Here is a 288,358-nt window from a genome sequence, read left to right on the forward strand (position 1 = left end):
GAATGGGCTCAAATTCAATATTAAAGATGATATGAGTTTGATGACTCCTAAAATAGTAGATGAATGCTTTGAAATGGCTTTGATGGTAGAGAACAGATTGAGAAGAAAAGGGGAACATTATAGTAGGGGAAGAAGAGGAAACAACTTTAGAAGAAAAGGAAATTTGGGGGGAAGAGGACAACCTCAAAAACCCCAAGGTGAGTCTAGCCAACAAGAAGAAAATGGAGATGCAGGTTCAAAAGGAGGATTTAGAAGGAAGGGTTCCTAATGTCTTCACAAGGAGATTCTTCAATTGCAACCAAGTAGAGCACACTCTAAACAAGTATCCTGAGAAAGCCTCAAACTCTCATGGAGGAGAGAGAAGGAACTAGTTGATACAAGAAAAATATTGCAAAAGTGTCAATTCCCCAATTGAAAGTGTAGCCCCAGCTCATGATGGAGAAATCTTGATGACGAGGAGAACCATGTTGAAGGTGCCTCAAGTGAAAGGACCCCCTCAAAGGAAGACATTGTTTAGAACCACATGTAAGGCCTATGGTAAGATATGCAAGGTAATAATTGATTCAACTTATAGTGAATATTTGGTTTTCATAGAGATGGTAGACAAACTAAAATTGAGCAATCTTAGTGGATGAGAAATCTTGGGTAGAGTTTTAAATAGGGGAGTATAAAGACAAAATATTGTGTGATGTAATCCCCATGGATGCTTTCCATCTATTGTTAGGACGTCCATGGCAATATGATGTAGAATCCCAACATGATGGGAAAACAAACTCCTTTCTCATAACCAAAAATGGGAGGAAATACAAGATGAATCGTTTACCAGATGAGGGTGTAGATAAGAAAATTGGGTCAAGTGTCATAATAGTAAGTGGAAAAGAGTTTTTAGACATCCTAAAAGAAGAAGGAACCCCCTGGGTATGCTCTGATTTTGGAGCCTAAAAATAGTCCTAATGAGCCTAGTCATGGTAAGGAAGAAGTTCCCAAAGAGGTGCAACGATTGTTGGATAAGTATAAGGGTATAATGGTGGAGGAAATGCCTAACACCTTGCCACCTATTACAGACATAAGCCATCAAATTTACTTCATATTGGGGTCTACATTGCTAAACAAACCAACCTATAAGATGACCCCATCTTAGAATGAGGAGGTTGCCAAGCAAGTGCAAGAATTGTTGGATAAGGAGTTGGTGAGAAAGAGTCTCAGTCCATGTGTCATCCCAAAAGTCCTAACACCTAAAAAGGATGGTAAATGAAGACTTTGTACTGATTCTAGGGCCATCAATAGGATTACCATAAGATATAGGTTTCCTATGCCTAGAATTGAAGATTTAATAGACTGTTGATAATATGATGAAACTATAAAGATCCGGTCAACTACTGAGAGGGAGAGTAAATCAGTAGATAGAAAATAAACTAAAATTTCACCAAACAAACTTTCAACTCTTAATCAAGTCATAAAGTATACTGGTTTAGACACTCAAACAAATTTGCAGTTGCACTCTTCATCTGGACCGGTTGTCCTAATAACTCGGTGACATAATGCAACAGATCTTGAAACTTAATTACCATTTGACAAAACCTTAAACCACCTTACTAATACCAGTAAAAAAATATTTCAGATCATTTTTGGTTATTCAAATATATCTATATAAAAAACACATCCACAAAATCATTCACCACTTGACACGATGATTTTTCATGTGGAAAACCAAATGGGAAAAACCATGGTGGGGATGAATACCCACAAGTATTTTGAACTATTTTGAAGCTCACTCTGTTAGGAGCTAAGCCTTGTTAGAAGCTTACACATTAATGTCTTGTTAGGAACAAATCTAGTTAAGAACCACTTGGTTAAGGGATTGACTACAAATTCCCTATTAAAGGCAATACCCTGTTAAAGGTAACCTCAGTGGAAGATTTCAAATCCAAGCTAATGGATCACCTAGTTAGAGGATTTCAACAAAAAGCTTGTTAAAGCTTACCTGGTTAAAGGATTTTACTATTGTAATGGTTAGAGAACAACAAGTTCTTGACTGATCTGAAAGTAGGACTTCCTTGCTGAATCAAATCCTTTATCGCTCCTATTTGCCTTCACAACATTCCTGCAGACACACCTCCTGGTTCGGCAATAATCACTTTCACACTTAACCAAATTGCCAAACCTACATTGAAATGAATCATCGACCTTATAAGCAAATACATTAGGTCGGTAACACAACACAAACCTTACAAATCTCATAGAGATTACAAACACATTGGTTCAATCTTGACCGTTAGATTACATGCAATCAACATTACATTTTTTTAGGCATCTACAACCGTTCCTGGATCACCGCACATTGAATCCGTAACTCATCACACATTTGTCACTTCATACTATGCATTGGATCATTCCCAAGATAAATGGTTATCTCTTACGCACCAAATCCATTTCAAAATTCATCACGTGCGACATGCTTACGTGGCATCTTCATCACCGATCATCATTCGGTCATAGATTATCACAACCGATCTCCAAACTTCATCGGTTAGGGTTTTGCATCTCAACTGGTTAGGATTATTAATTGAGGGTTACCGGTTGATCTTCACTGCATCAACACCGGTTGCTTTACTGCATCATTACTAGTTGCAATACTTGCCTCATTACCGGTTGCAATTGACATCAATGACAACACTTCCAAATTTCTCCAATGCAATCTTCATGCAATGACAACAATTGTTTGGGAGGGGCTTGGTACTATTTCAAAATTAATCTCAAGAGTGGGTATCATCAAATTAGAATAAAGCAAGGGGATGAATGAAAGACAACCTTCAAAACAAATGAAGGCATTTATGAGTGGATGGTGATGCCTTTTGGGCTATCCAATGGCCCAAGCACCTTTATGTGCCTCATGAATGAGGTATTGAAAGACTTCATTGGTAAATTTGTTGTGGTTTATCTTGGTGATATTATTGTGTTTAGCAGGACAAATGAGTAGCATTTGGAGCATTTGAACCTATTTTTGAAGAGGTTGCATGATGAAAAGTTGATGATCAACATGGAGAAGAGTGTCTTCATGAAGGAGGAACTTGTCTACCTTGTATTTGTGATTTCAAAGGGTGATTTGAAGATGGATCCAGCAAAGGTGGAGGCTATCTTGTCATGGTCAACACCCAAGTCAATAGGTGATGTAAGGAGCTTTCATGGTTTGGCAACATTCTATAGGAAATTCATAAAAGAATTCAGTCACATATGTGCACCTATCCTAGACACCATAAAGGTGATAAACTTACAAGGCACTGAGAGGGGTGGGGGGGAGGGGTGAATTCGTGCAAGCAAAAATAGTATAAATCTAATCATCACTTTAATCAACTTCAAAATCAATGAGCATGCAAGAAAGATAATCACGTATGCAAACAACCAATAAAACATGCACCACATAACACAATGTTTTTCACATGGAAACCTAAATGGGAAAAAACACGATGGGAATTAGCACCCACAAAAATAAGCACTCTTTTGAAATGCGCCCTGTTAAAGGCCTAGCCCGGTTAGGAGCTTTACAATAATGCTTGGTTAAGAGCAGACCCTGTTAGGAGTCATCCGATGAAGGGATTTCAACCTCAGCTATGTTAGGAGCTATACCCTATTAGGAGTAACCTTACTAAACTATTTAAAACCAAATTAATGAGTCACCTGGTGAAGGGATTTATAAGATCAGGCATGTTAGGACCTACCTGGTTAAGGGATTTTAATACTGCTGCAACTATTAGGGAACAACTGGTAAATGATCTGCATATAGCACCTATGTGCCTGATAAATCTGCTTTAATTCTACTACTAGCACCGACTAAACATTAATACACAGTTTCTCCTTTCACTGCACAATCAAAATCTCACTCTAGATCCTTCCTCTTGATACCTCATCACATAACTTTCATCTCTTTATAAACAAGTCTGCTAAGTCAGCAAAATAACCTTGGAACAATTTCCTAAGTACAATGGATCTGGTCAATCTTTCTCATTACACTTTACTCACGTCAGCCACATAATTCATAGCTAAAAAATAAAATGATAAGACTACTAGTTTACCGATCTAAGTAACTTTGCTAGTACCAGATAATTGTTCTTCCTGACTGACTGCTTGGAACAACATAACTCTCTCATTCCATCAAATTTGTTGATGTGGTTTCAGTCATAGACTCCTGCCAATGTCAAGAACATACATTCCAAATTGCAACACTTAACTCTTCACCGATTGTTTGTACTGGTCGCTTGAACAACACATTGTCCCTATTTACTAGTTCATTGATTAACTAAAAAAACACCAGTTAGACTAAGATGATTAACAAAATATGGTTGCCATCAATGACAACACAAAACAAGTTATCAATCAACCTATTACATCATATCATCATCATCATCAAGCCAACAATCTCCTCCTTTGGCATTGATGGCAACACTTACGAAAAAAATTGTCTAAGTGTCACAAAAACAAAACTCCCCCTTAGCAATTACATGTTATTACAAAAATTTACTACTACCCCTTTATAAAATTTTGACTGGCATACTACTCCCCCTTTGAGAGAAATGATAAAGGTAAGTAAATACATTTGAAAGAAATGAATATAATACATTATAATTTGCATTATCAAATATATAGGAGTTCAAAATATTACAATGTCATTTTCATAAGAAAAAAAATGGCAGCAAAATGTGTCTTCGTGACTGTCAAGCTATTTTCCCATGTCTCCAAAAGTGTAGCAGTGATCTCACTGTGAGTCCTGACTTGGTAGGAAAGTTCTTCCATGGCATCTAATGTACTCATCTCCAGTGTTGATAGAATTACCTCCGTTTCCTTGTAGCCTCTCTATAAAATTTCCAACTTAGGAATCAACTGAGTCTGTAACTCTTGTAAAGAAGTTGTCCTTCTAACCCGCTCAATTTCATATACCTTCAACTTATGTTGTAAAGGTACTACAAATCTACCAAAATTGATTACGGAATCATTAACAAAATCAAAGGATTCACTTAAATTCTTCAGCTCATGCTAAGCTTCCTGTGTCTTCTTCTCCAACTTATCGGTTGCTTTACAGATTTCACAGTAGGTGCTCCAACCACTTTGGATTTCTTCTCACTGGCCCTTAATTCCTTTTTTTCACCTTCAGAATCAATATCTTCTTCCATATCCTCTGCAATAGTCTCAAGAGTTCTTTGAGCTTGTTGTTTCTTCCTTTTTTTGTACACTTCTTTCACTTTTGGTACTTTCTTCTTTTCTGCTTTAGGTTTTCTTCCGATTTGGATCTTAGGAGGAGGGGGCTTCTCTTTCTTCACATTTACACTTCTGGTTTGCATAACAGTGCTGGTACCGGTTGAGGCACTAAAGGATCCTTCATGTCTTGCTTCAAATTTTTCTCTAGCTTCAACAATCATCTCTTTAGTGAAACCTTGTGATACAACAAAATCTTCTACCTCTTTCCTAACCTTCTTGGCTATAACCGGTTTGGCCAACTCAGCATGAACTTGTAAAGATTTCTCCTTAAAGGTACCAAACCTAGTTGCACTAGGAACTACCAGTGTAGATAGAAGATGATCACCATAGGCAATCAAAATATTAGCTTCTACCTCATAACCCATGGGCATCACCCATGATTTCCTAGGGTTTGTTGCTTACATTTGACAAGTGTCAGTATCAACCATGAAACAGATAGAATCCTCATATTTCTTCAGAACATTTTCCGGTATCCTCTCTCTTTCATGCATCCTCCTCTGAAAATATTTAAAGTAACTAAAATGGTCTTATTAAATTAATTCTCAAGCAACCTGATACTGTTCTTGATTTGCAGGGATGTCGATGTATCATCAAACCACTGTATTTCACCTACATTAGGAAAGAAATTCTGAAAGTAGGAAAATAAACCAACAATCAACTGTCCAAATTTGAATTTCTGCCTTTTTAATTGACTCCAAATTTAGCATCAATTGTGCTCTTAAGGCTTCAGAAAGATCATATTATGCATTATCCTTAATCATTCGATAGGCAGTATGAATCACAACACAAGGAATATTGTTCATCGAGATAGAGTGATAAACCCTATAACCGATGACCATAGATACATATTTTACTTTTGGATCCTCAATCTTATTTGCAGTGGACTTCATCAGTTGCCCATAATCCGGTGATAGCATGAATAGCCTCCTTGGTAATCTTATGCAGTCTATCTAACCACATAAACTGATCATGTATTCTGCTCAAGACATATCTAACATGCCCTTCCTCAAAATTATCCAGAAAATTCAATGCATGATGAAAACCTTTATCCATAACTCGTCTAAATTGTTCTTTCAAAATTCCTTCCTTATCACACATTAACCTGTACTGATCAAAGATAGAAAAAATACCTAAGTCTTCCAACTTACAGTGAATATAAGATCTAGCATCTTCTAAATGTATAACACCATAAGTAACATTGGATAGGGCTCCAGCGGGATCAGTTTCGGTTCATTTGTGTGGATGCCTCTTGAATTCCAAGTGAAGCCTAACAATAAAATCTACAATGTGTGGTGTATCCATTGTAAAATATCAAACTTAGAATCAGATTCCAGATAAATACCTTTTACCTCCTTCGCAGCTAGGGTTTATACACTGAAATACACTTTCACCGACTCACTGTTCACAAATCTTCTCAATCTTTACCAATGCAATAATCACAAGCTCTTTCTCTGCTTTATTTGCTCTCCAAGTGCTCTCGAGGATGCTAGGTGACAAATAAGACTGAAAAAATTCCTTTTATTTGCTTAACACCTACTTCATAAAATGTTATACCCAGTTGAACAAACCCTAAACACCATTCAACCTTAAAACATTCTACTAGTTTCCAAGACATATCCAACATATCGGTTTCAACTCAAAATCACTTCATAACAACATAATGCATCAAAATATGCAAATTTAACTTACCGCATATCATTTAGGGGGTCTAGAAATAGATCTGACAATAAGCTCCCCCTAAGATTTATATAGCTTAGTTTACCAGTGAGGGATTCTCCATACTAGGTGAAGAATTGGAGTCTTCTTATGGTTTCTCCTCACTCTTCTTTCTCCAAATCTTGTTCATTTCACTCCTGACTTCTTCTACATCAACCTTCTTCTTCCCTTTTCGGTTAGTAAACTGATTTACCGATTGGTTCATCCTTGCTCTGCAAAACCTTGCAATTTGTCCTGGTTTGTGACAATGATAACAAACCATTACAAATGCTCTCTAGGGTCCAGCATTGCCTCTACCAATTCTTCTTTTGAAATTCATAGCTACATGTCCACAATTATGACACATAATGCAAATCATATTCCACTTGTTCTCCATTTCATAAGGACTAGATTGGTTTACATAAGGTCTCTGCCAATTAGGGTTTCTCTGATCATTAAAAGATCTATGTCAATCACCACCAGACCTCTGATTCATGTAAGGTCTCTAATTATTCATTCCAAACCTGTACTCAACAACTCTATGCCCATACTTGTTGCAATTATAGCAATAACCGTTAAAAGTGCTAGGCATATATCCATAATATGTATCAGGTCTATAACCATTAACAACACTGGATCTACTTCTACAAACATTAGCACTATGACCTACCTTATGACAGTTAAAGCATACTGGTTTGTAGGATTTCTTACTGGTGGTTTTCTTGTTCTTAGGTACAAATTTATCTTCATGCATGATGTCCTTAGTACCAGATGGTTCTCCTTTCTCAAAAATTGTGTAACCTAAGCCATGTGCCTCTCCTTTTTGCCTCTATGACTGAATCTACTCATCAAGCATAGCAGTGCTCTTGTTGTATTTAGCCAATATCTCATTAGCATCAGCCAAATCCTTAGTAAGATTTTCATTCTTTTTCATAAGACTCTCTCTAAGAGACATAGCCATGTCTAAATCAGCTTGTATTTCCTCTTTTTCCTCTTTTTCCTCATGAAGATGTGCATGTAGGGTACCAATCTTCCAGTTCAACTTTAAGATCTCATGATCCTTATCTCTTATCGTCTCTTCAATTGTCCTTCTGGCTTCCAACTCTTGGCTCCTCCTAATGGTAAGGGCTTCCAAACTCTCCCCTCAGATTTGACTTATCATCATTCAACTTTTCCATCTCATTTACCAAGGCATCAATGTTTGCTTCCTTAGAAGAACTGTTTTCACTAAGTTCCATCGGCTGCTCAGCTAGCTCTCTCCTCTTAGCCAAAGAAGATTTGTACTTAACCCTAAGTTCTCCAAGGGATTCTTCAGATTCTTCAAGACTATTAGACAACTCTCTATAACTCATCTCTTCCCCCATGTTAGCCTTAAGGATCCTTCCCAAGCAGTTAAGCCTTAAGGGAATTAGGCTCTGATACCAATTGATAAACTTATAAGGCACTAAGAGGGGGGGGTGAATCAGTGCAAGCAAAAATAGTATAAATCTTATCACCACTTGAATCAACTTCAAAATCAATGAGCATACAAGAAAGATAATCACATATGCAAACAACCAATAAAACATGCACCACATAACACAATGTTTTCCATGTGGAAACCCAAACAAGAAAAACCATGGTGGGAATTAGCACCCACAAAAATATGCACTCTTTCGGAATGCACTCTATTAAAGGCCTAGACTGGTTAGGAGCTTTACAATAATGCCCGGTTAAGAGCAGACTCTGTTAGGAGTCACCCAATGAAGGGGTTTCAACCTCAACTCTATTAGGAGCTATACCCTGATAGGAGTAACCTTTCTAAATTATTTAAACCCAAATTAATGAGTCACCCGGTGAAGGGATTTACAAGATCAGGCCTGTTGGGACCTACCTAGTTAAGGGATTTTAATAGTACTGCAACTGTTAGGGAATAATAGGTAAATGATCTGTATATAGCACCTTTGTGCTTGATAGATCCACTTCAGTTTTGCTTCTAGAACTGACTAAACATTAATACATAGCTCTCGTTTCACCGCACAATCGAAATCTCACTCTAGATCCTTCCTCTTGATACCTCATAACATAACTTTCATCTCTTTATAAACAAGTCTACCAAGTCGGCAAAATAACATTGGAACAATTTCATAGGTACAATGTATTTGGTCAATCTTGCTCATTACACTTTACTCATGTCGGCCACATAATTCATAACTCAAAAATAAAATAATAAGACTACCGGTTTACCAATCTAATTCTACTTGTACCGGTTAACTATTCTTCTTGATTGACTGCTCACAAGAATATAACTCACTCATTCCATTGAATCTATTGATGCGGTTTCAGTCATAGACTCCTACCAATGTCAAGAACATACATTCCAAACCGCAACACTTAACTCTTCACCGATCGTCTGTACCAATCGCTTGAACAATGCACTGTCCTTGTTTACCGGTTCATTGATTAAATACTTCCTCTACCAATTTGACTCTACTGGTTAGACTAAGATGACTAAGAAAACATGGTTGACATCAATTACAACACAAAAAATGTCATCAATCAACTTATTACATCATATCATCATCATCAAACCAACATAAGGGAGGATAAAAGTGTAAGTTTTCTTAGTCAAATGAAGCAAATAAATCTTTTGAATATCTAAAAAAGAGAGTAGCACAACAACCCATCCTTGTTCTACCTGATTTCAATAAGTTGTTCATAGTAGAGTGCGATGCTAGCAATTTAGCCATAGGGGTTGTCTTAAGTCAAGAAGGAAAACTGGTGACTTTCTTTAGTGAGAAACTTAATGATTCTAAAAGGAAGTATTCTACATATGATTTGGAGTTGTATGCAATGGTACAAGCCTTGAAAAAATGGAGGCATTACCTTTTACCTAAAGAATTCGTTGTTTATACTGACAATCATGCTCTCAATTTTCTAAATGGACAGGAGAAGCTTAGTCACAAGCATATGAAGTGGGTTGAACATCTTCAAGCCTACACATTCACCATTAAACACAAGAAGGGATGGGCCAATAAGGTTGCAGATGCATTAAGTAGGAGGGTGTGCATGGTGCAAGAGATTCAATTCTAGAGTGTGGGGATTGATTCCCTCAAACAAAGATACAAAGATGATGAAGATTTCAGTAAGATATATGAGGTTTCCACTCAATTTTTAGATTCCTATCATTCTGATTTTTCTGAGTTTTTGTTGCAGCAGGGGTTGTTGTTCAAAGGGAGTCAGTTGTGTATACCTAAATGGTCCATGAGGGATAACATTATCAAGGAAAAGCATTGTGGTAGTTTGGGGGGTCACTTTGGACTTGATAAAACATTGGAATGGGTGAAGAGGTTCTATTTTTGGCCCAAGTTGCAATCAAATGTCAGAAAGTTTGTCGAAAGTTGCAGCATATGCCAAAGGGCTAAGAGAACATCATCAAATGGAGGTTTATATCAACCACTCCCTATTCCCAGTAGGCCATGGGAGAGTATCAACATGGATTTTGCTTTGGGTTTTCCTAGGAATCAAAGAGGTTTTGCTAGCATTTTTGTTGTGTGATAGGTTTAGTAAGATAACTCACTTTTTACCATGTAAATGTACTAATGATGCTTCCCATGTTGCTGGCTTATTCTTCAAAAAATTTGTTAGAATACATGGTTTGCTGATTATTGAAGGTGATATGCTGATGTATTGAGTCCCCAAATTCTTCCACATTGTACACCAAAAGTGGCCCACAAACTGATGGCCAAACTGAGGTAGTGAATAGATCATTGGGAAATCTTCTTAGATGTCTTACAAAGCAACATGGAGAAGCTTGGGATATGATTGTAGACACCCAAAATTGTCCAGTCTAATTAAATAAATATTTTATTTATTTAATTATCTAAGCTTAATTCTTCTATTAATTAAATAAATCTTTATTTATTTAATTAATTCATTTATCCTCTTCTAGCCTTATTTCTCATTTAAATAAATAGATTTATTTATTTAAATTGTCCTTTTCCTAAATTAAATAAATATCTTATTTATTTAATTGATCCCACTTCTTCTATTAATTATATAAATCTTTATTTATTTAATTAATTCATTAACCTTTTCTACCCATGACACATGTCATTCATCTCTTAATTCATACACTACCTACCCCTTTCATTATTTTATTATTTCTTTTACCTACCCTCTAATCATAGCCGACCTCCTTTTACACCTCTCAATCTTATCCCTCCATTTCATATAGTGTCTTCTATATAAGGAGATGCTTCCTTCATTATCAAACCCTAACTACTTGATCAATTGACTACTTGGCATATGCGATCCTACTTGCAACCACATTCCGTTCTTTGTTGAGCTCTTGTGCACATAAAATCTGAGAGCAAATACATCAAACAAGATCAATGGAGATAGGAAGAATGGAGATCCAAACCCTATTGGACATGTGATGGTATAATCTTTGTGATTTCATTTGATTTGCATTGTCTTAGGTAATCTTCATATGTTATGGTGGATCTTTGTTGTTGTTAGGCTAGGGTTTTGTGGTTGAATTCATTTAGCCTTTCAATATCGTTATTATTGTTATCCATTTTCACCATAAACAATGATAATCCCTTAAGATGTTTTCTTATAATGATTTTGTCAATAGAAGCACAAGAAGAAGCCCTTTTAAGGTGGTCTATGGGATTCATCCATGGGAAACCTTGAATTAAGGGACCTACAAGGATTGGAAAGAAGAAGTGCTAAAGGAGAGGATTTTGCATTGGCTATAAAAGACATCCATGATAGGATGAGAGAAACCCTTCACAAGACCACTAAAAAGTACAATGAGAAGGCTAGTGAGAAGAAGAGAGATGTGTAGTATAAGGTAGGGGACTTGGTGATGGCACACCTGAAAAAAGAGAGACTCCCTAAAGGGTAGCCAACTAAGTTGCTCATGAAGAAGATTGGACCTTGCCGGATTGTGCATAAATTTGGTCCTAATGCCTATGAGATTGAACTTCCTCAAGGCTTGGGAATATCTCTTATTTTCAATTTTTCAGATTTGTTTCCTTACAAAGGTGATGTTGTAGGTTCAGATGCAGGTTTGCAATCAAATGGATATGAAGGTTGGGCGAAGGATCTTCCACCTATCCAACCCCTGAAGTTGGAGTGTATCTTGGACACCAAGGTGGTCAAGAAAACTAGAAAGAAGACCTACAAGGAGTACCTTGTCAAATGGAGTGGCCTACCTACTGAATATGCCACATGGGTGAGTGAATATGACATTCTTAAGCATGGTACCTTTGTTGCTAATCTAGTTTCTCAAGGGACTTGAGTTTTTCTATTCCTTGGGAGTATGGTGCAGGAGCACCTAGTGACTCAAAAGGATTTGATATTTTTTTTGTGTGTTGTTTCATATTATTATTATTTAATAAGGTCCTTTGGAACAATTAATTATGTTTTGTCAATTATGTAAGGCATTCATACCATTTTGGACTTTGTAACCTATCAAGACCTATTTGGTCAACTAGTGGTCAGTGGTCACCCAAAGGTGTCAAAGTGGGGTGAGATCAATGTATTTAGCATATTTATCCAATTTTGGCCTATTTTTAATGTCTTTGTTGATTATAGGTGAGTATGATAGGTTAGAGTGAAAAGTTGTCAACATTGCAAAAGTTGCATGACAATTTTTGCATTCTTGATGACAATTTTTTTGAAAAAAAGGTGGTTGCCAACGATCATAAGGTTAAAATGGTGGTTATGATAATTTGGAAGGATGTATGTGGTCTATGTAAACCTCTCCCAAGCTAAGAGGAAGGTTTTTGATGTCATTTTTGGTGATTGGAATACAAAACTTCTTTGTTTCCCTGCAAATTTGCTATAAAAACATGTGTTGTAGACCTTATATCTTTATTGTATGGATTGATTGATTAAATTAAGGCATATTGATTGTTATAAAAAATATCTATATTTAATTTCCCACTAGCTTCAAGCCTTTTGGTGAAGATTTGAGTGAGATCCATCCATTTTTCTAAAATTGGGTCTGAAAACCCTCATTTCCTAGGATTTTGTACAAAAAATGTCAACAACCTAACATTCCCTGTTCCAAATTTCATGAAACTTTGGGGAATGTAATTTCCATTTAATTATTTTAGGATTCCAAAATTTTCAGGGGAATCCATGGAGGAAGGAGTGATTTTCATGAAGTTTTAACCTGACATCTCTATGTGAGAAGTTATGAATTTGCTGCTATTTTGAGTGCTAGGTGGAATTGGAGATTTTTGGATCCTAAATGATTATGGATTTAGTGTATAAAGATATATTAGGAGGTTTTAAATTTTTTTAATGTTTATTTGAATCATTTTGAGGGTACTTGCTTTGTAAAAGTGACCTAATTGGGGCTCTAGGCCTAGTAGGTCAAATTTACACTTTGGGGGTTTGCGTAAAGAGTCAAGGTCTGAGTTTTTACTATGTTTAAGGCCTTGTTGATACATCACATTAAATACATATAATTTTGGTTCAATTAATTTGTGGTTGTGTATTTTGGTGTTGTCCTATGTTGAGGGCTAGTAGGCCTAGGGGTTGGTCTACATGGTGGATAGTCATAGTTTGAAGTTGGAATTAAAAAAAAATTGTTTAGGGTCTCAAATTTTCTTCATAAAAATGTTCCAAGGTGTTATTATGTCTACCCTAAGAGTTTCACAACAAGTTCGTTGTTGTCTCATGCTTGAGCATTGAAGCCTAGTGGGCTTTAGGCTTGATTTTGCATGATGTGTGGTCTATCATGCTTGGTATGTTTTTATTTATTTATAGAGCCTTGCAAGGAGTATAAGATTGGTCATGAGTTTGATCTAAGTGGTCCCAAACATATTTGGGAAGTGGTGACCAAAGTTGGTCTATGTTACTCAATCCTCTCAGGGCTCTGCATCACTCAGGCACCTGATGAAGCCCAAATGAAAATTGTTCTACAAAAGTTTGACAAATTCCAGGAATGTGATCAATGTGAAGATGAAGATACTTAGAGTATTTTATGCTTTCTTAGTGTCATTTTGAATAAGCTAACGATGCCTCAGGTGTCATTCTATGTATGCACTGGTACACATATTGGACTGAATGTATCCCATCAAATCGAATTTTTTCTTTGACTTGGTCTTAAACTAGTTGTAGCTTTCCTATTTTTTCTCATTTGACCTCACCTATATATATGAGGTTACTCTTCGTAATTATGATCTACCTATCTTTAATTTTATGTAACAAAACTCTATTGAAGTGAAGAGCAAATTGAAACTTTGAGTTCATATTGTCATTTTGCAAATTTGATCAAATAAGAAGACATCTTTAGCATTTGGACTTTATGTTGAAAACATTGTGGTTTATGGTGAGAATGTCCTTACGCCGTTCTTGTTGTGAAATATTGTTTTAAACAAATAAAAAATAGCGTGGAGAAATATTATTAAAGAGGAGAACATATTTTGTCTTGTAAACTTTGTGTTACAATTTAGCGTTTGTGAAATAGAATTAGAACAAGAGATAACTATTTGAAGACTTTGAGCTTCTTTTTGTTATTTCAATTAAAGATTGTTAAAATTGTAATTAGATACCAATACTAATACTTTATGCTTTGTCTTGTTATCTTAGTAAAATATCTTGGGTTATAGAAGTTAATTGTAAAAGGTTGATAGGATTATAGTGATTGTAAGACTTTGTGCTTGAGCACTATTTTCCCGTCCCAGGGAAGCAATGGAAGACTTTGTGCTTTCATGGAAACTTTTCTTCTCAATATTTATATTTTTCATTGCCATACCTTGAATTACTCCAAAGTTGTATTCATCATTACTGCTCCAATTGTAACTTTTTTTTTGAAAAGATAAAAGAATAACATTTATTCTAAAAAAAAGAAGAGAATAAGATGATGTATCGCCCAAGTTTAATTTAGGATTTATAGTTAAGGCTTTGTTATAAGTAGAGAGAGTAGTAAGCAAAAGGGGGAGCATTCCCTTATAATTAGGAGAATTTATCTCACCCAGTGTGGCTGAAACCACAATTTTGTAAGCTTCCCCGAGTTTACAAAATTTTCACCCAACAAATCCTAAGAGCCAAGTACCTAGATAGCCAAGTGAATCATAGGATTTTCACTATTAAGAATCCTCCAAAGGGTTCATTTATTTGTAACTTTACTATCTTATGTAGATTAGTTATGATTCATCATATTACAAGGCAAGTGAGAGATGGGTTATCTACAAAGTTTTGGGCAGACTCCTAGGAAGGTTTTAGTGCTTTGGGAGAGAATAAGAGGCTGAATGAATCCAACCATGTTTTGAGTTGATTGTGGGGAACATACCTATGAAGTTATATAGGACAAAAAGTTCTAGAGGGAATATTAGAATGGGGAGGGAAAACTTTTAATACTATGGAGATGAACAAGGAGCAAAAAAGGTTGTTGATAGAAAAATCATTATTATTGGTACAATAGACACAGTGGTTTAGAGTAGAGCGAAGGATGGGAAGTATTCAGTTAATATTATTTACCAACTTTTGGAAAGAGCTAAGGGAGAAGACAACTAGCCTTCTCGATTATGTTGGGGTAAAGAATGCTTGCCAAATGTTGGAGTTTTTGCTTGGTTGTCAATTAAGGGTCGAATTTTAATGGGTTGTAGATGGAAAAGAATGGGATTTATGGCCCCCCTCAAAATGAATAATGTGTGAGAAGGAGGAAGAGATTGTTGGCCATCTCTAGTTGCATTGTGAGCACACAACTCTTTATTGGAGGATGGTTCTTTAGAAACTTGGGTGGTATGGACCCTTTTCCAGAAACGTTGAAGCAACTTTTTGGATGATTGACCTTGATAGAAGGAAATTGACCTTCTCATGCGTTTGGATGATTTGTCCATCAATTTTGATCTAGGAAATATGAAAGGAAAGAAACAGGTGGATATTTTAGTATAATAAGATGACTATTGAGAGGCTTTGTGCTAGGATTGATCACCTAACTGAGGAAGTAGTGGGGGTTGTTGCATCTTTGCATTGCAAATAAAATGTTTCATTCAAGAAGGAGGATAGTCTTATCCAATAAAAATGGTTGGGGATTAAGTTCTGGTCTGTTAATGGGCTTATTGGCGTTAATCCAAAAACCAATTTGTCATAGAGGGTTACTTGGACTCCACCACAGGAAGGTTGGTACGAGATTAATTTTGATGACGTTTCTAAAGGTAATCTTGGGCCATCTAGAGCTAGGTTTGTGATCAAAGATTGGAAAGGAATTATTGTTATGATGGGGGCCAAACGACTTCCTAGTGACACTAATATTGCAAAGACACAAGTTGTGTTACTAGCAGTAAATTTTGGCATGAAGTTAGGATTTTTAAAAATACACCTAGAGAGTGATTTTGTCATTATAGTCAATGCAATCAAAGTTAATGAGATGCAATCATGGCACTTAGAAAAATATATATTAGTGATTAAACACGCATTGATGGGTACCAATGATTTTCAGGTGTCCCATGTCTAGCGTGAGGGCAATGAGGTGGCAAACACCTTGTCTAAATGGGCACTGTCTTTCAATGATTAGGAAGAAATATGATGTGAATATTTTTGAGATATACCTTGCAGATTACGATGGGATATTAAATGGTGAAGAAAGTGTGCGATAATCATGATTTTTTAATGCCAAGCAATTAATGTGATTAAGGGCTTGTGGCGATAAGCTATAAGATGGTACTAGAAACCATTTAATGGTAGAAAGGTGATAGGTGGTTGTGTGAAGCAAGTATGGAGGTTAAGATATCACCAAAGAGAACTAAAGGCCTTACTAAATTCAAAAGAGGATGGCTTTTTGCATGCGATGGAGACCCTGTTGGGTGTGGATTTTTTGACCTCCACACACAAATACTATGTGAATGTGAACATAGTCACTATGGTGGCAACATGGGGTTCCAATTTAGATGAAAGAGAGGAAATCGTGAAATGGGTCATGCACTCTTATTTTGAGGATGGAATGGGTAGTGTAGGTGACAAGTTTTGACCTGCAACAAGGTATTGAGAATGGGGTGGTAGATGAATTGTGGGAGATTTTCACCTTCATTCATTGACCCATTGCTTATAATAGGGATGCGAGAAGGGTTGAAGTGGCGACTGAGTGGTAAGCCTTGAAATCTTTCCTTTAGGGGAAGGTTGGGGATAAGAATGTTGATTGTGAGGAATGGAGGCTTGGGGTGGCAGAGGGAGAGAGGCAGTTAAAGAAAAATGTTGTGTTGACGACTCCCCTACATGCAAAGGATGAGGATGGTGGAGAAGAAAATAGGTAAGCAACCAACCTCTGTATGTGGGGAGGTTTTTGACAATTGTTTGTGTCTTGGTGGCGTGGATGGTGCAAAATTCTTCTTTGATTGTTTAGGTCCTATCGACTAATATTTTTTTTGAAATGTCAATGTGGGTTTGGCTGGGTTTCAAGTATTGTTGGTATCGGGTGGGGTGGGTTCTTATTGCGAGTGTTTTTTTCCATTATAATGGTTCAGGACGTGCAAGCTTTGTCTTCCAATTTTAATAATATTTTCTATTGTTTAAAATTGAATTTAGGCATAATGATGACACCTCTATTTGGGGATAAGGTGAATTGTAAATTTTTGGTAAGTCAGAGGGTGGAGATGTTGATAATATCTTGTTAAGTTTATTGGAATAGCGGTTGTAGGTATCACTTTCACATGTAATGAGTATGATGTATGTTTCTGGTGGTGGGATGTTTGTAGATGATGTCGTGGAGGTTTTTTTACTAGAATTGGGATTTACAAGGTTTTTTTTTTGTCCATTCAACAAGATGGGGTAATCTTGGAAACAATTGATAGATGATGTAATGCTATTTTCATATTATTATAAAATATAATCTTATTAAAAACAAAAAAAAGCATAAGAATAATATGGATTAAGATGATGAATACTAAGAGGGGGGGGTGAATTAGTATGCCAAAAATCTTTGCACTTAAACACTTTGCAAGACTAACAGTAAACCGGTAAAACAATTTAGCAGACAAACCGGTTAACAAATATGCAAACCAAATAGCTAATAATGCATTCACCCACAGAAGCACAAACACCATAACACAAGAGATTTTGACATGGAAACCCAAATGGGCAAAACCACGGTGAGATGGAACTCACAAGTAACTATTTGCAGAATAGGAACCAGACCGGTTAAGGTCTTACAATGTTCTTTACCAGAATAGATCCTGTTAGGAATCTCAATCTCTGTTAGGAGATAAGTCCGATTAAAGACTACCTTGCTAGAGGATTTTAGATCCACAGATGTGAACCACCTTGTTAGAGGATTTACAAAAGGCTTTTGGGCCTACTCGGTTAAGGGATACAAACTTGTCAAAGATGTGAGTAATCAACAAGTGTTTGATCTAGCTAGTTGCACAGACTGCTTGGTTAGATCCTTGGTGGCTCGATCCTAATGCACTCCAACATTACTCTAGTCTTCTACACATTCATATTCTCTCCAACACCTCTATCACCTTAAACCCTATCAACAACATGAACTTTCACTATATCCACATCAACAACCTAAAACCCTAGACATGATGTCCTTATAAAGGAATCTAATTTCATGTCAGTCCAATAGGATTACATTACAATTTCCTAGGTTCAATGAACCTAGACATACTTGGTACCACGACACAAAAAGCACCGTTAATGTGTCGGCATCGTCAAACAATCGATGGATGGTAACTCATCACAAAATGCCAGTTGGTAACTCATCACAGAGTATTACCGGTTCATACAAAATGCCGGTTGTCAGTTTGACAAAAATGAAGATTGGTAAAAATGTGTTATGTCGCTTTAATCCCTCGAACCGCTTGGAGTCAACATGCCACTTCAGACCGGGAAACACATTCTGCAAAACATCAATAGTCTAAAGACTATAATACAACATACCGATTGGAACAAATACCGGTTGTGCTCTAACTCATACATATAAAGAGGATCTCGATGCAAGTGTGTGTCCATCAATGACAATCACAACATAAACATCAAAAATGCCAACAATCTCCCCCTTTGGCATTGATGGCAACACTGAGGAAAATAAAAATTTTGACATCTAAGTGTTTTACAACAAAATCATGCCATTAGAAAAATTGCTCCCCCTAAGCAGTGCACTATCCCTTTAACAATACAATGTATAACACTTTTGCATGTAGAGCATAAACATTGAGATATTCAGAGCATATAATCAAAATTTTGATTACCAGATACCTCTCCAAATAGAATTCTTCTCCCCCTTTGCCAACAATGACAAAGTACAGCTGAAAAACCCTGTTTTCATTTGATATTAAAAATAATAAAAGTTTATGACAACAAGGAATGATACTCATAAAAAACAGATTTAAAGTCCTACAAGAATTGTTTCATCGACAAAGACCAGGACTCGAGTAGGGAGGTGGCTACTTCTTGCTCTGTCTGCATTTGGGAGACCTGTTCTTCCATGGCATCAATTGTGCTCATCTCTTGTGTAACTGTTAAGGCATCCAGGTTCAGATAGCATTTCTAAAGAATTTGCAATCGTGGGAGTAGAACCAATTGTAGCTCCTGCAAATCTCTAGACCGAGTGTTGATCTCTTGCTCCATTTTTGCTGACTGGATGTGAAACCGGTGAACGGTTTGCCCATAAGTTGTAAAGGAATCATAAGGCGGCTTGAATGTGCGCAAGTAGGACTGCAAGTCCATTTCAAGTTTTTTCTTTTGAGCTAGCACATCATCATAGAACAGATGGGGTTGGCAGATCTTGTTGAGTAGTAGATTCCCCTCATCTAGAGCATCCCTTATATCCTTTTGTTCTTTCTTCAGTTCAGTCCAGAGCTCATTCAACTTCTTCACCAGAGCTATATTAAGAGATTTTTGATGCTCCTTCTTGACATTAGCCTCTGCTGCCTCTTCAAGGCTCTGCACCTGATCATCCACTACTGTGCATAGGAACTTGAGTTTAGCTAGTGATGAATTAGTGTTGGGAAGATTTGTACCGGGTATCAAACCGGTAAGCGTATCCACAGCCGCTTGAATTACATCTTGCTCCTTCTTCTGTCGAATGATTTCAAGGTGCTCTTGAGCTACCTTGATGCTCTGCATTAGCTCCGTTTCACTTGCAGACTAGAGATCGATAGGACTGAAGAGATCAGCTGGTTTGGCTTGACTCCCGGTTGCCTTCGGAGTCTCCATCTAGGTGCTCTTCTCCGCTTCTCCTGCCTTGTCCTCTTCCGCTTTCTTCTTCTCCACTTCTCTCCTCTTATCCGCTTCCTTATCTTTCGCTTCCTTCTTCCTTTTCTTTGCTTCTCTCCTCTTTTCCTCTTCTTTTTCTTCCTCTTCCTTCTTCTTCTTCTCTGCTTCCTTCTTCTTCTCTTGTTCCTTATCTTCTTCTTCCTTCTCTTTCTTTTCATCTTCTTGCTTCTTTTTCTCTTCTTCATCCTTCTTCTTCTTCTCCTCTTCATCTTTATTCTTCTTCTCTTCTTTGTCCTTCTTCTTTCTCTCTTCTTCATCTTTCTTCTTCTTCTCTTCTTCATCATTCTTCTTTCTCTCTTCTTCATCTTTCTTCTTCTTTTCTTCTTCATCCCTTTTCCACTTCTCTTCTTCATCCTTTTTCCTCTGCTCTGCCTCTTCCTTTGCCGCTTCCTGTTTGTCCTCGGCTTGCTTATCAACCCGTTTAGCCCGTTGCTTCTGTCCTGTTGCCTCAGATGGTGTTTCCTGAGTAACATCCTCAACGTCCAGAGCATCGACATCAATGGTGTTGATCGGTTCAACAACCGGATTTCCTTCATCATCAAATACTTCATCCGGTTTGGATATAACCAGTTCTTTTTCAGCTTGCTAGTTGGCTAGACGCGCTTTGTGAGTCTGGACAGCGGTTCTCATATACAGATGAGTATCTTTTTTGACATCATCAACTCCACCTTCTAACAACCAGAGTCTTCTTCTAGTGAAGAAGAGTCCTTTATTTTGGTCAATAACATCAAACAATTCAGAATTTGACAGGTCGGGAAAGTACTGTGCAAAAACTTTCTCCCTAATTTCCTGTTCCTTTTCTATGGCAATGGACCATCTATTGTCTAATGACACATATAAAGAATCCGGTGTTGGAGACTTAATCTTTGAGGGCGACCGATCATTAACACATAAATAATGAATTATTTCCTTTTCAACTGCTTCCTTTTCATCATCATTAAAGTCATCAAAACACTCAATTAAGTCATTTAGCACTTTTCTCCTAACATTCTTTATTGTTCTTTGACAATGTGTCAAAGGTTTATATGAAGATATATCTATATTTATCGGTGCAGATGATGTTGGTTCATTCTTTGTCTTCCTCTTTTCTTGATGTGTTTTCTTTGGCTTTTCCTCAGACACAGTTTCTTCTGAGTCTGGAGAGGTATTCCTTGTCTTCCTCTTTCTCTCAAACACTTTAGCCGGTGCTACTTCCGGTTTCTTCTTGGCTGGTGACCGCTTGGTCACTTTTGGATTTGCAGTAGTAACCGGTGCTGATGTTGTAGGCACTGCCTATGCCTTCTTTACTGTCAATTCTTTTTCTTTCATTGTTGGTGATTCCTCAACCGGTGCTATCCTCTCTAGGTAGGTGCCGGTTATCTTTGCCTTATGATCAAGCGGTGAGGCAATAAGGGTAGAGGCATACCCTTCCAGCATATCGTACATCACCTCATAGCCCATTGGCTCCACTTCTTCCTATCTGGGCTCAACAACCTCCATTATGCATTTATCTACTTGGATGGTGAAGCAGATATCGTCTTCATATTTCTTGACGATGTCACCTGATATCCTCACTCTTTGGCTCATTTTCCTTCTGAACTCATCAAAATACTTGTTCAGAACATCAAGGTAGCCAGTTCCAATTGCTTCAATGCTTTCCTTGATTTGCTTGGCCACTGGTTGGTCACCAGACCATTGAACATCTCCTTCTCCTAGAAAGTAGCCTTGGAAATAGAAGAACAACCCAACCAGTAGTTGTCCAAACTTGAACCTAAGTGCATTATCTTGTTTGATCGACTTTAGATTCAACATGAGTTGTCTCTGCATACCGGTGCACAGATCAAATGATGCATCCTCCTTTATCATTCGGTAAGCGGCATTTATTGCAGCAGTAGATACAGAGTTAGTTCTGCTAGCTGAGAATGTCCGGTAACCAATCACCATGCATGCATACTTCACCAGATCATCCTTGATAGAGTTTACTGTCATGCCTCGTGAGTCGCTCACTGAACCGGTGAGCTTGGACATTTCAGTTTTGCTTACCATCCTCAGGGCTGGCACTTCCCCTGTGTTGTAGAATCTGATGACTGCATGAATTGCCTGCGGCGTGATATCATGTGTTCTCTCCAGGTACATATTATCACCATGGACTCTGCTCAAAATGATCCTTATATGATCCTCTGTGAAATCCTCCAGGAAGTAAACAACATTATGGAGCTTTTTCTTCTCCAAAATATTAAACTCCGGTTTGATCTTCTTATCTTTTCCACAAAATAAACCTAACTGGGTGTGGATAACTAGAGACCCTGGGTCTTCAATCTTGCAATCTACGTAGTTAGAAATTCCCTCTTCTACTATCACACCAGCTGGAACTTGTTATAGGGCATTATACTTGGACTTCCATTGAATAAAACTTGCAGACTTGACAGATGCACTAGAACTGGTATGAGATGCGAAAGCCTTGATAGAAATCTTAAGAATCTCGAGAAATACCTTTTGAAACACGTGAAATTAGGGCTTGTCGATTCTCCTTCACTTCACACTCCGTCGGTTGCTGAATCACCACTTTGTGTTCTCCACTTGACCGTTTCCAGTTTGAATTTGAATGTCCTTCGCGGTTTCTCAATTTCTTAAAATCTCTACTCAAATCGCCTTTTCGTCGCTATGCTCTTTGAAAAACTTTTCTTTGCTCGAAAATTGATAGTGAGAAATGATTTGAAAAATGCTTTTGAACATATTCCTCACCTACCATCATTAATGCTCCTCTATTAGGGCGTAAACCCTAATTTGCCTTTTTACCATTTCCGGTCTTCTGCCAAACGATAGGTATAACATACCGGTTAAGGTCTTTTACTAGTGTAAATTGGGGGTTCAAAACATTTTGCCGTTTGCTCCCCCTAATCTTTTCTGAAGCTTAGTTTGTTGGTTTCATGATTTCCACACTAAGAGCAGAAACCGGTTCCTCTTGTAGCACCGCTAGTTTCTCCTTCCAGATTTTGTTCATGTTCGCTTGAACAGTGTCAACATCAATGTTTCCTTCCAGAGTGACCAGTATATCATTAGATATGTTCTTTCTTGATCTACAGAATCTGGCAATGTGACCCGGTTTGTTGCTGTGATAGCAGACTAATCCAGGTGCTCTCCAAGGTCCATTGTTCATGTTTCCATTCTTCCTTTTGCATTTTGTAGCAGTGTGACCATGACCATGACAGATCATACAATTTTCTCTCCATCCGGTTGCCGCTTGATAACCACCGCTTCTTGGTTGATGATCGAAGGCATTAAATCGGTTGTGATTCCGGTTCACAAAAGGTTCAGGACCAACTCCTTGGGTCCTCTGAGGATATCTTCCAGTGTTATTCATAACATACCTGCATTCAGATGCTCTATGACCATACTTGTTACATGCATAATAGTTACCATCAAATCTATAGGATCTAGGCTTATCATTTAGGAAATAAGGAAATGTGTTGTAAGCCTTACTCCTACACACATTTGCAATATGTCCTTCTTTAAGATAGTTAAAGCAAACAGGTTTTAACTTTTGCTTACCTTTATCCTTTGATACCGGTTGTTTATTTGATGTTCCAGCATTTGTACCAGAGGTCTCACCTTCCTCATGACTGGAATAACCAAGTCCATTGGTATTCTTGACCGATTTGGCAGATTCAAGCTTTTTCTCTAGCTTGACAGTACTCTTGTTGAACTTAGCAAGTATTTCCTTTGACTCAGAGAGTTCTTTGGAAATAGCAGCATTTGTTTCCAACAGGTTTTCATTCTTAGAGATGGCAGTGTTCAGTTCTCCTTGCATGTCTTCCTTTTTCACTTTGCTTGCATGGAGTTGAGCATTTAGAGCACTCATCTCTTGTTTTAGCTTGGAGATCTCATGATCTCTTTCTTTCACTAGATCTTCAGCTTTCCTTCGGTTCTCAAGCTCTTGACACATCAGGATAGTCAGTCCTTCCAACTCCTTTCTTAGGTTGGAGTTTGATTCATTCAACTTATTTACTTCAACAATTAGGGCTTCCATGTCTGCTTCATATGAAGAACTATTTCTAGATAGCTCCATCAGCTTTTCTACATGTTCTCTTCTTTTTGCTTGAGATGCCTTGTATTTGACCATAAGATCATCATAGGCTTGCTTAGACTGAGTGAGCCGGTGGGTAAGTTCCCTCAAAGTGTATTCCCCCATATCTCTTTCCAAGTGGTTAAACTTATAGAAAGGTTGGCTCTGATACCAATTGATGAATACTGAGAGGGGGGGGTGAATTAGTATGCCAAAAATCTTTGCACTTAAACACTTTGCAAGACTGACAGTAAACCGGTAAAACAATTTAGTAGACAAACCGGTTAACAAATATGCAAACCAAATAGCTAATAATGCATTCACCCACAGAAGCACAAACACCATAACACAAGAGATTTTGACGTGGAAACCCAAATGGGAAAAACCACGGTGAGATGGAACTCACAAGTAACTATTTGCAGAATAGGAACCAGACCGGTTAAGGTCTTACAATGTTCTTTACCAGAATAGATCCTGTTAGGAATCTCAATCTCTGTTAGGAGATAAGTCCGATTAAAGACTACCTTGCTAGAGGATTTTAGATCCACATATGTGAACCACCTTGTTAGAGGATTTACAAAAGGCTTTTGGGCCTACCCGGTTAAGGGATACAGACTTGTCAAAGATGTGAGTAATCAACAAGTGTTTGATCTAGCTAGTTGCACAGACTGCTTGGTTAGATCCTTGGTAGTTCGTTCCTAATGCACTCCAGCATTACTTCAGTTTTCTACACATTCATATCCTCTCCAAAACCTCAATCACCTTAAACCCTAGCAACAACATAAACTTTTTCTATATCCACATCAACAACCTAAAACCCTAGACATGATGTCCTTATAAAGGAATCTGATTTCATGTCAGTCCAATAGGATTACATTACAATTTCCTAGGTTCAATGAACCTGGACATACTTGGTACCACGACACAAAAAGCACTGTTAATGTGTTGGCACCGTCAAACAATCGGTGGATGGTAACTCATCACAAAATGCCGGTTGGTAACTCATCACAGAGTATTACCGGTTCATACAAAATGCCAGTTACCAGTTTGACAAAAATGAAGACTGGTAAAAATGTGTTATGTCGCTTTAATCCCTCGAACCACTTGGAGTCAACATGCCGCTTCAGACCGGGAAATACATTCTGCAAAACATCAATAGTCTAAAGACTATAATACAACATACTGGTTGGAACAAATACCGGTCGTGCTCTAACTCATACATATAAAGAGGATCTCAATGCAAGTGTGTGTCCATCAATGACAATCACAACATAAACATAAAAAATGCCAACATAAGATATCTTTCCAAAAAAAAAAAATCTTTAAAATATCAAAGAGAAAATTATCATTCAATCATTCCATTGCCCCTTTTTTTGCTATAAATATGTGTAAAGTGGAAAATTGGATCCTAGTGGTTCCCCACCTAGGAGAGAGAATGGAAACCAATAGGAGTATTTTCACTTGAGAGATACTTTACATTCAAAAGAGGGGCTTGAATCCACTAGAACCAAATCCAAGGAGAATAAGGATGTGAATACCAAGTGGATTGCAAGAGTTGTAATATGATTTACCCTCTTTTGTAAAGGGAAGGGTTGACTTGTTGACTATGTAGGAAAAGGAGACAAAATGGATGAAATAGGGAGCTACCGATTTAGGATCGCACTGTAACTTCAGATCTAAGATATTTAGACTGATATGGATCTTCCCTCCAAATTTGGAGAAAAGTCGTCGGGACCAGGTTGAAAGTGTACTTGGTCCTCTGAAAAATCTGCACGTCGAAAAGGGTTTTTCCATCTCTACAAATGAAGTCCAAACCCGCAATTATAGTTGCGCACCTGTAACCTACACACATAAAAGAAGAAGAAAAGGGTTGTGGATAGGGGTTTGCCTCAGTCAAACCCCGTTTGAGGAATCAACCTTGAAAGAAAGTAATTGCAAATGCTTAAATGTAAATAATGAAAATGTATACCTTGTAGATCTGCAATTGATTGATGATTGTTACTTTGTTTCTTTGCATGTAACCATAAATATTGTATGAAATGGCATGTAACATGACAAATCCATAACACACACACACACACATGCTTGCAAATGAATATTGTAATGTTGCTCCAATGGATGAATGAAGAAGACACATGAAGAAGAGAACTCGATAGATGCTTGATGACGATAATGAATTCCTTCCTCTTGAATTTTCGTATATTATCCCCCATGCTAAATGAGGGAATTGAATCTCCTTTTATACATGCCTAAGGGGATTTTCATCCCATCGAAGGCCGACAAAGGAAAGTTTAAGTCTCCAAAGAGCAAATTGTGTTTAAGAGGCGGATAGACCAATCTTAAGGCCACCCTAAGAGGGAGGACAAGGGTGCCATGCCCCTGTCCAAGGGGGACAGGGACATTGCGCCCCTATCTCACCCTATCTTGGGGCCTGGACATGGTCTTGAGGTGTCACCAGGGCTGAGATGGGAGAAGTTTAGAATGAAGGTGTAGAGAGGGGTCTCAATCGAGTAGAGAGATGCAATCACATAGGTGAGGGCCTAAGATGTGGTCGAAATTGTGAGGGTCACAATTTTATGACACTACATTTAGCCCCTACTTTAGCGGGAGTATGGCTTACGCCAATACTACCGGTAAAGTTGAAGAGAGAGAAAGATGAAGATGAGAGAGGTGTAGCAATATCACAAGGAGTATAAGACATCACTAATCTTGAGGAACAAAAGGAGGAACAAAAGCCCCCAATATTAGGATCTTAACTCACTCAAACATATGCAAGAGCACACAAAACAAAAAGACCAAGGCAAACAAAAGAAGACAAAGCACAAAAGACACACGACAAAAACAAAACACAAGACCACACATCAACTAGCCGAAGAGAACTCTAACTGAAACACAAAGACAAATGCCATAACATAAACACCAATAATCACATAAAAGAGCAAAGTTGACATCATCCATGAACAATCAATAGTAAAACTATGAGATCATGAGAGCAAGGAGAGAAAGGACATGAATACACACTTGGGTGATCCATGAGAAGAAAGACGAACAAAGGGAACCATGGATTAGGTGATCCATGGAGAAAAGAGGACATGGAAAACTAGCCCCCAGATTTTGTCTAGGTGATCCATGTAAGGGAGGCGGGTGAGAACACCGTTAGTTCCACTCAACCTCATGCACATGTGTGCAAGTGAGGTTTGAAGCATCTCACAGGAATATGTGCTCGAGTATGCTACAACTTGTATAAGATGTATAGTACAAATGTCAAGAAAGCGGCAACATCTCACTCTAAGAGGCTGCCCTTTGGTTCCAATAATGTCCCATTGTATAAGAGAAAAGTGGCGACATCTTGCTCTAAGAGGGTGCCCTTTGGTTCCAAGAATGACCCACTATATAAAATAAAAGTGGCGACATCTCGCTCTAAGAGGCTGCCCTCTAGTTCCAAGAATGACTCGCTGTATAAAACATCTCACTCTAAGAGGCTGTGCTTTGGTTCTGAGAATGACCCATTGTATAAGATAAAAGTGGTGACATCTCACTCTAAGAGGCTATGCTCTGGTTCCGAGAATGACCCACTGTATAAGAGATATAATGCGTGAGAGAAATATATTATAAAGGGAACAGTGTGGGTGGCCCCCCCTTAAGATGTCAATGTAGTTTCATGTTGATATCTTAAGGAAAGTAGAACAAGGATACCTACCTTCGACACTAAGAAGATATCCATCATGCAACAATGTCATGAATCCAAGCAAGAGTGGGAATACTCTTTAAGCAAGGATAAGATAGTTGAAAAGAGATATCTTGTTATAAATGTAAAGGAGATCCTTGGAGGAGAAGAGATCTTTGTTCAAAAGACATCTGCCCCCAAGAGGAGTTATCTTAGACAAATATAACATCTTCTCTAACGAAGTGCATAAGAGAGCAAGAATTCAATCCTTCCTCCTATTGCTAGGTGAAAGGGATTCTTGATGAAGGATGACTTCACTTTTAACCCAATGGGGATGGGTGAATTTATTATAGATGTACATAACCAAGTGTGAAAGGGGTTGTACTCAAGGACTTACACCTCTTGTATAAAAGAGAACCCTTGAGCAAACAACAATGATTTCACACAAGGAATGATATCAAGTAATAAAAATCACACCATCCACAACATAGGAAAGAGTAGATCCTTAGAGAAATAGAGAGAGAGAGAAATCATTTCCCCCCAAGTGTAGGGACAATGAGAAGAGCTTACACAATCTTCAAAAGAGAGATTAAACATAAGAAAATGCATAACGTACTTACATGAACACATGCAAGAAAAGACATTAGTATATGTAAAATAAACATCTTAGGAAGTGGTGATCTTCTAAGAGAAGAGAGAAAGAACATCACATATTCCCCAAGAGGGATTAGTCATAAGAACAAACCATTGTAAGAAACGATAATGATGTATGAAAAATAGATCTCCTAAAGGAAATAATGAGATAAAAAAGAAAGAGAAATAAGCGAAATCCATGCCCCCCAAGTGAGAAGAAAAAGGAGAAGCATTACACATCCTCTAATGGTGATCGTGTTCAAGCGATATGCCTTCCTTAATTGAACAAGTCCTCTCAAGGAAGAGGCATGTACTTCACAAGAGATCATTCCATGCTAGGGGGCATATCATACTTGTTAATAACCGAAAAAATAGAAGAGGTAAGTTTTCCAATAGAATTAAGAGAAGAAGAAGTGTATTACTCATTAAAGATGCTCCTCTTCAAGCAAAGAGAAAAAACCAAAGAACAATTATATGCTCATATGAGAATCACTGTATGCGAGAAAGGAGATCTAATAATGAATAATGCATAAAGATAGAGATAGATCCATTGAAAAAAGAAGGGAAGCGAACTTCATATTGCTACCCCAAAATATTTGCAAATGCTTAAATGAAAAGGGTTGTGGATAGGGGTTTTCCTCATTCAAACCTCGGTCGAGGAATCAACCTTGAAAGAAAGTAATTGCAAATGCTTAAATGTAAATAATGAAAATGTATACCTTGTAGATCTGTAATTGATTGATGATTGTTGCTTTGCTTCTTTAAATGCAATCATAAATGTTGTATGAAATGACATGTAACATGACAAAACCCTAACACACACATGCTTGCAAATGAATGTTGTAATGTTGCTCCAATGGATGAATGAAGAAGACACATGAAGAAGAGAACTTGATAGATGCTTGAAGACTTGAATGCTTGATGATGATAATGAAGTCCTTCCTCTTGAATTTCCGTATATTATCCCCAATGCCAAATGAGAGAATTGAATCTCCTTTTATACATGCCTAAGAGGATTAATTTTCATCCCATCGAAGGCCGACAAAGGAAATTTTAAGTCCCCGAAGAGAAAATTGTGTTCAGGAGCCAGATAGACCAATCTTAGGGCCACCCTAAGAGGGAGGATAGGGGCGCCACGCCCCTGTCCTGCCCTATCTTGGGGCATGGACAAGGTCTTGAGGTGTCATCAGGGCTGAGATGGGAGAAGTTTAGAATGAAGGTGCAGAGAGGGGTCTTAATCGAGTAGAGAGATGCAGTCACATAGGTGAGGGCCTAAGATGTGGTCAAAATTGCGAGGGTCGCAATTTTATGACGCTACAATATGTAATCTAGAAGTCCTCATTTTGAAATATATTAAAAATTATTGCTTTTCCTGTCTACCAACAGTGCATCTTACAACCAAGTTTCCATGTCAATCCCTGTTTTAGCCATTTTTTTTCAATTAATTAGCTCATGTAGGTTTCTATATAGAACATCAATGAATTGCATTCAATATTTAGCTATAAATTTCTATGGAAAATAATTTAGTATCAAGACTTGTGATTGAACATCACACTAGAGAAATTGACATCTCATTTTATCACAAGATATGTATTTATCATTCGATTCCTGACATTCCATTTCTTCATGGTGTGGTTGCAAAACTTCATGATAGTGTGAATGTTGGATCTTAGTGGTTGTGCTCTCTCTAATAATGCTTTTTCAATTTGGAATTTTCCTCTACAAATTTTTGACTTCACTTCTCTCCCAGGTGTCACTCATGTAGAACAAGTTTGAGGGTATAATTCGTATAATATTATTTCTTTTGCAATTAATTTATGTGGTTTGTATCTTTGGAGTTTCTTTGTCAAGGGAATGTTCCCATCATTACATGAAAAAATAACATAATTTGTGATCTTATTTCAGATTGTAATAAAGATGTCTAGTGGTAAATAGTAGACCATTACAAGGTTATCTAAGGTGAACCTCATAAGAGCTAACACACCACATATCTTTTAGTCTTTTCCCAGTATAGAGAAAAGAAAAATATAGTTATCGAGTTTGGGCTTCATATGTTTGTATTACACCATCCTTTGGGAGGAAACAAACAGATTATTATATTTGTCTTTTACATAGTTGAACATCTCCCCAATCCCTCTTAGATAAACATGCAACCAATTTGCTCCTCCTTGATAAATTGGAAAGTTCATTCCGCTTCATCAAGTTACTACATTGAAAATATTGAATGACTTTCATAACTAGTTTTTCAATTTTACTTTTGGGTTTAATCAAAACACAATTATGTTAATCGATATAAAGGAGAAAAATATTAAATAATATCTTGTAGTATTTTATTTTCTCATGTTTGTATATCTCAAAAGCTTCTTTTATGTTTCAATAGTTTAATTATAGAAATATATGTAATTCTTTATATATTAGATAACTTTTGAATAATTAAATCTATTTATACACTCTATCAAATATCAAAACATAAATTAAAATAACATATCAAGAAAGAATAAATTATTGCTATAATATTTATTTATTTTTTATTTTTTTTATGTTTCTATAATTTAATTAGTTAAAATAAATTAAGATTATGTCAAAAATATCTTTTTTATTTTACAAATATCAATATAATATTAAATTATTCAATATGTTTAAAAAATCTATATAAGATTTCTTGTTTTCTATTATATACAATCTTTTATGAACAAATTGAATAAATTATATAAATAACTAATTAATAATAAGATTAAAGATAATTCTATATTTCAAGGTATATTATGTTTCACATTAAATATTTTTTTTAAATGAAAAGTTGATACCTTTGGTACTTTAAATTTTAAACACTTAATTTTAAATTTTTGAAAGATTTGAATACATCAAAATATCGATTTTAGATATATTTCACCAAATATAAATATAGTAGCATTTGTTTTTGTTTGATCTTTTTATACATGTCATGCATGAAATATGCCATCTTTTGGTTTTTGTGGAGGTGTTATTTTATTATTCCAAATAAAATAGAACCCTCCAACCTTTACAATCAAATGAGAGTGTCATATTTAATCAACTCTATTATTATCCATATTTTTTAAACTCTTGTATACTAGTAATATTGTTGCAATCATCAGATTCCTTTTTATTATAAGATATCTCTACATAATTTACCTATATTTTTTAAATATAAATATACTAGTACTAAAATCATTGAAATATCCTTTCAATGAATTGAACTATTTCTTGAATTTGTTCAAAAGTATTCTATTCTTATTTCTAATATTTAAATATAAATATACTAAAAAACAATAAAGCAAAAGAACAACGAAGACCTTGCGAATTAATCAACGGTGGCTATCCAACAACATCACGGACATTTTCTCTTACGTAAACAATCGATAAACTTATAAATTAATCCTCTCCCAAATCAAAATCTTAACAACATTTGAATTGTGTAAAGGAGAGATTTTTAATCTAATAAAATCAATGAATTCCTTATGTCTAATCTCAGGCCCTCCTCTCAGATCCTGCCACGTGGCTACCTAAAATGCCGATGTTTCTTCCCTGTATGTGGACTTGGAAGTGCCCGGAAAATCTACCCTCATCCATAAGAATAAAATACAAACAAACAAACATTTAATCCGTGAATAATTTACACAGAAGAATAATAATAATATCCATCACAGCAGAAGCCTACCATAGCAAGGGCTTCTCCACCCTTTCTCTCAGAGAGGGTTTGCAGGAAATCTATTAAATGGCCGGAATGCTGGCGTGGAATCCTTCTCCTGTCTGTACAATTAAAAGAAATGACCAGCTCCACGCCGCGGGGATTCGAACGCGGGACCTCCAGCACGCTCGCTGTTATAAAACCCGAGTTAAAATTGATGCTGCCGGCCATAAATTCCGTCAAAGATCTAGGTACAAGTGAAGGAAAAGTATCTATTTTTTTTTTTCTGAAATCCATTTGTTTGGCAGCTGACTGTCGTTTGATAAATAATGGAACAATTTCTGTTTCTTTTGTTTTTTAATCTTTCAATTCCATATCTTGTACAGATGACTACTCTATAATAAATGATGGGAAATTTCTACGTTTTGTTTTTCAAAATCCGTCAATTATACTGGTACTGTATAGTGAAATGTTTTGTGGTCTATTTACCATTTGTTTCGCCTGCAAATCAGTAAAATTAGAATAAATAAAGCAAAATTCGGCAAGCCAGATTCAAATGAATAGGAAATTTAATATCGGTCGTTTCGAGACTCTTTAGTGAACTCTTAATCTGGGAAGAAGTCTTAGCTTTTTTATGTGGTCAAAGTTTCTCTACATAAGTTAATTGGTTATCTTTGGCCTCACGGACGTTATTTAATTCTATTCTAGGTTAACTAAAGTTCATAAGGTTTCATTCCATAAAATTTTAGTTGTGTATAATCACACATATATTTGCATCTTGATTAGAAAGGGTCGAGCAAAACTTCGTCACGTTTTAAAGCCAATTTTGAAAGAGCTAGATAGGTCCTAAAGAGCAAATTGAGAAAAAAGCCATTGAAGGTTCAGACAAGAAGAAAAGTCAAGATTATAAGCATTCCTCAGTTTCTACAGAGGGATTTGAGAAAAAGGTGTTAAAGGAGCAGGCAAGGAGAAAAATCAATCTGATAAAGAGTTAGATAGGTCCTACAGATCAATCTGGGAAAAAAACTTTAAAAGTGCAAGCAAGAAGAAAAGTTTCAAGCTTTGTAAATGTCCAGTAAACTATTTTCACAGTACTAATTATCAGAATTGCCAGAAAATAATGGGAAGAAACTTGAATACCATAATGAGTTTTTACACCAGCTGGCATTCACCATTAATGATCCTATTTGTGCAGATTCTATACATTATTTCTGCATGAGTATTTGTTTTTCAATGCATACTTCTGGTTGGTTGGTGAGATCATTTTCATTCTGTATCTGTTTATCATTATAGAAGAAATCTATTATCAAATTTCATAAAGCCGACATCAGAAAGGGAGCTTCATCACAGCATCATTACTCCTTTGAGGGAATCTCGTCCTTTCAATTTCTTTTCATGTTCTAATGTTTATAATGGAATATTTTTGCATAAATCCTCCTTTTCATTTCAATGTAAACATATATATAGTTTTTATGTTTCATCAATTGTATATTTCCAAAAGCAGTTAGAATACCGGAAGGCTCCTCTGTCCTTGATAAACTTTACCAACACTTCTTAGGTTCTTTTGACTAAAAGCATATAGCACATTTTTAGACTTAGGTTACTGGCTTATATGCAACATCACCAAGGGTTTTGGGATATGGGTATGAAGATAGAAGCATCATTTTACAAATAGGATCAAGTAGGTAGGAGAAGATTGAGATACATGTACCCGAGAATAAACAATATAAATCAAGTGCAATTGTGCAGAGATAAGAACTTTGAAAGCAAATATGAAAAGGGTTGCTTAAAAGAATTTTTTATCAAATAGATTGAAAAAATCTAACCCCTAATATGCTTTGCCCACTTTCACAAGCTCTTCACTAACATAAAGAGCATAAATACAAATTTCCCAGGTACCATGGTTATACTTATCCATATTATTTTACGGCAGGGTTCCATTAGTCTGATTGAACTAATTGTAACAGCTGCCGAGGAATCTTGATGCTTTATACCCAAAACAATGTATATGCATAAAAAGTAAATAATTATCAATTTTGACTTTTCTTCTTACTTGTGCCTCTATCATCCTTATTCTCAAATTGATCCATAGGACCTATCTAACTTTTCATAAGATTGATTTCTCTTCTTGCCCGTACATTTAATGCCTTTTTCTTTTTCTCAAATCCCTCTGTAGGACCTCTCTCACTCTTTATAAGCTTGTTTTTTCTTCTTTTTGGCACTTTCAATATTTTTTTCAAATTGCCCTCGAGGACCTATCTATCTCTTTAGAAGATTGTCTTTAAGGATGATGCAGCTTAGTTTGACTCTCTTGAATCAAGACTGCAAATATTTGAGTAATTCAATTGTACTTTGCAGGTAAAATTTTAAGAAATGGAACCAATCTATTAACTTCATAGGAAAACTTAGGCCAAATAAAAAAGCTAAGGCATCCTCCCAGATAATAAGTTCATTGGCAAGTCTGGAAACGTCTGACATGAATATTTCTACTCATTTGAGTCTGGCTTGCTTAATTTGTCATATATTCTAATTTTGCTAACTGGGAAAAATAATGTGTGAACACTAGGCGAGTTTTGGTGATTAATATTTTGATAATGGTTTGATTTCAAACTTAGAAAAGAAGAAGAGAGTTTGAGATCATTCTCCATACGCTCTGCATTGTATACTTTATAGCTAGCCTGTATATTATAGAGTTTCCTCTTACATCTTAACCACATTGTAAGCATACATTATCTAGCGTGCAGAACAAGTTATCAAAATACTGCTTTAACTGTCCACTAAACCATCTGTTTACAACAAGTTCAGTGCATGCCAGATCGGATATAAAACTAACAAAACACACCCATGGAAGAGGAGAGCATGAATTCCATGGCGATCAACCACTATTAAAATTGTGTTATAAACACCCTTAGAATCAGCTAAGCTGATTCAATGGCTCCGACTGCCTGGAGAGCTAGCAGCTGATTCTCTTTTAGCAACACAACCTCCCAAGCAACATCACCTTGTGCTACACTGCTAATTACACCTTTGCCACTTTGTGGACTTCTAAATGCTGTATCATTGCCCCCACTATCCTAGCCATTTGGATATCCATGTTTCTGTTTAGGCAGGGCGCCTAGAGGGTTAATGTTGCCAAAGGGATAAGCAGGAACTGTATTCCTAAGCGGAGCAGGAAGGGAGCATTTGACTATGTCAAATACAAGAACTGTGCTTAAATAGCAATCACTTTACAATTTTTAAGTGGTAAAAATTCTTGTCATTACTTAAAACTGGGGTCTACTACTCGCAATAACTACAGCTTACCAATTCCCCTATCACATCATGCACACACAAATATGGTAAATATTTGTCTCATGTAAAAAGGGAAAAATTATAAAGTGCTTGTTGGTTGAGCACAGCCAAATACAAGTGTTTTTGCACAAAATTTTAGTAGTTCAGCCCTGTCGACCTCCAAATGCCCTTCTAAACTTGGAACTGAAACTCCTTGCCTTCAAATAAGCGCTGGTTTTATTGATTCCCAAATTAATGACCACTACAAAGACATAACAGACCAGAAACTGGAGTGATTAGCCTTATTTAAATTCTTGTAGAAAATCTCCTGAAGTCAGTCACAGGACCTTTGAAAGCCCATTTCTTAATATCCTGAGATTCTGTTCACGAACAGTAAGGCTCTAGCATTAAAGATATTGAATGCTTCCTGGAGTTTTTTTGTCATCACAACCAGTTTAGATCTAGAAGCCATGGCTATGACAGAGCAAGATAGAGAAAAATACAGAGGGTAAACAAGACATATGCCACTTGGCTCGAAGGGAAAAGCAAGGTTTGAGTTATTGGTGACCACTGATAGGATTGATGTGAGAAATAGGCAAAAGGATTGATTGCCATTGGCATAGAGTGAGTTAGCATTCTCCCAAGAGTGGAGGGTGTGTTATTTCCATTTAAATGGTCAGCCGTGACAATAATGCAATAATTATGGTTCAAACCTGAGTTGATAGTTTAGGCACAGGGTGGATTAGGGGTTCCCCAGTATGGTGACTTTTTTCCTAGGTTTAGTACAGTTGGGTTTGTCTGTTTTATATGCATAATATTAAAAAAATATAAAAATACTCATAACTTGTGAAAAAAATTGAAACACAGCTGATAATGATAAAGATAATTTATATTTGAATGCCAAATGCCAAATCAATACAAGATACAATCAATAATTTTCATATTGCACTTCATCGAGAGCATCAAGGTTGCACTTGGTCATTTGAACCACAAGCACCTACAGTGCCACTTCCACTAGCCATTTCCTATGGAAGAGCCTCCTTATATTCTAAAACGATTTTGGCAAGCTATGCAACAAAAGCTTTTAAGTCAGCACACTCAGGGATTACATCCAATTCTTCATTACCCCCTCCTCGTACTCAACTTGCTTATGTGACTGGAGGTTCAAGTTGGAATGCATATAGACCAACTTATTTTTTTTTTTCTGCGGCCAACTAGTTGTACTTAATTGAGTGGATAAAGGAGTATGTACTCCACGTTTACTTAGCCAAAGAAAAACTTGAAATCAATTGAAATTGAAAGTCAGTTCAACAATTATAGAACATAATATATAGCTGTGAAAGAAAAATAAGAAAGTTCAAAAAATGGTGCATACTTGTGATAAACTTTGATTGCAAGAGGCTGAAAGTAAACAAAGCCTTGGCCATGGAGGTACCATGATGTACATGTGTTTTCTTTGTTCCTTCTTGCATCATAACAACTTTGCTAAATTAAATTTATTCTCTGAGATTTCAACATTGGATTATTTTAATCAGCAGATATAATTAAATCTCACAATGTCGTTCACTTTCACCACACACTCATACAACTCATAAATTTTCATAAACTTGAACCTTTCAAACCTGGCAATCTTGAACAAATAACAAACTCCTCAAATTTGAATCCTGGAAATCCCTTTCTGCACAAACTGAGACCCTGAATGAATCCCACTGCATCAACCAGGGTGGATCTCTCACCACTGTACCCGATCTTCGAGAGGGTTTCCGTCATCTAGATGGTGAGACAAACGAAGTTCAATTTCCAAATTCCCATGTGTTTCAAGGAAGAGAAAATGATAATTTGCATAATGCCAAATGATTCCCTCAACTCCCTTTTATACTTTTTCCCACCAACTTTTGGAAAACACCATTTAAAAATTCACTTAATATATTGAAACTTCATTTAAGCTTAAAAAACGACCTTTTAATTAAAATAATGAAAATTTTACATGCAAAGTCCTTATGTAATGCGTCCATTATTTAAAACTTTTTGCCCTTGTTTTGTGAGCTATAATGCTTAGATGCTTGTAAAATGTTTTAATATAATTTAAGCATCCTTAGGAAAAACAATTAAAATAAGCCATTAATACACCCATTTTGCAGAAATTGCCAAAATGCATTGGAATCAAAATCTGACTGCATTGGAGGAATCTCAATGATGAATAATGATAAATGAAGCCAACCGGGTAACTTACTTATTAATAGACGACCTCTCCAAGATTTTTGGAGAGCACGCTAGAACTTGGAAATCACTTTGGAAAGTGGCATATGAGTCCGTCAAACCACCTAAGCTCACTGGAAACACCAAACAATCCCTCAGACAAAACATAGATCTATCGAAAAGGTCAGAATTGACTGCATTACAAGAGAACCCTAAAATGGGGACATTACAACATGAGCCCACTAATTGTCATCGACATCTCTGAATTTGACTTCTTTCATTTATTTCGAAGTTCGTTGATGACTATGGTTCTCAATGCCTCTTGCACCTTCACAAGTTATCTCAAGATGATTGTATATGATGAAAATCTAGTCTCAACAGTTTGATATGGTGTAAATTTAAGAAATTAAGATGATATATCATATAATTTGTTTTTTTAGCAAACTTAAAGCAGATCAAAAAATATAATATTGAAATTTCGTAAACTTACCTGCAAATTTCAACAACTGCAACTTGAAGAGGGACCTGAAGATGGTTCATGACATATGTTTGTCACAAACATCTCCTTAGCCATGGTGTGTATTTCTTTGACCCACTTTATCTCTATGGCAATTTTTTGGTTTGTCGAGTGAACTTGTTGCCTTTCAATTTTTAGCATTGTCTATTATGATTTGGACAATGTATCAACATTCACCATCTCAATGCATTCTATGAGGATGTTGGCAATGAAGCTTGTGTCCATTATTTGCCCTCACAATTAGTTGCCTTAAAAGAACATACCCATTTAGGGATATTGCAATGATATTGATTAAAGACTTGTTTTTGCAATCTTTGTATCCAGTAGAAATAATGGATTGTTTTGGCCCATAAATCCCTTATTGGCTTCAAAGATGTCTCCATAATTTTTTTTCTTTTGCCACTAAGGTGGTGCACACCTTTCCATACTTAGGACTTGTATAAGTTGCATGTATTTGATTAATAGCCATCACAATTTCCCTTCAATATGGTGATCACACATAGTTTAATGGAAGCACATTGGTGTAAATGCAATGCACAATGTGCTCATTTGTGTACAATGTCTATTAATATATTTTGATAATATTGGTTATCAACTATATATTAATTGTTTGTTAACTTGGGATAGTTTTAAACTTTTAAGCGTTGGATTGTTGACGGTCCTCTTGGCACTCGTCAAGGAAAACAAAATGATCTATTTGGATCGACTTTGATCCTTGGCTGGCCATCTGTGGTCTTCTTTCATAATAATTTCATGAAAGAATAAAGATATATTTTAATCCTATATCTGGTATGAATTGTCATCTATATTATTAATTCATGTATTTATTTATAAGATAGAATAGTAAATGTTTGGTGCTATTACAATAAAAGAGATCGGGTTAGATTTGAGCAATTCATGCCCACATATCCCAATAAAGGTGAGAAGAGGTTACAAGGTGGTCAAGACCATGAGATTTGATGATCTGTTAAGGATCATCAAGCAAAGGGAATGAAGAAGAAGATTACAAGAAACACTTGAGAAAAATACAACGTAATGATTCCCAAGTCGGAGCCCTTCTCGAGAATGCAATCAAGTTGAAAACTCAAGACAATCTTCTTTAGACATGGGAATTTGGGAGATGAAGTCACATTCCTTTGTAGAATTGTACAAGAGTAGCCTTCAAGGCATTGGAAGGTTGTCAATCGAAGGAGAAGCTAAGCGCCAACATGGAAGGTTGAAGCTGAGGGAAGAGTCGAGGATTCCTATGTGGCCAAGAGTGCGAGAGAAGCATTGGAACATTTGAAGCAAGTATTTTCAAGGTGCTGGTTGGTATTAGAACAAAACCATGGCAAGTCCTAGTGGATAAAAGCAAAAGTTGCCTAAGTTTACAAGCAATGGATTAGAGGATCTTGTTAGGCATTGTAAGATTTGTGAAACAATTTGGACAACAAATGGGTAAGACAATAAAGCAATTTAGCTATGATATTTCCTAGCCACCTTGTGAGGTGTACAGATTGACTGGTATACAAAAATTGATCAAGCCTCCTTAAATACATGGGAGAGATTATAGAAGGTCTTCGAAGAAGAGTGTAAATTGCTTCATGATGATAATGAAATAATAGTAGAAATTTACAATACAAAACAAGGTAAGCACAAAAACATACAAGCTTATAATTGCAGACTTAAAAAATTGCTGGTAAAATTGATGGTCTAAAAAAGTGGTGGTTCATTGAAGGTCTACTTCATTAAGTAAAATGATGTACCACCCTTGTCCTAATTTGAAGCCTACAATTAGGCAATGGACATAGAAAGTGAAAATAAAATGTCCTTGCATAGTAATAGAAAAATAGAGGAGGATGGAAATTCGAATGACAACGGTGACAATGAATTGGGAATTGTTGTGAAATATGGATCGAAGAATAATGACAACAATTCTGGAAGACTGATTGCCGTGAGTTATTGATCGTCTCCATCATTGAATCCGGTTTAAATACAAGAGGAAAGGTTGCCTACGCAAGGTCATGTCCCTACGTGGCAGTTGCCACGTATGGACATGTCCCTACGGAGGCAACCGTTCATAGCAATTAGTTTGTTTATGTTTAATTTCCAAACTGTATGCTCTGTTAATATATCACTCTCCAGATAATAACCGATTTACCATTAGTTAGATTCATGAGGGCTATATCTTAACACTCCCTCTTAGCAGGAGTGGATCTAAGTAATTTTCTTGGGAGCATATTCTGTCATGACTTCCGACACAATTTGGGACAACATGTAATACAGTCTTGTCATGACAATAAACTCAATATCATGATATCCAGCTCAGTCCGGGACAATCACTTAAGAAGTCAATCATGAGATGATCACATACTTTAGGATCAAGATATCCGGCACAGTCCGGGACAACAACTTAATTTAGTCAATCTTGACACTTGGTCAACTATTGTCAAGATCGTCACCTTGAAATAGTAACCTTAAACATAAGAAGATCGTCATCTTCTTGAACACAGTTAGAATATTGCAATATACATTTTATTTATTTATCCATGAACAAATTACACATGGTAGGAATTTCATCCTAATAATCTCAATTATAATCTAGTCATACCAAGTTTACTTCCGAAGTATTCTATCTTCAATCTTGCAAGTGGCTTGGTGAAGATATCAGCATTTTGTTCTTCAGTACTGATGTACACTAGTTTTATGACGTTTCGATCTACCATATCTCTTATGTAGTGATAAGGGATCTCAATATGTTTAGATCGATTGTGAAAAACTGGATTACTGAGAGCTTGATATAGCTTTGATTATCACAGTGAATTATTGTTGAATTCAGAGTTTTTCCAAATAATCCAAATAATAACTTTTTTAGCCATACCGCTTCACGAGCTCCCATGGAGGCTGCCATATATTCTGCTTCGGTGGAGCTTTGTGCAAATGCTGATTGTTTTCTGCTGAACCAAGATATCATAGCAGAACCAAGACTGAAGCAACACCCTGTAGTACTTTTACGGTCAGTGGTACTTCCGGCCCAATCAGAATCAGAATATCCTTCAAGTTGAATCTCAACATTTTCATACTTTAAGCCAAGTCCGATTGTGCCTCGTAAATATCTTAGAATGTGTTTAGCAGCCATTAGATGTATCTTCTTAGGTTCACACATGAAGTGACTTAATACATTTGTAGCATAGCAGATATCAGGACGAGTATTTACCAAATATATGAGTGAACTGACGATTTGTCTGTAGAGTGTGGGATCTGTAGGTTCTGAATCTTTTGCCTCAATTTTCAGCTTGTGCAAATTAGTTTCCATTGGTGTAGCTAATGGCTTACACTCCATCATCCCAAATCTAGTTAGAATATCTGTGGTGTACTTTCCTTGATTTAGGAAGATGTAGTTTTTCTTCTGCCATACTTCTAATCCCAGAAAATAATGTAGAAGCCCTAGATCCTTCATATCGAATTCTGCTGCCAGATCTTGCTTACATTTCTCAATGAGATTATCCTCTCCTGTTATCAAAAGATCATCCACGTAAAGGACCAATATAATCATATTGCCATTTGAAGCCTTGAAGCAGATGTTGGGATCTGCTAGGTTCTTGGAGTACCCTAGTTTGGAGAGATAGTTGTCTATCCTTGCATACCAGGCCCTAGGTGCTTGTTTTAACCCATAGAGAGCTTTCTTTAGTTTACAAACATAGCAATTTTTATCACGTATGGTGAATCCTTCTGGTTGTTCTATATATACTTCTTCTTCAATTGAACCATTTAGGAAGGCAGTCTTTACGTCCATTTGGTGAATTTTCCATCCTTTGGATGCTGCAATTGCAATGATTGTTCTTACTGACGTATACCGAGCAACGAGGGCAAATGTCTCTTCATAATCAATTCCTGCTTTCTGAGAGAATCCCCTGGCCACAAAGCGAGCTTTATGTTTTTCAATGATGCCATTAGATGCATATTTGATCTTGAATAACCACTTGGATGAGACAACTGATTTGTCTTTTGGTCTAGGCACTATATCCCAAACATCATTCTTTAGTATAGATTGATATTCTTCAACCATAGCATCTTTCCAAACCTGTTTTGATAAGGCTTCTCTGACATTTGTTGGTTCAGAATTTGTGAGTTCGGTTAGAAGTGCAGCATAACATTTTAGAGTTCTTGTTCTCTTATTTTCTTTGGAAATTTCATTTGGTTCTACATTATTCTCTTCAATCATTTTCCTTGCCCATAGAGGTCTTTTCTTGTTATTGAGTGTTTCAATATTTTCATCAAAAAGAGGTTCAGAAGCTCTTATGATGTCCTCCCTCTCAGTGTCTAAAGGTTTGGAATTTTCTATGATATTCTCCCTCTCAATCTCAGTTATGTGATCTTCTTCTTCTTTAGTAATGTTATTATCCTCAGGTTCTTTGAGTGTAGTGTTTTCTTCAAACTTTACATCTCTACTTATCTCAACAGATTTTTTCCCTGGAATGTAAATGCGATATCCTTTAGTATTTTCACTATAGCCAATGAAGATACCTCTTTTTCCGGATGGTTCTAGTTTTGTCCTGTTTTCTTTAGGAACATTTATATATACGGGACAGCCAAATATCCTTAAATGACTTAAGTTTGGTTTGTTCCCTGTAAAAGCTTCTTTAGGAGTTATGTTTTCTAGAACTGAGTGCGGACATCTGTTTTGAATGTAGACTACTGTATTTGAAGCTTCTGCCCAGAATGAAGTGTGTAAGTTTTGGTCATGCATCATGGCTTTTGTTGCTTCAATTATGGTTCTGTTCTTTCTTTCTACTACTCCATTTTGTTGTGGATTATATGGTACAGTATACTCCCTCTTAATCCCAATAGAATTACAAAAGTCTTTGAAGTTGTCAGATGTATATTCTCCCCCATTGTCGGATCATAACACCTTAATTTTCTTCCCTGACTGGTTTTCTACTAGTGCCTTGAATTCTTTGAACTTAGATAGTACTTCATTTGAGTCTTTGCACTTTAGAAAATATATCCATGTTTTTCGAAAGTAGTCGTCAACAAAGATTATGTAGTATAAGGATCCAGTTAGGGATGGTGTTGACATGGGACCGCATAGGTCTGAGTGAATTAGTTCTAAAATAACTTTTGATTTTTGCTCGCTTGAGGGAAAAGAAACTTTCACATTCTTTCCCAAGGCACATCCTTTGCAAATACCTGTGTGTTCAGATTTTAGTTGGGGCAGTCCTGAAGTAATCTTCTTTATGTTGGATAGAGCACTATATCTTAGGTGTCCTAATCTTTTGTGCCATAATTCATTATTATTTGAAACTTCAAGATTTAGTGCTTCCTTTTGATCACTGCATAGTTTGTATAGGCTACCATCTCTTGAACCTACTATTATGGCATTTTTGATATTTGTATTTTTAGGCCAGAGTAGAACTTTATCTTCATTGAAGGTAACCCGATATCCTTGATCAGCTAGGCCTGAGATTGAGACTAGATTTCTTTTTATTCCAGGTACAAACAAAACATCCTTTAATTATAGAGATACTCCATTTCTTAGTTTGATAGTACAGGGCCCAATTTCTTTCATAGGATATGTGGAGTTATCTCCAATAGTAACCTCTTCACTTGAGTGCCCGTTAAGTGTTTCAAACTGATTTCTGAATCCAGTTATATGCCTTGATGCTCCACTGTCTACGATCCAAGTGTTTTTATTTGTATTTATTTCGTTTGATAGGGCTAAGAAGAAAAGTGAGTTTTCTCCTTTGACTTCGGCTAGACTAGCTTGTGTTTTCTTCCTTTCTGGACAATTCCTGTGAGTGTGCCCATATTTGTCGCATTTGTAACATTGAATTTTAGACATATCTCTTTTCTGATGGTTTTTATTTCCTCTCTTCCGTTTGGAGAACTTTTTCTTTTTGTTGAAGGTATTTGTATTAAGTGCTTGGATTTCTCCTTCTTTATTTGTCCCTAATCCTCTTGAGATTAGTCGAGATTCCTCTTGAATGCACTCATTCTTAAGTTGTTCGAATTTGGGTAAGGGGGGTTTTCTGCTAATACATTGAATGTAGGATTCCTATGAAATTGGTAATCCTCTTAGGGCTGTGAGAGAGATTTCTTGTTCATCTACCTCATTTCCAATAGTTTGTAATTGGTCTTTTACTTCAGATATCCTTGAAAAGTATGTAGATATTGTATCATCTTTATTCATCTTTATTCATCTTTATGTTTAAAAGTTGTTGTTTCAAGGTTAACATTCTGCTCGCATTGTTAACTTCATATGCTTTAGGCAGTCTGGCTATAGATGGAAGAATATGATCTTTGACTGAGTCAATAATTATTTTCTTTGCTTTATTATTACGCCTTTTCCAGGTAGATTTCTCTGGTTCATCATTTGGCATGTCTAGATTTTCTTCTATGTAAGACTCTAATTCTAGTTCTTCAAGAATGGCAATGATTCGTATCTTCCAGGAAACGAAGTTGGAGGCTCCTTCGAGTCTATCTTCCACTCTCATATTACTTGACATTTTGAATATTTTCTTAGTCGGATATATCCTCTGCGTATATAGCCTCTGCGTTGATTTGTTATTTACTTCCGATAAATGCTTATGAGTAATATGGCTGTCTAATTTATTCTCTTAATATGCTGGCTTTGATACCATGTTGTGAAATATGGATCGAAGAATAATGACAGCGATTCTGGAAGACTGATTGCCGTGAGTTATTGATCGTCTCCATCATTGAATCCGGTTTAAATACAAGAGGAAAAGTTGCTTACGTAGGGACATGTCCATACGTGGCAGTTGCCACGTATGGACATGTCCCTACAGAGGCAACCGTTCATAACAATTAGTTTGTTTATGTTTAATTTCCAAATTGTATGCTCTGTTAATATATCACTCTCCAGATAATAACCGATTTACCATTAGTTAGATTCATGAGGGCTATATCTTAACAGGAATGGTAGAAGAACTTCAAAGGAGCATGCTTCAAGTTATGGAAGAATTGAAGGTGAAGAAATAAACCATCAAAGAAAATAATGAACTATGGTGTATCGAGTGCATAATTGAGGGGCACACAAAAGCTAATTGTCCTAGAAAGATGTTTTGTGAGATTTGCAAGGTTATGGGTCATTTAATAAAGGGATGCCCATATAATTTGAAGAGTAGGAGTACACAAGTACTCTTTACGCAGGGGGAGCAGTCCACTCCATTGGAGTCACATAATACATCTCTAGGTGGAATCTAATACAATATGAGACCAAAGGACATCCTGTTGTACAATGACGACAATGTAGCAAATGGGGACACTTTGTGAGTGATTGCTAGAACAAGTAGGACATTGTGCAATTATTTTGCAAATGGTGTGGACCTAGAGATCATGACGACATTAGATGTCCAAAGCAAAAGACTAGCATCAACCTAATTGATATTGACAAGCAAAATTATGTACTTGGCTATTACTTGTGCCCAAGCAAAGAAGGCTTTGTACTCGGACCCATGTACAAAAAAGAAAGGCTTTGCCAAGCAAGGGTTGAAGTGGAGAATGCTACAAATAATGAATGCCACCACTCAAATGCAAATGCAAGTATGGTAATAAATCAATTACAATCTCAGAAAACTATAACAAGGCAAGTACTTCAAACTACAATACTAGTCGAAGTAGTGGTTTTATCACAATATTCTTGAACTTTGAATTGTCATGACAAATACTATATTGGGGTAAAATGAGATGGTGCATCCTACGACCCTATTAGAATTGGGCGAGAATGAAGATCCAATAACTAAACCTCCACTACCGGTCAACCAAGTGATCAATCCAATGACAAAGAAATTGACAATGGTCAATATGGAGATCCTTGGAAGGAATCTCACTAATATAATTGTTGATGGTGGGTCTAGTGTGGATGTACTTTCAAAAGATACTTGTAAAAGTCTTGGCAAGCCACCATTTGGCTCACAACTTTTCAATTGGTGGGTGCAGATCAACAAGGTATTAAGGTACGCGGAGTTTTAATGGGATAAAAGGTAATTATTGGAACCCAATCATTTTTGTTAAGCTTTGTGGTCATTTCGTTAAGGAAAAAAGTGTACGATGGATTGTTGGGTTGGGGTTGGCTGGTAGCAGCCAAAGCCAATCACAATTGGAAAAAGATTACAATCTCCATCGAAAACAAGGGTTGGAAGTATGCAATTGCTTTTGAGAACCAAGCTGTAAGTGAGGAAGCAACTTCCTTCAATTCCTTAGTTTCAGATTTTGGAGAAGATTGGATGGAAAATTAGGCTTCGATGGAGCCAAACATTGAAGGGATTTTGGAGCTACAATTTGGGGACGATGGGGGGACGACAATAGAGTGGTGGTGGGGGGGGGGGGGGCGGTGTTGCTGATATTTAAAAATAGAGGTGAATTGAAATCTTCAAGGCAAAATCTACAATATAACATATTTGTGAGTGCCCCATGAAAGGCCATCTAGTTTTCACGAAGTTAAAGGTTGCAATCAATATGTAACGGCATGTGACATATAGCAAGTGACCTAACAGTGTCCTTGCTAGAGGTGGCATAAGTGGTGGTGTTGTGGGGGGGATGTTTCCCCCAAGTCCCCAAGTCTTGGAAACGTCCCCTTCTTGGATACATCCTCTACAGGAGATGTGGATTTTTTGGGGGGGACACATCTCAGTGAAACATTGATTAAAAGCCTCTTTACACAAGCTAACTATATTAAATGGTTAGATTATTTTTTATGACAAAGCTACATAGTACGACATAAGTTCCACAGTGTATGACAAAGGTATCACATAGTACAATGACATAAAATACATCTTCACTTGACAAAGGGAACAACTTAGAAAGTATGACTAAAGCATTTATTCCTTTTGCTCATTGTAGGACGTCTTCTTTTCTTCCACACCATACGGTAAACCATTGTGCATATTGTATGGCTAAATACTTCAATCGTATGGTGAGTCCCTTATCTAGTGCGTGTTAGGATTCCCAAAGATACTGAGAGGGGGGGGGGGTGAATCAGTATCTGACTGGTAATAATATTTTCTTAACTTATAACATGAAAAGCATATTAAAACCGTGTACCGGTAAACCAGAAATAATGCAGCAAATAAGAATAACAACCACAACATGAAAAGCACACCATAACACAATATTTTAACGAGGAAACCCGGCGTGGGAAAAACCTTGGTGGGATTTGTGACCCACAATATTCACTTACTGGCCAATAAGAGAATATTACTGCTACAATAGGGGCCTGCACATGCAGGAAGGCCAAGTGCCTAGAGCTCATTGCTCAATTACAAAAGAAGTCACACTGACTTACAAAAATGGATTATACAAATCCAATGTCTTGTACTGTTTCAGATTAGCATCTGCTGTGCCAGATTCAGTACCGGTTTAAGCTCTGCTACATACATAAACCCTTAACCACTAATTCACATATTAGGTCTGCTACCTTCTATTCATATTTCGCATATATCATATCCTAAATGATCTACAATGATCTCATACATATATGAGTCATATTACAATCCGCCATGTCGGCTTACAAAAGATTTTACAATTAATTACAAAATACATTAATACAAAATTGCTGTCGGCCAGGGTGCCGGTAATCTTCCTTTTCAGTGCTGGTGTTCTGTATGCCGGTGTAGAGTCTGTCGGTGCCAGTGCTGGTGTCTGCCTACCGGTATAACATGATTGTAAGGTTGCCATCAATGACAATACCTTCAATCACCTACAATATCTCATTGGAGTGTGCATTTGCCAACAATCTCCCCCTTTAGCATTGATGGCAACACTCATGAGAAAAATTCAAGAATGTATCCAAAAATTGAAGTCCAAAAATCTTGCCAAAAACTGTACCAAAAAATTGTACCAGATGTGTGCTCCCCCTGAGCAGATGATCTCTACTTTTTGATTTTTCTCATCTCTACTACTCCCCCTTTTGACATCAATGACAAAGGTTGTCATTCACTGTCAGTGGAGTCCTGCCTAGATTCTTGTAACCGGTGGGTTACAATCTGGAATATATCTGTCAAAATCAGTTTTAGGCTGTCACTGAATCTTGTGCTTTCCTGTAATGCCTCTTGGGTTCTCTGAACAGTACTGGTGAGTATGTGCATTTGCCAACAGTACGGTGGCATACTAGTTATTGGCATCACTCAGTGTAAAGCTCTCAATGATCTTCTCACTTTGCATAGTACAATAGTCCATTTCAGGCGATGATGTTTAGAATTTTTTTGTGATTGGGGTGGTATGACATCTGCAAGTGGCTTCTTTGAGACAAATACCGAGGATTACATTGGCCTTTATCACACGACAATCAACCATCGTACGACTTACTTCCCGATTGACATCAGATGCTGGTTAAACACTCCAAAATCTCTATTTTCTGGGTTTGTCAATATTTTTTTTTGCCTCGTAAAAAATCACGAAAATGATGTGCACCATGAAGGTCTGTGTGGTTTTAAAGATCTTTATTTGAGCTTGGTGATAGGGGCTTCGCCTCTCGATCCACCCTTGTAGAGTGCTGCCCTAGATCCCTGCAAGGGGTGTTGCCCCTTGACCTAGTGGTGTTGTTGCCATAGCCCCATCAAACTCATTTGATTTTCCAAGTACTCTCATGGTTCGAGTTTGCACAATACACTTCCAAGTTTGTCTACAATATTGTCATCAATTTAGAAAATCTTATTGAATGTTATTTGATGCTCACTTTTTTTTCCTTGTTGTCAGGAAGACAACTTTTTCTTGTGGGAGGGATGATATAGTCAATGTACAATGTCTATTAATATGTTTTGATAGTATTGGTTATCCAACTATGTATTAGTTGTGTGTCAACTTCGGGTAGTTTTAAGTGTTGGCTTTGTTCCTCTTGGCAATCATCAGGTCTTTTAAATAGATTGTGTATTGTCAAGGAAAGCAGTATGATCTAGTTGGATCGGCTTTGATCCTTGGCTGGCCATCTCTGGTCTTTTTTTGTAGTAATTTCATGAGTGAATAAAGAAATATTTTACTGCTGTATCTGGTATGCATTGTCATCTCTATTAGTAATTCATGTATTCATTTTATTAGGTAGCGCATTAAACAATTTTCAATGCCCCTTACCTCATTTAAAAAATTCCCTATCTAATTGGCTGCTTTTGTGAGATTGAGGGATATTAGTGTCTTCTTGGGAAGATGGTGTCACAATGAAACAATTTGTGGCAGCCACTATTGGAGAGGCAAAAGATGGGCATGAAAGAGGCTTGCATTAGCCCTTCTTGGATAAAGTATGGGATTCTTATTTTGTGCTCTTAGTTACAATAGTTGCTACTTATTTCTTTTTAAAATACAAGAGAAATTGCACCATTGCAACCCCTTTTTGTTTTGCCTTGGATAAATTCCAATTCCTTAGCTGGCCATAGTACGTAAGTGAGCTTCCAATTGACCATACAAGCTCTTATACTTGCATTGGTACTGATTACAATGCCAAAGAAAACCCCCATCTTGAAGAAGCTGCTCAATCATCATGACATGTTGCCAAAGATGTGATGCGTGGTCAAATTTAAAGGACCTTTTTTCCTTGGGCCCACTGAACTAGAACTAATGGCAGCCATTATGAACTATATGGATCCCAATATGTACATGCTTTAAAACTAACAAATATGAGGAAAAAATTGGAAAAAAGATGCAACCAAGGCTACCTTACTAAGGGAAAAAAACCAGTGAAAGAAACAGCAATAAAAATTAATAAAATCATTTAAAATAGTAAAAAAAGCTAGGAATCTTGGATATTTTTTGGAACTTAAAAATTCGCAATAAACCTATCGTTGAAATTTTAATAATTATTATCCTTTGTGCAAGCTATTTGTTCCATGTTGTACTAGGAATCTTGGGTATATTTTGGAAACTTAAAAACTCAAAATAAACTTACGTTTGAAATTTGAATTATTAATGTCCTTTGTGCAAGCTATTTGTTCCCTGTTGCACTTAGGAAACATGCCTCTGCCCCTTCATCATCCTTCATCAAAAAATATTGTCATTCTTGACCAATGGAAAATCAGAAGTGTCAACTGCTATCTGCTAAAGATCTTACAGATTGTAAACATTCCATCAGGGTGTTTGCTGGTGTTGTGTTCATTTAAATACCTAGATTGACGGAGAAAGCATGAATGCATTCTCACAATAACTTTTCAAGATACCTCTGGCTCCTGTTGGAGTTAGATTACCCGATGAATCCTTATCAAAATTCATCTTAATGACATTTTCCATGGTGTTTGATCACCTAACTCCTGCTATTATTTCCTCATAACCCTTCCCATTATCAGAATACATCTCTTGTTATTATTAAGCAACAAATATCCTTTTCTTTTATGCAGAAAATTTTCAAGATTGACAGGAATACAAATGTAGCAAACAAGCATAAAATACAGCCTTGCGGTGTGACTTTGGTTGACCCTAGGCAATTGGCAACAACTACTAAATATCATATTCTAAACTAGTGTTTTACATTGTATGCTCTTCATGAATCTCCTGATCTATAATATTTCATCACCTTTGGAATTATCCATGTAATTTCCTCCTCCACAACACCTTGTGCATTTATCTGTCCTCCAATTACCTTTTTATGCATTTTCTTTTTCAGCTTCATCTTGTTGCTGCAACCTTTATCTTAGTGTAAATACATTTTGCAATAACTTTAGCCACCTTGCCTGTGTTGTTTCAGTTGAGCCATTCTATTTCTTTGATTCCCTCTCTGTACCATTTTCATTTGCTTTCTAAGGCACTTGTCTTGAGATTGTTCTTCCCCTCGCTTCCTAACCAAAATTGGCACACAATGTAATGTCCCAAATTTTGGGGTCTCTTGTAGTGTATCTAGTGCTGACTTTCAGGGTTTGTGTGAACCAGTTCAGAGAAGTATTTTGATGTCGCCAATATGCTTAGATGGTTTAAAAGATGTCTGACACTTTTTGGAGTATAGTAAGTGTCAGTTTTGGACACCAACTTGGTTGTTGACAGAGTTTCTGTTTTTGGATAGTTGGTTATTGCTTAATTTGATGTTATCTTGGTGACATAAGGTGTTTGGAGATATTTTTTAAAATAACGTTAAAATATAAAGTGAAATTTAATATTTAACTAACGCTATTCAATTTAATAAATTGACTATATTGGCAGCTTAGGGAGACCTAAGGTGAATTGAAAAATTAAATTAAAAGGTTGCTCAACCCTAATTAGGGCGTTGAGCTTGAACTTATAAAAAGGTGTTTTGAATTTGAGTATGTTGAAGATTATGATATTTTCTCCCTGGAAACCCTTGGGTTTTGAGGATTGGTTATGGTGATGAGAGATCTACCCTGGTTGATGCTGCGGTATTCATGTAGAGTCTCAGCTTGTGCGTGATTGCGAAATTGCAGATTTTGAAGTCGAACATTTTGCTATTGCCAATTTTATCAGGTTTGCAGTGTTGGTTTATGGAAGTTTGGTGCTGTGTGCATGTGTGCTTCATTGAATGATTTGGGGTTTATATTCATGGCCGATCCAATTTCAAAAATTTTAGAATGCCATTTGTATTGGTTCAATATTTAAAAGGGCTAATTTCAATCTTGGCCTAGCATCCTATGCTAGCCATAACATAAAAAAATTGACTTATCTACAGCTGGGCATTGATTTCCATTCTAAAGATAAGACTAACATTTGGAAAATGATAGATCTTCACAAAGGACAAATCAGAAAGAAACAAAATAATGGGTGCTAAGAAGGGATTCATTTGTATGAATAGTCGGGAATACTAATTGAAGGAGTTTGAGTTATGTCTGAATGCCTCGTTCTTGCCGTGTGTGAGGACTGATTATTTGCTGCATTCGTCATATCAGACAAATTTTAAAGGAAATCAAAGCTTTTAGGCATATTGTGAATCATGGGAACTCACATCATTCTGTTCTTTGGTGCTAAAGACAAAAAATGTGAAATTTCTTGCTGAAGATGTAGGTGGTTAAAGTAATTATGTGCGCTGATATATGTTAGGATTAAAGATCTCTTTATTGGGCATAGAAAGAATAAAGGTGAAAGATTGCTATTGGAAGTTAGACGTGGGTCTTGCAGCTCCAAAATTCATCATATGCTGGCTGCGACTTGCTTGCCCAGGGAAGTGTGGGACTAAGAGGTGATGCTGTGTATGCTATACTAGGCATTTGGGTGCTTATTTGCTGGGCATAACCTTTAGGCAGCAAACGTGGAGTTTAGAGAGTTGTAGCTTCAAACAGGAGGACATGGAAGAGGTTCTAGTCTGGACGTGGGAGTTTTTGGGGGCGTTTCTTCAGTGCAGTCCAGTTCAGAATTGTTTTCTTTGGGTTAACTCCAGTATATGCAGCAACTAAGGAGCTGCAACTTCTCAATATGGTGGAATGCTGATAGGCGCTATCAGGGCTTCTGAGCATTATATTGCTGTTGTAGCTAGTCTTATACTGCTGTTAATTCCTGGTTGACTGATAATTGTTGTTACCTTCAGCATATTAAGATTGATAACATCAAATCCTTGTTTGAAACTGAGACATATTTCTGCAAATAAAAGGTCAGGTTTATATGTTCTATCTCTGTAATTTTACTTTAATACTTTGCAGCAGTTATGTATATCAGTTCGATATCACCTTTGCATTTAAAGTGTTCAAACAACACATATCATCTTGTCCTTAAACCAGAAGCAAAATAAAGTCTGCAAACTGAACCCCTCATAAAACATATCTTGCAAACTGTTAAAATGTTATGGTGAAGAGTGCTGAACACAGTGAGAAATCAGATTATGCAAACTGTTTGGTATAATTACACAGAGGAAAGGAGCAAAAAATTAGTAGCAAACAGGGTAGGACACTACAAATATAAAACAAAGAACTGAATCAATTGAAAAGCATTAATGAATCTGCCTGAAGCACAGAGAATCTTTTGAAAGTGAGGACTCAGCCCATTGCACAATGCTTGATACCCAGTATGAGGCCCTCTTTCTGCAACACATAACTTGCCAACATTATTTTTGCATACTTCCCTGTGGAATGGGTCGTGCTTGAATGTGGTGAATGAAGTCATATGTGCATCCATCAAAACTATAAAATTATTTAATCCCTCCGCTAATATCGTTGTTCTTCCTTATGATATGTTTGCCTCCTCTAAAGTTGATCCATTCGTTGTTAAGTAATCTGCAACCTTATCTATGGAACACTTGACATGGGGAGATCTAATAGCAAACTTATTAGAATAACTACCTTACATCTCCTATCTCTAATCTGTTCCCAATTCTGCTTTTAGAAGATTTATTTATTAGTTCTGCATTTGCATGATCAGTATTCTTTAGCTAAGGTCTCTGACCTCCAAAAACAAAGCCATGAATCCATCTTGTTCATTTTGGCAAGTTCATTGACACCCCTCTTTCCCGGAATTTCTGGTTGGACTTATATGCAAAAAGCTTTGAAGAATCAACTAAAAGTGGATTTTTGTGTCTTTCTCAGTGTTTTGTCACTTCTATTGTTCATGTTATCATCTCATTTATAGAATGAATCTGTTTTTCGAGATCCAGATAACCTTATGGTATTTTAAATTTTGTTGATTCTCTTGTACTTTGGTATTAAAAATGTGTACATCTTCAACATATTACTAACATAATGAATTTTGGGTGTGTAGGCGGTTGGAAGACAATGGAGACTCACCCTTTTCCTCAAGTTTCAATGGAATCAGGAAAAAATCAAAGATGTGGGTTAAGGAACCATACTTTATATCCAATTTCCATGAGCCACAAAAGTATCCTTCATGTACTGGGAGGCCTATTCATCATCACCAAGTTGTTCGGGGAAAATCTCAATGGAATTCTTCATTTAAAAAGTCTAATTTTCTTGATTGGCGGATGCCATTGATGCGATCTCATTTCAGTTCTCCTCATGTATGTTAAACTATGCTTTATATCCTTTTATGCTGATATGTTTTTCGAATAATGTTGAGATTTTAAATAATGTTATGGCCCTGTGCAATGGTTCTACAGTTTCCTTATGAATGACTTTACATTTGAGGTGTTGGTGTTTAGGGCTGTATCAAAAGGAACTTTGTTTCTATTGGCACACAAATGTAGAGATTTGGACACTGATTTTCGGGCTCCTCAGTCTGTTCTAAACTTATTAAGAGAAGTATTTTATTTTTAACAGTGAAGCTTGACTTTCAGTCTTTGATTCTTATATTGAGTTTTGACTGCATTCTGATATAGTGTTTATATAATAGTTCTTTTAAATATGATATTTTAGCTAATACTTACCTGAATGAGGTGTTTTGCTTGGTGAAAGACGAACATATGAAAACTAGGTAGCTTTAGAATACCGCTATATGTTGTAGATAACTGCAATGTAGGTCTAGTAAAAAAATATGACAATTAAATATTTTTTTGCTGGAATTTACATGGTTTCTCTAGCCAGCCCCTTACTGTGGTTACTAACAGGATGCATTTGCAGCCCTTTTGACTGATGTTCATTCATGGACATAAATACAGCTTCTTTTGTTCATTCTTTCCAGAGATGTTTACAACAGGTCTGACATCAATCTGGTTTTCTTTCTTGCCTTACTCTGTACGGTTGGTATATTAATGCTTTTGAGCTGCTTACACATGAAAGCTTATTGATCAAGGCTGGATGCCACTCAAAGAATGGTTTGAGTATTCAACTCCATTTTTCTTATAAAAGAAGGTACTAGTAATGTTGGAGTCTGGAGATGATTACAAAGGATGCATATACAATATGCCTGTAATGTGAATGGAACTGTCACTGCAAATTTTAAGACATGAATCGCCAACCTGATAGGTGCTTTAGGGACCATGTCAAGTTTGCCAATGAGATTTAAGTATTATCTGCTGGACCTTTACAATGATATAACTGATAAAGATGATATTTTATAGGAGAAAGCTTCATTACCAAAGATGTATTATGCTACACAAGCTTATTAGAATGTTTAAATTTTAAAGAACTATACAATGAGTTTCCAAGAGGACAGGCAGCCAAGGAGGGTGCTACAATGTCCTTTTTTGGTAGGATTAAAGTAATCTAAAATCTTATCTATTGCAGGATGGAAAGCAATGCATGTATGCTGCAGAATAGGGAAACAGTTGTTTCTACACCCTAGCTTAGCTTAAGAAGGTTTTGACCAGTGGTGGCTAGATTTTGCTAGTCCTTTTATGCATCTTAATTGACACGGTAGTTTTATACCTATAGTTGACAAAATGGGCAGAGGTTCATGCACATCGAGATGACCAAATTGAAAACACCATTGAATTAGCGTGGGAATGATGCTTATAGACTTGCATTCATCTTAAGGTTGTATAATTATCTAGAGGTTGCCTTGTGGAAATATTGTGCAGAAGATTTATGGACATGATCATAAGTTCAGTGCATGTTATAGTAGAACAAATGAATATATTGTGCTTTTGAGATGATTTTTGTTCTTACATGACATAGGGCTTGTGCCATTGGAAATAAATATTGGATAGATAAACATTTTTGCTACCCTATTCTCATTTCAGATTCATAAAAATGTAGAATAGAGTGTAAATATTTTCATCTTTTTGTGTGGACAAGGTTGATGATTCCTTTGGAATTCAGGGTTTCTTGGCATTGGCAAATAATTAAGTGATTTTGGGACCCTCTTAAAAAAATGTTGTGAGCTTAATTGGAAACAGCTTCTAGGTTAGTGGGCAAAGAAATCAGCTCAATATAAGAAGAAAGCCTGGCATGGTAAATATGTGTGAAAGCAAAATATTAATGAACTTTGGTTTTTGAAATATCTAGATTGATTATGGCCACATTGGATTGGGGTATTTTGAGTATTTCACATTAACAACAATGAAGACATTCCGCTAGTTGAAATGAAGATTATTCATGCCCAGCTGCTTTCTCTCTTGGAATAGCAGCAGAAATATTCACCATCAACCCTTGCTAGCACCACTATTTTATAAGAGACCCTTTTGAAAACAATTTATAGTTGCTTTCAATAATTTCAAGCTATCTAGGTAGGCATATGTAATATATTTGAAGTGGATTTGGGTATATTGTTTCTTGTTGGCATATCACATTAACTGTATCTTTAGTGCACTTTTGGAATTAAAGCAAGAAATGAAAAAGAGGAAGAGGAATTGAAGTTTAAATATCTTTTTCTAACATATTTCTTAGGAGCTAAAGAGAGTAGCGGGCATATTTTATTCTTAATCAAAGGAAAAGGATTATGTATGCATTACTTATGATACTATGGAAGGAAAGAATCGACTATATAATCCCCTTGCCTAATAATTGCCAACTATTGCTTAACTCCTTTATTTTATTCATCTTTTATCAATCAATAGGATCATATTATTTCAATTGTTGAATAATCTATTTGCTATATAGCAGAGTTGGTGCCATATTTGGGCACCAAAAGTATGCTTCTTTTTTTGCCATGAAGTTTTCTGTTGTAGTCCTGCAAAACAAACACTTGAATTCACGAGTCATCTTCAGTGAGCAATACATTTACAAAGTGGAGAGAGATGTGGAGTTTCTTTTAGAAACTAGTTAAGCAATGGTGAATTCCCCGACCAGTTGTCATCCTAATAGGTTGTTCATAAAACTCTAAGCTATTATCAGTATAGAGCTGTGGTAAGTGTGGTATAAAATTCCTGTGAGTTATAGGTTAGGGACAATTTATTCAAGGGGATAACAATTGTTAATTTATGGATAAAGACTTGTTATAAACTTTTGGAAGTTGCAATTAAGCTTCTGCCATAACTTGTGAGTCAAACATCTTTCAAAGAAGTTTCTTTGAGAGTAATATGTTTGTCCCCTTACATTATATTCAGTCATGTGAATGGTACAATGGATTCATTAATTTATGCTGGGCCCCATTTCAAAGAACTGGTGAAAGATGACCATTTAAATTAGTGTCATGTTTGGCCCACCATATTTTGTGTCCTAATATTAATGTGTTGAAAATTGAGGGCTTGTATATTCACTAGAGTAGGACAAAAACCTTATTCTACCACTGATAAGGGAATTATGTCTCATGTTCAATTTTGTGATCCAAATAAGTGTAGAGTCCCACTTTTGAATATGATGTATATAGTTGTTTCAAAATAAAAAGTTTAGTGAAGGGGCCCACCCTTTTTCAATGTTGCAAGCATTTGTGGTAGGGTGAATTACTTTGTGGCCCACTATTTGTAGTTTTTAACGAACTGACAGTTTTCCAACCTTAAAGGTAAAGTTAGTTTAGGTCATGGTTTCATCTATAAAAGTTTCTTATGCGTTAGTAGGTCTAGTTAGTCAAATTGGCTGATCCAAGTTGATGGCTGGTAGTTCTTAATTTCTTGTTACCACTAATGGAGTTGTGTTGTAGAGAATAACTATGAAATATATGAGAGGTCAATGTTTTCCATTTGGGCCAACTTTTTATTTTGGCGCTGACTTTATATTTCTATTGCTTTGCATACCATCTATGATATGATTCTATTTCTGAATGCTTCTTTTAATAAGAGAAGTGTATAATTATAGGCTAAACTATAATAAAGGCAGTTAATGTTTCAAACTCTTAAATTTCGGCTACATGTCTTTTTAATCCATTCTTATCTACCTTTTGTCTGGGAGTTCTCTCTTTGATAGTGGCCAGCCCTTTATTCCAGAACCAATTTTATTTTCATGTGTGATCACTTTAATTTTGCTTAACATATTATCTACTTCCATTTTACGCGAATACAATTCTTTATCTAGATTAATTTCTGTTAAAGATGCATTATTTTATAATGTTGAGATGAGAAAATCATGTCATGAACATTGGGTGCTTGCCAGGAAAGCAGAGTAATATGGTCTTTATATGTGGTACATTGTAGTGGGAGGTGTTATGGCACTGGGTGCAAACTGAGGTAGATGCGCACACTGGCTTAACTGTGTGTTCTTCATTTTTACACTAGGAGATGAAATTCAAGGTTAACTTAGTGGTGATACAAAATACCGTATATGCTAAGCTCTTAAATTGACTGAAATTTTTCACCATCAACTAATACTTATCATGGACCTATTATTTGTCAGGAGCATCCATCAATAATTTAATATTGCATTGTTTTATTGTTTCATTTCCTGGGTATGCAACAACTCCCAAGGGAAAAGTAGGCTCCTGAATAAGTAACTACTAGCAATTTAGGCACCCTTCAAGCTTATGCAATTAATTGTTTAACTAACAATTTGAAGATAAATATTGATGTATTTGTGAAGAATATTTCTGTATTACTAATCTTAAGTGTTCAGTATATAGTAATAAATTACAATATTCCTCAAAAGACTACATCAATGACTTACAAATAGCATGGATTCTTGACTATTAGTGCCCATAAATAAAATAGGTTGCTACACGATAGATGAGATCCTTATTCAGCGATCACATGGAGAGGAAATCTTGCTTGGGATTACTGGATGATTAGAGACAGTTGCAAGTTGTGTTGGCACATTATTTAGTTGATTGCTATTGGTTCCTGTGGAATTCAATGTGTAAGGATGCTTTTCAAGAGGAATCCATGCCCTCTCATCCTAGGGAAATTTCAAGTGAGCTGAATGTGCTAGTAAAAATTTATTGTATGTTATTTCTGGATTCAATTGTGTAAGAACTTTTTAGTATTTTGCATCAACGTTTCAGATCTTACTCCGTGATCCATCATCAGAATGATAGAAAGCTTCTGGAGAAAAATAATTGTTTTGCAGACCAAGACTAGGTAAAAAGAGTCAGGGGTGGGTTAAGGGTGAAGATTACATGTGATTCAAAGTTTATAAATACTAAGATAAATTGAGAGAAATTAAATAAAAACTAATTGGAAATAAATTTAATTAAACAAAGATAATACCATTTAAAAAATAGATAAATAAGCGAATTAAACTTATATATTGATATATATGCATATACTTAAATAAACTTAATTTACGGTATGCCATCTATAAGATGCATATGCCTAATATATATCAAAATGACATATGCATATAATCCTCAGCTTAAAGTAGAACACTGTTTAACCACCAAATATTAATTGCATTGCAGTCTACTCTATAAAATAAGGCATATGCATCTTACATGGTCTACCATAAAATAAATGTATTGGTGATTTTGATATCTACTTAGCTTTTATTTAATTTTTCTCAATTTATTATAGCCTTTAATTATAAACTTTGAATCATGTGTAACCTTCACTTTTACCCCACACCTAACTTTTTTTATCTAGTTTTGGTCTGCAAAACAATTATTTTTCTCCTACAGCTCTCTATCATCCTGATGTGTATCATGGAGTGTGATCCAAAATGTTGATGCACAATACTAAATAGTTCTCCAAAAATAACATACAATAAATATTATGGGCTGTGGAAATTTGATGTTTTTAATTAAATTCAAATTGTTTTCATAAATATGTTGAATCTTGGCCCCTTGGTGCACAAGCTCAAATGTTAGGTTTTTGGTTTTTAAGGAAGAGATTTTCCTTGTGACCCTTCTGTTAAACTTTACTCTTTGTCCTGTGAAATAATATGTTTCATATATGACAAAAAAAATTAAACAAGAGAAAGACGGGAAGGGAAGAGGCAGAAAGGCAAACTGATGGGTTAGGAAGGGAATTATATTAAATTCAACCTAACAAAGTAAGGGCAAGTAGAGAAGAGTAACTTATAATATTTGGTTATGACCCTTTCTGTCCAATTACATCACGTCAGGAAAAGATACAAACACAAGCAATGTAGCTGTAGTGTATGCATAAATCCTTCATACTTGAATGGATGAATGCCACTAAATTGAAATGCCTTAGTAGTATAAAGGAACAGAGTTACTATGCTTCATGTACGTGGTCTGAAGTCATGAAGCAATTTCAGGTTAATATTTAAAATACAATGGATATCATATTAAAGGCATTGCTTCTATGTGAAAATACTCACTTATGTGGACTGTCCTTAAATTTTAACCATACATTTCTTACTAGAATAAGAAAACTAATTCCAGAAAGCTAATGTGTATGTGAAAGATTTGTGGGGATTCACCATTAAGCTGTTATTAATTAAGTTGCCAAAGGTGGTTGTGAGATTATTAAATATTGTTAAGATTGGTGATAATGTTATGATATATAGATGTGAATCATCATATAAGCCTTTTGTTATCACACAAATGCTTGTTATTTCCATAAAAGCTTTCATTAAGTTTGATTATATTTTTATCAATTCTTTTCATGGCATTAGTAATGAGTCTGCACTCTTAAAAATAGCAATTAAGATGGTATGGATTAGTTCTAAAAATATGATTTTTAGAAATTCAACTCGTGAAATTGTTAGAGGAGAAATTGCTTTTTTGCAATAATCTTCTAGTCTGTAGTATAAAGATTCCTCTTGGAATTTATTCAGTGGCTCCCAAGGATAGAATGCACAGTATTAAACCCACAGAAAAGGAAACAAAAGACTTGCGAATTTTGCATCTTACAGGGTGTTTTAAAAATCTTTATTGTTTCAAGATTAGATTTTCTGTGGCTCTTTTTTGTTGCCAGTTTACCAGGCCAGGAGGCTGATGGAATATCGGGGGGGAGTAGGCTTCAATGGAACTAAATTTTGTTTTACTATAAAGCTGAGGAATATATTTAGGTGACATACACTACTAGGCACAAATAATAATTATTCAATGAAAGGTGCAAATATGTTGACGCTTTTAAGTTTTTTAAGATGTGACAATCATCCCTAGGACATTTAATTTCAATTTGGAAATCTTATCAAAATATTTACAATTTTTAATGATGAGGCTACCATAGCTTTTGAAAAGGGAATTGATGGGCTAGAAAGCATAGTTGAAGCAGCAAATATGTATGCAGGAGCTAAGGGATCAGGTGATTGTTGCAAAATCATAAGAACAAAAATTGCAATGCAAATTGCAAACACCTTAGCTAGCTTCTGATTAAAGCAGACCAACCATTGTGTACTTCTAATGTCTGTTGCGCTTGCTTTAACAAAATAATGAAGGGGGAGGATTCAAAATAGTTTAAGTATATGTTAAAGAAGATGCTTTTCGGGATTTGGGTAAAAGAAAGGAAGCTTCAATGTGCTCCTATTTCCTTTGGGATTTCATATTGAACTTATCATGCCCATGAAAAGGATGTGCTTTGGGTAGAAAATACTATTTTGAGATGCAGGGGAATATTTCAGAGAAGAATGCAAGAAAGATCATATCATCCACAAAGGTCACTGGGACTAGATACAAAGATTTTACGATCTAAAGAGTAAATAAACACCAACACCATGTAAACATAACCTGAGGGAAAAAACACAAAATGGGTCAATTCCAAGCAATATAATCCAAGGACAAATAGTTATGAAAGTTAAAAATCCCTCTTGGAAACAAGGATCTTGATCCAAAGTTGAGTAATTGTAGTTGGTTGTTTTCATTTGTAATTCAATTGTAAGGTATGTATGAACAATAAAACACTCAAAGAAGACTGAGACACTCACACTTATTCTTCAAAGGCAAAGACTAGGACTCAAAAGTGAGTAAATATTAATGCTGCTAGGTAAAACCAAGTTGGAGCAAGTTGATGGAGGCCCAAGCTGTCAACTTTGCCACGCCTGTTTGTTGATCATCAAACTCTCTAATATTAGGGCTAGGTTGGTTTGATTACTGGAATAGGTAATTAGGTTGAGACTGGTGTGTTCAAGAAGATGTTTTCAACTTACAAGAATAGTGATACTGTTTTATGATGTTTATTATGTCACATGAGAAGGGACATCAGTTGGACACAGGTACATGTTTTTCTTCTTGCATCTGCATATTGATGAAATGCGCATATCTTTTGCTGACCAATGTATTCATTACTTTCCTCTTCTCCATAATAGTCAATGCTGTATTCTTTTCTCTTTTAAATATCAAAATGTTGTTTTTTTGCAATCTTTATTCATTGTATTTGGCTGAAATCCATTTGAGATATGTATCCCTAGTTTATGGATGGTTCTGTCTAGCCATAGAGTGCTGTTATCTATAATCTTGGTATGATGTTTAGCAGGGGAAGAAGTCTTATTTGAACACTTTTTACCTGGTTAATTTCCTAGTTGTCTTGCAGATATGCTCAACTATAGTTCCAGCAGCAACAGTAGGTCCCGATGAGCCACATGTTGCAAGTACAGCATGGCCTGATGATGGATTGCTGGAGAAGCAAGGTCTGGAATTTTGGGAGAATGAAATCAAAGGAGTTGATTTGGAAGGATTCTTAATCTCTAAACTTCCATCTCATCCGAAGGTTTACCGGGGGCAACTTCAGAATGGACTCCGATATGTTATTCTCCCAAACAAAGTTCCTCCTAACAGGTAGTTAAATTGGGAGTTATTATTTTGAATAAACATGCAATATTGTAGCATTTAAATCAATAAAAGTTTTCAAGCATTCTAATATTCTGTTGAACCAGTTACTGACTTATGTCATCCCAGTGTATTCGAGTCAGAGATAGAATAAAATAGGAACTTTGTATTCCTCTCCACGTTCAGTTTTTTGTTCACATTAATAAACCTTGTGGTCTGTTGTTTTCCTTTATAACCTATTCATGTAATTAGCGACAGTAGATCTGCAAAAAGGTTTAATCTGAGTCTGTCTGCACCAAGAAAATCCTTGAAAGTCTGTTCTTTTCCTCCTTTAAAACTTATCTTCAAATTAAGTTATCCCAAAGAGTATATAAGTGATTGTTGAAGCACTCTTTTGCTTAAAATATTAATCTGTAAGGTGTTCAATAAGCACTTTATAGGCAGAAAAGTTAGTCCTTGCATTTTGCTTGCTAGTTAATATATTATTATGACGAGTTCAATCATATTGTAAATGAAGTTATCAGTGATAGTTTTGAAGAGTTACATGGAAATATTCTTATGAGAGGTTCTGATTGATAAATCTTCTGTTGTATAAAAATGATCTCTTGATATCAACAAAATCATTGTGTGCATTTGCTTTTATATTTTTCTATCTGCTGCATATTGCTGTTATGTCTTCTGTTAATTTTATGCATGCTGAATATATCTCAGTATTATTGAGTAGGTTGGACCTTTGGATGTCAACATTGGTGATCTTGATGTGCTGCTTGAGATCAGTTATGCGATTGTGATTTTGAATTCCAACGAATTTATGGAGACAGGCTAGCAGAAATGCAAGAAGAAGTTCACGAAGTTTGAGGATTAGTGTGCTTGTGCTGAAAGAAACACACAGCTAATATTGACCTAAGTAAAACTTATGTTCAGAAGTTGAGGTAGATGTTTTATATACCCAGCTAGGATATCTGGAAGTGTTCAAGGAGAGACTATTGGAAGAGTTTGATTCCCAAATCTACCTCATCGTCATGTAGGACATGGAATTGATTTTCTATACAGGTAACAAGAGAAGCCTCACTTTGCCAGATAAGTCTTATCGCTAAATTGTTTTGTAGAAATCAGAGAGTCTTCTTTAAAAAGGTAAAGAATGAATTCAAAATGTTCAATGAATCATTAACTAGCAAGGTTCAATGGTTACAAGGATGAAGACCCAATGTCTTATTATGTAAGTTGAGTGTACTATTATAAGGTCAATCTAACAAACAATTACTGTTGACATAAGTAGATAGGAGATTGTTTGGGGTACCCTACAACACCATTTTATTAAATGGTATAATCATCTCAAAGACCAAAAGGATACATGGAAAAAGTGTAACGGCCTCTTGACAGAATTTAAGAATTGGCATGCTGCTGCCCAGTTCTTATATGATATTACTAGCAGTTAACAAGGATGCATGAATCTATAAAGGATTGCAATCTGAGAATGGTAAATCTGCTATTGATTTGGAAAAAATCAGTTGAGGTGGATTTGAAACAATAACACATTTTGAATAGGCTACAAAGTACATTACAAATAAGGTTAATTGTACCAACATTGAATCCATGATAGTTACAATAGCATGTTGGATGTAGAAGAATGATGGCACTTACAAATGCAACATGGAAGTGAAGAGGACTATGAGCCTGGTCACTGTACTTGTAATATAAGCAAGTATAATAAATCAAAACTAGAGAAACCAAGACTTTGATATTTGAAATGGCAGAAAAGAATTAAAATGATGTAACAAAGAAGAATGTCCAGTAAGATCTTGATCTATTTGTAATGTTAAAACACATATATAACATAATGCTCCTTTAATTTGACTAGGCTAAAAGACCACAAGCAGATTGTCATAATGTAACTAACAACCACTGTTGGGATCTTGGAAATCAACAAAGTCAATGGTTCAGTAGTCACAAAAACAGTGATGGTAGGAGTCCAAGATCACCTATAACACCCAGCGAGAAAAGGGGACCTTGATACAATGCTGGAAATGCAATAAGTGAGGACATTTTTCTTGGGAATGTCGCCTTAATTAAAATCAATTTGAAAAGCTATTTGTGGAGTGTGGTCCTAGCAATTGCAATGATGAAGATTGTCTAAAGGTAAAATCCATCAATATTCTGGAGATTGAGAACAATAATGGTGACACTTATTTATGAGCTGTCACGAGCATCTGAGAAATTTTGGAGTTAGATATGTTGTCTGGACAATGGTGTGAGAAGGGTGCCATTCAAGCAATTCATCATACTACCTACAACAAAATGATATGATGTGAATAAGAGAAACCATGCCATCACCTTCCTTAAAGATGGTCAAATCAAGAGAGGGAAGAATCAGATGTGTAATAATGGAGATAAGCTGCAAGAAGGGATTAAAAAATTAAAACACATGAATAAGTTTAGCATGATCAACCACCATTATGATAGATGCATTATCAATTACAGACTTACATTTGCAAATTAAGGATAGAGATTAATCTGTGTCGTTAATCTTTTTCAACTATAATCTAATAAGAAGAGACATTGCCCTTTGTCATGCCCCCTTTTTTCCAAAAATAGAAACTTACTAAAAATAGAAAGTCATCACTGTCCAGAAATAGTAAGTCAAGATTAATGGATAGTTTGAAGAAAAGATAAATATTAATTCAATATATTATTTGTTTTGATGCAAATAAAATTTATCAAACAAATAAATATAAAATTAATGCCCTATTTGGTGGCATTGGTTTTTGGAAAGGTTACTTTGAATCTTTGGCTAAGTTTGAATTTGTTTCCTTCTCAAAAGATATTTAATTTAAATATCTTTCCCACTTTTTGGTGTGAGGTTTTGGGGAAACTTCACTTGGATAGTTTGTTGGCTTTTAGTGTTAATTGGCAATTTTGGTAAAGTTGGCAACTCATGGGGAGTTTGTAGACACTTGGCAAAGGAAAGTTTCCTTTTCCTCGGAAGTTGGATTTTGGTACCCATTTTGGTTTGAATTTGGATATATTGAGAAATTGGACTTTTGGAAAGGATTCTTGTCGCAGATTTCAGCTAAGCTTTGCTTGTTTCTTCAGTGGCTGATAAACTAGTGGAGGAGACTTTTGGATTGGATGTTCATGGTTTCCAAGGTGATCTAAGGACGGGAGTCGAGGAATGCCATTGAATAATCTCATTTTAGAGGTTATCACTGTGCTGAATAGTTGAGGTTTTCTTTAGTTTTGAGTGTGCATGTGTTGCAGAAGTTAATGGCAGCATTGAGGCCTTGGGTTTCTTATAATTTAATGTACTTTCATGATATTTTGTCATTAATAAAGTTGGTTTGAGGTTTGATGAGTTTATCCTGAAGTTTTGTGAGCTTGCAGCACATTTTAACCTTCATATTTGCTCACTATTTTGGGTTTATTTGTAGCAGAAGTATATTTTTGTTTATATCAGCCTCAAGACTATGCTTTTGATGAAAATAATATTCATTTGATATTATTTACCTGCATGTTAATTTTGGTGAAGTTTTGGGCTGATTTGACAATCCGATTGACAAATTAGGTGTATAGTTTGTAAGATTTATTGCTAAATCTTTGTGGGTATTTCAGTTTATTTGGAAAGATTAATTCTTTGAGGGTTTGGAATGTGAAGTAAATTACAATTTTCTGTCCCTTGCTGCAAATTTAAGTTAATTTCGCAAATTCAAGTTAATTTCACAAATTTATCAATTTGGGACAGTACACCCTTTCTATTATGTGCAAAGCATATCTTAATGGTTCAGTCATTACATGCTCTTGATAATTTTCTGAGTGTTAAAAATCCATTTAATAAATATATATATATATATTACCTTACTATTACAAATCTGAGGGATTCAACACAAACAAAACAAAAACATTCTTACACAGCAGTATCATCTGAGTGACAAAGGACATTGAAGAAAAATTTAAAAGTTGACTCATGGGGCAACTGTTTGACATTATGCCTGATTACTAAAGCATCTGAAAGTGAAAAGGAAAAGTCCAAAAATTTGGTCTGAAATCAGGGGTAGTATATTACAGATAGTACAAGGGGCTTTCCTTTATGAGAGAGGCTTAAAAGCTTTGCTTCCAAAAGAAGTGAGTGCACTATATATTCCAGCTGCTGGGAAGTAGGAAATCCAAGTTGGCCCAAAATAAAGTAATTTCCAGATCAGCACCAAAAATGAGAAAATTTAATATTAAATTTAAATTTTAAACTTATTAGTATTTTATAATTTTATACTAATATTTAATTTATTTATTGAATATAGTGTTAATAAACACTTTTGTTTATGGGTTTAGAAGGCCCTAGTTGGCTGACTTAGAGGGGACATGACACTTAGTGCCAAAACTTTCTTACCGTGCATTGGTAACAATAAATGAAAATGTTTAATATTTGTGGATGATAAAAATTCAGCATTTAGTAACTGTTGGCAATTGACACTCATCCGGGCTTATGGTGTTGTCATTGATGGGAACACACATCATTTTGGGTTGGATGCTTATCCGGTATCCTCCGGTATTCAAGATTTAACATCTGGCATTCAAGGAAACCGGCAAGCAAGGGAAACCGGAAAACTAGGAACCAGTATTTGGAGGCCGACATAGAAGATTGATCCGACAAAGGTTTTAGCGGCATCAATCACAAAGATTAATGTTTATATTTTTGTCTAGGCCGACATGTTTTTATCTTTTGTAATATGATTGTAAGCTGACATAAGGCATTCATGTTTATGTATGTAAAGGGTATGTAAGTCAATCCGGCTAGGGCATTTTGATATATAGAGGTGATAGGTTATGTGATATCATGTGAGCGAGATATTGATCGACATAATGCGAATGTAATGATCTATTGTTGGTCTTGGTTATTTGTCAAGAGGATTGGGAAGCGAACAAGGTTATCTGTAAGGAAGGAGATAGTGATAACCGGTACAGTCAGTACTTAAACCGGAACTCATCCGGCATATCAGATGCACACTCAAAGTTCAAAATTTTGTTTGTAATTCAATACTTTATATCTATAGTCAGTGAGGCTCCTTTGTGATGAGTAGTGCGCTCTAGGCAGTGTGCCTTCCTGCATGTGCAAGCCCCTTTTTTATGTAATATTTATTCAGCTGGCCAGTGGATAGATATTGTGGGTCACAAATCCCACCGTGGTTTTTTCTCTTTGAGGTTTTCCACATATAAATTTGTGGTGTTATGGTGTTGATCTTTGTGGTTGCTTTGCTCTTTATCATATCTTGTTTATATGCTTACCGGTTGTTAATTGGTAAAGTATCTAAAGTAATTAAATTATTAATTACCGGTAGAACACTGATTCACCCCACCCTCTCAGTGTTCTTGGATTCCAACAGTAACAATGTAGGAAAATATTCAAATCAATGTTTCCAAAAATGCAAATTTTATCTAGCCTATTTTGTACATGTCTCAAGAAAAGATATCTCATAGTGCTTGTATAGAGGCCTCAATTTTGGACATGATATTTGCTGTCAATCTGGACTTTGGCTCCATTGCCTCTATGATGATGTGGAGGCCTTGAATAGCCTCCTCAACATCCTTGAAGCTTTCAAGAAATAGGAATGCTGAGTTGAGGAAATATGCACAAGCATAAATTGACCTATAAAGTTGTCTTATCCAAATTTGGTTTATGATATCCCAAATAGGCTCATATTTTTCTACCATGTTGCCATGGATACATTTAAAATGCTCCTAGGCTTGGTCTATTACCTTGCAAATGTAGCCCATTCCTAATCTTCTTCCATTAACCCTATAGTGGGGAGAAACCCACAGCTAAATCACCTGTAAAAAGTCAGATAGTTAAAAAATTAACTCTACACTTAAGCCGAATTTGTAAATGAAGAAAATATAAAATCTCTAAACAATAAAGAAGGAAAAAGAGAGAAGTTTAAAGACATATATCTTCAATCTCTTTTGTAGGAGTACACAAATGGGTCTCATCAAATATCAAACAACGAAATTGATCCCAATAGTCATTTTTTGAATAGGATGACTCATTTCAGTTCTAGCAAATAAATATTTTCTTCAAAGAAGCCTTTCCTTGTAGCAAAGACTGCAAGCTAATCCATAAGGTTGAAAAACAAATGACACCAAGTAAAGACCATCTGGTTGTTCATTGTGAACTTTATCATTAAAGGGGTACTTGGAGATGGGTATAAATGTATTTACAGATACTTTGCCCATGCTCCACAATTAACATGATCCGTTCTAGTTTTCCAACGTCCTCCAACGTTAGATCAATGAAATGTGCTGAGTAAGGAGTTCAAAATATGTCAGTCCTCTCTCCATTAGTAATCTTCCTATAACAACATAATTTTCTGCTTTGTTTGTGACTACTTGTAGTACATTTTCCTTCCTCATTCCCTTTAAAAGTTATTCCATAACACGACACAAATAATCTGCATTATTAATCCTCTTTAGAGAATCAGTTGACTTAAATAAGATTGTTCAACCTGAACGAGATGCAACAAATACTTTGCTGCTTCTTGTTGTACATTTTTTTCTTCACTTCCTTTAAAGTTTATTCCGTAATGCCACACAAATAATCTGCATTTTTAATCTTCCCTAGAGCATCAGTTGACATAAAGAAGATTGTACCACCTTAGAAAGATGCAACAACATGATTTGTTGCATTGCTGGTGACTGCTTGTACTATATTTTTCTTCCCCACTTCCTTTAAAAGTTATTCCATGTAATGTCCCCATTTTCGGCTTCTGTAGCAGTGTAGTTGTTGCTGATTTTCCGGGTTTGTGTTAGCTTGTTTAGGGAGGTAATTTGATGGTACTAGAGAGCTGAAATGGTCTAGAGGAGTCATATGACGCTTTCAGATGTTATTTCCGGCTTCTGGTTGGGGCTCCAAGATTCTTGGAGGGAGCATCTATTTATAGTAAGTCACCCGATTGGCTTCATTTGTCATTATTCTTCATCGGGGTCATTTCAGTGTGATCAGATTTCAATTCCGATGCCTCAACAATTTTTGTCAAATTGGTGCATTAATAGTTTATTTTTAAGTATTTTACTAAGGTCGCAAAAATTAATTAAAATTTTTAAAATGCACCTAAGTGTGATAGCTCATCAGAACCGGGGGAATGAGTTTTAAATCTTGGAAGCATAAAATAGGGACCTTGCATGTCAAATTTTCATTATTTTAATGAAGAGATCATTTTCAGTGCTTAAAAGGAGTTTAATTTATAAAGTGACTTTATAAAGGGGTTCTTGGGAGACATAAGTTAATGTTTCTTTATATTTAATAAAGAGACTCTTAAGTGGGTGACTAAAAAGGGGAAATAAAATAAAGGAAAAATTATTTTTCCCACATTGGCAAGGCGGATGGGCAACTTCCAAGATGAAGTTGTAAATGAATTGAAGAGCTCATTCTTGAGTATGTTTGGATGAGTTAAATATCGTGTTGCTGGATTTTTTCAGAAATCTGGTTAGTGGGGTTGGAGGAAGAAATCCCTCATAGCCAGCAATCCCTACACTGTTGGAAGATACAGCCTGGGGATTAATTGGAGGAAAGGTGAAATATGAATTTTGTTTACAGCTATGTTTCCCATTTTTGAAGTTTTGAAGGTTGGCATCTAGGAAGGGTTCGTTTGGAGAAAGTAGAGGTCTGTGCTTGAGATTTATTTGCTGCTGGTTGAATTGCCCCATTTTATTGTTAAAACCATCAAACTTTGAAGCTTATGGCTGTCGTACAGTTTTGAAAATCTTTGGGTTCTCTAGTAGTACAGTTGTCGCTGACTTTCTGGGTTTGTGTCAGCTTGTTCAGGGAGGTAATTTGATGTTACCAGGGAGCTCAGATGGTTTAGAGGAGTCATATGACACTTTCAGATGTTAATTCCAGCTTCTGGTTTGGGCTCCAAGATTCTTGGAGGGAACGTCTATTAATAGTAAGTCACCCGATTGGCCTCATTTGTCATTATTCTTCATCGGGGTCACTCCAGTGCGATCAGATTTCAATTCCGATGCTTCGCGACAATTTTCGTCAAATTGTTGCATTAATAGTTTATTTTTAAGTATTTTAGTAAGGTTGCAAAAAAATAATTAAAATATTTAAAATGCACCTTAGTGTGATAGCTCGTCGGAACCGGGGGAAGGAGTTTTAAATCTTGGAAGCACAAAACAGGGACCTTGCATATCAAATTTTCATTATTTTGATGAAGAGATCATTTTTGGAGCTAAAAAAGAAGTTTGATTTATAATATGATTTTATAAAGGGGGACTTGGGGGACATAATTTAATGTTTCTTTATATTAATTAAAGAGTCTCTTAAGTGGGTGACTAAAAAGGGGAAATAAAATAAAGGAAAAGTTATTTATCCCACATTGGCAAGGAAGATGCGCAACTTCTAAAATGAATTGAAGAGTTCTTTCTTGAGCATGCTTGGATGAGATTAGTATTATGTTGTTGGACTTCTTAGAAATCTGATTATTGGGCTTGGAGGACGAAATCTCTCTTTGCTGACAATCTCTACGCTCTTGGAAGACATAGTTTGGAGATTAAATTTAATGCTTGTATCAAAGAAAAAATCAGGTAACAATGTTCAGGTATTTTCCTTTTTCAATAAGAAGCTTCATACATTTAGGGAAAGATCGATTTGAGGAGATAAGAGCTGAGTTTGAGCTGATATTGGTAAGATAAATCTCTCCTATGCTGGCCGTACTTGATTGCTGATTTGCTTGTGTTGGAGTTGGGCCATTCAAGGCTGGATAGGGGTGCCGTACAGGCTTAATACTGTCCCAGGAGTGCTGTATAGGTCTGAGAATGATCAAGGGGTGCCGTACAGTATTGCTACAGCTGTTAAGGGGTCATACAGGTTTGTAGATAACAGCAGGAGTGTTGAACAGGTCTGGACTAACTTGGAGTAAGTTTGTACATGCCTGGGAATAAGAGGTGCAGAACAGGAACCAGCTGGAAGTGATGTATGGGAATTATTGCTGCTGGTAATACTCCTAGCGTATAGGCATTGAGACTGGAGCAGCGAATAGGTGCTGAAGATAGTATAAAGGAGACCATCAAACTCTTTTGTGTATTGCTCCATAGGGGTATGCTGTAACTTCCTTAATCTCAGGGATACATTGTTGAAAATACAAGGAAGAGACTCTCCAGTTTATATATATGTTTTAACTGATTCTCATTATCAGCAAACTCTTTATTTTTCTATTATATTATTCTGCAAAACTAATGTTGGTGTTCATTGTCTTATTAGCATAACAAGGCTAGGTCAATAGCTACAAACTTCATAATTAATCAAAACACACAAAGAGATCAAATCAGGCTGCCCATCTCAGTGGTAACAAAGCAAGCCAAGTGTTTGACCAAATGTCAAGTGACTCAAACTGAAAAAACTCAAGCCAGATTTGATAGGGGTCTTTACATTCCATAACATCATACACATAAATTAGATTTCTAATCTTCCCTAAAGCATTGATTGACTTCAAGAAGATTCTGCCACTCAAGAAAGATAGTAAAAAATTCAGCAGCATCCTGTTTTTTCTACGAGTCCATCAGTCGTTGGACATGATAGTGCAACCCTGCTTCCTTTAGATAACCTTTGGCTCATCGATAATTGACTTTACATCAGACACCTTACCTGTCAAAACTGGTTCCAGAGATCATCAATAGATGGGCCATTGAACCTTTGACCAGCCATGCCAATTCCAATTGTATCAATCAATTCTTACCAATTAGTAGGAAATTTAGTAAATTGTTTATTGTTTGTAAAAATGTAATGAGAAACTTGTTGAAGACTGCTTAAAGCAGTTTTTTAAATGATCCAATTCATATCATTGATATTCTCTGTTTTAATTGCAGATTTGAGGCCCACATGGAAATCCATGCTGGATCTGTTGATGAGGATGAAGATGAGCAGGGTATCGCCCATATGATTGAACATGTTGCTTTTCTTGGAAGTAAAAAGCGTGAAAAACTTCTAGGGACAGGAGCTCGGTCAAATGCTTATACAGATTTTCATCATACTGTTTTTCACGTTCATTCACCTTTCATGACTAAGGTTGGCTTCATGTATAATTATAATAGTAAATTTATCATTATGAGACAAATATGTAGGTTAGAGCCACAAAATATTGTGCAGTCATTATTGTTCTACAAGCATTATCCTCTATACTCTTCGATATATCTATTTCTTGTCATAAGTTTCTTTATACTATGCCTTGTAATTTAGTGTTTTATCTTCCATCTTTTTTGTCTTCATGTGTTTTTGATACTTCTTTGTTCAGGGCATTTGTTACATGTTAAAGTCCATTTTGGACAAGATTTTGAATTATATAATTCTTGATAATTTACATTATAGTTGAATATCATATTAAATAGTTAAATAATGAGTAATAGTCACATTGTTTATGTACTTTTTATTTATTGTTAGATTAATTTAATACACATATTAATATGTATATGTGCATATGTATGTGTATATGTATATGTATATGTGTATGTGTATATGTATATGTATATGTGTATGTGTATATACATATACACATACACATATACATATACATATACACATACACATATACATATACATATACACATATATATATGTATATGTATATGTATATATACATATACATATACATATACATATACATATATGTATATGTATATATATATGTATATGTATATATATTTTATGTTTGTATTTATATGATTTAGGAGTAATCTTAGGTAGATGACATTTTGTAGCACTCATGACATCCAATCCATATTTTTTGAATCCCAATGGTCCTTTGAGCAACCTGATGGAACCTTGTGAGCAATTTCTCTCCATCTAAAAAAATAAAAATTTATGCAAACAGGATTCTGTAATATACCTATCCCTATGGTAGTTTGAAAAATTTATGGTAACTTATGGTCATCAAAAAAACAAAAATAAAATGCAGGACATTTATTTCACTTTAAAACCCAAACATTTACTTAGATGATCTGTGTTTTCTTGTCAACAATGGGTCAATGTAGAAATTATGGCAGGAAACAGAGTTCCAAAACGTGTATGCCTCAGTTTTGGCACTATTAATCTTGGAGCAGCTTTAGCCAATCTTCTTTTAAGGACAAAGGGTAGCCATTCTAATGTCAAATTGTTAAAACCAAGGGAGGGTTCATCTAGTACTAGAACATCAAATGCCATTGACAAGTATTGTGTGGGTGGAGATTGTGTGATAGTTGCTACTTAAAAGGGAAGTGTATGTTGATCTTGCAGATTGATTAAGGTTGGCAAGCTTGATAGAGTTTGTGGACTCCATAGGAGCTTTGATAGAGCCCTTTCCTTTGGAAGAGTTCTCAACTTTGAAGAAAAGCTGAACATCTATTTCTTTACAAAATAAGAACTAGTTGATTATGAAAGAAATATTTTTGATATATAGGAACTACTAATTGAAGATCCACTACCAATAATGCTAAGGCAAGTTGAACCACTAGTAGGAGAGAGTGATACCAAGGGGGAACCTTTAGTTGACTAGAATAGAGTATGTGTTGTTGTGTAATGCATCATTGTTGAAGGGTCTAGTATAGGGATGTTGTCAATAGTGGTGAGAAATGTTCAACAGATACCTTCCATAAAAGGATAATATTTGGAGGGTCACCTTAGATAAATTCCATAGGTAATCGATCTATTCCATCTATTGAGAAACAAAGGGGTTGAAGTTTAATATTAATGGATTTGAAGATCTTTTGTCATTGTAGGATATGCATTGCCATATAGAGTACCAATCGATAGACAAACCAACAACATTGGTTGAGATGCTAGGGGAACCTCCTCTTGAGGCAATCAAGTAATTGACCCTATGGTCATAATGATGAACCTAGCCGATTAATTGCAGTTATGCACATAGAGATGCTAGGGAGAAAACTTATCAATAACATTGTTTGACAATGGATTTGGTGTGCGTGTCTTTCCATAGGAGACTTGGAGGAGTTCCAGGAGACCCAAAATTTGGCCATCAACCTTCTAGTTGGTAGGAGCAAAACTGTACAATATAAAGTTGTAGAGAGTTCTTGTGGCCCAAACGTTTAATTATTGACATTCAATCATTTATGTTGAATTTTGTAGTCATCTCTTTAAAGAAGGTGGTCATTGGTTGCGATTGGTTAATACCAACCAAAGGTGACTATAATTGGAAAAATAGTTTGATATCCTTTGAAAATAGAGCCCAAAGTATGTAATTGATTTAAAGAACTGAGTAGTGAGCAAAAATGTAGCCTCATTTGAAGATTCATCCGACTCTAATGAAGAATGGTTAGTTTGTGGAAATAGAGTTACCATATCTGATAAAGGGTTTTTGGAGTTACATTCCTATTATGAGGATGAAATCGACTCTCGCAAAGGTCTATTCCATTAGCAAATAGAAGATTATGAAGTCTTCTAGCCTAGTTGTAACTTTGCGGAGATCATGGATATTGATGAATGAAAAAGAAAAGAATGAGCTGATTGTGAAACATATTTCTTCTCTAAATTTATTGAATATAAAGAGGGTAATGCTAAGTTAGATGAGAAGCTTATGCACAAATTTGGTAGTATCCAAGGCATGGATACAAGGATGTATTTGCTTGGACATATAAAGACTTAAAAGAGTTACCATTAGAGATATGTGTTCATAGAATCCCTTTAGTACTTGAAGCACAATTATTGTGGAGGAAAACATATTATATGAATTGAAATGATGCTACAAAAGCACATGAAGGGATTTGATAAAATGCTTGATGAATGTATAATCTTTAAATTGCAAATAAGTGAATGGGTATTCTCGATAGTAATAAGTATGAAGAAAGGATTGGGACAAACAAGAATGTAATTATTTTAGAAGTCTAAATGTAGTCACTATTAAGTACTTTTTTCCTATGCCATTTAAAAATCCTATACTAGAAGAAATGGCAAGACACAAGATTTAATCCTCTATGGACGTTTTTCTAGGTTATAACTAGATTAGCATAATTGGTGAGGATAAAACGAAGACCATGTTTATGGTGGAAGATGTGGTGTATGCATATAATTAGATGCCATTTGGACTTTATAATGGTCCGACCACTTTCTAGTGGATCATTCTACACATGTTTTACAAGATATCAATGGGAAACTTCAAGGCTTGTTTTGGATGTTGGGTTCATTTACACCGATCAAGAGACACATATGTTGGCTCTAACAATGCATGTGATGGTGTAGAGTAGGGGTTTGGATGCAAATGAATGTAGGTTCATGGTATCCCAAGTGATGCTCCTTTACCATGTGTATAAGGCCAGATTGAAGGTAAACCATGATAAAATAAGGGTCATTTTGCAGATGAAGTATCAAGTGATGTCACTAGAATAAAGTCCTCCTTAGGCCATGTTGAATATGACAAGTGACTTATCAAGAATTTTGCACAAGTATCTTATCCCTTGAATGTTCTAGTGAGGAAAGAGACCTTGCTTGTCTAGTCCGACAAACAAGAGCAAGGCCTCAAAGAACTAATGGTAAATTAAATTAGTTCAGCTATCCTTATATATCCAGATTGTGGTAGAGAATTTTCATGTTCATGTTAATGCTTCTAATTTTGTTATTCTAGCTACCCTGGCTCAAGTAGGAGCCTAGGGAGTGTATCATCTCATGTGTTTGGAAGCTGATTGTTGTCCAGGGTAGAGAAGAATCATAGTACCACTAAATAGGAGGTTCTTGGCATGGTTTATGCCAAAGTTCTCCGCTCGGACTCGGTAAGGCCGACTCGACTTGTGACTCGGCAAAATAAAAAAACCCTTGAAATTTAGAGATTTTTAACGATTTAAAACTTGTTTCATGCACCCATTATTGAATAAATCTTAAAGACACTATAACATCACCAAATAGAAGCTAATTTGATCACATACATCCATCACATGCATAGAAATATAAATTGTAGTTGAAGGAAATAAAAAAACATAGATATATAGAGTTATAAATGTTGTCAAATGTATATAAAATCCATGACATCAAATGTTCCCAAACATTTATGTAACTGTAAACAAAAACAAGTCTATGGCTCAGGCTCAGGCTCTAGCTCATCCTCATCCTCAGCCTCAGAGTAGTCTGTTTGCCTCCTACAAAGGCGTCTAAGGTAGGTCCTGGATGACTGAGTAGCAATAGTCTCCGCCTGTGAGGTGCCACAATGATTAACATCAGTTGTGCTTGTGCCGGATCGTGCTCTATCCTCCTCCTCTGCCATAGCCATAGCCTCAGCCTCTCTGTCTACCTTGTCAACCCACTCATGGTCCTCCTTAGTGAAGATGGGATTGGTAGACTTAGTGATCCACTCAGACTTTGGATCAATCTCCGCTAGAGTGATCAGAGAGGAGTCAGTGTCCAAAATTTGTCTGGTCCTAAGACGGAGGTTGTAATGAATAAAAACAAGATCATTCAACCTCTGCACAGACAATCTATTATGCCTCTTCGAGTGGATGTGCTCGAACATGGACCAATTGCACTCACATCCAGAAGTGCTTCATCGCTGACTCAAAATACGGATGGCAAATTTTTGAAGATTCGGGGTTGAGGGCCCAAACATTTGCCACCATCTATCTGAAATAATGAAAAGAAAAAAAAATCAGTCTCATTTCCAACTTTAAGGCTAGATTATAAAATAAAAAATTAAAATGCATAAGCCATAAACTTGAGAATCTTAAGTTTACATACCTCAATATCATGGCCAGGTATGTTGGCAATATGATATTTAAACAGTGTTCCATGGTCGTCGGGGATGGGGGGACACGGGGATGGGGGGCTTCGAGGATGGGGGACAAAGGGAAAAAGTTTTGGGGACAGGTTTCGGGGACGGGGGGACTTGGGCTTGGGAGGGGGAAACGCGTTTCCGTGGAACACTGTATTTAAATCTATTGATGCCACCAAAATTAATTTCTTTACAAAAAAACATTTTGTTTGATTTTTTTGTCTGCCAGGAAACTCTTCAGTATATTTCCAAGCCTCATCTTTTTTTAGGCATTGTGAAAAATGAATGTTTTAAAAAGTGAAGGCTGCTGCAATAAGAAAATTTTATAAAGTGATAAACTAATATAAAAAATCAGCAAACCCTACTTTTTTTTAAGAAAAAATTGTAAATACATGTTTACAAATTTTTTTAAAAAAAATGTAGGGTTTGCACTTGGCTATTATTCTACTTCTCTCATTGAAGTTAAACTAAAAAAATAAAAACATTCAAGATTTGGAAAGTTAACTGTTAAAATTAACAAACAAATGAAAAAATCCATTAACATACCAAAAAAACCAACAAAATCTACAAAGTTTAACACTTACCTCTTTCAAATTAGTTGAGAAGTCTTGCTATGGACTCCTTGATGCTCTCAATGCAAGCCTATGGCCTCCCCAATGTGATTTGTGGTCTCCTTGATGCTCTTCTTCCCTGTTGGTTGCAAACCTATGGCATCTTGTTTTCCTTCCTCTCTCTCACTTTTCCTCTGTTCTTCTCACAACTAGCAATTAGAAGACCTTTTAGGGTTAAATGAAAAATAAATACAAAAAAAAACATGTCAAAAAACTTTTTTTTTTTTTACAAGTCAAAATGTGACCTGCCGCCACGTGAGTCCGGGAGCTCGGACTCGGTGAGTTAGTCCATAACTCGCCTGAGTCGCGAGTCATGCAAAAAACTTGTTGAGTCCGATTCACGAGCTACCAAAACTCGCCAACTCGGGAAACTCGCCTGACTCGTGGTGAGTTCTGATACACTGTTTTCTTTCAGCACCATTTAATTTTTTTGTGGACCACTAGACATTGCTGTATCTTTTAATAAACTCCTTATTCAAGGCTAAATAACTAGGTGGTTGATGCTTGTACAGAGTTTGTTTTTAAGCTTGTTGTTAGGCATGGGATAAGTCATGTTATAGCTCATCAGCTCTCTCGGATAAAGTTGAGAGAACTCCCTAGGGATGTGAATGGGAATTTTCTTGATGCTCATATATTCAAATAGCTATCTTATCCTCAACATGAAAATATTGGTGAACGTTTGTAACTGGATTCTTTCTAGAGGATATGCAAGTTGTTGAATAAAGTGAGTTAGCATTGAAGGCTCTTAAATTCCAATTGATGAATGGGTTTATATACAAGATGGGCCTTGATCAAGTGCTATGATGATGTGTTATGAAGGAGGAGATTTGGAACGTATTCCAAGAGGCATTTGAGGATTTGGAGGGGTCACATGGATCCTAATGCTATATCAAATAAATTGCTTCAAATGTGCCTTTTGTAGCCAACCTTGCACTAAGATGCCATTAATTGGGTATAATGATGTGACACTTGTTAATTTACAAGAAAGCCACCAAAAGTGGCTTTATGCTCCTCTAGCCTTCCCAATCATATGAACTCTGTAAGTTGGGGCCTTGATTTCATTTGACTTTAAAAAACAAGCAAGGTGAGATAGTCTAAGTACATAGTAGTTGCCACATAGTTCTTAATGAAGCATTCAAAAGCTTGAGCATTAGTTGGCAACAATCCTCAAAGTATGACAAAATTCATCTACAAGGAAATAGTAAGAAGGTTTAGGGATCCTATCTAGATTACAAGTGTAATATCCCCTTCAGAGGCTACAATGATTTCTACTGCAAAACACCTATTCCTGAACTCTTAACTTCCAGTACTGCTGTTTATTATTCCAAAAATTGCAAATTTGATATAATTGGTTATAAGATGCATGCAATCATAGCTTTGTAGAAGCATAAAGAAACAGAATTGCATTGCCTATATGACTTTCAAAGCTTGTGCATAAAATTGTGGCAGAACCAGAAATAATGAGGATAAATAAAAAACACAATGATTAGAGCTCTCTGCAGTCTCATACCATTATTATTTATTGGACAGCTTCCTTCATAAGCCAAAGAATCCTCAACTACATAAAACATACCTCAAATGCCTTTCTTACAGGACTGTCATTCAATGGCAAATTCCTCTTCTGTATAATCTTTTGAGTTTCACGATATATGTGTTTGCTTCAGCGTTGGGGGGCGCTGAACAAACAGCATTTGCAACAGACTTCTGCAGCTTATGGAATAGACTGCGCTCCTTGAGGAAATCTATAATAGAAGGCAGTTTTCTTACTGAATACAGCTCTTATGCCCAGAATGAAATTCATGACCCCAGCCAGCCAGATTGGAGAAAATAATATATTCATGCTATATTAATCTCTGCCGTTGTATGAAAGGCTGCAATCCTTATTTACGCTCTTTCAATAATACTGCACTATAAAACCAAAATGGCGAACCCGCGATTCATGAAATCGCATTACTAAATCATTTACAGATCCCCCATATAATATTAATAATCTTCGTCCACAACAATCAGAGACCCAACTTGGCGAATAATGAAGAGCCAATATATACAGGATCGGTCAAAACTTTATATTCTGTCGGCGCTATTATTCTTTAGACAATATAATGTCTACCTCCAAATATAACTTAGATTTGCCAACAATATTCAGACTATAATAAACTTATTTCAAAATAGGAAATAGATGAAATATCTTATTTCTAAAACAAGTGTTACAAATTTGTGAAGAATTTGTCTCCAAAGGAGACTTCACAAATTTGTGCAGATGTAGACTCTGTCATGAATCCACCCTTAGGGAGAACTAGGTTTTCGTCCAGCCCTTCTGTCAAACTCCTGAAGGTTTTCGTCTCCAGAAATCATAAGACTGTTTATCAAATTCAAAGCATGCCTTGCTATAACCCCAAGATCTCCAGGAAACATCAAGAAGATCAAGCCATCAGGAGGACTTTATTAATTAAAGTGACCTTATAGTATATTTTATTATTTTATTGTTATTTAATTAAATTATTTAATATTAAGTCATCGTATGAATATTTTATTTATATTTTGATAACTTAATGAAAATCAATTTAATTAATTGTCACCTTAAAAATCGGGGACATTACAACAAGTGAGGGGCATTTTGTCAAACATGCAATCAGATTGATGACTTCAGAATTTTGTATCTTTCATTTAAGTCTTTATTACCCTATGGTCAAGGGCCAAATAGAGCCAAGAACAAGGTTGTAACTAGGATCACCCAAAAGTGATATGGCTAGAGGGCGTAGATTTGGAAGGATGACTCACTGCTGTGTTATGGGTTTATCAAATGGCATATAAGGTAATCACAGGCCATACTGTTTTTTAACTAATATACAAACAAGTAGCTATCTCTATGGAATACTTAGTACCAAGTCTAAGAACAATTGTAGAAAATGGAATGGGTGAGAAGGAGAATCTTAGAGAACTCATCAATTACACAAATTAGATGACTAAAACTATGGGCTATAGAGGTTGCAAAAAGAAGATAGAAATAGAGATGTGAGAATCTTGGAAGAATGAATTTTGAAGTCGGAGCATTGGTATAGGAAAATTTAAGATAATGTGGCTTGGTCCATTCAAAATATACAAAATTGTGGGGATGGAGCCTTTTGATTGAAAAATCTAGATGGGATGTTGGTCAAGAATGTGGTAAATGGTCCTAAATTAAAAATCTATCACCTAAGGATCGAAAGTATAAATATGATTGACGTAGAAACAACCAACGATGAGAAAATAAATAATAAAGTATCTAAATGTTGATGACCAATTAAAAATAAGTTATACAATTATTTTTGAGGAATAATTAAAAATAATAAAGCAAAAAGATAAAATGGTGGAGGTGGAAAGAATTATTTAAAACCACTTGGTTTTAATTTTAAATCATTATGTAATGTCCCCTACATGGTTGAGGCTCGTTTTGACCATAATTAATATATTTCCATATACGTATGGCTTCAACTAAATTGGTTAGGACACAAATCTATCCTAACAAGAATCAAATGGGTGATATTGCATAGTTCAATCAATTAGTTTATTAATAAGTAAATTGTTCATCTATCATGCATCCATAATAAGTTTACAAATCCAAGTCCTTACCGATCTTAGGACCTTGCCCTCAAGGTTTATGGGTCGCCGATCCCTACCGTATCTTTGGGACTCATCTTATTAATTGGATTTATGCCACCCCTCTTTGGAAAAACTCAATTCCCGACTTCTTGAATACTAACAGCAGTAGTGAGGATTTATTTACAAACATTTTCTTCTTACTATTTATTATCTTATGAACTCTTCTGATTTACAATCTAATGTGTTACTTGTCTGTTTAAAACATTATATATATATATATATATATATATATATATATATATATATATATATATATATAAAGAAATAAATAATTAAACAAATAAATGAATATATAAAAAAATAAATAAATGAATTCAATTCTATTATCAATTATTTATGTATTTGCTAATAATCTATTATATAGATTACTAATACTACCATTGCTTCAAACATTATTGGTTATTAATATTATAGTTTCTGATAATGGCAGACAGAACTGACACATGTCAGATCTGTTCTGCCACTTTCATGAAATTATGTACTGCTATATTACATATTTCCATCTATGCTAATATTATTGTTTAATTCTGTATAAAGACATTATCGGGCTTCATATATTAGGCATACATATTAAATAGCTTTCCATGCCTACCACCAAGAGAAGGATGTTACTGCCCATAGCTCAATAATGGTTCCGATCTGATATGATCGGTGGTTGCCGATTATATATAAATATTTTTTATTACCTATATGATTGTATTAGATTGTTTTTCTACATTCCTTATGCAATCGATTATGTGCCTACAGCCATTACTCTTGTGTGCCATTTTTCCCCACCTCTTACTCTAATAATATGTGACCAGTTTATACCAAAGGCACTTACTCAATAGAATTGATCCAAACAGGATAAAAAAATAAATAAAAGATAATCCCCTTTCCTTGATAGAACAAATTTGATCTCCCTTTTGTATCTCGCAAGAGGGAATGGCTGCATCATTTGAGAATCAAAGTGATGTGTCTCTCCATAATCATATTGCATCTCCTCTTAACATAAGCAGATAGGTTAAAGACAAACATAGAACTTAATGATTGTTTGTTTAAGTGTTTGACTAATTGATGTTCATATAGAAATACAAAGTATCGTGATGGTAGAAGGAAGGTCATGCCAATAATTCACTGTAATTCCATACTTTGCTCAGCGTCTAGCTTGCAACTCCATTGCTCCATAGATAAGTCGTATTGGTGTTCAGAACTGGACTACGTATAAAATAACGAAGAGATGATGTATTATTCGGTCAACACTATAGTCTCTTAATTAATTATAATGTCGAACTAAATATGATTGATGTGAAACGTTTGCTCCCCAAACTACTATCGCCAAAATATTGATATGCTCGATTAGTATTTCTTAGGTTGATATCCACTGTTCAATAGTGATTCTTCACTTTACGATAAGGGATTGATGAGACGATTATTGATATTAAAGACTAATTACTAATTAGTGGATATTATAATCACTTCATTGGTGTATTAACAAAATATTTTTAAATCATTGTTTTAATTTAGATCGCTGTCTTCGTATTATTAAACTCCATAATAATGGTTGTTTGCTTCATTGCTTATTGTTAGTTCTAAACAGATGACTTCTCAAGTCTCCCTTTAATATAGACATCGTTATAAACATGTGTAATGTTTATAATAATATTAATTTACTCTATTTGAATATTTTCAGAATATTATTTTTATTGAATATTAATTAAATAATAATATTTAATAATTTTAATTAATCCTTAATTAATAAATATCATATTAATTAATAATAATTATTTCATTTAGGTTTTATATATATGTAAGTAGTATATTTCTAAGCATTAAATAAGTTCATCATAAATTACTTTGACATCAATGACAATTATTCATCATATGATTCTTTTAGTCATTGTTTACTCCTTTGTATTTTTAATTGTATTATTATTATTTATTATTGAATACATATAAATTATGTTTACAATTAAGAAAATGTAAATTATGTTTATAGTTTATAATATATAAAATATGTTTATAATATAATATTAATTTATTTTTTATTTGAATATTTATTAGTAATAAATATTAATTTAATAAATAAATAGGTTTCAAATTATCATTCTTTGGTAATTAATTAAAAATAATAATTATTTCATTTAGGATCAAGGAGGGGGCATGACACATTACTTGTCATGGATCAACCTACTATTGTTCAAACATTGTAGCCAATGATACAACTTGGAAAGTTTAAATTAACTAATTTTGTAGTATATGAGTGTTTAAGTGCTACTATATGGCCCGTGCTTGTAAGTTCTAGTGTTGAAGCCATATGCCTTATCTTTGTGTTAAAGCTGAAGTATTATGTCTTTAAGCTTGTCAGTGACACTACTAAACCGTATAGGTTAAAAAAGGATGCTGCATTTGTGAATGCCATTCCATTTGATGTTCATGACATATGCTTTACCAAATCTTGCTTGATTATTGGTCAAATTATTGTTGTAGGTCCTCGACGTTAGTTTTCTTTGTTGATTTTGATGCCTTGGTACCATAGTTGAAAAACATAGACTTGACCATAACTTGGCAAGCCCAAAATTTTAAAAACTTTGGATTCGACAAAAAATCGTTGAAAAACTTTTCAAGTCTATCAAAAATTTTAAAATACATATTTTTAAAAATATTCTTTAAAAAACCCATATTACTAAATTTGTGGAGCATATTATTGATTTCCATAATTTATAAATCAAAATTAGAATTTAATACATATCTTAGACTAAAAAACGAGTTGAACCTCTATATGAGTTACAATTTGACTTCCAGTAGCCATGTCATATTTAGAAGTTGCCTCATGTAAAGAGTTTTTTGGCACGTTGTGCGATAATAATATCTAAGTTAGCACACTCAAGAGTTGTATCCCAATTTCTCTTCACCCCCTCATTGTGATCAAGTTTCTTATCTGACAAGAGATCCCAATAACTAATGGGGATTTGGGAATGGAGATTTCGATGGGGTTGAGGGGCAATGCCCCTTGTGGGCTTTTGGGGACAATGTCCCTCGTGGGGTTTGCGGGTAGTGCCCTTGGGGCACTCCCTATTGCAATACAATAGTGGGTTTAAGGGGTCGAGCCCTCATCGCCAAGTTCAAATTAAGGCCTTTGAAATCACACAAACCTTTATTGCTAGTCGTCGTGTCATTGTGTGCTCTAAGTTGTCATTACTGTGTGAAAATGAAGTGAAAAACGTATTTTTTTAGTTGTAAGCAAGATTAAGGGTTTTATATGAATTTGGATGAGTTATTAACACAAAACTTTTATTTTTTGCATTTATTCACGAGTTTTACATGAAAAAATCAGCATGTGCCATGGGTTTTACAAAAACTTATTGGTAAGTTATTGGGCGCATAACTCACTTGGCAATTTGGCTTGTGAGTACTCTGAGTTTTGCAACTATGCTTCATACTGCTGTACTTGACATTGACACTATATGTTTTGCAATTTGAAGCTCACTTATTGTATGTTTGAATCCTAGCGTTGTTATATACTCTAGTTGATCCCTAGATTGTGTCTTGTAACTAACCATTCAAAGATCATATTGTTGATGTATGGTTTGTAGTAGATTTTTAAAATCAAGTCACACATCCTTTGACTCGAGTAATATGACCTATAATCAATGGAAAAAGCTGTGCTGATGTATGGTCCATAAGAGAATTAAAATTTGCTACTAGGTCTACTAGATGGTTTGTAGAAAGTTCCAATGCTTACATATACGTTTTTGGTGATTACCCTAGCAATATCATACAGTTTCTAGAAACAAATGTAAGTAACATTGAAGGAACACATATAGGGTTTTGGCATAGCCTCTAGGATATGGGGATCCAAATCCTTGTCAAAATTTTTGTAATAGGGAGGGTTTAGCAAATATCATATTTGAGGATATAGGGTTTTGAATAGCACTAATGTTTGAGAAGGATAAAAATGGTAAGGCAACTTTTTTGTAAACTACTTTGGAAATAGCTTTTGAAAAATATGATAGGGTAAGGGAAGGAAAAATATTCCAAAGAAAAATTCTGCCACACTCAATGTATAAACATTGATGCTGTGAAATTATTTGAAACATATAACCAAGAAGGTGAATGAGTTGCAGAAACTAGAATAATTGAGCTAGGAAATTCTATTGGCAATAGTCCTCTATATGATGGGTTGCCAAATTTGATGATCATGAATTTTTAAGTGGCATTCAAAAGTGGACATGTTGGTTGAAAATTTTGTACACTTGGGGAAATATACAAAATTGTGGTTTCAACCACAGTGTGTGAGTAAAACTATCCTAATTAAGGGAAGGCTCCCTCTATCTAACTACAACTTTAAAAATAAAATGGGATGGGACAACAGTCTTTCTTCTTCTTTCAAGAAAGCCAATATCCTTTTCTCTTCACAGAAAAGTGATAGCAATTTAACATAAAACAGCAGCAACAACTTTTGAAATGAAATGAGAGAAAGGAAATGAAGTTTCCTGAAAGCTCAAAGACTTCCGTCACTTCCTTCGGGACGGGACAACAATATCAAGCTCAAAGTCTTGATTATATGAAGTCCTATCTACCCTTTTCTATACTAACGCTATCAAGAACAAATTAGAACAACTCAAAGACTGGAATATCTTATTCTTTTCTACTTAAAACAATGAGAAAGAGTATAAGCTCAAAGACTCTCAGCTATTTCTCACAAAATTTGCTTCTAAACTCTCTGAAGAATAAGTGCAAGCACAAAGACTGACAGCTCCTCTCAAAAGAGTATTTATTCTAATTTATTAACCTCAAATACTTGCAGCACAAAGACTGCAAATCAAATGCGATTAAGATCTTTAAGAAACACTTGCAAGAAAGATAATATAGAACACAAACTCAAGAATGTAGCACAAAGACTCAAAGCTTGAGCAATTTCCTTCTATTCCTTTCAATTCTTGAATTCACACATGAAAGCTCAAAGATTTCTTTGCTGTAAATTTGGCAGAGTTTTTGCTTGCTTTCCAAAAAGATAAAGATTACAATAGACCCCCTCAAGTATTTATAGAAGAGGAGCCTTGAAAAAAAGGTGGGAGGATCCTAATTAACTTGAGAGATTCTCTCAACCACCAAGACTTATTCAATAACTAACTAAGACTTCAATAACTAACTAAGACTTATTCCAACTACAGTCCTAACTGAACACAACTTGTAGTTGCCTTACATGTAATTACAAAAGTGCAAGTAATGACTTAACTTGCATTTTACGAAAAGACTTTTACATGTAACTTGTCAAAAGAAAAACAACTAAAGATTACAAATGTGGAAAAATACAACTAAGTGTTGAAAAACACTTAAGCTGTAGCACGTGAAGACATGAATCCTTCAAATTTTTGGATGATCATTTGTAGTTCATCGGGATCTGGTTCATGGGTATTCTTGGCAACAACCATGGTCTTCACAATGGTATCATGGCATTGGAAGAGCGCATAGCCGTTTTTCTCCAGGATGGACTGAATTTCATGCAAAAAGATTTGGTGTTTCATCAATATTTGAATTAAAGCAGTTGAGAATTGATCGCTCCTCCATTCATTATGAATCCTTATCTGCAAATCTGCAAGAACTTCTTCTTCTAGTATTAGCTCTCCATCCTGACTTATTATGTTGCAAGAGGCCTTTTCACAATGAGAGACAATATCTTGGAAAACTTCACCCCATAATCTCATTGCATCACAAATCTCCTCAATGAGGGATTTAAGAACAAGGGCCTTATTTTCCAGAAGCTCTTCAAATTCCAAGTACATGACCCTAGAAGAGATGATAGCATGCTTCTGTAGAACACTCAACTGTTGTTGGGGCATGGTACGCCAGAGTGTCAAACTATCTTCAACACTTTCCAGATTCTTTTTGAAAGTATCGGAAGTCTGATCCAGTTTCTCTTCAACGGTTTTCAACTTAGACATCATCTGAAAAATGTCTTTCATCACTTGTGCACATAGATCATGAAGATGATCAATCTAGGAATCCAATGCTTGTACCTTTTGAGCAGCCCTTTCAACTCCACGAATTGATCCTTGGGAACTGGAAGAACTTGTGGGGTTACTCCTTTCAGCAGCAGGTTTTGTAATTTTATGAACAACTGCCATAAGTTGTCGGTTTTCCTCTTCTAGCTTGTCTTTCTTTGCTAGAAGTTCATCACACCGTTGTACCAGTGAAGCTACAGAAAATTGAGCATCATGTTTAATCACCTCATGCGTTTGCTTACCCAATTCTATCCTTGTAACTTTGTAATCAGCAGCTGACATCTCTTCAAGTGGCTTATCTGCAATGGGTTCAACAATTTCAGCTACCTTCATCTTGTTGCTGTCAACAGTTACTCTGGAGATAGTCTTGGCCTTTTTAGCAACCTTGGATCTAGATTGTTTAAGTTGCTGATAATCAAAGGCATCAGGTGAGATTTCTTGCTTCTTCCTTTTTGGAGTAAAAGAACTAAGCCATGGAGGTAAAGCTATCAACTCTCCTTCAGTAGCAACTGTAGGCAAAGGAGAAGTAGTTTCTGTTTGAATAACCATGGTCATCCTGGGAGGAATATTTGTTTGGATGGCGACCACGGTTTGCTCAGTAACCAATGGGCATGAAGATTGCCTCATAAATTCTTCAAAACCAGAAGTGGAGGTATCAATCTCTGACAGCTGGATACATGCAGGAGTATCTTCAGGAACTTCCAACACACTCTCATGTTGATGATTAGGAGGCTCGTATGCTGAAATAGGAACGACATTCTGAGGAGATTCATCCACAATAAAGTTAGGAGGAGAAAGGGGCGTCCCAATGGAAACTGGGGGAGGGATCTCATGAGGCGAGTCCGATGCTGGAGACTTAGGAGCATCATTAGATTGCTGCCCTTCTTCTGGATTGTCCAGATCGATCACCTGAACATGAAACCGTGACTTTTCCTTCCCACGAACTGTCGCCTCCTCAGGAGGAAGCACTACTGCCCAACTAACTCGCAATTTGATCCTTGTGCCCGAAGATGATGCACCTTTCTTGTTGTCAACCTGAATCTCAGACTTACGTCAAAGAGGCCTCGTAGAATCATCTTCTTTTCCAATCTTGATTTTTATGAGTCTAACAACATTACTTTTCAGCCAAGTGTTGGTGTTAGCCAAGATAGGCTGAAATCTCTCAAGAATGGATATGCACTCCTTGTGTGACCATTGGATTAAAGGAAGTGGAGCTTCTTCAACCCTTCGTGAAATATATTCAGGATCAAGTACGTGCCCATCGTCAATCATCCCTTGTGGAATATCCAATAAGTTCAAATCAACAACTTGCTGAATAGTGAGCCTACAGTAATCCATCTTCAAAACTTCGACCTCTATACGAAGATCTACCCAGATATCCTCAATGTGATGCACGTGCACGGAGGATTTTTTGATCTTCTCCTTCATACCCCCGTAATCAAAATCAGATCTGGACTTAAACCTTTTGAGCTTAATTTCTTGCATTTCGGTCTCCATGGCCTTGGCTTTAACGGATGTGACAAGGGAATACCGGCCGATTTTTAATGGGTTTGTTGTAGAGATCCCCATTTCAACCTTATGTCTGATGGACTGATGAGCCTGGACAGCCATGATCTGTCTTCCCAACTCCATAAGAATGATCTTATCAGTTGGGTATCTAGGGAGCATATATGGTTGCCCACTATAGCATCCGATTCTCATATAGGTGAAGGTCGGGAATTGTAGAAACAAGCATCCATACTCACTCACCCTTTCCCATGCCTCATCTGATACCCTTTTGTTCTTTCAGAGTTCTGTCAAACTGACACATGAAGTAACCGAAGAATGCATCTTGGACTCTTCTGAAATGCAATCTGCTGGGTCTCAAAGGCAACTGATCATAATATTCCCATAGCGGTATAAGCGAGCGATCACCCTTGGTAGAAAGACCTGGAAAATGTCTAAGCAATGCTGCCAAGTACACCAAATATGAGTTCATGTAGAAAGTCATGGTGGAAGAGACTGTTGAAAGTTGTTCACACAAGGCATCGCTGATGACTTCTCCCCATGATATATGATGGGACTGCCTTATGAACATGATGAACTGGTACATCTAGGGCTCAAAAACATTAGAATGTTCAAGGCCTATTATCCTACTGAGGAGGGTTATGATGTCTCCTATTTTCCATTTGAAGTCACAGCGGTACAACTTAGCCCACCTTGAGAAGGCGGCTCGTGGCTCATGGATCCACTTGTTGATATGACGTTTGCAGTCTTTCTCCCTTTTCACATAATACTCAGCTGCACTCTCTTTGGAGATTTCCATGTAAACAGGTGCAGGAGGTATTCTGAAGACTTTCTCAATTGTGTCTGCATCAAGTCGGATTATTGCTTCGCCATCATCATTTTTAATGATTCTTGTCTCCTTGTCAAAGTGATGGGCGCAAGCGAGAACAAATTCAGGTTCTAGGGCAGCCACTGGGAAAGAAGATGCGTGATGGATATGGCTGTCCAACAACCGCTGCATATTGCTATCTTGTGGATCCTCAACCCTCTTGACAAACTCTGACATGTCCACATGCCCTATCTCTGTATCTCTTATGCGATCCAAAGGAGAGGAAACTTGGGAAGGTGCAACTTCGTTTTGGTACTTGTCATATTTATACTTCATCTTCTTTGGAATTGGTGATAACGGCAAATCTGACATTGATGGACAACCTAGAATACTGTGATGAAGACTGAAAAGTGTTAAGGCAACATCATATTCAGTTGCAACTAACATTTTTCCTTCTTCAAATGGGAAAAACTTCCACTCTTGCACTTCACGACTTTGTGAGAGAAAGAGGGGAAATAAATGGGAATGGGGGAATCTTGACTGTAAATGTATTGTAATTTCCAATTTAATGGGCAGGTTATATGCAGGATGGTGTATTTCAATTTGATATTATGTCAATGATACTAATATTGTTATCTTTCACTTTTACTGCAGGTAAGGAGAATGAACATTTATCGATTTCAATGTCATCTCCTTTGATTGGAATGATGTATAAGTAGTAGGGTGGCCACGATCAAGTGGCACCTTGATCGGACATGTCTTTTAGACATGTCCGACCAAGATGTCACTTGGTTGTGACCCTTGCTAACAACAACCAATTCATAACTAATCGGTGCTTCAGACATACCCGATAATGAATCGGTATCTTTAATGATAACAACGTTTATACCATGCCCGATAATGAATCGGTATCATTGCTGATGATAATGGTGCTTAATCATATCCGATCGATATGTTAATGATAATAGTGCTTTAATCATATCCGATCGATATCATATGTCATGTGTTAATTGTTACAGATAAAACATACCCGATTATGAATCGGTATCAAAGCATATGGATTAATAACATAAACAATAACAATAGTTGTTAGCATTGTATGCTATCGGGTTCATACCTGTTGTGACCATTTCACACATCGCCCCATCGCAAATGGGGACCCCCTCTTTTTGCTTGTTTTTCGCTCGTTTTCGCTTTTGTTTTTAGGATTTTGTTAGTTGGTTGGTTGTCTGGATTTAGGGCCAAGCCTTAGGGTTTTAAATTCTGCCTTTTCAAGCCAAAATCCAGTTTTTTTTTGAGAGCTTTTGAGCTTCCTTTTCTGGAATGCAAATTTTGAATGCAATGATTTCGCCAAAATGGTCTAATTTTCAATTGGAATGTTCATACAGAGCTTAAATTTGTCTAAGTGTTGACCGTCAATGTGAATTTTTGTTTGATTGAATATTTTGACCAAATTTTGACTTTTTTGAAGTTTGATCCTGGGCATTGGAATTAATTTGTTTTCGCCTCGTGAAGTGTTAAAATGTGAAAAATCTTGATATTTTGGCCTGTAGGAGCAAAATCGCTTCTGTCCCTCAGTGAAGGACGGGAGCTAATTTTCAAATATCTCATCATTCTTGCAGAATCCAGACAAATTTTACGTTTGAAGTGATGGAGAACGACGAGATCTTTCCATTGAATATAAGTTGAAGATTTTCATGAGCACAGACATGCCTCCAGGAGGAAAATCGCTCCTGTCCCTCAGTGAAGGACCGGAGCTACAATTCAAATTTCGCCTTGTCCTTGCAAGATTTCGAGAGCTTAATGATTTGAGGACGTCCGAAGGAAGATACTTTGCCAAATGAATATAATTTGAGATGCAAAAACGAAGGAGAATGACCTATATTGACTAAATCGCTCCTGTCCCTCTCCAAGGGACCAGGGCAAGGTACCTTGTAGCTCTCGTCCCTCTCCCAGGGACCAGAGCGATTTCCTTCATTTTGCAAAATCCAGACAAAGGTCAAGGCAAGTTTACGTTCAAAAACAAAGGAGAACATGAGATGAACGCATTGAATATAAATTGAAGATTTTTGGGACGTCCATACCAGTGTTAAATGCCTAGTTCGCTCCTGTCCCTCAGGAAGGGACCAGAGCGATTTTTGATATAATTGCTTTTCTTGCAAAGTTACAAATGATGTCAAGGCATGGACGAATAGAGTGAAGAAGGACGAGTCCGTTGAATATAAACTTGGAACCTGGCAAAGTGAGATAGTGGCCACAAGGGAAGGATCGCTCCTGTCCCTCTCCAAGGGACCAGGGCGATGATGATGATAATACTCTCTACGCAAGTTCAAGGTCGTTCCTCCAAGGTTCAAGGCCGACCAAGTCAAGACGAAGGGTGGCGAAGACATTTTAGAGCATTTCCATCAAGCGCAAGGTTGTAAAGGTCATCACATGGAAGGAATGTGCACTCTAAGACCCAGATCGCTCCTGTCCCTCTCCAAGGGACTAGAGCGATATTTCCATTAAGGCAACGATTTCAAAGGACAAGCAAATATTAAGTTACCAAGAGGACTTAAAGGATGTCATTTCACGTAATGGAGATGATTGCAAGTTAGTAAAAACAAGAACAAGCTCGCAATGATGAAGATCGCTCCTGTCCCTCAGGAAGGGACCAGGGCGATGTTGGATATATTGGCCATTTTATGCAAGATTTACGTAAGATCAAGGGTTCGCAACGTCTTGGAGGGTCCATAGTATGACAACAAGATGATAAACAAGAGTTTTGAACGTGAAATGATCATCATTTTGAGCATGGAGAATGGATCGCTCCTGTCCCTCTCCAAGGGACCAGGGCGATTGGCTTTGGATTCCTTGTTTTGCTTCAAGATCAAGCTAAGTCAAGACGCCCTAAGATAACATATGTTCCAAGACATCGTTTGAAGATAATTTGCAAGGGTTTGAACGTCTAAACATCGCCAAATAGTGTAAAAGCCCCATATCGCTCCTGTCCTTTGGACAAGGACCAAGGCGATACTATCAAAACACTCACGTTCCTTCAAAGATCAAGGCGACGCGAGGTTAGGAAGTGCGAAGGACGACATTTGAAGGACATTGCAAAGGAGATCGAAGTTTAAAAGTCGCCAAGATCAAGGAGAAATAATGGATCGCTCCTGTCCCTCTCCAAGGGACAAGGGCGATGGTCCCTTTAATACGTCCAAACACATAATGAAGACAAATGGAATAAGCGCGAAAGGAATGAGCATAGATGTTATTCGCCCTACAATAGAAGTTCGAAGGTCAAAGATACAAGATGAACGTGAAGATCATGGAGATCGCTCTTGTCCCTCTCCAAGGGACAAGGGCGATGTTAGGCAAAACACATGATATTCTTTGAAAATCACGCTAAGACAAGGACGCACAAGGTTTTAAATAGCATTTGGAAGATGATACAAGGAAAGGATCGTACCAAAATAGAGAATTTCAAGCAAAAAAACTTAGGATCACTCCTGTCCCTCTCCAAGGGACCAGGGCGATGATGGTCATAAGATGCATTTGTTCGCACAAGAAAGAAATTCAAATTCGAAGGACCACCAGATGATCGATTTGGAACGTGGAAATGAAGGAGTTGAACGTTGAAAACGCAAGAATCAAGACCAAAATCATGGATCGCTCCTGTCCCTCTCCAAGGGACCAGAGCGATGAGGTACGTCCCTTTATTTTCATATTTTTGGCGCCAAATTAAACAATTCAAATTTCCTTAAATGCTAAATCGATTTAAAAATTGAAAATCCTATTTAATTTGGCATTTAATATGGCGTTAAGCATTTATTAATTATTTCGCCTTGATTAAAAATCGAAATTCTCATTTAAAAAACGCAAGGCATTAATAGTTAATTAATTAATAAAAAAAATCGAATTGGAGCGCTCATATATGGAGGTCGGCCTTGTTATTTAACTTAAAAATCATTTAAAAATCGTTTGAAATTGTTATATTTTATCAAGTCGGCCTAAGGAGTGAAGGATGAACGTGCTATATATAAGGGGTGAGAGATTTCATTTTCTACATCATTATTTTACCTTCCTTCATGCGAATTGAAAGAGGCGAATATAGTGCGAATATTATCCAAGGTGGCGTAGACATTTCAAAGGTGGTGCGAGTTTCATTCAACCAAGGGTGGCGCGCTAAGTTATCTAAAGGTGGTGCGATTTCAAACCAAAGGTGGCGCTAATATAGAGTGCGAATTACGTTGAAGACCAAGGGTGGTGCGAATTTGAAGACCACACCAAGTGCGAGCTTGAGGATACATTAAGGCGAATTTGCTAAGGACTTGGAGACCACACCAAGGCGAATTTGAAGATCCATTTGAAACCACGTCAAAGGCGATAATTGAAGATCACGTTCTCTCCAGAGGTGGCGAAGTCAATTTTGAGGAGATCATATTGAAGACTATCTTATACCTCAAATTTTGCCTAGGCAAATTTTGTTTTTGCATTCTAGAGTTAGCTCTCTATCGAGGTATGGCGATTTAATTGTTATTGCTTTATTCATTCATCGTCATATTTCAAATTTTGAAATTTTGAGTTTTGAAATCTCTTAGCTCAATCGTTGTATTTTAGGAAATGATAACTCTAGAGACTTATCTTGAGGTTTCCTAAAATTTATCTCTCTTATTTACGTTATTTATTGCAAAATCTATTTCTTATAGTGAAATGTTGTGTAGGTATGGCGACCCCAAAGGCGGGAGCATCCACCAGTCGCTCAGCTCTCATGAAAGAAGATCAGAAGACCGAAGAAGTGGAGACCAAGATCGTATCCAAGTGGAGCAACATTGGAGATACCAACTTGGGGAACTTTAGCACAAAGAAGTTCCGGGAGGTCCCTTACATCGGCAAGCCATCACCTGTCGCCCGGAGAATAATAGAGAGTGGCATCATTAAGGCGGCCGGTTTTCCTCCAGCCATTCAGTGCCACGAGTTGATGATCGAGTGTGCCCGTCATTACAATCCACAGTCCAGGACAATTGTGTCCAATGAGGGAAACACTTTGGCGTACCTTTCAGAGGAAGCCATAAGTGAAGCCTTCCATCTTCCAGAGCACAGGGACATGATATACAAGAGCATTGAAGGAGCCAGATCAGTGTACGATGATGATCCAGATGCTTGCCTAAGCATAATCAACAAGAACTGGCTACTTAAGAGTCGTCCCCGTCTGAGCAAAGTACCGAACACACCACACAGGATTGATTTCCAGGAGGAGTACAGAGATTTGATTACCATGCTCAACAGAGTTACAGGAGCACCTCATGCCTTCTATTTTGAGAAATGGATGTTTTACTTCATCCAGGTGATTGTTCAAGGAAAGGGTACAATACATTGGGCTAGGATAATTAGCCATTGCTTGGACGTACAGTTGAGAAGACTCAGGGCTACTAAGTCCTTCCACATGAGTTCATACGTCATCTATGCCTTAATCAGGAGCGTTGAGTACGCAGGACTACCTCACAGAGGAGTGATTGGAAGAGGACCCGGCGAGGTCAGAGTTTGTGAATCCTATACCTACTTGCATCATCCACCAGGGAAAAACTACAAGTTAGTCAATGATACTTTCACGATGAACATTACAAGGACGTTGCAAGGAGGGATTCACAAACAGATTATCTCAGGATGCCCAGGAATTCATCAAGAGGTACGGTGCTTGGTTCATTCAGTTTCCCAAAGTTCACTTACATTAGAGTGTATGGATGTCCTTTACCTCCATACATGTTGCCGAGGTACCCGACAGACAGAATTGTGTTACTTGAAGTAACAAGGCAGTTGGCAGCATATGTGAAGGCATTCAGACACAGACATCAGAATGGAGTTCAGGTACCTATTATTTTGGGTAATTCAGTTGAGGTATGTCCTAATGTCTTAGCCATGGATGATGCAGAGAAGGAGTTAGCCTTGTATCCTTTTTCATCTTTTGCTTGGAGGAATAGTTTTGATCCACATGGACATTTAGAGGAGACGGTCGGTAGAAGATTTAGACATGAGTACCAGATTGAAGATTTTATGATGAATCTCCTAGATGATCTTGAAGTGAAACGTAAGATACATTCTAGATTGCCTTTGGATTTCATCAGGAAATGTAAGATTTACAGAGTAGCCGACCAAGCTCAGGACAACGGCAGGCACATCCAATCTTCATATGATAGAGAAAGCAAGACAATAAGTTTGAATTGGAATGAGCCCGAGGCCGTGGATTTAGATGATTTGATGGCACCAGTCTTGTCTTGTACTCGCAGATGGGTAGACGTTCAGCATCAGAAGTTGAGAGAACAGGGCATAGCCATGTCTTTTACTTTGGAAGAAAAGCCAGCCGAAGGTGGAACCAGTGTTAGTGAAGGCAATCCTAATCCTAGGAATTCAGGTGAAGGTAACCTTCGATGTGCCAGTGAGGGCAATCTCCATTCGAGAGGTTCAAAGAGAAAGGAAAGATCAGAAAAGAAAGAGCCTTCCAAGAAAAAGCAAGGTGCCAACAAAGATCAAACACCAGGTACTTCTTCCAGGCCAGAGGATAGAACAGTTCGAGTGGAAGAGTCCATGGAATCGATGGTACAGAATGTCAGACAGGAGGAAGGACAGGTGCAGCATGTTTCATCCGATGGATCTCTCCAAGACTATGATTTAGATAATGATAATGAAGTAACATCTCCTCCCAGACAAGAAGAAATAGTACATAAAGAGATTCAAGTTCAAGAGACAAGATCAAATATCCCAGATTGGTTGAAGGAAAGATTGACTAAGGTGATCGTAATTGAGGACGAGGACAGTGCAATTGATTTAGAGAGCCTCGTGGGACGTTCACATATGACAACAGAGAAGAAGAAGGCTACAAAGATGTCCAAGATGATTCGAGATGAGACTGGATCTAGAAAACTGCAGATAGCTACACCGGCAGCAGACAAATATGAGGGTGAGATCCTAGCAGAGGACTATCATATACAGACTATTGAGTTAGGACCTTCCACAACAGAGCAGACTTTAGATGATGCCACCGACACATTTGAGGCATTGAAAGACAAGCTTAGAGAAGAAGTGGAAAAGAATAGAAAGCTTGAGAGAGAGGTCGGTGCATGGAGGACGTATTTCAGTCACATCAATGAACCTTTGGGACGTCAGGATCCAGTTAGATCACCATTGCAGGCATTACCCCTTCAATCAATCAATGAAGCAGAAAGATTCAGGAACCTGGTCCAGCGTACATGTGGTTGGATGGATAGATCTCACACGGTGGCCATAGAGTTTGTTACAAGGATGTCGAAGATCACCCATCAGGCTATCCAAGTTCTTGAGATTATTCACAGATTGATGGCAACAGTAGCTGCATTTGCCCATACCAAGGACGTTGTCATCCCTGTCTTGAAAGTTATAAGACACACATCCAGAAGAATTTTAGCACAAGAGAAGATCTTAGAAGGTGATTCTCACAGTTTGTTTCAGTGGTCAACCTTACTCCATATAAAGAGTGTTCTCTTTGAGGACATCAGTGTTAGATGTGGTCAAGTTGAGGAGGTGATCAATCCGATCCAGGACAAAGTATTTGAGGTACTTCGTACCATTCTTGGCAGAAGGATCGAGGTCGAGACAGATGTGGATTTACAAGAATTTGAGGATAGAGTCAAGATCATCTTTCGCAAGGACGCAGATGTTACAGATGAGCAGTATGATCAGATGTATGCCACCATGCTCCTGATTGATAGAACAAAGGAACTTGAACCTACTTGGGACACAACTCTTCTAGATGCATTTGATCAGGTTATCCACTTAGAAGAGAGTATCAAGAATCTTCCCGAGATTCCAAGCACAGAAATCGAAGGAATCGTGACAAAATTCATTGCATATGCTAAGAAGGAGAATTGGAAAGGGAATAAGATTCTAGATGAAAGGTTGTTACAGATGACATGACATCTTATTTCTCATTGGTTGATACCTCCTAGATTTTTGTGCCAAATTTAATATTTGGCTATGTATTTAATGTTGTTCAGTAAAAAGGAGGTCATTTGTAACAAACCCTAATTAGGGTTTAGGTGTCATGATCTTGTCCATTGATTTACTTTCAATCTGGACCTTTCATTGTAACTGGGGATGCTATTTATACCCCCATTTTTCATTTCATTAAAAAAGAGAAAAATAGTGAATAGTGTGAGAGATAATAGTTGATGTAATAGAGAGATTTAGAGTTAGAAGCAATTTTTATTTTGTAGCAAGATTGAGTCTTGAAGAGAGAAATTCAAGCAATTGTTGTATATGATGACTTGGAAATCAATAAAATATTGAAGTTATGGTGTTTTGTTGCAAGTTTCTTGAGTTATCTTCATGGTTGTTGGATGTACTTGAATCACGCTCAATCGAAGTAGTTTGTTAATTTGAAAGACTAAGTGTGAGATATGATATTTGGTAGGATTCGCAATCCAAACCACTAGCTTCTTGCTGATTGCAGGAACGCCTTGTGTGGTCGACTGGAAAACATTTTGAGTCCTTAACCTTCAAGCATTTTCGTATCTAGGATATGTACCTTCGTAGTAGTGTCCTTGGTCTTTGATGCATTGAATACCATTATTACCTTAGAAGATCGCACTAATTTCAATTGAGTTGTTATCTTATGGCAAAATTGAAGTTGGTTGAATCTTGCCAAATCTCATTCATGCTAAGTCGTTCATAGGGTTAGGCTAGATTAGACTTCCTTAAACCCTGTCCTTTTCCATTTTTTTTGAAAGTTCCTTTTAGATTAGTAAAATCTTTGAGCTTTTGAATCCGTAAGACGCCTTAGAGGAAACAGCAAATCACATCATGCCACTAAAAAGCTTGTCCACACGTGGAGACCCCACTAAAAGAACCTTGGAGTCCATCTAACTGATCCTTTTTGCAGATCTTCAGCAGTTAGAGACTATTTTCTCAAGAGAGGATAAGATGCCTGTCGGTATTTTATTCTGTGTATGATTGTGTACAAAATACACGTCAACAATACCCCGATAGCATATTAATGCTGATATGAATCGACATTAATATGCTATCGGGTTAATAGCCCGATAGCATTAAAGATTGACGCTTAACATAGTTAAGCAGGTTGTCAATCTAATCCAATATTAATATCATAATTGTGATCAAAACATAAAGCATGAAATGAGTAAACAGAATATAGGAGATTACTGAGTTAGGAGAGTCTTATCTTGCAGAGGCTACTAATGCTTTAACACTCCCTCTTAGCTTTTGGAAGATAAGGTAACCTGCATCACATTTCTTTTTCAAAGTGTTAGTCTTCAAGAATATATATCATCTATACATATAATATGAAGTACCATCAGAACATTGGATACAAACATAAAACATTATCCTAAGTATGTGACATAGGGTATCACCAATCTATGTGATATAATAGATTCATCATTTTATTATGACAAGATATCACCTAAACACGTGATATCAGTATTGCCTAAACACGCAATACTGAGGATAAACATATGAGGATGGTTAAATTCTCATCTTATCCAGGTTGTGATATGTGCACAAACATTTCATTCAAATGTTTTATCACAACAGCATCATGGCACATCCATGACATACCAGAGATCCAACATGATAACTGGTTTGAGAATCATAAGATCGTCACCTTATGATGTCTGCATACAAGTGTTCATAATCTGAGAGATCATCACCTCTTAGATATGAGCACAGGGGGTAAAACCCATAATGTCTCAACATGACAAAAGAAGTTTACATTTTCAACATCTTATTTACAAAGCAGATTACCTTTCTATCATACCTAAACCCTTTCTAAAGTGATCAACCTTCACTCTGGAAAGTGGTTTGGTCAGAATATCTGCAGTCTGATCTTCTGTACTAACATATTCTAATTTGATCACATTTTTGTCTACCATGTCTCGTACATAATGGTATGGGATCTCAATATGTTTGGATCTATCATGGAACACTGGATTCACTGAAAGTTTTATGCAACTTTGATTGTCGCAATGGATGATAGTAGGTTTCATCGGATTGCCAAACAATCCCACAAGCAACTTTCTAAGCCACACTGCTTCTCGGGCAGCCATGGAGGCTGCAATGTATTCGGCCTCGGTGGAACTTTGCGCTACAAAAGACTGCTTTCTGCTGATCCAGGATATAATGGCTGATCCCAAACTGAAGTAGCACCCAGAGGTGCTTTTCCGATCAGTCACACTTCCAGCCCAATCTGAATCTGAGAATCCGTGTAGATTAAGATCATTTTTCTTATACTTGAGACCAAGGTTTAAGGTGCCTTGTAAATATCTCATAATGTGTTTTACTGCTACTAGGTGTATTTCCTTTGGCTCACACATAAACTGACTCAAGACATTTACTGCATAGTAGATATCTGGTCTTGTATTTACTAGATACATAAGAAACCCAATCATTTGCCTGTATAGAGTAGGGTCAGTAGAAGGTGATTCTGCTGCTGCTTCTTTAAGTTTATGAAGATTGGTTTCCATTGGAGCGGTCATAGGTCTACAGTTGAGCATTCCAAATCTCTTCAGGATATCTAATGTATACTTGCCTTGGTTTAGAACAATATTGTCAGGATTCTGCCATACTTCCAACCCTAGGAAATAATGAAGGAATCCCAAGTCCTTCATATCAAATTCTTTGGATAGCTCTTTTTTGCATTGATCTATAAGATGATCCTCTCCTGTGATTAATAAATCATCAACATATAAAATCATTATTAGCATATCACCTTTATTCTGTTTGTAGTAGAGATTAGGATCTGCTTCATTTTTAGAGAAGCCTAGTGTTGATAGATATGTGTCAATTCTTTCATACCAGGCCCTGGGAGCTTGTTTGAGCCCATATAGGGCTTTCTTGAGTCTGCACACATGAGATTCTGCATGATGGATCTCAAACCCTTCAGGTTGCTCTAGGTATACTTCTTCAGATATCTCTCCATTAAGAAAAGCTGTCTTTACATCCATTTGATGTACCTTCCATCCCTTTGCTGCTGTAATGGCTAGTATAGCCCTTACTGAGGTATATCTGGCTACAGGAGCAAATGTTTCTTCATAGTCTATCCCTTCTTTTTGAGAATAACCTCTGGCTACAAATCTTGCTTTATATTTTTCAATGCTGCCATCTGCTGCATGTTTGATCTTGAAGAGCCATTTAGAAGAAACAACAGACTTCTTAGTTGGCCTAGGGACAATTTCCCATACATCATTTTTCATTATGGATTGATACTCTTCAGACATAGCATCCTTCCATACTTAATGTTTAAGGGCATCTGTTACATTGTTAGGTTCGTTTTTAGATATGTCATTCATAAGAGCAACATAGCTAGTAAACTTATTAGGTCTTTTGCTTTCTTTGAAGGTTCCAGAGGGAGCAGCAAACCTCTGAGCTTCTTCTACTGTTTTGGTGGCCCATAGTGGTCTTTTCTTGAGATTTCTAGGTGTATTTTTATTTTCATTTTTAGTTTCATCTAGATTCTCCCTCTGAAATTCAGGGGCAGGATTTTCATCTAAGTTAGAGGTAGGTATATAGATTTCAGGTTCTATGAAGTTTTGGGCTCTTTTGAAAGCTAGGTCTTCTTCAAATATTACATCCCTACTTAGTTCAATATTTCTTTGACCAGGTACATAGATTCTGTAGGCTTTGGAGGTTTCACTATATCCTACAAGCAATCCTCTTTCTCTAGAAGGTTCTAGTTTTAGTCTCTTTTCTTTAGGTATATGGATATAGACAGGACATCCAAATATCCTAAGGTGACTAATATCAGGCTTAATCTTAGTGAATACTTCCTCAGGAGTTTTGTCCTCAAGATGGGAGTGAGGGCACCTGTTCTGTATATACACAGCAGTGCTGGAAGCTTCAGCCCAAAGATTAGTGTTAAGGTTTTGATCTAGTATCATGGCTTTGGCAGCTTCAACTATAGTCCTATTTTTCCTTTCTGCTACCCCATTTTGTTGAGGGTTATAAGGTATAGTAAGTTCCCTCTTAATCCCATTATCTCTACAAAATTCTTTAAATGAATCTAGTGTGTATTCTCCCCCATTGTCGGTTCTTAGGGTTTTAACTTTGTTTCCTGAGTGGTTTTCAGTTAGTGATTTAAATTCTTTAAACCTAGAGAGGATCTCTTCTGATTCTTTACTTTTCAGAAAGTAGATCCAAGTCTTCCTAGAGTAGTCATCAACAAATATTACATAATACAAGAATCCCCCTAGAGAGGATACGGACATAGGTCCACATACATTAGAATGAACTAACTCTAGAATTTTGCTAGTTTTCCTAGTACTATTTTGGAATGCACCTTTGGTATTTTTACTTAGGGCACATCCTTTGCATGCCCCTGAATGATCTTGCTTTAATTTGGGTAGACCTGTGACAAGGTTTCCCATTGAAGATAAAGCCCTAAAATTCAGACGGCCTAATCTTCTATGCCAAACTTCATTTGCATTAGTGGCTTCATGGATTAGAGCTAGATTGGTTTCCGTGCATAGCTCATACAAATAGCCCTGTCTCTGTCCAATGGTCTTTGCCTTCTTGATGGAGGAGTTCCTTGGCCAGGCCAATACTTTGTTGTCCATGAACGTCACTCTGTATCCTTTATCTTCCAGTGCTGATATAGAAACTAGGTTTCTTTTGATGCCGGGGACATATAGTACTCCTTCAAGCTGTAAGGTTATGCCTGTCTTCAATTTGATGGTGCAAGTTCCTACTCCTTTGACTGGATATGTGGAGTCGTCTCCGATGGTTACGTCCTCATCACTCTCCTCTGTCATGGAATCAAGTGCTTCTCTAAACCTAGTGATGTGCCTGGATGAACCACTGTCAATTACCCATGAGTTGATTTTGTTAGAAGCTTGACTTGTGAGTGCTGAGTAGAATACGTATTTCCCGGAGTCATCTTCCCCTTTAGTCTTCCCTGCTTTGACAAATGTAGCATGTTTCTTGGTTCTTTCTGAGCATTTTGCAACGAAGTGTCCGAACTGATCACATCTGTAACATTGAATATGAGATAAGTCCTTCTTTGAAGTGTTCTTGCCTTGACGACCTTTTCTCTTTCTAAACTGCCTTTTCTTGTTTTGCTTGGTGGAGTTGGTGTTTAGAACTTGCAGGTCTTCATCTATATTCTTGTGTTTCATTCCTATTTTGTTCAATCTTAATTCCTTTTGGAGACAGCCATCCCTTAATCTTTCAAATTTGGGATATTTGGACCTTGCACTGATGCCTTGGACTAATGTGCTCCATCCACTAGGCAACCCATCTAACGCAATGAGTGTTAGCTCTTTGCCTTGGATCTCGTAGTCCAAAGTTGCAAGTTCATCTTTTAGAACTGATATCCGCATAAAGTAGGCGTTGATTGTCTCCCCTTTGTTCATGGTGATATGATTTATTTCTCGTTTTAGTGCTAGAGTTCGACTTGCATTTGATATCTCAAATGTGCTTTCAAGAGCTTTGAACATTTTATAGGCTGTCTGATGTTTTCTTATGATGGGCATTATGCTGTTTCTCACCCCATCAACCATTATTTTTATTGCCTTTTCATTTCCCTCAATCCATGCTGTTTTGTCAGGTTCATTTTCGGGTTGATCATTTTTAGTTTGAACAAACGAATCCACTTTGTTCTCCTTTAAGATCATTTGAATTTTGAATTTCTAGGCTGAAAAATCATCGCCACCTCCGAGTCTGACTTCGAATCTGATAGCACTGGCCATTTGAAGAAATGTGATGTAGTATATAACCTTGTTCTTAAATTTGTTTCACGAAATTAAATAGCCTCAAGTTCGATCAACTTGGCTCTGATACCATGTAAATGTATTGTAATTTCCAATTTAATGGGCAGGTTATATGCAGGATGGTGTATTTCAATTTGATATTATGTCAATGATACTAATATTGTTATCTTTCACTTTTACTGCAGGTAAGGAGAATGAACATTTATCGATTTCAATGTCCTCTCCTTTGATTGGAATGATGTATAAGTAGTAGGGTGGCCACGATCAAGTGGCACCTTGATCGGACATGTCTTTTAGACATGTCCGACCAAGATGTCACTTGGTCGTGACCCCTGCTAACAACAACCAATTCATAACTAATCGGTGCTTCAGACATACCCGATAATGAATTGGTATCTTTAATGATAACAACGTTTATACCATGCCCGATAATGAATCGGTATCATTGCTGATGATAATAGTGCTTAATCATATCCGATCGATATGTTAATGATAATAGTGCTTTAATCATATCCGATCGATATCATATGTCATATGTTAATTGTTACAGATAAAACATACCCGATTATGAATCGGTATCAAAGCATATGGATTAATAACATAAACAATAACAATAGTTGTTAGCATTGTATGCTATCGGGTTAATACCCCGATAGCATATTAATGCCGATATGAATCGACATTAATATGCTATCGGGTTAATAGCCCGATAGCATTATAGATTGACGCTTAACATAGTTAAGCAGGTCGTCAATCTAATCCAATATTAATATCATAATTGTGATCAAAACATAAAGCATGAAATGAGTAAACAGAATATAGGAGATTACTGAGTTAGGAGAGTCTTATCTTGCAGAGGCTACTAATGCATTAACATTGACTTTGACCAATTTCAGATCTTGGGGAAATTTTTGCAAGTATACAAGTTGGAAAGAGCATACATGCAATCGGATTTTTAAAACCCAAATGCAGGTACACTTGTAAATTTGCAAATGGAGAAATGAGTGGAAAATGAGAATTAGACTTGCGGGAAATGATGAAAATGGAAAGCATGGATATGGGTGACATGAATGGATAAAAATGGGAAGAACTTTCAACATGTAATCCAGTTCTTAAAATCTGATTTTGAAAGGAAGAGCATTTCACATCTTTTCAACTTGGGATTTTAACAAAAAATGGTTAAATTCTTTAACCGTAAGGGAAGAACAATGATTTTCAGCCAACTTGTAATCGGGATTTAAAATCCCGAATACAAGTAAAGAGGGAAAATGGGGAAGATCAATGCAATTAAAAAATTGCTTATGAAGGGGGAAAATCTCTCTCACAAAAACGATTTTTGGGGGCAAGAACAACATATTTACAATTTTACAACTAGAAAGGAAAATAAGAAAACAAGAAAACAAGAAAATGAAACAAGAAAAGAAAAGAAAACATACCTTGCTTCAGTATGAAAATGCCTCTCCAAAAGATGAAACAATCTTTGAATGAAGAAGACAATCCCTTAAATAAGCAAGAAATCAAACTCCCAAAACCCTAGCCACGTTTTCCAAATTCGGATTTGGAGACTAAACATCAAAAACGTGGAACAAAATGCAAGTAAAATGGCACAAGAATCGGTCAAATCTTCCTTTAACCTCAACGCCTAAGTGAAGGAAGCATAGACGACTTTGAAGAGGAAGGATTCATGGCATTTCGTCAGAGAAAAACGTGAAGTTTACGAAACACGTGTTTGCTGGAAATTATCATGAAACCAGCATTCATGATCTCCAAATGGCGTGAAGAGAGTCCAAGAATGCATGAAAGAAGCAATGGGTTAAAAATGCCTTCTTCCTCCTAAAAAATCTCCACGAAATATGCTTGAAATCTTCAACAAAAATGTTTCTCTTTGCTGGTCGGGTTTTTTGGAGGAAATAACAAGTTCGATTTTGAATGTATTGTTGAAAATCGGGTTTTTTGGGCAATATAACAAGTTTAAAATGCACTTTATCCTCAACAAGGCAAAATCGGGTTTTTAAAATGCAATTACATGTTTAAAATCCTTCAAAAATACACTTTATAGAGAAAATCGGGTTTTTTGGGCAAAATAGCAAGTTTTAAATGTCACTTTTTCTCATTCCTAGGCAAAATCGGGTTTTGGAGAGAGACGTGCAAGTTTAAAATTACTTGTAAAGGGAAAATAAAATCCCTACAAGAAGTTTTAATTCACTTGCACATATGTAATAGGGGTTTTCAAATCCCTATTACAAGCAAAAGCCATTAAAGTAGGGGTTTTAGAAAAGAATGACAAGTTTACTTGTAACTTAACCAAAAAATCCCTATTTTAACTGAAAAAGCCAAAAAGCATCAAGGGGGAAATAAAAAGAAAATTACAAGTTTTTATTTTTGAATAAAGTGCACTTGTAATTAGCCAAAAATTTCCCTACAAAGACCAAAACAATGGAAATCATTAAAACTTGCAATTCAAGAGAAATTTCCCACCTGCAGTCAGGGAGAAAAAACCCAAAATTGAAGGAAAGACATAGCTAACGAAACCAGAATGCGACGGAATTCGAAACGTAGTTCGAAGATAGACTGAGGATTAAGCCAATCCAAGGATTAATCGAAATTTTGCCTCGGGAAGCATGCCATAGAGTAAAATTTTCATTTTTTCACAATTTTTTTATGTAATGGTCCTTCATTTTTGAAAACAAAAATGAGGACAACAGGACATAAGCCTAAACATGTTGTATTTTAGCTTGTGAGAATGTAAATCATATTTTCTGTAGATGTTATTTAGCTACCTTCTAGAGAATTGATAATCCAATGTGCAATATATGGATGAAAAAGTACAAAGTTACCAATAGGGCTAGGGGCTTCATGAGGGTATTTGGTTTACCTTCTTATGGATTTCTAGTAAGCAAACCAAATGACATCACCCATCATAAGTAGGTTCAAAAAGATTATATAGTGATACAACAACCTGGGCGTATTTGACTTAGGGTGAATTGACATTGATGTGGGCCAAGGGACATAGGTGCATCAAGAAGGAATATTTGCAATTTAGTGAGTGGAGGTGCACCTTGGATGTGATTAGGTTTTGTCTAATAGTTGCTAGTGGAGCCTCAAATATTGCAGTATGGATGACTAACTACATACTATGAATTGACATAGAAGTGGGCCAAGGGACATAGGTGCATCAAGAAGGAATATTTACAATTTAGTGAGTGGAGGTACACGTTGGACGTGATTAGGTTTTGTCTAGTAGTAGCTAGTGGGGCCTCAAATATTGTAGTATGGATGACTAACTACATATTGGGATTGCAGAAGGGCGAGGCTTATAACTAGGGCGAGTTTTTTTTTTGACTAGGATCCATGATTTTCTTTGTTCTTGATGGCAATCAAAATTGACAAACAGGGTAGGAATGAAAACAACACGATGGAACAATAATGATAGGAAGTTCAGGTTAAAAATAGAGACTACATTAACAAAACATCAACACACATGTGCGATAGGAAACAATCCTCTATACAGAGGAACAACAGTCAATTGTTATTGCTTCTCTTCAAATTTGCTTACACAAACAAACAACAATCTTCCCTTACAAAAGAAGGGTTTAGACTCCATTGATAGAGTCGACTTGAATGATCCCATTCCGGTCTGCCTTCTACAATTGACTTCTTTCATTTGACTCTTCTCATCCATCTCTTCTGTCTGCTCGTGATGGTCCATCTAACCTCCACAAAGGCAATTCCTCACACTTAAAGCAAGCTGAAGGCACAACAACCATCGACCAACCGTCTGACTCCCAAATGTCGTTGGTTTGGCTTCTTGTGTTCTGTCTTCCCGTGTTATTCCTTCCTGCCGGTGAGATGATAGGAAGTCCTTTCCATGCCCTAGGAAGTTAAACTGTCTTCAACACAATGTGACAAGAACTTGTGTCCAACATAATGTGATAGGAAGTTGTCAACAAGGAAGGAATGTGTTGACAAACTGGAAGAGCCAGACACCACCTCAAACCAAAATCTGCTAAAACTAACAAACAAAACAAGACAACAAAACGGAAATTGAAATAGAAAGCAATGCCCTTGCATCTGGCTCTCGGGCAATTGAGAAATTATGAGCTCCTGCTCATGAAGTCTGCAACAGAATGACCCAACTTAATGAGTTAAGGTTCGGTCAGCCAAGAAGCATCCTCCAAAGGATGATCTCTCCATTTCACTAGATACCTTAAGTATTCGTGCTTGCTGGTCTTCTTCAACAACTGTCTATCAAGAATGCATTCTATGTCTTGTGGTGCTGATGTGGTTCCTTGCTGATCCCCAATAATTGGTAACTCTGCCTTTGTTGTGCCCTCCTCAACATTCCCTTTGTAAGGATATAAATCAGCTACACTAAAGATAGGTGAAATGCCTAGGTTTGAAGGAAGGGCTATTTCATAGGCATTGTTTGAAAATCTTTTGAGAATTTTGCAGGGACCAAACTTTTTCATTTTCAGTTTGTTGTATTCCCTTTAGGAAATCTCTCCTTCCTAAGATGAGCTAATACGAGATCACCCACATGAAAATGTATCACTCTCCGCTTCCTATCAGCATATTGTTTGTATTGCTGATTTTTTATTTCTATATTCATCTTCACCTCTTCATGAAGATCATGGATGACTTTAGCAAAGTCTCCTCCATCTGCACTTCTCTTTTCCATATCATTAAGATTTCGAAGTTCAAACACACCCTGTGGATGCATACCATATACAATATATAATGGGCTGAACCCTGTACTCCTATTTGGGGAATCATTGTAAGAAAACTCAGCTTGTGCTAAGGCTAAATCCCAAATTCCAGCTGTTTTCCCAACAAGGCACCTCAACATATCACCAAGACTACCATTAACCACCTCAGTTTGGCCATTCGTTTGGGGGTGATAGGCTGAACTAAAACTCAGATGTGTTCCCAACTTATTCCAAAGAGTCCTCCAAAAATATCCCACAAACTTTGTGTCCTGATCAGATATGATACTTCGTGGAATACCATGCAATTGTACCACCTCCTTGAAAAACAAGTTAGTAATATTTGTAGCATCTCTAGTCTTCTTACATGGAATAAAATGAGCCATCTTGGAGAAACTATCCACAACTACAAAGATAGAATCATTGCCCCTTTGAGTTTGAGGCAACCCCAACACAAAATCCATACTAATAGAGTCCCATGGCCTAGATGGAACCGGTAGTGGTTGATACAAACGAGCATTTTGGCTTCTTCCCTTTGCAAGTTGATAAACCTTACATCTTTCTACAAATTTCTTAACATTAGTCTACATCTTAGGCCAATAATAATGTGCTTAACTACAAATAAGTTTTATCCTGCCCAAAGTTTCCAGCGAGGCTGCAACAATGCTTTTCTTTCAATAAATTCTCTTTCATAGAGCCTCTAGGTATGCATAATTTGTTTCCTTTGAACAGCAAACCCTCTTCAACATAAAATCAGTCCGAGGGCCTCTGTCTCTAATCACAGGATTGCTGCATGCTTCATAGGCATCCTTGAAATTTGCATTATCTGCATATAATTCCTTCAAACTTTCAAAACCAACACTGTTAGTCTGAATTTCACGCAACAATAAACTCTTCCTACTTCCCTATTCATTTGTCCATTTTTATGCTTAATAAAAAGTTAAAGCGTTGAAGACACTCGACCCATTTGGCATGTCTTTGATTCAACTTATGTTGGCTATTTGTAAACTGCAAAGTATGATTATCTGTATAAACAATAAATTCTTTAGGGAGTAGGTAGTGCCTTCAAGTTTTCAATGATTGGATTAATGCACAAAACTCAAGATCATAGGCAGAGTACTTCCTTTTAGCATCATTCAATTTCTCACTAAAATGGGCCACAGGTTTATTTTCTTGATTAAGAATAGCCGCAATAGCCAATCCACTAGCATCACACTCAACTTGAAACACCTTATCAAAATCAGGCAAAGCAAGAATAGGCTCACTCACCTTTTGTTTAAAAAATCTGAAACTTTTCTTGGCCTCTTGTGTCCATTCAAATTGCCTCTTATTCCCCTTAATAGTTTCAAGAATGGGAGCAACCACATGACTGAAATTTTTAATGAACTTCCAGTAAAAGCTAGCAAGACCATGGAAACTTCTTACCTTCAATGCACTCCTTGGTGTTGGCCAATCAATAATGGCTTGAACCTTTTCCTTGTCCATCTTCAATCCATCTTTGGACACTACAAAGCCCAAATAAACCAATTCGATCTGCATAAACACACACTTTTTTAGATTAATCTGCAACTTTTCTTCATGTAACCTTGTCAAAACCAATCTCAAATGCTCCTCCTTAGACCTGCTAAACACCAAAATGTCATCAGGATATACAATCACAAATTTTCCTAGGAAAGGTTTTAGAACTTCATTCATAAGTCTCATGAAAGTGCTGGGTACATTAGAAGGACCAAAGGGCATAACCAGCCATTTATAACGGCCATCATTAGTCTTAAATACTGTTTTCCATTCATCACCAGGTCTGATTATAATTTGATGATACCCACTTTTCAGATCTATCTTAGAAAAATACATCGAGCCACTTAAACAATCCATTAAATCTTCAATCCTAATCTATATCTAATAGTAATCTTATTAACGGCTCTAGAATCAGTGCACAATCTCCATTCACCACCCTTCTTTCGCGCTAAGACTGTCGGAACAGCGCAAGGACTAAGACTCTCCATTATCAAACCTTTCCGGAGTAGTTCTTCCACTTGCCTCTGAATCTCCTCATTCTCTTTTGGAGTCAACTTATATGCAGCCTTGTTTGGAGGGCTAGCTCTTGGTATCAAATCGGTGTAATCGTTAATGCTCCTCATAGGGTGTAACTCCTTAGGTAACTCTCTGCTGCCAATGCCTTTATACTCTTCCAAAACTCCTTGTATCTCTTTATGCAATTCCTCCAGCTTCGTTGAAGAAAGGACAGCCTTGGGTTTGAGTACCAAAGCATAACTCCTCTTTTCCTCTTTCATGCCATGTATAAACTCCTTTCCACTTATCAACATGATTTTGTTGCTACTACCACTACTTCTGTCCCCTCCTTGTTCTTGCATAGGCAACAAGGTATGCTTAATACCATCCTTCACAAAGGTATAACTATAAGTATTGTCTCTTCCATCATGCACCACCTGGTATAAGTATTATCTCTTTCATCATGCACCACCTACCTATCAAATTGCCAAGGTCTACCAAGCAATACATGACACACATTTTTTGGGCATAACGTCACATAACACACTATCCCTATAACTACCAATCTGAAATTCAACAAGAGCTTGCTCATCTACTAACAATTGATGCCCTTTTTGTAAGCAAGAGACTTTATATGGAGAAGGATGCTTCGTTTTCTTAAGGCCTAACTTGTCTACCATCTCTGTTGCCACAAGATTATCCATACTACCACTATCAATAATTAATTTGCAGCACTTACCTTTTGACTTACATTTGGCTTTAAATGAAGCTTTTCTTTGGACTGGTTCTTGGTTCTCTTTTGATAGTTTCAACTATACCCTCTTGAACAACAAGGATTCCCCTGCTTCTGGTTCATCTTTGTGGAGAGCAGGTGATCCCACACTCTCTTGATCTGCTTGAGCAATCTGATAGCTTCTTTCAAATTTTGTATGGCCTCCTTGTGAAGGTCCCAGACACTCCCAACTTTTGTGACCAGTGTATTGATTGCATTTATAACATTTTCCAGTAAATCCTCTACCTCTTTCTTGGAAGCTCCCTCTCCCATATGATCTACCACCCTTACTTTGGTAGCCTCCTCTTTCATTATTTGCTGCTCCATTGGAATTTCCAGTCCCTTCTTCTTGATGTTGATGCTGTCCCCGCCTAAACATGAAAGAATTTAGTGATAAATAATAATACAACTAAAATATATATATATATATATATATATATATTTATATTTATATAACTAACCAAATAAAAAGAATATATATATAACCATATATATATTACTTATGTCCATGCTTCAAGACTCCCATGTATACTTCAGTCTTGCATGAATTTACTTGACTTTATGTGTATTACTTCATACCCTCCTTATCTTACATACTATATATATATATATATATATATTTATATTTATATAACTAACCAAATAAAAAGAATATATATATAACCATATATATATTACTTATGTCCATGCTTCAAGACTCCCATGTATACTTCAGTCTTGCATGAATTTACTTGACTTTATGTGTATTACTTCATACCCTCCTTATCTTACATACTTGTAATGCCTCATGCTTCATTCCTTGCATGTATACACAATGTACTAAATATATTCAAGCTTCATGCCTCATTACTTTACACATATTGTGTGTATACTTCATGAATAACTTGTGTTTTAATAGGAGATGACTCAGTTGAGAACCTTATCAATTGCTTGAGGACAAGCAATTTCGGGACGGATGGACTGTCATGTCCCCTCCTTATATCCTAAATGAAACAATTATATTATTACCTAATATATTTATCAGTGAATGATTATTCGAAAAATTATTTATTTATTATTATTTAATTAATATTTATTTAAATAATAATAATATTCTTGAAATAGTCAAATAAAAATAAATTAATGTTATATGATTAATATCAGCCACCATACAGAATTAATTTGTATAAAGTTGATATCAACATCACCCAAACAAGCAGCACCAAAGATAAGATTGGGATTCCTATTTGTTTATTTAACGGTTCATAAGGTATCAATACAACAACCATTAATAAAAGTTATCAATAATCCTTTAGTTGATCGAGGAAGACATGTAGATTGGCAACCATAGATAAGATAAGCATTAACTAGTGCCACACATTGATAACATAGACAAGCAACGATCCATCATTCCAGCGATTCAAAAATGAAAGGAGACTATCAGGGGAACACTGGTCAACATTTTCTAAGGAACCATGATTCCCTTAATCAGCGATAAGTGAATGATCCAGATTTAGGCACAATGACTTGTACAAGATTAATAATATCAATTTAAGAACGCTAACTATTACAATATCGATTAAAACAAAGATGTTAACCATCCACTAATTGTTAACGGTTATAAAGAGGCACAATATTAAGAATTCATCAGACAGCAATTCATGATATTCAGACTTCGATCTTAAAGAAGGTTAGGGATCAATTAGCATGAAGACAACAAATAATAAGAAGGCTAATCGGCAACAATGAGTATATCGTTCAGTTAATGCCAACATTAATTAATCAATAAGGATTATTAGTAAATAATAGTTAAGTTCGATTTGATTAAGTCAATCATTGAAAGGAATATAAATGGAAGGAGCATGACTCTTCGTTTCACACCTACTTGGTTGTTATAAGGGAAGGATTGTGAGCTATCCCTGGGGGGGATATGTTATCGGCAACCATCTTATAGATGGGGAATTATCATATAGTCTGTACTCATAAAAGGAGGTCAGGCGATGGATCATATCAGATCAGAACCATGATTAAGTTACAGGCAGTAGCATCCTTTTTCTTGGGGCTTTGCATGGTGATGTGCTTAATACGTATGTTTAATATATGAAGTCTGATGATGTTTTTATGCAATGGTAATATTAGTATAAACTACGACAGTCATCCTTAATTCCATATGCAGTGGCAGACCAGATCTGACACATGTCAGATCTGTCTGCCATTACCAGCCACCAAACATACTACTAACAAGTAATGTTTAAGTAGTGGTATTAGTAATTTATATAATAGGTGGTAATATTACTTAATTTACTTATTTATTTATGTATACATATACTCAAATCAAAGTAAGGAATAATATAACGATCGTAAATATAGATATTGATAATAATAATAAATGCTAATATAATACCTTTAGAAATTAGTAATAATTCATATAAATAGTAATAAGTAAATATGTAATGATCTATAAATAAATCAGAATACGATTAACTATTTTGTATTGTAACATAACAAGTACTTGATTGACTAAAGAAAGAAAGAACTTTCCAGATATGATTCATGTTAAGGGAGTCTTGACTCTTAATCAAGTTAGTTTAAGTCATAAGTATTTTGAAATAGATTAATTATGGTTAAAATTGATCGAAACCTAGTAGGGGACATTACATCCTCTTCCTCTAAATCCTCTTCCCCTCTTCCTTTCTTGCTGACTTTTCTTTCTTAATATCTTCTCCTCTACCTTAAGGGCCAATTAATAAGCCTCTTCAAGGGTTCTAGGGGAGACCAAACTCAATTCATCCTGCAAAGTATACTTAACCCATTCAAGTACCTTGCTATTTTCTCCATGTCTTCTTCACCATGCCCTGACTGGATCACTAACTTACAAAACTCTTCGGTATAATCTTTCACTGACATATCCTTTTGTTTCATGTTTTGCAATATTTAAAAAGGTTAGTTTGATAATCACCTGGAAGGAACTTAGCTTTCAACTTTGCTACCATACGACCCCACGAGGTTATCTTTGTTAATGCATGATAGCCTCGGTAAGATAGATGATTGAATGAGAGATAAATGTCATTCAAACATTTATTATCGTGAGGGGGCACGATCAAGTGATGTCTTGATCGGCCATGTCCAAAAGACATGGCTGGTCAAGGCATCGCTTGACCGTACCCAGCCCACTACATATACCAAATGAAATGTGTGAGAATGGACATTGAAATAAAAATGCTCCTCCTCTCCTGCAACATAAAAGAAGACAATCAGATTTATACAACAATTCAGTGATAGATAATACATAGAAGAAGATAAATTTTAATTCTGATCCACAAAATTAACATGGTATTAGAGCCAGGTTTCCTTCTATAAAGCCTAACCGCTTGAAGGAAGATCCGATTAAGATCAGATTGATATCTCCTTGAAAGTCTCGAATATGGCCACATTGCAAGAACTTGTCCTCTCAAACTTAAACTACAAGCGTCCCTTGCTGAAGTCAGTAATTCAGACGCATGTTCAGAAAAATATGTTCTCTACAAGAAACTCAAGATACCTTGTGATTGAGAGGGAGCTTACTAATCAAGATTGAGCACTTCTGAGGTAAAAATTGTAAATATTGATTATTATTAATACTAATAATTATTTTATGGGTCCTGTGTAAATCATAAGGAAGTGACGACTTCCAAATGATTTCCACTTGTATTTTTGAGGTTATTGGAAGGTGACGATCTTACAATAACTCAAGATTGTGGATAGAATCGCCGACTGAGGCAATCCACGTAAAAGCTTGTGGATAGAATTGCCGACAGAGGCAATCCACACAAGAGCTCATGGATAGAATCTTCAACTGAGGCAATCCACGTAAGAGCTGATGGATAGAATCGCCGACTGAGGCAATCCACGTAAGAGCTTGTGGATAGAATCGCCGATTGAGGCAATCCACGTAAGAGCTCATGGATAGAATCGCCGACAGAGGCAATCCACACAAGAGCTTGTGGATAGAATCGCCGACTGAGGCAATCCACACAAGAGTTTGTGAATAGAATCGCCGATAGAGGCAATTCACATCTTGAAACTATGGTCCCAAGATAAGCATCATACGATATATGAATATTGCTCCCAATACCTTTTACATTTATCTTACCTAGCTAAGAGGGAGTGTTAATGCATGATAGCCTCGGTAAGATAAATGATTGAATGAGATATAAATGAAGTCTCTCATTCAAACATTTATTATCGTGAGGGGGCACGATCAAGTGATGTCTTGATCGGCCATGTCCAAAAGACATGGCTGGTCAAGGCATTGCTTGACCGTACCCAGCCCACTACATATACCAAATGAAATGTGTGAGAATGGACATTGAAATAAAAATGCTCCTCCTCCCCTGCAACATAAAAGAAGACAATCAGATTTATACAACAATTCAGTGATAGATAATACATAGAAGAAGATAAATTTTAATTCTGATCCACAAAATTAACAATCTTTTCCTTATTCTTCCTCTGTCTCTCAGTTTGAACATAATCCCATCACATAGCAGCATGGCCTTTTAACCTTGTACAAGAAAACTTAACTTTTCTTTCCTCTACAACTCCTTAATATTCAAAATATTTATCCAAATTATTGATTCAATCAATGAGTTCTTCATCATTTAAATTTCCTACATAAGTAGAAACTTCAATCTTGGGTTTAGCTCCCACATTTGTTACTATCTTCAACAATCTTTCCTCAAATCCTTCAGGTTCTTCTCGAGCTTCCTCTTCATCTTGTAACTGTAATTCCTCTCCAACATCACTTACATCATCTGCTGGTGTTCCTCTTCGCTGTGCCCTCTCCATGGCATCCATTTGGGCAGACAAGTTCTGCAACATCTCAAAGACTCCATGTCCTCTTCTGCCTCTTCCTCTGGCACCTCCTCTTCCCATTCTTCTCGATGGATTCTTCCCACACCAGACTACCCCAATTACTTGCTGCTTTGATACCAATACGCTGGTAACCAATACTGACAAAGAACGAAAACAACAACACCATGGAACAATAATGTTACGAAGTTTAGGTTAAAAACAAGACTACATTAACAAAGGATCAACAGTCGTGCGACAGGAAACATTCCTCTATATAGAGGAACAACATTTAATTGTTATTGCTTCTCTTCAAACTTCATTACACAAACAGACAACAGTCTTCCCTTACAGAGGAAGGGTTTAAACTCCACTGACAGAGTTGACTTGAATGATCCGTTCCCAATCTGCCTTCAGTATAGTCGGCTTCTTCTTTCACCTGACTCTTCTCATCTGTCTCTTCTATCTACCTGTGATGGTCCAACCACCCTCCACAAAGGCAATTCCCCTCACTTAAAAGGAAGCTAAAGGCACAACAACCGTTGACCAATCAACTCTGCCAATGGTTTGACTCCTAACTATTGTCGGTTTGGCTTCCCGTGTTATGCCTTTCTGCCTATGAGATAACAAGAAGCCGTTCCATGCCATAGGAAGTTACATTGTCTTCAACACAATGCGAGAGGAACCTGTGCCAACATAATGCAACAAGAAGTTGTCAACAAGGAAGGAATGTGTCGACATACTAGAAGAGCTAGACACCTTCTCAAACCCAAATCTGCTAAAACTAACAAACAAAACAAGAGAACAAAACCAAAATTGAAAGAGAGTGATGCCCCTGCTTCAGTTCTTCTATAAGGGTGTACCTCCACTCGCTAAATTGTTCTCCTAGAGAATCCATGAATTTCTTTCGTTCTCCTATTAAGGTTTTTACAAATGTAGATGGGTTTCCCTTGGATGCAATATATCCTTAGTAAAAATAGAGAGAAAATTTATTCTAGATGGCACTTATGATTCTATTTTTTCATTTATGTTTTGATGAAGGCATATTAGTATTCTATTGGCTAACAACAAGGATGATTGTGGAGCAATGGAAAAGCCAAAGCATGTGGTTGAGTCAAGAGCAACATTAAAGGTACACAAGAAAGACCTTGATAGTGATGATGAGGAAAAGAGAGAGGGGCACATGAAGGTTTAGATTATTACTTAATAATTTGATGTGGAGTCTGTTGTAGGGTCTCCTATGGCTACAATGGGATGATGGCATTACATATAAGATTCGTTGAGCAAAATTTGTGAACTAGTTAATTTGGATTTAGAAGTGCCCTTGCATTGCCACCAATTGAGGAGTATCTAGCCATAGAGAAGGTTGCTACTATGGTGGAACCAAGATTTTGCATCTTGCAATTTCACATGTTGGAGATGGATTGTTTCTGAATTTTTTCATATTTTGATTGGGATAGTCCATATGGCACTCTAACTTAGTGTTTTCACATCATGGGACCCATGGCCCAAGCTTTAGAGGGTATTTATGAGGTTCTATGTCTCTTAGATGTTGTGGGAGGACCATCTTATCTTATTAACAAAATCATGGATGAGGTTTTCCATTTGGAGAGTTTTGTACGAGAATGTAGCCATGCTGGAATCACTAGAACTTTTGTGAGTCAAGGATGGCTAGGATAAAACCTTTAAAATTTAGGTTGGGGGACCTTGGTGGGCCCCTCGTTAGGTTTCGGTTAAAGGTAAAACACATTTCCAATTTAGTGTGTTTTTGACTTTAGGGAAGCACTAATGTTCTTAAGGTGATGGAGAGTTGCCCAAAATCAATAAAAATAGAATGCACCCATATGTTTATAAAAAATAGAAAACATAAGGAGGATGCTTTTCTTCCATCTCTTCATTATCAAGATGTTAAGTATATGGGTTAGGGCATGGGGATGCGTCCCCATGGACCACTAGTTTCATGTTAGATTGAAGAATCATTGTGCATTGGCATTTGTTCTTGTATGTGCATTCAGAAGGAAATCATATGCTAGTGTATGCCACTTCCCAGAATTTTTAATGAAATAACACATTTGAAATAAATATTCACTAAATATTAAAAACACAACCTATATCCCCAAATGGTAAATTAAACTCAACAACACACAAAGTTGCACAACTGTGTTAATTTTATGATCAGACTGATAACAGTAAGTAGAAAACAATAAATGAAACACACATTACACAACAGTACCCTGGGAAAACCTCCCTCTTGGAGTTGAAAAACCCAGCAACAGATCCTTAATTGTATTCACTCAGAAATCAGTATTAGATTTACAATTAGCTTCACACATGAAGCAACAAACTGAACTGAACTTATAACAGACTTACCTGAAGAGTCTACTGTAGACTATATACAAGATCTGAAGGTGATCTACAGGTTCGCTGCACTTGAGACTGAGTTTGCCAGACCTTAGGTGTAGTTTGCTGTCTTTGTAAGTGAATTCACCAGCTGTAGATGAATTCGCAGACCTTGAAGAGCCCTAGGTGAATTCGGTGTCACAGTAGACAAGTTTGCTAGCCCTAAACAAGGTTCGCCAGCCTCATATGATGTTCACCAATCCTAACCAGGAGTTTGCTGATCTTGGAGGATTTTCCAAGTGAATTTGCTGACCTCGAGGCTTGAATATCTGGAGTAGATCGCTGATCAATATGCAGAAGTATTTCTCTGAATGTGAATGAATGTTGAATGATTACAAATCAACTCATATATATATGTATCAATGCCTCCCAATAGGCCTCAAGTCAGCCTTATTGTTTTGGCGCCAAGAATAGGATCAGACCTATTAATTACAAGCTACATATAGGTCTTGCCCAATACAATTACAAGTTACATGTAGATAGGTCTTGTCCAATACAATTACAAGTTACACGAGACGCTCAATTAGGGCCAGACCCAAACAAGGGTTTGTATATCAAAAATTAATCAACAATATGGCTAAGGCCGACAAGCCATTTAGCCATCAAGTGTACTAGGTCGGCCTTGGAAAGATCCAACCTAGCTACACATCAACACTCCCTCTTAGCTAGGGAGGAGACCTTCTCAAGATCCAAGATACACTGTTCCCATGAAAAATGCAAATGAATACAACCACCATGGCTACTCCCATGGGTGACGTTCACCATAGCTACTCCCAAAGGGTGAACAAGCACAAGTGCTAAATCATAACATCCACCATGCCTACTTGCAGAGGGTGGGTCCACCATACCTACTCGCAGAGGGTGGAAAAGCACAAGTACATCATGGAATTTCTTCCATCACATCCACCATGCCTACTCGCAGAGGATGGATCCACCAAACCTACTCGCAGAGGATGGAACGAGGGCTCTAACCTCAGACTTCTCCTAGAGAAGAATGCATCACCACCATGCCTACTCACAGAGGGTGGATCCACCATACCTACTCGCAGAGGGTGGAACGAGGGCTTTCACCTCAAACTTCTCCTAGGGAAGAATACATTAGCCAAAAGATGTGGCTTCCTCTGAAGCTGAAAGAAACTGGCTCCCTCTGAGCGTGACAAGCTCCCTCTGAAGCTAAAGATGTCAAGCTCCCTCTAACATTTCCTCCTTTTAGAAAAGGAAGTCTTCATTTGACCGTTGCTCCTCTTGAAATGTCCCTATGCCAACTTCTGCAGAAGAAGCAAGAGTAGTAGACCTGAATTTGCAATCCCAAGCAAAATGACCATACTTGTCACACTTAAAGCACTGGATGTGAGATAAGTCCTTCTTCCTTTTTGATTTAGGGGCAGGATCTGAATCTCTGTCTCTATCCTACTTCCTTCTTTTTCCTTTAACCATATGCGAAGCAAGGACTTGATTTTCTACATCATAATGATCACGCTTAATTCCTCTTGCTATCAATCGAGACTCTTCTTGTATGCAATCTGCTCTCAAACGATCGAACTTGGGAAGTTCTGATCTTGCACTAATTCCTTGAATGTAAGACTCTCAATATGCCGAAAGACCATTGAGAGCAAGCATGGTCAAGTCACTGTCATCAACAACCTTCCCAATGGATGAGAGCTGATCTCTCAAATTAGAAATCCTCATAAAGTATGCTATGACGGATTCACCTTTCATCATCTTGATGTGATGAAGCTGCTGCTTCAAAGCTAGGGCACGACTGGTGTTGTTGATTTCATACATCTCTTCCAATGTCTTTAACATTTCGCTGGCAGTCTTCAGCTTGGAGATGATAGGTACAATATGATCCTTCACGGAGTCAACCAACATTCTCTGAGCTTGAAAATCTTTCTTCCTCCATGAAGTCTTTTCCTCCTCTGCCTCAGGTTCAATGGATGATCTCTCCACAAAGTCTGCAAGATCACTTCCATTCAATGCAAGCATAATTCAGAATTTCCATGACGTGAAGTTGGATGCACCATCCAATCTATTTTTAACCCTGAGAGAGTTCAACATTTCGAATGAAGTGATAAGAGCAAATAGGAAGAGGAGGAACAACTACAATCAATCTGATTACCCCTAATTCGAACCAAGCTCTGATACCATGTTAATTTTATGATCAAAAAATCATGAAGGGTGTTGTTTTTTAGGTTTTTTGATTTTTTTCCACAAAAACTCATGGAAGGGTTTTGCTTGATTTTTTCCTCAAAAATGAGGGAGTTTTATTTCTGTTTACTACTCATGAGGGTTGCGAGTAAAGTTTTTGAACAAACCGGGGGGTTTTGTACAATTTTCTCCTCAAAAATTGTGGATGGGTTTTTTGTTTTTTCTCCACAAAAAAATCATGGAGGGTTTTGCACGATTTTCCCTTCAAAAATCGTGGTTTCTCTGTTTGTTTTTTGCACGATTTTTTCACACAAAAATCGTGGGTTCTTTCTTTGTTGGTCGGTTTTTTAATTTTTCTACAAAAAATCATGAAGGGTGCTGCTGTTTTCTGGGCTTTCTGATTTTTTTCCAAAACAGGTAATGATGGTTTTTTGGTGCGAGTTTTGAGAAGTTGATCTCGGTGTCTTTGGAGAATGGGAGGGATGGCTTTGTTACCCAACATCATGTTGGAAGGTTCAAAGGATTATGGTAAACTTGGTCATATCCAGAATTTCTGGAGAATCAGCGAGGGTCTAAGCAGTATTCTCATGTCGCAATGTGTTCTAAGAAGGGGGCAGCCTTCTATGCATTCGTGACCAAATGACCTGTAGAATATGTCAAGTCTTTCGTAGGGTAGTTAGTAGAATGACCATTAAGGGTGTATTAAAGTAATACTGTAATATTGCTATAATGGTCATCTTAGTCATTTAGTATTTAGAAACTTCAATTTATGTCTGTCGTCTTTAGTTAGTTTTAGGAAGTTTCCTTAATGTCTTTCGTGTTTCTATTCTTGATCGTTTCCATTATGGACAGATTGTCTTGTAATTTTCTATATAATGAGTATTCCTCTCCTTAATTAATTACAACATCGTATTATCATTTCAGACCTTTGATGGCTCTTGGCATGGGTTGGGCAGCATCTCTGCTCCTTGATATCCGATAGCTTTCTGGCATGAGTCAAGCAACATGCTCGATATTTGACCTTCAACAACTCTTTTACATTCATCGAATAGAATCTTTGATTCACATCTTCGACAACTCTCTAGCATGTGTCAAGCAGCAAGCCCGAGCTTTGACCTCCGGCAACTCTTTGGCATGCGTCGGGTAGAATCTCGGATCCCTGATTTTTGAAAACTCTCTAGCATGTGTCAAGGAGCAACCCTAATCCCTGAACCTCAACATCATCTTGGGTGAATAATATTTTATCTAGTTTTTGAAAATGGGACATGACACTCAAAAATGTTCAATATAAGATAATTCTAAATCAGGGATGTGTTATTTCATTTAGGCTTGTGCTTTAGTCATTTTGAAAGATCAGTTTGTTATAATCCTATTTACTTGGTATGGGCTGCCTTTGAGGGTATGCATCTCTCATATTTTATGTTTATAAAAATCTATTAGTGTATATTTTGATTTTCCGTTATTCTTTTTTTTTTTTTTTTTTCAAATTACAAAGTTGGTATATTTGTGCTTAGTTATCATATATTTGAATATGTATTTGATTTGTAAAGCAATTAGAAATTTTGAAACATAAGCTCAAAGCTTTTATGCTTTAGTCATTGACCATTTTCTAATAGAATTTGAATGTGAAGTTACATGAGGAATGATTATCTCATATTACAATATTTTGCTCTTTTCTATTATTGGAAATGATTTTTGTTTCCTTTTTTGCAGGATTCAGATGGACCTTTGTTGCCTTTTGTGCTTGATGCTTTGAATGAAGTAAGTAATTTTAGTAACACCACTAAATCACTTGCTTATACTTTGTCAGGGATGTTGTAACGTGAGTAATGCCTTGGTTATACTTTTTCAACGATGTAATTTAAGTCTTTTAGGTAAATCCACATCCACTATTGATGGGGCAGAAATTATCTGTTATGATTGAGAATAAATCAATTAATATTGATGAATTTAGATAATTGAATGCATTGTTTTATTTATAAAGGTATTTCTGGTCTATTAATGATCCATTTTTCTGGTTGTCTTTGACCAATCCTAATTAGAAGAAAACCTAACAAATGCAGATACAAGCAGAAGTGAAGCCTTAGCGCATGCAAAAATGAGATTCTGTTTCATTTGTCTCATAATGCAATCTTTTAATACCTGGTGTAATCTCATTATAATATGATATAGCTAATTGTGAGTGAAAAACTCTTGTTGAAACAAGAGGATGTAAATTGACTCACCTTGGTTATAAGATTTTTTGATGGTAATTATATGCGAGTTGTTCGGAGTGAATTTATATTGGGTAATAATTTAAACTTAAACTAGAATAGGAGATATTTTCCACATCAACTCAAATTGTGATATTGCTATCAGGATTCAATTTTGTAGTTTATGAGTCAAACTCATTGACCCATGATTCATGAGTAGTGGTTCACAAGAACCCATCTCTCATGAGAATGAATGGAACACTTAGCAATCATTGCATCTAGGTGATGCTCACAGAGGTGAAGCATTGGGACTTGTTGTGGAAAATATCTCCTACTTATCAATGGATGAGCTTAAGGAGCTCTATAATGGATGGTTCATAAGGCACAACACTTGCTGAAGGTTTTGCAAATGGGGTTGCAAGCCAAGTGGGCTTAACCTTGGGGTAAACTCCATGGTTAAGCACACTTGAGTTGGAGTAAAACTGTGATGGGTGACCTCTTGGGAAGTCCTAATGCTTCACCTCTGTGAGCATCACGTAGATGCAATGAGTTCTAAGTGTTCCATTCATTCTCATGAGAGATGGGTTCTTGTGAACCACTACTCATGATTCATGGGTCAATGAGTTTGACTCTACATAGTTGAATCCTGATAGCAATATCACAATAAAACTAGAATTTTATTCCTTAAAAGCAGTTTTATACAGCACATAAAATGGAAAGTCAATGGTTAGGTGTATGAGGCCTTATATAACCTACCAGAAAATTTGTCATAAGTTATACATTGCTGAAATTGATAGAGCATAAGTCAAAGTAAATGCAGATTACTGTTCATGAATTCTAAAACACTTATGGTGGTCAATTACCAAGGATAATAGAAAGAAAAGAAAAATATGTAGGCCCTATTATGAATGGACATATGCCATTCATATGAGTGATAACTGTAACATCATTGAGTGTTGGTTTGAGTCATGAATAAGATTCCTACCAATTCATACAAATACAAAATTATTGAGTAAAAAGGTAAATAAATAAAGCATATGAAGAGAAGTTGCACTGCAACGAACTAATTTTAAACATGCAATGTAAAACGAAGTTGGAAATTAGTTCTATATATCCTGATTTATATGTTGACCAAGGCTCTAGCCTATCAGCAATAGCTCAAAGATTGTCAATATTATTCATAGAAACGATCAATGAAGAGTTTTTATGGGCATGTGAAATATAGGGCCTCACTAGCTGCTCCTAGACTGCTATCTAATGAATCTCACTTTAAATTCACAGTTCTTTGTAAGTAAAAAATCTCGGACCTTAGTCTGGGATTCATTGATTTGATTTGTATAATTGTATTAAAAGGAGTTCTGAATATCATGCTTCTGCATATGTTTGATTGCAAATAGATGGTTCTTAATGCATTGAACAAACTAAATGTGGTACTCAACAGGTAGGTTTATGCCTTACTTTTATTATTCAGACAAGGATTCCTGGTTACTCAACCTTAAATGAGAAATACACATATTTGGAATTTGTATCTTTGGCGAAGGTTGCAATTTGAGGTCTCTATAGGGATCAACATTATTGGCATTTCAAGATCAGGGTGCTTCATTTAGATACTCCTTTGATTGTATACTCGCTTGCTACCCTTGGAAGGCTGTGATCAATGGAGCTGTACTAAAGGGTGCATATCGGAAGTGAATTGAATTCACTTGGACCTCTCTCCTCCAACCTTTGAGCCCCATGATGGCTTTTGATGTTGAGCATTTCTGATAAATTAGGGATGGCATCATTGTTCGACATCACTATCAACAACATCATTAGTCAAATGGCACAGTAGTTCTCCTTTTCTAGCCAAGTGTTTGTTCCTTGTATTGGTTCAAATAAACCACATATTTCATGTGGTGATAAGATTTATTGTGTTTGTTCACTCCAAAAAATGGAGAAATAGGAGTGGTTATTTTTAGGTGTCACGTTCCATGAAATTCGAGGGAGTAGTAATTGTTTGTACAAATACTTTTGAGCTTCTCTATTTCTTCAACTATCACAGCTAGAGGGGCTTGTTCCAATCTTCTTTGAGAAGCTCACTTTTAGCAATGCAATTTTATATGGGACCATCGACTTTGATCCACGCGTCCTTTAGTGCGAGGTGGTGAGAGAGACCCACATTTGATATTGTTTATTTTTAGAAGGTTGCCTCTTAATGTATCAGTAAGACTCAATTTTGTTGGTAATTGGGGCCCAGTTAGCTATTTTAGGATATTAACAGCTTTATTGATTGGCTTTCTCCATTTAAATACTCCATGGACAACCCTTTTGATCTTCTTTGGAAAGGTTGTGGTCAAAAGAGTTGTCCTATAGGATACACATGAAAGAGTACATTTAGGTCACTTGGGCCTTCCCTTTGGAGCATTTGAGCTCAAATGGCTTTCTATGTGAATTATTTCTTATGGATTGCATGAGAAGAAATAATGTATGAATGTATAACAATTTCCTACTTAATCCAATGATGAAAATTTGGCTAGTTAACCATATCTAAATTATTTCATTAGAGTATTAGCATTTAGATAAAAAATAGAATATAGAAGAGAAAAACTCAAGAGATACCTTGGGATAACCCATGAAGGTGAAAAAACCGAGAAGAAGGGATTTCAATGCATTATCAGCAATAGAACAGTTACAGTGCCTTTTAGAGATTTACTCCTCTTAGGAGATCTTCATACTTCAAATTTCAATAGACAAATCAACAACCTAAGAATGCAAGAACAATCTTCAACACCTAAAATTTCCAAGAGTTCTCCAATTTTCAACTTCCAATGCTCGAAAATCAAGTTGACTAAGAATACCAAAACCACTCACGCAATGTTTCTGTGATAACCCCCTACCGTATCACCTGATGTAAATCTTATAAATATCCCAATAAGGATAATAGCACATATAAAATGAAGAGGTTAATTATAAAATAAATATATATAAAAGAAATCTTAAAAGAGGAAATAAATTATTAATTAATGTTAAGCAATTAAATAAATGAATGATCAAATAATATTAATGTTTATTTAATAATGTCAAATATTAAATGGGAGTGAGAATTGTAAATTTTAAATATATTAAAAGGTATGTGATAACCCCCGTGGAAAGCTAACACCACGGTGCCCCCGCCCCCCCGCGGGAAGTGGCTGCGACCACTGTCACACCCCTTCTTGCGAAAGGGACCCTGTGGTGGGATGCGACCCTTACCCTCCACGGGGTATAAAGGAAGACCTCCACAGCGCTAAGGGAAGAAGGAAGAAAGGGAGACGAGAGGACTACAGACAGCCCCCGCGGATTACAAACTGCAACTACAGGCTGCAGATCACGAACAGGTAAGAGGCCTTTAATGGTCACAGGATATATGTGTGTGGACGTGTGTGCCACACACACACATATATATTAATTAATATTTCTGAATACATATTATTGAATATTTCTGAATACATTTTATTGAATATTTCTGAACATATATTACTGGATATTATCTTATGTATGTAGCAATGAATATAGGTATGTCATGCAGAATATTTATATATATATCTAGGATCAATAAAGAGAATTAAGGAATATGTAAATTTAGACGTAAATTATGGAATGAAAAATGATAATGAATTGTAGAATGTAATATGAATAATGTGGCTATATGATGGAGGCTATTGGGAGGAAATTCCCTTAGCCTAATTCAGGGATTATGATAATCCTTGGAAGGTAGTATATACTGAGTATCTATATGCATATATATGGCTTGGGTGACAAAAGTCATCCAAGAAGAGACGGATCTGGCCGGTCCTCTCTGGTAGACTTGGATGATGAGATGGCAAGGAATTGATCATACATGATGGTCTTCCTTGGTAGGCTTGGATGTAAGATGTTACATCCAAGACAGGAATCGAATTATCCTTCGATTTCTTGGTATGGCTTGGAACGAAGATGGGTTCCAAGAAGGCGAGCTTCACAGCCGCCTAAGGACATGTCCCAATACTGCACTCGTATCCTTTTTTATTTAAATAAGAATTGAGATTAGTTTTAATTGAATAATTGAAGTTTAATTGCAAAGTAGATTAGTTACATATATATATTGGTTGCATTCTAACATTGTTTTGCAGGACAATGATCTCTAACTAGTAGGGACATTACAGTGGTATTAGAGCATAATCCTACCAACTTGTGGAAAGGATTCTTAGTTTATGATCACATATCAGAGAAAGAAAGGCACGAAAGCAATGGCCGATCAACTAGCCAAACAACTTCAGACTTTCATAGAGCAAACCAATGAGAAATTCGAAAGAATAAGCCAATTAATCCTCCAAAGTACAAACAACAACAATAGAGATATTCCAAACCCTAGAAGAGAGACACACTCTAATCACGCCAATAACGAACGATCTCCTCAAAGTTCTAGACAAACAATTCCCAAATTCCTTCGAGGAGAAGAACATGTGGGGGATGAAGAGGAACAAGCCACACTTGGGGTGGAAGAGATCACCCAAATTTATGCTAGGTTAGAGCCAGAAGTTCAGAGGGTGGTTTCCTTCAGGGACTTCTGTGAGTCCAAGACTAATGAGGGTAGAAGGAGAAAGCTATGGGTAAAGACCTCAAAGCTAAAGTCAACAAAATGTCCCTACCATGCTTTGATGGGTCAGAGAAGGATATCGCCCAAGCTTGGGTCCAAAAACTAGATACATACCTTTCATACAACCCCATGACCGAAGGAGATGCTATAAAATTTGCTATACTCCACTTAATCGGAGCAGCCCATAATTGGTTGCATAAGGGTCTCATTACCCTAGGACACAAAAATATCTCCACCTATAATGAGTTTACCCAAAAGCTCATCAACCGGTTTGACCAGAAAGACTCCGAATGGTACTTCCAAGAGTTAACACACCTTAAGCAATCAGGAACCATTGAAGACTATACAGACCAATTCCAAAACCTATCAGTAATGGTCCCCGACCTATCCCAGAGAAGGCTTACTTACATGTTTTTAGAAGGCTTGAAAGACTATTAAAATTTTTGTAAAACCCTTAGAACCACAAAATTTAGTAGAGGCCATTAAGAAAACTAGGATGGTCGAATTTAGTGCCCCCAAGAACATCTCAACCAAAACACCGCATAGGAATGAGGGACCCCAGAGGGACTGTCGGGAGAGGCCCTGCCGCTTTTGCAAGAAACCTTGGAGTTTGAATCACCGATGTAAGGATAGAGAGGAACTCATGGAGAAAGGGTTATGTTTCAAATGCAAGGCCCCATGGGGAAAAGGCCATGAATGTAAAAGAGGACAGCTAAATAACACAGAAGAAATACGGGATGAGGAAAGACCCTATAAAAGGGCCTGGTTTGAAAGCAACGAACCGGGTACCTTGGCAGTCATCACTCCAGGAAGTGAGAATAGATGCTTCAAACTCAAAGGGATTATCAAGGGACAGAAAGTAATCGCTTTGGTAGACACAGGAGCCTCACATGACTTCATTAGCAAACACTTAGCAGCAAAGAGAAGGTTAAAAACTCAAGAGTTTGGAGGGTTTGAAGTGATCATGGGCAATGGAGTCATAGATAGGTGCACTAAAATTATACCTCAATTGGAAGTCATCCTAGGGGGCATACAATTAAGAGGAACGTTTTTGTGGTGAACTTAGAGAACGACATCATTTTGGGGATGCCATGGATAAACTCATTGGGACGGTTCACCATGGACAGTCCAAATCGGGAGATATGCTTCCAACATGAAGGGAGAGAGATAACATTAAAAGGAATTCTCGATGGCTCTCCAAAGATAGTATCATGTAATAAAATGGAGAAAATCCTTAGGCATGATCAAGGAGAGTGGGTCGCCCAATGTATGGTCTTGGATAAATCTCCAACCGAAGGTCAAATTGTTCATAGTGATATACAACCCATCCTTAGGAGACACAAAAAAAGTCTTCGAAGACATTCCCCCGGGCTTGCCCCCAAAAAGGGAATTTGAACACTCCATTGAATTAGAAGAAGGAGCAAAACCTGTCATTACCACTCCTTACCACCACCCCCACAAATTCAAAGAGGAGATTGAAAAAACCATAAAAGAGTTATTAGAAATGGGACACATCCAACCAACCAGCAGCCCCTTTGCTTCATCAGTGGTATTGGTCAAGAAGAAAGATGGGACGATGAGAATGTGCATAGATTACCGGGCCCTGAATAAAAAGACTATAAAAAACAAATACCCTATTCCGAGAATTGACGAACTAATGGATGAACTACACGGAGCAAGATATTTCTCTAAAATTGATCTAAGGTTAGGATACCATCAGATTAGAATGAGGGAAGAGGATATTCCCAAAACAACATTCAGATGTCACTATGGGCATTTCGAGTTTTTGGTCCTCCCATTTGGTCTCACTAACGCCCCGGCCACCTTCCAGTCATGCATGAATCATACGTTCAGGCAACAATTGAGGAAATTTCTTCTAATATTCTTTGATGATATACTTATTTACAGCAAGACATGGGAAGAACATCTCCGACACATTGAGGAGGTATTAAATATTCTTGAGTCTGAATCATTATATGCCAAAGTCTCCAAATGCGAATTTGGGATGAAAGAAATTATCTACCTAGGACACAAAATTAGTGAGGCCGGAGTAAGTGTGGATGAAGAAAAGATCAGGGCCATCAAGGAATGGCCCACCCCTAGAACCTTAACACAATTAAGGGGATTTGTGGGACTATGCAGCTGCTACAGATGCTTTGTAAAAGGGTTTTCCAAGATTGCAGCACCCCTTACTGATCTAACTTAGAAAGGGGCTTTCGCATGGAATGACCAAGCCCAACAGGCTTTTGAACAACTTAAAATAACCATGAGCACATGTCCAGTATTAGCCATTCCCGACTTCTCTATACCTTTTGACCTTTTGAACTACAATGTGATGCATCTGAGAAGGGAATTGGGGCAGTACTCATGCAAAAGAAACACCCCCTAGCTTTTGAGAGCCGTAAACTTACCGAAGCAGAAAGACACTAATCTATTTATGACAAAGAAATGCTAGCCATAATGCACGCCTTGGCCAAATTTCGCCAATACCTTGTCTGCGGGAAGTTTGGTGTGAAAACCGATCATAACAGTCTACGCTTCTTCTTGAGCCAAAAGGATCTTAATGATAGGCAACAAAAATGGGTGAGCAAAATACAAGCCTACGACTTTGATATAGAATATGCAAAAGGGGTGAATAATGGGGCAGCGGATGCATTGTCCTGAAGAGCCCACCTCAATACCCTTACCAGCATCTCAAAGGACTGGAAGGAAGAAATACTTAATGAATATGACCAAGATCCACAAGCAAAGGAAATCTTGGAGGGAAACCTTCCCAATGAAGATTTTAAAATTAGGGGAGATCTCATCTTGTACAAGTGAAGGGTATACTTGACCCCTCAGACCAGATTCAAAAGCAAAATCCTAAAAGAATTCCATGATAACCCCCTGGTAGGACATCAAGGATACTATAAAACTTATAAACACATTAGGGAAAAATATGCATGGAAAGACCAAAAAAGAGATGTCCAAAAATATGTACAAGAGTGCCTAACTTGTCAATGCAATAAAACTGAATTCACCCACCCAACTGGGTTGCTTCAATGTCATAACCCCTCTTTGGACATTGGATTAAATAAATACGATAATTAAAACATTTATTAAATTAACATTTAATAATATTGAAAAATCGTCTCATTTATGAGCCTTCACGATTTTCCTCTAATATATAATTATTAATGTTTATTATTATTTGTTATGATTATTATTTATTATTATTGTTATATATGATTATTATTTATTATTATTTATATAGTAATTATCAAACAATTATAATGCAATAAGCGTTGGAATAGATTGAGAATCAACAAAATCGAAAATATCTCTTGAAGACGACCTTTAATGTTTACCATGATGAGAACCGGTAAACACGGGAATCATTATACATACCGATAAATCAATTATCGGAAGTGTTTGACTATTAATTCATATTGTATAACCCATATGCATCGGACCTAATAGAACTCCTTTTCCTTCGTACCCGTGGAAGAATGGAGAGTCACGAATGCGGAAGATCTGTACTTAGACCGTTAAAGAGTCTCCTATATTGGAGATCATGACTCATATTCCTTGCGGGCATTCACTCGATTGCGGGCCATGAGATGATGGCGGTGATGAAACAAAGACTATCTTATTGCATCACATTTGGTTATGAACGGTTTTACATAACCGATTCCATCTATTAGTGTATTGGTTAATATCGTTTATGGTTGTTTGTTATTAATTATACATAACCGATTATATCTGTATCGGTTTGGTTATTATTCCGATTACATTTATGAATCGGTTTGTCTTCAAAAGCCATCGGTCCCTTGGTAAAGAGTCACGAGCTCTTAGGAAGACTTTAAGTTTCATATATAAGTATGATATATCTCCTTTGGAAAAAGAGGGGAGGAGGACATCAACAAGTCAATAATATACTGTATATGTGAATATATACATATAGATCGTGGGAAGTTTGTCTCTTATTAGTGATCCATTTTGGATCGCTCCTTGTGAGCAATTACCTTGGGCATACTATCAATTGCATAAGGAACAAAGTCAGCAGTCTGGGAGAACACCATATCTTATTATAAAGGAAGAAATACCACGTGGGAGGCCTCTGATCTGACAGAGAAATCAGAATTTAAGGAAAAAGACTTCAACAGAAATTTAAGTTAATTAATATTAGAAGGACCTTGCCAAAGTGCTTTGTGGGCCCACCCAATAATTATTCAGAATATTATAATAAAAGAATCTTCCAATATTATTTGTAGAAAAGGTTGAAGATTTCACAACTTTTGTTGTGTGTTTTAGCAGCAGCTCCACTATAGGGAATGGGGCCCACTTGTAATATTTGGAGATATTGTTTGTGTTTTCAATTTCAACACCACTTAAGCTTTTACAAGGAATCTGGGAATTTTTGTTTGTGATTTGAGCCAAAGGGTTAACAAATGTTTAAGAGGAGTCAACAACATGCTGAAGAATTTTGCTTGGGAGAGTGCCAAGATAAGTACTACTCTTTTAAATTCAATATTTTAATGAAATGTGTTTTTTTAATAATTTTATGTTTATTAATATATTATCATTCTCACTTTAATTTGAAATTGATGTCTCAGTATTAAATGATGGTAAGTCTTAGATGGGGACATTACATTCAACCATTACCTATTCCCAATCAAAAGTGGGAGAACATTTCTATGGATTTCATAACAGGGTTGCCAAGGACACAAGGAAAGGATAGCATCTTTGTGGTGGTAGACAGACTCACAAAGTATGCCCATTTCCTTGCAGTCTCCACATAATACAAAGCCTACCAAATAGCCGATCTATTCTTCAGGGAAATTTTCAGACTCCACGGACTCCCCCTGAATATTGTCAGTGACAGAGATAGCAAGTTTATTAGCCAATTTTGGCAGGAACTCTTCAGAATGGCAGGAACAGTCTTGACCCCTAGTACCAATTACCATCCTCAAACTGACGGGCAAACTGAGACAGTGAACAAATGGATAGAGGACTACCTAAGGAATTATGTTATAGGGCAACATACTACTTGGGTTAAGTGTCTACACTTAGGAGAACATTGTTACGACACGACACACCACATGTCAATAGGGATGAGTCCTTTCCAAGCCTTGTACGGCTATGAGGCCACGAGCTTTGGGGAATTAATAACCCAAGAAAGCAAAGTACCAAGGGCACAAGATTTTGTTCAGCAGAGTAGGGACATCATGAAAACCTTGAAAGAGAATTTACAACAAGCCCAAAATCAACAAAAGATCTATGCAGACCGGAAGTGTACGGAAAGGACGTTCGAGGCCAAAGATCTGGTGTTTTTAAGGCTACAACCATATAAACAATCTTCCCTCAAGAAGAATGGGGCTGAAAAATTGAAACCCCGGTTCTATGGACCCTACAAGGTAATTCGAAGGATCGGGGAAGTAGCTTATGAGATAGAACTTCCCAAAGACAGTAAAATACATAATGTGTTCCATGTCTCCTGACTTAAAAAGGTTCTCGGGCAACACTTGGCTCCATGCAGTGAACTACCTCCCCTAGATGATGAAGGGAAACTCACTTTGTACGCTGAGATCATTCTGGATACGCGGAAAAGGGAGCTTAGGAACCAAACCATTACCGAACACTTGATTAAATGGAGGAATCTCCCAAATGAGGATGCTACTTGGGAAAAAGAGGAGGATCTAAAAATGCTTGAGGACAAGCAAATTGAGACGGAGGGACTGTGATAACCCCCTACCGTATCACCTGATGAAATCTTATAAATATCCCAATAAGGATAATAGCACATATAAAATGAAGAGGTTAATTATAAAAGAAATCAGTTATTAAAATAATGTATTAAAAGAGGAAATAAATTATTAATTAATGTTAAGCAATTAAATAAATGAATGATCAAATAATATTAATGTTTATTTAATAATGTCAAATTTTAAATGGGAGTGAGAATTGTAAATTTTAAATATATTAAAAGGTATGTGATAACCCCCGTGGAAAGCTAACACCACGGTGCCCCCCCCCCCCCCCTGCGGGAAGGGGTGGGACGGGGGTCGCAGCCTAGGCTGCGACCACCATCACACCCCTTCCTGTGGAAGGGACCCCGTGGTGGGATGTGACCCTTACCCTCCACGGGGTATAAAGGAAGATCTCCACAGCGCTAAGGGAAGAAGGAAGAAAGGGAGACGAGAGGACTACAGACAACCCCCGCGGATTACGAACTGCAACTGCAGGATGCAAATCACGAATAGGTAAGAGGCGTTTAATGGTCACAGGATATATATGTGTGTGGACGTGTGTGCCACACACACACATATATATTAATGAATATTTCTGAATACATATTATTGAATATTTCTGAATACATATTATTGAATATTTCTGAACATATATTACTGGATATTATCTTATGTATGTAGCAATGAATATAGGTATGTCATGCAGAATATTTATATATATCTAGGATCAATAAAGAGAATTAAGGAATATGTAAATTTAGACGTAAATTATGGAATGAAAAATGATAATGAATTGTAGAATGTAATATGAATAATGTGGCTATATGATGGAGGCTATTGGGAGGAAATTCCCTTAGCCTAATGCAGGGATTACGATAATCCCTGGTAGGCAATATATACTGAGTATCTATATGCATATATATGGCTTGGGTGACAAAAGTCATCCAAGAAGAGACGGATCTGACCGGTCCTCTTTGGTAGACTTGGATGATGAGATGCATCATCCAAGGCAAGGAATTGATCATACATGATGGTCTTCCTTGGTAGGCTTGGATGTAAGATATTACATCCAAGACAGGAATCAAATTATCCTTCGATTTCCTGGTATGGCTTGGAACCAAGATGGGCTCCAAGAAGGCGAGCTTCACAGCTGCCTAAGGACATGTCCCAATACTGCACTCGTATCCTTTTTTATCTAAATAAGAATTGAGATTAGTTTTAATTGAATAATTGAAGTTTAATTGCAAAGTAGATTAGTTACATATATATATTTGTTGCATTCTAACAGTCTGTTTTGCAGGACAGTGATCTCTAACTAGTAGGGACATTACAGTTTCCAAAACCGTAGACTATCATTTCACCTTGCCTTTATCTGAATAAATGAGATAACATGAATATTTTTCTTCTGGTCACATTTTTAGTTTACATTCCAACTGTTTGGTGAAATGTTTACTCTCAATGTTGGATAATTGTTCAATGTAATTCCCGGATTTGGTTAAAGAAGAATAATGATTTGGCATTGATTGATTCTATTAGTTTTATATGGTTTGTAATTTGGTTGGTTGGCCATCAATAAGTTGTGTTGGATTAGAGTTAATTTTGAAAATTTGGTGGATTCTGGCTAACACTCCTGAGCCAGGGACATTACACCGTGACTGTGAGAATTATATTTGAAGTACCTAATTGTTGCCAAAGAGAACACAGGCATTGGCAACTACTTACAACCAACTCCTAACAACTACTCACAAGTCGATAAATGATTAACACATTGTCAGGCACAACCATACTAACAAAACATAATAAGTTAATTTTATGGATAGTAATTTATATTTGGAGAGTATTTGTGATCTCTTTGGGGATGTTGATTATTGGCCATGTTTGTACCAAAATGGACAACATTGATAAATTTTGGTGCCATAGGCATGAAATTGGGATGCCAACTCTTATTGATTATTTAGGCTGCATTTTGATATTAATGGAACTTATCCTAAAAGATTTGGGAAACAAAAGTGACTAAATTCTAGTATCTCCATTGGCATTTTGTAGCTCGAAAATAGAATTATTGTAGTATCTTGCTTGCAGATCTTCAAAAAGCAGTTTGATGTTGCGAGCTCCTTTTAGATGGGTGTGGCTAATAGGGCAGCCTTGGAATGAAAAATTATGGTAACTTTACATGCCTTGAATGGGATGTGGTATTTTCTGGACTGTACATTTGCTTGATGCCTGCAGCAGAAGCAAGAGTTAGTTAGGGCTATGCAGTACTAAAAATTCAAAGCAATAGTGTTATCAGCTCTGATTCCAGGCTACTATGGTTATAAATCACATGTTCCACATGTGATAATGCCCCAACTTATCTATATGTGGTGAGGTTTCAAGTGTTTTTTTTTGGAGAAGACAAGTTCCAAATTGGAATCAAGCTCTGTGCGTTTGATCTCTGTGGGGATGTGAAAAATATAGTCTTAATATGGTACAAATTACAAGTTTCCAGACATTTTTTACATAATAAATTAATGTCTGTTCCAAGTTCACACTGTTTGGAAACGGTTGGTTTGATTAGTTTTTAATACTATGAAAGTTCATAGATGCATGGTGGTGTTGAAGACTAAATGTTCCAAATTTGCAAGTCAATTAGAATGCCATATAACTATAGTTGAAAGTGTGAATTCTTTGAAGTTAAAATATAAATCTATGCCTTGGACACAGGATTAGGGTTAAATGTTAACAGGTCCACAGGTTGGCTTCTCAACTTAATCATGATAAAAACTGTGATGTTGTCTTCGGGGATCGTTTTCTATTTTGTCCTTCTTTCACTTGTAATGGATGAAATGAATAATTCAGTCAACTAATTCCCTCTGTTTCTGTAATGTCCCCAGTTTGGAATTACCTTAGATTTGCCCACAATGATCACTGCTCTTCATAATGTCATTGCTGCTCTTCTAATTCTGTTCGGCATTGGAGCAATATTCCATGAATTGCTTCCTCTAAATAGACTCCAATGATCTCTTTTATATACATGTAAATGCACCCCTTAATCCAATGGATGCTACCCCTCATACAGGTTGGCCAAGATAGCATTTTATTTCTTTTTATTTGCCTTCACTAAAGTGGGTGCTCATCTTCACGATGTTGGCCCAAGACAAGTTTAGTTTATTTAATTGTATTTTTAATTCATCATTCCCGAAGAGGGGCAAACTGTAATGTCCCCATATGGTAATACTCAGGAAATAAGCAAACAATTGACTCGTAAATCGCTTGCAAAAGACTTCTTTCTATTAAAGCTCAATTGCAAGAGACTTCCTTTGAAGATAGACTCCACTAACACTTAGAATAATAAAAAATTGATGCTCTTTAAGAAAGATAGATTGTGATAAATGATTGATATCACTCATAATAGAACGATATTACAATCACTGTCACTATTATCTCTGATTTAACACTTTAATGTATGCCAAATGATCTTGATCTAAATATCTGTACTTAGTGTAATGCAATCAATGAAAAGGATGGTCTAGAGTATCTCTGCTGTCTCTGATAAAACCTATAATAATTGTGCAATGGTGATCTCTGATCTGTAAAGGGTGGAGTTTACTCCGCTATCTCTGATATGACAGTGTATATTATGCCGCAAGTAACCTCTCAACTCCTTGTAGCCTTTCCTGATATATTGATGTCAATGTGCTGTGTTCTTTCCTCAATCGCTTATAGAAATGATGCAGGTTTGCTGTTCTGATTAGAGTCTTGAAGTATCCAATGATCTCATTAATATCGCTTATACCAATATTGTGATTGCTATGACTGATTTGGCTATATCAATATGTAATATACTTTGTATTGATCAATTCAGACCCTCAGTCTATATATGAATGCTTGTCTGATATGTATGATTATATAGCAGTAGCGATTACATATGAACTTCAGAAACGGATGCTTGCCATATTTAACTTGTGAATTATAGTAATTCCAAAGGCGCTATTTCTAATATGTATCGCTGGAAAATATATGTCCAAAGCCAAGGGCTGGTTGCTTAATAAGGGTGAATAAGTAAGCCAATAATTCTCATGGGTGTATTCTGATTCGTATATGCTTCGCTTGTTGGAAAAAGATTGTGTTATTTTTCTTATTCCCTCATTTATATCTCCGATTTATAATGGAAACATGTAATCAATGTCCTTTGCTTATAGCAATGCTTCGGTATCTAGTATATCAATGAAATTAAGAAATGGAACGTCCTTGCTTGAAGCGATTGGCGCATTGTCTGGTTGTCAATAAATACTTGCACTTCAATGGATGCTCTATCTGATGCACAATCTAGAGTGTATGATCCCTTAGATGCCGTCTCTAATATATACTACTTGCACCAAATAAGCCGATAGGCTATTGACTCGAAACAGAGCGTATCCAAAGGATGGGAAGAGAAGAGGTAATATTTTATTTTTATTTTTTCTTATGTTGAAATCGATGATCTAATGGAAGGGAAATATCGAACTCATATACTTAACATGATGCCTGTTCCAAACAGCATGTCTCTAACCAACACGTCTCCCCCCACTTAGAACGGTCAAGCATTAACACGTCTTAAAGACTAAGTTAACATGTTTTAACAAAGAGTCAATTCATATTTAATCATAACATAGAACTGATTTATATATTAACCAATTCATACATATTAAGCATTACATAGAATCGATTCATATCCCCCCACTTAGAACGGTCAAGCATTAACACGTCTTAAAGACTAAGTTAACATGTTTTAACAAAGAGTCAATTCATATTTAATCATAACATAGAACTGATTTATATATTAACCAATTCATACATATTAAGCATTACATAGAATCGATTCATATATTAATCGATTCATATTAATTATCTCATAGAATCGAATCATATAATAGTTGATTCATATACATAATACAATATATATTAATTAGTGAACTAAGTTGACTCGGTCAGTGTAATATATTCAATATATCTATTTTATGTTTTAATGGTAAAACTTCTTTAATAGTTAATATAATATTAAGAATTGAAATATTAACGTTACATTAAAATAAAACAATAATAATAAATAATAATCATAACAAATAATAAATATTAATAATCATATATTAAAGGAAAATCGTGAAGTCTCATAAATGAGACGATTTTCCAATATTATTAAATGTTAATTAATAAATGTTTTAATTATCGTCTTTATTTAATCCCATGTACAAAGAGGGGTTATGACACAAACATAACAAGGGGGTTGGCCTTAGTACAGAATAGTTTTACTTTATTCATTTTTTTTTTTTCAGTTGGCCCTTTTTATTGTTCATCCATCGGTTTGTTATAAAATAGTGGTTGCAATCTGGTTTTGGGGCATGATAGTCCACCCTTACTGAAATTGCTTGTCCTCGAGCAATAGTTGAATGAACATGGAGTCTAATTCTGCGCTATTCTTCTATTGTCATAAGTTTCAAATTAAGACATGCTTTCTCAAATGTGAGTTATAACCAATAGTTGGAAATTGGCAAAGTTTAATTTAAGACAAATTTTCTCTCATCTTCCAGAGAGAAGGACCAAGGCCATCTTGTATTTGCAGAAATTGATTAGGTTAGCCATACGTTTGCACATTGAATATTTTTGTGAGTCGAACTGAGGGTGAGTCTTTTAGCATATTAAGATGAGAATTAGAAGCATGACACCCATCTATGACCTTAAATTGTTCTTTCTAAATAAATTCATATCTTTTGGTTTACTTCTAGTTATTCTCATATTCTAGGTCAACCAAAAATAGTAATCTCATGATGATAGGAATAAGTTTACAATAATCATAGACAGTCATGGAGTAGACATATTGGAAACACATCAGGTATGAACTAGACACGGATCATACACATAAAAACATGAAATATACATATGAATATATGCAGACACAAAGCATACACATAAAAACATGAAATATACATATGAATATATGCAGACACAAAGCATACACATAAAAACATAAAGTATAAACTTGAATATATGCAGACACAGTATACACATGATTACACATATTGTTAGATCCCTTCTCTTTGACTAGAATGCCTACTTAGATGGTGATCTTATAATTTCATCCCTTCCTTATAATTCCATAGGGGGCCTAACCCCACCTTGGTGCTTCCATGAGCCAGGAAGGGGGGCCTAAATCCACCTTGCTACTCGTAAGCTATTTAGAGCCAAAAATTGGGCCTAACACCATCTTGCTTCTCATAAGCCATTTAGAGCCAGAAAGTGGGCCTAACCCCATCTTGCTTCTTGTAAGCCATTTAGAGCCAGAAAGTGGGCCTAACCCCATCTTGCTGCTCGTAAGCCATTTAGAGCTAGAAAGAGGGCCTAGCCCCATCTTGCTGCTCATAAGCCATTTTGAGCTGCAGGGTGCCTAACCCTGCCTTTCTGCTCCTATATGCTCATAAATGTGTCATAAACTTGCTTCAATATGCTTCAAACATTTGCTTATGAAGTCCCTTTGGATTTTCTCATAACCCTCTTTTACAGATTGCTATTTTTTTTATATAACTGCTTTTGCATCGAATTGGTATCACATCTCTTAATAGGTGATTTGCTTATGACTATTGGGGAAGAGGTAAGCTCTTCTCTTACTAATTCGTGCTTCTTGTCTCAGTCACAGGACTGTCACTTCTCAATACCCTTCCATGTAGGGCTAATTCTCAAAATCCCTTGTCCCTCCTGTCTCCTCTTGTTGGTTTAGAAAGTCCTGAATGTCTCTTTTTGGACTGTCATACCTTCATTCATGCAACACAGGGTTGTCTTTTCTCTATCACGTTCTATGGACTGTCATCTTATCTTTCAACTCTGCCTTTCACACTTAGAACTGTCTTTGAGATAAGTCTGGTACTATTTTCTTGAAGTTTTCCATATAGACCAAACCCTTGGATCGTCCCAACAATTTTAGATTGTCCTAATGATCTTTATTCACTGTAACAACTGATGTCTCCTGGATAATTGCCCTTGCAGTATGAGCTCATGTTTAAAATTGTCATTCTATACATTTACCACTGTCAGTCTTTAAACTTGGTGTGACAACTAAGCATTAACCTCACCCTAGGACCATCACATCTGTTTGACATATCTGTCACTTATAAACTTTGCCATGACCTTGCCACTCTGGAATATTGTGACTGTCCTATGCTTGTTCTTATCATGACAGTATGTTTTTCTTTTTCACGATTAAGTTTCCTCCTAATAGGCTGATCATGCATACATTTATACCCTCTACACTCTGTCATGAAGTTCCTCTTTCTTCATCCACCCTGCCATGCCATTGATGCTTATCTTTTAAGGCATACTGCCCTCTTTATTTTGCAGACGGTTGTCATATCTTATTATTCTTTGTCAAAAGACACTATCATTACCTAGCCTATATCCATCTATATCATAGTGTACTCTTATCAGTGTACTCACTCCAAGAGGTCTCTTACACATTACCAATATGATCTCAACCAGTACACTTGTGCCCTAGACTTATCAAAGGACTGTTGTGATATCTGCATGATATTTAATCTGCCTTTTATCTGGCAAACCCAATCCTTGTCATATTATGTTTGGGCTAGTGATATGTCACTTGGCTAGTCACAACTATTCCTTTTGTCTTGTTACCACCATTGTTACTCAACATTATATCCACGTCTATGACAGATTCTTACACTTTTCTTGAGTGATCATAACTCTTCTGATGTCTGTCTTGTTTTTCATGCTTATGAATTGCAACCTTTATGCCTACTTAACAGTGCCCTTCGTTGTTTGTTATCTTCCACACTAGGTTGGTCCATTTGACTCTACATTAAGTAATGCATATTGCATTCTCTACCCACGTGTTGTGTATGCTACTTTTTGACCCTCGTCCTGTATGGTTCTTTTACCATCAACTGTGTAATTGAAACTTTGCCACTGCAACTCTATCTTCCACAGGATGCCCATGTGCAATCCTCTTTCTTTGAGACTCTTGCATGATGTCAAATGATTTGATCATTATCTTCAGGCAGATTGCATAGTGCTGTACTCACAGGCTGGCAGAATAACTGCTCTGATACCATTTGTGATGTCCCCTTCTGGGATCATTTTCTATTTTGCCCTTCTTTCACTTGTAATGGATGAAATGAATAATTCAGTCAACTAATTCCATCTTTTTCTGTAATGTTCCCCATTGGGAATAACCCTAGATTTGCTCACAATGATCACTGCTCTTCATAATGTCATTGCTGCTCGTCTAATTCTGTTCAGCATTGGAGTAATATTCCATGAATTGCTTCCCCAAATAAATTTCAAATGATCTCTCTTATATACTTTTAAATGCACCCCTTAATCGAATTGATGCAGCACCTTATACAGGTTGGTCAAGATAGCATTTTATTTCTTTTTATTCCCTTCACTAAAGTGGGCACTCAGCTTCATGAGATTGGCCCAAGACAAGTTTAGTTTATTTAATTGTTTTAATTCATCATTCCCCAAGAGGGGTGAACATAACAAGGGGATCGGCCTTAATACAGACCAGTTCGACTTTATTCATTTTTTTGTTTTGAGTTGGCCCTTTTTGTTGTTAATCCCTCAGTTTGTCATAAATAGTGGTTGCAATCTGGTTTAGGGGCATGACAAAAACCATATGCTCTGGCATTCATCCAATGAATAACCCAATTACATAGCATGTGAGAAAAACAAAGCTTTGCAAGAATGGTATTTTAATTTTTATAAAAGTTACTTTGTGATTTGCAAAATCTGCTACTCAATTCATTCAATGTCATCAGTCTTTCATGGATGATATTTTGAAGATGGAGAGCATTTAATGTTTTCAGATGTGAAAGTAGATTTTTTTGTATAAGTGAGTCATGGTACAAGATTGGTGTGGTTCTGCCTCATTAACGAGCAAGGAAGCTTTACTGCCTTCTGAATGCATAGATGATTTTCTATGTTGGGAAGATAGTAAGCATTGGTCCAACATCCTTTAGCTATGCTCACCGTTACTGGTAAAATTATCATTCAGAATGAATTTTATCATATGCCATTACTTGACTTTTTTCATTTACTTTTATTTCTCATAATCTATCATTTAGGATTATAGTCGGTGGCCCATTATTGTTCTCCCTTGTTGATTTAAAGAAAGAACTGAATTGAATCATTTTCTTTTTTGTTCCAATTACCATTTCCCACATAGAGAAACTGTTGATATTTTATTAAGTTATCAAACAGTGCAATGAAATTTATTCTTGTAGATAATATAATTTGTATTAGTTATGTGTTGTTTATCACTGATGGGTATCATCATACCTCGTTGGCTTGTGATGGGTCTAAGAAACAGTTTTTAGTAGCTGCCGATGGTCATAGTTACTTGGCAACTATCAAGGAGTTTATATAGAACCTTTGCACTTAGTGAAAGGGACCACATGTTAGAATTGCTTATTTCAGTTTTTGTATAAGAGCATTTATGAATAAATAAAGCAATTTTGATATCATTTTGGAACTTTGTTGAATTACTGTGCAACTCCTCTATAAACCATTCATTTGTATGTAATCAGTTTACTCTGCAATAAATAGTTGTTTATTTATTTAGCAGTAAACATGTGGTGCCATTGATGGGATTGTAATCTAGTCACCCATGTTTAAATTGTCAAGTTATCAAAGTCATACTAGATACATTCTCGGAGGACTTAAAAGTATAAGCTTTGCATTTTATTAAGTTGTGTTTTAATGCTTTCACTGTTTTACAATCCAGATTGCTTTCCAGCCTAAATTTCTTTCTTCTCGGGTTGAGAAAGAACGGCGAGCTGTTCTTTCTGAGCTCCAAATGATGAATACCATAGAATACAGGGTTGACTGTCAGGTTAGTTTCATTTGCCCTTTTCTCTGACATCTTGTTGACATTTTTAAAATTTTGTTTGACTTGTAAAATCAAACCAATCAGATCTTTTGATTGAATTCTACTTTTGCTGAGGTTCTCTTCTTTGTGATAAATGAACTTTGTATTGGAAACACAGGTTTTCTAAATATATTAGGACATGATTATGTACTTATGAACTTGGATCTCCATCTAATTATTATTTTGCTGTGATCAGTTGTTGCAACAACTACATTCAGAAAACAAGTTAGGGAGCAGATTTCCGATTGGATTAGAGGAGCAAATAAAAAAATGGGATGTAGAAGCAATTAAAAGATTCCATGAACGTTGGTATTTTCCTGCAAATGCAACTCTATATATTGTGGGCGATATAGATAGTGTTCCGAAGACAGTTTATCACATTGATGTATGTTCCAACTTTCACATCTGTTGTTGTCATTTATTGTTGTATAATTTAGGACTATGCATATTATTTGTGTTAGAAACATCTAGTTTACAACTATAAACTTGTACTTTATTTTAAGCTAGCAGTTTAAAGGGTTGTCATGTAACTTCATTTGAATGAAACACATTATGTTTTTTCTTAACCCATTTATTTTCCTTGCACATTGTGTCTGATGTACAGGCTGTATTTGGGCGAACCCCTTCTGGAAGTGATTTCTCTGTAGCACAGCCACCGAATGCATTTGGTACAATGGCAAGCTTTCTTGCACCCAAACTACCAAGTGCATTAGCTGGTGCTGTTATTGGTGAAACACCAGCTCCTTTAGGAGCACAACAGTCTAAACAGTTGAAAAAAGAAAGGCATGCAGTAAGACCACCTGTCAAGCATAAATGGTCTTTACCTGGAGCTGGGCAGGAATTCAAGAAGCCATATATTTTTCAGCATGAGTTGCTTCAAAATTTTTCTATCCATTTATTCTGCAAGGTGATTGTTGAGAGTGGTTGTATGACTCTTGTTTGTGTTTTGTTGAAATTCTGCCTTGGGATTAAGATACATCACTATTTTTCAAATTTCATATAATTTAGGAACTTAGAAACACCAGCAATATTTCTGGGTTAACTGTGTTTCTTATTAATTACTGGAAACTATTTCAAGTCATTTATCACCTCGATTATTGTTTTTGAGGGAAGTTGAATTTTTATTCTCGATGTGCCATATGCAAGCAATTTGCAGATATAATTTATAAAGAAAACTAAATATAAAAGAGCAGTAAAAAATGAAAGCTTTATTTTATACATCTCTTTCTTTTTCTAAAATCATGTTACTTTCCTTCTGTTTGTTATTCATTCACGTATATGTATAATGTATTGTCATTTGTTGGAAATTCTAAAGTTTGGCATTTCAGTTTTATCTAGCATAAACCTTATCCTTTCTTGGGACGTTTAGCTTGTTTATGTGGATGGACAGAAAATGCTAATCAAGCATTTCTATAACTATTTTTTCAATTCATTTAAATACAACTGAAATTGCTGCAGAAACAGAAATTTATGCTTTTGTTTGTTTGTACTCACTCCATTGGATGAAAACTATCTGACGCCAATGTTTCATTTGTTGTGTGATGGAAATTATTTATGAAGCCTATTTTTTGGAGTAATTTCAAATGTACTTTGGTTGGTTGTCAAGTGTAAATCCTTTCAAGGCCTGAATGGTGAAAATTAGCTGCAATACTCCTTGATATATGCCCAGTATTTCGGCTTTCACACTTACAACTAGCAACTGATCAGTAGAAGCAGACAACATATATTAAAGAAATGTAACAGTTATATGATTGTTAAATCTAGGTGATCAAATGACTGAAATTTCTCCATATAAGTATTCAATCAAAGTGCATCTTGAAGAGAGACATATTTCTTAGAGGTACTTAAATAAACTGAGTCTTAAATCTGAGCTTACAGACTATCCAATTTGCAGCCTTAAAAGAAGCCTAGCTGTACCCCACAAAAATAATAGCCAGTGTCTTAAATGGCATAATGCTGGGTTATAAACATATCTTCAGAAGGTCTAGCTGGTTTCATTGTGGCTATTTCTGCAAGTCCTTTTGCTATGTTCTATTTATTTTTGGTGATATAGTTAACTATTGTATTATTTTACCTGGTTTTAGATGTTGACAATGGAAGAGTGAATGCAACCAGCTATACCAGAAAATGAATTCAAATTTTGAGTAACTAATATGGATGGCAGTTCAGACTGAAATTTTTGACTTCTCTAATTGTGGCATTTATCCGGCTCACTAAACTGTTACTTATTGATTTTGCATGCAAGTTCTACTAGTACCAAGCAACATTGGGTGGTCACTGGTCATTTAATTATTTTCTTACATATGCCTACTTACACCTTTATACGATTAATGCTGTTCGACTCACTTTAAAGATGTATCTGGTTATTGGTACTGGTAAGCATTGCAACTCTCAATGATTTTGTATTATGGATTTTATACAGAAAAGATTTATTAGACTGTGAGTCATTGTAGTTGTTATTGGAATTGGATATATGGTTGCCTCCAAATACCTTCATACTTCTCAACATGAGCCTTAACTGTTTTTATGACTGGAGACACTAACTATCCCAATCTGTCTAATGGACGGTGTCAAAAAAATTTCCATTAAAAATTTGAAAAATGGGTCCCATTTTCATTGTTAGTTTAGGATAGGGTGAGTTTGCTTTCTAGTACTTTTTTGACTGTCTTAGGTGTCAGTGGACTATTTTTTGGGTAGTCGCCGTCATTTCTTTTTCAGTCCGTTTTTGAGATTTAATAGCATGGGATGATTGCAACATTTCTTGATCATCTTCACATGAAACAATCCTGTCTTAAAGCACTTGTTATCTTTGGAGTGGTTGTTTCAAGTTCGAGTGTAGAATTCCCTTATGTTAGGTTCAACTTGTCTCTTTGAGTCAGGGTGGTTGCTTATGCTTAATGCTTTTTTAACAATCAATCCAGCAGAGTATTAGAATTTAGCATACATCTGCAATTTCTCAGCACTAATTTGTGTAGAAATTGTTTGCCAATGCCAATCATATATGGTCTTCACTTGCTTATATTGCTTGGAAACATTTTCCATTGTAAGTATCTAGAAGTTTTCTTGAAATAATGACACTTTCCTCTTCATCACTATCACACCCAATATGCTGCTTGTTTACTGAATCTGAGTCATCATCCAACTCATCCTTTTGCTTTTTGTTTTTTCTTCGTAGTTTGTTGTCCATTTAGTGATTCTTTCTGTTAGGGAATGAGTTCTTCCTTCTTTTAGTGCTTACATTGCTTCTTGTATTATTTGGTTTTCTGTGGTCATATCCAATTTCGTTATTTTCACTTCTCTAGTAACAGCCATATTTGATATTATATACTTAATGACTCCAGTTGTCTATTTCTACTATCTTGGCATTGCCTTTTGTATTATTTGGTTTCCTATGGTCATATCCAATTTCTTTATTTTCACTTCTCTAGTAATAGCCATATTATTAATTATACACTTAAAGACTCCAATTGTGTATTTCTACCATATTCTCAAACTTTGTTTATCAGCACTCTTTGTCTAATAAATCTCCTGGACCACATCTGGTGCATGTTTCTGGGGTTGCCGTGCACTTTCAGGAGTCTCTCTTGCAAATATATCCCATTTACCACATTTTCTAGCATATGATGGGTTTCATTTTCAGGTCCTTTGCTATATGTGCTCTTGAACCTTTGTTACTGTTGTGGTTAATCTCTGATTGCTTGTTTTTTTCCCCAGCCTCCCAATTAGTAGGTGCCTGATGCTTCTTGTGCCAACATACATTGCCTATCCTCTTCTCATTTTGTTTTCAAATTGAATGAGCAGGTTCAGATATCACGTATCTTTACATTGGCAATCAAATACAGTTGTATAGGACATTCATATTCTTCATGCCCTGCAGACGGTAGATTTCTGAGTTTTCTACATTTTCTTTTCTTGTCTTTTATCTTGCATAATTTTTTAGACATGCTTATTATATCATCGCAGTGCAGAACTTTCATCATCATCTATTTAGTCTCTGCTATCCAAAATTTGTTATTGTTGCCCATCCAACATATATTTTGAAGTTCCTTTGTATCCTGGTGCTGGGCCAATTCCTAAGCTTCGTCTAAACCCTTTCCTCCATTCTTATATCAAATATTATTTCTTGAATTAGTTTGGGTATAATTTGTCCGAGGTCCAAGATTCTTTTGTTATAGACTTTAATATATTCTTGGGATTTTTGTTTTTATGACTAGAATTCATTGATGATTTGTTGTTTTGTGTGCCTTGTTTGGACTCAATGAAATTCTATTTTTAGTGTTAATAACCTTTTTACTATCATCCATTATTTCGTGAAATTACGTTATGGCAGAATCTTCAATACACATGCAAACAAGTCATTTACTTTTAGAAGTTTAATTTTCCCCGATTGAAATAACAAGTAAATATCTCTGCTGCATTATCTTCATTGAATCCCAATAGTTTTGGGTCCAGGATTGTTTCAGTTCCTTTTTGAGCTTCAGCTTTTTGTTACATCTTTTTGTGCTCCTTTTTCTTTTCATTTACTGGCTTTGGATCTTGTGCCATAGTTACTGTCTCATCCCTGCAAATGGACCCTGAGATTCTCTGGATAGTTGTTCCAACTGCATAGAAATCAAATATATGACTGGTACCAATATCTCGTTGGTGATTCTTTCTCTACTAATGGATTAATCTGCATGCATTTAGCATACTCTTTTGCCTATCCTGTCGCTTTTTAACCTATGTTTACTCAATCTGATTCATTATCCCTCTACTACACATTGTGAATTCTAACATATAGCAATCTCAGTTGTGACATTGAGCTCAACAATGTCAAGCTATTCAAGGCCCAAAAGCTCAAATTCAACAGCATTGCGGATTGATATATCCACAGTATTTCAGCAATAATGCATATGCTTAGACTAGCAATCAACCAGGAAAAGAAAGCATCTCATATGTTGCAATTATAAGTGTATCTGATCGCCTAAATCTTGATGATCAAATGTTAGGTATGTCTCCATATAAGTACTAATAGGAGGTTGCTTTGAAGATAAGCATACTTCTTGAAGGGACCTACCCATAACGGAGTCCTAACTTATTTTTAATATAAAAACTCAAGTCCTCACTAATTCTTCAGTAAACTATGTCTAGAATTCTATTTTATTACTTTATTCAATTTGCAACCTTCTAAGCCTACCACCAAGGGTAAATATCCTACAGCTGACATTTTTTATTATTATTTCCATTATTAGTATTGCTTAGTGAAGAAAATGATGCCTGCTTTGAGCATACCACCACGGATAAATATCCTACAGCTGGAATTCTTTTATTATTTTATCCATTATAAGTATTGTTTAGTGAATAAAATGAGGACTGCTCTGTTGTCAACTGTTTCTTAACTTTCTTTTTCTGCAGATCCCTGTGTCAAAGGTGCAAACATATGGTGATTTGAGGGATGTCTTGATGAAAAGAATTTTCCTTTCAACTTTGCATTTCCGCATCAACAGTAGATATAAGGTAATGTATTTTCTTCATGAGTACACCATGTTTATGGGGTTCGTTTATGTAATGCAACAATGTATTTTATCTTCATTTATCTTATTAATGTAAGAATCAAACTTCTAATTATTGTAAGAATCAGTGGGTTCCAGTCAGTTCAGCAAATTCTTGCAAATAGTGTCTGTTGTACCTATGATCTGCTACCGTTACAATCTTTTTCTGTAAAATTCTATTGTTAATACAGCATTATCTTTTGCTATGCGTGCAGTTTAATTTTCTCGACACAATATATAAAATTGATAGCTGATTTGCTACTTTTAAATATACACATGCTTTTTTTTTTTGGTTATTAATTTAATTTTTCACATGCATCTGCTCTATTCTGATGGTTTTGTTATACAGAGTTCCAATCCTCCTTTTACTGCAATTGAATTAGACCACAGTGACTCAGGGAGGGAAGGTTGTACAGTAAGCACACTCACAGTGCATGCAGAACCAAGGAATTGGAAAGATGCTGTGAAGGTTGCCGTTCAGGAGGTGTGTACTAAAACCCTTTAGCAGGTTTTTGAATGACACTTCTTCTTTGAGATAGCTAGTTAGTGGTCTGCTTGAGATTATATGAAAATGGTGACTTCCTAGATTTGTTAATGTTTATCAGTATCTTGAATTAAATTGATGGAAAAAATATTTTTCTTTGCCTCCTATTAAATTTAAATTTTGTCATTTGTATTTGGTTTAGGTTCGGAGGCTGAAAGAGTTTGGGGTCACAAAAGGGGAGCTTACCAGATACATGAGCGCTCTTATTAAGGATAGTGAGCACTTGGCAGCAATGATAGATAATGTCCCATCTGTTGATAATCTGGACTTTATTATGGAAAGTGATGCATTAGGCCATACTGTAATGGACCAAAAGCAAGGTCATGAAAGTCTTCTTGCAGTTGCAGAAACAGTAACGCTTGAAGATGTATGCAACATATTACTTTGGCTTATTTTCTTCAGAGCTAGTATATAATCTTTACTTTGGAAATATAATCACTTTCTAATTGTTGTTAGTGTTAAATTGATTGCCTGACTTAGAAGATAACTATTGTTAATTGCCAAGTCTAACAAGTATTCATTGTGATAAGTGTTTGAAACTCTTTTTCAAATTGAAGACCAGTCTGTATGATTGTGATTTTTGACTGGCCTTTTACATCATATACACACTTTCTTTGTGTGTCCAACGGAAGAGTGGGAAAGGAAAAATTCACATTGGACTCCTTCGACAAAGCATGGACACATATAATAATTAATAGAAATGTCTCTCAGATTAAGTAATAATTGTGGCAAGCTATAAAAGCAGAACAAACTATTAGAAAGAAACAAGGAGATTATATTAATGTCCATAAATAATCAATGTATACTTTTCTATTTTTTGTTATTTTCCTATTAAGTCCTCTTTGATCATCTTCATAGTCCAACATCATGTCAAATTAGAAAACATGGATAGGGTCCCTTGTAACATTCATTAGCACAAGTATTTGTGGGCTCCAAATTAATTATCTTTTTAATTTCATTACTTTGAGTCATACCTTCATTAATTTCGTGATCTTCGGTTGTCTTTAGAACATTGAAGTCAATCATATTTAAAGCTTCTAGCCTTTGAGAATAAATTGCTAACTAAAAAGCATGTACTTTGTGTAAAATCCCCAACAATTTTTTTTTGATTTTTAACAAGATTACAATCACACCAAACAATCACACCAACACCCGTTAGGGATTAGAATAAGAAAACTAAACCAGCTGAAAGGAACCCTACACCTTTTGATCACCGAGAGCCCAAGCTGGGAGGGTGAGAGCATACGGTGGTAGGGGATCGTTAGATGCAAACTTCTGAAAATGCTTATTACAATAATGGGTGGCAAGACAACCCCTTCCACTTTCCAGCAGGTAAAACAAGGAAACTTGGCGGTAAATCAGCCAAGTAAACTAAACACACTCAAGCACAAATCACTCTAGCGCAATATTTCAGCGGGAGGACTGGACACTTACAACAAAGCTCAACTCAACCGCTTATGCAGTGGGAGGACCATTGCAAACAAAATATCACTTGACCGCTCATTCAGTGTGAGGACAGAATTACAAAGATCAAGTGTAGGTGGCAAGCTAGCCTCTTCCACTTTTCAGCGGGGATTTGCTTTACAATCCAAAAATGGCTGTTAGTACTACTATCCAGCCTTACAATAAAGAGATGCAATGCATAGAAAAGAGAGATTACACTTCCAATATTGATGAATATCTCCAAACTTAACACAATTAGCAAACTCAAACCCACCCATATAGAAATAACACACCACTGATCACGAAACTGAAAATACCATCTGCTGTCCGCATAACACGCAGAAAACAGCCACTACCAAGTTCATTAATATGCTCATAACTCACCCAAAACAACTCGGAATGACACAAAAACTAAAGCAAATGAAAGCTAAGACAAAGGTGATGCAACCAAAACCTCAAACCTGCATCGTGAATACCAGCAACAACCAGCACGCAACCCAAGGCAGCCAAGAAGTGGTACGACCCAGCTGGGAAGTACGATTTGCTGCCAAAAAATCAGAAAGCACACCAACAAAAACGCCGAAGTAGAAGAATGACCACCCTTCAAATACGCTTCCAACGAGCTATTACCCAGAATGATCGATTGCACAACAGGGAGATATGATCAAATCCTCGCTTCAGCCACACCAAACCAGCAACACTGAAAAACACTCCACACTCTGAAAGAATACTAAAACACACACTGAAAACTGGAAGCACACTCGCAAATAAATCCTACAACACACTGAAATCAGCTAGGTACTGTATGTCAAGTACGAAACTGGCAAAACTAGGGAGCCACAACTCCGAAGCTCAAGTTCACTCACCATTCCGGCAACATAACAATATGATTTCTTCAAGATAACCAAATGAGGATCCCTTGTATTTATATATTTCTCCCTCTGAAATTCAAATGCAAATGGTGCCCAAACTCATTTGAAATTCACTTCATTTCATTTCATGTCCCCCTCAAGATATGGCATCCTCTTTCTAGCCTCCCTAGTCGAACTTTACCAAGGTGCACAAGTTCGAACTTTGAGAAAATAATATAAAGTGTAGAATGACTTCATTTGGACTCCCATTGACTTAGGAAATAAAATGGGACTTAGGATAAATAAATAGCATAATATTTTCCTTCCTAAGTCATTCCTCCAAAATATAATCAGTGAAATAATTAAATATTAAACTTAGAATAAAGTTATAATATTTAATTTGCAATTATAAATCAACCATTGATTGCTGCCAAATCAACCATGTGAACGGAAGTGCAAAAAACAATAATTTGAACTGGATTGGAGCTCTACTCAAGACTGCCAAAAATAGCACAGCCTGAACTTACACTTACTAAAAATAGTAAGTCATGAAAACATCTCTGAAAGACATGCTCGTTAAACCCTGTGAGAGAGCTTGGAAAACCCAGAAAAACCTCAAAATCCAATCAGCTGCCACCAACTTACTAAAAATAGTAAGTACAAAAATCACTCCAGAACAAAATGTATGTTAAACCACTGTGAAGCTCTCGAAAAGCCCAGAAGGAATCCTCAGTTCTTTCTGCCAAACTCCAGCCAGAACATCCCTGAAAACTTCGAAGAATCCTCCTAGAAAATGGGAAACCCTATTTCCTCATTCCAATCAGCCTTCGTGTCTCTGGAATAGGCCAATGGACCACTGATTACTCCTTACTGAGAAGGGGACATTACACTTTGTTTGGCACATATGAATTGTCAACTTTTTGGAGTTGTTCTCATGGGTTTCCTCAACATTAAATGGTTGGATCTTGTCATCATATGATCCTTGTTTCTCTTAATTAATCTTTTTAGCTTCAATACAATTGTAGTTCAATGGAAATACTTTAAGTCCTCCATTTGCCAACAAAATAAGCCGTGAAGGGATTTTCTTTTCGTTTTCCAAACATGATTGCAATTCCAATATTCCTTTGGCATTTGACTGCATGGGAACCTGATTGTGCTTCTCTAACTTCTCTTCTCTAGAGAAAGTTTGATGAATCTAAGGAAGTTGCTTCCTCACTTATTGTTTGATTCTTGAGATCAATTATATAAATATGGCCTTTGTTTTCAATGGAGATTATGTTCTTTTATAATGAAATGACAATGAAGTTAATTAGAAATGCTTAATTAGAAATGCTTAAACTTCAATAATTACCCTTTGCCCAAAAAGCATTCCAAGCACTTTGATTCCTTGTTGATCCACTCCTACCAACTAGAAAGTTGGTGTCCTGGTAATTGGCTCACCAGGACTTTTCCAAGTGTCTTCTAGAAGTACATTCATGTCATACTTGCTATCAATAATTGTGTTAATGAGATTCCTTCCAAGGATCTCCATGTGAACCATTGCTGATTTCCATCACTTGGTTTCTTGATGATGGATGTTTAGTTATGGGGTGTTCATTATTTCTAGATTCTAAATGGGCGGTATCATGCATTGCCCCATCTCATTGAGTTATAGACTCCTAAGTTTAGGAGTACTTTGAAATAAGTACACCACTTTATTAGGTATGGTGGTTTGAAGTGTCTGCCTTGTAATAATTTATTGGATTTCAATTGATTTATTATTACATTTTCATTTGAGTTGTGATGTTTCTTATCCATAGCTTGTATTGCTTCAACACTTGCTTTATAAAGTCTCTCTTGTTCAGTATGTGGGTCTGGGTTCACAACCTTCTCTACTCGGGCTCACGTAGTAGCCAATACTTCATTATGTATCATTCCATCATTATATTGTTGCTTGCCTTTTGCTTTAGACATCCTACATTATCATGGTCCCTAAGTCTTCAACATTTGCAAAGCGGTCCCATTCGTGTTTGGTTTTGTGGCAACGCTTTGCAAAGTGCATCCATTCGCTATGTTGTCAACATTGTATATGGGACAACCTTTGGAATCATACTGTATTTTTCTCTGCCCTCCCCCTCTTTGATTCTGATAGCTAATTGGAGATGTGTTTTTGCTAATTTGCTGTTTCAGTTGAGTGGACTTCTATCCTTGTATAAAATGTATGTGTGTACTCTTGTCAAAATGTAGGGACAAATTTTAATTGTGTTAACCCACAGCTTAACACATATCATAGAATAACTTTTTAGGACAATTAGTTTTGGTGCAACATTTTAGTTTACAATCAATACACCAAAGTTCTTTACCTCATTCTTTTGTGTCCTTCAGTTCATTCATCATTCTCCGCATGTTTCTTTGGAGAGCTTATAGCAACGCAAATTCATTGTCACTTTAATCGAAATCCAATTTGCTTGTCTTCAAACTACATGATGTCTTACCTTCACTTGCTATGTTCATGACCTGATTGTATGATTTCTCATATGATGAGGAGAGAGGAACCATCTACATTTTCTTCTGAAGTGATTGCATCAACCCTTAAATAAACCATTATTTCTATAGTCCATCTGTCAGTTTCCTTTTCAATTGATTGAATTACTCTTAAGACTCCTATCATAAGCTCAAATATTCTCATTTTTACCTGGTTTGATATTATAGATTTTTGTGAGGATTTCATCCTTTAATAATTTGGACTCTTGTTCAAATGCTTTCCTTATTCTCTCACATTTTACTTTCTCAATATTAGTATCTATATTTTATAAATTTTTAATTATATTATTTGTGTTAAAATATAGATATATGTTATTATATATATTATGATTGCTGTTGCCCTACACTGCACTCTGGTTGCTCCCATATTTTGGTCCTTGGTATCCTTGTCCTCAAAACTTGTCCCTCCTAAAACCTGTCCCCCATCCCCATATATTCGTATTTGATACCATATGTGTATCTGTGTCTATGCAACTTTGTTAATAAAATAATGCAACTTTGTTAACAAGAACTATTAAAACTATGATAAAGGAAGATTTAAGAGTTATTGTGCCAACCGGAGTTATAACAAACTGGCGTGCATTAACTAGCATTGGACCTTCCATAACCTTAACCACTAATGGATATTGTAATAAACAATTGCTCTCATTTTGACTTAACACCTAGTGTTGATCATTCAGAAATAGACTAATCCTAATGTCCCTTGTTAATGTGAGAAACAACCACTCATCCCCGGAGATTGAAGACCTAAGGCAAAGTTACACATTTTATGACAATTGATTTTCGGTTTCCTCTATTGTGTTTTACAGAGTAGATTGTAATTTAAAATTTGAAAACTATTAGTATCTAGATATCAATTATGCACTATGCAGCTTGCATTGTGCTATGCTATATATATGTCTCAGAATTCGCCGAACTTGAAACATGAAATTCTGGTTTTGGCGAATTTCAATTATTACTATAAAATTCGTTGAAATTCGGGTTTATATTCATACGAAAGAATGCATCGGCTTTTTCCATTGATGTCGGATTTCCCGATCAGCAGTGCTTGAACCCCACGACGGAAAAGCTGCCACAAGCGGCGCTTCTTCGTTGCCGAACACGGTTGGTGTTTTTTTTGAGGCTGTTTTAATGGTGACTCCGTCTTTGTAGCCGGCATAGGTTGCCGGAAAGAAATGGGCATCTGCTATGTTCCTCCCCGGACGTAATGTCCATGACTAGTACGATGCCCGCACCTCCCGTTGCTCGAACCAGCATTCTCCATCTGCAATTTTGATCTTAATCTGCAATGTTTTCTGTGTTGTTTCCTTCTCTATTTGTTTTTATTTTCTTTTTATAGGCTTTTTTCAATCTATAGAATTTCAGTATAGTTTATAACTTTATAATATTATATTAATTACTAAATATCATAAATTATAAATTTTATTAAAAATTGTTATATTTATCAAAATATCTTTTAGTTTTTTTAATAATATAAGTATTAAAATGTTATATTTGATTAAGTATATATTTAGTCTATTAATTTAAAAACATATATTAAATTAAGTTAAATATAATGTAATTATGTTCTATTACATGGTTATGAACTTAACAAACACCAAAAATATATATAAAGATAAATAGTTAAATGTTGAATTTTTATTTTTTAATAATATATGTTCAAAAATTAATTATTTACAAATGACAAATATTTAGTTATTTTGTGGATATATTATTTATATTTTAAGAATTTAAATTTATATAAGGTGAATTTAATGTCAAATTTTTTTTCAAATTTTTTACCTTGTCGAATTTCATCTGAATTTTCTTCTTGCCGAACTCGAATTCGAATTTGAACCTTGTGACACACACACACACACACACACACACATATATACATGTCCTGCCCCCCCCTCCCACCATCCCCCCACCTCTTTTTGTTGCATTTTTCTTTGCTACATTTTGAAAATCGAACATTTTCTTTAATTAAATCCCAATCTTTAAAAAGAATATCTTAGTCTTCTGGTTTACCTATTTTTTTCCTGAAAAGATTTTTGCTGCTATGGTTAACGCAACAATCCTAAAGAGTTATCAAGACCTTTCATATTTAGAACTACTAACAATACTATTTGTGCATTACATTGAGGATTAATTGAGAAGAGAGAACTGCCCCAACGTCTTGAAGCTCCATGGCCTTACTCAATGTGGGGATTTGACTTGTCAAGCCCCCAAGGTCATAAGATGCGCACACCTTTTTAATCATGCCGTAGAATACTTTCCTAAGTAGGTAAGAAGCCACATCTTTATCCAACATCACAATATTACCTTGCATGTTGTTCTATTAATGCCATCCAAGTGTATGAAGAGGGTCACAGGTTGGGTTGGTTACGACCAGGCTAGGGGCAAGGGCTATGAAAATCAGTAAAGGTCCACATTTTGTCTTGGACTATTTGTCGAAGTCATGAATTCTAGTCTGTCAGAATGCCAGGGAGACTAGAACCCTGGTTTTCTCTGCAATATTGTTCTGCTACTTACAATTGGATTACCCTATTGCAAAATAATCTTTTTTTGTCTGAAGAAAGAAATTAGATTGACAGCAGAGTAAGCAGACATGTTTCTTGTGGTAATTGAAGCTTCAATTTGGGCATTATGTAAAATATTTAAAAATGAAAAAAAAATAAAAATCAGCTAACAAGGTGCACGCTTATGATATTGTTATGCATGTTGTTTGTAGAACAGTCATCTGTATATTCTTAAAATTGGAAGAATCATCTTTCTATACAGATTATTTCAAGCTTGTTTGTGTGATTTTAGCCATTCTTGGATTTCAGAGTCATGGATCTGTATGGTTTCTTCTTGTTTGTGGGAGCTTCATATGTTTATGAAATTCTTGTAACAAATAACTGATATTTTGTGAGAGAGTAATATAAATCTAAGCTATATTTGAGTTTTCTGACATCGAGTGTTTTTGTACAGGTTAACTCTTCTGGAGCAAAAGTCTTGGAGTATATTGCTGATTTTGGGAAACCTACTGCACCTCTTCCTGCAGCAATTGTTGCTTGTGTACCAAAGACAGTGCATCAAGACGGTAGTGGAGACGTTGAATTTCAGATATTTCCAGAGGAGATAACTACTGCTATTAATGAAGGTCTGAAAGGACCTATAGAACCGGAGCCAGAGGTCAGTTTTCTTTCAGGAATGCTACAATGACAATTCATTTCATGTATCCTGTGTCTGATTGTTTGACCTCTTTTCCTGTAGCAACATAGCCACATAAAGCTGTACAGATTTTAGTTTGGCAGGATCTTCCATTTTGACATTATTTTCTTGAGTAGACTGTCTTTTAGCAAGAATTATGTCATATCTTTTTAACAACATTCTCTGAATATACATTGGAGGTGTTATTGTATTAATATATGAGACATTTTTCTACTCTAAACAGAACATTGGGTGCTTCTCTCATCTGTTCAATCTCCTGTTTGATAAATGAATACTTGAAATAATGAACAGAATTAATAATGTGTACTGGAAGGAGTAAAAGTATATCTTTATTTGCATGAGTTATTACAGAAATAGACTAGAGATGGTCAACCAAGGATCGGACTTGTTCCATCTAGATCATTTTGCTTTTCTTGACAATACAAATTCTATGTAAAGGCCTTGAAGGTTGCCAAGAGGAACACAACCATTGACCAACTGTCGCTTACATCTACTCAAAGCTGTCAAACAATTAATGCATAGTTGGATAAATTATATTATTGAAATATAAAAATAGATATTGTACGCTAACTACATCATCCCTCCCAAAAGAAAAAGTTGTCATGTAGACGACAAGTAAAAAAAGTAAGCATCAAGTAACATTAGAGGAGATTGTCCAATTTGATGACGATATTGTAGATAAAGACTTGTAGAAAAAATTGGAAGCATGATTTACAAACTTGGACTTGGAGATTACTTGGCAAATCAATTGAGTTTGTGGGGATTCTAGAGAGTACTTGGCAAATCAAAGTAAGAGCTTCAAAACCAAGATAATGTTGAAGAAGCTAGGAAATAGAAATTTCATGGCACACATCATTTTCATGATTAGTTAAGAGGCAGAAAATAATCCATATAACAGTAATGTCCCCTTCCGGATTTACCCTAAATTTTTGCCCTAGAATCACAATTGCAACAAGTTACGGTTAGGGCTACCTTTTTATCAAGTAAACATCTCTTTAAACAATATGGGCCCCGATTCAGATCTTGCAATCATAACCATAGATACATATACATGTATATATATTTCCAATTATTAGGGTTAGATAATAACATATAATAATCTTTAAATCAATATGTATAATATTCATATTACTTCTCACTATTCAAACACATTAGGGTTTGGAGGAAGAAGCATTATAGGTCTGCTCGAAGCCATTCCACACTAAGCCCAAGAGCAACACTCATCCCCTTGGCCCTAGTGGCAGGTAACATGGACATCCACTCGGGGTGGCCTACTTAGTGGGGTGCTTGTACATGCTTTCCCTATCCATGCCTCATCCCGTAATGTCAATAAACCATCATGGTAGAGTTGAAGAGGAGATCGTAATAGGGGAATCTTGTTTGTCCTATCTAAGCCCAAGAGTGGATTTTGGCCCTTGTTTACTGCTAAATCTAGTAATTAAATAGGGAAGTAATAATGTAGATGACTGCATACGAGACATAGGCGTAAAATTTATTTTTATTCACACATGAAATTATCACAGAGAAGAGGACTAGAGATGGTTGGCCAAGGATTACAATTGATCCGACTCTATCCCACCCCCTTTCCTTGATGGAACACAACATATTTAAACGATCCAACGTTGCCAAGAGGAACACAACCGTCAACCAACCGACACATTAACTTCTCAAGAGTGACAATAAACTTAATTTGGACAATTAATACATTGCCGGATAACCAATAATATCAAACATAACAATAGGCATCTTATGTCAACTACATCATCCCCTAAAAAAGGAAAAGTGCCAAATCAAATGGGGGTTTGGGGGCAGCGCCCCTGGCATGGTCTCGGGGCAGTGCGCAGGGCATGCTCCCTATTGCGATATAAGGTGGGGTTGACGAGAAGAGCCCTTGCCGCCAACACCAAATTAAGACATTCAGAACCATACGAAACTCCATGTTGCACATCATTTTTCTGATTTTTTAAGATGCCAAGAATAATGTTGAAGAAGCTAGAAAATAGAGATTTCATATCAAAATTATACTCAAGTCGTACCCTTCAGTGAGATTTCAAGATGACATGTCGGTGCACTATGTGCTGAAGACGTACAAACGGATAGCACTAAGATGACCGTATGACGTACGACCCATGTGGCACCTCTATGTATGACTTGCAACTTTTCGTCACTTGTGGCTTGGAATTGACGTACGGCTTGGTTATTTGTTCTTCGTACAACCTCCTCTCCACTTGCCCATACTGTGTACTCCTTAAGTACGAGCTTGACTGGCTGTGATAACCCCTATGGTATCGCAAGATGTAAAATCACTTGCGGGGTTAAGGATATTGTAAAGGAATAAATTGAAATAAATAATCTAAAGGAAATATATTTAATTTATTTAATAAAGGGAAAGTTATTTAAATAGTTAATATTTCAATGGAAAGGTATTTAAATATATTCTTGATATGTAATATCGAATATATTTAAAAGAAATGTATATATTTAAAAAAAAAGAGAGGAAATTATATTCTTTTGAAATGTAATTAATATTTAATATATTAAAAAGAAATAATATATTATATGAAATGCAATTAATAATTAAAAGGAAATATTATATGAGATGCAATTAACACTTATTTTATATATTAATATTTAAAGGGGGGAACGTGGTATCCCAAACGGGCTGGGTACCTCCGCACGAAGTGGTGCGTAGGTAACCGCAGCCTAGGCTACGGTTACCTCCGCACCCCTTCATGTGGAAGGGGGCCCGTGGGGGGGGGGACACAACCCCTCACAAGTTATAAAGGGAGGCTGCGGTCAAAGGAGGGAAGGAGGCAGCGCATGGCAGGGAAAAGGAAGGAGGTCAGCGGACAGCAAGGTAAGAGTCCTGTCCCAAATTAAATTAAAGGTATAATATCTGAAGGCTTTTATTATTACTAATATTAATAGGTAGTATTAAGGTTAAGGCTCATTAATATTAGTTAGTATTAATTAATGAACAATGGGTAATGGGTAAGGTCCATTGATAGGTAATGTTCATGGGGGTCTAGTGAATATTTATACACATCATAAGGTATAGTATTCACTAGTCATAAAATAGGGATAAAATGTAATCTTGTAAATGTTATATACATAAGTTGCATATCAAGAGGGATTATGAATATAAGGTATTTTAAGAAACATATTGCAAATGTGAAGGATGGAAAATCATGTTGATGTATATATATATATATATATAAATTAATTAAAGAATGCATTAAGAATTCATGTAACATAAAGGATCGTTTATGAACTGAAACTATTATGCAAATGTATGGCTTGGTTGACTAAAACTCAACCAAGGAGAGAAGGATCTGGTCATTTCCCTTTGAGGACTTGGATGATGAAGGCATCACCCAAGACAAGGAAAGGCAAGGGTCTTCCTTGGTTGGCTTGGGTGTAAGAGGTTATACCCAAGACAGAACTCAAAGGTCGGACCGATCCCTTCTAAGGACTTGGATGATGAAGGCATCACCCAAGGCAAGGAAAGGCAAGGGTCTTCCTTGGAGGGCTTGGGTGTAAGAGGTTACACCCAAGACAGGATTCAAATTCATCTTCGATTTCCTGGAGGGCTTGGGACCAAGGGGTTCCAAGAAGGTGAGCCTCACGGCCACCTAAGGACATACTTACGTAAGGCGTTGTATCTTTTTTTTAGATTGGAATTATGATTATGTTAATTAAGCATTGAAGTTAGATTGCAATTTGGAGTACTTATATACATATATATATATGTTTGTTATGTTCTAACAATCTGTTTTGTAGGTTAATGATCTCTAACTAGTAGGGACATTTCACTGGCTTGATTGGTTTTCCATGTACGATTTATTGTTTCCATATAGTGTCTTTGAATTCGACCTTCGTACCATATGGCTTGCCCTCTACCTCGTATGGAATTAATTTCTCCATTGTCAACTTTGTGTACGGCCTCAACCCCTATGTCCTCTTCTCCTGTCCGTACGGTGCGTGTAAGTATGTTCCTGTGTTTACGTATGGTCTATCATGTTCGTACGGTGTGTAAGTTGGCTCCATGTACGGCTTGTGTAGCCATTTCTACGAATTACTATTCCCCCCCTCCATATGGTGTGCTCCTTTCTTGTCCATTCAATTTCCTCTTCTTGTATGGTTTCCTTCTCTTCGTGCCGTACAACCTTCCGATTTGCTTCTAATACAGTTTGATGTTCCCGTATGACCATGTGTTGATGTCCCTTCCTCCATATAAATTGGCAAGGTTGTTTGTGGCGTATGGTCTTGGATCCTTGTCATACTATGTGAGGGTTTAGGATTGTCGCACAATATGCCATACCTCAAAATGTAGTTGACAAAGTCTTAAAGTGTCATACAAAGATTGTTGGATGGGCTCTACCAAATGCTGCAGTACGAAATGAAGACTTGGATGCCTTGCTATCAAACTCCTTGTAGGTCGTGCATTGAGTATTGAGTGTTGTATTAGTGCTGGGTGTCGTACTAGTTTAATACCTCCATTTTAAATTTTTTTCCCATTGGCCAACTCCATATTTTGTTTTCTTAATTTTTTAATTTTCTTCGATTCCCGTTTCTTTTTCCTTCCATTTTCCATCTCCATATTGCCACATGTATTGCCCATAGCTTTACACACTTTCATCGATTCCTCTTCACCAAGCGATGTAGCTTCGAGAAATTACATGTTGGCGAACATACTTTGTAGTCCTCCATTTGCCAATGGAAAAGTCCATTCAAAGAACATGTCTCATCTTTAGAGTAATCTTCCAGTTTGAGCACCCCTTTGTCATTAGGTTCCATTGTTTTCCGCCCTTCCAACATCCCACAATCTCCACTCTCGCACTTTGAGTTGGAGGATGCCAGTTCTTCACTCACTGCCCTATTCCTCAGGTCGATGACGTACTTCCTCTCGTCACTCTCGATTGAGAGTGTGTTTTGCTTCTAATTATGATTCACCTTGGCAGTAATCAACCATCCCCTCCCAAGGAGTGCATTGTATGCCTTCTATAATGGGATGACTACAAAGTCTTAGAAAAATTGTTGTGTCCTGATCATTACTTTTTGTGCTGTCAATGTTCCCAACGGCTCGATGTTTTGTTGGTCGACACCTACCAAGTGGAAGGTTGATGGCTAGAGCGTTGGTCTTCCAAGGCATTTCCAAGTATCTTCTAGCTGTACGATTATTCTCAAGCCTCCATCGACGATGGTGTTTGTCAACTTCTTCCGCATTATTTCCATCTCGATGACCGTCAGCTTCTTCTCGATGCTCACTGTCAACAACATTGGATCACTAGCTTCATTCCCCTCACATGGTGGTTTCCCTATCAGTTCCTTTTGTGGTTTACATTGTTTTTGGCCAACTGTGCTGTCATTGACCATGTTGGTAATTGCCACTCTTAGTGGCGGCATAGTTTTGTCGGTTCCTCTTGTGGTTTACATTGTTTTTGGTTAAATGTGTCGTCATTGACTGTGTTGGTAATTGTTACTCAATTGCAACATAGTTTGAAGAAGGCCTGCCACCTTGATGGGTATGGTTGTATGTAGCACCTACCAAACTATGTTCTTCTTTGACTTTCAATATGACGCACTTGCGATTCCATTGAAAGATATTCATTCATTTGGAAACACTTGTTCTACTTTTTCTCTGGCTTCTTGGAGTTGTTACTTCTTCGTACAAGGGTCTGAGTACACCACCACCTTTGTCTATGCTAGAACTGCCCCATCTTGTTTCGCCACACTAGCATATTAATACCCTTTTGCTTTGGGTAGTTGGTGTCTTCATGATTCCTCGGTCCATACCATTTGCACAATAATTGTATGTTGTTTTTCTTATTCTGACAGTCTCTTGCAAAGTGTCCCCATTCACTACATTGTCAGCATTGTATGATAGGACGTCCTTTGGAGTCGTACAATATTTGATTTCACCCTCGTTGGTTTGATAACCGCTTGGTGATGCATCATGTGATTTTGATTGAGTGGACTCTCCTTGTGTGAAGAGTACTTGTGTACTTCTCGTCTTCAAATTGTATGGGCACTCCTTGTTTCAATGACCCAACACTTGGCAAATCTCACAAAACATATTTCTAGGACAATTACCTTTCGTGTGCTCCTCACTTTTGCATTCAATACACCATAGTTCATTAATTTCTTTATTGGTTCCTTTCTCTGCCTTCAATCCTTTCATCATTCTCATCATATCTTGTCCTAGGGCCTGAATCGTTTTAGATTCTTCGTCGCTACTATCTTCAGTGTTTTTGTCATTGTAAGTCTTCCTCTTCCCTCGAGAGAATGTTTTTTTTTCAATCTTGATGTCCATTGCCTGATTGTAAGCATCAACATATGAGGACGGAGGCACTACTTTCATCTTCTTTCGTGGCGAGGGGATTAGCTTTTGGATGAACCGCCTCTTCTTCAACCCATTGGTTGGTTGGTTCTCCATCTTACTTAGCAACTCCTTGAGCCTACGATTGTATGCCCATACGTTCTCATGCTTCCCTTGTTTGGTATTGTAGATTTTAGCAACAATTTCATTGTCATCCCTCGGGAGTTTAAATTCCTCCTGGATTGCCTTCTTCAAGCTATCCCACGATTTTGTGTGTTTCTCTTCTAGTTTTGAGTACCAGTCGATGGCTATTCCTTGTAATGTTGCAGGAAATGCCCTCAACCAGTAGTCTTTATCTAACTGATGGCTTGCCAACAAAATGGTTTCACTCGTAGCCATGTAGGATCCTTTGACCCATTCCCTGTGAACTTCCACAGTTTTTGCCAATCCACATTCAGACATGTCGGAGGAGTCACCATCTTTCTTGCTTGATTACTCCCTTGTGTGCCAAACTTGGGTGGACTGTTTTGACTGCTACGTTCTGGTGCTTTCTTAGCATTGTTGGCCATTTGCGCGTCCTCTACACATCCACTTCCAATGTCCCCAACACTTCGGGTACTTCTAGGCTTTGACTTGTTCTTGTGCTCCCTCCGTCTTGGGGTTGGCGGTTTGGATCCTCCAATTCTTGGTTCCCCTGAGATGGATAGACAACGAAATATGTCTATGAGTTCAAGATTCCCCTCCTCGTACTCCTCGTTCGACATCGATTGTACAAACGAATGGTCTAATTGTCCGACTAGATTTTCCTCGATTGTTTCTCGTAATCTTCTTCTTCATTCTCTTTGTTCTACAATCCTTAAAGATCGCCTAATCACTTGGTCTTCACCACCCTATGATGTGTTTTCTCCTTTATTGGGGTCTAAGGGAATGAATCACTCGACCCAATTTCTTTAAAGACAATGACGCTAAATATTTACTGCTATGTCTGGTAATTAAATAGGAAGTAATAATACAAATGACAATGCATGCTAGAAACAAGAGTAAAATATAGCTCTATTCACACACGAAATTATTACAGAGAAGAAGACCACATATGGTTGGTCAAGGATTACAATTGATCTGACTCTATCCTACCCTGCTTCCTTGACAATATACAACATATTTAAAGGACCCGATGGTTACTAAGAGGAACACAATAGTCAACCAATTGACACATTAACTACCTGAGAGTGACAACAAACTTAATCTGGACAATTAATACATTGCTGCATAACCAATACTATCAAACATAACAATAGGCATTTTATGCTGACTACATCACTCTTGGCCCCAGGGGCAGGTAGCGTGGATATTCACTTGGGGTGGCCTACTTAGATGGCAATCTCATAATTTCCCCTCTTCTTACACCTCCTTCCTTTCTTCCACGATGGGGGTTTACTAACAGATTTATTAACAGTCATATGCATTTTTATGTTCAATCACACATAAACATATAAAAGATAAATGTTAACAAATATTGCAAAGGCCATATATATACCACAACAACAATTATTAGGAATGTTATATGCTTGATATACAGGGCTGAAATGATTAGAATTCTAGTGTTCTCATGTCTGATCGGAATATGTTTTTTTTGACTGATGGTTGTGAATTTTTTTTGTTTAATGCCTATTCTTGGAGGTCGATCTTTGTCATTTATACCTTCTTTGAGTGAAGAGTCATGTCTCTTCTTATTAGTAATGGTTTTCAAGAGGGCTGTCCCTTCCCTTTGTGTCCTTTGATCCTTCACCAATCGCACCCCTTAGAATTAAGCCTTACCTTAACTAATTTCCCATGATCTTTGTTAACCCTTCATATGCTTGTTATGATTGCTAGCGTATGTTTTGATTGGAAATCGTGAAGTCTTGGAAGAGGTCATTCTTCCTTATGCTGTGCTTGGCCTTCTATGGTAGGTTTGTGACAATCCACCCTTCTCGAGATTGCTTGTCCTATAGCAATTTCAAGTTGGAATGATTGAAGATTTCTTCTCCTTTCCACGTAGCATCCTCTATGGGTAGACCCTTCCACTTAACCAAGAATTTCGAAATAGTCTTATTCCTCAACCTCTTCTCTCATACATTGAGTATGGTTCCGGTTCCAAGATTAGTTTGCCTTCGTCATCAAGTGGGGGTAATTCTACACGTGGGGTAACATGTTGCCGTAGGACTCTTTTGATTAGGGACGTGAATTTTACCATTTTTTCAGGCAATTTCAATTTGTAAAATACTTCGCCTATCCTTCTTAGGATCTTATATGGTTCATAAAATTGGGGTTTACGCTTCTCTACTATGCTGGCTTTGATTGAAGACTTCTTGTAAGGCTATAGCCATAAGAAAACCAAGTTTCCAATTTCAAACGTTCTTTCAATGTGGTTTTGATTGGCATAGATCTTTTGCTGGTTTTGGGTGTGGTGTAAATTGTCCTTGAATGTGTTCATGATATCCATACTTTGTTGTATGAAATCCTTGGCCCTTGGTGCTTTGCTTTCTTGGTGAACCAAACTTTTAAAAGAGGCTGCCTCATATCCATATGAGGCCTTGAATGGGCTTATTCCAATTGACAGGTGGTGGGTGGTATTATAACAATACTCACCATGGTGCAACCATTTTATCCATGCCTTCTATTGTCCTATGACATAGTTCCTCAAATGTCCCTCTAACCACTTGTTTATGGTCTCTGTTTGTGGATGAATATTGGTACAAAGAGTGAGCTCGGTTCCGTATAGACGAAAGAGTTCTTGCCAGAATAAGCTAGGGAACCAACTATCTCTTTCACTACCACTGTTCCTTGAGAGGCCATGGAGTTTGAAGGTTTCCTTGAAGAAGACTTCAGCTACCAGTGGGGCTTGGTAGACGGAATATATCGCCATGAAATGGGCATACTTGGTGAGGCGATCCACTATTACATATATACAGTCTTTCCTTTGAACCTTGTGTAACTCGGTTATGGAGTCTGTTGACGTGTTTTTAATGACAGCGTCGAACACAGAATAAAGTTGCCTAATGGTCACTTCATTCTCTCTTGATCAAAGTACGATTGCATGCTAAGATTGCAAGAAGTTCAAACAATCGACTCCAAGGTTCCTTTATGCTCCAGACGTGACTCAGTTGGCTGATGTGATTGCTGGTAATCCAAGGGGCCTTACGTTTGCATTGTTCTTTCACTTCTTTGCTGTGGCTGGAACTCCATCATCGGATATGGCAATTCTGTGATGCTGTTGCTTCGAACAGACTAAAATGAACTGAAAGAAAAGGGAAAGGGTTCAGAAGGATCTAAATCTACTCCTAAGGGCAGTGATAACAATGAATAGTGCTTTGGTGGACAAATTCCAAATAAACCAAGCTCTGCTTTGCCAAGATCAACTACAACTCCGCAAGAATCGATGCAATCTTCTGGGGATGGTAGAGGATTTTCAAATCGAGAAAGTACATTTGAATACTCGAAAACGATGCAATCCAAACGACTATCCACAATTGAACTCAGCACAAATTTAGGGGGCTCAGACTAACTTTACACTGCAACTTACAATCAGCAAGATGCAAAAAGTATGAACCATGGAAATTCATCAGACACCATTACATTCTCTATTGAAATCAAAGCACTTTACTATTTCTAATCTAAATGAATAAGGTGAAACCATGCAAGCTTTGAAAAAATAATTTAAGTGGACACCATTAGAGAACAATGTTTCACTGTTATTATCTCAAAACTTATCGCAACAATTTCAGACAAAGCTCCCTCCTCTACAAATGAGGGGGTCACCCCTTTATATAGGCCTCAAGCCATGATTACATGCAAAACCCTAATTAGGGTTTGCCCTAATGATTCTCCACTCAAGATGCAACAAGGTGGGAATCTCCAATTAATAACCCATCTGTCCTGTCCCCTCCTTGATCGTTATATATATATATATATATATATCCTAAATGAAACAATTATTAATAATTAATATAATAGTTAACAACGAATGATTATCTGAAATTTATTTATTTATCAATATTTAATATTAATAATATTAATATTATTATAAACATAATTTATAATATTAATTATAAACAAATACAATGTAATTAGAAACAAGTAAAAGTCATCACAAATGAGTTGACTCATGGTTAAAGGTAAGAATCCATTTGATTAAAGCACTAATTACAAAGACAAATAAAAGGTGGTAACAATTTCATGAGTGTTTGTGATTACTACAGCAACTATGATTGGTATATAAACAGTGATTCATACATTAAGAAGACTGTGTACATTATGATGCACAACGATCTGAGATTGACTCTTGTATAGACCATACTGAACACAGCGATCCACTATTATTAATAATAATAATATTACTATTGACAGCCGAGTTACCTATTGTAGCGAACCACTATTATTAATACCAATATTATTAATAGTGATATATTTATGAGTTGACAAAGTCATTTATACATAAATCGGTCTAATTAAAAGAAAACGATTCTGTGAAGAAATGAATCGGTTTAGTTAAAACACCGATTGAGGAAAAGTCATATGAAACGATGCATCAATGAAGAGACAAATACATATATGAAGAAGCGGTAATTAGTAGTTATTGTTTATAAGAAAGGATTTTGGAAAGGGTCATATCTTTTGAAAGAATACATCGATGATGTTTACTAAAAGAAATTGGTTAGCATGAAGAAGGATACTAATAATTAATACATCAAATAAATAAAAGGTAATAATTATTGTGAACATCTATAAATAAAAATAGGGAATGCGTGTGACGCTTGAAAGAAGATTAAGGTGTGTCTTTTGGTTATAAAAAGACAGACCTGAGATCATTATAAATGGATACGGAGTGTGCTATGAATAGGGGAGAGGGGGGAAGGGCAGCGGAAAAGTTAAGGAGGTCTGCTACGTGGATAGAGGAAGAAGCTACAGCTGCAGGTTACGATAGGTAAGTAATGTAGGAATACTTCATTATATATGTTAATAAATATAAACAATGAACATTTTATTACATAGGTTAATGAATATAATTAATGCTTATTTAATGTATATGTTAATGAATATAAGTAAGTAATATTTTAATATATAAAATAATGAATGAATAATTTAATATATATGTTAATGAATGTAATTAATGCATATTTAATATATATGTTAATGAATATTTTTAATATATATATTAATGAATGGTTTTTAGATATTAAAGGATATGTGTAAACTCATGTTAATGAATATATGAAAAAAGATGTTAATGAATACATATTAATGAATAGTAGGAATGTACATTAATAAATAAATGTGTATATATGATAATGGGCGTTCCCTGAATTTACGTTATGGAATACATGTTAAGTTAGGAACATGTAAATGTAGATTATGAAATGGAAAATAGTAATAAATTGTAAAATGTAATATAAATGTGATTGTATGATGGAGGCTATAGGGAGGAAACTCCCTTAGCATAATGGAGGGATTATGATAATCCCTAGGGCAGTATATATATTGAATATCTATATGCATGTATATGGCTTGGTTGACTAAGTTCAACCAAGAAGAGACGAATCTGGCCGGTCCCCTCTGATGACTTGGGTGATGAGGTGCATCACCCAAGGCAAGGAATGGACATAGGGTCCTCCTTGGATGGCTTGGGTGTAAGAAATTACACCCAAGACAGGAATCGAATTAACCTTCGATTTCTTGGAGGGCTTGGATGTAAGAAATTACACCCAAGATAGGAATCAAATTAACCTTCGATTTCCTAGAGGGCTTGGATGTAAGAAATTACATTCAAGACAGGAGTCGAATTCACCTTCGACTTCCTAGAGGGCTTGGAACCAAGATGGGTTCCAAGAAAGCGAGCCTCACGGCCGCCTAAGGACATATCTTCGTATGGCATTCACATCCTTTTTATTAGATGAGAATTGTGATTATGTAATTAAGTATTTTAAAGTTATATTGCAAGTTAAATTAGTTTTATATATTGTTGTATTCTAACAATCTGTTTTGCAGGACAGTGATCTCTAATTAGTAGGGACACTGCACCATCATGCCCATATACAATTAATTCCATCCCATTACAATTAATTACATTCCAGAAGTGCCCACTATGCAATGAATGTACCTTCATGCAAAAATCGCCCATGATGCCATAAATGCACCATCATCTTCTGAATGCGACAACTGCATGCAGAAGGAATATGTCATAATGCCATAAATGTTACGGTTGCATACAGAGAGATGCTTCATTAATTCAACGTCCGTTGACTCGGCTGCCACTTGGCGAGAAAACCTTGGAGAGAGAAAACTTCAGGAGAAGAATTTGATCCATGAAGAATTTTTCTTGAAGTTTCTTGAACTCTCCCTGCTCTGGAGGAGATTTTCAACAATTCTCCACCATCTCCTATTTTTAAGAAATTTCCACAATTTTAGGGTTTTTGTCCAAGAGAGAGAATTCTCTTACGTATCCATGTCTTCGAAAATTTCTAAATAGGTCATTTGAGCCCTGAAAATAGATTTTTCAAAATTTTCCTTGGGGGGGAAATTTCTTGTTCAGTTCATCCCTGATTCCTTCCTTTCCTTAGAAATTTTATCTTCAATTCATCCTTGGGTGTGATTTCTTGTTGTGGAGGAATTCTCCTTTGGAAAGAAATTTGTTCTTTACCCCGAGGAAGGAAATTCTTCATGCCTTAGCCAATTTTCATGATTTCCAAGAACTATGTCCTGAAGGAAGAAATTTCAAACACTTAGTCAATTTTTCACCTTTCCTGGAATTCTGTCCCGAAGGAAGGAATTTCCGACACTTAGCCAATTTTTTCACTTTCTTGGAATTTCTTCTTGGGTGCAATTCCTCCCCAAGGAAGGAATTTTGACTTGGTGAAGGATTCAATGAAATTTGTGAATCCTCCATGCCTCCTTCATTTTGGCGCCTGTCCTTCATCTTGGGCGGAATTTTGACTTCGTGGAGGATGCAGTGGATTTGTGAATCCTCCATGCCTCCTTGGTTTTGGCGCCTATCCTTCATCTTGGGCGGAGTTTTGACTTGGTGAAGGATTCGATGAAATTTGTGAATCCTCCATGCCTCCTTCATTTTGGCCCCTGTCCTTCATCTTGGGCGGAATTTTGACTTGGTGGAGGATTCAGTGAATTTTGTGAATCCTCCATGCCTCCTTGGTTTTGGCACCTGTCCTTCGTCTTGGGTGGAATTTTGACTTGGTGGAGGATTCAATGAAATTTGTGAATCCTCCATGCCTCCTTGGTTTTGGCACCTGTCCTTCATCTTGGGTGGATTTTTGACTTGGTGAAGGATTCAATGAAATTTGTGAATCCTCCATGCCTCCTTGGTTTTGGTGCATGTCCTTCATATTGGGCGGAATTTTGACTTGGTGGAGGATTCAATGAAATTTGTGAATCCTCCATGCCCCCTTGGTTTTGGCGCCTATCCTTCATCTTGGGGCACAAGTTTGCCTATGAGAAGATATCCTCAACCTTTTCAATTCTCCTTGCACATTTCATTTTGGCGCCCTTCTCAAGGCTGGGGTGGATTTTTCACTGGGGGAAGGATTCTTGGAACTTGTCTATTTCTCCATGCACTTTCCACTCTAGCGCCCTCCACAAGGTTGGGGCAGAATTTTCACTTGGTCAAGGATTCTTATACCTTTTCCACCTCTCCTTGGAAAGTCCATTTTGGTGCCCTTCTCAAGGCTGGGGCAGATTTTTCACCGGGGGAATGATTCTTGGAACTTGTCCATTTCTCCATGCACTTTCCACTCTAGGGCCCTTGCTTGGCCTTGGGCGGAAATTTCCCCTGAGGAAGGAATTCATTGTTTTGTTTGTTGTCCATGAGCACATGACTTTAGCGCCCTCCCTCGGGTCTATGCACTATTTCTCTCTATGGAAGGAATTCATTCCTTGTGCATCCTTCCTTGATCCCTCCAATTTGGCGTCTTTCACCTCTCCTGGGTGCCAAAATACCTTGGTCATGGATTCTCACATTTTTCATGCTATCCCTGGATATTTGGATTTAGCGCCCAACTGCATATCTGGGCAGAATTTTCACTCTGGCGTGGATTCACGGAATTTCCATGCTATCCCTGGACACTTGGATTTAGCGCCCAACTGTATACTTGGGTGGAATTTTCACTTTGGCATGGATTCTTGGAATTCATCATTCAATCTTCCAGACTTAGAATATTTCGACCTCCTTGTGATTTTGAAGTGTCTTCCTGAACTTGGGTGAATTTCCGAGCTTTCTATTTCAGGCATGGGCTTCTAGCAATTAACCATTTCTGGCTTTCTCTATCTGCTTTCTGACTTTCCGGAATTAGAGATATCTGCAAATGTCTGACCTTTGTCGCCTTGTCCGAATGATACTGTCAGCACTGACTTTCCAAAAATAGAAACCTTCAAAGTGTCAGCGTTAGACCCTTAGACAGGGTGTAGGAATGACTTACTATAAATGGAAACTTACTAAAAATAGTAAGTTAGATTTTTGGCAAAATGACGACATTTCGGGACTCAATAAAATCCCTAAAAATTAGGAATTTTCTAAAAATAGAAAGTTTCTCCATTTTGGCTCAAATTTTACTGGGAGGCTCCTTGAAGGGTCCTGATTCCAGCCGTATGTTTAGTTTTTCCAAAACCCTAACAGAAACCCCTAAAATCTAGGACAAAAGGCAGAAACCCTAAAAAAGACAAAACAGACCCTAGACTTCACCAAACTCGCTCAAACGAAGAGCAGACTTGATCAATATGACCCCCGAACACTTGTAAAGCAGAGAGATTGCAGAGACTGCTGCGAAAAGACCCAAAACACAAAGCCAAAAGACCGGCAGGACTTAAAAAGAAGGGGGTCCCCATTTGCAATGGGGCGACGTGTGAAAATGTCACAACAGAGTCCACATAAATACTCTCCCATTTTTGACTTGGAATGGGTAAAGATTGTAGGAGTCTTGCGGGGTGGTTTTGCTCGGTCTTGTTTGTTTGACAAGTTATACATTCTTGTACATGTCTGAGAAGATCCTTCTTGAGTCCCTTTCAAGAGTATTTTCCCTTATTTTTTTATAGGTTTTGTAGTACCCCTGATGTTCGGCTAAAGAATTGTTATGGCATTCTTTGAGGATCCTATCTTTCATCTTTGAGTTGGGTACAAGGAATATCCTATGCTTGTACATGATAAGCTCTTCTACTACCTTGTATTCCTCGTTGGGTATGTTTCCTTCTAGGATATTATTAGCTTGTGGATCCTTGACTTTTTCGGCAATAATATTATGCATCCAGTTTGCTACGATGCTTGTCATGGAGTTCAATTGAGGATGTTGTGACAGGGCTTCTTCTACGATGTTAATTGTCCCTTTCATATATTCAATCAAAGTCATAAGCTTGTATCTTGTTGACCCATTTTTGCTGCCTATCGTTTAGGTCCTTTTGATTTATAAAGAATCTCAAGCTATTATGATTGTTTCTAACATTGAACCTTCCACAGATCAAATATTGTCTGAACTTAGCTAGGGTGTGCATGATGGCCAACATCTTCTTATCATAGATGGAGTTATGTCTCTTGGTTTTTATGAGCTTGCGGCTTTCAAATGCTATTGGATGTTTGTTTTGCATAACAACTGTTGATTTTAGACTTTCAGATTTAAACTATACTCAGAAAATTGAAGTTAATTCCTAAATCAATATATTTGCTGTTTAGTTGAATTACTGTCAGACTTAGACATAAACATAAATTGAGCAAAATGAACACAACACACAAATACCCTGGGAAAACCTCCTAGGAGGAGAAACCCAGCCAACAGATCCTCAGATCTGACTATGAATTATATCCAATTGTAACAATACATTACTTAGCTGGTAGCTTTGATGTGGCACACCAATTTGTCTAAGCCTTTCACACAGCAATACACCTCTTGAATCTGTTTTGCATATAACAGCAAGATGAACTTCAGATGAACAGATCTGGAAATTGTCTTTGGCTTCACATATGTCTTGCAATTCCCATCTTCTATTGAAGTTCACCCTCGTATTAACAATCGCCTCAATGCACACTTCCTTCACTTCGCATTTAGAATTCTTTCTTTCTAATTTTCGCACTTGCAGAATGATTATTGCATGTGATGTAATTGTGTATTAATGAGGTCAAGTAGTTGTTTATTTATATGAGGCAAGAGGACCTATTTGAGGTTGGCTTGGTGCTGATCCTTTTTATTTATTTTATTACTTTATAGGGTCGGCCCTATTAGAGGGAACACGTTTCCCTTTAGTGTAGCATGTGAGAGGGGAGAGAAGGGCCCAGCCCTTGGCGGATTCCAATGTTGCCTTAAGGCTATTGGAATCCGCATTCTACCTAGTTACAATCAACAACAACTGCTTCGATGGCTTCTCTGGAAGCATCACACTCTAATTCAAATGGTAATGTGAAGTCGGGAATGGCTAGGATGGGGCATGAGTTCATTATCTCTTTAAGTTTCTTGAAGGCTTGTTAAGCTTCTTTGCTCCATACAAAGGCTCCCTTTTTGGTTAAGACTATGAGTGGGGCAGCGAGTTTAGAAAACCCTTTGACAAATTGTCGGTAGTAACTGCATAGATCCATAAAGCACCTTAGTTGTGTCAGAGTTCTTGGTTGAGGCCATTCCTTAATGCCTTAATTTTTTCTTCTTTCACACTTACTCCTTGTGCATTGATCTTTATCAAGGTATAGTATCTCGTCAAGTCCAAATTCACATTTGGAGGCTTTGGCAAATAGTGATTCTTGTTCCAAAATGTTTAGGATGTCCTCAATGTGTTTAAAATGTTCTTCCCATGTCTTGCTGTAAAGAAGGATGTCATCGAAGAATATGAGTAGGAGCCTGCTTTTTTTCTAAATATATGGTTCATGCATGATTGAACTGGGGTGGGAGCATTTGTCAAGGCAAAAGGTAGGACCAAAAATTCAAAGTGTGCATAGTGACAACTAAAAGCTGTCTTAGGAACATCTTCTTTCCTCATCCTTATTTGATGGTAGGCAGACCATAGATCAATCTTGGAGAAGTACATTGCTCCATGGAGTTCATCAATTAATTTATCAATTCTTGGGATAGGGTAGTGGTTCTTTATTGTTTTTTTGTTTAAGGCCCTATAATCTATGCACATCCTTGTGGTGCCATCCTTTTTCTTAACTAGCACAACATAGGATGCGAAAGGGCTAGAACTTGGCTGGATGTGACCCATCTCAAGTAGTTCTTTGATGGTCTTCTCAATCTCATCTTTGGAATTTCGTGGGTGTCGGTAGGGGATGGTTATCACAAGTTTAGCCCCTTCTTCCAATTCTGTTGTATGTTCAAACCCTCTCTTTGGTGTGTAGTCTTGGGGGAACATCACCAAATACTTTCTTGTGTTTATTTAAAATGGGTTGGATATTGATGTGGATTGCCTTGCTTTGGGGGGTAGTTTTGTCAAGAATCATATATTGTGCAACTCACTCTCCTTTCTTGTGTCTAAGGATCCTCTTTATTCTTTTGGATGAGACCATTATGGGGGATCCGTTGGGTATCCCTCTTAAGGTGAATTCTTGTTCATTATGTTGGAAGCAAATTTCCAACTTTGGGAGGTCCATAAAGAAGTGTCCTAATGAGTGTATCCAAGTAGTCTCCAATATCACATCCGCATCTAGTGTTACCACATAAAAATCCTCTTTGATGGTTTGCTTTCCCAAGGTGATTCTAGTTGGGGGATTATCTTGGTACATTGAGCCTTAGATTCTTTAGCTAGGGCTACTATAAAACCCTTAGAGTCCTTGGTTTCCAATTTTCTTTTTGCAGCTAGATTCTTGTCAATAAAATTGTGGGATGCCTCACTATCCATGAGGGCAATTACCTTGTGTCCCTTTAGGGTACTTTAGATTCGAAAAGTGTGGTGTTTGGAGGTTTGTGAGATGGTAGCTAAAGTTCCATGCTCTTCATCATCGTACGTTGCCTTCTTGCTGGGGTTTTCTTTTGTTTCTTCGTCAGATGTTGTTTCCATATTATGCACTCGACTTCCTTTTCGACATATGTGTTTGCATTCTCATGGTTCTTTATACTTGAAGCACAGATTTCTCATTTTTAGGTCATCTCACTGCCTTTTGAGGTTATCCCCTTGGTACACATGCCCATGTTCCCACTGCTCATTACAATGAAAACATGTTCTTCCTTTTTGGAGTTCCTTCTTATGCCTATCTTCTTTATGGGGTTACTTGGAGTGTGTGTTTGATGAAAAGATTTTTAGGTTGGGCTTGTCTTTTGATGAGGTAATGTCCAACTTCATTGCCTTTTGGATTGCATCTTTAAGGTTTGTTGGATCGAGAGCACTTACCATGCCCCTAATTGAATCTTTTAATCCTTCTATATAAAGTAAATAAGAATGGGTGTCTCCTTTTTGAAATTTCTGGTACCATGACTACTAGCTTTCAGAATTCGATAGTGTAGTCTTTTACTGTTCCATGCTGTTTTAGTTGACTTAGTTCTTTAAAATACCACTCGGGATGTTTTTGATCAAATCTTGTGATGAGCTTTTGGGTAAATTCATCATAAGTGGTTATATGTTGGGATTTTTGGGGGAAGACACATCCCCATGGAACACTTTTTAAAACCCAACTTCATGATGATTGCCTTAGTGTAATTATGTTCTCAATTTTTCTTGGTTCATTTTGCATATCACTGTTCTGCTGTATTGACTTCTGTACTCATTTTAAATTACTATATCAGTGTGATATAAGAGCAAATCTTTATTATATGTTTTTCCTTAACATGTGCATAAATTATGTATGCCTTCATTTGTCATAACAGCATGGATATAGAAATATTTTCTTCTATTGCATTTTTTTTTAATCAAGAACTATCACAACATGGAAGGATTGGAATGTCGAGCAAAAGGTAATGTCCCACAATCATTGAAGGATGGTGAGTTTGCCAATTGCCAGCAAACAATCAATTCTCTGCACAATGTATGATACACGTGCAATAGCATTCCCAAACTTGACTTCAATGTTTTCCAAAACTCCTCACTGAACACATGGGGATGCAATTTTGAAAATACTTTGCCAAAATGATTGCCTTAGATGACTTTGAAAGGATATTCACATTGGCAGATGCCATTACAAAAAAAATTTCATCACTCACAGACATACTTGGCAGTTTGTCATACTTGGCACTCAGCTGCCAAGTATGTCTCTTCACATCTCAGCTTGGCCAATCCTTGATCAAAGTCCATGTTAGCAACTTTGCAGCCATCGCCTTAAATGTGATTGACTACCAATGACAAAGAACACCTTTGGCTCTCCACAAAAATCATCACAAGTTTTCATAATTATTTTTCTTTTGTAGAGTTCATTATGAACATGACAAAACAGTCTTCTTCCATGAGAGCTTGTTTCCTTCAAACCAAAAGTCATGTATTTCTGAGTAAGGATTATTTATCTTCTTTGAGATATCATTATTTTCTTTGTGAAGCTTAATAAATGAAATGCATAAGAATAGTAGGTCAGTTTGTTCTATATCCAAGAAGTATAGCAGATCAGCTGTTCTCCACAAGTTCCAAGTAACCTCCTGTTTAAGGTTCTTGGTGTGGTTCTGAGCTTTATTGTGTCAGAATGAAGAGATGCTTTATAATCTCATGAATTTATCATGTGAGGGAAACTCCAAAGACAATATTTATCTCCTTAAGCCATGAAGCTGAAGCTGTATGCATATATTTTTATTTATTACGCCGAAGGTGTATTATATTCACATTCGGATGGAAAAATGTCCATAAATAAAAACTAGAAGCATTTAATTTGACATGTTTGTGACACTTAAATGCATGAAAAGCAAAAAAAAATATTTTTATTTTTTAATTTAATTTAATTTATTTTCTCATCATGCACTCAATTACTTAATGCTAATCATATTTTCACTTCCACCTTTCAACTACCACTCACTTTGAGTTTAACTGATCAATCAATTCTGTCTGATATTATTAATTATGGGGGATTGGAGATGTCCCTATATAAAATCATTTTTACCTAAGGAATATTGTAAAGACCTTTGGCTGTTAAAGTGTGAATTTGCTGCCTAAGCCTTGAAGGAATATTGTCAAACACTTCTTATGCAACCTCTATGTGCGCTGATCTGTAGTTTCAGTCTGATTTGTTTGCTTAAATGGACATTGAATTCATTTGAATGCTTGAAATTAACACTACAATGACTAAGCAACAAGCTGGATGCTAGAGCAACTTTCCTTTGACTTTTCAAAAGCATGTAAATGAATTTTACAAGCAAAATGCACTCCTACAGTCAATGGACATTTTGTCGAACAATTGGCATGCATACTAAGAACATTCTGATATGCTACCAGCTTAAACTCTTTATTAAAATGCAATACTTAAGCTTGGACTTGCCAAGACTCTTGGCTACAATGAAGTATAAATATAATATCAAATCTGTTATCAAAGACTACCATAGCAGCATAGCGTTCCATTATGAGAACCTGGAAATGATGGCAGCCTGCTGGTTGATTCGATTTCTCTTTGATGTCTTTGCTCTTGACTTCAATGATGAGGCGTCTGCACTTCCATCCTCCCGAGCAATGCTCCTTGAATTTATTTACATTTTTGGTGGCCTCCAATGCCAAAAACGCCCTCCTTGAATGGGGCTGTCCCTGCCCTAGGTCTGCAATTTGTATAATAACTGATAACAGCCTTCTTGCTGCTTGCAACCAGACTTTAGTTGGTTGCCTAATCAAATGGTTATGCTTCCATAAACTCACTCAAGCTTCTGGATGAATAATGCCCTTAAATCTTCTGATAGTTTTCACCAATTTGCACAAATGTAACCTCTGAATGAAGCTCCCCCTGGATGCCAAACTCACTGGATATTTCACCAATTTAAATGGCTGCAACACTGAAGAATCTACCGTTCTCCAATGGCTCGAAGAATGAAACCCTTGGCTTCCTCCTCTCAGACAATTCCATCAAAACAAATGCTCAAGATTGAATGGCTCAATTCCCCAGGCTGAATATATATAACTTCATGAAGAAGTCGATTTCCCTCCAAAAGCACATTTAATAATAATTAAATGTTATTACATTTGCATCTTTTAATATTTAATATTAATACCTTGGTCTTGGCACCTCATAAATTAATTCAATAAATGGCCCCCTTTAATGATGACTTGACCCTCAAATTATAAAGTTAAGTTTATAATATCACTTTTAATTATTTTGTTATCATTCAAGCCATTAAAACATTAATATCTCCTTTAATAATCATTATTTCTTCATTTTGTCTGCACCGAGGTGTTGACCATTTTATCCTCTATCCAACCCACTGACTTACTAAAAATAGAAAAGGGTCCCTCTCGATCATCTCTTGACTTACTATAAATAGTAAGTATAAGAAACTGAGCCCAAACGAAGTCCAATCTGAACCAAACGAAGATCAAACTGGAACATACTGAATTCTGGAGAAGACGAGAACCCCCATTAACCAAGCCCCTGCTGCATAAGACCCTCTATCCACAATTATTAGTCTACGAGGGTTAGAATGATAGGCTAATCACTCCGGAATAGGAACGAACTAAAAAGGGGACATTACAAATATAAATTAAAAATTTAATGATATGATAATATAATAATAATAAAGTAGTCTTGGTAGATTTTTGCTTTGGTCAAGAGTTTAATAGAAATATAAAAATATAATAATATAATAATATATTAAAGTATAATGATATAATCATATCTTAATAATAATTTATTATTAATTATAATATAATAATATAATAAATTTGTAAGTGGAATAATAAACAAATATGATATCTTTTGGCGTACTTTACCAATATTCCTCTAAAGATAGGTATGCTAGTATATAAATATCTGATATAAAGCAGCAAAGATACAAGTAAATGAAAGCTGGCTGAATTGAATGTTTATTCCGTTTCCTTTTGCTCAAGGGGGTTTGTTAAGCTCACTGCTCTTCTCCAATTTAAAGGTCTGGATTGTAAGTGCCCTTATCTTTCTCCAATCATCGAGCTAGCCTGTTTGGTCAACCAGTCTAGAGCAATAAGTTACTGAATTAATAAATCCAGAACCGATTGTTAAGGACAGTGATTTTTTTACTGTTAATAGCGGTCAATTAAACCAGATAACTTTCTGCTCTCATCTGTGTTAAATTATAAGAGTAAAGTGAAATCAAATAAAGTCTTACAATGAGCCATCACATTATATTGCATAAACATTAAAAAGAATTGTTGGAATATACCAAACAGGGTTTTGATAGTCAAGAGAAATGTGAATGTTGTTATTTGTGGCATAAGTCGTAGCTTTTATCTTCAAGGAAAAAATATTCCTTTTTTTTTCACATTTGTCCTAAAAAACAGTATAGTAGCATAGTAATATGTTTGAGAAGTTGTTAAATTCAAGAAGGGGAGGAATAGATTTGAAAAAAGTTCTGATATCATGGAACATAATTTACACAATCAAATATATAAAATACAAGGAATGATATTGAAGAATTATTTCAGTGTCGAAATTTACTACATTGTTTTGTTATACAATATTTAGAGAGTGGTGCTAGCTCGCATTCACCATAGTTCCCTATTACATAAATTGTGCACTTGAAGACTACCAAGATATTTATTGATTAAATAAGAAATGAAATCTTTGATATATATTAATTTGCTTATATTGTGAGTGACTGGGAGTTTTTTTTTTGATGGAAGAATTGGTTTTCATTAATTGCACACTACTTTTCATTGCCCTTCAGCTGGAGGTGCCTAAGGAACTCATATCAACATCACAGCTGGAACATTTATGGTTACAACAGAAGCCATCTTTTGTTCCAATCGACAAGGATAGTACTGTTGTGAAACTTGTTGATAAGGACACAGGGATAGTACAACGCCAACTTTCAAATGGTGTTCGTATAAATTACAAGGTATATATATTTCTGGCTCAATAGACTAAAATTTAACTTTAATATTTTTAATATATAATTCATTTTCTAATCTGTGTAAGATGAATGTTTAAAAAATAAAGGTTTCCCAGAACGAAGCTAAAGGGGGTGTTCTGAGGCTAGTTGTCAGTGGGGGAAGAGCTAAAGAAACTCCTGATGCCCGAGGTGCAGTTATTGTAGGGGTTCGCACTCTCAGTGAAAGTGGAAGAGTTGATGGATTTTCAAGGGAACAGGTATAACTTTAGTACAAACAAACTGGCAATTGGGGGATGCTTCATAGGATTGAATTTTAATTCTAATTTAAGCTTTGGCATTATGAGTGTATTTTGCTAAAAAATTAAAATTATTAGTGTATTTAGTCCATATTTTGCTACTCAAAAGATTCACTATGGGTGGTGTCTTGAAACAGTGGTCTGATTAGAATTTCAATCTTCTATAATAACATCAGAATTGCAGCTTTTTAATTTAAGGTGGATGGAATGTTTACATGGAGGGATATATGCAAAGGCTGAACTAGCTGATTTTTAGGTTTATGGAAATTTTACAGCGGTGATCATATGTTAATATTTTTTAAGCTTAGTAGTAAATACTAAATACAACTTCCTGTTTGTCACAGAAAAAATAAAGTTGTCTTTTGTCATATTTATTATTATTTTATTTGACATTCAAGAATTGAATCAGTTCTTTAAAGAAAGTGGATCCTTGTTTTATACTCACATGCTGATTCACAGGGTTATCTATGTTGCTTTTGAGTCAAAGTATTAGATTTTTGTTGTGTCCTACCATAAGGCTAAGCTAGGACAGTAGTGGCAATATGCAATCATGTGAGCCTAGCTACTACGAAAACTGGCATTAGACTTTTCAAGTTACCAAAATATTTTCTTGATAGAAGCAGGAATAATAATCAAATATATGTTTTAGACTGAAATAACTATTCATGCATTATGGATTATAGAGGATTCATAATTTCATTGGGTGAAACATAATTAAGAATTAAAGAAGCTGTTTCAATTTGTGAACATGGTACTCATGTTGAAAGGACAATGTTCCCTTCTTGCTTATTAGAACAATTCAATGGAAAAGCATCTTCAATTTCCAGAGTTAGAAATACCAGAAGATTTGGTGCAACTAACACATTTCTGTTGCCTGGTGACTGGTAAATGTTTTCTTTGAATATGGTAAATTCATATGCCGGCTGCCAGAAGATGGAGAAACCTCTCAAATGTGGGAATGGGAAACAAAAAACATTGTGATGGATATAAATAAATCAACAAAGGAAACTTGAGGTTACTATAGTCAAGTTTTATTTATGAGAGTAAAATTGTGAAGGAAACTATGTTGCAAGTGAAGTCAAGCATCTTGTGTATGTTTTCAGTAAAAGGGTTTGTTATTGAGAAGTAGACACAATGTTTCATCTGATAGAATTGTAAGGACTGTAGGGTTGGATTTGTGAGAAAATTCTGATTGGAAACAGAAACCTGTTTGTGCATTTCTTAGGCAGAATGCATGTTTATGTACAAACAGATTAGTAGAGGTGGCCTCATATGTAGATTTTTGGAACTTTACTTTGCAAATTAAAAGCCATAATATTTGGATCTATCACGTGGTCATGCAGGTGGAATTGTTCTGTGTCAACCACCTGATTAACTGTGCTCTAGAATCTACTGAGGAGTTTATCTGTATGGAGTTTCATTTCAATCTAAGAGATGGTGGAATGCGTGCTGCTTTTCAGCTGCTTCATATGGTGATTGAGGTATTATTTTAGCCCAATATTATCAAGTTTGAGTTTCATATGTTTTTGGTGCTTAGCTCGCTGTATTGTCCATTTAGTTTATTTATTTTCAATAGGAACAGGGCATATTAATAATTATTTTCAATCTTGTACTGTCTATTTTTTTTGTTGAAAAACCATATATTTTGACTATATGAATATGATGTCAGTACTTTCATTATAAGGTATTTTGGTTTTCAGTATTCTGTTATGTATCATTCTTGATGTTCTGGCAAGTGAAAAAAAAACTGTACAAAGCACGAATTATTAATCTTTTTGTATGTGATTTGTCAAATATATCTCTTATTATGTCTTTAGTGGGTGATGATAACATTTTAAACTAAGAAAAGGTTTACTGAATGACGAAACCGTGTGTAACTTTTCTAGCTTTGTTTGTTGCTTCTAAATGGGTTGATATATTATTCCATTAAACTAGCAAGATGTGTTCTATAATAAGGAAGGAATGTGTGAAAGATCTATCTGACTTTGGTATTGGAAATTTTGAGATCAATTGAGTATCCATACTTTTCTAGCTAAGAAATGTTTGAACTTTGTGACTACTCAGCATAATGTATGGCTGGAAGATGCATTCGACAGGGCAACACAGCTTTACTTGTCACATTATCGTGCCATGCCGAAAAGTCTAGAGCGAGCAACTGCTCATCGACTTATGCGTGCCATGTTGAAAGGGGATGAACGCTTTGTTGAACCATCTCCACAAACAATTCAGCAACTGAGCTTACCTGTTGTGAAGGATGCTGTGGTGAAGCAGTTTGTAACTGATAATATGGAGGTATGCTATATGATCAGGCTGCCGATTGGCTCTCAATATAGCACATGAGGATAAACATTTCTTTCTGTGAATTGATTTAGTTCATAAAAAAATCTTGCACTGAAAATAAATGAATGAAATGGATGTTCAAAAGTGTCACTTGCATGTTTTGATATTCCGTGTGCAGTTTATATTAGTATTTATTTTCTTTTGGTGTTTTTAGGTTAGCATTGTTGGAGATTTTACAGAGGAGGATATTGAAGGTTGTGTACTGGATTATTTGGGCACTGTAACAGCTCGTAAAAGTGACTTAAAAGATGCTAATGAATTTCCTATTACATTTCAAGCTTCTCATACAGACCTACAAAGCCAGCAGGTAAGAAACAAAGTGATGTAAAACTGGTAATGCCTTTGCAGTGAAGAGTCAAATTACATGAAGTAAAGTAAATGCTCGAGAGTGTCTCCATTTTTGCTTTCATAGTGTGGACACACTGGAGCGATTAATTGCAGTTATCTTGGGCTCTCATTTTATTTAGAAAGCAACCTGACTTTTCTACATAAAATCTTGTTTAATAGATACATGTAAACTGAGCATCAAATTCAGGTCAATAGCAAAGAAAACCATAGCATTAGGGGAAAGCATTTAAATCATACCATGTGATTGGTCATGCCAATAAAGGAGTTAAAGGAATGTCACACTTTGTCAACTCTCTTTATAAAAATGGAGCGCAACCAAGGGAAAGGTTCCACGTCTGTCTAAAAAAATAATTTTTTATTTTCTGAGGTGGGGATGGAGCTTTGGCCAACAAAAGTTATTTTTTATTTTCTGAGGGGAGAATGGAGCTTTGACCAACAAAAAATAATTTATATTTTCTGAGGGGGAATGGAGCTTTTGCCAACAAAAAATAATTTATATTTTCTGAGGGTGAGATGGAGTAGAGGGAGGTGGGAAATGGGAGTGAGCGAGTGAGCGAAATGATTTTTTTTTTTTAATTTTAAATTTCTGCTTTTTAAAACCACAGTGGGGCAGCACCATACAGTGTACAGAGGCAGTTCCCTGTTGTGATACAAGGTGGAGTCAAGGGGTGGAGCTCCTGCCACCAACCTCAAATTAAGGCCTTTGAGGCCATAAGGACCTTCATTGTGCATGCTATTTTCATAATTTTACCACTTTAACTAAGTTCCGATTCTTCAAAAATGTACCTTAAAACTGCAAGTTTTTGATTGGAAAAACCTATCAATGGAAAAAAAACTGACCTGCTGGTTCAGACTGGCATGGCCCATAAACTGCTTCTTTTGGCAGATTTTTTGAAACAATGTAAATTTGTGATGGAAAAAGACGGTCAATGGAAGAAACTAGTTTGTGTTTAACCACAGTTTTTTCCTGGTTATTGCTTCGATGATCGGCCATAACATAGTAGGATGTCTTTGGTAATCCTATTCAAAGCATGGCTAACATTAATATTTTATGATCAAGTGTATAATAGTTTTCTGGGACTTATAATTGTAATCTATTGTAAGTTCTGTTCTCGTGAGTTTTTATATTTTTGATGTCTGCTGATTTTAGTTAGACACTGACTAATGAATTGAGATGAAGAGTTTAATGAGTCTTCATATTCATACCCATTTTTGTGTGGTGACAGGTTTTCTTGAAGGATACTGATGAAAGAGCATGTGCATATATTGCTGGCCCAACTCCAAATCGCTGGGGTTTTACTATTGATGGTCGTGATTTAAATGATGTCATTGAACCAGTTCCTAATTCTCTGACAGGTATTTTATGTGGTTGTAGGTATTCTGTTCTTCTAAAAGATGTCTGTTTGTTGCTTTATTGGCTTATGTATTCTTATGAAGATAACTGCACACAATTAGTGTTTATGCAACCCATCCTCTGTGGGACAGCCAAAAAGATGATTGTGCTTATTTAAGGGATAAAACTTCAGAGAATGCTGACAGCCATTACTAAAATATTAGACGTCTCTCATTTAAAGTTGCACTCAGTTGAAATTACATAGGTTACAGTTGAATTTACATAGGTTAAGTAGAATATGGATAATAGGGGAGAGGACATTTCTTTTAAAGTCTGATTATGCAGCTACCAGTCATGAGACTTGCTCCTTATAGTTCTCTCCTTGCAAATATCTGATCATGCACATGACTTAGTTCATTTGAGCCTCTTAACTTCACATGGACTAAATCAATAGAGGTGTTTATTGGAATGCCCAGTTCTGGGAAACTCCATATAGTGTGGTACAGTCACCTTATCCTATTAGCACAAGGATTTCTTTTATAAATCTTTTTTTCCATGCTAATGAGTGTATGTAAATCGTTTTAATGGCTAATAACTCACCCTCATTGCTATTTCTGAATGTGAGAATCAGCCATTCATGTATGTGGCATTACAAGTGCAGAATACCAGACAAGTTCCTTTGTGATTGGATTGATATCCACTATGTTGTGTTCCTGTTTCTTCAATAATACCAATGTGAATTATTTCCCTTCCCTGTATTGGGCACTTCTGGTGTCATTTATTGTGACAGAACCCTAAAATCAGTGATTTAGGTTTAAATTTCCATCTCGGCGTAAATTTTCATCATTTTGGAAGCACCTTTCTATTTATGATTTGATGGAGTTTCTTTCCAATTGAGAAGCATTAAAGAAGGTAAAATGATTCTTCTAGATCATCTGTACGAGCTATAGCAAGATTTGAGTGTGAATTTATGATAGCACCCAATGATATTTGATGCATATTGATCAAGTTATTAGAAAAATTTAAAGTGCTAGTGATAGAATCGTCAATTTGGAAGTCAGAAGTGTTCTTGGTTCAGGTCTGCAGGGCATAAGGCAGGGGACCCATATGAAGTGGCCATATTAGACAAATTTCCTCAGCTTGGATTGGGAATTTCAAACTTACAATGTCACCGGAGAGCAGAGAGTAGAGAAGCAGGAACACCATCATGAAGCTTTGTCATCTATGTCTTCCATAGAAATATACTAATGGTTATGCAGCTGTGCATTACTAGTACTTCTTTGTTGTTACTGCCTGTGTTTTTTTAATCCTATTGACTCATATTTGGTCATCATGGACATTAATATAATTTCTTTTTCTATGCTTTCTATTTGTCATCTTTCGTTGTGATTGTGGTTTAGCAAAATTAAAGCTTGTTATAATTAGTTAGCACTTGTGTAGCTGACTTATTTTTTGAGTGCTCTGTCAGCACTGGGTAGTTAATAAATGATAATAAACAATCATCGATATTCATGGTCGGACTGACAAACACAACACCTTCTGAATAGAATTGTCGTAGTTAGTGAAGGGGTCTGATTCATGGATAGTCCTCTGATCTACATTCATTGAAATCTAACACTATCCTCAATAAAGCATTCATTGTATTATTCTTGTAAAATCAATTACTGATATTTATTTATATTTTATTGTAATTGTTAGTGTGCAATTAAGAAGTAAACTATTAATGCTGCTGCCTTTGTGAAGCCAGGTCAGATTTAAAAAGAATTAGAGTTGGTCATAATTGTTGATGATGACACAATAAAATGGAGCAGGAACAAAGAGAAGGTCAACTTACCCAAAATATCAAGTACTTGTGCAACTTTCGGTTCAAGAGCAGGTCAGAAAAGAATCAAGCAGAAACCAAGTACTAATAAACTTCATTTGGGGTTAATTGGCAGTAACCAAAGAAGTAGATAGGTTGTCGGGTAACTTGCCCAAACTCCTAGCAAAACACTACATAATCTTACAAGATCTTTGCTCTGAAAAAGGACGTGAAGTGTACATACAACAAATAATACAGTGGTATTAGGAAAGTTTTGTCAGGAGGAAGAGGGACAAAGTGAAGACTGACATCATGCTCCACAAAATTAATTCCATTAAACCCAAACAAAGGTACAAGGAAACCTTAGGGTCGTTGGGGGTTGGACTAGAATTCCAATGATCTTTTAAACTTGTTGAATGGCTAGAACAGAAGAGAAAAATCCATCAATGCATTTTTTGAGCCAAAATGGAAGTTGGAACCAAAGTATATGCTACAACAGAAGGAGAGGCATAAGTTGGAGTCACAACTGTGAACAAATAAATTTAAACGTCCAATTGACTTTGAAGGATAGTCCACAACTAATCGATGAAAAGTGGGTAGAGGTTGCTGGGCAGCTTCCCCTTCTTATAGAAGTGCTGATCTTTCCCACCAAGTTAGGCTGGAACTTCCAACAGAAGAGTTAACTAACTCATTGGAGTTGATAGATCGCCATCCAAGTGAGAGATGTCTTCATTTTGGCAGGGAGGTGGAGGATTTCTTTGCAAGAGAAGAAAGAGAGGTCTATAAGAGCAATATTTGAGGCATCAAAGAATTTCTACTTGAAACAATTAAGTCAAAGACACTAGGACAAGGGACTGAATTTGAGAGAAAAGATCTTGGGAGTGATAATAGTTGTATGGATCTCTGTGGTTTCTTGAAGAGGTGAGGATTCAAATGTGTTTGAAATTGTTGGGAGCAAAGGGATGTCTTGATTAGAACTTCTTGAAAAGGTTCTGATCACTCCAATGACCAATCACATCAAGGGCAGCTAACAATGGTGACTACACAAGCTAGTCCAAGTGTGGAGAGTCAAACTTTTCCTGGGTTGTTTATTGGCAATGCTTAAAGATCTAGTGTGTCATTGTACAACTTGTAAAATGATTTCGACAGCTAATAGGCAGACTGATCAAAATCATTGGTATTTGTGCATTTTTCAGCCACAATTAGGGAAGTGGCAATCAACTGGCTTAGGGAGGTCCAATCAATTCGTAGAAGTACATAGGAAAAGCTACAAAAATCAGCTGAGAAATAATTCAAATTCCTTCATGATGACAATGAATTGTCACAAAATATATAAAATGAGGCCAGAAAGGCATGAGAGTGTACAAGCTTACAATTATAGGCACAAAGAACTATTTTGGAAACTAGAGAAAGAATTCTCCAATGGATTGAAGAAACATTTGTCATTATAGGTCTTATACCTTTCAAAGATAAATGAAAGTCATGCCACGTTCATATGGAGAGGCATGTAATAGAATGATGGATGCTGAAAACAAAAGTAAAATAAAATGAAAGTTATACAGGTTTCGATAGTGAGCCAAGATTGGTTCAAGCAGTAAGAAGAGATATGCTTCAAAAGGTGAAGGAACTCAAAGGACGTAAAGGAGAGTCTAGCAGGGAGGTGAGGGATCTATGGAGTTTAAATTGTAAGGTAGGGGATCATACCAAGGCAAACTACCCCAAAAGGATGTTTTGTGAAGCTTGTGAAATAATGGGATATTCGACCAAGGACTTTCTATACAACTTGAAGAATAGAATTATGCAAGTACTCTGTACTTAGCGAGATTAGTTGACCACACTAACAAAACTATAAAGCCATAAAACAAAAAAAATCATCTCAAGGTGGCTATCAATAATTAGAGGGATAATAATAACATTGTGGGAGGTCATAGTTAGATACAATATGATTTCTGTAAAATCCCTTGCTTATGTATGGTAAGAAATGATGATTTTGATTCAAGGAATATTGTCAAACAAGTTACATGCAATCTGAAACTTAGCACTTTACTGATTGCAAGGCATATAGGAAACATATAACAATCTAACTCTCAAGGAAAGAACTCAAACTTTCATTAATACTAGAGTTGACATAATATCAAATAGATGTCATACATGCTTCAGAAATATGGAAGTCTGAAGTATACTACTGCTGCAATTAATTTGTGATTACTATTTCAGATTTTCTAAGATAGACAATGATATTCATTGATACATGCACCAAGATGTAACTGGTCTCTAATGGCTGTCCCCTAATCTTCTGAACACCAGTATCTCAGGAAAATAATTATTAAATAACAAATAAAGTTCAGAACCTGGTTTGGATTATGCTGAATGGAAGAGGAAGTCTCCCCAATGAAGCCTGATTTTTATCTGATTTTTCTGAGCTTTCTAGATGCCAAATTGACCCTTTGCTAGAGGCCACCTCCTGCCCTTGGAATCACCTCCAAATGCTTCTAAATAAATCGCTTAACTCCTTCTCAAAGTGCAGATACAAAGGCATCAAAAGACCATAAAGCTCAAGTATGTCTCCATATTATTATTCATGAATTTCGCTGCAAAACTCAATAAGCTCCAATGTGAAGGAATGAAATATCCCTCACTCTCAATTGCAACCCTTCGGAGGATCTTTCACCACCTCAGTTATGCCAATCAAAGAGAGTTGTCATCCTCTAAGACTTAAAATGAACTACAGAAACCCTTGGCTCCACAAGCTATCAAGCAAGAAGATGACAAAACATTCGATGCCCAATAATGAGGCTTCCCCCCCTTTTTATTCTTTTTCTCCAAGAGGTCGGCCTCCTAAAAATAATATTTAATTGCATTTTTAAATATCATTAAAATATCATTATAATATAAAGTGCAAATAAACATCATTCATGAAAGTGCATTATTAGCCATATAAAAATCAAATGTGAAGCCACAAGCAACTGCCTAAGCGACCCTCTCCTCAACACCTTGGCCTACGAGGGTCCAATGATAGGTCAAACTCCATTAAATTTGAGCACTAGTGAGAAGGGGACATCACTATTGCAAAGATCACCTTGTCATACAATGTGGACACTCTAGTGAATGAGGTGACTTGGAAGGGATTTTCCAAGTAGTTAGGGCAATACAAGATTGCTTTGCAGATAGAATGGGCTTTATAATCATTACAATATAGGGTGTTAAAAGTAGAAATCTAGTGTGAACATCAACATGATTGATTTAGCCTAGGACAAAGAAGTATTGGCTATTGCACATGCCCAAGAGAGAAGGCGCATCTACACCCATATATAGAAAAAGAAAGGCCTTTTGAAGCAAGAATTGATTCGAAGCATGCAATGGAAAATATGCACTGCCACTCTAATGAACTCAAGTATGCTAACAAATCAATTAGAGTTGGATAAAACTATTGCAAGGCAAATACCATGAACCAATAGTTGAAATACAATAAGTGGGAAAGGTCATAGAGCATGCTACAACACACTTAGCCTCTTGAAATGGGAATAACGAGGAACCAATAATTGAACTTCCATTTTTTGGTGATAAGATGACTGATCCCATGCTTTTGAGTTTGACAATGAATTTTGATAGATTGGAAGGGGTACACATTTAGATTGTGGGAAGAACTTGACAAATATCATTATTTGATGGTGGATTTGTTGTAAATGTACTTCCAAAAGATACTTGGCAAAGCTTGGGCAAAGGTGCTATATGGCCTTTGTTTGCTGGTACAACTAATAAGTTAAATACAGGAAATAATAATGTACATGACAATGCATACCAGACACGGCAATAAAATATATCTTTATTCGCACATGCAATTATTATAGAGAAGAGACCAGAGATGGTCGGCCAAGGATTACGATAAACCCAACTATACTGTCCTACTTCCTTGGCGGTACAAGACATATTTAAAGGACCCGACGGTTGCCGAGAGGTACACAACCGTCAACCAACAGACATATAACTACTCGAGAATGACAACCCACTTAATACAATTAATTAATACATACATTGTCGGGTAAACAAAATTATCAACCATAACAGTACGCATTTTATGCCAACTACATTATCTCTCCCAAAAGAAAAAGTCGTCTTCCAAGCGACAAGTAAACATCAAGTAATATCTGGAAAGACTAATAACAAGAGTGTAGACGAAGACTTGTATTGGACAACCCCAACATGTAGTGTACTTGCCAAATCAAAAGGGGGTTTGGGGGCAACGCCCCCAACGGGATCAAGGGGGAGCGCCCCTTGTTCGTGTTGTACCTGCAATGCCCTTCTTGAGTTTTGTTCGCTAGATGGAATTTCCATCCCGCCATGGGGCTCCATATCACCAGACAAAAGTTCAACTGCGCTAGGACCGCTAGATAGTTCCATTCTGCCGACTTTGCCAAGACCACTAGATGATAGTTCCATTCTGCCAACTCTGCCGTGACTGCCAGATGGCAGGTCCACTCCGCCATGTCCGCCAGGACCGCCAACTCCGCCATGTCTGCTAGAATCGCCATGTCCACCAGGACCGCCAACTTTGCCATGTTTGCTAGGACCGCCATGTCCGCCAAGACCGCCAACTTCGCCAAGATCGCCAACTCCACCATGTCTGCTAGGTGATGGTAGCTTTGGAATATTCTCCACCTTAACAACCAATGTTTCCAGTAGCCATGAATCAATTGTTTCTTCCTGCCCATCCGTACCTCTCGTGGGGCTGAACCACGTCAAGGTGGCTCCTGTCCTGGGTGGCGACGATGCTTCTACGTCAACTACATCCACAATGACTCGTTCTGGAACATCCTGTATCCCCTCTTCCCTTGACAGTGGCATCTCCTCCATCTGACCAACAAAGCTCTTGTGACTAGCAAGAGTTTCCTTACTTCCGTCGATGGGTGGAGCAATGTCGAGCATCGTCTTAGGAACTGCCTGAGAAAGTTTTCCCCTACTCCTTCTGCCAATTGTGTCTCACCAACCACTTCCAACAACTCTCTTGCCAAATGTACACTTCCCTCCGCCAAAAGGTTAGAGCAACCGTTTCATTGCTCGTACGGATGCCTCCAACTATCACCGTATGAGATCTCCTCAACCGCTAGTTCTGTACGGATTCCTCCAAATTTCCCCTCCAACTCGGTATAGATTCCTGGCAATTGCGTACGGATCTCTTCAAACTCCTTTGCCAACTCTATACAGATAGCTCCAAACTTTGTACGGATTTCTCCTGCCACCATATGGATTTTTGTTGCTTTCGTACGGACTACCTCTTCTTCAGTACAAATTCGTCGCAACTTGTAATTGTTTGCTTTGCACTCCTGTAACCTTCTTGCTATTGGATCTGAACCCCACATGAAAAATGGGGATGATGAAATCAAGGACGGAGGCAAAATCAATGACGACATGCTAAAATGACAAGATTACCTTAGGTATGAAATCCTCTCATGGAGTATCAAATAAAGGTGGTGATGCAATGGTCTTTTTGGAAGCCCTGCAAGTGTTAATGCAAAAGCATGGCAATAATAAATGACTAACATAAATCTGTATTTGAATGTAGAGTGTCTGTAGTCTGTTGCTTAGTATGCTGATAACTTAGAATTGTAGTCTTGCTTGATAATGTTGGATCTCAAAATGATAGTTTAGCTTCTTAGACCTTATGAATGATAGAAGTTGTTCTTTATGTAGGGATCACAAGGTTTTTTTTAATATAGGCCCACAAATTACGATCAAATGCAAAGATTGAGACTGGATCACAAATGATGAAGGCCAACAGTTGCAAATATTAAAATTTGGTCCACTTTTGGAGGGATTAGGGCATTGGATGCCTTGGTCCACTCAAAAGGGAGCCAACAAAAGAGGCAACAATGTGTCGGAGCCCAAAACATAGGACCTAGTCTCAGAATTAGCATTTGACGATGATTAAGTTGTGGACTTAGCTATAAATTTATAGGGTAGCATAGAGCAAAATGGGTTTAAAATGATCTAGAGGAAAGCATACTAAAGTAGGAGCCAAAATAGAATGTGAAATTGTTAAGGTATACAATTTAGGACACTACAAGTAGCATATAATATCTCAACCGTTTACATTTTATTATAATAAACAACATGAGAACTAGCAAAATTGACATCATCCATGATAGAATCTAGATTCTAGAACAATAAAAAATCTAGCCTAGAAAAGTCAACAACCCCTAGAAAACATAATCTTCTATTATTTATGGGGTGGGAGGTAAATAACCATAGCCCCAGTCCCTCATAGTAGATATAAGTATCTTATAATAGAGTAGGTGTTTTGAAAGAATGTGAGTGAGGAAGCAAATTATCTTGGCCTTGTTGAACCCTCACAAACATCCAAACATATCTTACATTTATTCAACCATTGGAGGTGGAGTGAGCTTGACTAAGTCCTCAGAATCCTCATCGTCACAAGAGGCAGATAGAATAGGAAGAGTATGTAAGACACCAATGCATTGGAGCCCTTAGAAATTTCAATGATGGTCAATTGCATATGTAGCTACTATTGATTGAGTACATGAAGGTTGTGTAGGGTATAGTTGAAAGAAAGTATGAACTAGTTTTTATCTACAATATGAAAATTTAACTTAATGATTGTGCCATATCAAACACATTCCTTCTATCCCTGCTATGTGTAGGATCTAGCAATAGGTCGGTCATGACTGTGTGAATTGCGAAGAATGTTTCCCTATCAACTTCCTTAGTTAGCTCCCAAATTCTAAGCACAAAGGCTTGTAGCTTTGAATTTTAATCTCATGCTCAAAAAAGGTGACAAAATCATTGATCATTGCCTCACAAGAGTCCCTATGTTGTTGCTATGTTGCCTTTGCTAGACGAACTTGCCCATTACCTTCTTCTTAGCAAATGACTTAGGAGTGTGTTGTTTGCCATGGCATTGCTTTGAGAGGCACACCATTATTTAGACAAATAGAAGAAGATATGACAATTGAACCCACTAAAAATTGAAGACACTAAAAATAAGCACAAACCACAACCCCCTTAAAAAATGAAGTGCAAGCATTTGTCTCACAATAACTAATAATCCCATGCCATTCTTAGAAATGCTTATCTTCCTTAACACAATCTTCATTAAGATCTTGACTCTTGAAACAAGGGTAATCTTAGAGTGAAGATGAAGGATTGGGTATCTCCCATAGTCATTTTCCTAAAGAAAGGACAAGTAAGGATTTGCGTAGATTTTTGAACTATAAATGTGGTCATTGTCGAGGGAACTCGTTTCCCATTCCATCACAAATTCTAGTGTTGAAGAAGTAGCAAGAAATGAGACCTATTTGTTTATGAATGGCTTCTTTGGACTCAATCGAATATCAAGGAAGACAAGTTGAGACCATTTTTATTGTGGAAAATGAGCTCTATTTAGTATTTATACAACTACATGCCATTCATACTCTATGATGCCTTGATTGTGTTCTAGAGGATCATCCTACACATCTTTGATGAGATGTCCTTGTGTGTTTTAATTTTTTTTTTGATAATTGGTCAATATGTTGTAACACTGAAAGACACCTTGAAGTCCTTGATAGAGTGTGTATGTCGATGTAGAGTAGCACAATTGGCATTAAATTTGAGGAATTGTAGATTCACAATGTGACAAGCGAAATGTCTTGGCCACATTGTCTAGAACAGTAGATTAATGTTGGGTCTTGATAAGATAAGATCATTTTTGGGTGATGTTGAGTATTATCAGTGATTCATTAGAAATTTTCGCAAGGCCTATCCTTTAGGTGTACTAACTAGGATGGGAGTATTGTTTGACTATTGAACAAATAGGAAAACATGTTTAAAGAATTAAATGTATGCTTTATATTTTCATGCATCCTTGATTATTTAGATTGGGACAAGGAATTCCACATGCATGCATACACCTCCAATTTATCTATTGGTGCTACTTTGGCATAGGAAGGAACCCAAGGGTTGGATCATCTATTGCTCTATGCTAGCAGAATATTATTTAATTGAGAAATAGATTGTACCACAAGAGAGGGGGAGGCTCTTGGCTTGGTGTATTTAGTACAAAGTTTTGACATTTTTTATTGATCATCTAACTTTGAACAAGCCCGTCATTCATGGTTGGGTGAATAGATGGTTAATGCTATTTATGGAATTTACATTTAAAATCATTACTTGCCTAGGGAAGAATCATGTTATAACAATCTAACTCTATAGGGTTAAGTTTGAGAATGTGCTTGAAGGTTTTGTTGGCTTGTGGAATGGCATGAGCCCAACATAGGTATCGAAGGGATGATTCCTCTTTTGAAGGAGATTAAGGATTTTCTTGAGGTCTTTGGAGTACTATTTCTCAATTTTGTAGGATGACTCAAGGGAGATGAGATGTCGTCGAACAAGGGTTTGGTAAAAATTCATTTGAAAGTTTTAAAAATGTTAAGTTTTAAAAATGTTAAGTTAAAGCTTAGTTTGAAGGTCGGTTGTATTTGTTACAATGCATGTAAATGTCAAAATGGATCGCAATGTACACTAAACTAAATAAACGTAATGCATACATGAACCACTTATGGCAAGCTAATCTATATTCTACCCTAAATATTGATAAAAAAGGCACAAAAGAATAAATGTTAGAGAGATAAAGCTTGAGTGGTCCCAAGAATGAGCATTGTGTTGCAATATGAACAAACTACAAGTTGATCAAGCTTATTACCAATCTGTAGTTGCACAAATGGAACGAGAAGTGGTGCTATCTTCAAAAGAAAACCTTAATTGCACAACATCAAGACTGTCAAACATCATATACGTGTCTAGTAAGAGGGATTGAAAACCAAAAATTGATAGTATTTCAAAAGTTTATTCTTTGTATTAATATAAAATGGCTTCATTACATCAAGCACAAGAAAACCCTTAAGAGAATCGGACTCCACTAAGAATCCTAGCCGAAAAATACTAGAAAAGAGTTGTAGAGCTCTTCCTCATCAAAAAGCTATCTCTCTCTATCTATCACTCAATATCTTCTTAGCTTTTTCCATCCCATGTAATTACATCATGTTTTCAAAGAAACCCAAAAAATGATTTTACACTTGTGGGTCATTCTGAGATTTGTACAATCATAAACTAGGGCCATGTGCATCTCTTCATTTGGTACCTTGAAAGTCATGAGAACAAGTGTCATAACCCCTCTTTGGACATTGGATTATTGTGATTAAATAAATACGATAATTAAAACATTTATTAATTAACATTTATTAATATTGGAAAATCGTCTCATTTATGAGACTTCACGATTTTTCCTCTAAAGTGAGAGGGTTGTCATAACCCCACATCCTGGTGATGTAATTAATACTAGTTTTTGTGATTCTTCATCATAATAATAAATTATCATTTATTATGTAATTAATCACGAGGAGACAGGGGGACGAGTTTTGGGGACTGAAGGACCATGCGATGTCCCCATCGTAGTGTAAACAGATAACATTTAATAAGTTTGTGTTCTGGAGTGGCAGTCCTGAATCTCTAAGTAGTTATAGTTTAGGAATAAAGATTAGAAACTGTGAAGTCTTATAAATAAGACAGTTCCCATAACATTAGTTTTCTTATTCCTCAAAACAAAGGCAAGAAGATGATAGAATAACATTACCAATGATTCATGAAAAGATAAGTAGTAGTCAGACCTCCAATGGGAAGAGCTTCGTTGATGGACCTTCATACACCTACCATAAAATAGTTAGCATCGTAGTATAAAGACTTGCAAGCATCTATGGAACATAAGATGAATCTAAAAGACACACATCCTCCAAACATGAGGACTACAATCATCCGCACACCTGCTCACAATCATACAATTTGATGTATGAATCCCAAAGGATCAGTGCATAAAAAGATAAGGTCATGAGCAGATCATCTACGGATGGATTGTATAACCAGGATTGACAAACATGTAATCAGATATCTCATATTCCATATTTATGTATTACAAATCTGTATCACTGAATTGTGATCAGCTTGGAATGGGTTGAAGAAAGAATAAATAATATAATCGATATATGAAGACATCAAACCAGATTGAAGATATTTATCTACAGTCCCATATATATATGAGGATGCCGATGACTTTAAACTCATGGAGCTGTGTATTCAATATATAATCAGATGAGAGATCCATAATTTGATTAAGGCATACATCTTTGCCAAAGGAGGATCCGATCATATTAGTGCTATTCATTGTCATCGATTTCTACTTAACAATAATATCACTTATGTTCAAGGGAGAACCAAACCGGTAACAAGGGGATTTTTCTAACTAAACAATAACAATCGGTTATTGTGTTGAAGAGGTGCGATTATGATCAACAAGCGAACATGTGCTAATCCAAGAGACACATCCAACCGATTATGCAAATATATAATTACAATCATTTCTCCCTCGAAGGGGGGGAATTGGATATTTTGTTTATAATCCAGTTTGGATCGCTCTTAAAGAGCCATTGCCGTAGTCACATTATCGGGAGCACAAATAAATCGTTTCATATCAGAGACAACCCCTCTGTTGCAAGCATTGTCGCCTATATCAGACATCGCAGCATTTCAGAATTGCGTAAATATATCAGCATATCAGATACAACAATTATTGCTATAAGCAATAAGCAGAATTGATTGCACGGATTGAAAGATTGCATTAGAAACAGCAACTATATTTGTATAAGCGATAATTAAGGATCAGTCATTATGATAAGAGTTACACCAGAGACAGCAATTCGTATTGCTATAAGCAATACCATTATATCTCATTGCATAGTTATATTGCCACATTAGACATTCAATTTGTATCCCTTATCAATATAGGTGAAAGGGAAAGTTTAAGGACATATTATTCACTTAGCATTCATTTATATTGATTATAATAGAAAAAGCAAGTGACATTAATTGATTTATACTATTGATTATATAATTGATGTTATAATTCGATATTATAATCTTTAGTGAGTTAAGAATTTGGAGTATTTGTCTCTTAAGGACTAATAATCGTAGAAGGGACATTACAACAAGCATGGAGAATGTAGAACCAATCCTGTGGGAAGTATTGTTCTCTCTAAAGGTTGATGGTTGAAGCTAGAGAAAAAAGCAATAACATTCCTCCTCTTTTTGTTCTTGAGATCTCTAGGGTGCCACAAACCATGCTTTCATTTACTTCATCTACTAGATTATCCATTTTTGAGAGTAGAGCAAACATGCTTTTGAATCAAAACCATGAAGCAATCAATTAAATCTAAGTTTAAATGTGTTGTAATAGCATACAAATATAAAAAAATTTAACAATTAGGTTGCTACAGGGTTTGAATGTGCTAAAAGCTGAGGTAGTACATGTGGGTGGGTGAAAATGTCACTTGGATAGGAAAAATTGCCATTGATGATGCCTTAAATGTGCATAGGGATGTCATTGCTTCAATGGGTTGATTGCCAATTTTAATTGCATGGAAAACATGTTTCCTGCTAGTTTTAAGTGGACGAGTGTGTATGTGGATGTGGTGAGCAGGGATTGGTCAAGGAAATATTGTTGGCAAAAGGTGGAAGTGCAAAAGCTAGGAGCAGAAGTGCAAAGTGCAACGGTGCAAAAAAGACCCACAAGTCCATAAGACAAGATTGTGGAGAAGAGTAGAAATGGAGGGTGGAATTGCATGGAGGTTATTAGGTCGCAAGAAGAGAAAATTCTTCAAACAAAGAAGGTGCAAAAATGCAGGATCCGAAAATTTGGTAGCAGTTTGCAAGATTGCAGGAAAAGAAGGAAAGTCTGCAAAGTAAATTTGCAGAATTGCAGAGATTAGTTTAGTTGGTAGTTTTGCAAACTACACATGGATCAAGTAGTTGTGCAAAGACTGTGGAGGATGCTGAGTAATTTTGCAGTTCGCAAACTGCAAGTGCAGAGAAGAGTTTTGCAAAGGTTAGGGAAAGTGAGATATGGATGTGCAATGCAGTTTCATTGTTTGCTAATTGCAAGTAGAGCTGAGTGTTCTACAAAGGCTAAGGAAAGCAAGCATGTAGAGATGTGAAGTAGTTTTGTAGTTTGCAAATTACACATGGAATGGAGAGTTTTGCAAAGGTATGAGACAGCAAGGAGAAGTCCAAAGCAGTGTCACAATTTGCAAATTACTAGTAGAACAAAGAATTCTACAAAGGCTAAGGAAAGTGGGAATGCTAAGGTGTGTAGTAGTTTCAGAGTCTTGAAATTGCAAAATTGCATGAAGACTTCAAAATTCTTCCCAATCATACATTAAATTACTTTACTTAAAATTTCCTCATTTTTGGAATGTAGGCCCACATGGAGGTTGTCTAAGACTTGGCCAACTCAATTTTCAATTTGACTAACTAACAACTACACGAATTAATTATATATCTCAGATCATATGTCATTGGGGGCCCTTACGAAACCAAACCAAATGAGAGGCACAAAAGTCACATTGTAATGTCCCCTTCTTACTTTTAAGTTTACTTTAATAAGTATACGATCAAGGGTGGCAGCCTTGATAACAATCTTTAAATAGTTAGATATTAGCAAGACATTAAGGAATAAGGAAATTGTGAAGTCTTATAAATAAGACAGCTTCCTAGTAACATCAAGAAAAATAAGATACTGATCTCAAGATGTGATTACTTCAAATAAGATAAGTAAGGAGTGATACACTGTCCATTCACCTTAAATAATAAAGATTTGCAAGCATCCAAGTTATCTTTATGATTGCATCTCAGGTCTGATCAGAGACACAGTATTGATTTACAAACAACAGTAGATCGATCATCAAGTCAAGTATCATCACAGCGAGATGAGAGTACAAGATCCGATAATCCTCATCATGGAATAATAGCTATATATGGGAGAACCGATATAAGACAATAAATGAATCTGTGAAAGATGATACAAATTACTGATTAGTGATTAGTTTGGTATGAGATATGCATAGCATTAATAACATAGATGAATAACAATAATGAAATCGATAATCATTATGCAAGGAAACAATGTTGCCATCGGGTTCCATTAAACATAAGCATTGATCACCAATTACTATTCATTATGCCCTATTAATCCGATTAAAGATTATTTAAGAATTGGTTAAAGTTAATAACAAAAAGATGCAATAACAAGGGACGTCTCTATTCTCCAGAGGGACACAACCAATTGAATGTGTGGATATATATTCACAATCATTGGATTCTCCAAAGGACGCCGAATATATTATATCTTGTTTCTTTATTCCAGTTTGGAAGAGCTTGAAGAGAGACAGGCCAAAGGCCCAATATTGTGTGCATAATCTAGTCAGTGATATATATCAGAAACAGCACCCTCATTGCATGGAGTTCAATTAACAATCAGAGACAACAGTCATCTCTCATCAGAATGAGTGATTAAGGAGCATTAGCAACATAGTTCCATTGCCAAATCAGACAGCTTCACAACATATCATATAATTATTGCAAGTTATTATATTCATCTCAGATACAGCAGTTATATCGCTTCAAGCGATAGTACAGATCAGACATCGCTTGATTCAAGTGATTGTATCAGAAACAGCAATCCATATTGCCATAGGCAATATCACCTTATATATCATTGCATTTTTACCTTGTCTTATTTGATACATCAAGTAATTACCGCACTCAGTGCAAATATTCATCAACTCACTTAAGCAAACCTCCAATTATACAAATCAGAGAGAACAAGTGGCATTGAGCATTGTCATATCTTATATAAGGGCATTCATATTTCAATTACATAAATTTATTGTAAAAATCAGATATTGTCAGTTAGAAAATTAAAGTTCTTGTTCCAATAGCCATAGTTATCCTAAAATGGGACATTACACACATCAATTGTCTTGATGCTAGGACTGTTACACAAAACTAAAGGTTCAAGATTACAAACACAGAGGGGTTCCTTGATTTTACCAAAAATTAGAGATTTTGCAAGGGCACTAATATATACAAAAGAAGACTTTTCGCAAGCTTGTTCTAGATTGCTATGTTATTGTCATGGAATGAGAACATTGGAGAGTGCTGTACATTTTCGTTCTAAAGAGGCATGCAACTGATAAAGAGAAAAAGATAGGCACTAAAGGCAAGGGCGTTGCAATTGGTCAATGGTTGTGTAAAATGGGACTTGATCAAGTACTATGAAGTTGCGTCATTTGTGAAGGTGCTTACTTCAAGAAACACACAAAGGCCTAGCAAGTTGCCACATAGGACTTGATGCCATGGCAAGGAAAAGAAATGGGCTAGCAAGTGGCAAACCATTCATCGTGATGTAAAAAAATGGGCTACAAGATGATATACATGTCAAAAAATTGTAAACTGTAGATGGCAGATATGCCGTCGGTAATTAAATAAATAAAACTTGCTGTTAGGTTCAATAAATGGCAAATGTAATAACCTTTTCCTCCTGAGAGTCAGTTGGAAGTTGCTGACGGTTGGCGACCTTAATCAACCTTCGGGTAATATCTCTCTATATATTGTACCCAGGGAAGGAATGATGTACTGTTGTTATTACATTTTGGAAATAAAGCTGATCTTTCTGCCTTATGTTTTTATGTTTCATATGCTATGTGATCTATATTCCTGTTATTTGTTATACTTTATTTTGTTTACTTCTAGTTATTAAAGACATACCCCGTCGGGAGTAAACATAAACCCTTGAAGAGAGATTTCATGTGTTTATGGCGATCTCAACCATAGGAGTTATTCAAAGAATGCAGACTAGACTTTATTGGTCCATTGAAAATAAGAAAAATGTACTCTTGGAAGTATATAGTGGTAGTCACTGAATACATGACCAAGTGAACTAAAGAAAATGCCTTGCTAGATAACAATGCTTAGGGCACATGTTAGTCTATTTATATGCATGTAGTTACCAGATTTGCTTTTCGATCCAACATTAAAAGCGATTGAGTGGGGCACTTAGTGAATCTTGTGATTCAGCTTATGAAAATAAGATTCTAGATTTTTTACTCCCTTGCTAATGGTCAAGTAGAGGACATAAACACAGTACTTATATGATATATTGATTATTCAAAAAATTTTGGGGTTAAGGTAAGCATTTGTAGAATGATTGCTAATAGTATGATCGGCAACTAAACTACATAATGAAAGTGAAACCATCAAATAGAGACCCTTGTAACTGATGTATGATTAGGAAGTTGCAAGAACAATGGAGTACATTGTTCCAAACTTTAGGATCTTAGTGGAGAATCAACTAGGGAATGAGGAGAGTTTGAAAGTAAGATTATTGAAACTTAATAATTTGAACAAATGGTGAATAATGGTATAATGGGCAATCAAAATGTTGCTACAATGAAGGAAACACTTGCAAGACAAGCACTTACAAAGATTGGAACTTTGGACTTGGTGTGCTAGTGCTTAAGTAAATGGGTAATGAGAAATTAAACCTCATAAGATCAAAGAAATACAGATTCAAAGCTAGTTGAGCAGTGAACATAACTAAGGTTCCAACGTATTCTTTGTTGGTGAAAATTCTAGCTTTGATAATTATGTCATGGATGCAAAGTTCCAAAAGAACATGCGACAGGAACATCCTCTTTAGCAGGCAGCTCAAGAATCTGGCAAACTGCCTCATACAAAGCAAGTTGATGTCTATTTGTTGTTGGCTAGGAATCCGACTCTTTTTTTTGTGTGGACGATGTAGTTAGTATAATAAGAACTTGTTATAATTTGTTAACATTTGTGTAGTTGACTTATTTTGTGAGTTGATAGTTAGCTTTTGGTAGTTATTAATAATTAGTGATAAGTACCAATGGGCCTGGTCTAACTGACAACTGTTGTGCCTTAGGAATAGAATTGTCATAATCAGGAAGGGCTCTGATTTGTGGTTATCCTCCCTGGTCTACATTCATTGCAATCAAACACTACCACCAATAAAGCTACTGTGTTTTTCTTATACAGTCAATATGTATATACTGTTCTTTATTTGTATATTATTGCAGTTGGTACTGTTGCAGTAAAGCAAACAGTTACTGGACTGGTCAGCAATTTAAGATAAACTTGTAACATATTTAGTTTGTCTTGATGAGCCATCTTATTTCTGTTTGTCTCCTAGTTTAAATGATAATAATTCCTTCTGTTTCTTGTGGGTCTTCTATTTTCAATTTTGTCAAGAAAGATTGAGCAAAATGGAACATCTAGCTATTCAGTTTTTTTGTGGGTTTCTCTTTACTGACTCATAAATATAAATGTTTGTTTCCCTTGTAGCCACAAAAAAATTAAAAAAATATGCTTGATGGTTAATCTCCCCAAACAGAAAATCTTATTTCAAATCTTTTTTTTGCAATCCAGAGGAACAGGCACGGGTACTTGCACCTAATGAAATGGAAGTGATGAAAGATGCTGATGGAAAATTGTTTTGGAAGAAAAAAAATCGTCATCATCCCTTGTATTGTTGTGTGACACTAACCCTTCTTGCAGAGATAATCAATTCAAGGTAGAATATTGTACCTTTGTGGACATCTTCTAGCAGAGATATGTACTTATATAGGAGCATACAATGTGCTACAGAAATTTCTTTAATTTATGCTTAAATTTATTTTTTTTCGTTTGATGTTCTAATGGTTAATCAATAAACATATTTATAGTAAAAAAAATATTTTTATGTGATGGGAAATGTAGCTTCTTGCAAATCTGCAACTAAATGTGTAATTTCTTTTTGAACATGCATAATTATCTGGAATAATCTTGATTTCTGCAATGTCTCTTTGATTTACAGGCTTTTTACAACTGTCCGAGATTCTTTAGGCTTGACTTATGATGTTTCATTTGAACTTAACCTTTATGATAGACTGAAGTTTGGATGGTTTGTCATTTCTGTAACTTCAACTCCAGCCAAGGTGTGTGGCCTATTGACTTTGTAACAATATTTCTTCCTGTTAATTGTTCTCCACCTCAGTTTACTTAATTTGAACTAAGTAGCAGTAGGAATTGTATCTTGCAGGTTTACAAAGCTGTGGATGCATGCAAAAATGTTCTTAGAGGTCTACAAGGTAGTAGGATAACTCAGAGAGAGTTGGATAGGGTGTGTACTCTCTTACCTTCATCTCTTTTCTCTAGTGGATTTGAATTTGGATTTATGGAAATCCCCAACACATGGCATGTACCAAAGTGTGATTAAAAAGGAAGGAAGGACAAATAAGAATGTGTACAGGCAGATTTAATGAACTTAACGAAGTAAATGAAATAATAATAGTGCAAGTGCAGTAAACTCTATTATAGTTTGATGGTAATCATATATAAAATCTGAAACATCCTAATTGGAAGAAAGAAAAGATAGGTATGAAGAAAGGAGACACTGTATAGATAAACTGACAAAGATCTAAAGAGGAGAACAAGCAATGGGCCTCCAGTGACTGAGGAAACTAAATGAAAGTTATCCCAGGTGAAATAAAGGAACAATTAAAAAGGTTAGAGGGAGATATTTTTGTAGAACACAATTCTTCTACTGAGGGGAGGGGGGGAGGTGGGGAAACCACCCAATGAAGTTAATGCACAAGAAATACGTGGAAACCCAGGATGGGAAAAACTACAGCGGGAAATGCTGCTAGGACCTACTGTCCTAATCCAGCCTCACAAATAAATTTGATTACAATGTTTAAGGGCACCAACCCTAAGGAATCACGAATCCCTTGCTAAAGAGCAGTAACTCTTGCCATCATAAACTCTTCAATCTGAGCACCAACCCAGCATCCTTGAGGCACCAACCACAGGATGTTACAAACAAGTTTTTACAAAATTTAAATCTGTAACTTCAAACTTCACAAAAACGATGATGTACAATTATAAATTACTGCAAACTGAATTACTTAACCAGTCTGATATTTTGATCTGAATTACAAACTTCACAAAAATGATTATGTACAATTATAAATTACTGCAAACTGAATTACTTAACTCTTCAGATATTTTGATCTGAATTACAAGACACAAACAACTTCAATCTTCTGATAAATCTGCCTTCTACAAGTTCTGTTCACAATTTTTTAGTTAACTCCATCAAACACAATATGAATTTTTGTACTATCAAATCTTGTTCATCAATTGAAACAATATATGCTTTAAACACTGTCAAAATGAATGATTTGCATATATATACTGTATACCTTAGAGTCTTTATGTTTGCAACACTGTATACCTCATAATCTTTATATTTGCAGCATTCTGTACTTGATCTTGCAGACCATGGTAGTCTGAAGAATGTTTCTTAGCAATCAAGAGTCCTATAAACAATATATCTTGTAAGGCATGTTTCTTTCTACAAAGCAAACAACATTCAATCACTCAGAGTTATCCCAATGGCAGAGATACTTTTCTGCATAGCAAAATCTCAATACACTCCGAGTGCTAACAAATGATATTTTTCAACTATTTAGCAGCGATACATGCTCAACACACCTTTTTCTTTACTTAAGCATTCACACTCCACCCTCTTCATTCCACATCAGATATAATACTCCTTTTTAATGATGCACGCTCATAACTTTCATCGAACTTATATGATATGTCTTTATTTACAAATCTCAATCACACACAATCTCTCCATCACACCACCAAACTCTTAAAAAATCATCTCTATCGGTGAATAGTTATGGATTGGTTTCAACCACTTATAACGGAACACATAGTTATAACCAAATAGCCACTGAACAACCAAATGGTTAATCATATAAACATCAATCTTATGAGCATCTAATTGATTGAAGATGTATTTATAATAACAATGCTGTCGGTATGTACAGGTGGCTTTTCTGGTGAAGAACCCAACTCTTATATACTCAAGGAAAACAACACATAACTTGCTACTATGTTTGAATATTCATGTCGTCGGATTCTCTGCTTCATCAAAGAGTTCCGTATAACTTGATGCTCCACTGGTAAAAAGAAAGAAAATACAATGCTACGATAATGTTATCGAACACTGTCATTTACATATGTAATCACCGTATTTATCGCTGCTGGAAATTAAGGAGATCCCGATATTCAATGAATGAACGTATACAATGTCCCCTTAGCCTATTTTAATCATACCCTTGATCACCATGCAATGTTCCGACTTGTCAAAACCCTGTCAGATTATTGCCACGCAAGTGGAATTATTCAGATACCAGAACTACAACGTTATTCAGATATGTTTATGTTTGTTCTGCATTTTTCTGTGATCTTCATCTACATTTGTATAGTTCATGCTTGTTCTGCATTTGTCTATTTATAACCAAACTAGGACTCCTTTTTTCAAACACTTCTTCACATTACATAACTTCTGCATCTATACAGTATCATCTCTGCAACTCAACATTTGGACATCAATGACAAATTTTCTAACAGTTCTAACTTTGATAGTTAAGGGAAAGATTATATTGATGTCTACTAAATGGTCAAAGAAACTAGTAAGGGTACAGGTGAAAAACATTGGAAAAATTCATGAATAGATAGTCTAGAATACATGGACAGCAATGGGTTTCAGGGAGAATACAAGAAATTTCTTTGAAGCCATGTCTGCGGTTTTTAAAAGATTAATACATGCAAGGAACTGGCAGGGATGGTAGCTGGAACAAGAGCCAAATTCCCCCTAACACTTTTATTTTAGCCAAAAATGTCCATAGTTGTCATTTGCACATGTAAGATTTGTTTCTTTTCTAAACAAAATGCCATATACTTTATCCACAATCATTGTCAATATCAAAATACAGGTAATTATATCAAATTTTACAATTTATTCATTTTTTATGCCTACAACATCAATTTAATCAAAGAGGAGAGAAACAAGACATTGTTGCATAATTAGTACTTTTACACTAGGTGGAATAAATTTGTGGTCGGCAAGCAAAAATGCTAGTTTGGGTATGGCAATTCGCTAACATTTTTTTTCCCCGCATTTGGTACAAGTGAGCTGGACCTTTCAAAATATATATAAAATATAAAAAAAGGGCCATAATTTGCATACATAATTGAAAATTAAAGACATGACACAACTGGTAATTGATAATTTAATGCTAAGTGTTAATGATAAATCAAAACAGTTTACATATATTCAAAATAGAACAATATTCAATGGTTAGTTAGGTAGTTAGTTTCAGGGTTAGTCAAAGTTTTCTTATTTGAACATTTTAGTTTTCCCTTTTTTCAATTTAAAAAAAAAAGGTTTTAGGGTACACTCGTATGGTCTTGGACTATGGGTCCAGCATGTGTCTATCTTGGGTTCTTCCTGGTTCATTGCCTGATCCACAGTTGGGTGGATCCAAAGTCCATGGCTGTACCCAGGGAGTATGCAGAGCAGAACCCATACCTGGTATGGACCTAGTAGGGCATACCATGTAACACAATTTGTATGCATTGAGTTGACTGTTGATAGAAAACATTGTTGTCTTACCATGAAGGAAACGAAGAAGAGTCTAGTTACTTCAAATAACAAAATATTGACATCTTCTGACTTGTAATAGAAGGTAAGTCATTCAAAATTATGTACATAAGGCAAAAATGATCATGGGAAAATGATGTGAACAAACTAGTCAATCAGCGAGTCCTGAGGGAAGATAAATGGGAAAGTGGTCAATAAGGCCACTTCTGTGACCAAGTGTCTCAGAAATGAATATTTCAATGTTGGTTCCAGCATAGTTGAACTACTCGCCAAAAGCAAAAACTTGCCAAGGCCCAAAAAAAAACTCGGCAAAAACTCAGCAACTTAAAAAATTGCTTAAATTTAATTAGAAATGCATTTTTTTGGCAAAATTCAATGAGGAGATACATCCAAAGTGTCAATAAATGAGTACGCAAAAGAAACAAGCTGAGTCTAGATATATTTGATTCATTTAAATGCAAAATGGGTGCAAAATGACATCCTCTTGTGGAATGTTGATGGCTGATAGATTGAAACAAAATGAAATAGCAAATTGTTCTTGTAAAACTAAAAGTAAATACTACATCAAAACATTTCATCTTCCTCTTCCCAGCTCTAGTGAAAACCAGGGGAGAGATAGAACTAGAGGGTCTAGTCCTAGGGAGTCCGATGTGGCTTCTCCACCTTGCCAAAATTAGGTTGAGGGTGGCACCCCTAGCAGGGGTCTGAGGGTGTGAGAGAGAGGGGTAGAGAGATAGGTCTAGATCTTGGGGGAGAGAGGAGAGAGTGAGATAGAGAGTGGTAGAGAGGGGGATAGAGGAAGAGTGATAGGGAGATAGATAGGTCTAAAATTCGGAGCAGATAAAGTGAGTGAGATAGAAAGAGCGAGAGAATGCTGATAGGAGCCTATTGATTACTGAAATTTGATTGTCTGAAAATTTAAAAGATTTTCTAAAACGTAGAATTTGCATTATAACTCCTAGAGAGCTGAAACCACTCTCAAACATCCTGCTAATATATACATGAAATATAACTTAAAGTATAAGAAACTTATACTTAAATGTTATATTTCATGTATATATTTTGATGAAGAGAATGAGACTGATTTGAAAAAAAAAATTAAATAATTTTTTGACGTGTTTGGGCCTCATTGTTTTATGCAGCCAAGTTTTTGCTGGAAACTCGCCGAGTTTTTGTGAAAAACTCATCAAAAAATCGGCAAGTTTCTTCTGTGAGTCAATGGCGTAAATACTCGCCGAGCAAAAAAACTTGTGAGTTTTTCAAAACTCGTTGAGTACTCAGCGAGTATTCCATCTATGGCACTGGACTGAACTTTCCAGAAACTAGTTTGAATGGTGTTAAGACTATTGTGTGATTGTTTACTTTTCTTTGTAAGCTTACCAGAGTTAGGTAGAGTTTTCTTTTTGAAGTTGAGAATCAAGTGATTTAAAAGTTCCATTGATATTCATATTGGAGTTATAATATGCTGGCTATTTCTAATTTCAGGTGGATAAGCTGTTGTCTTTCTATCTACTAATCTGGTGGCCATGTGTAATTTGGGGAATTTCATGGACTTTTATGATGCTATCTACTAATGGACTGATATGAATACTATCTAATAATATGTTGTGACCATGGAGTAAGCCAATGCACCCACCCTAAACTAACCCAGATCTGACCCTGCTTGCTTGTCACCTCACCCATAACCTTACTCTCCCTCCTCTAAATACTAAAACAATTATGTTCTTCTAGTATCGTAAGGTTTAATAATGCTAATGATGCAACTATGTAAAGGCTCTCTGCTATTATTGAATAGACCTCACAACTGCCCACTTATTGCTCCTTCAATCATTACAATCTTTTAGTGAAACATGGAAGGCAATGTAGATTGCAAGTTTCAAGTTTCAAGTTGTTTCTTGGGAAAACTCTCATATGGAGAAATATGATGGTTTGTTTGACTAGCTCCTAACTATGATAGGAAATAATATTTTTTAAAAATAATAATCATAATTATGTAAACCATTGGATATATGTTTTTGTTTGTTGATTCCAAACCTATTTGTACCAAATATGGATATTAAATTTTGTTTGTGTTGATATAATATTAATGTGTGTAAATATTTTTATAGAGACACTTCCACACAGTTTTGATGCTAGGTTCTTTGAGGGGATATCCTAGAAATGTCAAAATTTTCAAGGGAGGGGGCATGTTTGTAATATCCCCATCCAATTTCTGAAACCAAACAAGCTAAAGAACCTTGTATGGTCCAGGTGTGGCATGCCTAGGACATTTTCAGTTTAATCAGGTTAGCAAGAAGTAGATTGCCATCAAGGAAGGGAATAAACCGGTCGATACAGGCAGGGATTATCTCATAATCGCTGTCAAAGAAGACACTACAGATTGTACAGCCTTCTACATGATCACTGTCAAAGAAAATACTACGGATCGAACCCCAAATAAGAGACTCTCCTCTACCTTAGCGATGCCCAAGAAGGAGAATCCCTATCTGCATTAGTTAACTAACTAATGATAAATTAAGTTGTAATGAAAGGCATGATCTAGTCAATTATTGCAAAGGTTGTGAAAGTGAGACACAACTTCTCACATCATGCCCTATTGTGGAGTATTTAAGGGTAGTTACAAGTTCTTCCAAAGGCATGTAATATTTCTTTTCATTAACTTCTGTATCTCTACAGTGCTCACTTGAGCCAACTGACAACCTAGTGTAAGGAGGGTGATTGCCCATCCAATTGCAAGGTTAAAGGTGCGTGCACAAAGGAGATTATAACTGGAACAGCATCAAAGTTGCATAACAAGAAGGCTATATCAGGAGTAGCAACAGAAATTCCACTTCAGATCAGATTCATGGCCAAGCCAATCGCATGATCATAAAGATATAGCAGGGACAGCGATCCTACTGGATAAAGATCTGAAAGTATACTTGTAACAATATTACAATTAGAAATCTGAATTCTGATTCTTATATCAGAAACATAGTAAGTTAATCGCATGTTATAAAAGAGCCAAGTCAGGCACAGCGATCTTATATTTGGAAGTTCAAAAACATATCATTGTATCAATCCTACGGTAGTGAAACAGTACAATCGCAGTAAATTCTGCATACATGCATATATCATCAGACCACGTGTTCATTGGACTTTATATTTGATTTCTCTTTGAACAATAAGGTGGAATTTACAACAGATTCAAAGGCTATATTATTGCCTAGTAAAGCATCTAATATTCATATAAGACACACTGATGGAATCTTGTCTGAAGTCATTATACATTTCCAATCAAGTCCATAAGAAGCATAAGTGTAATTGTCTCATTAAATAGAAAATATAGTGGAAAGCCCAAAAGGGGACATTACAATGTTCTTGCAGAACATTGGTTAATCCTCATAATGTTGTTGGACTAATCACCAGCATTCCCCTTCGGATTCGGGACATGGACTGACTGCCTCATGTAGATCCGTTTTTCTCTAGCATTTGTATCGGGCGTTAACAAGTTGATCTTTTGGTGCAACGGCAAACGTGTTCCAACAATTGGCATCTGAGCCCTGTTGCGGGTTTGAATCCCCTCGGGTGACGCTAAGGGGGGGGATTGTTTATAATGTCCCCACTTTGAAATATAATTTAATAATAAAATTAAAATACAAAAGAATAAAAGTAAAAATAAAAATAAAATATAATTAAATATTAATACACTTATTTAGTACTGATTAATCATCCATTTATTTCTATCGGCAATATAATATGATTTGAATCAGTTAAGCAATATCTATTATGCCCCATCCTTGATCATCATATTTTTCCTAATCAATGAATATAACCTAAATGTAGCAATTAATTTATTATTAATTAATGGATGTTTATTAATTTAATATTTAATTTGAATATATGAAATAAATGTAATAATTATTATTAATCAATTAATTACTAATTAATGAATGTTTGTTTGATTTTATTATTAATCAAGTTATAGGTAATATGCAATGGTTTTAATGAAACAATATTATTATTAAAAATAATAACAATGGGCCAGCAATCCTCTAAGGGTCCCTCGTAGCCTTTAAAGAAGCCATTCCTTGAAACGGTCACCTCCTTTGGAAAGGTAGTGACTCTTCCTTAAATCACCACCTCCTCACCCTTATAATGCATCGGGAGGAAGGCAAGGATAGGGGGGAATAGGAAGAAAGAGAATGCCACAACAGGAAAGGAGACACACAAGAGGAAGCTCGATTGCCTTGGGAAGGCATTCACACAGGCATGAGAGGTAACTCCCTACCCGTAAGGGAGACAGCAGGTATGAACCATTACACTGTAGGTTCACAGTATAAAGATAATAACTTCAATTAAATTCATAGTATTATTGTGTGTTCACAGCGTGACAATGATAACTTTAATCACTGTATGTTCACACCATTAAAATAATAACTCTAATCAGATTTACAGAATCACAACGAATTAATATAAATATAACATGGTAAGATATGGGACTGAGCATACTCTAAACACTGTGAACAATTAATCAGAATATAGATAGAGATTAATTCTAATTCATTGAAATTTTATTCATTAATTAATAAATCTCTGCACTCTCAATCTTATTTGAATAAATGGAATCGATCAGATCAGATCAGAACTATTATTAAGTCACAGGCAGTAACATCTTGGTTCTTGGTGGTTCCAGACCAAGCTTTAGTTGACATTAGTGTCCCTCTATTGTAATCACTATCCACTAAAAATGTGATTCAAGGCCAGAATATAAGAGGGTCCCATTAGGGTACATTACATTGTTGGCCTAATCACTAACGTTCCCCTTTGGATTTGGGACATAGACTAACCGCCTCTTGTAGATCTGTTTATCTCTGGCGTTTCTATTGGGCGTTAACAAGTCAATCTTTTGGCACAACGGAAAACGTGTTCCAAGAGATGTCACTATTGATGTTGTACATATAAGTCACAAATGATCTGTTCTGATATCATGGAGGAGTTTCTATGATGTTATACAGTGGTATATTGTCACTTAGGTTGCAATACAAGCCCCTTTACTGTCTATAATAGCAATCTAAATAATTCAGCTAATAAACCTGTTCATGAAGCACATTGCAAACCACATGGATCTTAAGAGTACTAATCAGCATTGAGAATGATAAAGTTTATTTTTAGCTTTAATATCTTGAAACATAAGTATTTCAATAAATGTGAACATTCATCGTAATGAGGAGAATTAGCACCCCCGAACTAAATGAGATGCAAATTATTTGGTGAGTTGTTAAATGTGTATTGGAGAAAACTAAATGTAGGATAACAATGATAAATTCTAGTTTTTTATTTATTTGAGCATGTGACAGTCAAGGCTCAAACACTTACATCCATTTATTAAATGTCTATGTTTCAAACCCAATTGGTACGGGGGCTCTCTGAGCTGCCACAACAGATTGCCACCCCTAAGCATGTGCTACAGAAGCATCCACATCGAGGGTAGATGCATTCCCCACAAACTGAATAATTTTCCGACCTCATGTGAGAGTAGGGGGTCTTTTGCCATGAAAAACCATCTCCCTTAAAAAATGGTATAAATGCCCAATTCTGTCACCTCTCCATACTTCAAAAAAGGGTTTGCTATACCTAACCAGTCATTGATTCTATACAACTTATTATAATTCATTATGGACAGAAAGTGTGTCTATGATAATGCAAGTGTTCATACCAAGGATCAAAACAAGTAGTGAACATATGCCCATGTGTTGCAATGTGATAATGTGGGAAGTAGCTACTGTACTTGGTACTCAGCAGAAGTCTTGATGACCTTAATAGCTGATGCATACATAATTCATATCTCAATTGTTGAGGTTAGGTGCAATTCTTGGTCAATTTGATGGAATTGATATGCCTTGTTGCTTCCTAGCTGATGGTGGCTTTCTTATATAGATTACTGGGAACCTTTGATAAGCAAGTTAAGAATTCAAAGCTATTGTTATTACTTTTGATCATTAATTCATATCATTGAAAGCATTTGATTTAGGCACATCTTCAAGAGACTCTATACTTCATATCAGAATAAACCTTAATTATTTATTTTGTTGCAAAGAATGTAGGAGACGAAAAATAAATGTTTTAAAAAGTGTGTAATATTTCTTTAAAAAGGTATTAAAAGAAATTGTCTCTCATTTCTTGCAACAATGTTTCTTATAAAGATTCAATGTCCATTGAATATTCATTAAGGAAAACAGATGGCCATATAGTTGTGAATAGGTGTTCATTTGAGGATTTTTATTTAAAGCAATAGATAGATTGTTTCAGTAATTATTGATTACATAAGCTTCAGTTTAATGAGTAAAAGCAAAAGTTTAGGTTTTGGGGGTTAGCTTGATTGCAGCATGCTTGGGACTATTAATAGTGTTAATCAATTGTTGAGTGTCATCAACAGATCTCTTGGCAGACTTGAATTGAATTTAATGGATTTGCTAAATAATTGATCTTGTGACTTCAATATTATTATATGGGAAATAGAGGAAAATTTGGCACCCTAAATGAATCTTATATACTGCCACACCTCTTGCCTTAATTTTTCAAGTGGTTCCATTCCCTCTTTTTGGTTAAATTTCGGGCAGTGCCCTTTTTCATCTTAATTTCTTTTAGCCTTTGATGGTGAGTTTATTCTAGTTTGATAAATTGGCTGGAAATGGATTCTGCAGGCAAAAAGAACTTTGCTGATGAGGCATGAATCTGATATTAAATCAAATCCTTATTGGTTGGGACTGCTTACACACTTGCAATCTTCTTCTGTTCCCAAGAAGGTATGGTATTCAATATTTGTGCTGGAAAAATACATTTTTTGCATAAGATGTGAAACACCATTTCGTTGCTTAAGAATAATACTTGTCTGAGGTGAAACTCATTTAATGCTCAATTTGACCAATTAAATAAACATTTTAGTCATAGTTACCATATATTTCTCTATACTTCCCTTCTCTTGTCTAGATACATGTATTCTGTGCATCGGATACTGGATACGATGCGCCCGGATATGGCATTAATACCATATCAAGACATATTGATATACAAGCCTATTTTTAGGCAGTATCTTACATGTTTAGATATGGTAAGACATGCTGAATCTTTTTTAGGGTTTATTAAAAAACATACAAATTTTTTGAAATTGCAACAACAATAGAACTTAAACAGAAAAATTTAAAAACATGCACACACATATTTTTAAATCACTATAGAAACAAACGTAACAAAAGAAAATAAATATCCTCCATTAAGGGGGCTGGAGGCGACAACATCGAAAAAGTCAAAATAGGACAATTCCATATGAAGAGAATTGGCATCTTCCATCTCTGGAATTTCTTAACTTTGATGGTGTTGTTAAAGGGACTCCAGATATAGCAGGGGGTGGCTTTGTGATCAGGGATTCGTCAGGTTGAATGCTATATGGAGGGTCCCCATGTTAGCCAGGCACAACTTCTCCCATTCCAAGGGAGTGGTGTTGGTTGTCTAGTGTTGGTAGCCGTTGTTAGGCTTGGATTTCAGCTCAATTTGTTAGTTGTCTGAGTTTTTTTGTGTTGTTCATGGTTGTTGGTAGGTCCTCCTTTCACACATGGACACACACATGCGCGCGCACACACACACACATGCACACCCATGCACGCACACACACACACATCCATGCGCACACACGTACACACGCACATGAACACACACACACACACACACACACACCCACCCACATGCATACACACGCACACACACACACACACACATACACACAAACACGCACACACACACGAGTAAGTAGAAATTCAATTTGTGCATTAATCGCCAGACTCATTATAATTAGTCAATTTGTGTAGTTTATAAACCACTTTAATTTATTGTATCAGTTGGAATGCGTTTATGTTATATTGCAATTTAGAATGCGACTCTAAGAACTTGCATTTTAGATGACAGCATGTGCAAATATTGGCATATTAGCATCCTTGACTGAGTATGCAGTTTATATTACTCAAGCACAAAGTGGTAAAATTGCATGAGAGATTTCAAAGAAGTCTTATAGTCGAGCCAGGCAATACAGAGAACCCTACATTTCTTACAGAATAAATAAACTAAAATGTGTCATCATCATTTGTGAGGAAAGTAATTGGCATTAAGGAAGGCATGATGACTGAGTTTAAATTGCTGGAGAAAAGCAACAGCCAAATATGAATGTAGATAAATTATGTGAATGCAGAAAAAGTATGAGGTGACTCACTTCAATAGATAGAGCATAAATAAAGGCTTTGATTAGGGAAACAGTTTTGAACCTCTTGAAGAATAATTTACAAAAGCTCAAAAGTGCAGGCTTAGATTTTATTTATAGTAATATCACTTGACATACAGAGAAAGGCCTAAGTTAGTTTAGTATGCAACACGTGGCTCCTAATGGGAAAAATCTTTCTAGAATTGTGTGTTGGTGCTTTTTCATGTCATATTATTCGTCTTTAACAAGAGCATAAAAATATGCTTTTAGCTTTTTAATCAGTTTATATATTTGTTCCACCTTATAAATACATTCAAGTGTAGTTTCATTTCATTAATTTTACTTAATCAACAGACACTACGTGCACAGCCATTTGTTTTCAAGGAAGAGTGTAACTAAAGAGTTCTGGTCAAGTTTTTTTATTTTTTCTTTTTGCTTATTTTTTATCTTGGCAATAAAGTTAATACCTAATTTCATTGTCGTTATTATTTGACTTTCTATTGGAATTACACTGCAATAACAATTTATTTACAAGCAACACAGCTTTTTGGTTCCAAAGGCTATTCACATTCTTAAACTTTTTGAAAGCTGTAAATAACAATATTATTATGAAGGATTATTTTGATAATAAATATCTTCTGAAAATGTCTTACAAATTTTATATCTGTATCTTCTATAGTGCTTCCTCCATATCTTTCAAATGTTTGGAAGTTACTATATGATCATCTCATGTATGCAATGTGAACCTAGCTTTAACAATAACCATATCCTGGATACTAGACAAACTACAGAAAGAAATTTTGGAAATTTGAAATGTTTCCCTTTTACTCCATTACGAATGTTTGATTAAATGAAACAATTTGCCATTGATGGCTAATTTCGTATTTACTTTTTATCAGGATATTTCATGTATCAGAGATCTTGCTTCTTATTATGAATTTACAACCATAGATGATGTGTACCACACATATAGCTACTTGAATGTGGATGATGATTCATTATTCACCTGTATTGGAGTAGCGGGATCTCAAGTTGGCGAAGATACAGCCGGGGTAGAAATGGAGGAGGAAGGAGGTAACTTCTAACTTCTTGACAAACTGAAATTTCAGGAAAAGAATTTTGCAGAAACCTTTTTCTCTACAAAGAAAGTTACAATTTGGATAAATGTTATGTTTGCAAATGTCATATATAAAGGCCATTATTGTTTTAAAAAATCCATACTTATTAAGCAAGGTCAAAGGGCTGCATAATTCTCAGGAAGAAGGCTTCTGTCCTACTTTTTAGCATTCCTTTCTTAGCTGAGAAGCCAAACAACTCTTCACATTCAAATTACATGACTGAATCATGAAAAGTCAACTCTTTTGTTTACACTGAGTCACATTAGGATGGTAGCTGCTTTATGCAGGATGGGGAGGGAGGGTGTGTCTGCCTGAAAGATACCCGTTCAATCTGACTTTGTATTTTGATCCAAAACTATAACTCAACGATTGAATGATATTCTTTGAGGTGTTAAGTGAGCAGTTTCAGATATGCTCTTTTACCATATTTGCTAATTGAATGCTTTTGTATGAAGAATGCAGTAATAAACAATTGATAGAAACAATACATAAATTGTAATTTTAATACCATTGAAATGAACAGCAGCAGTAAATAATACTGAAGCTGACAGTGTAGTCCTAGAATCAATTACATCAATACATAATGGGAAAATTTGGGTCAACAGGAAAAGGTAGGCTGTACCTTGTATGTTCCCGACTTGGCAACTTTCTCCAATGAGCGCTAGGACCAAAATCGCCAGTATTATATGTGCACCACAATGGCAGTAGTGGATTGATGAAATATTATAATGCCCGCATTTAGAGTCGCTAGGCATTAGAGGCCATATGTCAGGCCAAACCAAGCTTGTATGAAAACAATCAGACACTGCTTGATTCAAGGATGAATGTTTCCTCAATCGCAACTGCGCTGCCTCAGATATAGCTTGATTCACATCAGCAAGTTCCAGTCTGAAGAATCCCCCTCGATGAAGGAATGGTCAACCAGAAGATTGTTGAAATCCGTCTGATTTCTCCAGAATGCTTCTGCATACCACACAAATATATTTCCGAAGGCTTCTGTTCCAATCTTTATATTCTCAATGGCAATATATAACTCTATCCCGGGGAGAACAAATATTTGATGCGATAGACATATTTTCTTCCTTCCGTCAAAACTTATAATAGTGCCAAAGGATAAATCAACCCCACACAACTATCAATTCGCCAGCCTTAGTATTTCTCTGTCAAACTTTAGCAAGCCACAATTTTAAGTAATGTTTGGTTAATCTACAAAGCCTTTATAAAATTAATTTGCCAATATTCAATGTGGCAGATAATATTATAGCAATGGCAGAACAATGTTGCATTTGTAATTTGATCAAGCACATAGACAACCAGCTCTCAATTATAAAATGTGACTTTATTTCTGAAACAAAGCTTAAACCTTACAAATTTGTCTCCAATGGAAACTTCACAAATTTGGCATCGATGTAGACTCCGTCTCGAATCCACCCCTTTGGGAAGAACTAGGTTTTCATCCAGCCCTTCTGACAAGCTCCTGAAGGTTTTCGTCTCCAGAAATCAAATATCGTTTATCAAATCAAAAGTATGCTTTACTTCTCCCAGTGAGCCTCCTTATAAAGTCCTCCAGAAACTTTCTAGAAGATAAGGTCGACTTGAACATTGGAAAACTTTATTTAATAAAGTGACATTATAATATTTTTTAGACTTTTAGTTTATTTAATTAAATTAATTAATATTAAGTCATCATTGGATATTTTATTTATTTTTGACAACTTAATAAAAATTAATCTAATTAATTGTCACCTTGCAAATTGGCGACATTATACTGCCAGATTTTTAATATGAATCTTTGTTCAAATTTGTGTCTCATTCTATCAGGGGACAACAGCTCGATGGACTGTAGAGTTCCAAATTTTATCGCATTTCATTGATAGCATTTTTATTTTTCTTGTAGTTTGTATCGCCGAATATATTGTTATAACCCTAAGATTTCCATCACATGGCTCCTCTTTGATTTTCTGCAATTTTAAATACTCATGCAGGTACATTCTATGCCATATGGTGTTTTGTTTTATGGCACTTCATTTTAAAAGGTTTATTGTTTTTCTTAGGAATCTAAAAATGTTGTACAAATAATGAAATGTACAGTCAGTAATCCGCTGTTAGGAATGTCAATAAAAAATGCAGATAATCATTTTCTGTTAACCTGAAAGAAAAAAAAGCTGTGATTATTCACTGTACCTCTAGATGTTCAACACTTATGAAGTTCACTTCTGACGTCAGAAAATAGCAAATGCCATAATGCAGTATTAAGTACATGAAAGAGAATCTTAGCTCTAAATTACAGTGACTATTTTGCTACCTTTTTAGGATCCAACCTAAATTGTGTGATTTCTTAAATGCGTTCTAGGTTTTTGCCTTTCTAACTGTAGACAATGGACTGTACACTAAAACTTATAACCATTATACTTGAAGTGCACTATTTATGTTTTTAATTGTTAACCATGTGACCACTTTTCAACAATAAAGTAGTATGGAAGAATTGATGATCACGGGTGGTCCAAGTGGTCATAATAACTGAGCAAACCCAAGAAGTATATATGCATGAAGAATCGACAAAACAAGAAGCATTATCAGAGTCATCTCATGGAATTTGATGTGATCTATAGGCTCTTTATAACTGGATCCAGGCTTGAAAAATAAAGTGGTTGTTATTCTTGTACCTCATTTTATAAGAGTTCTCTACGATATCCTAAGTGTACTGGGCAGTAATTTATAAGTGTTTTCTTTACATTATTGTGGATCAGGTAGTAAGGATCATCATCATGCACCTGCCATACACAAGGACAAACACCTTCTAATTGTTGGCATGCAATCTAATACTACTGAAAGAGGCTATCAAATAAGTAAACATTATATTGTGTATGATTCTTCCTAACATGATGCTAGAAAAAATTATGACTAGTATAAAAGTTCATTTAGAGAGTCTGCATCTAAGGTACTGCCCTCTATGCTGAGCAGTAGACATGAACTGCTTGCCTCACTTGATCAAGTATGCTATCAAAAATCTGATAAATCTCCCCAAGACTAGGAGAGTTTATATCAATATACCTGATTACCTCCACAACGGGTGATACAATAGAACAAATATATCTACAAACAACATTTAAAAAATTATAAGACATTAACAATATTAAAATTTTAAATTATATATATATATATATATAAAACAAAGTAGAAAGTAGAATACTAAAAACTTATTTAATTAAATAAAAATTACACACCTAATATTGTTGAAGTTATAGCTGGGATAGAGATTCAAGATGCATATCTATTATCCTCTCCATCGTCTCTTATTTATTTCGTGGCTTGAGTTACCTTTATCTATCTTGCATTGTTTCGTGGCTTCCGTTTTCCTTTCGATATTCTTCTTTGTTGATATGATCACTTTGGTGGCTGTCGGTGAGATGTCTATGTGGCTGTCAGTGAAATATCTATATGGCTGTCGGTGACTCTTCCTCTACCATTGTGGAGTCTCTTCACTTGCTATTCGATTCTTTATATACATCGCTCTTCTATTTTTGTGGGTCTTCTTCTTTAGCAGATGGATAGTCATATTGCTGGCTTCTCATTTTGTCTCGTAGCAAGTTGAGAGTATTGTCTATGAAGTCTGTCAGATCAGTAATATTATATGTTTTTTGTGTTCAGAGTTGTCAGACTTATGAAGTTTCACATAATGTATATGAGATGTATCATTTGGCTTCATTGTCATGATTGAGTTGTAGAGAATCAAACTTTCTTAGCGTGATTGATAGTAACCTGAAACTATCAATAGTTGTATTCATTTTCAGAGATTTAATAAAATTCATTTATGAGTGGGCTGGGTTTTTCACCCTCAGGTGGAGGGTTTTACCAGGATAAAGTTCTTGTGTTTGTGTTGTTCATAAATTTAGTTTTCTGCTATCTATTTATTCTGGTTCAAGTTTAACAAATATTGGACCACCAAGTGTTGTTAAGCAACCTTTCTCTCACCACCTTCTCTTCTTTTGCCTTTGATTGAGCTTTGTTTTTCCACTTGTCACAAACCACCATGGATTGTAGAGTACCTTGCACCTTCAGCATCCTCTCTAGTAAAGTAGCTAGTGTATCTAATCTCAACTGGTTTGAGGAATCTCTTCTTTAAATGAGATCGGAATAATGCAAGTGAAGTCTGACGGTTATATGTAAACATTTGTATGTCTCTTTGTTTTGGGTATTTCTGTCTTCACCTAATCTATTTTGTTAGTGTCTTTCAAAACATGCACACAATGTGGAGTCCAAAAAATATCTATGTAAATACTCTCAACCATCAAACCAGCTAACTTATTAATATGAGCTGAATTTGTTGCAACTTGCACAACATTGGAAGATCCAGTGTTCTATATGGCCTTTTTCAAAAGGTGAAATTGGTAATCAACATCCTTACGTTTTCCAAAACAGTCAATAGCTCTAGGAAAGTATGAATCAATAGGGCATCTAAGGATAATATTTACAAGTGGCCAATGTTGAATATCAATCCACCTATCCATGATAATGGAACCACCACTCCTAAGCCATGATTGTCTCTTCTCCTCAATCAATATGTTCATGTTTGAATATTGACTATTGAGAAGGGAAGAATGTAATTTGTTGTTCTCTAGGGGGAAAATAAGAGCTTCCAATTGTCATTGCATCTCTCAACGTACCTTAGAAATAAGGAGACCTTGCCAAATGCAATGGGGTGGCATAGATATAAAGAAACTTGACAATTGAATCATCTACTTGCTCACGTGTTTAGCAAATTCAATAACCGTACCATTGTGTGTTTTCAACCTATAGTAGAAGTGGCCTTCATCTTCCTTCTATCATAACCCACTCCACTTGATATATTTGAATGCTCAAAAAAATGCAATGGTCTAGATGAATATGTCTTAGTAGTTCTAGTATCTGATTCCTCACTCTTTCCAACCAACTTTGCCATTTCAATCCATTATTCCAATGTTATATCTTTACAAATCTAACCCCATGTCCACTCTCACCCAATGAATGGTGTCCAACCCTACTATAGCTCCCATGATAATCAATTTTGTAATATAATACAACCAATGCTTGCTGCCCCTTGACTTATTACCCTTATTAGTGCTTATAGTAACAACAAATTGCGAAAAGGGTATTTTGGGGTTGAAAGGGCCTTTTGCAAACTTTTTAAGAGGGGATTAAGGTCATACAAAATGGCTGTGTGGAGTTCTAATAGAGCTTGTGTTTAGAATATAAGAAGAATGAGAACTGTTGACCATTTTTTTGTCAACCTTAGCCATGCAAATAACCGATCTGAGAAATCTTCAATGGCTAAAAAACCTTGTAAAACCTCTAAGGCCTAAAACCCTAAACCCTAAGGCTTTTGCCTTAAAACCTTTCTTAGCCTTATTCTTTTCAGTCGTTGACTAGTCAAGGCGGTTATTTCACTTAAGGGCTACCAGTTGGAGGGTTCCCTTTTCATCTCGGTGCCGGTCCCTTTCACCCGCTATCGATTGGCGAGAGTTTTATATTGATTTCGCTATTTCGCAGCGGTCAGGACTTTCCTTTTGGTTCCCTTCACGAAATGGCGATTACCGCTTTGGTTGCGCTAATTCGCAGCGGTCAAGGCTAACCGCCCGGTTAGGGTTGCGAAATAGCGATGTGGACCGGACGGTGATGTTAAAGGTGTTTTCGCAGTTTTGCGACGGTCAAGGCTGACTGTCGGGTTGAGGCTGCGAAATAGCGATAAATGTTGGCCAAGAAGAAGGTATTCCCTATTTTGTAGTGGTTAGAAGCAGAGTTCTCTGGCTGCGAAACAACAATAAGACTCGTAGGTGCCAGTTGTTTTAACTGTTAATATCGGTCGCCCGATTTCACTTAAGGGGGAAATCGACGACCCTGTTTTAAACTCTTTTTGGGGGCCTTTTGAAGGCTTCATGGCGTAATCTTGGTCATCCATCCGCGCGCGATAAGGAGGATCTAGTGGCGCAAATTCAAACCTGGAGTGAGCGTTTAATTTCAAACAACTGTGTAGGGTAGTTGCCAACTTAATGGGTCAAAAATTAGTTTTTGACTCGTCGATTGCCCAAATCAGATGAGATCTGATCCAACCACTCTCAGAAGCCCAAGGGATGATCTCCATTACCCCGATATGCTCCTGCAAACGTTTCTCTTAGACCACCATGCTCATTTATTGCATACATAAGACTTTTTGGGTTTGACAGAAGCCATTTTGACACTATCTAATGCAAAGATTTCCCTTCATCTAAAGGGATTTTGTTTCTTCCCAGTAGGGGAGGATATTTTCAGAGATGATATACAGGCTATCAGGTCATCTTCTTGATTTGATTACCCTCTAATATTTTGTAATCTAACCCTAGTAGGGTTAGGGTTTTTTAAGTGTAATTCAATCAGAGTTATGCCTGAACTACAAAGGCAATTTTCTAGCCTGTTTTCAAGCATCCTGTCTTCTTTTCTTGTACAGAAACTTATGTTTTCTGTATTTGTAAAATTTGTCTTGCCTTTACATGAATAGAATTTACCTATTTTGCCTTCATTCAATTCTCACAATTTGTGTAACTTGTTTACCTTCTTGTTTGGATGCATTCTAATTTGTTTTCCTTAGCATAGGTGATTGTGTTGATCCCTTTGTAGATGTCATCTGTGGACTGAATCAGTTCCTCTTGCCATCTTGCAAGAATTCCAACCTTCACTCTTTCTTAGGAGCTAATTAGGATAGGATCTTGTGCATGCTTTGGGTAGTTTTATTGATGCCTTGTGCAGTCATAGGCAGGGAAGATCACAACTTCAATTTAGGTGCAAACCTCTTTTCCCTTTTCAAGCATTCCTTCTTCCTCTTTTCCCCTTTAGATCATTAGATTAGATTTATATGTGCTGGGTTAGACCAACACTTGCATCAAATTGATAAGGAAGTCGGCCTTCTCCGTAGACTCAACCTCACATTACGCAAGGTCCCACACTTGGAGGTTGTTTCAATGTGTCACTGGGTTCATGAGCTCGAGAGTTCATCAAGGGTGCAGACTTTTGTGACAACAAGAACTTCTAACGCTTCCTTCAACATCCATTGTATTTACTTCTTCACTATGCATCTCATTCACATTGTCATCACTACCACTACTGCTCATTTTTTAGATCAAAGATGTTTTAGAGGTAGAAATTGTTGTGTAACCCAATGACGACAAAATGAAAATTAAAAAAATTAGTATTCTCAGTTATGGCTGAAGATTAGTTTTTTGTGTTTGCTGCAAATTAAGATTTAAATATATCACTGCCCCTGAGATGGTTGAAGGATGTCTTAGACATCTTTGAGATGGCCAGATGTCCCCTAGATGTTTCCTCTTATTAACATCCATTTCCAATATGTTACGAGTTTTGCAAATTTCTTGAGGACATCTAAGTGACATCTCCTATCGTTCTGCCATCACCAAAGCACTATTAGGGAAAGCGATGTGGATATGGGCCTGAGGATCGAAGACGTGTCCTCGTGGAACACAATTTATAACTGATGCACCAAACATTAACATTAATACTTAAGCAATAGTAGATGCATTCATCCATGTTCATTTCTATGTGTTAATATTATCCGACCAACTATCTAAAGGTGATGATTTATTTACTGTACAAAAAAGAACCATACAATTGTTCAGTTCTATCTACCATCATGAGAAAGAATAAGAGGGGAAAGGAGGGTAGGTAGGAAGGATTGTTCACATAACCATAAAAAGAATAAATTCAATTCAAAATTAACAAAAATTCATTTACAAAAATATAATTATATATTCAAGCAGGTTCAGGTGTTTTACAAACTCATTTTAAAAATATGCTTACTGTATTCTCACTCAAACCTGAAAAGTATCACAACTATCGACCATAGTTGCCATAAAGCTTGTAGAAGTTCCAAACAATCATATTCTACTTTTAGTAGGGAATTAAGATTGAAAAATAATGAGCTTTGTTGGGGTTCATAATTATCAGATTTATAATTTTCAGGCTTGGATTCATATACAGATAGATAAAAGCATTCCGTTTTCATGGCATTGACATGGTGTCATGAAAGTATTAATGGAATTCGATTACCTGGTTTAAAAACGCAATAATTTGGCAAAAACACTCACGAAATAAAAATGTAATCATGATTAAGATGGAGAAAAAAACTAATTTTGTTATTACATGTCAAATATAGTGCGCATAGATAAAATTAGAGGTTATACATTATAAAAATGCTAATTATAAAAATTTATGTGACTTTGAAAAACTCCATTTTACTTTTCACCTTAAGAGTGTAAAAAGCATATATGGCTGACCCTTAATTTGTTTGTCATTCTCTCATGAAGCATGGCTTGCTGTTTTAGGGGCAGCCATTTTTCTTATCCTAAATCTTATTATGGTTTAACATTTTAACTTCTAAAAGAAATCTATTATATGTAAAATGTAAAGTTCACTAATCCTAACCCTAAACCAAGAATCCCTGCCCTTTTCTGTATATCAGAGAGAGAGAGAGAGAGAGAGAGAGAGAGAGAGAGAGACCAGATTTGAAAACTTAACAAACAGCACGGAAAATGAGGTGGGTTGTGATTACTTGTTGATCACGGATTTTCCAAGTGTAATGCTACCATGAGATAGTTACTCGGTTTTTTGGTTTAGATAGTGCACCTGCATGTGTACTCGAATGCCCTTGCAACTCTGACAAGAACTGATATACTTTGTCTTATTTAAATGCTGTATTCTCTGCATGTATTGATTTTCTAAAGCAAAAAATTTAAATGTCCAAGGCTGGGGAAAAGTATGATTTTATTTTCCAAAACTTTTCTTCAATTGAACTTGTTCAAAGAAAATTCCTAATTTATTATCTATTTGCATTCTATATTCTAAGCAATTCTAGAAGATCAATATTCTAAGAGAGCGAGAGAGAGAGAGAGAGAGAGAGAGAGAGAGAGAGAGAGAGATTTCTTATTTATTAGCTAATTGCAAGAGAGAGAGAGATTCCTTATCTATTAGCTAGTCGCATTTATATATTCAAAGCAATCCTAGATCATTATTTGATTCAAGTATGATTCAGAGAGAGAGAGTATTCTCTGAGTTTGTAATTTGATGCAGATGATGATCAACAAGGCTTCATACCACTTGGCCGAGGTTCAACTACTATGACTCGTCCAACAACATAATGAGCTATTTAGCGGAGGAACAGTTAAGGTTGTAACAATTCTTCTGCCATCATCATTTCAAGGTACATTTGAGTTATTGAACTCAATGTAGTTTTGTGATAGTGGTATATTATGTCTTGTCTCTTGTTATCTAAGTTTGATTATGCTTTACTGCAGAAAAGTCTCTGTGTACATGGGCTGTCAAATAGTTTTATCGGGAGATTTTCAGGAAGAGGATCTTGAAGATTGATGGATATTGCCAAACCCCCCAAAGTTCCATGGCAGTTGGCTAATGTCTTCAACAAATGTCTCTCAGTTGAACTGGCAAATTTAATTTCAGTCCTACTTGGCTAATATAACTGCCACTGTATTTGTATCTTATGTTCATTTTCTCGCATTATTTTTTTGACCTGATATAGAAGATTAATTTTGACAAAATTATCATTAGATGAAAAAGTATTATAGTTCACCCATTATACTAGTTTCTTAATTTTTATTTATAGATAGACTGTGTTGGCGCAAAAATTCCCAAGGTCCTATTTTGTAATGACATAATACATGTCTAAACACCTAATCTAGGTATCCTCCAGCAGGTTCTCTTATAGGCTTCATGTAGTACTCATATCTGTTTGTTGTATGTACGTGCCTGTTTGTTTGCTAATAAGGCACAGAGAAAACATTTGTATCATTAAGGTTCGATATACAAGAACTTGCCAGTGATTGAGATTCTAGATGAGAAAATAAATAAATCCTCGGGTATAAGTTGTTTGTTTGTACTCCTGCTAAAGCTGATTGGTGTTACAGGATGCAGTGTATATATTTTGATGCATCACATCCCTCCCTAATATTCTAAATGTTTTTTAAAACTGGGCCCTTCTCTATGTATATTTCGATCTCTTTAAAGTTTAAGTGCGGAGTCTTTCTGGTTAGCACTTTGTATCGGACAAGTAACTTTATAAAGAAAGCTATTTTTAACACCAATATGCATTCTACAAGGGAATGAGGGAATTTCCACATGATATCCCTTCACGGATTCATAAAGATAAAAGGCACAAAAAGGCCGTTTATTAGTTTAGTTGAATCTCAGATTTTAGTTAGTTAATGTAATTGATGTTATTTACCATTATTATCATTACTGTTGATTATTTAGGTCAAGTATATATGTCTCGTTATGTTTGTTATTAACTTATTTCTTATTCTTTTTCAACCATAAGTAAAAAAGCCCAAAGTAATTCACCCTACTCTGAGTGCTTGTATATCAAGTTTTTCTTGAAAGTTCTGTGTGTTTTAAAGATGTGCTATGATCAACAAATATTCTAAAAGCATGTTTTTATTTCTCAAAATTAAACCTTCACAACATGCAGAAGTTCTTTCCAAGGTTCATCTGCATTGGTTCTACTTCTTGGAGTAATGTATAGTATTCTTTACTTCCACCAAATCCTTATGATTTTCAAGAAAATTACTACCTTAGGACACAACAAGTATAGTTTCTGCAATGTAAACATATAAATAATAATGAAATGAATGGCTTTTGCATTCTAATTATGTTATGGTGTTAAAATGATACAAAAATGAATTCAAGTGGAGTTAGTTTATTCCAAGATCCATGTACCGAGTGATTCGAAAATTGGATCATAAGAACGTGACTTATGTGTTCAGATGTTGTTATTTCCAGTTAGGAAGTTATCTAAGGAATGTTATTGCACGGGTTTCAAAGCCATGTTTTGTCTTGGGCAGGGTCAGCCTTGGGGCGATCTGAACAGTCTCAAGGTGGCCAGAAAGGAGGGGGTCAAATAAAAATTAAGCAGAAGTGTAGAGTGATGAAACTGTCAATTTCTAGCATGCCGTGTTCTTTCAACTACCAGGATAGTTTTGGAGGCAACATTGCAGATTAGCAGTGGTCTTGTCACAGCTAGGACTTGATGAGTGCGTTGACACCCACTTGAAAAGGGTGAAAATACCCTTCAAGACTGGAGATGCTAGTTAAGACATTATGATACGTAGCTTAGAGGATATGTAAACCTATTTTCACTCAGGGGCTCTTCTAGTTTTGGACAAAATGAATATATAGTTGATTGATTAATTTTCACTTAAATGGTTCTGTTTCATTTGCAATTAAGAATATTTTAAGCATTTGCAATTTAACTAAAGAACGGAGAATGATAACCAAATTTGAGCACATGTACTTAAAATCTACTCTACTGCACTAGTTCTAAGCTACTCGATTGTAAAATAGATCAAAAGGGGTACGGGAAGGAAGGAATGAGAAAAACTTATGTATGAGCTACCATGGATGTTGTCAAACCATCATCCAGTTATACAAATGACCGTAACTACTTATGAATTGTTTAATCTCCAAACCAAATGAGACACCAAAAAGGTTTAACATCCTTGCTTGAGCACAAATGTATGCACGAACAATTACTGGGATTTGCCGTGACATACAAACTTGTATTGATAAAACAGTTATATAACAGACATTGATACAATATGCAAAAAAGTTTTTAATGTTTTTTCTCCTTCCTCTGATATTTTTTGCAGTTTTCTCTTTGATAAGGCTTTACATCAGATACGTTTAATATTCCTTAAAGGCATTCCCACTCAGAATCGGTGTCATCACTCACTTTTCATTTGATCGGTTGATAAATAGCATATTGCGTATGTTTTAATGAATCTTTATAAGAAACACTTATTGTTCCATTGATTGTCCGTTTTTTTTATGCAAAAATAAAATATATGGATATCTAAATATATATCACTCACACACACACATAGCTAAAAAATAGAATTAAGTTTAGAATGTCATATACCAATACATATGCTAAACAAAACCATTACAAATTTCAAAATTTGAAACATAACATACTAATTTAATTTCAGTTTTCAATGTCAAAAAAACAAACTAAAATCACTAAACATTTTGGAATCTAAAAATGCAAACCCCAGAGGTACCCACAGGAGATTCGTTTCAGAATCTGATTCGGATACATTTTGTACCTTGAATCACCCAAAAAATCCCATGATTCTGCAACTTAGGTCTGAATCACATGCTTCCTTCAAACTTGTTCTTCTTACTCTATATCATCTACTAGATGGTGGAAGGATGCTACTGATGACCATTTAACTATCAATGCTTCTGATTCATTGAGTGACTCCTTTGAGGATAATGTATTTTGCTTCCAATGTGACTCTCACGTCCTCAATCTCTCTTGTGGAAGCTCTCATTTCTCTTATGCAAATTGAGTTGTCTTCGTAATGAACTCGGTCCTCGTGTTGTGTTTTCTATTGTGTCTTCTATCAGTAGTGTGCCATCTATTGTGGGTGTGCTTTCAATCTCTAGTGCAACCATGGGTTCTTTTGTTGCTGTTATAGTTTTTGTTCTGTGCTTTTCACCTCAATGTGTTGCTACCCCCTCTCCATGAGTTGATAGGCTCTCTATGGAGGTTTTGCCTCTACCTGACCCTTGTTTTGGGATGTTGGATAACTGTATTGCTTGGACTATTGTTAGTTCACAAATGAAAGGTCTTCCTTCGTCCTCTTCACAAAATAATACTCGAGTTGTGGCCGTAAATTTAGCCCACTCGATGTGGGTTGTTTGAAGTTTTGATTGTATGCTATAAGTGGCCTATTATGGTCCGTGTTTCTCAGCCCTTAGGGCCTTTATTATAATGGGTTCAGCACCCTAGTTCATTGCATATCTGATTAAAAACATCAACTATATGGTTTAAGAAAAGAGAGGTCACCATTTGTACAAAGATGAGGTGTTTTGGGATAGAATACTTATTAAACTAATTTATAAACATTGAGGATCTATCATGTGTTCTTCAACAACCAATATTACTTAAAGAAATTCTGGAACAACCTTGAACATAATTTTTATTGCTGATAACAGGGAAACTACAATCTTTGCTTCAACCAAACAAACATCCACAAAACAACTAAAGCGCATGGAATATAGCTGGAAAAAAAAATCCTAAATAGGGAAGAAACACTTAGGAAGAGTGACCAAAGTTTCTAATGCTACTTTCTCGCTAAATTTTACAAGTAATACAATACTTATATAGTCAAAGCTTAAGGATGAACTACACTAGCTCTTAACACTTTGCAATTAGTTTCAACAACTTGAAAAACATGCTCTTAAAAAACATGCTCTTTAATAGTCAACTATAGAAAAATGAACTCAAGAAGGTTTACAATAATTATTCCAAAGTCCTTAATGCTCAAACAACACTTCGATGTCCTACGACAAATCAAGAATGGAATATCAAACACCAAAGAGAGGGTTTGGATACACCCACCATATTCCATTTTTGTCCAAAATGTGACATGTTCATTGATTCTACTAGGGGTGAACACATGTTCTCTGTCTATTAAAAGCAACAAGTTTGTCATAATTTTTTATTTTGAGTTTTCGTGAGGTTTGCAACTTTGTTTTAGAAATAGACGTCTCGTACATGCTAGGTATTATTCTAACTTCATCACATGCCCTTATGCGTAAGTCTAATCGAAACATTAATATTGAAAACTAACATCCCTTGAACATCAGCGTACTAATCAAAATTATTCTTTTCCCAACAATTAAGATTGAACCCTTTGCTTACTAATTTAGACCTCTTAGTTTTTTTATATTATCAATTATCTTATATCCATTTAATTGCCATCTCATTCCCTATTTTTTTCAATAAGAATCTTTTAACACATTTGCCAATAATCTTAAACTCTCTTTTGGGAAAAAGAAAAACATATAAGGGTAAACAAGTTCCAAATCAAGACACTCAACAATAAATCATGACATTTTATTGAGACATCATTGAAAAAGTTTGAGGCCAAATAGAGGAAGCTTATTGTTGTTTTGCAACTTAAAGAAAGCTTTGGGCCCAATTTGTAGGGGTAGGTTGTGAAGTAATGAAAGATCTTAGCATCCTAGAGCTATAAAATGACAATCCACATATCTAATGAGGAGGTTCAAGTAAAAATGAGAACTCAAGTAGGCCCTTGGAAAGTTTTAGGAGTGATATTAGAGTCAAGTAAGGATGCATTTATCTCCTACCCTATGTGGTATATATATTGACAAACTAGAAGAATAGCTTAATATACATATAGTCTATAGAGGGGACAACTTTATTTGGGGAGATATGTTGTGAACCTTTTTTGTACATTGATGTTTCATTTTGATTTCTTTGTCTACTCAAGGTTGCAAGAACACTTACATGGCTTAGAGAAATTTTGCAAGGTGAGTATGCAACCTGATACCAAACGTATCAAGATCATGTTCTCCAACATAAAGAAGAAAAACTCAACTAAATTTTTATAGTGAAGGGAGCATCCTAAATAACATGATACAAATGCTTTTGGATTGACTTCAACAACAAACTTAGTTGGAAAATTGGAAGAAGGAAGAGTGTTAGGAATTAAGATGTCTCGATTTTGAACATTCATAAGTTTATTTATTTTACATTCTTTAATAGATATTTGAATTTTAGTTGACACTTTTGTCACATGTTTGGTGCCTTGAAAAATAACTTATTAGTTGCAAAAAGATGTCCATTTAGTGGTCTAACATAGAATAAAGATGTTATGACAAATTCTACAACAAATATAAGGGATAAATATAGAGGAGTTCATTTTGGATGGATTATTTATGATGATTATGACACGTGTAAGAGAATCTTTGCATAAGTTATTGATAGTCTATGATGCATGTAAGAATGTCTCTTATTTTATAAGATTAGTATAACATTTAAGAGGGTGTAAGAGTCATATAAGAGACTATGCTTAGCATATAAGGCTCATATGGTGGTATTTTGGGTCTCCATGACTCTATATATTAAAAATTTGAGATAGAGATTTTATGAGAAGTTGTATATGCACATAGATGTTAGATTGGATGTGGGATTGAAAGAATTTGAATGTCTTGTAATCTCTTTGTAGATGATACAAACTTGTCCTATTTTCTAGTGGAAATTATTATTTAAATGTATTTTTTCATGTAAATCTATGTGTTATTTGTATGGCTCTTGAGTAGTTGATTTTTGTTATGTGAAAACTGAAACACACCCTTAATTTAAGCAGTTTTTTTAATATGGCTATAAATTAATAGGAAATGAAGTTTTTTAAAAGGCAATAGAAAATTAAGGTTCAAAATACAAAACTATAATACAATCTCAAATTATAGTCATCCAAATCTGAAAATTGAAATACAACCTTAAAATAAGCAATTTTCAAATGCAACTATAAATCAATAAAAAATGAAGATTTGTGAAAGGCAATAGAAAATTAAGGTTCAAAATACACAACTATAATACAATCTAAAATTGTAGTCAATTATATCTTTATTGTTATAGTATAATTTTCAAATTTACAAGTTTGTTTTAGATTTTCATATTGTAGTACTTTGCTTCATTTCTAACATTTGGCATCAAAGTCTGACCAATGTTCTTTATTGGGTGGAAGTGTGAAGGTTTTTTGTTCTACAATGAGAGTTCTAGTTTTGCATATTTGTGTGTGGAAATCATAATTGCATATACATCGTAAATATTAAAAAAAATTAATTGAACAAATTATGAGTTATGGAAGTTGAAAATGAAAGATCTTCTTGAAGAAAGAGATCAATTGTTGGTTGCAACAATAGAAGAGTGATACAATTAATCACAATGAGTCGAACAAGATGGATAAAAATGCACGAGGTATGCCCCAAAATTGTCTTGCAAATTTTGTCATACTAAATGTCTCTAAAGAAAAGACAACATATGGGTTATAGAAACGACTGGGTGAAATTTATCAAGGGAAGAGGTTGGTAACCAAATTCTACTTGAAAATAAAATTGTTCTATTAAGATGAAGGGAGGTGAATCCATTGCATAGTATTTAAATATTTTTAATATAATGAATTGAGTTAGTTAGCCTTAGTTGATGTTACGATTGAGAAGACAAATGCATAATGCTACTTTGTTTTCTGTCTAAGCATGGGACTATTTCATTCTTTTTATTAGTGCTAACCTTGAAGATCCAAAGTTGGATGCCCTTTTTGCAACTTTGTTGTCATAGCAAATAATAAGAAAGCTATGGATAGCTCAGTGGATGCTCTTTATGTCATAGGTAGGTTAAAAGAAAAAGGATCAAAATGAGAGCAGAAGGGGCTTGAAGACAAATCAAAGAGTAGGAGCTAAGTGTTGGAATTGTGGAAAGGGGAAATGTTAAGATAGAATGCAAGAAAAAAAAGAAACAATGAGATTCCTTTGTAGAAAAGTCCTCCAATCTAGGTGATGAGGTTTTATTTTGTCCATGTAATATTATATTTAACAAGCATTGGTTTTTTGACTCCAGATGCTTTGATAACATGTCTTCCCATAAGGATTGGTTCTCCACAAACAAAAAATATGATGGAAGTAATGTCTACCTTTGGGACAACAGTACATATGCGATTGTTGGATGAGGAAATCTATAGTTATTTTCTAGTGGTGGGAGAATTAAGACCATTCATGGTATTTCAAGTATTCTTGGATGAGATAGAATCCAATTTCTATTTTAAGTTTGAATGATTAAGAAATGCATGTAACATTTAACAAATAAGGTTGCAAATATCTGTGAGGAAGCTTGGTTGAGGGGAACAAGGATGGCAACTCTATTTAGACTTGATACCACTACTATTTTTAAATCCGTCTATATGACAAAGAAGACAATAAATGCATGTATGTTGTGGGGTCTAAATTGGGCCACATTAGTGAAAATGTTCTTAAAACTCTGATCAATAAAAAGTTATTGCAAGGTTTCTCCTATTTTGATGAGCACTTTGGTTTTTGTGAGCATTATGTATTTGATAAATAAATCAAAGCATTACTTCTTTTAGGAAATAATGAAAGTGAAGTGTAGATGGAGGAAATGGGAAACTAAATCATGGATTTAGCTTCTTCCAACATCCAACAATGAAATACTTGCAAAACACACACATGCAAAGCCAAAATAAATAAAGAAACATACATGCATTAACAGGAATTTGCCTCCATTGCTCTCCTATCAACCAAGGTCTTGTATTTTTAAGATTTTTGCTCTCAGAGCATTGTGCACAAGAGGCTATGGTGAATGGAGATAATTTTAAAATAAAGATGTGTGATTGATCAAGAACATGAAATGCAAGAATGCATGAAAGATCTCAAAAGATGCAAGCAATGAATTTTGAATGTAAAAGTTGTGGATGAGTGCTCAAATTGCAAAGATGGTGAAGAATGCAAACTGACATAAGTTCGACGCATAAAGATGAGATCCTCAAATAAGAGAGAGGGGCTTGTTTAAATAGATTTTCTCCAGGCGAGTTCTTGTTGTGGGATGAATATGGGATAATGCAAGATAAGTGGTATAGGGAAGATGAGTGGTAAATGGGAAATGGCAAGTGGTAGGAGGGGATATTTAAGGATTTTATTAAATAAATAGAGAAATGTGTATAACGTGAATGCATGAAGGCGTATGCATGAATATGATATAATGTTTTATTTAATAAATTTAATGGATAAATGGTAATATAACAATAATAATATAATAAAAGATGGAAATTATGAATAATGAATTATGGAGAAATAATAGTGTAATAATAAGGACTCGCCCAATGTTCGGAGAAATTTGAAATTAAATGAGGACAAATTAATGGAAATTTTTATGTGTTTACATTTTGCCCCTCTTTGAGACAATGTAGTGTGTCGTGTTGTTTCAAAGAAAATGATCAACTAATATATGCCTCAAAGGTGTCTTGGTAAGGATGATGATTGATTGGTTATGCCCCCTCGAGAGATTGATCGAATAGATTGATGGAGATTGGTCTCTCGATAGATCGTGGGTGAGAAAGATTGGATGATTGATATTGCGCAAAGAGTTAGATTAAGATGTACATTTGATGGAAATGCATAGTTGACGAGGCGTAACTGAACAATTGATGGAAATGAACAGTATAGCCAGGTTGATAAGCTCATTAAGATGATTGAACTGATTAAGCTGATAAGGATTGATGCTAGCGTAAGATAAGGTGATCCAATGATTGATTGTTTGATTGACTCCAGGGGCATTGAGATTGCACGAAGCAAGTTTGTTGAAAAATAGATTAAAGATTCAAAGACATGCATCGGTTGGATAAAGTGTTTGATCGATCTCACTGCAATAAGAAGAATGAAGAAGATGATGAAAGAAATGATGAAAAAGATAGATGAAAAGGAGGATGAGAAGATAAAAGTGATGATTATGAAGAAAGATGAGAAAGAGGATATGAAAGGTGATGATAATTCTTGTGCTTTTTAAGTGCTTGTATCATCATCGAGCTTATTATAGCAAAAGGCAAAAAATATTTGGATATCAATTAGATCCAAATGAATCAGTCACACCAATTGCAAGAAAGAAAACATATCAGACAGTATAGGAATGCCTTAGTGTATATCAGACCAATACGTCCTCGATGATCTTAAGTGATCATGTCCTAAGACGTGTCGTCATATTCCTAAGGAACATCCCGCAAGCAGCAAACAAGTGAACATGCCCCATCCTCGCCTTTCTAGTTAGAGACATCCTGGAAAAGCTAAAAGACATGTCACCAAAAAGGAAAATAAGCAAACAATATGTTTTATGTCGAATGACTTTTTTGTTCAGAGTTGATGGTTTATGGTGATAAGTTGATCTGATGTTGTTTTGTTTGCCCAATTTAAGTCTTGTCCCATCATGAATTCGTTGAAGTGCAAAGTTGCATGCTTGTCTTAAGTGTTTGTGTTATTGCAATGTTTATTACATGTTTTTGGAGTTTTATGATTTTTAGGGTTTTATGAATGTTTTAATTTTTAGGGGTTTTTCAGGAGATTTTATGATTTTAAAGATTTTTTTCAGGACATTTTATGATTTTTAAGATTTTTTCAGGACATTTTATGATTTTTAATGATTTTTTGAATATTTGCCCCTAGTGTCTAGCAAGGCAAAAGGGATTTTGAGTGGATGAATGAATGAACATGACATGAATGGATAAGTGAATGATGGAGAAAGCTTATGTGATTGTCAAGGACTATCTCACAATAGGGTAGCATGTTAATCCAAGCTCAAGGATCGAATATAGCAATGCAAAGCTAGGATAGGTGTAACGAATGTCATGTGATCCAAAGGAATGGACATGTCAAGAGGTTTTTTTGCATTTTTATGTCCTTAATTTTGGTCAAGATCGAGGGATAGATTTGGATAGGAGGCAGATATGATAAGCAAGATCAAAAGGGGGTAATGATGGATGGAAGCAAGTAATGGAAAAAATAATGGATAGGAGCTTAAGACTGTGGATCAAGTGCAAAAGATAGGACACACAAAAGCCTGCAAAGATATTTAACCTTTTCAAGATCAAAGGTGGAAAAAAGGATATGGATGGATATAGAGTGAATAAAGGATAATGGAGGATGGGGGATAATAGATGTATGCACACGGATGGAACTTGCCCCCAGTGAATAGTGCAAGAGGACAATGAATTATGCATGATGCCTGTTTGCCAGGTTTTCATCATGGTACTTACCCAAGGTGCCTGTTTGCAGGTTTTCACCAGTGGACGAATTTTTCTCTCTTTACTTTTTTTTATTTTTCACTTTTTTCCTTTTCTTTTTCTCTTTTTTTTCACCTTTTTTTTTTGGGGGGGGGGGGGGGGGGATTTTCTCTTTCATTTTTTTTTTACTTTTTTTGAAGTGTTGGAAGATGATGGATACTTGATAGGAGATATGACTCCAAAATCAAGTTGTTCTCTAGATAATACCCCTGAAAGATGTTCTATAACAATCCATGGCTATTGAAGGTATGCTCAAAGATGTCGATAGGGTGATGGTTAAGGGAGATGAAATGGATGATAAGACGAAAAGGTTATAAGGATTTATGCAAAGGATTGGATAAGAGGGATGGAAGGATAGAACATAGGTGTTGGATAATGGATGGGATGTTGGAAGAATTGTGCATGGCTGGATGGAAATGCTTGCAAGATCAACATTGGCACACACCTTGATGGGTGGTGGACTGGTGGAGGAATAGTGGATTTTGGAGTTTGTGATGTTGATGGAAAGGTTGATGTGCATTTTAGGACACAAGGAGGTGAAATATGTTTTAGGATAATGGATGTGGGAGAAGATGGGGTAGCAAGCTTGAATGCCAATTTTGATTTTTCTTTAGTGTGCAAGTCCTGTACGAGCGACTTGGGAATCCACATGGTTCTTGATTTTTCATTTTTTTGTGATACTTTAGAATGCATTTCCTCGATGTAAGACTTGGGAAGCCATACACATTTTGACTTTTCTTCATTCTTTGTGGGCCTTTGTGGCTTTTTGGAAATTTCTTTCTTTTGTAGTCCCTTGGAATGCATTGCTTCTACAAGCACCTTAGGAACCCATATGGTTTTTGAAATTTCTTTCTTTTGCTCAATGGGACTTTGCGGCCTTTTGTATGTCTCTTTTTCTTTTTGGATCACATTTTTCTTTGTTTTTACATGTCGATTAGATGGGACATGTTGATCCTTAAATGCATGTGGATTGTTTGACTCATGGATTTTATGCTTGGCATCCAAATTGCTTGGAAAAGGAAAAGAATGTGTAGATGGATAGGAATGATATGAAGGTATTTTGGATGGATGGAAGGTGCTCGAAGATGTGTGCCTTTTTTGGTCTTGCATAAGGGATGGAGGGATATAGGGACCTAAAATAGATGGAAGGGGTGAAGGGGAAGGTGTGTATTTGGATTTAACTGGAGAAATGTAGGATTTATGAGGGATACCAGCATCTTGAGAGTGAGAAATGTAGCCAGTATAGTCAATATTTTCTTTTATATCAGGGGATTCTAGTATACCATGTTCATGGATGTCTAGCCCGTTTCTTCGATAATGCATGCTTTGGAAGATATTTTTAACAAAGGGTTTCTTATTACTTTTCATGCTAGAGGCAAGTCCATTTTGAGGTGGAGGTGGGTTGCAAGGAATGATAGGATCATGAGAGGGCTTTATGGTCATGATGGACTCTTGAGACAAACATGGGTAATTATGACAAGGGAATAAAGGGATACTTTGATCTTGACATGGAAGAGGACCATTGGATAGAGTAGGAAGGGTGTTTGACTCTTCATTTTGAATAGGATAATTTGAAAAGGTGGAAGAGGCATCATGATCTTGCTTAGGAAGTAAATTAGGAATGGGATTTGGAAGGATGCTTTTCTTTTGAGATGGAAGGGGGTCATCTTGGAAGAAATGGAAAGGTATAAGGGGATCATCATGGGATTCTAGGGAGGTGGGATCTTTTTCAACCATTGGATGGGATTGGAGAGTTTTGGTGTCTTGATCTTGATTTATGATAGAACTCATTTCTTCATTTTTCAAATTATCCTCTTGACATGGAGCCACTTCTAAGGAAGGGGTAGTAATTTCGATATGTGGTTCTTGGAAGGTGTTCATGTTTTTGCACGATGGGAAAGCATTTTGGATGGGGCCTTCTAGAGTGGGTATGATTAGAATTGGAGTGCATGATAGCATAGGATTTAAGATATCTAAATCATATAAAGGATTTGTATAAAAGAATAGCTTAGCTTGGATTTGTACTATTGATAGCCCTTGAAGTTCAACATGAGAAGTTTCACCATTAGGTTCATTGTTTGAAGGAGATGGTATGGATTGTTGTTGAGAAGTTTTAGGAGATGAAGGCATCGTGGAAGAGATGGAGGCCACATATGGAGCCTTGCTAGACATAGGTGTATTATTTTGATCATGTTTGGTAATGACATCTAGGTTCTCCTTAGGTGAATCGTTAGGATCTTCAATTTCAATAGCACCATTATCAAGGAGGTCTTGAATTTTATGTTTTAGTTCCATGCAATCTGAAGTCTTATGTTTGTTATGTCTATGATATGCACAATAATTGCTCAAAAATTCACATCCCCATGTAGTCTTGTTAGGCAATATGATAAGATTGTGCTCAAGAATCTCTTTCAAAGCTAACTCAATAGATTGCCCCAAAGGTGAAAATTGTCTATCTAAGGGATATTTGGAAGAAATATCTTGTTTTCTTGGTGAAGAACTCATGTGATCTTTCTTGAGATTTGGCTTTTGATTTTCTATTATTTGTTGTTCCACCTTATATAGTATTTGTTGTTTTTCACTGTTGATATCATGAATTTGTTTCTCAAAAGGGGTCATTGATTCATTTTGTTGAACTTGAATGTCATATATTTCTCTCTTGAGATCTTGAATTTGTTGGGCCAAGGTAGCCATGGAGATTTATGGTAGTTCTAATCTTTGACCTAGGACAATGTATGAGACTCTAGGTATGATGCAAACCCTAAAGTGCAAAGAGGGAACTATATGATATGAGTGAGATTATGATGTGATAAGGATTAATGAAAAAATGTAATCTATGTGATACGACTACTAAAGGATTGATGCAAAAGTGCAATTTATATGATAGGAAAGTGATGTGCAGCTAAACCTTAAATGGGATATGAGAATGAATGATGCTTGATGCAAGGACTAAGGATACTCTAGGTTTGAAAATATTTCCAATGTGGGATTTGACTTGTGCTATGATGGATAGACACAAGGATAAGTTATCAAAGAGAGGGCATGCTATGATAGGAGATGATGAACTCCAAGCGGAATACCAACTCAAAGACACTGATAGATTCCCTAACTCAAGGAAGATGCACCTCAAGTGATAAGGGGGATTGATGATCAAAAGTTGATGTCAGACCTAAGATGAGAAATCCTAAGTGCAAGCAATGTTTTTGGTTTTTTTTTTGGATTTATTTTATTTTATTTTTATTTTTTTGGATTTTGGTATGCAAGTAATAATGAAATTCTAGGAGCAATGATGAAATGACCTAAGGCATTTATGCAAGGTCTAAAGTTATATCCTAAAGGAATGATGGAAAGGCTCTGCAAAGATTATGGGTATGATCTAGGGGGGATATGCAAAGGCTAGGTATGATTGAATAAGATATGCAAGGATGAAAGGGGCAACTAGGTGAAGACTATGCAAGGACCTAAAAGGCATGGAAAGCTAGAATGATGTGACTATATGAGGACCTCAAAGATCAGAACTTCAAAAGTGATGTCTCAAGAGATATGAAATGATTGTTTTGAGAACACAAGTTCAATTGTAGATGGAGGAAATGGGAAACTTAATCATGGATTTAGCTTCTTCCAACATCCAACAATGAAGTACCTACAAAACACACACATGCAAAGCCAAAATAAACAAAGAAACACACATGCATTAATAGGAATTTGCCTCCATTGCTCTCCTATCAACCAAGGTCTTGCATTTTTAAGATTTTTGCTCTCAGAGCATTGTGCACAAGAGGCTACGGTGAATGGAGATAATTTTAAAATAAAAATGTGTGATTGATCAAGAACATGAAATGCAAGAATGCATGAAAGATCTCAAAAGATGCAAGCAATGAATTTTGAATGTAAAAGTTGTGGATGAGTGCTCAAATTGCAAAGATGGTGAAGAATGCAAACTGACATAAGTTCAATGCATAAAGAGGAGATCCTCAAATAAGAGAGAGGGGCTTGTTTAAATAGATTTTCTCCGGGCGAGTTCTTGTTGTGGGATGAATATGGGATAATGCAAGATAAGTGGTATAGGGAAGATGAGTGGTAAATGGGAAATGGTAAGTGGTATGAGGGGATATTTAAGGATTTTATTAAATAAATAGAGAAATGTGTATAACGTGAATCCATGAAGGTGTATGCATGAATATGATATAATGTTTTATTTAATAAATTTAATGTATAAATGGTAAGATATCAATAATAATATAGTAAAAGATGGAAATTATGAATAATGAATTATGGAGAAATAATAGTGTAATAATAAGGACTCGCCCGATGTTTGGAGAAATTTGAAATTAAATGAGGACAAATTAATGGAAATTTTTATGTGTCTACATGAAGAATACATTAGAAATTGTTCGTATCAATGTGTTTAGACTTGTGGATAGTGATGCAATTGGAAAATCATTATTTTATTCCCTTTATTGATGATTTTTATTCAAATTTACATGGGTTTACTTTACGAGACATAGATATGAAGTTTTCTCAAATTTAAGGAATTTAAAGTCATAGTAGAAAACATATTAATGCTTAAGATAAAAGTATTGAGATTTGACAGTGGAGGGAAATAGTGCTTTAAGGAATTTTACAATCATGCATGTATCATATGACAAAAGACAACTCCATGTACACCACAACAAAATAGTGTTGCCAAAAGGATTTACCAAACTATTATAGAAAGAGAAAAAACAAATGTTGAGTGATGCATGGCTGGGTAAATACTTCCATAGAAATATCTAGAAGCTTGTTTTTTATTAACGTAGGCAAGGATTTTGAAGGGGTCTAGACCTTTGTACAAAAAAGACCAAACAAAAGAATAAATCAAGTAGGAAACTAGGGTCCTATCCCTTTACAAAGTTGTCATAAGGCAAGGTAAAATAGACCCAATCGGGTTAAATACAATAGAGAAATGACAACCAAAAGAGAACACTTGTAGCTAAGTTGTTATAAATAACAAGTAAATGAAAGAGCGAGGAATTTTGGGGTTTCACTTGGACAATATCATGCCTAGAATGGGTTGTCCTCTCATCCAATGCTCAAACATGATATTGGGGAAGTGATATAGGAAAACCTTTCTTCTTCCTTAAAACAATCCAACTAAGCATTATCATCCACATGCTGAGAACTAGGGAAAGCAAGGGGAATTCCCCCACAAAGGGCCTATTAGCACATTAGGAGAGTGCTACAAAATGATGAGGTAAAAGATGGTCATCCACAACTTGAGCAATTTGGAGCTGGGTTGAAGCCAGTGGCAAGTCAGGCTACGAGGACAAGGTAGGAAGATCCTTAACAAGGTTTGAGGAACACATTAAATCCATGCTAGAAACAAGAGACTTGTCAACATCCTCCAAGTAGTCATTCGATGGAGAATAGAAGCATGAATAGTCAAGTGATATCTAGTAACATCCTTCCACCACACAATAGAGCTCTTATGATGTAAGAGAGGATAATCCATAGACAAGCGATTGATGGAGAGGCATTAACAATATTTGAAGGGAAGCCCCTCATAATCAATAGGTAGATTACATGACCTATCCTTAACAATAAAAACCACATTATCATGAGGAGTCTTGGATATATAAGTACCCACCAAAATGCAAGCAAAAGTAGACTACCCCATGTAGGAAGTGAAATTGTCAACTTTCAAGAAATAGTCAATAGAGTTGCCTATGGCCTCATAACATGAAACCTCCCAAGAGAGGTTTGAAATTCTAACCCACACCTGACACATAATTAGTATTTAAGAGGGTTAAAGGAGGTTGACCCAGGCTTAATAGGGAGAGAGTGTTCCTTCAAGCCACAACTTATCCAACATCAAACATTTATCATTTGCCTTCAAAAAACTTTGGCATAAGAAAATAGGTATGTATTACCCACCACAAGAGGCATCCAAGAATCCAACACCCATTTGTGAAGATCAAGAAAAGAAGGCCAAAGATTGAGGAATTTGCACACTAGACACCTACCTTGGTATAATTCCATATTTTTCAAGGTGTCTTGATCAGAAACCATCATTAAGGATGATTTGGCACAAGAAAGAGGAATATATTTTCCCCTCATTGGATGAACAACATTAGAACTATTTGCCTAAGTAAAGCTATGCCTACCAATAATAGAAGTAGACTGTATTGGGGGGCATAACCAACATTCACATCATAGAAACTAGAGGCAAGTCATCCCTAGGCAAATACTAAGACACAATGATGTCTAAGACAAGACTAAGGTCAATAGAAATAGCTCATGCCAAAGGGGGACATATGCCATAGGTGATTGATGAAGCTAAAGGAAATCCATTATAGGCTAGAGAAAGGGGGGTTGGAATCTCATTGCATTCCAAAGAAGAGGATGCTTCAATATGAACAAAGGATAAGAGGGTAAATATTTTCAACCTACATTAGATGGGATGGTAAAAATTCTGAAATTTATTTAGGAAATATTATGAGTGCAATTTGTTACTTGATAAATAGATCTCCTCATAAGGCTCTTGTTTCAATACCTTGTGAAGTTTGGAAGAAACATTATGTTTGAAATGTAAGTGTTTATGGTCGTGAGGATTTTGTTCACATGCCTAAAGAAAAGTGTTCTAATTTTGATCCAAAAGTATAGAAATGCATTTTCATAGATTATGGTGAGGATGTTAAAGGTTATAAGATTTGGAATCCTCTAACCAGGAAAGTTATATATTTTAGAGATGTGATTTTCAAGGAATGTGGTGTTATTTCTTACCTTATATAGCTAGAAGAAGAATAAAGCAAAAATATAGTGCATTTTGATTTACAACAAGAAGATACAAGTCAACAAGAACGTAATGATGGAAAGGAGGAAAAGTGTTCAAGTGAAAGTTCTGAAGAAAAAGATTATGATTACAAAAAAGAAGTTGAACATTTAGAAGAATAAGAGGAAGAATCCATTGCTCCACCCTTGAGAAGATAAAAAAGTATACATAATCTAGTTGACAAGTATGGTCTACTAATTTTTTGTTGATTACTGATAATGAACATAGATCTTACATGAAATCTATTCTTGCAAATGATAATGAGTCTTGGAAACTAGCCATGTAAGAGGATATGATAGATTTAGACTCTTGCAACACTTTAAATCTTGTTTGTTTTTCCTAATGAAAGAAGATCGTTAGCTATAAGTAGGTCCATAAAAAGAAATCTAGAGCAGATGGTTCATTGATTAAGTTCAAGGATATAATAATAGTCAAGGGCTACTCCAAAAAAGAGGGAGTTAATTGTGGTGAAATTTTCTCTCTTGTTGCTAAATTATCCTCTATTATGTTATGCATGAATATCTAGAAGAGGAAATTTATATTCAACAACCTAAAAGTTTTGAGGTAAACGGAAAAGAACATTAATTTGTAGGTTTAAAAATGATATCTTTATGGTTTGAAAAAATCGCCCTACATGTAGCGTCAAAAGTTCTATTCTTTTATGTTGAAATTAGTTTTTGAGAGAAGCGAAAAAGATCATTGTGTTTACATTATATGTATTAATGCTCAAATATTAATTGTTACCTTGTATGTGGATGACATGTTCTTTAGTAATATAAAGGGTAGGATTAGTGAATTGAAAACTCAACTTTGAAGTGTATTTGTGATTATGGATGTAGGGGAAACAAGGTGTACATTGGGATTTGAATTAAAAATGGATTGAGATAATAGAAAGCTTTGGTTGTCATGAAGTATGTGAATGCTATTTTTTCACATATTTAACATGTAGGACTATAACCTAATCCAAATTCCTTTACCAATTGGCATTAAGATTACTTTGGATATGTGTCCCTAATTTGAGGATTATTTAGAGGATATGTCTAATGTGGCATATGTTAGTGTAGTAGGAAGTTTGATGTATGTAGCGATATGCACTAGACCATATATTGTCCAATTAATGGGAACATGGAGCAATTTTATGTCTAACCTTGGTAAAGAGAAATTAAACTATACAAAGAGGTTGTTGAAGATATTTACATGGCACTTCTAATTACTATTTGGTATATTTTGATACTAACATTATGGATAAAAAATTGGACATACATGGTTTTCTTGATGTAGATTGGATAATTGACTTGGATAGTTGAAGGTCCACTAGTGGTGTGTGTATACTATATAGGAAGAGTTGTGAGTTGGATAAGTAAGAGGCAACCTATAGTTGCTTTATCTACCACTGTAGGAAAGTATATAGATTCTACCTATGTTTCTAAGGAGGCAATATGGTTACAAAATATTACGTGTAGGTATTGGTTGTGATAGCTAGAGTGTAATTTGTTTAGCCAAGAATCTTATGTATCATGATTGAACTACGCAAGTGGATGTGCAATATCACTTTGTTTAAAAAATGGTTACAAATAGACACATCGATTTGAAAAAGATTGACACTCATGTAAATGTTGCAAATTATCTTACCGAAACTATGAGAACATAAAATTTTCCTTGGTGCAAGGACTCCATGGGCCTTGTTTCCTATGCTTAGTTGATTTCATCATGGTGTTATTCCCATGAATCTTGTGAGGTATTCAACAAGTGGGAGAATTTTGGGAATTAAGGTGTCGCGACCTTGGATATTCTTAAGTTAATTTATTTATTATTATTTTACATTCTTTCATGGATAATCTCATGTTGGTGCCTTGAAAAATTAATTAGTAATTGTCAAAAGATGTTCATTTAGTGATCTAACATAGAAAGCCTATTTTTAAGGATGTTAAATGAGAGATATTATTTTGAACGTGAGAATAATTTTGGATGGATTATTTATGATGATTACAATATGCATAAGAGAACATTTGTGTAAGTTTTTAATTGTCTATGGTGCATATAACAACATCTCCTATTTTATATGGATTTTATGACAACCTATAAGAGGGTGTAAGAATCATGTAAGAGATTGTTTAACATGTAAGGGTCATAGGCATGTTTATCGTGGTATTTTGGAGCCTTGTTTTGAATCATGGTAATTTGTTATTGTGTGATGTTGGGCATCTATGAGTCTACATATGGAGGGCTTGAGACATTTTGAGAAGTTTTACAAATACACAAATGTTAGATTGGGTGCAGGATTTAAAAACTGAATGTATTGTAATCTATTTATATGTAATACAAAATTGTCCTATTTTGTAGAGAGACTTTTTAATATGAAAAGATTTTCTCCATGTAAATATTTGTATTATGTGTATGGATGTTGAGTATTATTGATTTTTTTTTGCTAGTTCATATCTTTTTAAATCTTCATTGATATTCTATAATATAATTTTTAGATTTGTAAGTTTATTTTAGATTTCCATAACGTAGTAGTTTATTTCATTTCTAAGAAAGAGAACTTTTGGAAGGTGGAGAACATCTTTTTCATTTAAAATAAAAGTAAAGAAAGTTAAAAGGGATTGAAAAATTAGTCAAATTTTATTCAAGCTTTTAGTAATTGAAATGGTGCTTTATGAATGTGAAATATGGGATAGCAGAGTTTCAGAGTAAACTGGAAGTCAAAAGTAAGGATTCAAAAACACATGATCACTAAAAAATTCAAATTAAAAGCGACATGTTCCATATGAGATGGAGGCACATTGATGGTCTAAAATGGTCACCAAAGAAGTCTTAAAAGAGAAAAATAAGTTTCAGATGAAATAAAACATCAATTTGAAGAACAAACAAAACATCTAATTGAAAGCATATCAAAGTAATAATTGTAAACAATGAAAACCAAAGACTAAGAGAACCAAAAAACTTGAATATTTAAATAAAATTCAAAGAAAATCTCTTAATATATGAAATTTACTACAAAAGTCAATATGCCTTGAAAATGATTGTTGTTTCACCTTGAAGGTATTTGGAAGCAAGCTACACAACATAAAAATAATAAAAAATGAGTACTAAATGTGATAGGATGTAATTGCTTTATTGATTTATGCATTGATCCAAAATGATGAGGAAAATACTGAATTTTTAGACTTCTAAGATGGACAAGGGGATGAGGACCCAAGTTAACTGAAGACTCAAAGGTGTCAAAATAGAAATTTACCAGTTTAAGTCATGAGATGATAGTATTAGATTATTCATTTATTTGAGGGATATATGTGCACATAAAGTTTCTATTTGGAGATTGAGTTGTTTGAATAAAGAAGAAGAATGTGTTAAAGTTAGATAAAGTTTTTTATTATTAAAAGTAGCAAAACAAAGGTGTTGATCCTGTATACAAACAGCTCGTAGGCAGCATAAAAGAAAGGCAACAAAAGTTAGATAGAGTTAATTGTTTATGCTAAAGAAATACATAAAGTTAGATAGATTTAATTGTCAATGAAAGAAGAGTTAACTGGAGAGGTGGTGCAATGCCTCTCATGTTTGCATTCTGACATGTATATTTTGAGACATGATTCATATAGCTATACCTATAAGTTTGATTTAGAATTATTCATATCACCATTCCTTTTGTATTGACATTAGTATTGGATGCAATTTATGAGACACTGATAATATTATTATCGTATATTTACGATGACGTGTTATTTAATTTAGTCATGCACATGTATGTTTATATAATTGTTTCCTTGATTATGATGTGGCACCTCATTCGTAGAGATTGTATGTGCTTTGGATATCATATATATGCATAGCTACACTTGACATGTGTTGAGTGGTTACAACTACTAGGAATTTTCCACCAGGTTTCACAAGTCTGAGTAATTCCTTAATGATGGTTAAAAGGAGATATCACATTAGCCATACCTATGTTTACCTCACCCATTATACTTGAAATGATTGTGATTTCCTATTTTTATGTCCAAGACTATCCTTCGGGTATTGTGATTGATAATACACCAAAAATAATAATTCACATGTGCAAGACCAATAATGAGTGCTTGAATGTTTATGTTAAATTGCAAGTGTCACAAAGTTTAAATATTAAATGAGTGTTGTGATTTTATGGCATAACTGTATAATTTAACTAAAATGTGATTTATGAGTATTGTCAATAATTTGTTTTGGAAATTATGGCTGGAATTTGTGCATTCAGGAATTAAAAGAATTAATTTAATTATTTTAGTTTCAAAAAGTTAAAATGGGTTTTGGGTAAATAGGAAAAAGTTGCTCATTTTTGTACCATGGCATTATTTGGAAGAAAATTGTGAGAGAGGAGAAACCCAATAGCTAAAAAATTGATTTGACAATTGTTGGAGCTAGAGCGGATGAATTTGCATGAGATTTTTTGCATTAGGATAGGAATTTAATGAATTTTTTATTGTTGCAAGGAATCATGAATTCATTGTTTGTGTGATAAGAACTTTGATGTAGAGGTATGGTTCAAACAACTTGAAAATGCTCCAAGTTACTCGCTTGCTCAACCAAACAACAAACACTCCTTTTAAGGATTCACTCTAACCAAGACTCACACCTTTAAGAGTATAAATTCAACATACCATATAACCTATTTTCATCCCCATTACCCCACAAAGGGAAAATATGCAAAGGTTATCAAAGTTTGGTTTAAAACCCCACAGGCAAAAGTGCTCAAAATGACTCAAATTGCTCACAACCCCTCCAAATGGTTTGATAGGCCTACAAAGGCTCAAGACAGGTTCAATAGGTTCCTAAAAAATCAAATGATGCCAAACAACCCTCTGATTTGGTTGTTCAAGTCCCAAAAGTCACAAAGTGCAATTTGGCTCTTTAGACCTAGTAGCCCTCAAAACTCACTTTTTGGCTTCCCACCCAAAACTCCAAAGGATAGGCCAATATTATTTGATTTTGTTTATCAAAAACCTAGGAAAACACTTTCTACCAAAGGACAGGTTCTGGAACCTCCTGCAAGTACCATTACTAATGAACCCTCATCTATGGCTAGAAGGGCTAATTTAAGCACTTAACAAAGGAACTACCCCCAAACCTGTAACTCCACCAAACCAACTATTGTAGCACCTTGGGGTATCCAAATCATCACCAAATACCAAGTTATAGCTTCCGGTTTGCATTAAAACTAAATTTATGGGGATTGTTCATGACTTTTATTCAGTTCCCACAACCAGTCACATAGAGATGCCTAGCCAAATTTAACAAAATCTCACCCAAACTGCATCCTTTCGGTATGAAACCTTTTGAATCTTAAAATAAACTCCCCAATCCTCCATCTAACCAAGAATCATATTTTTCCCATGGTTAAAATGGTAGGAATGAGGAAAGGAAGTAAAAACCCTAGCCTAGGGCACTTTCACAGGTTGCATAGGTTTGCAACGCCTTTTCTCCCTCAATACTCCACTTCAAAACCTCCCCCTTGGCTCAAATGAAAGGTAACTCAACCACCTATCTTCCCATGAAAATATTTTACACATTGGAGGCTATAGATATCCGCACCAAGAGAGTTTGCAGCAAAATTACAACAAAAATACAGATTTTATTGATTTCAAATAGCAATTTTTACAATTTTCACCCACAACAACCCCCACACGAGTTTGTTGAGGAATTTTATAGTTTTCCTAACATGTTCAAACCGATTGGAGATGGTTATGAACGTTGGGAAACCAATTACAACAACTTTTTGAAAAGTTGCTTTACAAATTGACAACTTTTGTCAATTTTTGACATTTTTTGCATTTTGCCATTCAAACTAATTTTATCATCAACCTAGGGACATAAACACATTGAAATGGATATAAATAGACCAAAACAACCTTGAATCCCTAATTCTACTCATCCTAAGTCCCTTGACCATAGTTGACCATAGGGTTTATAATGCATCCTAGGCCACTAGGCCTTACAAAATGGACAATTAGGACCTTATTACAAAACAAAACATAAAAAAAGGATTATTTGATCCTTCCCAACAGCTTGCTATCAAAAACATGAAGTTTTCAATCAAGAAATAATGAAATTGAGGCTTGTGCCCCTGCACCAAACTTATTATCAACATACCTTGAGGTAAAAACATTCATATCTCTCTCAATTCATCCCATCATTGTCTCTCCTTGTTTAGGGAATGTTAGATGGGTTGGAAAAGTTATCTCCATTTTACATAGTGCAATGGGAAGTTTATTAATTTGTTTGATTTTTTTTAATGGATTTTTCCCAAAAATGCGCTCATGTCGCCCAATCTTCGTCGGATGGGTGAAATGCATATTTTATGTTAAAAGTGGAGTGTTAGGTTCATTTAAATCAGAAGAGAATCCTTCACATTTTAGTATTGTGAATTTCAAATTTTGATGAATTTGGAGCTATTTCTGTGGAGTTGCTAGAAATTATTGCTTTTTGGTAAAATTCTAAAAGTTAGAAAAAAATATGATTTCAAAGTGTTTATTGTTGAATTATTATGTGGAGGTATTGTTATCTTGTGAAAAGTGTAAATGGATCCATCTGTATTGTGTCGCATGATTTGGTTGGAAATTGAGAAAAAAACGCATTGATGCAAAAAGTAAAATCTGTTGTGGTTGAGTTTTTATTCCACTTTCATTGGTGAACATGATGAGCTTGGGACTTATGTACTAGAGAGGGTTAATAAAGTAGATTCCAATGTGACCCCAACCCAATGTGGTTGAGTGAGGTAATTTCATGCAGAAGTTGATAAATCAAGTGAAAATATTAAAAACACAAGTATACAATTAACCAAGATAATGGATGTCCCTTGCATGCTTTGAGTGCTTGTGAAGGCTAAGGATATCTTTTCAATACAAAACCACTCAAGGAGCATGGTACTTGTATAATCAAACATTTTCATTTGTATGAGAAGGTATTTGATTCCACATGGTAGTTATTCTTGTGCTATGTGGTGACACTCCCTAATTGGTTATCTAGCATCTAGTCCTAGGGTAGCATGAGTAGTACTTAAAAGGTGTATCATATTTGTCTATGTTAATGTTATTTTACTTCATTATATGTTTTGTATTATCTATATTTGATATTAGCATAAGCCCTTCTCCCCTTGTGTATTATGTGTGTGTGTGTGTGTGTGTGTTAGTGTTTAGACCCTGTACTTACTATATCCTAGCATGGTGAGGTGGACCTATGTGTTCCACATGGTCAAGTAGCATGGTAGCCACCATTGGGGATGAAAGGCTATTGACTGGAGGCAACAATGGACACCAACTCTCATCATTTCTCGAGTATGCATTCTAGTAGTTCCATTTAGGACCATATGCAATTCTAGGTCATTTGAGTCCTATACAATGTAATTTGTAATCTTGTTTATTGGACCTCTCTTGTAGAGGAATTTGTAATTTGAACAAATGATATTGGGTTAGCTTCAATTACATGCCTCAGTGTTGGTATATCAAGCACAAAGATCTTGTTATTTTCCCTCAATATTGAACATTGCAAATAGTTAAAATGTATATAGGAATCTTCATTTGGGCTTAAAATGAATCTCCTAGTTATATCAATAAATCCTCTTAAATGTTGTGTTCAACAATCTAAAAGGCAAAAAATTGTCTAAGTGTTTCGAGCTAAATTTTCCAAACCCAGATAGCTACATCTCTAATGCTAAATTTTCCTAAGGATGTTGGGCATCAAACAACATAAGTCTCTTGTGGAAATTGGAAGGTGTACCCTTGATCCACAACCCCTGAAGGCTAACTTTTAGATTTACACCCCCAACAATTTTTGAACATTGGTCATTGGGTCTTTAATGTTCAACTTGATCAGTTATCAAACTTGCAAACTTGGTAAGTCAAGACCCTGACCCTTGATCCTTGATGAAGACCTTTCATACATTAGATATTGAAGGTACCATGGTCGTAAAACTTTGGACATCAAACCTTTGTGTTATTGTGTTCATTTATGTTTGGTATTGGGTATGTTTAATCTCTGACTCCCAACCCCCGATAGTTCTTCAAGCATAAAACTTCAGGCTTCCTCTATTCTATCTTCCTTTATTTAAAAAACAAGGTAAATTGAAACTCTAGCCCTTGAATCGTGGCAAGAAACCTAATGATATCCAATATAGTATTGATTTTTACCCTAACTTTGAAAGGTCGTAACTTTTAGCCTGATGATCGAAAATTGAACTTTCATACTTTAATTGAAAGAGCTCAAAGAGATCTAGAATCAATTGCTCTAAACCATACCTACAACAATGGTTCTAAGAGCCTAATGACATTTTAGACCACACATTCCACTCTAGAGACTTACAAAAGTACAGTTTTTTGAGACAGAAAATATCTAGAAAATTGAACCTTGATAATCCATATCTCCTTGAGGAGGAATCTTTCTTGGGATGAAGTTAGGAGTTCAAGGGTTTCCTTAGGCACTCTCTGAATTCTCCTTCATGGTTGAGCTTTCTCTGAAAAATATTAGTCTTCTATTGGTACCACATTGTGTATGCAATGGTGATGACTTCTCTCTTGGCTAAATCATGATTGTATTGTATCATTGTGTTAAGCTATTGTGCATAACTTCCTTGCATATGAGATTAATCACTCTTTTGTCTTCCATGATGTGGTAGGTTAATGCTCGTATTTCAAAATGAAAAAAATTGTTAGCCTAGTTTTTTTGCTTTGGTCATTCGAATGAGGCATTACAAGTGGATATAAGAATCTTAAGTTTCCAAATGAAGACTAAAGAGATTAAAATAAAAGATGTATTGAAAATGAGAATTAGCTCACATTTAATTAAGATTTGATATGATTTTATTTAATTAAATAGATAAAGTGAATTAATAATTTAAAAATAATAAATAATAAATAACGTCAATGGTATTTAATTAATGATTAAATTAGAAGAATAATTAAAGAGAAATAATTTCAGAGAGTGTGTGTATATCTATATATACATATGTATGTATGTATGTATGTATGTATGTATGTGTGTACATACACACATATATATGTATGTATACATATGTATATGTACACACACACAAATATGTATATATATATGTGTGTGTGTGTGTGTGTGTGTGTGTACATATACATTATATATATATACATGTATATATGCATGTATGTATATATATATACATGTATATATATACATGTATACATATGCATACATGTATACATCTATATATATATACATGTATACATATATATATATATATATGTATATATATATGTATATACATATATACATATATACATATATTTAAATATATGTATATATGTATATGTATATATATATGCATATACATGTATATATGTATATACATATATACATATATTTAAATATATGTATATATGTATATACATATATACATGTATATGCATATACATATATACATGTACATATATACATGTACATATACAGATGTATACATATATATACATGTATATATATATTTATATACATATATATATATACATGTATATATATATACATGTATACATGTATATATATATATACATGTATACATGTATATATATATATATACATGTATACATGTATATATACATGTATATACATATATATATACATATATACATACTGTAGTCACATAAATCTGTCCACTTAATTAAATGAATACTTAGTATTTATTTGATTATTTAACCATCAATTAATAATTAATTAAATTAATATTTAATTAATTCATCTTAACCCTCTTCTCCTATTAATTAAATAAATTATTCAATTTATTTGATTTAATTCACTTAACCAAATTCATACCATTAATTAAATAAATAAATCATATTTGTTTAATTAAATCTTCTCTCACATTTAAATAAATTAATATTTATTTAAATCCCCAAAAATCCCACCTCTCACATTTAAATAAATAAATAATTTATTTAAATCACCTTTATCCTCCACCCACTTGTATTTTCTTACAAAAGCAAGTTGCACAATTATTTTAAATAAATCATTTATTTAAATCACCTTTATCCTCCACCCACTTGTATTTTCCTACAAAAGCAAGTTGCACAATTATTTTAAATAAATAATTTATTTAAATCACCTTTATCCTCCACCCACTTGTATTTTCCTACAAAAGCAAGTTGCACAACTATTTTAAATAAATTATTTATTTAAAATCCTATTTATCCTCACCCACTTGAAACCTTTAATGGTTTCCCTTAAAGTATTCAAACTTGATGGCTTTAAAGTCTTCAAACTTGATGGCTTCCTTCTATAGTCTTCTTAAGACTTTAATGGTTTTCCTTAAAGTCTTCAAGCCTTTAATGGTTCCCCTCAAAGTCTTCAAGCATTTTAATGCTTTATCTTCCTTTTTCTCATTTAAATAAATTAATATTTATTTGAATATTTATCCAAATACAACTTGCACACATTTATTGAAATAAATGAATTTTTATTTTAAATAAAATCCTATTTTCCCTCACCCACCAAATCCACTTGCAAAATCTAATCCCCTTCTAGATTCTTCTAACCTCTTCCTAATTAGCCTAATCCATCCCCTAATTATTGTCACATTCCTAAGCAAAATGGAGTCACTTCTCAAAGCCTAAAAGTCTTTGATAACCATTAAAGGCTTCCAACCTTCAACCACTAAATGTCTCAAAGTCTTGGATAACCTTTGAAAGCTTCCAACCTTCAACCACTTAATCCACAAAGTCTTCAAAAACCATTAATGGTTAACCCAAACCCTCCTACATGGTTAAAACATTTGTTTTGACTCAACCTCTACCCAACCCAAGGGTCTCATCAAGCCTTTAATGCTTTGACCATGATTATCTCTTAATCATTTGCACAAAGGTTTATCCTTGCATTAACTCCTAATCCAGTGGGTAATCCTAATTTAGGCTTGACCCTTACCTTCTAGATAACCATGAGGTCTCCTCAGGCATTTAATGCCTCCAACCTCTTCTCTCAACCCAATCTTATGTTGACACTTGTCATTGTCACCATTTCATTGGTGCAAATTGTGCACATGGATCCCCAACTTTCAAGCTTGACCCTTGATTAAACCTTTCAATCTTGGCCATCCACTGCTCCATTTTTCCTATAAATAGAGCCCATTCCTTCATAATCCAGATCCTGAAAACTTGTATGCATTTAGGCTATAGACATTTTTAGAGAGCATTTAGCATAGCATAACTAAAATCTTATTTTTTTGGTAAAATCAATCATTTTAGCATCAATAACATAGTATTTAGCTTTTCATTTCATATTTGAAGCTTAATATTAAATCTCAATCCTCCATAAGCATCCATAGTGCAAAAAGCTGCTGAGAGCTACACTCATTTGGGACTTGGAGAGGAGAGGAACAAGGGAGGAGCAACTATGAGCATCTTGATTAGCTATTTTATTCTATGTTTATATGCTTTCTATTTCATGCTTAATATCTCTCTTGATATGCCTGTTTAGGATAATCTTTTGTTGCTAACACTAATGTTTGTTTCTTGTGCTCTTGTGTGTGTTGCCATCAAACAGATTTTCTAATCCTTTTTGCAGAGCATCATTTGGTGAACCCGACGTGAATCCAAACACCAAAAAGATCAACTTTTTTTTTTAACCAATATCATGTTTGAATGTTGAAAATGTCACACAGGTTGCGTTTTTGACACTGTTTTGGCGTGTTTGACATTATTTTGGCGCTATTCACCCCATTTCAGTGCTTTTGCCTTCTCTTGTCTTTCCCTTTCTTTTAGTGCGTTTGTGTTAAATAGTGCCTCTATTCAAACGCAAACTAGCGCTATTGTAACAAAACGTTGTACAAATCACCTTGTAACCAAAAAAGAAAAAACCAAAAAAAAAAAGAAAAAAATTAGGCTTGTAGAAGCCCACCAAATAGGCGGATTTTACTAACTATTTTTCTCTTTTGTGCAGATTTAAATTAGATTAAAAAGTAGATTTATATTTTTTACTAACTTGTTTTTGAAGTTGGTTTTAAAAATGAATTCACTTTTTATTTTGGTTTAAAATTAACTTCACATTTGTTTGGGGCTCTTAAAAAGAATTTCATTGTTCCAAGGTAAAAAGAACCACAAACTTATACAAAAATGACTTTATTTTTTTTGCAAGTTAGGAAACAAACTTCGTTTTGGTGCTTAAAATCAACAAGGCAAATTTTATTTCTTGCATCAAGATAAAACTCACAATCCACACTTCCATTTTTGGTGCAAATAAAATTCACAATCAACTTGTCTCATTTTTAAAGCAATTTTACTTCATGCAAACGTGTTTTTCATTAAGTTGACCAGGATTTCCGAATTCTAGATTACAAAACACATTGTTTTTGAAGTTAAAAAGAACACCATGACTGTTGGAGCAACATCTCCAAATAGTTAAATCACATTGCAATGATGGATTAAAAAGAACAAGTGAATTTGGTGTTTGGCACGCTTGTGCACAAAGGTCAGTCGAGTGGTCCTACCTCTAACACACACTATCCTCTCCCTTGGCTCTTGTGGTCCTAGGTGCAAGAGAAAAGTGTTAGTAACACTCAAATTTTATCTTTTTAAGAGAGGCCTGCCAAGGGATCGATACTCTTGGGAACGACCTCGAGCGGTAAATCCTTTGAGCCGCTATAGAAATCAGGTGAGAGCGAAAGCTGTAGCCTTGGGTATAGCTGTTCCTACAGTGTAACTGGCCGAAAGGACAAATGGGCCCCACCACCAGTTACAAGGCTCTTAAGTGAGTCACTGCAGAATGAACTTATGTCCAAAAACATCGAACATGACTAAACACCTTTAAGTAGTAGCCCACCCGTTCTATTGATTGAGGATATTTGAGGTATAATTTAGTGCAAGACCATAGATGGTTTTGCTCCCAAGATACTCACCATACATATTTCCTTGAGTAGAAACATAGCTTTTTGAAAAGTCACTAGTGGCTTGATAAAAGTGGTGACTCCCCCATCATAGGGATCATCTATTTGTTATGCTCGTGCAAGACTTAGTATATCACATCATTACCTGCCAAGGCGGGATTCATAAGGTATGTAGTACCAAAGTCGAAGAAATATCAAGATGTGGGCTAAATTTATCACAACTGGCCATTTGACCTTAGGGATAAAAAGTGTTTGAAATGTGTTCATTTTAAAGACCAAGTGCAAATTGAGCCGACTTCAGGCTTTGGAAATACACCTTAAAATACATCTAAAGGAAGGGTCATATACAAGTCCAAAGATTGGGTTGATCTAGACCCATACTCATTTGTGCCTTTGAGGCAACATTCTTGTGTTTGTGTGCTTGCTTTGTTTTCTTGTCAAAGAAAAATCAGAAAATCAATCCCAAAAACATAGTATTCATCCAACATTTCTCAAAAACAAACAAAAATACCAAAAACAAAGTGCAAACAACAAAGAGACAAATTTTATGACCATTCTTCACATGTTGCGAAAGAAGAAGTGTCATCAAAATATCAAATTGAAAAGGAGACCATTAAGCTCAAAGGCTTTGATCAAAAGGAGGAACTTCTTCTATCTCAATAGACAAATCTTTGTCTCACATAGAGTTTTTCTACATCGCATGCGTCTATACCTTCAAAGTAAAACAAACGAGTTTGATTCAAAATCATTGAACCGCAGAGCTTTTATGCAATATAGAGCTCTGAGTTATCACAAAAATCAAGGAGGAAAGATTATTCCCCACTTTTTCCCCAACATCTGCATCACCTACAACACAGCTCGAGAAATACCTACAACACCTGAAAGGGAAGAGGTAGAGTTTGTCCCATTTATAACCCAAAGTTTTTATTGAAGTTGAAAAACAAAAACATCCATCATCTCACTCATACATCATCACTTCATCATTAATCCATCCCAACTCTCAAAACATTAAGAGGTTCTTGTCCCAAGTTCTCTTTTAGATATTGCTTGAAATCAAACACATCACATCACTTTTTAGATTGTTTCTACATCTAGGATAAGCTCATCCTAAGAGACACATCTACGCAAGTTAAAACTAGTTCATGAGTGAATCTTCTCATTGCTAGGTAGTCAAAATCTGTAACACATCTCAGATTTCTCTACACCTTATCACATCCAAACTTATCAAACAAACAAGCAATTCAAAGAAGGAATTTCGGTTACATCTACCTTAAAGTGCTAGAGATCCCCATACAACACAAATCACCAACCATCAATCTTTCATTTCATCACCAACTCATCATCATCTTCAATCAACTTCACACAAACTTGCAAACAAAATGGCTCAAACCCGATCACAGTCGAGACAACGAGAAATAGAAAGAGAAGAAGAAGAAGAGGAAAATCTCAATGAATTTCAAGAAGCACTTGGAGGAAATGCAGATGACGAAAACCCAAGTACTCCCACTCCTGCAACAATAGAAAGGGCTCAGCATAACCCTCTCTTTAACAGACTTTTTGACGAAATACTCAGGAGCAATGCGGATGCTCACTTCTTAAGACTTGCTCAAGAAGGAGCCAAACTCCCCTCAGAATTTGATCTTGCCCAATTAAGACAAGCATCAGAAAGACAAAGTCGCCATGAGGAGGAAGGGCGTAGAGATCCCATCAGATATAACATCCCTCGAGGTAACCCACCACCTCCTCCTCCAAATGAAATGGAGATGTTGTGGCAACAAGTCGAGAATCTCGCCCAACAACTTCATAGTGGTGTCAAGATTAACCAATTCTCACTCAATGACATTTGTCCCTATCCTTTTGATAGGAATCTTTATATGCCACCCTTTCCATGCGGGTTCGAAACACCCAAATTTGAAAAATATAGAGGAAAGGGGGATCCCCGTGATCATGTCCGAGAATTTCATTCCTCTTGTCTTGAAGTGGCATATGAAGACACCTACCTAATGTGCCTTTTTCCCCAAAGCTTGGGAGGAACAACCACATCATGGTTTTCCCGACTACCAGGTGGCATTAGAACATTTGAGGAACTCATCCAGAAGTTCCTATCTCATTACTCTTATAACATTGAACGCGACATCACCATGGCTGATCTATGCAATACCAAACAAAAACTAGGTGAACTATTCTCAGTATTCCTGCAACGATGGCGCCAAATGTCTAGCAAACGTTCTCTTAAGTTACGTGAACGAGAACTAGTGGAAATTTTCATTTCCAACTTAAACGAAGAAATGGAATTTCACTTGGATGTCAAAGACACAGACTCTTTTAACGATATGATCACCAAGGGTTTAAAATGTGAAAGGGCACTCATCAAGAAATGACTCATCAAAATCTTTAATGAACCAAAAGATGGTCCTCGCTCGCGCTTCAATAGTGATAAACCAAACTTCTGGAACAAGAATAAGAATATCGTCAACGATGGGGTTGTGGATGCTCGAACTATCCAAAATGCACAACCTGTGGTTCGGTTTGCAGGACAAAATCCTCCACCTCAGAATAACACAAATGTTCCTTCCAATCAAGGTCGCATCACGTCTCATGATGAACCAAGACCTCGTCAGCAAAAACAAAAACGAACATACACTCCCTTAGGGGAACCCATTGAAACAGTGTTGCGACAACTCCTCTCTCAAAATTTGGTCACTCTACCTAAGCTATCAAACTATGAGCCTCAAGTCAAACCAGCATGGTGGAGAGATACTGAACACTGTGAATTCCATCAAGGAAAAGGACACAAGACAAGTAATTGTCACCGATTGAAAGATCTCATTCAGGATCTTATTGATCGGGGAGAAATTGAAATTGAAGGACATGACCCAAAAACAACCAATAATGATCATCTGATGTTCAAAAATCCACTTCCATCACAAGATCAAAGGGATCCTTCCACTTCCAGATGAGGCACTGATACCACTGATTATACGCAGGCTGCGTATAATTATATTGTAAATCACCTGTATGATGCCAGTGAGCAAATTGCAACCATAACCTTCAAAAATCCCACCTCAAATTGCAATGTTGTTACACGTCGTGGCAAGGTCACCATCAAGGTAGCTCCACAAGGCACCACCTCCGTCCCAAAGCAGTACAATCTTGTGGAACAATTAGACAAAACGCCTGCGCTTATATCCATTTTAGAGCTATTGCGCCTATCACCATCTCATAAAACAATCTTAGATCAAGCACTCCAAGAGGCGTCAGTCCCTGCAAACCTGAATACGGACCAGTTTCAAGCCATGGTTGGAAATCTAAAGTCATCACCTTGTCTCACTTTTTCTGAAAGTGACAACTCTTCTTTCCAACAACCTCATAATGCTTCGCTACACATTGAAGGCTTTATCAACCAACACAGGATCAAGCGAGTCTTGATAGATAATGGAGCAGGCCTAAACATTTGTACACTACAGTTGGTCACAGCATTGGGATATGCAATAGAATCAGTGGATCCTCGCAAGAAGATCACCATCAAGGCCTATGATGATGCAGAGCGTTCATCCAAAGGAGCTATGGTACTACCAATCTGAGTGGGCCCTATAGTAAAGCACATCATCTGTCAGGTTCTGGACCTTCCTCTGCCATATAATCTATTATTAGGGAGACCTTGGATACATGCCATGCAAGCTGTTCCATCTACCTACCATCAATGTATCAAGTTCCCACATAACGATGTAGAGATCACAATCCTGGGCGATGCAAATCCCTTTGCATTTTGCCATAATATCAGCCATCAACCAGAGATTACTGTTCCTAATAATAGAGAAGCCATTTCCTACACATCATATATAAATCCCGCCTCTCTTGCCAGTTCAAACACCACTATACCGAAGCAAGAAAAGCTTAAGATGAAGATCGCAGAGGAAGGTCCTGGGGAATACAACTTGAGTCAACTCTTTTGTGTGGGACAAATGCCCACTTCTCCTAGAACTCATGGTAAACCACAGCAGTTACTCCAGCAACCACTAAACATACCAGCATGTGCTTTGACACCTTTCGTTCTTGGAAAGAGTCAAGAGGAAGAAACACAAGATGAGGACCTGGCGGAATGGATCTATAAAGATCCCATCACCACTGACATACCGCGAGTTACACTTCCTACGGATCAGTATGGCAAAGGCCTTCTCATTATGCAAAGAATGGGATATGATGGTCAGAGTGCTTTGGGATACTGCAAACAAGGACGACACGAACCTCTGCTACCAGAATTCAAGCCCAAAGGTAATATAGGCCTTGGCTTTGAAAAAGAGATCCTTCCTAAACTCATATTCAAAGGAAAACCAAGCAAACCATTTTGCCCACCTACTGCAAAGAGGACACCTTTCATAATCAAAGCACCATCAAGCACTATCCCCACTGCCCCATCCAGGCTCACAACTCCACCATCTACAATACCAATCATCCCACCAATCAAACCAATAATCCCATTCGCAACAGCCATTACATCCATAGTACCATTAGCAGCAGCAACTGTATCAGAATCCGCAGCAGCATCTATGGTACCAGCAGTTCCTGCAGAAGCCACTGAGTCAACACTGCCGATACTTCCAGTAACAAATCCTTTAATCCCCATCACAGTTCTTGCAGCACCGATCACTACAAAGATACATAAACCAATCACACCTGCCGTGTTTAACTCCAAAGACATCCCAGTATGGTATAGTAATCGGATGCTGGAGAGTGATTCAGAGACTGACTCACATGAGTGGGAATTTGATTCTGTACAACTTAACACTTCAGATGAGGAAGACACATCACCACCTCCGCCATGCAAAGACATCCCTGTTTACAGAGAAGCACATATAAAGACCACTTGGGTACCTGAGCTGGAAACATCTTCCACAGACCCTATGTCTCATCCTACGCCTGATTCTGACAAGGAGAGTACCATTAACGACCTTCACCATAACGTCTTAACCCTCACTGATACATCTCCCGCACTTAACCTAATCGATGAAGTAATGCCCATTATCCACCTTGAACTCATCGAATGGAACCAATCAAATCCTCCATGTCTTGACCTCTTCCAAAAAGATGAGGCTATCATTGACTTTTTGGAATTACGGGATAATCTACCAAGCGAGGATCACAAAGCTGGATTCGCCATTGAACTTAATAGCGCAGCATACTTCGGGGCGGATGCCAAACCTTTCAGCTGCAAAAATATAATAATGAAACATGGATCTTCCAGTGAAAACCACACTGTGGCACTATTTGATCCCACAAAAGTAAAAAGAAAGAGCGTATCCAACGGTGAAAACCTCTTTGAGGCACCTGAGGATGAAGGGTTTGACATTCTCCCTGCTAATGCACAACAGGAACGATCAACGATTCTCATCGAAGAAACCAAAGAATACAATGTGGGGACTCCTGAAAATCCTCATATCATACATCTGGCATCTCTTCTCACTCCAGAGGAACAACCTAAATTTATAGAGTTCTTCCAGAAGCGTCAGATCAACTTTGCATGGTCATATGCAGACATGCTTGGGCTTGATCCTGATTTAGTCATGCATCACCTCACCGTAGCAGAAGGAGCCAAACCTGTCAAGCAGAAGCTTCGTAAGATGCATCCCCAGATTGCAGTGCTAGTCAAAACAGAACTCAAGAAACTCCTGGATGTTGGTTTCATTAGACCAATTGATTATGCAGAATGGATCTCCAATATTGTACCTGTCGGCAAACCAAAAGGAGGCATCCGCATTTGTACTGACTTCAGAGATCTGAATAAGGCATGTCCTAAGGATGACTTTCCCCTACCAAATATCGACATCATAGTGGATCTAACAGCAGGACATGCCATGCTTTCACTCATGGATGGCTTTTCAGGATACAATCAGATAAAGATCACACCAGAGGACCAACATAAGACAGCCTTCACATGTCCATGGGGCACATACTACTGGAATGTAATGCCTTTTGGTCTAAAGAATGCAGGAGCGACCTATCAAAGAGCAATGACCACCATCTTCCATGACATGATGCATACTATGATGGAAGATTATGTGGATGACTTACTAGCAAAATCACTTACTAGAGAAGGACATCTCCACATCTTAGACCAAATCTTTGATAGACTGGAACAATATCATGTTCGACTCAACCCAAAGAAATGTGTCTTTGGAGTGACCTCCGGGAAGCTTCTAGGATACATTGTCTCAAGCAAAGGCATTGAGGTCGATCCAGCAAAGGTTAAGGCAATAATGGACATGCCACCTCCAAAGAATATCAGTCAGCTAAGGACATTACAAGGGCGGCTTCAATCCATCCGAAGATTCATTGCACAATTGGCTGATAAGTGTCACCCATTCACACACTTGCTACACAAGAACATCTGCTTTCAGTGGGATGCCAGATGCCAACAAGCATTTCAGACGCTTAAAGACTATCTCATGAATCCACCATTGTTGATGCCACCAGATCCAAGTAGACCGTTGTTACTTTATATCTCAGCGACAAGTACAGCATTAGGTGTATTATTGGCACAACATAATGCAGAAGGCAAAGAGTGTGCTGTTTACTACATCTCTCACACATTGGTTGGCTATGAACTCAATTACACACCTATTGAGCGAGCTTGCCTAGCAGTAATCTTAGCAGCCTCTAAATTGCGACACTATCTGTTGACACACAAGGTACAACTCATCGCAAAGATTGATCCACTCAAGTATTTACTCAGCAAAGCAGCATTGACAGGTCGCTTGGCCAAATGGGTAATGATTCTAAGTGAATTTGACATCGAGTATGTGGACCGTAAAGCTATCAAAGGGTAGGTCATTGCAGATCAGTTGGCCGATGCACCACTCATAGGTGATCATCCCCTCATTTCCAATTTTCCAGATGAAGAGATATTCATGATCACAGAAGTACAACCATGGAAACTATATTTTGATGGTTCATACACTAGGCACGGCTCAGGGGCAGGCATTTTGTTTATCACACCTCAAGGTGACAGCATCCCGAAGTCTTACAGGCTCACATTTCCATGCACAAACAACATAGCAGAGTATGAGGCCTTGATCACAGGACTCAGGTTAGCCGTACAATGGAAATTACAAGAACTACAAGTATATGGCGATTCCCAACCAGTCATTCGACAAGCAACAGATGAATATCAGACCAAAGATGATAAACTCATGCCATATAAGCAAATGGTGGACACTCTAAAGACATCATTTACTACTATCACTTTTAAGCAGATACCAAGAGATCAGAATCGAGCTGCTGACGCCATGGCTACCATCGCATCTCTACTAGATCTTCCACATAATTCAACACGCTACGAGTTCTTGGTAGAACAGCTTTGGATCCCCGCTTATGATATCCCCGAATCTGAAATGATATGTCACCTTGTTGGTTCTGAATCCCCATGGTACGGTGAGTTCTACACCTATCTTCGCGATCATACCCTTCCTCCCAACCAATCGAATAACCAACAAAAAACCTTTATTCGCCAAACTGCTCGATATACCATTATTGCCGAAACCCTATACCAACGTAGTCTTGGTGGTACTATCCTTCGATGTCTGGAACAGGATGAGATAACAAAGGTTTTGGAAGAGGTACATGAAGGAATTTGCGGGACTCACTCAAGTGGTCCATCACTAGCCAAGAAGATCATGCGAGCTGGATACTATTGGCCATCTATGGAAAAGGATTCCTACTACTTTGTCCGGAAATGCAAGAAATGTCAAGTTCACGGTGACCTGATACATGCACCAGCACAAGAACTGCAACCAATCACAACACCATGGCCTTTTTGTCAATGGGGCCTTGACCTTGTGGGTAAGATTCATCCATCTTCATCCAATGGCCATAAATTCATTATTACCGCTACCGAATATTTCACAAAGTGGATCGAAGCTGTTCCACTTACCCAAGTCACCGACAAGCAGATCGCCTCATTCATCCTCAACTACATCATCTGCTGGTATGGTGTACCCATGTCCATCATCACAGATAACGGTCTTCCTTTCAAAAATCAGGATGTCCGTGAGCTTTGTGAGAAATTTCATATCCAACATCGCTTTTCCACCCCCTATTACCCACAAGGCAATGGTCAGGTTGAAGCATCCAATAAAAACATATTGAGAATCCTAAAGAAGACAGTCAATGATGCAGGTCATGATTGGCATGTTCAATTGAATCCAGCGCTATGGGCATATCGAACTAGCATTCGAACCCCTACAGGTGCAACTCCTTATTCATTGGTCTTTGGTGCAGAAGCTATCTTACTTATTGAGGTTGAGATACCATCATTACGAGTTTCCTTGCATAATCTCATCGATGATGAAGCATACAGAGTCTCACGTCTTCAGGACTTAGAGTTACTTGATGAGAAGCGACAAGCTGCATACAATCACCTCAAAGCCTATCAGCAGTGCATGAGCAGAAGCTACAATCACCGAGTTAGACCTCGTACATTTGAGGTAGGTGATCTTGTTCTACGAGAGAATCCTCGCAACCAACCAAACAGAGAACATCAGGGCAAGTTTGAATCAAACTGGCTGGGCCCATATGTTGTCACTGCTGTATTTGGGTCTGGGGCATATCAGTTGGCTACATCAGAAGGAGAACCGCTTGCAGATCCAATTAACAGCATGCACCTCAAACGGTTTTATGCCTAAGCTGTACAGAGCATCAGGCTCCCTTGCATACCAGAAAATACCAAAAACATTCAGAAAAATGTCCTGAAGAAAATCCAAAAACATTCAAAAAAAAAAGTAAAGAAAAATCATGCATCCAAACGGTGAACAACCACTCCAGTGGCACCTTGGGTAAGTATGATGGCGAAAACCTGGCAAATAGGCGCCACTCGTAAAGGCAATGGCTCCAGTATCTTTCAGGCTCGTTGCGATCACATTCATACATACACACATCCATCCATCTAACCATGGCTTGTTATTTGATCTGTAATCCAAGAAAGTACTTCATGCGTCTGGCATCCTGCTTTTTCATAAATCATGTCCAACTTGGGGGCAATGCCCTTACAATCTAGATGATGGAAGTGGATTCTACATTACTGGTGATTCATTGGCAACAACATTCAAAAATGTCTCGCAAAATACAAAAACATTCAAAAATGTCTCACAAAATACAAAAACATTCAAAAATGTCTCGCAAAATCCAAAAGCATTCAAAAATGACTCACAAAATCCAAAAACATTCAAAAACTATTACACAAAATCCAAAAACATCGAAAAACCCATCAAAAATCACACAAAAACATGGCAACACCTTGTACATATTCATTCAAGCAGATGCAAAACCAACATTAACACAGTACTCACACAATGACCATTTATCAATCGACCACACAATCCACATCCAACAAATCAGAAACTGTCTTTAAAAACAAGGATGCATCCTTCCTTACCAAAACAAAGACAAAAGTGACGTTTTCTTTGACAAGAAAATTATGTTAAGCTATCAAATACTTGGTTGATTTGTGAGTACAATCATTCGTTTATCTGTATCGGGATCTTTCAGCATTGTTTTGTATTGTTTGCGCATTATTTCCGATGAAGTTCTGGGGCATGTACTAATGGTGTCTACGTGGGAAGTTCACTAAGCTACGTAATCTTATGCCAAATACAGTCATAGATCATTACGGCTTGCTGACTACAGCGTATACCTCGACCATATGAGCATGAACCATTACCAAGGATCCATATTCTTTTATTCTTTATGTATATACTATTTGTTTACAGGTACAATGCTCATTCTTTGGTTCCTCCTCATCCAATTTGGATAAAGGTTTTTATTTCTTAGTACAGTATGCACTTGTCTCAGGATATGATCAGCCTAAGATCAAGGAGGACGATCCAAGTCATGCATGAACGAAGATAATCCTTGTCTGTTCCGCAAGCAATACTCAGGTCAACTTGATCCATTATATCAAGTTGCTATATCAAATCCATGTAAGAAATACTCTGGTCATCTTGAATCATTATGTCAAGATGCTTGTATTCTCTTCCAACATTTTAAAGCTCAATGATGAAAATAGAGCACTATGGATCGTCATTCCATCTCATCTATATATACTGCATTTCGTTGCATTCCAACCATCCATACATTCATAATAGCTGCATATCATGCATACATACTCATAATAATGCATACTCTATTTTCCTCTTCTTCCATAGGAATGAGTCATAAGTCCTCCATATCTTCTATCTAACATCAAATCCCCCCTCACCCTCCCTATCTTGATCATCAACATCATCCTAATCCCTTCATCGCTTCCCATCCTCACTCATCCACAAAATTAAGCCAGTTACTCTGTCTACACAGATACATCGACTCCCACACACCTAGACTATCAATAGATACTCTGATCACGTATCTTCGGGTCTCAACAGGTAATCGATTATGGTAATCCTAGACTACATCAGGCATTTATCATAATGACCTAGTCTCAACGGGGCTGCCATGATTCCCCACAACCATCCATCACACGCACATACTATCAATTGATCAACCAATCAAACACAATCCAACAGACAATTACATCAATTGTCTACGTCTCAACGAGTATTTTGCTTCATATACCTTGACTTCATCGGGCAATTACATCAATTGTCTAAGTCACATCAGGTCACTTTGATTCACTTACTCAGACTTTATCATGTCCAAGCGACCAACTGACATCAACTGTCACGCTTTGACTTGATCGGGGCAATTAAACCGATTGCACCAGATTGTCCAAACAATTTTGATCAATTGTATAGCATCAATCCAAACCCCGCACTACATCTGCTATGTATCTCTTGCATGACCTCAGGGTACTCATTGGCTTGTTGTTTCTTCATATTCACTCCATTTTCTCCCATTCTTTCATCATTAGTTCTAATTTCTTCTATTCTACCTCCCCTCCGCTTTTCATTCTTTTTCGAGAGATCGCCCGATTTTTCAAAAAAATTCGGCCCATCCCTCGAGGGGGCATACCACCCATTAAATTTACATTTTATGGGGCATTTCTTCACACCTATTTTTCTTTCTTTGAAACGACGCGATAAACTGCACCGTCTCAAAGAGGGGCAAATGTAGTCACATAAATCTGTCCACTTAATTAAATGAATACTTAGTATTTATTTGATTATTTAACCATCAATTAATAATTAATTAAATTAATATTTAATTAATTCATCTTAACCCTCTTCTCCTATTAATTAAATAAATTATTCAATTTATTTGATTTAATTCACTTAACCAAATTCTTACCATTAATTAAATAAATAAATCATATTTGTTTAATTAAATCTTCTCTCACATTTAAATAAATTAATATTTATTTAAATCCCCAAAAATCCCACCTCTCACATTTAAATAAATAAATAATTTATTTAAATCACCTTTATCCTCCACCCACTTGTATTTTCTTACAAAAGCAAGTTGCACAATTATTTTAAATAAATCATTTATTTAAATCACATTTATCCTCCACCCACTTGTATTTTCCTACAAAAGCAAGTTGCACAATTATTTTAAATAAATAATTTATTTAAATCACCTTTATCCTCCACCCACTTGTATTTTCCTACAAAAACAAGTTGCACAACTATTTTAAATAAATTATTTATTTAAAATCCTATTTATTCTCACCCACTTGAAACCTTTAATGGTTTTCCTTAAAGTATTCAAACTTGATGGCTTTAAAGTCTTCAAACTTGATGGCTTCCTTCTATAGTCTTCTTAAGACTTTAATGGTTTTCCTTAAAGTCTTCAAGCCTTTAATGGTTCCCCTCAAAGTCTTCAAGCATTTTAATGCTTTATCTTCCTTTTTCTCATTTAAATAAATTAATATTTATTTGAATATTTATCCAAATACAACTTGCACACATTTATTGAAATAAATAAATTTTTATTTTAAATAAAATCCTATTTTCCCTCACCCACCAAATCCACTTGCAAAATCTAATCCCCTTCTAGATTCTTCTAACCCCTTCCTAATTAGCCTAATCCATCCCCTAATTATTGTCACATTCCTAAGCAAAATGGAGTCACTTCTCAAAGCCTAAAAGTCTTTGATAACCATTAAAGGCTTCCAACCTTCAACCACTAAATGTCTCAAAGTCTTGGATAACCTTTGAAAGCTTCCAACCTTCAACCACTTAATCCATAAAGTCTTCAAAAACCATTAATGGTTAACCCAAACCCTCCTACATGGTTAAAACATTTGTTTTGACTCAACCTCTACCCAACCCAAGGGTCTCATCAAGCCTTTAATGCTTTGACCATGATTATCTCTTAATCATTTGCACAAAGGTTTATCCTTGCATTAACTCTTAATCCAGTGGATAATCCTAATTTAGGCTTGACCCTTACCTTCTAGATAACCATGAGGTCTCCTCAGGCATTTAATGCCTCCAACCTCTTCTCTCAACCCAATCTTATGTTGACACTTGTCACCATTTCATTGGTGCAAATTGTGCACATGGATCCCCAACTTTCAAGCTTGACCCTTGATTAAACCTTTCAATCCTGGCCATCCATTGCTCCATTTTTCCTATAAATAGAGCCCATTCCTTCATAATCCAGATCTTGAAAACTTGTATGCATTTAGGCTATAGACATTTTTAGAGAGCATTTAGCATAGCATAACTAAAATCTTGTCTTTTTGGTAAAATCAATCATTTTAGCATCAATAACATAGTATTTAGCTTTTCATTTCATATTTGAAGCTTAATATTAAATCTCAATCCTCCATAAGCATCCATAGTGCAAAAAGCTGTTGAGAGCTACACTCATTTGGGACTTGGAGAGGAGAGGAACAAGGGAGGAGCAACTATGAGCATCTTGATTAGCTATTTTATTCTATGTTTATATGCTTTCTATTTCATGCTTAATATCTCTCTTGATATGCCTGTTTAGGATAATCTTTTGTTGCTAACACTAATGTTTGTTTCTTGTGCTCTTGTGTGTGTTGCCATCAAACAGATTTTCTAATCCTTTTTGCAGAGCATCACATACATACATACATATATATACACAGATATGTATATGTATATGTATATGTATATGTATATATATGTATATGTATATATGTATATGTATATATATATATATACGTATATACATATACATATACATACATATACATATATATGTATATGTATATATATATATATATGTATATATATTATTCATATGTATATACATACATACATACATATATACATATGTGTGTGTGTGTGTGAATAATATACATACATATATATACACACTGTGTGCGGGAAAAGTGGTGCGATGAAACGGAAAATATGAATTAAGACTAGTCCACACACCAATGATACTCTTGGTGCAAGCTATGGAGTTATATCGAATAACTCAACTTCCCAAGGGATGTTCCATTGTTCTCTATCTCACAAGACCCCTCAAGTCAATGCCTTTGCTCTCATATCACTGAGCAAAGTGACTTAGGGATGACAATCATAAGAATGAGAGATGTTGGATAAATCTAACATGAATGCAATCCTAAATGTGCATGATATTAACAAATATGAATAAAACTAGCATGTATATGATGATAAGATGAAAGGATTAGTAAAAGAACTATCCTAACATGATGCACTAGCTTAATATGATTATTATGATAATCGAAATACTTCTAAGATGTTTATTAGATTATTTTTATTCAATGAGAGACTAAATGCTTTATAAAAATGAGTATAGATTAGATGCACGAAACTTGGATCCTAAAAATGGAGGAATGAGAGCTTTATTTATAGGACAAACAGGGCAATGGATGGTTAGGATTGGATGATCTTATCAAGGGTCAGGATTGAAAGTTATCAATCAATGTTTACCATTCTCACCAATGAAATGGTGACAATTGTCAACATAAGACTGCTTGAGAGGGGATGTAAGAAGTATTAAATACTTGAGAAGACCTCATGGTTACCTTGGGAGGTAAGGGTTAAGGTTAGGTTAGGGTTATCCAATGGATAAAGATTTTACCCAAAGGATAAAATTTTGTGCAAGGGTTAAAGGGATAATCAAGGTTAAGGCCATGAATGCTTGATGAGACCCTTGGGTTAGATGAGGGTTGAGCTAGAGAGAAAGTCTCTAATCATGCAAGAGGGTTGAGTTAACCATTAATGGTTTGGAAGACTTTCAAGGTTAACTTGTTGAAGACATAAAGCCTTTAATGGTTTTCAAAGACTTTGAGGGTTTGAGAAGTGACTTCCCTTTGTTTAGGGATGTGACAATATTTAGTAGATGGGTTAGGCTAATTTAGAAGTGATTAGAAGAATCTAGAAGGGGGTTTAGGGAGGCAAGTGGGAGATGTAGGAGAATGCAAGTGGATGGAGGGTAATTTTAATTAAAATAAATTACTTTATTTCAACTAAAATAGATGCAACTTGCATAAATACAAGTGAGCAATTTAAATAAATAAATTAGATTTATTTATTTGCAATGAAAAATTTAATTAAAAGGGGAGAAAGGGAAATTAATTAAACAAAGTGATTTATTTAATAAAAGGATATGAAAGACTTAGGTGAATTGAATTAAATAAATTGAACTTGACTTATTTAATCAAATAGATGAATGCGAATAATTTAATTAAATAGAGGAATGAGGTTAAAATTAATATTAAATATTCACTTAGGAAAGTGGTCATTTTTATACGTCTACATTTTGCCCCTCTTTGAAGTGACGTGTGTGCACATGTTGATTCAAAGAAAATTGTCGGATATGTCGCCAAAATTTAATCGATGTGATGTTGTGTGTTGAGATGTCGATGTTGTGCCCCAGGTTTGATAAATGATATTGATGATGCCCCCTTGGGAGATGAATCAAAATTTTAAAATTTTGTTGAGTTGATAATCGCTTTTTTTTTATTTGATCGTATTTTTAAATTTTGTCTGTGTTTAATGCGTGTTAATTGATTCATCTCCCGAAAATGATGTTTGCTAAGGTTAAAAGCGAGTGAACAAGAAAAATACATGCCCCACCTACTAACCCTAATGGACTTTTACCCTATAAAAAGGTAAAAAATGATTTCATTTGTATCATTTGCACCTTTTGACTTTTTGTGAGAGTGACATTTGGAGAGTGACAAAATGTTGGTTCGCTATGCTTCACACCAATTCGAGCATGTTCATCGACATCAAAGGCCCGCCGCGTATGGTCCACCTGTAATTCATCATAATTTTGTCTTGTTTCTGATTTGGTCGATTTTGGTCACGTTTTTAATTTTTTGCTTCCAATTTTCACGGTTTAGCGCGCCAGGTTCGTCGCCTAGTGCATACGATAGACACTGTAGTGCGTAAGATTTTTTTAGCTAGATTAGCGTCTACGAGTCTTGAGGTAGCGTGTCGTAGGTTTAGGGTAGCGCATAGTGTAGAATAGCACATAGGGTTAACAAGTTGGCGCATGCGGTGTATCAGGTAGTGCGTAGGGTTGACCTAGCGCATAGGGTAAAGTTCTTAGCGCGTAGCCAAGTTTAGTTAGCGCATGGGTGACAGTTTAGCATGTAGGAGGGATACCTTAGCACATGGTTAAGAAAAATAGGTAGAAAGTTGTTTGGATTAAAGCGTTGCGGGGGGATGAGTGAGGTATATGGCTTAAGAGGGGGTAGGTGTCTGCCAGGTGCTTTGGGACGGGGTTTGAGCCAATGTTTTGCCTGTTGTGATGATGTCTGAGTCTTGATAGTTTGTAAAATTGCTTTTTGTTGTTGAAGTGCCAAGCTAATTGATTGAATGATGATCCTGATTTTTCGTTTGATATGGATCTTTGATTTTTGCCTTGAATTTGATATCTGATATGAGTTCTGATTCATGATTTCCGATATGGTTCCTGATATGATTTTTCGAGTGGCTTGCGTTATGGGTCTTGTTTTGATTTTGATATGGGACTGTGATTTTTGATATGGGATTTTGATTTGATATAGAACTTGGTTGGATATTTTGTTGTTTCAAGTTGCTTTTGATTTCGATATGGAACTTGATTTGATATTTTGTTGTTTCAAGTTGCTTTTGATTTCGATATGGGATTTGATTTTCGATATGGAACTTGACTTGATATTTCGTTATTTCAAGTTGCTTTTGATTTCGATATGGGATTTGATTTTTGATATGGAACTTGATTTGATATTTCGTTGTTTCAAGTTGCTTTTGATTTTGATATGGGATTTGATTTTCGATATGGAACTTGATTTGATATTTTGTTGTTTCAAGTTGCTTTTGATTTTGATATGGGATTTGATTTTCGATATGGAACTTGATTTGATATTTCGTTGTTTCAAGTTGCTTTTGATTTCGATATGGGATTTGATTTTCGATATGGAACATGATTAGATATTTCGTTGTTTCAAGTTGCTTTTGTGTTGATTTGGATATATCGGATAGATGTGGGAACTGATGTTTGGACATTATTTTGTTGTTACAGGAACGACTTGGCGTATTGCAGTCGTGAGAGTGATTTCTGAGACCATGGTCCTTGATTCCTCAGTTGACACAGGCTGATAGGGATATTATTGTGAGGTGTGGTTTATCCTCTTTGTTGGACATGCCTCAGTATATCATTAAGTAGGGTTTGTTGACAGCTTTGGTAGAGAGGTGGCACAGTGACACGAACACCTTTCATTTGGCTATTGGTGAGATTACAGTCAGTCTAGAGGATTGTTATCAGATTCTATGGATTCTAGTGGTTGGAGCCCTTTTTCCATATGAGAAGACAGTGGAGGGAGGGATAAAGGCTCTTTGTCGGATATTTCATGACGATCAAATTTGTGGATATGAGATCCCTTGGCAGGAGTTTATAGATTTTCATTATGCTCCACTACCCTTTGTACTAGCAGGTTTCATAGGTGGCTTCTTGTGTCCTGACCATAGGTCGAAGGGACTAGCAGTGGGGTGGGGATTGGTGCTAGAGGATATGGTGACTCAAGGTCACAGGTTTGCATGGGGGTCCTGTATGTTGGCCCATCTTTACAGAGAGCTTCATAAGGTGGTGTATCTGGGATACACAAATTTATCAGTGGGGGTCTTGTTATTACAGGTGTGGGCCTGGGAGCACATTCCCGCAGCGAGGCCACTTGCAGACAAGGATAGGCCAGTTGGTCGGGCTTATGCATATGGGTATACAGGGATAGTTGTCCAACGTAAGCTAGGAAAACTAGAGCATTGGAGGAGGGTGTTGGATGACATTGATACAGTCATCTGTAAACTGTATATGTATTGTGAGGTGTGAGTGGAGGATGGGCTAGAGATGCCCTATGTATATATGTCTAGATACCTGATCGGGTGGATGCCCTCTATCATTGAGAGATTCCTGCATAACCATGTTCAGTGGCGGTATGGTCGACAATAGGGTATACCACAGGGAGCATGTTTATATGCTCATCGGAGACAGGACGTGCCAGAGTGGGGTCCAACTGTTGATAGTGCGACAACTGTGGAGGAGTATATGCATTTGACCAGATAGATATGGGATTATGGGTTTGGAGTGGTTGATGTTGAGATGACGAAGGATTTCTCCGCTTATTTTGTGGCACATTCGGTAGCACAGATATCAAATCCAGCGGAGATGATTCCAAGCTTTGGCGATGATGAGGATGAGCAGCCAGATAGGCTAGTGAGACAGAGAGAGGAGGGAGAGGAGATGGAGGAGGGATATGGGGATGATGAAGGAGATGATGGGGGAGATGGGAAGGGAGGTGGTAGAGGGAGACAGGGAGATAGAGGAGGAGATGGGGGGAGGAGAGGAGATGGAGGGAGAGATGGGAGAAGGGGTGGAGATGGGAGAGGAGGTGGATATGGGAGAGGAGTTGGATTAGTCAGGTGGGCAGTTGGTGAGGGAGGGAGGGGAGGTTTGGCAGTTGGAGCTGGTGGAGTTGGTAGGGTTGGCGAGGTGATAGCAGCTTTGGGTGGTTTAGAGGAGTTCAGGAAGCCGACCTAGAGGAGGAGATCAAATGTATTACCTCCATCGATGCCTAGGACAAGGATAGGGATGGGTGGGACCACGAAATAGGTACCCGTTTAGATCAGGGTACCCACCCACTGACATGACTCATAGATTAGGTCCCTACAGGTTACAGTACATCAACTTCAAGCACAAGTACTGGCTCAGTAGCGCCAGATTACCCAGATTATGGCAAAGTGGGATACGATGATAGAGTTCCTAGAATGGGCAGAGGAGCTTGTAGAGAGACTGCAGAGAGCGACGATCGGTGCCCCTATGAGGGACATACTGAGGGAGATACAGATCACGACCAAGGAGGTTGAGTGATAGGGAGTGTAGTGCTAGGTGGTTGTTAAGTGGCTAGTATGTTTTCTAGGCAATAGTTCCTTACTATTTTCAAGGTGTAAACACCAAGGTCAGAGTGCAAATAGCTCAAAGGCAGTCTAACAACTCACCTTCCTCCACCTCCCTATGTCAAACTCTCCTTGGCTACTCAAAAACTCCAACTCCATAATCTCTCTGGTTTGGTAATCCAACTCCTTTCTCACCCAAATGGCATTCAATCCTCTGTTCCTGATCTGCTCTCTAACTACACAAAGACTCCTCTTAATGAATTATGAGTTTGAGACAAGTTTTGTTTCCTTGGGTGTTTTTGGGTCTTCTACGTTTTGGAGTGTAGAAGCCTTCACAAGTGCTGCAACCTAAATTTTGGAGTCTTCCCCACCAAAAAAGTTAAGTTCATAAAAGGAAAACTTGTTTCAACTATTTTTTTTGAACTTTATGCCTTACATCCTTCATGTTTGTACCCGATTTGACAAAAACTTAATTTTGAGGCCTAAAATGGGCTACAAGGAATTAGCCCTCCATTAGGGGTTTTGTGCTCACCCTGCTCAAGCGATGGACTTCCATACTAAAAGCTTTACATATTTGGATACCCTTTTGGGAGAACTTGAATATTTTAAAAGTCTCAAGGTCTCTCAGGCCTTCTCCATGATTGTCCCAAAAATGGGTGAAAAAGGAGGGTTTTGAAGGGTTTTGGAGGCAAGAATCAATTGGCAAAGTGTAAATCTTCAAATGGAACCATTAAACCTCATTGCTACCATGTCTCAAACTATTTAGACCAAAATTAAGTAGTTTTGCACCCTCAAAGGGTTGGAGAAGAAGAATTTACAAAAGTGCTCATAGGAAGTGAGCAACGTTGACAACTTTTAAAACTTGCTTTTTACAAGCACGACATTTGCAAACAAAAACCAATTACATCCAACATGTAAACATGCCTATCATTTAGAAATAAGGAGAATCATGTTATCCCTGCATACAAGCATTAGGCAATTACAAGAAATGGTTCATTTCACTATCAATGCTAACTGTCACTGCACTTTTGTCTTTCATTCTTTTTTTGTTCACTGTGACCTGCACTTTCACTGTTAGAACTCTTCACAAAAAGTCTATTTTGGTGCTCCTTAAAAAGGCTCAGTATTCCATGGATTATTGACCTTCATACCTGTCAGTTTGAAGGAGGAGATTACAAATATAACTTCAAAAGAAAGTGTAAAACTCAGTCCTAGTTGACTGTGACAGCAAATTTGTATTACAACCTTGCCTCAAAGACGATTGATTGATCTTGGCAACTTCAAAACCATAGATGACATCAAAATCTCTCCTTGTTCTTGTTTGCAAGCAATTAGAAGGAGGTACAACAACCTTACAAGCTCCAAAGCATGATGGAGAGTAGGCTAATGAAAGAAAATTGACTCTAAAATAGTGACTCACTGTCCTTTACATTATTTTCACCAACTAATGATGAAAACATTCTCCTCATGGCTTAGAAAGCCTCTTTGCCTTGTCATACAAACTTATTCATCAAGGCAAGTCTATTCAACTATTAAATGCACTTGCTATAGGAGAGCAAAGCATCAAATTTCTTCAAGACCCTAGCCAAATGGCACACTTGCCTAGGGCTCAATGGCCACAAAACTCCTCACATCTGCATTCTTGAAAACAAAACATGTATTTACATAGTCTACAAGTTGACCAACTGGTTCTTGGGAAGCCATGAACATTTTAGGACTCCAAGAAGCCAAGTTGGTCAAACATCCTTGCCAATTCCTAGACAAGGCAGTGAAACTGTCAAATCAAATTAATTTTGCTACAAACTCAAAAACTGATAAAATCAGATGTCACCAAAGGGAAAAGTTTAAGAAAAAATATTAGAATCTGAAAATGCAAGAACAATATGGCCAAGTACAGCTGGTGTACAGACTGTTGTTCACATGGAGCCAAAAACTAGAGAAAAACCAAGTAAAACTAGTGCAAGTTTGCAAAATACTTCTTAACTTCGAATGATCAACCCTTACAATAGTTAAAACAGGAGATTAAATACCACTCCAAGTTGGTTAGCCTCCTGTACGGATAGGTACATGTCCAAGAGCACTTAATTTTGACATTTTGATGCCTAAATGACAACTTTTGGTGCCTAGAAAATGCAAGATTGACCTCCAAAACTAACCATCACCTAAAAATACTTCTCATACCTAAAACCCAAGTATAAAACATGTCTAAAACCTTTTCAAAACAAAAACCACAAAAAAACTCATTTTTCCATCATTTTGCCAGGCAACACCAAACTGGCAACTTTGAGCAAAAAGATGAAAACAAGAAACCAAAACCACACAATGAGTTCAAAACTCATCCAAACAACCTAGAACAACTTCAAAAACATCTTAAACAACTTTCCAACTTAAAACAAACAAAAATCAAACCTGTGATGAAAATGAAGCTAAGAATGAAGCTAGGTGCTCCTGCACCACTGAGTACTATAGGTGACTATATGAGGAGCTACTCCTTAGAGAGCACAAAGCTCCTAACTATACAACCAACCAATCTGTTCGAAGCCAGATGGGGACCAATAGCAGAGGTGTTACAGGGTCGTCACGACGTGATCCACCTAGAGATCCAGGTTCTGGGACATCTGTTGCGAGACCAGCAGCCTCAGGAGATAGTCATACCTGAGAGACTTGTCTCTATTGTATTTTGAGCATTTTGTTGTACTGTGACAAACATGACATATTTTGTATATTTTGACCATTTTATGATATATATATGACACTGATTTTCCAATTTACATGTGATGTGTTTATGGATGATGATTTATGCATTGATGTGATGCTCATGATATCATTATATGATGTGAATGTGTGATTCTGGATTGTGATAAGTGAAAATGTGATGATGCATTGCTGTGATTTATGTGATTTGTGAGATGTATCTTGAAAATGAGATGTATGAAAATGATAATGATGTGAGATGTATCTTGAAAATGAGATGTATGATAATGATGTGATGTGAGATGTATCTTGAAAATGAGATGTATGGTAATGATGTGACGTGCAACTAAATGCGAGTTTAAAATGATATGCAACTAAATGCAAATTTACATGATATGCAACTAAATGCAAATTTACATGATATGCAACTAAGTGTAAAATGATATGCAACTTAATTGATCATCCTCATTCTGTCGTTTGTCATTCCTGTGTAGTCACATGTTTTTGCTCCATTTTTGTTTATCATCATTGAGCCCTTGATATTTTGGAAGTTGATACAAGCATAATGGTATAATTTTAACCATAATGACCTGAGTATAACTTACATGGATTTTTTATATTGCAAGATGACACAAGCGTCGAGGTATAATTGACCCAAGATGACCTGAGTGTTGCTTTCATATAAACATTAAAGATTGAAGCATTTGTATGCACAAAGTGGAACAATGTCTTCAGTGATATGTTCATAATCATGTCTCGAGACAAAATTTGCACAGTACAAGTGATCACTTCATAGACAGAAAACCAAAAAAATATCAAACTCTCCGGCCATTTCCTCTAGCTTGATGCATCGTTGAGAAAATTTAGGAGATCCAATGATTCAAAAAGTTCAAGTGCAAAATAGTCAAAACTTTATGCGAGATGTAAACAAATTATATTTTAGAAAATCATCCATCATGTGTGTCAAAGTTGTTAATTGGATCAGTGGTTTGTTTTCTTGGCTGATGAGCTGTTGTTGACAAGATTTTCTTGGCATGTTGCAATTCTTGTTTGCTTGTCGTTGGAATGCTTGAAGTTAGAGGAATGTTGCCCGTAGCTATAGATACCAATCGATGTGGATATTTAGAGTGATTACCAAGACATGGTGGGATATGATAAATTGATCTTTAGATAAGCAAGGACAGTGACTACGCTAAGTGTGTTCGGGATAATGTTGCGTGAAAGGTGTTGGATGATGGCCATTAGTTTTGACTTCAGATGTAAAAGATATGAGTAATGATAGATAGAGGATTTGTTCCCTCACAAATAGCGCTTGTTGCCAGGTTTTCACCATTTGTTTTTATTGCACCTTTTTGTTGTTTTTCTGATTTTTTTGCATTTTCTAATTTTTTAATTTTTTTTTGTATTTTTTACTTTTTCCATGCATTAGAACACTCAAGTATAGAATTTATTTAGATGGATGTTGTTGGTTGGTTCATCGAGCACATCACCTTCTGAAGTTGTAAGTTGATAGGCACCTGATCCATAGGCTGATATGATAACATAGGGACCTAACCAGTTAGGTTCAAACTTTCCCTTCTTTTCTCGATCATGTTGATTTCGGGGATTTTCTTTGAGTACAAGATCACTGACTTTAAAAATCCTAGGGATGACTCTATGGTTGTAGCTTTTGCACATGCGTTGTTGGTATGCTTTGAGGTGATCATAGGCATGCTGTCGTTTTTCATCCAGAAGCTCTAGTTCTTGCAATTGGTTGACCCGATACTCCTCATCTGGAATGAGGCCTTTCAAAGATACTCTGAGTGATGGAATTTCTACCTCAAGAGGTAAAATTGCGTCTAATCCATATACCAATGAATATGGTGTAGCCCCTGTAGGTGTCCTAATGCTAGTCCTATAGGCCCAGAGTGTCAAATTGAGTTGTACATGCCAATTCTTTCCTACATCATTTACTGTTTTCTTTAGGATTTTCAAGATTATTTTATTTGATGCCTCTGCTTGACCATTCCCTTGTGGGTAGTAAGGTGTAGAGAAACAATGTTGGATTTTGAATTGTTCAAATAGTTCTCGCACATCCTGATTTTTGAAGGGACGTCCGTTGTCTGTGATGATGAAACTGGGAATGCTGTATCTGCAAATTAAATAATTTAGAATGAATGAGTCAATTTGTTTTCCAGTTACTGTGGTCAGTGGGACTGCTTCAATCCATTTTGTGAAATAATTTGTCTCAGTGATTATGAACTTGTGTCCATTTGAAGAGGATGGATGGATTTTCCCTACTAAATCAAGTCCCCACTGACTGAAAGGCCAAGATGTTGTAAATGGCTGCAACTCCTGTGTCAGTGCATGGATAAGATTACCATGGATTTAGCACTTAGGACATTTCTTTGCAAATTGATAAGTCTTTTTCCATTGTCGGCCAGTAATATCCCATTCTCAGAAGTTTTTTAGCAAGAGTAGGACCACTTGAATGTGTACCACAAATACCCTCGTGAAGTTCGTGTAAAGCAGAGTCAAATTCATTACGATCAAGGCAATGAAGAAGAGTACCATCTAGACCTCAACTGTAAAGTGTATCAATAGTTAAGGTATAGCGGGAGACTTGCCGGATAAAGTTGCGTTTTTGGTTATGTGATAGGTCAATGGGTAGGGTATTGGTTTTAAGATATTCATAGATTGTTGTGTTAAGGCATAGATGACTTGGGATGTAGAATTGTCATAGGTTGGGGAGAATAGTTGTTCTACCAGGAACTCATAACGACTCTATTGCTTTGGAATTTGTAGCAGTGAAGCAATAGCGGCCATTGCATCGGCTGCTCTATTGTTCAACCTTGGTATTTGTTCAAATGTGATGTGTACAAAGTATTGTTTGAAGTCATCCACCATTCTTTTGTATGGCAACAGCTTGTCATCTTTTATCTGATATTCATTGTTGATTTGATTTATAACCAATTGGGAGTCTCCATAGACTTTCAATTCCATGGTTCTCCATTCTATGACCATTTTGATTCTTGTGACTAGGGCTTCATACTCAACAATGTTATTAGTGCATGGAAACATGAGTCTATACGATCTTGGAATGGTGTGCCCTTTAGGAGTGACGAATAAGATGCCAACACCTGAGCCATGTTGAGTGTAGGAACCATCAAAATACAAGGTCCATTGTTTGGGTGTAACAGTAAGAACATCCCTGTTTGGAAATTTGACCTTCATTGGTTGCTTATCGGGTAGTGGTGCTTCAGGTAATTGATCTAGAATTCCTTGTCCCTTGATAGCTCGACGCTCTGTGTAGTGAATATCAAACTCACTGAGAATCATAACCCATTTAGCTAATCTGCCTGTAAGAGTTACTTTGTTGAGTAAATACTTGAGAGGATCAATTTTTGCTACTAGCTTGATTATGTGAACTAGCATGTAATGTCAGAACTTTTGAGAGGTGAAGACTACAGCTAAATAGGCCTTCTCAATAAATGTGTAATTTGTTAGAGTATTCGGGTATTTACTTGATTAATTAAACAATATTTGTTTAATTATTTAAGTTCCCTTTATTTCTTTTACACTAAAGCTAACTTTAGGTGCATAATAATTAATTCTTTTATTAATTATTATGTGCAAACCTAGGTTTTCCCTTTTAGGGTTTCTTGACCTATTAAAGGTTAAGTTCATTCTTTTCTTTATAAGAAGAAGGATTATTACATTACACATTTTTGTGAATATTGAGATCTCATCTTTTTGAGCATATTTTTTGTGTATTTCTTTCTTTTGTGATTTGCTTCTTTGCTTCTCCTTGTAACAGGTTTTTCAGCTTGCAGAGATCATTTGGGTTCCTGTGGTGTTGTATTTTCTCAACTCCAATATGGTATTAGAGCTTCAAATCTGCAGCTATATGTTCTTGTTTTGAGAAATTTTGCATTGAAAGCAGATCTGGGGTTTCAGGAAGTTTGTTTTGTACTTAGGGATAGGCCTTTTTTCTGAGCACTTTGGGCCTAAACAGACCTCACCATCGTGCTCAGAAGGCCCAAAAACCCCTATAGTCATATAAAACTTGACCATTTTTGGTTCCTGAGCCTCTGGGCATTTTTTTTTCTCCAGTACCAGGTCATACGACCCTGGCACACAGTTCGAGAAATTTTTTTTTAAAAAATAAATTTTTGCCTTTTTATGGCATGTAGGCCAAATTTTTGATTTTTTGAAAAAAAATAAAAAAAAATAAAAAAATAAAAAAAAATCTTTAAAAAAGGCGAAGGTTGTTTTTTTTCAAAAAAAATCAAAAAAAGTTTTTTTGGGGCAACCCCACGGTACGCAGGGTACCGTGGGGCCCCCTGTCACTACCGTAGATCTAACTAGGCCTCGGGCCCCATGTCGTCATCCTCCCTGCGGCCCCTGCCGGCTTCTTCCTTTCGGCGGCCCTGCTTCCCGACCCTGCCTGCGGCCCCTCGCCTCCGCTGTAGCTCCTCGCCGCCACAGCTTCCCGCCCCCCGGCCTCCATCACAGCTTCCCGTTGTCGTCAACCTCCCTGCGGCCCTTGCCTCCTAGCCTTGTCGCCCGCAGCTCCCTGCAGCTCCTGCAGCCCCCGGCCCGCCGGCTGCCCTAGCTTCGCTGCCAGAAACTGTCACCCGACCGCCACTGTCACCAGACTGCTAACCACCCGGCCACCGAGGCACCACCTGGCCACCGGAGCTCCACCCCGCCACCATTGGAGCGCCACCCACTGGCCACCTCCGGCCGCCTAGCCACCAGACTACCCCTTCCTCTTGTTTTGAAGGGGGGTTTGGTTTTTTGGCCATATCTTGGGCATACGAAGTCATTTTTTAAAAAATGAATAGGCATCGAAAAGCTGGTTCCGAGCCGGACCTTGTAATGTTGTTATTTTTTTCCAATTTTTCTGTTTGACTGTATTTTTGTCCAGTCAAAGTGGGGTCTCATTTTTGCACTCCGGAAGCCATAAAATGAGCATCCGAACTCTGTTTTTCGAAAAAATTATATTTTTGGAAAGTGTGTGCTATGTAATTTCCAGCCATATGAGTTTTATTTCCAGATTCTGATCCATGCATATTTTATTCATTTTTTTTTTCTTTTCAGCACTGTGGTGGATATCTTGGTTGTTTCAGGTCCTGGGATCTCTTCTCTGAGTATGATGTCTCTATTTTGGTTCTCCTTTCTTTTTCCAATCTTCTTATCATTGTAGCATTGTATTTATGCAAAAACACTGAGATAAAGTGCCATCATGCACATCTTGTGCCTTATTGTACATGCACTACTTATAAAGTGCGATTAGGGTGTTGATGTTTGCCTTGTTTGCCATCCACCTTTGTCCACTGAGTGTTCCTTCCATGACATTCACCTCATGTTGTGTGTCAAGTGAGTGTTCCTTCCACGACACCATGTACTTTTCTCAACACCTTTGATGTTCTTGGTTCTTCGTCATGTAGTTCTTCTTGGCCATTCTTTTCAGTGTTCCTGTCCCTCTCCTTTTTCCGCATTATGGGGAGGTTTGTCATGTTGGTTCTAATGCTTTCATGGTTTGATTGATCAGCTCTTTAGGCTTTGGTGTTTTCATGCCATCTGTATCTTCGATTTAAGTTGTTTTCCTTGTTTGTCTTCTGATTCAAGTAGTTTCATTTGAGGGCACTCATACAGATTACAGTCTTCTCTACCTGGTCATGTTCTATTTCAGTGGAGGTTCTTTAGATTAGCAGTTATTCTTCGACAAAGTTTGTAGGTTCTTCACGCTTCAATGGTATTCTTTTCCATCTCTTTTTGGAGTAGATTTTTTTTCCCATGTGGGTTTCTCTATTTCTCCAGTTCATAGAGATTTCATTGTATTTGGGTACCTGATCAGGCCTTGTTGTCGGGACCCATCTTTCTTGCTTTTAGTAGTTGTTCTAGGTTTTAGCTTCTCCCTAAGTCTAGCTTAAGGGGGGGTGTTAGAGTATTCGGATATTTACTTGATTATTTAAACAATATTTGTTTAATTTTTTAAGTTCCCTTTATCTCTTTTACACTTAAGTTAACTTTAGGTGCATAATAATTAATTCTTTTATTAATTATTATGTGCAAACCTAGGTTTTCCCTTTTAGGGTTTCTTGACCTATTAAAGGTTAAGTTCATTATTTTCTTTGTAAGAAGAAGGATTATTACATTACACATTTTTGTGAATATTGAGATCTCATCTTTTTGAGCATATTTTCTGTGTATTTCTTTCTTCTATGATTTGCTTCCTTGCTTCTCCTTGTAACAGGTTTTTCAGCTTGCAGAGATCATTTGGGCTCCTGTGGTGTTGTATTTTCTCAACTCCAATATAATTTAGCTCATATCCATTTAATGTTCTGTTGATGTAATATATTGCTCGTTCCTTGCCTTCTTGATCTTCTTGTGCTAACAGTGCCCCCAATGATATGTTGGTTGTTGATATGTAGAGAATGAGCGACTTTCCTGGTATTGGTGGTGCCAGAACTGGTGGATTCATTAGATATTGCTTGATTTGATAGAATGATTATGCACACTTGGCCTCCCATTTGAATGGTATGTTCTTATGTAGCAGATGATTGAATGGTAAACTTTTATTTGCTAGGTAGGCTATGAATTGCCTGATTGGCTGGAGCCATCCTTGTAAAGATTTGAGTTGACTGATGTTCCTGGGAGGTGGCATCTCCATGATGGCTTGTACCTTTGCTGGATCTACTTTAATTCCTTTTTCGGACACGATGTAGCCTAATAATTTGCCTGATGTTACCCCAAAGACACATTTCTTAGGGTTTAGCCTGACTTGAAATTTATCCAATCTTTGAAAGATTTTATCTAATATGCCAAGGTGTTATTCCTGGGTGAATGACTTGGCCAGTAAATCATCCATATAGTCCTTCATGAAGGTATGCATCATATCATGAAATATTATCATCATTTCTCTTTGATAAGTTTCCCCAACATTCTTCAAGCCAAAGGGAATGACATTCCAACAATACATTCCCCAAGGACAGGTGAATGTTGTTTTATCTTGATCCTCAGGAGCTATCTTGATTTGATTGTATCCAGAGAAACCATCCATTAATGAGAGCTTTTCATGGCCTGTTGTGAGGTCTACAATTATGTCGATGCTGGGCAAAAGAAAGTCATCCTTCAGACAAGTTTTGTTGACATCTCTAAAATCTGTGCATATTTTGATGTTGCCATCTGGTTTTGAAACTGGTACAATGTTTGAAATCCATTCATCATAGTCTATGGGTCGAATGAATCCAACGTCTAATAGTTTCTTTAGTTCAGCTTTGACCATTAATGTTACATGCGGATTCATCTTTCTTAACTTCTGTTTGACCGGCTTAGCTCCTGGAGAAATAGATAAATGATGCATGATTAAGTGTGGATCTACTCTGGACATATTTGTATAGGACCAAGAAAAATTGACTTGCTTTTCTTTGAAGAATCTGATGAACTCTGGTTTTTCTTCTTCTGTCAGAGACTCTGCTAGGTGTATGTTTTTAGCTGCTTCTTCTATACCAATGTTGATTGATTGAGTGGGCTCAATCAATATGGGTGATCGCTCCTGATAGTGTTTAGGAAGAGTGTCAAGTCTCTCATCCATAGGTGCCTTAAAAAGGTTTTCACCCATGGATGCGTCCTTTATCTTTACTGTTTTGTGATTTAGTGCTGCCATTGACTGGTTTTTAGCATTGGATCCTTTATTTCTTTTATTTTTGCGACTAAGAGACTTGGCACCCTCCTGATTGCAGATGTCGTTATTTTGTTCACTGGTAGAGTCTATTTCCGGATTGACTATACATAGGTAATGGATAATGGATTCATCATCTGGAGATATGGGTAAGCCATGGTGTTCAGGTTCATCCTAGTCTATTAAATTAGGAAATACGAGCGGTAAAGGGTCATTTGGTGGGTCAAGGTCGGCTGAGGTAAGTGTCATGATAGAGGTATCATTAAAATTGTCTGGGATATTGGTTAAGTTAATGATATTGTCGAGGTCTTCGATGGTATCATCCTCTGCGTATACTTGCTCGTAGTGCCATTGCTCACTTTCCTTAGCTTCATAGATATGTTGTAGACCAAATTCAAGTAGTCTAGACTTTGTGCCTTGTCCTTCTTGAGAAAGGGGTGTATGAATTGCACCTTCAGGTATATCTTCAGTAACATTTGAACAGTTCCCCCATTCATAGTCATTAGAATCAGGTTCAAAAGTATTGTCCCAGAGTCTTTCAGTGCTATGGATAGGTATGTTGTAGGGTGAAAAGAGATCCCTGATAATTGATACCAGTCTTGTAGTTTTCTCTGATTCTGTATTAGAACCTTCTTGTATTCTTTGCATTTGTTCATATACTATTTCTCCTTGGAGAGTAGTGATTTCTTTAGGAGGTGATTCTACCTTGCTTTGAATGGGTTCCTAAACATGGTGTACTTCCTCATAAGATGCTTGTTCTCTTTGAATAGCCAACTCCTCTTGTCATTTTTCTTTTTCCTAGTTTTCTCGCTCTTTCTTTATTGTTCCTGTTGCTTGGTGTAGTGCCTCTTGCCATGAGTCCTCATTGTATTTCTTCTTTTCTTTCCACTAAGGTTTTTGATATTTATTCTTCTTTTTCCTTAAGGGTAGGTTGTGTCTGTAACTTAGTCTTGTTTTGTCTCTAGAAAATTGCGAAGGAGGGTCCAGTGGTTCTGTGATGCCTTCTTGACACTTTCCTATAGGTCCTTTACCGTTGTATCCCATCCTTTGCATGATTTGGAATCCTTTTCCATACTGTTGTGTTGGTATGGCAATCTCCAAAGTAGCAGCTCAGAATTCTTCCTCATCCTTGTATATCTAACTAAGGATGTCTTTCTATTCTGATTCATGTGCTAGTGTGCCCAATTGGATAAATTTGCCATCAAACTTGGTGATGGGTTGTGTTGCTTGATGTGTCGATGCAAAAGGTTGCCCATGATTTTTTGGCAATGTTGGCAATTTGGATAGACACATAGGTTCAAAAGAGTATTCTCCCATGCCTTGCTCTTTGATTTTCATCTTTTGTTTGAAATCCATGGATAAAGTTTTCAGTTTTTCTTGATGATGATCTAATGCTGGTGAAGTTTGAGCTTCCCTGTTATGTGGAATCGGGTTGTCTTGGGCTGCCCCCATAGCATTGCAATGTTGAAAGGGGTTGTTGTCAGTTGTAATGGAAATATCTTGTCCATTATATGGGAATTTGACACACTGATGGTAGGTTGATGGCACTACTTGCATTTCATGTATCTAAGGACGACCCAATAAAATATTGTATGTTAAGTCTATGTCTAAGACTTGACACATAGTGTCCCTTTGTATTGGTCCTACCTGAATAGGTAGGATTGTTCCCTTGGATGATCTTTCTTCATCATCATATGCCTTGATGGTAATCTTTTTGTGTGGATCAATAGACTGTTCAGAGAAGCCTAATGCATAGATAAGCTTTAAGGTACAAATATTGAGACCAACTCCTCCATCTATTAGTACTCTTTTGACTCAATGTTTGTAGACTACTACTTCAATATGAAGGGGAGTATTATGTGGATAACTCAAAGAGATATTATCATGTTCGAAAAAGGTGAGATTATGAGGCCCTGTCATATGAGCCACCATGGCTTGAAATTTGTCAATATGCAGATCTTGAGGCACATTTTTTTCGATGAGTTCTTGTTCCAAGATGTCCTTATGTTTTGGCGAAAGTTTTAGTAACTTGAGTATGGATATCTGAGAAAGATTTTTTTGCAGTTGATCAACTAAGTGATAGTTCTAATACTAAATGTTTAGTATAGATGCCAAACTAACAAGATGAGAGGGGGGGTGAATCATACAAACTTAATCTTCCATAAAAACAACAGATTCAACCTTGGTAACATATACTTCAGTAATATACCAAAACTGCTAAACATGCAAACTCATAAGCATATAAACATCACAACACTCATAACACCAGATTTAACGTGGAAACCCAAATAGGGAAAAACCGTTGTGGGATTTCGGACCCACTAAGAAATATACTCTTCTAGAGTATGCTCGGTTAAAAGCAAATCCTGTTAAAGATTAAAAACACATTGCTAGATGTGACCCGGTTAAGGGATTTCCCTTAGATCTGTTAGGATCTTCACCTTGTTAGAAGTGACCTTGTTAAAGGATTTCAAACACTCAATAAGAATGTCACCTTGCTAGAGGGTTTTACAAATAAGACTTTTAAGTCCACTCGGTTAAGAGATTTTCTGTCACTTTACAAAATAACAGTAATAAAAATATATCTGCAACTTCACATCTAAAAATGCTAAAACAGACTCTTGTTTTCTCAATACAATCTAGTCATAGGACTTATCTTATCCTTCTGCTAGGCACTATACTCTGTTATTCAAACAAGTCTTCAAACTTCTGTGCTCGGTAATCACTATGTAGCATCCCTGTGCTTACACTTGCCCGCATACATTGTTTATCAACAGTTCCTTATTTATAAACAATTGCTAACCTCCTTGATCACATTTCCCATGATCAATCATAGCCATCAGATCTTCAAACTTGACCAGGTTCAATGTATCCTTCGATCTGAAAATGTTTTACCCCGCCTTGGAACTTGCATACATTTCTTGGAACTTGTGCTAGGGTATTGCGGTTCAATCTGCACTGTAGATCTTCCTGCCAATTTTTCCTTTGCCATAGATTCTTTAACAAACTTCATACACGACATACCAATCATTTAATCAGTTCCAGCTCATCAGCTTCCTTCATTAAATAATGCTTTTATTCATTCAATGCATTCTATTACAGCTCGGTTGCAACTCGGTAAATACTAAACTTCACTTGGTAGACATTCTGCCTTCATTAACCGATAGCGATAACCTTAGGGTTTACCGACTAGGTTCCTTAGGGTTTACCGACTAGGTTATTTGCTCGATAACATAGTATAGTATTAACCTTACAATCAACAACATATGTAGGATATCAAAACAATCTAAACATCATGATCTCATCATTGTCTAACTCGGAAATAGTTGCCCATTGAATAACTTATTCTTCCCCTTATTCATCACATTATTTTTGTGTCTTTTACTGACATCTTTATACTCACCAAATCATACTTCTTAAGATATGGCAACATCATACTGAATCAGAAAATCAATTTCTTGACATCAATGACAAAATAATAATATTAAGATAGTAAACATCCTTAATCAGTTATATCCATAATCATCAACAACCTTCTCAATATCCTTATTGAAATGCCAACAATCTCCCTTTGTCTGTTATAATGCCAACACTAAGTTATACTGAGTCTTGGGGAGGATGGTTGATGTTGATGTATGTCCTTTCAAGACATATTTTTGAGCTCTAGTGGTTACATTGATCGACTCATGTTCGTGTTTGTCTTTGATTTTAATGACATTTACTTGGTTGTCATCTATCGATATATGATTGATGGTGTTATTATATATTTGATATATGCAAGCTCCTCTAGTATCGTTTGATGATGAAGCTCCTTCCTTGTTGTAATTTGGAAGAGGATTTTTAAATGTGTCATGATCACCATTTGTTTTGAGAGCATTGACTGTTAAATCACCTCTATCAATCATGTCTTGAAAAAAGTTTTTAAGCCTCATGCAATCGTTTGTTTGATGTCCCTTGTTTTGATGAAAATCACAAAAGTGTGAGTCATTCCACCAGGGTGGTTTGACCTGGGGTTCAAAGTTGTTTATGACGGGTAATGTGATAATCTTGTTTGGTCAGGAGTTCCCAGAATGTTGATTCTAAGGACTGCCCCAATGGTGTGTAGATGCGTCTATTTGGGAAATTGTTGGTGTTACCCCTTTGATTTGGATTAGTCCCTCGATTGGTATTGTTGCTTTGGGTATTGTTGTTGGTATTTGGATTTGAAGGTCCCTGATTGGTATTTTGCGGATAAGTGTTAGTACCTTGGTTATCACCCTTTTGATTTTTGTTAGTTTGTGGATTATCTGATAAAGCTAATACTGGTTGTTTGGACTTCATGTCATTAGCGTCAACTCCTCCTTCATGAACATTTTTTTTTGGGTCCAGAATTTAGATTTGTCTAAAG

General features: G+C 36.2%; 1 protein-coding gene across 1 annotated transcript; it reads left to right on the forward strand.

Annotated features, from left to right (window-relative positions):
- Positions 1 to 32,130: 32,130 nt before the first annotated feature.
- LOC131046859 (stromal processing peptidase, chloroplastic) lies at positions 32,131 to 225,846 on the forward strand. Its single transcript, XM_057980653.2, has 25 exons — positions 32,131 to 32,414; positions 53,765 to 54,020; positions 62,202 to 62,446; positions 72,293 to 72,491; positions 122,015 to 122,062; positions 142,571 to 142,678; positions 142,911 to 143,099; positions 143,319 to 143,621; positions 148,109 to 148,210; positions 148,595 to 148,729; positions 148,932 to 149,156; positions 156,562 to 156,765; positions 179,896 to 180,066; positions 180,168 to 180,317; positions 181,700 to 181,837; positions 182,421 to 182,648; positions 182,851 to 183,003; positions 184,271 to 184,400; positions 202,508 to 202,652; positions 202,935 to 203,055; positions 203,160 to 203,240; positions 213,263 to 213,364; positions 215,709 to 215,883; positions 225,024 to 225,153; positions 225,248 to 225,846. The coding sequence occupies exons 1-24, from the start codon at positions 32,251 to 32,253 to the stop codon at positions 225,089 to 225,091; spliced, it is 3,840 nt and encodes a 1,279-aa protein (XP_057836636.2). The 5' UTR covers positions 32,131 to 32,250; the 3' UTR covers positions 225,092 to 225,153; positions 225,248 to 225,846.
- The last annotated feature ends 62,512 nt before the right edge of the window (positions 225,847 to 288,358 follow it).

The sequence above is a fragment of the Cryptomeria japonica genome, chromosome 4, assembly GCF_030272615.1.
Source record: "Cryptomeria japonica chromosome 4, Sugi_1.0, whole genome shotgun sequence".
Lineage (NCBI taxonomy): Eukaryota > Viridiplantae > Streptophyta > Pinopsida > Cupressales > Cupressaceae > Cryptomeria > Cryptomeria japonica.

Bases quoted from the DNA above. Each gene is read 5' to 3' on its own strand.
- LOC131046859 (XM_057980653.2), top strand. From the start codon at position 32,251: ATGGCCGGAATGCTGGCGTGGAATCCTTCTCCTGTCTGTACAATTAAA. The intron at 148,211-148,594 runs GTAATGTATTTT...TTTGTTATACAG, and splicing joins GCATCAACAGTAGATATAAG to AGTTCCAATCCTCCTTTTAC. The intron at 203,056-203,159 runs GTGTGTGGCCTA...TGTATCTTGCAG, and splicing joins TAACTTCAACTCCAGCCAAG to GTTTACAAAGCTGTGGATGC.